Genomic DNA, 273,156 nt, shown 5'->3' with positions numbered 1-273,156 from the left:
CTTGAAATCCACATTGAACACAATATCCAGACAAATTTCATTTTAATTTTTATCCATTTCATCATCCGTTCCCATCAGGCGCGGATGGGGGGGGGGGGGCACAGAGAAGGGCGCAGGAGGCACGTGACCCCCATTTTGAGAAGAAAAATTAAAATTTATAATGTAAAAATGCCATTGAAACTGAGAAGCGCCCCCCTTTAAAATTGGAGACCATTTTTTTTTTTGCTTGTCAAATTTTTCGGGTACGAAACGAAAATTAATTTGCGGTTGGACAACTTTTTTTCTCTTTTTTTTTTGGGGGGGGCTTGTAAATTTTTTTCTCCCAAAAAAATCCCCCCCCCCCTCTGCCTCCCTTTTTGGGAAATCCTGGATCCGCCCCTGCTTCCCATGTTCCCATCTTGGTCGGAAAGCATCTACGCAATAGAGGAGCATATTATCAGAATTTCGGGCGTTAATTTTACCCGACAATAATTAGGCCAACCATTATCCAGTCAATCAGAATCGCACAAGGAATGATTTCCCTTTTTCCCGAAAACTTGTTAGAGATATCCCCCCTCTAATTGATCTTAGTTTGAATCAGGGGCCTCTGAATTGTCTTGTAATTAGAAAGGGTGTGCAAACATGAGATGGTTTTCAGACTCAGGGGTGGGGTGAACGGCTGAAACCCCCTAGCCCCCTATTCCGTGGCCCCTGTTTGCCGTGGTGCCGAGGGGGACGGGGGGGGTATGGCAGGGACAATATGATAAGCAATAGAGACTAGCTGCTTTAAATCTGGTGAATATACCCCACATTTTTATCTTTTCTTTCTCAAGTTACGAATGGAAATTTAGACTCAGCTAGCCCCTATCTCCTTTAACACATCATGCAGGGTCCTGAAGACTGATAAAAATACACAATTTGATTTACTAGTAATTGATTGAAAAGAAACAATGTAATATAAATTAACATTAATGATATGCTGTATAGGGTAATGACATCTGCATGGGAGCTACTATGGCTTGAAAAATTAAGGACGCCCCTCGAAAAAGACTACGGCACTGATATACAAGAAAAGGGAAAAAAAGAAAAAAAAAAGAAAGAACGAAAGAAAAGAAAAAGGAAGGGAAAAAAAGAAGAAAAAGAGAAGAAAAAAAGGAATGAAAAGAAAATTATGATAAGATATTGAAAATGAAAAAAAAAGCTGTGGCAAAAATAGTCAATCCTGACTGGTTGCCAACCAAGGAAAGAAGAAGAAGAAGAAACAATCTGATTAAAAAACACACACACACACAATGTAAAATAGTATATGCAGGGCCACACGTAGAAAATCAATCATCTGTAACAAGTTTACAAACTGAATGAGTTTAGCAGCTTCGAACCTCATTAGCAATTTGTAATGACAACGCGTTTCATAAAACGGGTTCCATAAATCAATAAATGGATATACAAGTGATAGACGAACAATAAAATTCACAACAATCATTTATTACTTTGAGGGTAACCAATAGCAAGGATAATGATTTATTCAATGCAAACCTGAAGTGGAAAATTTATGGAGGTCAATTAATCTTATAGATTATAAACCCCTTAATCAAATCACTTTATCGAAGTGTTCAAAACTTCAAGACATAACGACATAATTATGAAACTAATAACAAGATATATTGTCTGTCAAAGGGGGTAATCGGCATTGAAGGAAATACGAGGTTTTAAAAGCTTTGGTTATGAGTATCAAGATCAAAGTATAACAGAATCTATTTTACATGTATATTTAGAATAACTTTTGATCGATTATTAAGAAAGAGAAGAAAAGAAGAGATAGAAGGAAAGAGAAGAAAAGAAGAGAGAGAAAGAGAAGGGAGGAAGTCGTATAAGCCTATATACGTAAAAAAGTAATAAAAAATACTATATAAGTAAAACTATATGAGTGAAGAGTGAAAAAAAATCAGGGGTACGATATGACGCGCAGGACGATTTTCTAATAGACGCGAGAGAATAAATCGAGTGAGCAAAATAATGAAAATCTGATTCCTTAGATTTTAACATAATATCCAGAAAATAGGATACACGTTTCCCTCTCCTTAATTTCCTTTGTTCTTGTTCTTATTTCCCCCGTATATATAATAAAGAATAGTTAACAATGATTACATAGTCATACAAGACTATAGGCCAATTCATGAAAATGAATGACCATTGCCTTAATAGAGGCAACCCTATAAAAAAATGTAATTTCGAAACGCTATATCCCGTTGCGTGTAAATGCTTTTCAAAACTCCATGACATTATTGGTGAACGCACGTCGCTTAATTGAAAACCGAAACTTTTTGATTCTCGATAAACTGAATACAATCTCTATGATTTATATTGATAAATAGCTACTTGGGTCTTGTTGTTTTCTGCCCGGGTCTTCTGAATATGATTTTGTAAATCTAAGTGATTGAACTTCACCTTTGAAAGGGCAATTCCATCCCTAAAATCGAATCGTAAATGAGAAAACAGTCAAACATGCACAACGTTAATCAAATTGCAAGTATAAAAAAAACTTTTCCCTCCATTACGTCAAACCTTAAATCTTAAGCAACAAAGTTTAATTTTCAATATCTAATCTTCAATAAATTAAACATGATTGTTTAAACGGTTTAACAAAATACTGTAAGGTTCATATAGTAAACCGCGTTGTATGAAATCTTAAACAGCGTTATTACTGTGATGGGGGTACTGCGTGTATAATACCCCTTATGCAGCACCCCTGGAAATCTGTTTCTGTTAGATTATTACGATAAGATGTAACCGAAATGACCTTCATTTTTAGCCTCCAAGCCTAAACATTAACTATTATCACGCTTGGTTTAAAGGAAACCAAAACCCCAAAAGAGAAGCAATCTTATTAGAGAGAGTTAAATAAGAGGAACAATTAAAAAAAGTTTCATCATAATCGGTTATGAAATAAGCAGTTATGGACGATTAAAAAGTCTTACTATGTGGATCCTCAAATTGGCAAACGTGCTTCAAAATGGCTGATTTTGTGGACAATTGTCCATTTGTTTTGTACACATATTTTCAGATTTTCCCCTTTATTTTACATATTTCACATTATCTCCTCCTGACCTTGACATATATGGTGTGGATTATATTTTCCCATGACATATGTTGTGCTCAGAAGGAGGCAAGATGCACTTTGAAAGATAATGAGGAAAATCTGAAAATTTGTGTGCAAAACAAATGGAGAGTTGTCCACAAAATCAGCCATTTTGAAGCACGTTTGCCAATTTGAGGATGCCTATAGAAAGTACAACAAGAGTTTTCAAACTCCCATAACTTGCTTATTTCATAACCGATTTTGATGAAACTTTTTAAAATTGTTCCTCTCATTTTAAGATTACTTCTCTTTGGTTTTGGTTTCCTTTAAATGATTCAAGCACTAAACTGTGCAATATGCCTATAAAACCAAAGTTTAAAAAGCTAAAAAGCACCCGTTTGAAAAAAATCTCAGCAAACAGTCTTTCTTTCTCAAAATATAAATCTCTATTTCGAATATGCTGTAGTCTTAATGAATCCCTAATTGGCTTCCACTCAAATAACATTTGAAATTTTCACCGATTATTTCAACCCCTTCCTTAAGATCAGAGCCTATTTACTTATCAGTCTTCATTGAACGTAATGAACAACAATTACCCTGCACTTAAGACGTGTTATATATTTACGTACAATAATGAAAAGTTTCAAATTCACTTGATCGAAAAGTTCAGAAAATATGTAGAATCTTTCATTTTTTTTAATTACAGAATGAATCAAGGAATTCAATTCAGTTCAATTCAAATATTTTCTTCCATTTCAAAACACTTTTCGTAATACTAATCCATACAAAAGTCAAATTGTTAATATGACAAATATAAATATGTACATGCTTGGTATGAAGAAGAAGGCGTATATATATAATATCCTAAAAGCCGAGGCTTGTGGCGGGATGCTCCTATAGCATGTATAGATAAAAATACAATGCAAAAAAATCATGTACGTACACAAGTTCATTAAGAAAATGTGATCCAGGCTTTTACTTCGAAGTTACCTTGTACTTTCTAACGTATACAGGCCTATATGTTCCCGTGATAGGTGTATAAAATATATATCACTGCGATGTGCCATTATATGCTTCTTAAATATATGTCTACGTATTCAAATTCAAAATACAAAATATAGTCATCTTACATACTGAATAGTATCAATACCAGCACTAAATGACTCAAATTGCCGTAAATTTCTTAACCAGAATGACACATTTAGATCACAATCATGATGATTGTAGTCTTAGAATACAAACCCTTTAGTGCGCTTTCAAGTTTATTGTTTTTAAATTAATAAAGCAGTCGTCTTAAAGTTGTACCATGTTTGATATTGCATTTTCTGAAATGCATCTAAAACATCTGATACTGGAGACTACATAGGCCTTATAAATTCTTGATAGATTTTTTAGCAAATGACTGTCATTGTATTTTCATGATAATTACTGCCTTTAAAACCCCTGATATTAGTTGGTATCAATGCTGCTCATAACCATATACTCGGAATCAATGCTATACGTGTCGGGAGACATAGGTACATAATCCTCCTTATCCGACTCTGTATCGGTCGAATCGGATACGACCGCGGTATCAACCGGAACGCGGTTGGTGAGCGGTGGTAGAGGTGGCGGTCGTGGATGACGCATGGACGACCGCATCGACTCGCGAAGGCTCTTCCGTTCTTCCTCACTCGGCTTGATGGACACGATGATATCGGAGGGGTTGACGAGACTGGACCGAAATTCTTTGATTTCCTGATAGATCTTAGGATCGACTTCGTTCCCCTCTTCGATCTGTGAAAACGGGAACATTTCACGGTCGTTAAAAATAAGCATGATGTTTATGATTTTACATGGTTTGAACCAGATCATGGAATACGTATAATATTCACACATAATAAATAATAAATTCGTACATTGATTTGATTTTGCTGACCAAACTTTTGGCGCGTCTCATACTAATTTCATTATAGCAAATACACAATTTCTAAACGAATTTTGCTATCAGTGAAAGATTTGAGGGAAAATTATATTGGATTTTTTTGGTGCATCAATGCATATGGTTGAGGGATTACACTGAGTGATGCAATTAGTGAGGTAGAATGATGGTGTCGATTCAAGATTAATAATATGCAATATATATCATCGTGATCATGATTGTAACAAAAATGCATTTTTTTACAAATCTGATTTGTATTTCAGTTGATTAAAATTGCTGTTTTAAACTCTATAAATGTCATTAAATGTATATTGAGATGAGTATTTGCATGCTATTTTTTCTATTCTATCATAATATATAGTCAACAATATTATGATTAAATAAGAAATAAGAATAAATGCTAAAAATAATCGGGGTGCAACAAGTTTTCTTGCATGGTTGACGATGATGAATATGTAAAGAAGAAGAAAAAGAAGGAAAAAAAGGAGAAGAAAAAGAAGAAGAAAAAAGAAGGAAAAGAAGAAGGAAAAGAAGAAGGAAAAGAAGAAGAAGAAGAAAAAGATGAAGAAGAAGAAGAAGAAAAAGAAGAAGGAAAAGAAGAAGAAGAGAAAGAAGAAGAGGAAGAGAAGAATTAGAAGAAGAATTAGAAGATGTAGTAGAAGAAGGTGAGGGAGAAGTTGGAGTAAAAGAAGAATAAAAAAGAAAAGTGAAAGAATTTCCTTACATTGAGACTTCCATCCATCATCAGAAAACGTGATATAGAGTTTAATTTACCGTGTAGAGATTATATCGCAAGGCAGATGATAAAGATGAGGAACGTGAGAAAGAAGTAGTGGTATCACCTACTCGGTTAGGTGTCACGTGATTGCTGTCTTGGCCACCAGCTGCTCGAATTGTTCCTGATTAGTAGAAAAATGTGTACTTGAATGATCACTAAACGTATTAATTGATTATGGTTCTCGACATAAAATTTACAGCTAGTATTTTTCTCTTCCGGAAAAAAGAGAAAATCGCAAAATACTTATAATGCATTTATATTGAGGAAGCAAATTCACAAAAAGATTAGTACAATGGCAAAGTCGAAACATCAAGCTATTAAGACAAAACGTGATTAATAATTATTCTTATAACAAAGAAACAAAAGAAATAGTGAGTGATGGACATCATCAACTCAATTTGCATGTCACTGAGTTGTGCATAAAACTGTTTTGTGAAAACTGTTTGTGAAACTTTAAGATGTCATAACTTTTTTATTTTACATCCGATTTTGATGAAATTTTCAGCATTATGCTTATTTGATTTTTCTATATTGATTCAAATCAAGGAATTTCTGGGGTGAACTTGACCTTTAAAGTGCTGAGCCCATTTCATAAAACATACGACTGTCATTTTGGAGCTGCCATGGAAATCTTGGTTATAATTGGATGCTCAGTTCATTATGCATCTATTTTAGAAAGTATATTACCAAAACAGGAAATTTGGACAAAAATTTAAAAATGGAAAAAGGGGTTCCGTTCATCATACTTTTCACGACAGCCCTGAGAACGATAGAGACGGTGACTACGATGACAAAAGCACTGACAACGATCACGGCGATGATGACGAAAATGAGGTCACGAAGCCACACGTTCTCTGCAAAAATTACGAACGATAACGCTTTTAGAACAAAAACATGAAACCCCTTGCAAAAACAACACACAAAAGAAGAAATTGTGATCATGTATTCTTTAATCACATTTTCTTCTGTTTTTTTTTCTGTATGCCTATTTTCTGTGTAAGCATTGCGTATCAATAAAACGTTATACTTTGAAAAAACTCCTGGGAATTGAAAAAGACACAATGGGGATCAATTTTCACATATATTCCTTGGTTTGTGTCTCATATATGAAATGAGAGTAACAATTTTGACAGAATGTTAAACTTGAGTGAACACTGTCCACTTTTGTAAAGTTCGCAGAAATCGTTTTTGCGCAGAAATGCTGATTTTTTCACGCTGTGTCGAGGAAAAAAGGCGAAGACAAACTGACCGTTCAGTATATTTCTTGTATTTTTTAAAACATTTTCAGCCAAATGAAATAAAACAGATGCATTTGAAGATTCTGTAACAACTTTGCCACCAAAATTAACCATTACCCTTTGTGTTCCGACTGGATCTGAGGACATAATTTTCTGAATGTAAACAAACGGTTTATTTGAGACATTTCCAGCATTTTTATCATTTAAAGTGGGTTTTTCATTTCATATTTCATTTTAATACTTATTTCTCCACACTTTTCCCCAAGCATGATATTGATTAACAGAAAAAAAAATCAAGCCAATGCCATTTTATGTGAATCACTGCTCTGTGTAAATCAGTTATCATCAGGATGGCCTCAGTGTGTAGGGGGGGGGGGGCGTATTGGCGTTCAATTTGGGCAAGGAAACAAGTTAAAAGGGTAAAATATATCTTCAAATCATTCTTCTTATAAGTTCATGTGCTCTTCATGATAAACGTTTACTTTAACCATATAACTATTTCTAATTCGCAAATTATTTTTCACGAACTTTCCATACCAAAGTGGTGCTCACTCAAGCAGAAAGATTTTTCAACAGTTATCGTCATTTGAGACCATTGTATTAATGTGAAAATTCTTCAGGATATTACATATTATTATCTTATAGGATTATTTACAAGTGTAAACTTTTTTATGTGCACTGTATAGTAGCCAACTTGCCAATTAGTATGTAATAAGAAAGCATTGAAGACAAACACACATCTGTGGTGTTAACCGATGTACATAGAGGACCACACCAGTTATTTTACACCGGTGTTAAATTGGCGGTGTTAGTTTTACACCTATAGGTGTTATCACAACACCTTTTGTTGTTACATTTACACTCTTTGGTGTTATGTTTAATCTCTATGGTGTGATTTTATCACCCCAGGGTGTGGTCCTCTATTATAAAAAAAATCGTTTTATAGGATAATTTCTTGAACAAAATTACACTGACCCTGTGTACTTGATACTTTCTTTGTTCTTTCCCTCCTTTATTTTATACATTGTTGTAATTTGTGTTATTTTATCTTTGTTTAATTGTACTGTAAAGGGTCATTTTTAATAAGCCATCATTTGTACTTTTTATGACCCCCCAATATACTAATATGTATTTAACATTGTATTGATTTGTGTTCATTGTTGCTTTTAAAAGTGGAAATCAATTGAATTGAATTGAAAAATAATCATAATACTTATGAATAATCACACGCGATCCCATGATTGTCATATTGTCGCAAAATAAGTCCAATCAACTATAAACCATGACACACCACGATACCAGTATGCCTTATTATCACAATAACCATTAACAACCGAAAGTTTATGACGTGAATATAATCAGCTATTAAAGGATATATGTTATGAAAAACAAGACAACGACACTTCGATGATTCACGCCTTAAGTACTTTTCGACGAGTACCCGGTCATGCCGGTATAGAGCAGGGAAAAGTAGCGCTATTGTTCAAAACCTTTGTCTTCCAAATAGACCGTGTGAAAGGTTTTGTGGGAAAGGAGACAAATAAGTTAAACAGAATGGTGAAAGCCCCCCCCCCCCAAAAAAAAAAAAAAATCGGACGCGCAATAACAAATTTAACGATGATTTAATATTGAGATTCCTAGGTTCCCGAAGGTATACTGATTACCAAGTTTTTCAAGTTTTTTTAAAGGACAAGTGCAACCCAACAAAAAGTTGATTTGAAAAAAGAAGAAAAATCCAGCAAGCAAAACACCGAAAATTTCATCAAGATCGAATGTAAAATAAGAATGTTATAACATTTTAAAGTTTAGCTTAATTTCACCATGGACCTAGGTCCATGATTTCACAAAACAGTTGTATGCACATCCCGGTCGGTATGCAAATTGGCAGACTGATGACGCACCCACTCACTATTTCTTTGGTATTTTATTATATGAAATATATGTAATATTCTAATTTTCTCCTCCTTGTCAAGTGAAACAAATTTCATTTCTCCCTGAACATATGGAATTACCATTGTTTTAACAGTTTATGGTTAAGTTAAGTTGGTCTTGTCAAGTCTGTAAAAATTGAAAAATTGTATTATTAAACTATAAAAAAACAAAAGAAATAGTGAGTGATGGACATCATCGACTCTCTCAGTTGCATATCACTGAGTTGTACATTTAACTATTTTGTGAAAAATAAGCTAAACTTAAAAATGTCATAACTTTCTTATTTTACATCCGATTTCGATGAACTTTGCAGCGTTATGTTTGTTTGATTTTTCTCTATCGATTCAAATCAACACTTTTCTGGGGTGGACTTGAACTTTAAATTAATAAATTTCTCATTGTCTGGGCGATGTTGTTCAATATTTCACCCATCTACCTGTCTCATTTCCCCCTCTAAAAATAACTTTTATTTGGGTTGGATTCTCCTTCAGTGCCTTACCGACTTCCATATCTGTACTTTTTCTAAAGGAATATGACGTGTGGACGATTTTCTGTTTGATAGCGATAAATCCAATGCAATGAAAAGTAAAATTTAAAATAACGATGAGTAGTACGAGCGGAAACAAAATTGAAATTTCAGATCTAAAAACGGGACATTCTAAACACCTTTCTAATCACGAAAAGGATAGGTATATAACTATACAATTCATGCGAGCGCAAAGCGAGAGCGGAAACACAACTGAGATTTCAAACCAAAAAATAAAATGTGACACTCTATTTATGTCTTGTAAATCAGGAAAAGGATGGGTGATTGGTATCCTCTTTCATTAATAATGTGAGCGCGAATCTATATATTTCAACGCAGCATTGCGTAAAATCTACAAAATATTACAAAATACATCCTTTTATATATATACCCAACCAAAATGAATGTTCCTATTTTACCCAATATTGGGTAAACCTTAGAGTGAATCTGGTGTTAGCCTAACGCCCAAACCGGTGTTGTTTCAACATCTCTCTGGTGTGGACCGATATACACTGTTAGAAAAAATAGAAGAAGTTCCTGCAGCAGAGTCTCGAGAACACCTGTAATCTTACCGAATTGCGTAATCTTACAGGAAATTGGTATTTGATGTATGGAATCTTACAAATTTCCTTGAATAAAACACCCTTTTCCCCTTTTTAAACAGACCTGTTCTGTTAAATTGCAGAAAAATTCTTGTTTTATGAATTTACAGAATGATTATTACGCAATTCGGTAAGATTACAGGTGTTCTCGAGACTCTGCTGCAGGAACTTCTTTTATTTTTTCTAACAGTGTAGATACCAGTCAGGTGTTAAATTAACACCGGTGTTTTTGCAGTGCATTCAAACATACACTCAAATACCACAAAGACAACAAAGCAACCACCGCACATCAATAAAATCATGAGTAACGAAATAATAAACAAAATAATATAATAATAAAACGAGAAAAGGAAAGAAAATTAAGATAAGATAAAAAGACCCCCCCCCCAAAAAAGTAAAGCATTGAAGAAATCAAGCAACATCATAAGTGAAGAAAACTATAAATGAAAAAAAAAAATTAGATTAAGAAAAAAAAGAAAAACAAGAAAAACAAGGAAGGAAGAAAAAAAGTAAGTAAGTATAACAAAGTAAGAAGAAAGAAAGAAAGAAACAAACAAACAAACAAAGGAAAGAAAGAAAAAAAGAAAGGAAAAATTAAAGAAAGAGATAGAGGTGGAGAGAGAGAGAGAAACGATAAGTAAACAAAAGCAACAAGTAAGCATACCAAAAAAGTAAGAAAAAAAAATAATGCATTAATAAACAAGCAAACGGGCAAGTAAAATTAATTAATATGAAGAAAAATGTATAAAGCAAGAGCTCACCAGTTGACGACTTCGGCTCAGCATTGAATACGGAGTTCATATTTTCGGAGTCAATATTTTTGCCGCCGCGATCCGGAGTACTCGGGACGGTAGCTCGTGTCTCGGTCGTGCTCTCACCGCACAACCTATGAACGCAACGAAGCGATACGTCGTAGGTGGTCGAAGCTACGAGATCAGTGAATTCATGCACGTGGTCGGCGAAGTCGCTGTACGTGTCACCGAGATATCTTTCAATGCATTCGTCCCTCGTGGTGCTGTTATCTATATATTATATAATAACACATGCAGAAGAAACTTAAAAAAAATGCCCGAATGTTATTCATGAGTATGACTAAGAAAGAACATCCTAATATAAAGAAATACCCTAGATGATTACAGTGGATTGTTTACTTTTCTGTACAAAGTTTGCATGCCGTAAACTTAAATATACGCTTAATTGTACAAAATTATGGTATATTTTTTGATACATGACAATAGAATCTCTCCCTTTTTAGTAATATGCATTGGCCATTGAATCACCCGATTCTTAATATTAACTTTTTTGGGGGAGGGGATTTAGTGCCCTACCCCCCCCCCCATCTATACGCCAGGGATTCGACTTACCTTGTGCAATGTCACATGCACTGAGAGAACACGAGGCCGAATGTGGTATGCCACTTACTTCAAGAAAGAGAGAGCCGGAAAGATCCCCCTCCACTGATGACAAATTCATTTCAGTGTCAATCAAACCTGAAAAGAAACAACACAAATATCTTGTTGCAGTGCTGCCGTGGTATTTATTTGAAAAAAAACACCAAGTGTCGCAAAAAATATTCAATCATTAATTCATCTAGTGAGCATGTAAAACAAATGATAAGTAAAGCATTATGATATGATTAAATTACAAACATCAGAGGAAGAGTCAATAAAAGCCATGAACTTGTACCTGTAGGTCAGAAAAACGGTGTTTTTGCAGGAGTGCGGGGGGTGCCGATTCATTGGGACCCTGCATGTGTGCATACCTCCTACTACGCAATCTTACATATGTTCGGCATGTTCAGTAAGAGTACTCAGCAACAAATACCAATACCTAAAACTCCTCAAGCATGTCAAGAAGTTTGGGTGCAAAGACCCTTGCACCGCGTAAGGGTCTTTTCAAGGGGGGTCGCCACTCCTCCCATTTAAAACTCCGTATACCAATGTACATCATTACAATTCTTCAGGTTTCAAAATAGAGATAAACTGAACCGACTGTTCAGAATCTAAACATTCTTTTAGGCAGCATGATAAAGTATCAATCGTCGTCATCGCCACTCTGTAATAACTGTGGTGTTAAAACTGACACCAATTGGTGTTGATGGAGGACCACACCCTGAGGTGCTAAAATTACACTTTAGAGATTGAACATAACACCCCAGAGGGTAAATGTAACAACCAAAGGTGTTGTAATGACAGCTATAGGTGTTAAACTGACACTGTCAATTTAACACCGGTGTAAAATAACGGGTGTGGTCCTCAATACAATGCGCACCAACGACACCAGAGCTATCGTCACCAATGTCACCATCGATGTTCACCATCACCATAGTAATTATCATCGTCACCATTGCCATCATAATTTCTATAAGTATCATCATTACCGATTTCATCACCACCATCATCATCATAAGTAGCAGCGACATCATCATAATCATCCCACCACCATCATCATCATCACATTCACCATCATCATCATCATCATCATCACAATCACCGTCATCATCATCACAATCATCATCATTATCATCCCACCACCACCGCCACCATCATCATCACATTCACCGTCATCATCATCCCCATAATCGTCGTCGTCATCATCATCATACCATCATCATCATCTCATCATCATCATCGACAGCAGCAGCAGCATCATCAGCATTATCAGCATTCTGTTGTGGTAACTCCCGTAGGAACTCGGCAGGACAGCATTTTTTGTTGGTAAACGCCAAGCTGGTATATAACCAATTACCTTGGAAACATTTTATATCAGCCATAGTGGCTGACATAATAGACGACAGATATCACTCTTGGGCCTTTAAATCAAAGTGGAGACAATGGCAGAGTTGGGATTCGAACTCACAACCTTGCGATTATGAGTCCAATGCTCAAACCACTGGACCACACGACCCGTGAAGCATCATCATCATCATTATCATCACATTCACCGTCATCATCAATCCCATAATCGTCGTCGTCATCATCACCATCATCATCATCACCACCATCATGCCCATTATACTTTAGACACCATCTCTTCTACAAAGACCATCACCCACCATCAATACCACCACTTCTCATTTTCACCGTCATCCTCGCCATCGATCATAATCATAACAATATAATTGAAATAAAGTCATTACTCACAGATAGCTTTCTCTGCAACGACATCCTCCCTCAGTGCCACGTGACTAACTTTGCATCGCAATATCTTCCCATAATCCTCTCTTTTGGTTACGTAACTCAACTCGCTGATGACCCTCACGTATCCCGACGCCATATTCGTGGTCGTCACCTCGGCGTCGTCGGTCACGTTTTCCTCATCGAGAGACCACGTGATCTCGGAGGAGGGGAAGCTGCTGCCAGCGATACAATACGGTTTATAACGTGTCGATGACGTCAGAGTGTAAGCAAGTCCATGGATGTCAATTGGCTGATCGGGAGGTTCTGAAAAAAAATTGTCCAGCAAATAAATAGGAAAACCCCGAAACAAACAAGCAACCTCTCCCATCTAGTTCATCAATTACTTAATTGGTTTATTTTAGGGTATAAAATTCCTAATGACAGCGAGTTCAGTTCCCTAAATGTCTACTTTTTTTCTATTTTTTTTTATAATAAGATCCCATCCCAATACCTCGCAATTCTCCTGTCATTGCCATACCCCCTATCCCGCCGTGTTCAACGCAGTAAAAACCATTCAAGTTACATTGCTTAGAATATTCGTAAATACATGTAGTTTCAGAATTCAAAAGTTTCCTCCATCAATATGCCGACCATTTTGGAAGGGGCGAGAATATGAGATATAACTTAAATAAGCGTTGGAACGACGCGATCAACACTTTCAATTCCTTATTATAATCAAGGATTTTAAAAGGATTTAAAAGGATTTTCGCACACTTCATATGTTTTTCGTGCAAAAATCGCGATATGATGACGATTTGAAAATTATTATCATTATTTTTTTTTGGGAGGGATGTATAGGCTAGACTGAGGGCAACTGCCCTTTATCCCTTCTTTATACGTATGTCTTTTGAGGACTCTTACCTTCAACGTTAATGATAATACTTGTAATGCGAACTACTCTCCCATCCATCATCACGGCCTGACATACCAATGATTCGCCGTGATCCGTCCGACTAGGACGAGCGATGGCGAATGACGACGTCGTGTTCTGGAATCCAACGTCGTCCGAACTCGGTGACGGGCTCGACAAAGGCTCAACGAGAGCACCGGCGTAGTACCATTTGATTGTCACAGCCGGTCTGGATCTGACGGCCTGGCATTCGAACTCGACGTCGACACCGGGTTTGAGCGTCACGGCGTTCTGGTGGATGACGACGGGATTGTTTGCTGCTTGGCCTCGGAGGAGAAGCTCTCGTGGAGCTGTAAAAGGTTGAACAGAGAGAGAGGGATGTACGAAATAAAGGAAATATTGATTAAATAGAAAGGTGTCAGCCGGGGACAAATTCGACTTTTAACTTCTAGAACGAATAAAAAAAAATCGAAGAAACGTGATTATTTGTTTTTATGGGCGATGGAACAAATTTGAAAAGGGGATGAACATGCCTTATTTTTAAATATTTTTGTACGTAAATACTGACAAAGCTGATGCTCCTCCATTACCCTTTCTCCTGGGCGGTCCATATTAAGATAAGGTAACATTTTCACCCCCAAAATGGGTTTAATGTAGGGGGGTGGAGTGACCCTATATAACTGCGAATGAAAAAACTCCAGGAATATACCTTTACTATAACAATATTGATAATAATAATAGGGATTTATATAGGGCCATCTATCTAAAAATATATTCTATTCCGAGGCGCGATGTTATCATTATTACCCCGGCTTTAGCTCGAGCTGCCTTTCAGCGCTCATGCATTCAAGGAATCAATCCTGCCTGGTACTCATTCACCTCACCTGGGTTGAGTGCAGCACAATGTGGATAGATTTCTTGCTGAGTGAAATTACGCCATGGCTGGGATTCGAACCCACGACCCTCTATTTCAAAGTCAGAAGACTAATCCACTGGGCCACAACGCTCCGTATTAAAAATATATTCCTAAATCCCAAATAATTTTGTTGCTGCAATTGTTTTGACTTCTTCAAAACGCGCCAACGTGTTTTCCATCAAAGAGTTATGTATACAAAATGAATACCCTTGATCTAGCCCCACCCCTTGATATTAAAATACTAGTCACCTGCAGTCACTTCTAGAGAAGAGCTTGACGATTTCTCGAGAGAATCAACAACACTAACCGCACAGGTGTATGTTCCCTCGTCATCGATGACCACGTCGTTTATGGTTAAATTTCCACTCGACACGAAGTCCACGGAGAGGCTATACCTATCACTCACTTTCGTTGAATCCTGGTCCGGGTCAGAACGGTGCACATATATGATAGTGTTTATACCCCTTCTCCACAACACTTGGCCAAAGTTACTTCTGGACGATCGTGGTGTGTAGGAACACGGAATGGTGATCGACGCTCCGAATTCAGCCTTGACGACGTCGTCGGTGTGGACTTCGATTCCATGAGAGAGATCTGACGATTTGAATGGCAAACAAAAAGAACGACGACTCAGAACTGTATGTCTTTAGCAACACACATTGCCGTTTAATATGACACAAACACAGGGCACTGGGACCGATTTTTTACAGGGGTTGCTGATGTAAATCTGACAAGCAAAAAAATAAAAAATAAAAAGGGGGGTTCACTACAAAATTAAAAATAACAAAGTTGGGTCTAGAGAAATTTGACAAGCAAAAATAATTTCACTGCAAAATGTAGGTCAGTTTACTTATATTTCTACAGTACATTTTGCTACACCTACCAGAATTCAGGGGAGGGGGTGCCCTTTTTAAAACTGAAATGTAGCCTTTTTCAAATGAAATTCTTTTCTGAAGTAAAACATAAAATATCCTAGGTTACACGATCACAAAATTTTCGGCTCGCGCTCGCATCAATTACTGTTTAGTTAGGTACTCGTTCTGTTTCTGGTTACAATTATGCTTATAATGTCCAGATTTCAGGTTGGAACATCACAAATTTTCATCTTGCGCTTCGCGCTCCCATTTATCGATCGCGGATATATACATCCTATTCATGGCATGAGATACTAAATGCAGTCTAAGACCCAGGGGGGGGGGGCGGCAGTCAAATGAATTGCTGTAGACTTGCGTGATCAAATTATTTCCAGAAACTTCCTGCAGGATTTCTCTGTGGGCAAAATAACCTCCTAAACAAGTGTTTCGCGGGCTTTATTTACACATTTTGGCCCCTAAACAAGTTGTCGCCAGAATATGTCCCCGTGGGAAAAGCTATAGGGTTGGGGAACATGCCCTAAGCACGTTTGGCTAGTCTTAAAAAAGCTTTGGAAAAATACCCTTAATACGTTTGACCCCGCGATTCACCACTGACCAATCTTTCAAACCCACCCTTTAAAAAAAAAAACGGTATTTTTATTTCTTTAACGAGTGCACGCGTGGAACGCGTCCAAAACTGAAAAAAAAAACCCATTAAAACATGAAAACGGGGTTATTTTTTGGTCACGCGTGTGTACAGCGATATATTTGACTGCCGGCCCCTCCCCGGGGTAATAGGTTCATTTTCTGGTCAGTTATTCAAAATTGCAGCTCGAGCTTCGCGCTCGCGTTAATATTTTCAGTTGACACATCTTTTTCATGACTATAAAACTGCTCGTTACCTAATTTTTAATTTCTTAATAATAATAATGCTCAATTCTTGTATAGCGCATCACACATAGCATAGCATGTCCCTATGCGCTTAAAGAAGAAATAGTAAAAGGTATATAAGAATAAAGTAATCAAGATATTTAGATTGGACCATTAGTTCAAAGTTAGTTTTTTATGCATTGAAAAGATATGTCTTGAGGGATCTCCTGAATATACATAAATCACTTTGATATCTCATTGAATTCGGTAAAGCATTCCAGAGGACAGCAGAGGCATGAGTAAAAACACGCTCACCATATGACTTTGTAAAGACAGAGGGAACAACAAATAATGTTTTTGAGGTTGATCTAAGATTTCAGGATGGCTGGTAATATGAAACTAAATCGAGTAAATAGGACGGGGCAATTTTATAAAAACAGTTGTGTGCAGTTGTGGCCCATTCTTATGACATGAAATGTTCAAAAGTTTGAGCTTGCAATTCGCGCACGCAACATCGATTGCTTTTTACAGTAATTAGCGCCATATTGACCGACAAGCGAGTTTAACAACTTCAGATTTATTTTTCTCCCGAACCACTTGCTCGCTACGCACTCTCGCGGAAAGAATAAAGTGCACATATACATTTTATCAATCAGAAATCTCTTCAAAAAGGATTTATTAAACTTTATTACCACAAAACACACAACTACTTCACGCAGATGATAATCTCATGGTGAGAATATCCGTTTGCACTATAAGGCCCATTTTGACATTATAAGTGCTCTTTTTGGTCCACCCCACCAAAGCGAGAATAGGTTCCGCCGCCCCTGATTTCACAATTACAATAATTTTAATAGAATTCCCTCAGCAAGACAGACATACGGATATGTCACATGATATATTGCACATTTAGATTAAAACAATATTTGCCAGTATGATGATTATGTCAGAATTAGCTTTATAAAATGAGCCTTGGGTATTTGAAAATATCCACATTGATCTGGTGTTTCATAAATAAATATACACATGAAAGCGAAAATATTTTTGTAAATCATATAGTCTAATATATTATTTGATGTTCTTATGGGTTTAAATTTCATTCAAATCTTTATTAATATGTATTAATTAAATTCATCGCACATTTTGACATTTTTGATGTATAAGATATTAAGGTGTTCTTAATAAAAAACACAAAATGAAAAAAAATCTAATGAATATATCGGATGACTCAATCCTGAATGGCTTTTTTCAAACTTCAATTAAGATGTAGAATCAGTTCTTATCGTTTGGTAAACATGGTAAAGATTCTATAAAGTAAACAAAATTGTTATGTCATTTTTCCTATTGTTCTTTAGAGCAATTTGATTTTTAACATATCTGATATCCATATTAACAAACATAGAATATAAACCTCTAAAAAAGTTTGGAAATCTGTGTTTGGCCATTAATTTCTCCCTACCCCAAATTTTTAACAATGTATATTTCACATCATTCGAAAGATAATTTAAATTTCTTTAAAACGATACCATTCTTGTTATGATCATGCCATCACAAAAAGAGCAGGATTCAAAAGTGTTGGATGGGGTCTGAATTGAAAAGCTGCAAAACGAGCAGGAATAGTCATGAAGGGTCAATACAACATGGTTCTTTTGTCTGTGTCAGTAGAGCTGAAAATCCATTCAAACCTATAGCCCCTGCTACTGTAGTGATGGTTCTGTGAGATAACATGGTTTGTGTCGTTGTTTGAAATACCCACGGATGTTTGTTATGTTTTTGCTTTTGCAGAGGTGTGTTTGATTTCATGTTAATGTTGATTTTAAGATGCATGAAACAATTTAAGAAATTACGTGTACTGAAAAACTCACTCATCACCACGGAAAAAAGAACAGTGACTTTCAATATTGCGTCATTTTGCAACTTTTGATTTTTTACCTTGCCCCACATTTCAAGGCACTGCACCTCCATGTAAATAATCATATCATATAGGGTATCAATTTAACGAAAATCAAATGATCTATTCATTGATATTAATCAGACATTGCTATTTACTAAAAACCAATGAGGAATCATCGGTCAAAGTAAAAACAAAATTGCTGAGAAACGCACTCATCACCTCGAAAAAAAAAGAACAGTGAATTTCAATATTGTGCCATTTTGCAGCTTTTGAATTTTGACCTTGCTCCACATTTCAAGGCACTGCACCTCCATGTGAACCACAATCATATCATGTAGGGTATCATCTTAAAGAGAATGAAATGTTCTTCTTTTTACTGATATTAATTACACATTGATATTTACTAAATTTCCAAACGTTTTTGATGAGTTTATATATACATATTTAAGTTTTAAACGTATATATAAATCATATTCATTTGTGTTTATCGCATTTTGTAGTTATTCCGTGTCAGTAGCATATAGCCTTTATTGATTAATCAAGAGGCGTATCCAAGAGGTGGAAGCAAGGAGCACTAGGTGCACGAGCCCCAAGCTACTAGTTTTCTTATTGTCAAATAATCAGAACAATACGGAAAAAATAAATCAAGAAAATAATGTTACCCAGTATTAATGCGATCGGACATTTTTTGCAATGATCTGTGCTTTTCGGGTGAAAATATTTTATGAGATCCGAAAGGAAAAGGAAAACCTATCAATAAAATGATGACGAGTCAGCTGAATTCAAAAGTAAAGCGAGGAAGAAGAAGTACTAGAAGAAGAAGAGAGAAAAGAAGAGGAAGGAGGGTAAGAAGAAGAAGAATAATTGAGGAGAAGGAGGAGGATAAGGCAAGAATGTGACTGATTCAAATTAACAACAAATCAAAATATATCTTCATTCTAACAAATATTCACTAGTGAGGATAGAGTAGCAAAATATCGGATGAATAGCAAACATGGAAGAGAGGGATAACAAGTATTTGCTTACCGAATACCGCCACAAAATAAATAGTCAAACTAAAGAAATTGTGGACGTTGCGAAGCAAAAACATATTTCCCCTGTTCATGATCAAGAGCAACGATAACTCCAACTTTTGTTCAAATGTGATACTTCTTCCAGGAATTTTAAAAAGTGATTAAAATGTTGCAGAAGTACAATTCAAAAGAAACTCCTCTTTCGCAATTTGCCGTGTCGTAAATGTGCCGTTTAAATTATGAAGATAATATCGGAATAATGTCGTTCAGTTGGCTTGGTACTTTCGACTTTCCTTATCAATTATCATCAATAATTTCGAGAACAGAATTGTCATTTCAGGAAAATTGTTATCAAACAGTATCATCGCAGAATTCTTTCGAGTCGCAAATCATGTTAAACAACAAGAAATGAGGAAAAGTGACTGGGTTTGATGAGGCTTAATCGCGCCATGCTCGTCCCATTACTTCTGCCGACATTTTCCCCACCATCTTGCATGTCCTGAAGTTCCAAAGATCATTTTTTTCAGAGTGACCATAAAGTTATTGATGGATGCGAGTATATCATTGCCACACCATTTCCTCGAGTGCAGATTTGATATTAATGATAGCGAAACGTGAAAACCTCAAGAATATATATATGACATGATAATCAGATACGAAAGTAAGAGTGACGATTAATTGCTGTCTTTTGAATTGATTAATTAGTATCCTGTAGTTCTATGACCATGGTTGATAAGAGTGGAGGTAAACTCTCTCTCTCCTTATTGTCTCTCCCTCTCTCTTCCTCCCTTCTCTCTCACACTTACCCACCATATCTCCCCTCCAATCTTTCGGTGTCTCTCTCCCTTTCCCCTTTTTGCTCGACCTACTCTTTAATTACCAATTTTTTTCTCTCGTACTGTCCTCTCTCTCATTCCCCTTTCCCCCTCTTTCTCACTCATTTCTCGACCTACTTTTCTTTTATTCCCACACTCTTTTCCCTCCCGTTTTCACTTCCTCTCTTCGTTCTTTCCCTTTCCATTTTTGTCTTCCCTTAATTTAGTCATCGAAAGTGGTGTAATAGTACACAGCAAAAACTGTGGTGTTAACCGGTGTACATAGAGGACCACACCAGTTATTTTACACCTGTGTTAAATTGGTGGTGTTATAGTTTTACACCTATAGGTGTTACACCTTTGGTTGTTACATATACACTCTTTGGTGTTATGTTCAATCTCTGGGGTGTAATTTTAACACCTCAGGGTGTGGTCCTCTATTAACACCAATTGGTGTTAGTTTTAACACCACAGTTTTTACAGTGTAGAATTGTGTAAAGCGCTCACATTCAACCATTGTTGGGGGAAAAAAGCTACATGTGATTTTGTTTTCACATATAGGCCTATTAGGTAAATGCGAGAAATAGTTCTTGTATTTCTATTTCGTTAATTTCTCCCATCATGAAGTGTCATCGGCACATTTTTTTCTTAACACTATACATGTACAACTCAATTAAAACTCTCTATTCCGTAGATTGAAAATCAATCTAGGCCTAATAGATTGTGGAAAGGCCCAATCCAAAATTTGATTGACATATTCAAACAAATAAGTTATCTATTAGATTTAAGACTTCAATCCAACTTTGGATTGGTCTCTGATAGCAATCTATTTTGATCTAATTCAGAGAGAACACAAAAATTGTACTTGCAGGGCATTTATGATTATGTAGGCCTATGAACTTTAGTTACAATAGTAACCATTTTTTTTTCTTAGACTATTTAAGCCATGTTTCTTAGCCAATCAATATCAAGGTAAAAAATGTCTGAAGATAAAATGTTAATGAAACGCTCTCCGTACAGGGCGCCGTAACACAAATGTTTGTAATGAATTGCAAATATGAAAGAACCGCACTGATTGGTTCCTGGTGAGTATTTTAAACCAATTGCGCAGGTAACATTGATATTGATTGGTCAGTTCATTTAGCGATTGATCACTTTGTGTAACGGAGCTCGGGGGGGGGGGGTAATCACCCATCATGATCTTGAGCATGCTGCGCAGCTTCCACTCTGCGTGTTGAAAACTTAACTACGGTCTTGCCTAACATGCCAGCAAGCTTATTTTAAGAATCCAATCTAGATTAAATCATTCGTATATGTTTTCGTCGCCGTTTGAGAAATTTGACAAATGTATGGATTATATATCAGTATCCAGTCAATGTTGATCATTCTAATACTACAACTGCGGTACATCATTAATCAATTTAATGATTTAAGACCGATGAAAAATTCGCATGGAATTGTTGTCATCTTGACCTCAAATATACGTACACTAACCATTGAAACCCTGAAAAACACCCACTCAGTTTCACAAGATCGTTTAAAGAGCAACTAAGTATCTCTATAGTTCATTTACCCTGAGAAAATATAGAACTATTATTGTGATTACAATCATGTTTTTTCTTCATTAGTTTCGTTTGTTTTCGACATCACCATGTGAAGAGGGGTGGAGAAAAATGGCTAAGAGATAATCCATTTTCCTTTTTGTTTTTACTTTTTATTCAACCTTTAGTTGTATTTTGTTTGACAGAAATGAAATTACAGGTACTTAAACGAGTTTGTTTTGAGTGGCTCTCATGTAAAACATCTCACAAAGCTCATCAAAATATATCTATTAATTAGAATCGTTACAAAAAAAAAACGACTATAGGTTTAAGGATCAAAATGACACAAAAACATTTACTGATCAAGGTGATACTTTCTCATCCTTTTCCTTTTCTCTTTCTCACTCCCCTCCCCCCCCCCCTAGCTCTCTCCCTCTCACTACTCGTCTCTCCCTCTATACCCTCACATTCGGCGCGTTTTATCCTTTTTCTTCTCTTACTGTCCATCCTTTCTCGAAGAGAGGTGGGGCGAGCACGTTGTGCTAATAATAATAACAACAACAATAATAATAATGATACTACTACTACTACGGCTAATAATAATAATAATAATAATAATAATAATAATAATAATAATAATAATAATGATAATAATAATAATAATAATAATAAATAATAATAATAATAATAATAATAATGATAATAATAATAATAATAATAAATAACAATAATAATACATCATATTTTACCCAGGGTAGCCACTTCAGTTCTAAAAAAAACGTTTTTCTAGTAAACAACTCTCTTTTTAGCAACAGGCTATACTGATAGCAATAATAGCAGCAGCGATAGCTCAGACGGTACTGAGAGCAGGGGTTTCGTATTCCGGTGACTCGGGTTCGATTCCCACTTGGTGCGCTATATAGTGCCCTTTGGTAAGGCATTAATCCTCATTACCAGGTCCTTCGGGAGGACCTTAAGCCGTTGGTCCTCTGGTTGTTTTCATAGTTTCATAGCAATCATTTAACAAAAAAATCACCACCACAGGATGATATGATGGTGGTGGTGGCGGTGTTGATAATGATGATGATTATGATGATGATGATGATTGATGATGATGATGAAGATCATGATGATAAGGATGATGATGAGGAGGAGGAGGATAATGACGACGACGACGATGCTAATGATAAAAATAATAAAAACAGTATACTAAATAACGCTTATATTTGCAATCTACAAAAAATTAGTGTCAGAAAATATGGGCGTGGTTCCGTGTGAAAATGGTGGAGTCTTTACTCAAGTAAATTTTAAACAAATCACTTTGGCAGTGCATCTTTTCAGGTAATGTAATGTTGATGATGGAAACTGAATAGTTTTAATAATATAAAAATACAATTTTTATGTTTACATTATCATAAAAAAATATAAATCGGCCTATTATGTCCCGAATATTGTATCTTTTGGTTTATCTCTCGTATTCGGCGAGCTAGTTGCGTATTGAATAAGGCTAGACACGTTAACTACGTTGTTTGCTGCTAGCGTATAGCTAGCTAGCTGTATACTGTCCCACCGTGTACATGTACACGACGAACGCTCATAAATTAATCTAGAATTTCATCCAAAGATCCTCCGTTTTTTATGAAAATCACTCCATAGAACCAAGATGACGGTTTACAGTGTATATATTATCAACAGAGCAGGTGGTTTAATATACCAACTAGATCACGCAAACCCCAAAACAGAAGTGGAAAAGACGTTCAGCTACCCGCTTGAATTAACGCTGAAGATCATGGACGAACGAGTGGTGGTTGCGTTCGGCCAAAGAGACGGGATACACGGTAAGGTCAACCAGTGAACTAAGCTGGTGCAGATGTAGGCAGTTAAAGCTAACAATTAAGTCATGAGAAAGTATTCAAAATAATAGAAAGGTCGCTTGTTTTCTTGTTATCATATAGATCTTGATCTGGTAGTACCAGTGGTACAGAACTTAAAGGGGAATCCAACCCAAATAAAAACTTGTTTTTATAAGGAAAAGAAAAATCAGACAAGTTGATAGGTGAAAGTTTGAACAATATTGGACAAACAACAAGAAAGTTATGAATTTTTAAAAGTTGTAAATATTGGTAATCACTATACCCATGGAGACTTCAAATTGGCAGCATATGGGATGTCATAGTGATGTAAGGCAAGGACTACTCTTCCATGTACTCCAATACATATTATGGCTAAAATGTCATTTTTCCCAAAAGTTTTATTTCAAATTATATTTTTCTTTCATGAGGACATAAAACAATATACTACCTGGGTTATATTTAGATTACTGCCCCAGGGGAATGGGTACTTAGGAGAAAACCACAAATCCCTGATAATAAAGTACATGGCCTATGGGAAAGTTGTCCTTGCCCCTTGTCATAATTTACTTACACAGTTGCCAATTTGAAATCTACATAGTTTTAGTGATCTCAATTTTAAAGCAGCTATAACTTTCTCATTGCTTGTCCGATTTCTTTCAAACTTTCACCATTCTGTTTGATTTATTTTTCTCCTTCCCAACATGACATTTTATGGCCAAGGCTGGATTCCCCTTTAAGTCTTAAGATCTAAAAAAAACAATCACAAAGTCAAAGGCAAAGTCAAAGACTTGATTTGTCATGAATTCTGGGGGGGGGGGGGTGGGTACTCGACCAAAAATGTAGTAGGTATGTGCCGCGGGCGAGACAAAAAACGGGGGCCTTGGAGCGGGCTTAATGTGAAAAGGAGGGTCCTCGGGAACGGGCTTCGGAACTACAAATGTTTGTGAAACGGGGGGTCCTTGGGAACAGTAGGCATACATCAGACCAGTATTCAGTTCTTTACAACACTATTTACAACAAGTCAACAGACATTTATTAGGTTAGCAACAACATCATCATTACTGCTCCAACATCTTGGTAGAAGCTACAATGTATTTTCAGGTCACTTGCTCATCCTTCCTGTGGGGAATCTACAGGAAGGACTATGGAATGCCAATGCAGTACACAACACACTCTTTGAAAATTCGTTATAACACTTTTGTGACCAGATAAACTAATTTCCATACAATTGTAATCTACATGTATTTTTCAATAGTAACTTGTGAATAATTTTTGTATTCACAAGAGCGCATGCTAATCATTTTGTCAAAGAATGTGAAATGAGTATCATCATCTAATTATATGTTTGATTTTAACTACTTGCCAGTGGAAAATAGTTTTTCAGCCATTTACAGTTATTCCTTGCTCTGCTTTTAACAAATCTATTTCAGTAAATTTTACTCCACATGACTCTCCAGACTAGGTTTGATGATAATTATTAAGAATCTAGTCTAGAAAATAAAAATGACCACCCAAGTGTTCGTAATTGATCTAGATCTACTTGTAGACTTGACTGTACTATTATTGCTACAATAGAATAGACTCACGATTCTGGTAGAAAAAAAAATTATTGCAGAGAAAGCAGCAAAACAAACATGGCATTGAAGTGAGTGTCTTGTATTCTTTCCAAGCATCAATGATTCTGATGTATACTATTTGTGGAAGCGTCGTGGTGTAGCAGTTCTGGCTCTCGCCTTGTAATCAAGAGGGTCGTGTGTTCGAATCCCACCATGGCCTAGCGTCCTTTGGCAAGGCGTTAATCCACACTTTGCCACTCTCCACCCAGGTTTAAATGGGTACCCAGTAGGATGTGAAAGCCTATATGTAGTATGCCTAGCAATTGAGTCTTGGAACTCTTGTTGGATTGCTCCCCAGGGAGTGGAGAAGGTGCATTCATTGTATGCAGGCATGCAAGGATCCGATGACCGGGGTAATTTTATGTCTGTAAAGCGCTTAGAGACGTCGTTCCGATGTATTAAGCGCTATATAAATGCGGAATATTATTATTGCCTTCTGATATTGAATGTAGGCAAACCAATGAAACCATGCAGACCAAAGTACACATGTTTAATGAACTCAACTGCTAAATGACCCTATTCATCAAGATATCAATGTTTAATATTTATCTTCAGTTGGACACACTGTGCTTGGCGTGAATGGAGAGCAGGTCAAAGGTCGTCAGCTGGAGGATGGCCGTGAAGTTCTGGAAGTGATAGCCAATCAGGAGAATTATCCGATAGCGATCAGGTTTGGACGACCGAAGCTCTCGACCAATGAAAGGATCATGTTGGCTAGCATGTTCCACTCGTAAGTATCTCTGGACTGTTTAAAGGTCAAGTCCACCCCAGAAAAATGGTGATGTGAATAAACAGAGAAAAGTCATGCTAGCATAATGCTGAAAATTTTATCAAATCGGATGTACAATAATAAAGTTAGTAAAAGTTTCGCTTATTTTTCACAAAGCAGTGATGTGCGCATTTCAGTCGCATGCAAATGAGAAAGTTGATGACACTATTTCTTTTTTTATTGTTTGAATTGTACAATATTTCATTTTTTTAAAGATTAGGCAATTACATGTAGGACCAATTTGACTGAACCATATAGTGTCAAACAGTACTAATTCCACATGTTCCGAGAGGAATTAATTGTTGTTTCACTTGAAAATGAGGAGAAAATTAGAATAATTCATATTTCATGTAATGAAATATGAAAGAAATAGTGAGTGGATGACATCATCAGTCTCTTCATATGCATACCGACCAGGATATAACTGTTTTGTGAAATTAAGCAAAAATTTAAAATGCCATAACTTTCTTATTTTACATCTGATTTTGATGAAATTTTCAGTGTTTTGCTTGTTGGATTTCTCTCTTTTTATTCAAATCAACTTTATGTTTTGTTGATAATGATGATAGCTGAACTTATGTAGCAATTTAAAGGTGGACGTTCCAGGGATTCAAGAGCATGCTGTTGGATGGTGCTTACTCATCGCCATATTCATATTGAAGGTCATCAACAGAATTTGCATGCAGTGTCATCAGCCAGTCCCGTAGCAAATGCGCACATGCGCATTACACATACGCTGCGCTGCTTTTTGTTGCATCAGCGTTGACCCAAAGCCCAAACATCTAAGTAGCAGCAATCAGCCTGCCAATATCATCAAATAGCAGCTGATGGGTACATGAAGTGAGCCAGGGTGCTACATAAGCACTTGCCCGATTGCCCGGGGCAAGTAAAAGTTAGAGTCGGGCAAGTGTTTTGAAGTAAAGACCAAAGTTACTTGTCCGAATTGGGAAAGCAAAATTCTCACAGTGGAATGACCAAAATTAGGGTCGATATTTTTTATATGATATTGACCCTAATTTTTGTCATAGCAGGCAGGATAAATCACTTGGATAAAGACATGCAAAAACAAGGTACATCAGTTCATGTCAAAGGATAGAAAAGAAGTTCAATGGTTTATAAAACCACAATACTTTCTTTCGAAGAGGTAAAACTTTTTTTTCAAGGATTTTTTGGGGCAAGTGAGATAGATTTTTGGGCAAGTATATTCCAACTATTTGAAAATTTACTTGCCCAACCAGGAAAGTGCTTATAAAAAGTTATGTAGCACCCTGAGTGAGCATTGTCAGTGTTTGGGCATTGAGAATATGGCATCTGTGTACATGTAAGCGTCGCATTAAGTTGGTGTAAATGGGAGGTGAGCGCTGTCCGCAGCGTGGACATATATGTTCTGCGCCTTCTTGAATCCGTGGAACGTGCACCTTTCAGATTAAAGAAGGCATTTGCATCAAAAGATATAGCTCAAGCATGCTTTCTCGATTACCCTCAAACTTCATTACCAATTAGGAAGGTATAACACTGAAAAAGGTAAAGGATAGAAGAGTTCATTCATTTCTTGCTCCTCCATGAACTTGAAAGGTAGAATTGCTCTTAAGTCCTTATTATTGTAAACAAGAAAATTGCTTGTCTAGATCTCCTGTAATAAAAGTAGACTGTTATCTTTGAATTTGATGAAGTATTAACTAAACTCAATAAGTTTTGTATTAATTAGCAATTTGGTGTTAGAGATCCAGAAAGTGAAAGTACTTTATTGTATATTTTACTAATTAGAGTCATCATTAAGTTTAATGATCATTCCCTTAATTACACAAACAAATTCTTAGGGACACAATAACAGGGAAGCTTTGGTACCTTTCTTTGCTGCATTTATTTGTAATCAATCATTTCATTTTCATTCTCTTCCCATTGTCTCTATCTTTCTCTATCTATATTTTTCTTGCATGCCACTCTCTATCTCTTTGTGACAGATTTTCAGGAAACTTAAAAAACTATAGAAAAAAATGAGGAAATGAAATTGACCTCAATTTTTTTTTCCGGGGGGGGGGGGGGGGCACTTTTGCCTCCATTCCAAGCATTTGGCCTGTAACTCGGTGACAATTGTCAAAATTATGGGAAGCCAAAAGTTTCAAATTTGCGTTTGCATTTTATGTTTCCTATCTTTAACTGGGATCCGTCCCAATTCTTTAATGGTGAAAACAAGTATATTATTTACCTGTGTTCTTTGCAAACAATTTAGAATGATTTGCGAGTCAAGTGAGCTGTTACATTGAACATCTACTGTTGCAGATATGTCATACTTGGGTATCCATAGTTGAACAACAACTTTAAACCAGACTTAAGATTAAAGATAAATTCCAGTTTTGGTAACGATCTCAAAATGACTTTTTACAGAATCTACATGTAATATAATGACCACCCAAGTGTCTATATGTATGAATAAAAATATGTGCCAAAGGATTCTGGGAGAAATTATGTAATTGCTGGGAAATAAGCTGAATAAGCGCAGATTCGGTCACTTCCGTCGAGTCTTTATTCCAGCCATAATGATACACTGTCCCACGTGTGCCTATCTGTGTTGGTAATCTTCAGTGTTAATGTTTTTCAGCGTAGATTTCAAAATTTCACAAAGTTAAGTTTATATAACTGTACCAGATCTAGATCCTCGATGATATTCTGACAATTAAGCCTTGTTTTACAGACTTTCTCATGAAATCAGTGTTTACTGCAACTACTGGCATTTCTCTTTAATCCCAACTTCAGAATATGGTCTTATCAGGTAAAAGGAAACTACTAATATTACACTATCATGTACTATCTCATCTCTCTCTCTCTTTGTCTCTCTCCTCTCTCAGATTGTATGCCATCGGAAGTCAACTATCCCCAGAGCAGAGGTCATCAGGTATTCAGCTTCTAGAGACAGATGCTTTCAAACTTTATTGCTATCAGACACTATCAGGTAAATAGTTCTACTATTACACATTACTATTATTCTTCTCGTTGCTCTACAGGGTATTACATGTAGTTCTCCCTCTTGAATTGAATTATGGTAAAGATTCAATAATCATACCATGAATTATATTGGATATGTACCTATTATGACCCATTATCACCTGTATCAGACATTTGAGCTGGTTATTTACAAAACTATATTGCCCTGATTTTCTGAATATCGGGAAGCGATAGGTATATTGTTTGTATTTTCCTCGGTCTCAATGCATGTATTGAATTTGCATGCAGAGACAATGCAAAGTATACCTTTGTATTTTCCCTGGTCTCACATCCGGGCCTGTGAGGCTGCGTATGAGGAAATACCCTTCATAACGATCTGCACACCAACAATCTACATGTACGTCTTAATAAAGACGACAGTGGATTTGGGCACTTGCAAGTATGCCACATAGTAATGGTAAAGTGCACGGCCTACATGTAGACCCTGATATTAACATGACACAATAAAACTCTATTAAAAGAAATATATGGGAGAATAGATCATAAGAGCTGAAGTGACTACCATGGGTAAATGAGACATGAGTTTTTGTCTCACCTGCATAGCAGAGTGAAACTATAGGTGCCTTTTTTCCGATGGCAACGGCGGCGGCAGTGGCGTCAACATCAAATCTTAACCTGAGGTTAAGTTTTTGAAATGACATCATAACTTAGAAAGTATATGGACCTAGGTCATTAAACTTGGACATAAGGTTAATCAAGTATCACCAAACATCCTGCATGAGTTTCACGTCACATGACCAAGGTCAAAGGTCATTTGGGGTCAATGAACTTTGGCCGATTTGGGGGTATCTATTGAATTACAATCAAAACTTTAAAAGTTTTTAGATCTGATTCATGAAACTTGGACATAATTGTAATCAAGTATCACTGAACATCCTGTGCAAGTTTCAGGTCACATGATCAAGGTCAAAGGTCATTTAGGGTCAATAAACTTTGGCCGAATTGGGGGTATTTGTTGAATTACCATCATAACTTTGAAAGTATGTAGGTCTAGTTCATAAAACTTGGACATAAGAGTAATCAAGTATCACTGAACATCCTGTGCACATTTTAGGTCACATGACCAAGGTCAAAGGTCAATGAACTTTGGCCATAATGGGGTATCTGTTGAATTACCATCATAACTTTGCAAGTTTATTGATCTGACTTTTGAAACTTGGACATAAGAGTAATCAAGTATCACTGAATATCCTGTGCAAGTTTCAGGTCACATGATCAAGGTCAAAGGTCATGTGAGGTCAATGAATTTGGCCACATTGGGGGTATTTGTTGAATTACCATCCTATCTCTGTAAGTGTATTGGTCTAGTTCATAAAACGTGGAAATAAGAGTAACCAAGTATCACTGAACATCTTGTGCGAGTTACAGTAGTTTTCAAAGTCAGCACTGCTGTTATGTTGAATCACGTGATGCAGGTGAGACGGCCAGAGGCATTCCACTTGTTGATATTATTACTGCTTGTCAATGTTTCTGATTAATGCAAAACTTTATTAAATCTTTCTGTTTACAGGTATCAAGTTAATAGTACTCTCTGACCCACGTCAGGGTAGCATGGAAGGACTACTAAAGAAGATCTATGAACTCTACGCAGACTATGCTCTCAAGAATCCATTCTACTCCATAGACATGCCAGTCAGGTTGGTATATTTATAAACTATTGACTGCCCTTGAGGGCAATATCCATTATATTGCCCACAAAAGCATTATATTGGCCCAAGACTTGGGGAGGAGGGCAATATCATTCTTTTAAGGGCAGTATATTTGATGTTCCCCGAAAGAGAACCCAGTCAATATTATTACCTCTGGCTATATTTAAATGCCTGTTTGTGTGTTTGTCACTTCTAATTTCTGTAAACCTGGAAAAGTAATTATAATGTAAATTGTTACCGCGCACCAAGTAAGGCAGCGGATATGCACTTAACATGTATAGATCATGCCCTTCGTCGTTTGCCATGTATTATCTACATTACGTTGCTTCACAAACTGGTTCCAACCGGTTCTATATATATTGACTGCTGCCAGATTTACAAAGTCAATGGGACACCCAGAAGAGGGAAAGATGGTATGATAATGACCTCTGCGAAAGCAGAGAATGCATAATATTGAAAATGATTGCGATTGAAAAATACCTCATATAGGTAATAAGCCACATTATTGACCTTTTATCAAAGCTTTGGACAGCATGCTTCAAAATCAGAGGATAACTGAATGGGGGGGGGGGTGATGCTTAATCAGCCTCTAGCCTTTTTAGCTGTCAAAATGACCATTTTGTTTGTTTTAAACTTCAGAAATTTGTTTATTCCTTAAATTCCTGGCGCATTTGACTGTTGAAAAAAACACTGAATGGTTTTACAACAACATTTTTGTGATTCCATGATGGACTCTATTCATGTGACCATTTTATTTGTCAAATATGTATTTCATTATTTTTGGACTCTTTGGTTTTTGCCCTGTAGCCTGTATAAAAAAGTTGTTTTGAAAATGCTTGTTTTTCTTCATACTCTCCTTACTATGTCCATTCTTTTTCCTTTTCAGATGTGAGCTTTTTGATTTGAACCTTCAAGCCACCTTAGATGCTGCTGAGAGATCAACATTCTATGCTCCAGGCTCGTGATGAACCATTCTGAGGACTGAGAAGATCTGAATGAAGACATTTAATGACTTTAAAAACTCTTTGAGCATCAGAATTCATGTGGAATCTGAATCCAGTCTAGTGATTACACTGTAACAGGTGTTGTCAATTGCCCAAAGTGGAATCCAGTTGATGACCAATAGCCATCGTGTAATGATATAACAATTATATTCCGCATTTTTATAGCACTTAACACATCGGAACATCTCTAAGCGCTTCACAGATATATTATTACCCTGGTCATCGGATCCCTACATGCCTGCATGCAATAATGCACCTTCTCTACTCCCTGGGGAGCATTCCAACAAGAGTTCTAAGATTCGATTGCTAGGCATACTACATAGGCTTTCGCATCCTACCAGGTACCCATTTAACACCTGGGTGAAGAGTGGCAAAGTGTGGATTGACGCCTTGCCAAAGGATGCTAGGCCATGGTGGGATTCGAACACACTACCCTCTGATTACAAGGTGAGAGTCAGAACGGCTACACCACGGTGCCTCCGATATATATAGGCCTATATATATATTCAACCCTGATGTTGGATATCGCACAGAATGGAATCAAGTTGATGGTCAATACAGAGCTGCCAAGTAGTACTGATTTTCAGTATTTAGTACTGAAAAATGAGAAGAATACTGATGGTTTCATGTAAAATACTGATTTCTCTTGTTTCAGTTTATGTGTTGTCCTATGTTATTTCCTTGGAAATACTGATTTCCCTACCAAAATACTGATTTTCAGCTTTAGAAATACTGAAATGTTCTTGTTCAGGTTGGCAGCTCTGTCAATAGCAGTTGTATCATACTGTGTATATTCAACCCTGGTGTTGTATATCGCACAGAATGGAATCAAGTTGATGATCAATAGCCATTGTGTAATACTGTGTATATTCAATCTATAGTCTCATTATCTCACTTTCCTGAGGATTAGGGTTTACTTACATGTACCTGTAGTCAATACTGGACCCCCCCCAAACACTGAATGTTTAAGGGAAAAAGGAGATAAGAAAAATAAAAGCAAACTAAGGAAAAGTGATGAAATATGATCTTTCTAAATACTTTGTTAAAATCTGTCACAAAAAATTTCGCAACTCTAGAAATTTTGCCCTGTGTTGTGCCCCCTCAAAATATTGCGAACCCAAACCTAGCACACAATCCTGGGACTTGGGCTCTGGTCTACAACACCTTCCGAAAGGCAAGACAATGGTTAGTCTGATTGTGAACATTATATGGTTGCTGCCACTCTAGTGAAACCGTTCCCAGATCAATCGAAATCGTTATTTTGAATGGCATATCATTGGTTTCGTTTGTGTCTGTAGCACGAGGCATTTATTCTGTGGAGTGTCTATTGCCAACTCATTTTCCATGTCTAGATTATATTGAAAGACACCAAACACCTTCAGCAGCCGGAGCTGTAGCTGGGGTAGTAGTGCACCATGAAAGGTCAAGTCCACCTCAGAAAAATGTTGGTTTGAATCAATAGAGAAAAATCAGACAAGCACAGTGCTGAAAATTTCATCAAAATCGGATGTGAAATAAGAAAGTTATGACATTTCAAAGTTTCGTTTATTTTTAACAAAATAGTTATATGAACGAGCCAGTTACATCCAAATGAGAGAGTCGATGATGTCACTCACTCACTATTTCTTTCTTTTGAATTTTATTGTTTGAATTATACAATATTTCAATTTTTATGAATTTGATGATTAGGACCTCCTTGCCTGAAGCACAAAATGTTAAAATAATGGAATTCCACGTGTTCAGGGAGGAATGAAACTTCATTTCACATGACAATGACGAGAAAATCAAAATATTTCATATAATAAAATACAAAAGAAATAGTGAGTGAGTGATGTCATCACTTCCCTCATTTGCATACCGACCGAGATGTGCATATAACTATTTTGTAAAATTAAGCGAAACTTTAAAATGTCATAACTTTCTTATTTTACATCCGATTTTGATGAAATTTTCAGTGTTTTGCTCGTAGTTTTCTCCTTTTTTTCAAATCAAGTTTTTGTTGGGGTGGACTTGTCCTTTAAATAGGCAAATAGATAATGGGTGATTTCTAGTTCAGTGTTGACCTTTTGGTGTTGGTGTTGAGTCAATTTTTTTACACGATTATCATGCCAAACATAAAATGAAGATGGTCACGAAAAGTCACTCACTAGTTGTTGAGATGTCTATGATGTGATTTGGATCAGATTTACAAACTTTTGATAAGTTTTGGAGCAGGTGAAGCAATCAAAATTTCAACACCAAGGCCAACTCTTGACTTGAAATCACCCAATGGGTGCCTCACAAATGCTTTATGATGAAATGAAAATTGTCATAAAGAATAATGGAAAGAAAGAGATGATGAACTTGTTCAATTAATTGTGTTTTTCCCCATTAATAAATTCTGAAAGTGGAAGATTTAAATTAATATTTTTTAGGAGGTTGATAATAATCTTGCATCATGATAACTTGTGTCATATTTTTTTTGCTTTCATCATGAAGGCAGAAAGAGGAAGATTTTAAGCTTGCATTCCTGAGAAGGTTGAACTTATAATTTTCATGTAGCATCACCTGGATAAGGTCCTGTTGGGGAAATAAGAAAAGTGCAATATGATTGGTGTAAGTGGTGAGAGATTTTGGTGATACGCTGGATCTTCCCAAAATGCAGAGGATTATATATATCAAAATTATTTTCTGCTTTTGATAATCTCATAAATCTTGCATTCTGATCAATTACAGATCAAGCATGTGATCTTAAACACACAGGAGTAATGCCAAATAATTTGTTAACAAACTTGCTTTTATCCAATCAAATGTTGTATTGCCATTATGTCAGTAGCTTTTAACAGTATCCACAATACATGTTGGTGATAACATGCTTTGTGAAAGAGACCCCCAATCAATTACTTGTCCTTAAAGGAGAATGAAACTGGGGCAACAAGTTAGTAGCTACATGTACAAATTGGTCCTAAAATGATAATAATAATATAGGTCTATTTACCCAGGGAAGTCGCTTCAGTTCCGAAAACTGCTCTCCCAGCGGGCCCTGATATTATTATTACCCCGGCTTTAGCTGGGCTGCCTAGTCGCTCAAAGCATTCAAGGAATTTCCTCCTACCGGGTACCCATTCACCTCACCTGGGTTGAGTGCAGCACAATGTGGATAAATCTCTTGCTGGAGGAAATTACGCCATGGCTGGGATTTGAACCAACGACCCTCCGTTTCAAACTCCAAAGACTAATCCACTGGGCCACAACGCTCCACGTTTTGTCCAATTTGTATAATTTGTCCAATATTGTATATGGAGGCTGTTTCTGTCTGTGGTAACTCCTGTAGGAACTTGGCAGGACAGCATTTTGCTGGTAAACGCCAAGCTGGTATATAACCAATTACCTTGGAAACATTTTACCTCTAGGTTAATCAGTCATAGTGGCTGACGTAATAGATGACAGCTATCACTCTTGGGCCTTTTTATCAAAGTGGAGACAATGGCAGAGTTGGGATTCGAACTCACAACCTTGCGATTATGAGTCCAATGCTCTAACCACTGGACCACATGTTCATTTGTAACATTAAACATCTTTTTCACATTGCTAACGGGGAGATTGGTGGATGGGGATGTTCATAGCTTTAGTAAACTACATATTGATGTGCTTATAAACTCTCTTATTTTTCTTTATTCAAAACATGCCCTGTACTGTAGTACAGTGTTTTCTAGAGTGAATGTTTTCACATTGAAGATCAAGCTACATGTAAGCCTAAAATTATTTGATCGTTTATCCAAAACATTCCCCAGATTTGCATCTAGGATTTGGTCTGTGTGAATGTTTAATTTACATGTATTTATTGACCTTGTAATTCTGATTGATTAGTGGTCTGTTTAGTGTTTACAACCAAAGGAATGGATTTCATCAACCTTGGTTGAAATTGATTCAGCATTTCTCATATGGTTACACTTAGTAATTCCTAAGATTTTTTATTTCGAAGGTTCATAGTTCTGAAACATGTTAATTGCCTATACCTCGATGTTTATTAATCCAAAAACAAAAAGGGTTTGTTAATCTGAACATTTGTGGCGTTACTCCGAAGGTTCCTTTCTGGATTAACGAATCTTCGGAACAACGAAACTTATTTCGTTTTCGGACAAACGAACCTTCGGAATTAACGAACCTTATTTTGATTTCGGACCAACAAAGCTTCAAAATTAGGAACCTTTGGAAATATGAACCTTTGGTATAACGAACCTTCTGAATAACCAAGTGTCGGAATTACGAATGTATGTTTTCTCAGATACATGTAGTGAGATACTACATGGTCTCCCATTCAATTGGTCTAATTGCAATTTTGTCTACACTGCTCTTGGTTTAATTCCCACTTATGGGGTGTTGCAAGAAACTTGCGATCAATTGCAAGTCAATTTTTGGTCCCTAAATCAATCATATGTCTTGCAGTTAATTGCAAATTAGTGATTGATTACTAATTTGCTCCTTGAAACAAGAAGTTTAATCTGATTTGCTACAGCTAACGTTGATCTATCAGTTGTAAAACTGCAACAGAATATTTACAATTGATCGCAAATATTTTCTTGCAGCACCCCTTTAGTCCGATTCTCATTTAGTCTAATTGGTCCAATTTCTTCTTTATCTCCGTGTTATTTTGGTCCGTGTGAATTAAGAGTTGATTCATAAACCATTAATCTAACCATGTAGACTCGATGGTATTAGACGAAATGGGTGTAGCCTAACTGGACATAAGACAAAATGGTCCATAGACGAACTGGTTATAGCTTACCTAGGATTAGACCATGTGGGAGTAGACCAAATGGAACATAGACAAAGCAGGTATAGACCAATTGGCAATTTACCCATACATTACGTGGACATAGAACAATGGTGTGTTGAGACACAATATTGTGTTAATGGGACTCGTAGACTATTTTGTCAGGGATCACATTACACAGTGACTAGAGGCGATTTAACCCATTAAGAGCCGTGGACAACTGAAAAAGGAGCCTGGGCCCCTGTCTTACAAAGAGTTGCTTTGATCCAATCAATCATAACTATGGACGGCCAGTAGCATCAACATCTCTTCTAAATGCATGTTTTTGTTTCAAAATATTTTCTAATGCATGAATATACATCATGTTCATGCATTCATTGTTTTCTTGAAAATTCACTGTGCTTCTCTTTCTTTAGAAAGGACATTGTTCAAATTTCCTGTAGAATAAATTATGACACTGATAGATTTCCTAGAGAGTGACGATAGATTGGATCAATCGTAACTCTTTGTAAGACTGGGCCCTGGAAATCCCTATTCCTTGCAATGTTAAAGTTTATCTAATGTTACAGATTTAGGCATTAAGCCGTGAAAAGTAGCCCCCAGATTTTTTTTTGCCTGCTGAGTGTACACAAAGTACATGGACGAATGTAAAGTCATCATGACAGTTAGAGAGGTGCGCATGTGATGTAGGAAATGTAGTGGTACTTACATGTGTATAATTTTAATAATCGATTCGAAAAATATATAACAGAGAATTTAGCCGAAATAAGGAGTCATTTCATTTCTTTCCATTTTTATCGAGTTTCTATTTTTGTTTTATTAGAATTAATGTCTAGCTTAAGTTTGTATGGAGTCCAAATTATTAGTTTAATTTTAGAGTTGGAAAGGATTTGGAAAATGTAGATAGCAAAATGTTAGTAAGACAAGAAGCAAGAAATAGATGAGAAAAAACAGAGAAATTAGCTAAAGGCATGGTCACACCGCCCGAGCGTTGTTGGAGCGGTCGTGGAGCGGTAGGGAAAGAGGGCCGAATTTCGATCACAAAATTGGGGAAAAAATCGAAAAAAACCACAAAAACAATCGAAATCGAAAATGGTGAGCGGTGATGATTTTTTTTTCTCTCCGCTCCACGACCGCTTCAACAACGCTCGGGCGGTGTGACCATGCCTTTAGTGACAGATGAGAGAGAGGGGGACCGTCTGAGGGAGAGAGAGAGAGGGAGGCAGAGAGAGTGAAAAGGAGAAACAGAAGGAATGAAAAAGAAAGAGGAGTATTCATTATAATGAAAACAAAAGAGGGGGAGAGTAAGGCAAAAAGGGCGAAAGGAAGGTTGAGATATGGGAATCTTTTTTGCGGGGGAAGGGGGGGGGGGGGGGACATGATCAATTATTCCCGGGAATTTCTTTGTCGTCTGCAGCTGCGATTTACCCCAAAATGTAAATTGCAGTATTTTCACAATATATTTCAAGATGCGAAAGATGTTTACGTTTGGATGGATGATCATTTTTTTTTATCAATTTATGTTTTCTCCCTTTTTTGGGGGGGGGGGGGGGTGCAAGGTAAAACAAATTTTTAATCAATTATTAACTATTACCAATTTCCTGTCTTTTCTGCGAACTGCAATTCGACACCCTCTCCCCCCCCCCAAAAAAAAGAAAGATTAAATAAAATAAAATGTATATAGACCTAGCGGCATTTTTGTCATGCATTTCAAGAATAAGAACAATTGTTTAACATTATTTAAAGGCTTGTTTTCAATCATTTAAAACCAACAAAACAATCAATTATTTTCTGAAAGGATTCCTAATCAATAATGCTGTTTTGTGAAACAATGCTGACAGCCGATTAAAAGCTCTACTCTCGATCGTCTTTAATTCCGCTGGTCAAAGCTCTATTTTATTATCGATCGTCATTATTATTCGATATGCGCTTTCCAATTTTCTTTCTTTTTCAGTATTCAATATTTGGGAGAAATGGATGGATTTCATGAATTGAGTTACCTTGACAAATAGGGGCATTCTAATACATATCTTTTTTTTCAAGTTCTGTTCGTTATTTCAAGAAATATTTATATGCTTCAAAGGATAATGAGTATATTTTGTGAAAACAGTTCGTTCACGCAAACTCTTTTAGGCAAAGTGAAATCATTGATTTTTAACTGAGCTCGCAGTGAGAGGTCGGCTCTGATTTTATCTCATAATGGGTTTAGGCTCTAATCAAGGAAATAATAATATTAATTAATCGCTTTATACGTGTTATTTGACTATGGTCAAGTTGATATTGGGTATATTACATTTAGATTTGCTTTCTTAGGATGATAACGTCTTAATGAATAATTATACACGTCGTTCATCTTGTGCAGAATATTGTTTGAGTCGCAAAATGTATGAAATATTTTATTTAACATTGTATTGAGAAATGCAATTTGCCTGGAGCGAGAATAGCAACTCAGTCCGAGACCGTTCGTAGCCACGATGATCAGTGTCAATATCACAAGCTCTTTGGTGAAGTTGTTCCTCAGTTCTTCGAATTAGAAGGCTCGAATATATCGGAAGAATTCGTGTCATCGCAGAAGATAAAAAACAAACAGTAAGTCGCATTTTTCTACTTGAAGCTGAGACAAAAGCAAGCAAGGGGTGGTGAAACAGGTAAGGGGAGGGGGACAGGGCGGGCTACCTTTCCTTTTATTTTTCTATTTTAATGCAGTGAAAAAAAAAGGAAAAAGAACGGATAACTTAAAAGAGGAAGAGGTAGGCCCATATTAAGAAGTGAGGTATATGCGTCTGTAAATTATTGCAAAATAACTGCAAGATACAAATTTGTTTTTATTTTGGCGTCGGAAATTTTCTGAGAATATATTATGAAGTGACCAGGCATCGATCATCATGTAATCGCCTATTAAATCTAAACCTTTCATCGCGATCTTTCATACATTCGAAATAATATCAATATAAATGTTATAAACGTATATTTATTTAAACGTAGATTTTTGAGAATTGGAAGCATGCAGGTATACTTATTGGAATATAATATGTTATAAGAAATTGTGAATGGATAGCATCGAATCTTGTTATTAAATCTATTTATCCTTGTAAGCTTTTTTATGTAGAATATGCTAAATCTGAAAAGTCTTCTCCCTTTTGACTGAATAAGACAAGTAAGAAAAAGTCATCTTCTCAATCTAAACAAAAGTGAAGGAATTTTGATTCCATTAAATGGAGTACAATGACTCTCGATTCTTTGTCTACAAGAAAGATATATTCATTGTTATGTGCATAGATATCTGAAGAATCAATTATTGTTTCTTTTTTGGTTTAATCTTCTTCCATTGATCCTTTAATTTGAATCATGTCTCATTTAGGATACATACCATTCATGGTAGTATTAGACAGTTTAGTTACAAGATTTTGAACAAGATTTTACCCCAGAAAAATAATCTATGTAAGAGGCGTGTAGTAAATGGATATGTAAAATATGTGAGAAGTTGAGACCACATTACTGCATAGAAAACGTGTTCGATTATTTTGGAAAATTATAGTAAGATAAGTGTTTTTATGATATGATTTCTGGATTACTTTTCCATAGATTAAAAGACGTTAGTAATAGGGTCTGATTTGCGAATTTCCAGCCATGGTATATGTTTAAAAAAAAATTCTCAATCTATCTTATTATTTATCGAAATTATATTAAAAATCATATTCAAATGTGAAAAATATCATGCAAATTGTTTATAGGTTGATTTCAATCTTACTATAGGATTGCAGATGATACTACAATTTCTTGCCGATCATCTGTCAACTCTGTTAAAGAAATAATGAGAGTAGTAGAAAACTTTGGTAAAAATACCGGTCCCAAAATTAATTGGTCAAAATCTAAGTTCATGAGATTAGATATCAATGTCCAAAACACTGGGGAATTAGAATTTACAGATAATGCTATAAAATGTCTCGGGGGTTCATATTGGAAAATTTCATAGAAAAGTTGAAAACTTAAATTGGAAAGGTAAATAATTAAAGATGATAAAAAGTGCTTTAGATTTATGGAAAATGCAAAAACTAACTTTGTATGGGAAGGTGACTGTCATAAAGCATTTAGTCACTTCTCAATTAGTATATACAGCAACAGCAGTCCCAGTACCATTGAAAATAATTGAATTAGTAAATAGATTATTAATATACTTTTTTATGAAATTCCAAAGCTGAAAAGGTCAATTGAAATGTATGCTGTAATTCTGAAATAGAAGGAGGCCTTAGAATGGTCAATTTACTTTTTATAAATGTTTTTCTCTTCGTTTATCATGGATTCAAAATTATATCTTAGGTGAAAAAACACCATGGAAAGTTTTATTCAATTGTTGGATCAGTAAAATTTCTGATATTCCTATTTTTTTTAGATTTAACTGCCCAATAATAAGAATATGCAAAAGAAAACAATTACCTGTGTTTTACATCGACCTTTTTAGATCGTGGTCTGAAATGAATTATATACACATGTTTAATGTTTGCGATATAAACCAAGAAATTATCTGGTATAATAGCAATATAAAACATGGGAAAGAAACGTTATTTTTTCAAAACTGGATCAAAGAAGAGATTTATACAGTGGGACAAATTATAGAAGATGGGAATTGGAAAGATTTTTTCAGCAACTATTTTAACCGCAGACAATTGCTTACTTCTTTCGAATTGTCAAAACCCCACAACCCAATGTGATTGAGTTAGCAACAGGTGACTCAATAAATGTCGAGAAAATGTCAGCTAAATAAAAGTTTGTGGATAAATATAAAGAAGAACCCGTTTGTTTACATTTTTGGCAAGACCGTTTAGACTTATCAAACGAATTTTATTGGAGTGAAGTATTTAAATTCAAATTTCAGCAAATTAATGACATTAAAATAAAACAATTTAATTTTAAACTTTTTCACAGAATATTGCCCAGTAAAGACAATTTATGCAAATGGAAATTTCGAATGATAATTTATCATGTTTATGTCGTACTTGCAATTGCAAAGAAACTATATGTCATTTTTAATTGACATGCAAACAAGTCAGGATATTTTGGAAAATAGTTTCGTGTCTTATTCGGAATATTTTTGACCTTGATATTGACATTAATGAAAAAAAAAAAAAGATTATTACAGGATATGATATAGGCAACCGGAAAACAAAACTCGTAAATTTCATCCTCAATTGTGCCCAATATACTGTATATAAGAATTATGTCAAAGAATGTAATGATAAAAAGAACCATGTGTTACATGGAAACTATCTATTGAAAGATTTGAAAGCAGAAATTAGATTTTACATAAGTTTGAACAATAATCAGAAAAGATTTAATGAAACTGAGTTGAAGAAGATGCGTTTTTACTTTGAGTGAATACACTACCAGTCACGGTTTTTTGGTCCGCTGTTGGCTGGCCTGTTGGAGCCGGAGAGCAATGGATTCAGTCCACTGAATCTATTGTTCTCTGGTTCTCGACGGGTGACAGCGGGCCGAGGAATTGTGACTGGTAGTGTAAGTAACATATTTTATTTGTTGTATTTTTTTGTAAAATATTGTCGTGTGATATGATATGAATTTTGTTGATGTAAAATCCTGTATCTTTTGATATTTTTTATGGAAAATAAAGTACCTCAGTTTATGTAAACCAAAAGGCAAGTTTGAAAATTGAAAAAAAATGTGATATTAAAAAAATATTGCATTGTTAAAATTGAATGATTTTTTTCGTATATATGTTATAATTGTGAATTAACACCTCGATATGAGGATAAAAGAGAGAGAGAGAATTTTTTTAAAAACATTTCGAAGGACACTTAGAGTGGTGCAAAGATTCTAACTGGAGATGGGTGAGGGGCTGAGCATGGTCCTAGGCCGAGCGGGGGGGGGGGGTCCCATAAATTTTGAAAACCTACTTTTTTACTGCAAATTTGCACATGTATATACAATTACCATTCAAATCTCTTGCCAAATATTTTTAATAATCTCTTTAACACAAATTCCTCTTTCCATTCATACTTTACGCGTCATTCCGCAGATCTACACAAATATCTTCAAAAAAAAAATAAAATTACCCAAAATTCTCTACGTTGTAGAGGAATCAAGCTGTGGAATGATTTAAATAATGATATTAAACAAAGTAAATCTCTAAATAAGTTTTAAAAACTTTTGAAAGTTGAATTTTTCTGTCAGTATAAAAACTCCTGCCAATAGCACATTAGCTCACTATTATTAATGATTATTACTTCTAGTATGCTTGTTTTTTTTTTCATTTCCCCTGTATAAGCCCATTGTTTCTTTTTCCCCTCTCTCTCTCTTTTTAAAATTGTATTTCAATGTCATTTGTTGTTCACTCTTTATGTATGTCTTATATGTATTTGTATTTAATTGTATCATGGTGGTGCCCCACCCACAAGTTTTAAAAATAATAACTTCTAGGGGCTCCCAGTCCCATGTTTTTATATAATTTGTATATACTTGTATTATTATGATTGATTGAAATAAATTTTGAATTGAATTGAATTGATTTTTTTTTTAGTTGAACAATATTTACCAAAAGGGTGCAAGAAATCCTTCAATTTAACTTTAGAAAATGAAAAAAGCGCCTGACAAGCTTGGTACGTCGCTCCATTGTTATAAAGTATCTTCAAAAATTTTGTATGCGTCTTGCCCCGCACCCTCCTACATGTCCTATTTTTTTGTGGGCAATATTCAATTCAATCGCCTACCCCGCCCCCCTCCCCGCACACCCCCTCGACCATCCCCATGCAGTGGTGTCGCAATTGAGAAGTTGTCACCAGTCTGCTGCGGCGGAACTTGAAATATTTGTAGTTCAGCCCCCCCCCCCCCGCGCCCGAGACGTCTTAGATACTGGGAAGAAGGGAGTCGTGCCGTTATTTCATGAGCCTTGATCTGCCGAACGACCAGCGATCTTGATGATCATGAATTAAAAATGTGTTAAAAGCACATCAGCCGCTGTCTAGCAGGGTTACCAATGGCAACGAACGGTGTACACAACACCGACCTCCGTAAACTTATGATAATTTTTTTCAGTAAATTACGGGCGGCCTCACTTTTTTTTATTGGGGAGGGTTAGATGGCCTACCTACCTTCCTAAAAGGAAAGCCAATCTTTTCTTAACTGAATGATAGGGATACTGTATTCTCATGATATGGTATTAGGAGAGGCTCCTTTTTATGTTCTATCATCCTATTTCCCCCTTTTCTCTTATTTTTCTCCTTGCTTATAAACTTTAATATTTCAGGGGCAATTGCACAAGCCCCCTTCTACATAGGACTGCAAACACACACTAACATTTGATACTTTAACCAATAACAGGAGTGACGACTAGACGCCGGCGTCTCTGTGGAAGAGCCAGCCACAGTACATAGTGAATCTAGTCTCACTACTTCAGACTCTGTGTTATGCACTATGTGGATTGAGAAAACCAAGGGTCTGCGCCTGCAGACTATTCTGACAACGTCTCAGTCTCCAATCATTGTATGCGAATAAAAAAAATATTGTAAAGTTAGGTCATTTTGGAATAAAACTAAATATCATGAAGCCCGTAATAAGGTGAATAAAATAATGTAGGAAGCAAGCATGTAGAAATTATTTAGCTCATACATTCAATAGGTGATATAAGGCAAACTTGGACTGCACATGGTCAACTAAAGAAATATTTGGCAAGTCGAAAAATTCCCTTTCATCATATTTTAAGATAAATGATCAAGATATCTATGATTCTGACATCATTGCTAATTATTTCAATATATTTTTTTATATCAATACTGGTCCATCCCTGGTCCAATATGTGCAATAATATTTCACGAAGTGATGAAAATGTTATTTTATAAATTCTTGCATCGATTGAATGAAGCATCACTATTTATTACTCCTGATAATGAATCTGAAATTTTGAAAATTGTACAAGCACTTTAATGCACTATTATAATAGTTTTGGTATCGATAATTTTAATCCATTTGTTAAAAAAATATGCCATGATTTTAAAGCCTCTTGTACATATTTTTAATCTTTCTTTAAGAACTGAAAATATTCCATCGGATTTGAAAAAAAATTGCTAAAATTACACAAAGACATAAAAAGGATTGTATGAATATTATAGACTAATATCCGTACTTGCATGTTTTCTATAATTCTTGACAAAATTGTTTATTATTGTCTAGAAATTTTTTTAACGAGACATACAATATTGAATCCCTGATAGTATTGTTTAGAAAAAATGTATCTACTGAAATGGCTCTTGTCAATTTCCATAATTATCTAATATGTTCATTGAATAAGAAATTGGATACTGTGGGTTTATATTTAGATGTAAGCAAAGCCTTTGATTTAATTGACCATATAATCAGACCCAATAAAGAAAATCAAGTGTGGTGTACCTCAGGGCTCAATTTGGGGGCCGTTATTATTTCTATTGTATATAAATGATTGGATTAATTGTTCCTATAAATAAAGCTGAAATTTATTCTCTTTGCTGTTGATACCAATTTTCTATTTAGGAATGAAAATTTTGACCACTTAAAGAAAAATATGAACAATGATTTACAATGTGTCCCACAGTGGGTTAATAGACCAGTTCGTAGTTACTTCATGGTCAATTTTGGTCAAATGACCTTTCATTTCTTTCATTAGGATAGGCAGATTTCAAAGCAAGATATTACGTATGCTTGCCTTACATAGCAGGATGAAGAAATTGAATAGACCAGGTGACTAGAATAGCACACCGATTAACACTCTATGAAGGTATTTGTTGCATTCCTACTTTGAATGCATATCATAGTATGTTGCAAAATGTACTTGGCAAACTGTGAAATACCAGTCGTCCGAGGACGCATTGTTGTTTTTTGTGAATGTAAATGAATGCCACTATTCAAAGGAATATATGAATAATCAAGACATCAGAGTTGGTGCTTATCTCATTAGAGTAAACCACCATGTCACTTTAGTACAAATGACCTTCCTCTGATCGTGCGTAGAATCTTTTGATCATGCGCAGAAAGGAACTACGAACTGGCTTATTGCAATAAGCTATCACTTAACACATCGAAATCCAGTTTCACTTACTTTAGTTATAAGTAAAATTAATTACAGATGACTTATCAAATAATTTAATCATCATATTGAAATAATGTCGCCATAAAACGTTGCAATCTGCATATTTCCTACATGTTGTTATTGACCAACATTTAACATGGAATGAACATATACGAGTCGGAGTCATGTCAAATAGAATATCAAGGAATATTGGTGTCATCAGCAAACTGCGCCATTTCTTGCAACAGTATATTTTAATTTAACTTTACAACTCGATGAGTTTGCCTTATTTAATGTATTGTAACACTGTCTGGGCGAACACATATCCCAACAGGCTACTTGGATTGTTGAAATTACAAAAGATATTTGTTAGGATATGTTGCATATACCAATGCTCAATACCACTTTGAAAAAAAAAAGAATTTCCTAAAATGTATGTCAATTTAATAAATATTGTATCGCATTTATGGTTTTAAACATATTAAACAAAATGAAGTGCCGTGTAATATTGCCTCTATGATCAAATGTAAAATACTAAAGCACAGTCATGACACAAGAAATCCTAAAAATTATTATGTTGAAGAATGTAATAATACACTCCTTTTCCTTTAAAGGTATTGTTTAACTTTGTGACCAGCCGATTTAAAAAATTCTCAAACCAAGATGAAACATGCGTAGAAGTGCATGTATTAGAACTAATAAACCCCTGAAAACAACAATTATTGAGAATGAAAAGCTAAAACTACAAGGCAAACCAAGATTTTGTAAATAGGCGTCTTATAGACACCTAAATCATGTAAATAGTACACATAAGTGTATGGGATGAAATTAAGATGGTGTTTCCGGTCACTTTATATTTCAATTTTTGAAGCACTAAATATTCATTTTTGAACACAATTTTTTCTGGGCTTCATTTTTGTAACATATCACAGACACAGGTGACAAGTGTGACTTTCTAGCTCAGATTTTTTAAAAGTCAAACCAATGTTAACCAATCACTTTAAATTTCAAAGGACATCGCATTTGGAAGTCTCTACCCCGTAACATCAAACAGATTCCTTCAAATTCAAGCTGGAAACCCTTTTTTCAACCATTTAAAATTCTTAATATAAATCTATCCATCATATTTCCTTATTATTATGTGTTTATTTCATCAGTACGAGTCTTGAATTTTTTTTCACCTTGCTGTTCATAGGGACTGCCTCGACAGACTTGCTTTGTTCTTTTGCAGGTTCCTATTTCATGTTCATTTTTAGGCATTTACTGTAAATAGCCTTGTACAATCTTTGCTTTTTAAAAAATCTTACTTACATCTTACTGTACATCTTTGTTTCTTTTTATGTCTTTTCATCGTATTTTTAATGATCAGTGTATTTTAATGGACTTGAATAAATCAATAAATGAAAATTTTACAGAAAAGTAGGTCTAAAGTGAAATTAAAATTAAGTAATTGCATATCACTTTATAGCCCCTTTCGTGTTTGAGAAGTGGTATTAATAAAAAAAAATGACTTTTATTCTTATTTTTGTCATGATCTAAAGTTTTTTATTTATTTATTTAATTGAGCAGGGTTTTTAGCTGCCCGTAATGTTTCGTCCGTTGGGTTTCAAGCTTTTCACACCGTGACGTACTGGGGGGCGTTTCTTGTCGGACGTTTTATCCGACAAGTCCCATTTCATCCGACAGTTACCATAGGAACAGTGCCTCTCAGCCAATCAAAATCATGGACAGATGTCAGATCTGACAACTTGTCGGATGAAAATATTGATGAAACGCTCCCCAGATGAATAGTAATGACTTGACAGATAATTTTATCTGTCCCATCTGCTTTAGAAAGTGTGAATCTAGGAATGGCCTTTACAGCCATTCCAACACACGCTAATCATGCTTATTATACAAGCAGTCAGGGATCGCTAAGAGCATGAACCTACAGTATAGGTAGGTCCATCGTAAATTGTAAATTTTGGAACGCGACATCACCTCAAATATGTTTTACGACATACCAATTTTTACGGTAATGGATCTAAACTTTAAAAATACTGTTTTTATCTTTTACGACAATGAATCTATAAACTTTGGAATTAAAGGAACTTTATGCTCACCAAAACATCTTCATAGGTTTATTTTTAAGACGTGGGGGTATTAAAGTGAAAGGAAAAAAACAAAACAGGCAAAGTGTTTTTCGAATGAAAAGCGAGAATAAATCCGAATCTTACTCGGTACCGAGTTAACTAGACAGCAACCATTGTACACTGTAAAAACCGCGGTGTTAAAACTCACACCAATTGGTGTTAATAGAGGACCACACCCTGAGGTGTTAAAATTACACCCTAGAGATTAAACATAACACTAAAGAGTGTAAATGTAACAACAAAAGGTGTTGTAATAACACCTACAGGTGTAAAACTAACACCACCAATTTAACACCGGTGTAAATAACTGGTGTGGTCCTCTATGTACACCGGTTAACACCAAAGTTTTGCTGTGTACAATCCCATCCCTCTTATGGACTGAGTGAAAATAATCGTCTCATTCCAACATGAATAAACCTTTATTATTTCAGATGGCAAGTTTAAAGCTTTTTCTGGTTGTCCTCGCCATGGCTACATGTAAGTATATATCCATTAAAGTTTAAATGTTTAAAGGACCCATTGGAAATAATCTATCTCGGCTTTCTCTTGGGCTATACTCTAGCTGTCAAGGAGATTATTTTCAATTATTGTGATATCAATCTATCGATCATTCAATAAATGAAAAAAATCAATCAGTGATTCGATTTGAATGCACTGAACGCCGGTGATGGTAGCTCGAGCTAAAGCCGGGGTAATAGTAGCAGCGCTTTGTATCTTCAGGCAAAAAGCGCTTTATAAATTCAGGTATTATTATTATCAATCAATCTATAAATCAACTGACTTCCCAGCGGTATTAACATGAAATATAGCAGAGTTTTAATATTAGAAAATCCGCAACAATCGACTCATTTTAAATACACATTGGAAATACGCCATCTCGGCTTTCATTGGCTACCCCTCTATCCGATTGTTCTTAATTACATGAGATGTAATTATGAATGAATGAATCAATAAATAATGACCAATCAATAAATAAATCAACAAATTAATCATTAAATCTGTCAATTAATGATCCAAAATAAATAATCAATCATTCGAACAACCAATCAGTCAATTAATCAATCAATTAATCAATCAATCAATTAATTAATTAATCAATCAATCAATCAATCAATCAACCAATCAATCAATCAATCAAACAATCAAACAATTAGATAATCAATCAACTGACACCCCATCAAAATGAATGCACATAATTTCAAGATTAGAAAATCCGCATTCATTCGAAGTAGAGCTATTTTGTTAGAGCTTACATGGTTTTGTAAAATCATGATGCATTTCCAATTAACTGGCCTAAATCCGGGACGTCATATTATTCAATGGGGGGGGGGGGGTTGAAACAATAGATAATCCTCCTGAACTGTTCACATCTTGGATTTACGCGCCAGTGTTCCAATGATCCAAGGTATCTTCATCTCAAAGCAACCCTTAACATGTCATGCAACACCTTCAGAGAATATTGTCAATTTTCATTGGGGGGGGGGGGATCAAGATATTTTTTTTTAATTGCAATGAATTTGATTACAACAAAAGTGGAAGCGGTTAGTTTGTAATTAATTGCAAGAATTATGTTTGTGATTTTTTTTTTCAAAAATCTATAAAATCTATCGATTTACTCCTACTTCTACTACTATTAATACTACTACTACTACTACTACTTCTACTACTACTTATGCTGCTGCTACTACTACTACTTCTACTTCTACTACTATTACTACTACTACTACTACTACTACTACTATACTAAATACTTCTTCTTCTTCTACTTCTACTACTATTACTACAACTATACTACTACTACTACAACTATACTACTACTACTACTACTGTGGAAGAGCCGTGGTGTAGTGGTTCTGACTCTCGCCTTGTAAACAGAGGGTCGTGTGTTCGAATCCCACCGCGGTCTAGCGTCCTTTGGCAAGGCGTTAATCCACACTTTGCCACTCTCGACCCAGGTGCTAAATGGGTACCCGGTAGGATGCGAAAGATATTGTATGTTTGATTTTGCCAGCGCCATAATGTGGCTGCGATGAATGCAAGGAATGCTCCCCAGGGAGTGGAAATTGTGCACGTTTCGTGCTTGATTGAAATGAATCCAATGACCGGGGTAATAATATGCTGTAACGCGCTTTGGGCCACTCTGGGAAAAGCGCTTTATAAAAATGGCTATTATTATTATTACTACTACTTCTACTACTGCTGCTGCTACTTCTACTTCTGCTACTACTGCTACTACCACTACTACATTCTAACTATATTTTTTCTAAATATGCCTTATACATATTCATCCCACGAATATATTAATCCTGAATACAGCCGCAAGCGCATCTTGGTTCAACTCTAGCAAGTTTGGTGGGTGTAGAACTACACGAACTATGAAGACCTCAAATTGCCTGTCAGAACCAGGAAATACAGGTATGTTTTTAAAGAGTTATTTGTTCTAAGCATACAGTAAAATATAGTTTGGGGATATCAAGAAAATACAAAGGCCTCCTTAGGTCTCATATTCATAAACATAGCTGTTATGTCATACTTATTTCGTGAATCCAAAATATTACTATTTGATGTGACCAAAGTTTAGATTTATTGCTTTTTGAAATAAAAATTGCCACGTTAACACTCGTAGATTGGAAAGTTTATCTATTTATTACAGTACTTGTAATTGATTTTTGTGTTATAAAAAAACCCTGATATTTCGTCAGTTTCGGGGTTTCAAGATGTGTCCTCAATTCGAATGCGAACGAAAGTCGGGAGTTGATTCTCGCTTGCGATAGGGTGCGCACGCGTACACATGCATCCCACATTCACTTACACCTCCTCTCAGTGGCGTAACTACGGAGGGCATAGGGCACGTGCCCCCCCCCCCCATCGGCTGGCCAAAAAAAAAAGAAAGAAAACGGGGAAAAGGAGAAAAGAGGGAGAAAGGAAGAGAAACATGGTGGGGAAAGAAGAAATCATTGTTCATTAAAATGTTATTATATTATGTTATGTTTTATTACATAAGAAGCATTTTTTCATAACGTTATGAAACATTATTTGCTCAGGGCCTATGTCTTCATTGTTCCTGGTGCTCGCATATACTGTTTAACGGGATATACGATCCTTTTGTACTAAAACCTCCCGTTTTCAAATCAATATACACCAAATACATTTCCTCGCAATTCGAGTTATTATTGTTTTATGTAGTGACATTTGCTTCTTTTTCAGGACTACTTATTTGCCCTATTTTATGATCTTGATATAAAAAAATTCCTGTCCGTGCTAACGTTCGCATTAGTTGATTGGTGATATGTCTGCTCTTCATGAATTCCTAAAATTTGTCCTTAAAATGTCAATTTTTCTGATCTGAATATCAAAAATTCTCATCTTGCGCTCGCGTATGCATCATTTGGTTAGTAAAATACGTAAGGTCTTAGTGAATTCCTACACTCTAAAAAATGAAGTGCTAATTCAGCTCTTAAGAGAGCGTGTATAGTGACTGCACTTCGGAGTGCTGTTTTGTTTAGTTCAAATTTGAACGAGGAAAATCAGCACTCCGAAGTGCAGTCACTACACTCTAAAAAATGAAGTGCTAATTCAGCTCTTAAAGAGCGTGTATAGTGACTGCACTTCGGAGTGCTGATTTTCCTCGTTCAAATTTGAACTAGACAAAACAGCACTCCGAAGTGCAGTCACTATACACGCTCTTTAAGAGCTGAATTAACACTTCATTTTTTAGAGTGTATATACAAACAATCCTTAGAATGCACCTCTTCGGTGTGAATTTCAAAAATGTTCATATCTGATTAGTGAGATGTGTATGAAAATCATGATTACAATGACTACAAAAAAGTGCTTCATGTGTTTAGATGTAATTCTTACAAAATCAGCAATGGATGGCACTAGCATTAGATGACTATGCTGAGATATATACTCTAAATGGATTCCTAAAATACAGTCCTTAAAATGTCGCTGTTTGGGTGAACATATAAAAAATTCAGCTCGCGCTCTCATTGTTTTTTTAGCGAGACAGAATATGATTACAAATATCTGCTTATAATGTCCTTTTTTTGGTCTGAATATCAAAAATTTTCAGCTCGCGCTTCGCGCTTGCATTATCTAATCAGTGAGATACATATCTGTTTAATGGCACTGCATGTCCTTAAAATGTCTCTACACTCTAAAAAAATGAAGTGCTAATTCAGCTCTTAAAGAGCGTGTATAGTGACTGCACTTCGGAGTGCTGATTTTCCTCGTTCAAATTTGAACTAGACAAAAGCACTCCGAAGTGCAGTCACTATACACGCTCTTTAAGAGCTGAATTAGCACTTCATTTTTTAGAGTGTATTAGGTCAGTATACCTGACAACTGAGCGCGTTTTGCGCGCTCCTTAAGTGACTCGAAATTTTTGCTGGTGCCCCCCCCCCATGCCGTGACCCACGGTACGCCACTGCCTCCTCTCATACACACACTAATTTGCAGAGATTTGAAATAAATCGAATTTGGGAATTGGTTTTAATCATAATGATTCATTTTTTAATCTCAAAGGATTCAAATTAATATCCTTTAAGATTTGAAAATAATTTTGTAATGATTAAACCTGTATCCCAAATGGTCCCAACTGGCCCTCCTAAATTTATTTTTAACCCCTGCAAATTCGAGTGTAGGCCTACCAGTGCTGAAGCAGAAAGATGGAACTGAATAATTCACGGAAATAATAAATTGTGGGGGTGGGAGGAGGACAAGTGGGCTTACAATGAAGCAACAATATTCTATATAATGTAAGATTTTGATTGATTGATTTTATTCATATATATAAATAAAATCAATCAAATCAAAATCAATCCGAGCTATATTTATCTCCACAAAAGAAGGGGGGAAAAGGTTTAGGGTAAAAATTTGCAACCAAAAAATTTAATCACCAGTGTTTTTATTGTAGTTTCAACTCAAGTCTTATAGATTCCATTAAAATTAGCAATTGTGCTAGAATCAGACAAATAAATTTGCTTTTTAACTTTTCCTTCACAGTGCCTACGGACTACATTGATGACGTCACAACAATCAGAGGCGTGGATACGAGTGTGTGTTACAGTAATCCGTGCAAGAACAACAGTAATCACACAGTATGCACTGCGTCAGGGGACTCGTTTGAATGTGTCTGCCCAAGTGGGTTCAAAGGTCAAATGTGTGAGATTGGTAAGATTGAATTATTGAAAAAACTATATATTATTGTTTAAGTAATAGCCACCCCTTCATTCGGACTACCATTTTTTTCAAATTAGAAATACATGGGGCGTGATTAGCTGATCATATTTGTTAAATTTAATGTATTCAATATTGATCATATTTGTAGAACCTTGGTTATCCTATATACATACAAATAAGCAAATGTATATACAGTGTATATATATATATATATATAGATATATATATATATATATATATATATATATATATATATTATATATATATTTATATATATATATTTATATGCAAACAAACAGTTTGTCTGAACATGTTATCCTGTATAACGGTATTTTAATAAATAAAACAGATAAATAAAATGTGTAAAAACTTCACGAGTATTAACCAAAATGGATGAATTATGAAATATTCAATTCCGAATATATTCCTAATTCGATTTTTCAAAATCAGGTCTTTGTGGATGCAAGGAATCAAGATTTTTCAAACAAATTATTTACTTAGTATTTTTTAAACATAGAAAATATCTGGAAAGATATTCTAAATTAACATGACCAGAGGGCTGTTTTAAAATCTCTTCTCAAATCTCTTCTACCGGCATAGCTCGGTTACTTGGATAAAATTTGCTTAATGGGGAAAATTTTTAATATGTGTGAAAATGTTATTTATACATCATTTATTATATCATATTGTAAATATGTGTAGCGTATGTAAATGTATGGAAAGCTATATGAATGTTTGCACTTATTGGTGCATGAGTTAAGTTAAGCGTGCGAGGAGCGTGTGTTGGTTAGGGTGAGGGATTATGTGTGTGTGGGTGGGTGGGCGTGTGTGTGAAAGAGAAGTCTACTTTAAATTTGAAATAAACTTCCTTGATATAATCATGCTATCGGCGCTAAATATAAGTGATTGTGCTGAATGTGAAAATAGGCCTGGTTTTAGTAACACTTGCATGGTTGTGTTTATGTGTTTTATTTGTGTGTGCGTTGAGTGTTGGTGTGAGAGTGAGGGAAGAGCTGGAGTTCAGGATGTGTGTATTTCAATTCAGACCTAAAAGTGATCTAGATATCGATGGTTTCCTATTTAGATATCAACGAGTGTGAAAGCAATCCTTGCCAAAATGGAGCGACTTGTAAGGACCTTGTCAATAAATACAGATGCCATTGTTTTCCAGGCTATATGGGACATCAATGCGAACTGGGTAAGTGAAATAGAAGTTCTAATCCGGTTGATAGCTCTATAAACTACACACTCAGCAACTAATCAATCACTGTCTTTCTTCTGGTAAATTCAAATGACAATCATCTTTACCAATCTGCTAACTCTTCCTATAAATATCTAAGAATTCTTGTGTCTGCTCTTCCTGTCTGATGAAACTTCAATGAAGAGTTCTTCTCAGAGCTTCAATCAGCCAAGAAAGATAACCCAACAGTCCTTTTCAGGACTATGCATGTTGTAAACCGTAAACCTATCCAATATCTGTACACCATGAAAACATTGAACATAGCCCAACTGGGAAAGGTTTACAAAAATCGAGGAAAGTAACCTCTTTTTCAAACATTAAGTCCCATTTTTGGCCAATCTTCATCAAAGAACCTTACTATTTTCAAGGGCTGCAACACTATACACTTTAGGAGCGTGATGGGCGACCAAACAAGGCTTGGTTCTATGAAATCATCATCAGCTATTTTCCACATGATTGATCTTACTATTCTGCTGCACATTTCATTAGCATGATACAAATAGTGCTACACGACAAAATATAGACCTACTTCACCGCTACACATTGCTCCGACAGAGCAAAATAATACGTCCTTTTGTAGACATTTGACGATTATCCATTTTCCCACACCACTTGTCAATGGGTATGATATTGACGCCACGTTCTCTATTTATCGTTTTAACCTAGACACAGATTTAACATTTACACGATTTCAGTAATGAAATATGAGTCATATCAAATTAACGTATTCTGGGACTAATCATGATGACAATTCATTTTTGTCAAAATAAACTCTACCTTAATTTGCCCAGATTCGTCAATTGCCTTTCTTCTGAAGGGAAAACGTATTTTCGCGTGTAGCTTGAAGCCAAATAAGTCTCTTCTGAATAACACTTTCACCGAGCTCCCTATACATGGTTTGGAGAATCCCCATTCCTTGGCTTACGATCCAGAGGACAGAATGGTGTATTGGGCAGATAGGACCAGTGCGACCATCTCTAGGGCCACAATTAACGGAACTTTTCATGAGAATATCCTAGGAAATTTGACAGGTAAGCCTCGATTTGACATCCTTCAATTAGAGTTTTGAAATTATTGTTCAGGATTATTGTTTTATTCGGTTCGCTGTCGGCTCCTTCTTTTCATCATCATCATCATCGTCATCATCATCATCATCCAGGACCGCGAAGACAGGATAGGGGGAGGAGGGGGCACTGGTTAGGCTCCACCCCCAACCGTGTACAAAAATAACCATCTGATTGTGATTTTTTTTGCATGGTCAGCCCGGCCCCTTTCAAAACCGTTCCACGGCCCCCTGTCATCACCATCATCATCATCATCACCACCATCATCATCACCACCACCATCATCATCATCATCGTCATCATCATCACCACCATCATCATTCATCATCATCACCATCATCATCACCACCACCATCATTATCATCATCGTCATCATCATCACCACCATCATTCATCATCATCATCACCATCATCATCATCACCATCATCATCATCATCGTTATCATCATCGCCATCGTCATCGTCATTAACACCATCATAACTACGAGCAGTAACAGCATCATCATCACCACCTTACCACCAGCACCATCATCATAAGCAGCAGAAGCCAATGGCATCACATTTTACTCAATCAGTATGAATTATGTCATAACCCAATTTATTCCTTTACCATGTTACCATGCTTATCAAAAAGGAGTTATAATTTATATATTTGTTGTACACTGCAAAAACTCCGGTGTGGATTCATACGTCCACACCAGAGAATTGTTAAACAATGCTAGTTTGGTTTTGGTCTTACACTGGGTAGGTGTTTATACACCATCAATTTGTATTAAAACAGCATCGGTTTCATTCCAAACTGGTGTTGTTTCAATACTTCTCAGTCTGGATTGGAATAAAAATTATGTGGATTCCAGGGCTGGTGGTTTATCGACACCGGATTTTTTTGCAGCGTATATTTTCTACAGTTTGTTCATGGAACTGGTCCCCGGGGGCCACTTCCAATGACGAGTGGCCATACCACGCGCGACCACGGGGTCTCGAAGAGCACCCTAAACAAGTACTTTCCATATTCTGAAAATGCACCCCTTAACAAGTATTGGCGTGTGAAACCCTAGCTACCCTTAACAAGAATTTGGAAACAAAGCGATATTTCAATTGTTATGTCACGAACGTCAGTCATCGTTTTACCTTACCTACATCATTTGGTTTATTACGGCCCATCTCCTACACCTCGCACAAATCGTACTTTAAACTCGTACCAGTGTTGAATGTTTGGGCAAAATACATCCTTTTATGAAACATTCTATTTTCTATACCCTCGCAAATTTGACTCGAAACACGTAGCTTTCCTAGCGAAATAGATACCCTTTTTTCTTGTTTAGTGTTTTTGACACCCCTATTACGTTAGACATCCTTTTTGCATGTTTTGGTCGCGCATGGTATCCACTCGTCAATGTAAGTCCCCCCTTCCTCGGGACCTGTCTTAGCAATCGACATGGTTTCATGTTTCGTGATTGAGAGGTCTACCTTTTTTCCCCTCATGATAGCCTATCTAGTGAAGCTCACAAGATTTCAGGAAGAAGATTTACTGCCACTATGAGATCCCCGGCCAAAATCTCTCCATACTCTCTCGTTATTACTCATCAATGTCACGAATGGCCTCCAATTCGACTAATTTTCTACTTGGCCAAAATCACTCGTTTTTATCTCGTCAGGGTGAAAGGGGGTAGTTGTAAAAAGTTGGAAAAAGGATATATTTGAGATTTTTCATACATCGTTGAGCCAATGGCGAAGGTCAGAGAACTTCAATTCCTCTCAAATTTTGACAACGGTCGTAAACCATTGCTGAATCACTAGAAACCGTCTCGATTTAATGTCCCTTTTTACGAGCGGCCGAAGGGCGCTCACTCCCCAGATAGGTCATCAAATAGTCTGTATATTCATACATTGGATTGGATATGATAATGGCATCGACCAACATGGCCAGCATTTTCTATTCTGCAAGTAATATAGTTAATGAATTAACAATGAAATGAATCAATGTATCATATACTTTAATTCATTTTTCCACCAACACCATTGTTTATTGTTTTTTTATCTGACATTCCCACCAATTTGGTCTGGACAAACAACTGTACGTAGACTATGAAGTCTGGCCCCGATATAAATAGAAGGTCATTGGTCTGGGTGAAGTATAGAAATTAGCTAATCATGATTATTTCCCTATCTCATTTACATGATATCGACTAAACATGTAAAAAAATGAATAGAGTATGAAATTTCATGTTAAAACAAACTTTAAACGAAGGAAATTGATGCACGAGAAGTCGACTTTCTGCACATGGAACATAGCCTCATGTCAAGACTTTTGGTATCGGTTTATTATTTTGTTCTTTTGGTGGCAGCCCCATAATAAGGCTATTTCTGCTGCCTTCTGAGCGGCTGTCTCCTCATTTCACAAATCATTCCGATTTCTTGTGTATCTCTCGCATGAAGAAATATTAAGCTTACCAACTAAAACTTTTAAAGCAATTTCCGCCAACATCTAAATAATTCTGGCACTATGGTGGTTGTAGCAGGGTTTTTTTTTCAATAAACCTCGCCTGAATTGAATTAAATCAGTGGCGTAATGAGCCCCCCCCCCAAAAAAAAAAAATAATAATAATAAATGAGGGAGCTGTATAGCTTTTCGGGTATATTTATGAAAAAGATTTCAACATTTCAAAACAAATTTACGATATTGTGATAAATGTTGGCATAATACTCAAATAATAAATTTGACACTTCTCTATTTTTTCATTCTTAATCGTGATTTAAATTTCTTTTGGGGTGGGGGTAAAGCGCCCCAAGTAGGGGGGGGGCATCTGTGCGCCACTGAAATGATAAAGCTTTAAGTTGAGCTCCCCCACCAAACTTCGAGGAAAAGGGGCCCAACTGCATAAGGCTCTAAAATACCATAAACACGATTCCACCTATTATAATGATCATGGTACTGCATCCGTATTCATTGAAAATATTACGCAAGCTTTGTTTTCAAGAAAAAAAAATAATAAAAATGATTTTTAAATCATTAAATAATTGATTTACTTATTTATTCAATCATTTATCTATTTTCATGTACAATGAAAATGTTCAGGACAGGCCTAACGGAAGAGCTGTTTTGATTAAATGCAGAGACGCAGTCATGTGAAAATTACATTTATTTCTTGACGTTTGTTTAGAGAACCTCTATTCGTATGCTTATAGTATGCAAATATATTTCTTTCAGGAAGGATTTCCCTTAAATTAATACAATATTAGGTCTATAGGATATATATATGTATATATATAGGTATATTCTCAAGCATCAATGCGCTCCGCTGGTCATGCATTCTATATTTGTACAGGTCTAGAATTCACTGTTAGAAAAAATAGAAGAAGTTCCTGCAGCAGAGTCTCGAGAACACCTGTAATCTTACCGAATTGCGTAATCTTACAGGAAATTGGTATTTGATGTATGGAATCTTACAAATTTCCTTGAATAAAACACCCTTTTCCCCCTTTTTAAACAGACCTGTTCTGTTAAATTGCAGAAAAATACTTGTTTTATGAATTTACAGAATGATTATTACGCAATTCGGTAAGATTACAGGTGTTCTCGAGACTCTGCTGCAGGAACTTCTTTTATTTTTTCTAACAGTGTTGGTATACATTAAATTGTCATCGCAATGAGAGTCATGTACAGACTGGCGCAAAAGCATATTGAAATTCCTCAGTTTATTTTTTCATTGGGTAACTCCCCCGCCACACTTATGGCAGTTACACTATACGGGCGAAATTTTGAGTTATTGTATGTATATCCTTGGTTTCGCCATGGACACATCCGTTGAGAATACACGCATGTATGTGAAAGAGGATAGAGAAAGGGAGAGATGCGTGATTGATTCAATCCATATGTTGGCATTTCATTGTAAGTTTGTGCTCCAACTCTTGGAGCTTGGAGTGTGGTAATATCTGTTAATAGCTCTATGGTAATATTGATAGAGAAAGTCATTAAACTTCTGTTTATTCTAGTGTAGATCTAAACACTTCGTTTTGTCCAATATAAAACAGATAGACAAACAATCAAAGTATAGACACACTGGCGTGAATGTAAGCGGTGGTGTCATACCCTGTCATCTTTGTGGAGGCGGATGATATTTTTACAAAAAAAAGTCCTATCCCATACTGCAAGGCAATCAAGAGTGTATGATGAGATTACATTGATCAAATCAACCCGTTAATGACACATTACGTTTGGACAATATTTCCCATATAATTATCTTTGCAAAGTATCCAATATATATGGTGACTGCATCATTTTTGAATATAAGTTTAAAATCTGTCCTATAAATTTTTATTTTTATTTTAATCATCCTGCTATTTCCACGTATTTATATAAGCCTGTTGTGGCCTGTGGTGGATTATAATTATTTCATAAGGCATCCTAGATAATGACAACAACCAATTTGACCAGCAATAACTATTCTGAAATTAAATATGCAGTTTTTAAATTAGCAATTAAATGAAGCAAAGTGTAATAAATATAACACCAACGCCATTGTTTTTGTTTTGTTTAACTGACATTCCCTCCCGACTGGTCTGGACAAACAAGAGCGACTGAAATCTGGTCCAAATAGAAGGTCATTGGACTAGGTGAAGTACAGATGGCTAATCTATTTCCATTGCTCATTTACACGATTTCGAAAAAAAAATATGCAAAAATGAATAAAATATGAAATTTTATGTTTAGATAAACTTTGAACAAGAAAATTGACAAGTAAGCTTTTCTCCACATTGAGCATAGCCTCATGCCAATACATTTGATATAGATTCATTATTTTGTTCTTTTGGTGGCAGCACCAATAAGGCTTCTCTGTATTCTATGCCTTCTCCTCGTTTATAGTATTAAGCAAACATATTCGTTTTTATTCATTTTTATCTATATTTTTAATTGCACACATTTTATCTCTCTTCTTTATCATTTACTATTGTGAATATAAATCATTTTTAATTCTCAATTCATTTTTCAATGGGTACTCCAATCTGAACAATATTTACATCTAAATGAATAGAGTATAATTCACAGAGCAAAATGCTGAAAATTTAATCAAAATCGGATTAGGAATAACGAAGTGATTGAATTTCAAGTTTTATCAATATTTTGTGAAAATAGTTATCTGCACGTTTAATATTCATTAGGTGGGCTGATGATGTCACATCCCCATTGTCTTTTTTTAATGTTATTACATTAAATCAATACGTGTAAATGATGTGTTTCCCTTTTAATGAAATCAGTTGAAGCAATGAATATCTGATGCACTTAATATGTTGTCAATGCATTTTTTTTCAGTTCTTGCTTGAAAAAGAATGTATAAAGCTAATTTCATATAATTAAATACAAAAGAACAAGTGGAGATATGACTTCACCTTGCTCACTGAATATTCATAAAGACATGCCTAGAACTGTTTCACCAAAATAATTCAAATCTTTAAAATGCCGAAACTATTCCTTATCCCATTCGGATCCAATGTATTGTTTGCCTGATTTTTATTTATCTCTTTAAATTATATTATTTTCAGCCCGGCTGGAGTACCCCTTTAATTGAATTGAATAAGTGGCATAATGAGCCATTTTTTTGTAAGGGCTGGATATTATACTATAGTAAAGTATTTATTTTCCGTATATTAAAAAAATGCAAAACGGATGGATAGCCCATTTTCAGTTTAGTCTACATGACTATACTGTTCTTTCATGGGTCCATATATACAAAGAAAAAAGTAAACACATATGTAACATATACGGTAAATCAAACAGAATAACAAAAGTGACATGATATATGTTGTTATAAGAAAAGATCATAAAATTAAATAGTTTGGCAAGAATTTACACTAAATATTTTATAAAATTGAATGAATTAGGCTGATACCACGTTATTGAAAAGGCTTTCACAAGGAGCAAGGAATAATAAAATAGGTACAATGATTCAAAATGAATATGTAATTATTGGAAACTGTCATCATAACACACAATTCTGGTGCACGCATACAATTTTAAGAGGACAAACAATATAAGAGTGTAAAAATATTGAAAGGAATTCAGGATAAAACTACAGATTGCATTGAGACAACATCAATATAAATATATAAAAACATGTATATACACTAATTGGAATCATATGAGGGGTAAAAAATAAAAAGTGAAAAGGATCATGGCTTATTAGACAACATTTATGAAAAGTTGTCAGCGTGCAAGCAAAAATTCTGACATAAGTATTATGATAAATTTTGACATATTCAGAAAATGTATTTCACCTTTCTCTCTTTTCAATTTCTTTTTTCTTGGTCGTGATTTTTTTAGTCAGGAGCAAGCGCCCCAAGGCCAAGTTCTCCATATGCACGCCACTGAGTTGAATAAAGTTTATGTTGACTCCCCGCCCCCCCCCCCCCCCCCGCCTTCATGGAAAAGGGACCAACGCTCAAAAACATCAAAATGAAAATCCTCCTGATATCATACTGCTCGCGCATATTCATTCAATTGTATTTACTCTTATTTACAATGGCAATTTACAGGATTTATTAGGCAACAGGCCTAATAAACGAGCTGCTTTAATTTATGAGACGCCAATCATGTGAAAATTACATTATTATGTTGACGTATGTTTCGAAAACACATATATATTGTATGTGGTTATAATATTAAAATTTACTTTTCCTTCGGGACGAATACAATTTATAGGGAAAAGGTATACTCACAAACATCCACGTGTTCTGCTGGTCATTCTAGGTGGACAATTCGTCGCCATGATATATATCACAATATTAATGTACAGAAGCCTGCGCGAAAGCATATTCCCTCAGAGTTTCCCAGTGAGATAGTTCCCGCCACCACTGACAGTCACGTTACGCGCGAAAGTTATATCCGCGCATCCCGGGTATCCCTGGGTGGGTTTTCACCGTATAAAATACACACATACATGTGTTTAGAGGATGGAGAGCCAGAGAGAGAGAAAGCATGATGGATTGTTCAATGAAAATATTAATCCATATATTGTTCACATTATTGTAAGTTTGTGCCAGATGATCCAACCATCTTGGAGGATGGCAATATCCATATAGAGGAAAGTCATTCGTCTATAGATCTGGACGTCTTTATTTGTCCAATATATGGTCCACGGTATGACCATAGACCAATAAATCATAATACAAATGTTCATTTCATCTACTTCAGACCTTGTAGTTTGAGCTAGGGGTTAAACCCTTGACCCATGGAGCTATTAGCCCCATTCTCAACCACTGCCAGGAGGACTGGACATGACTTGTGTCATGCAGAACATGGATATATAACTTCCACATCCAAGTAGGCAATATATGCAAGCATTGCCCGCCAGTAATAGTATTTTCATTAGAGATAATCAATACGCACCTTGTGAAGAGAAATGTACTTAAAAGAAAAAATATTAATTGATTAATGTTCAAATAATAACGCGTGAATTCATAATTTAATGCACTCAAAATGTTTTATTTTGCCTATTATTTTGCATTCTAAAAACGAAAAGTTCCTCTGCGGTCTTTCCGCTTTTGCAGTCAATCATGATATAATATTTTTTTTTGTTTCTAATTCATTTTATCTCGATTTTTAAGTATACATATTTTTTTTTATTTATTGTGAATATCAATCATTTCAGATTCTCATTATTCATATGTTACTGTGTACATAATATTGTGCACAATTAAGTCTATGACCGCAATCATGTTTCTTATTATCATTAACGGCTCCGTATATGAACTGTATGATTTCATTAACTTTAATAATATAACTTTGATCATGAACCGAACCATCCTGACATTCACTGGCGTGGATGTTAGCGGTGTGTGTGGAAGCGAGTGACATATTCTTTTCTTCTTTTTTTAATACTTCAAAACAGTTAAGTGTATATATATGATCAATGTCATTAATGAAACACTTATACGATAGGACAACAACATTTCCGACATATCTCTACAATTGATTATTCATTTTATAGGGTAATTACATCATCTCTGCATAGTTTTAAAGATTGTTCAAACTCTGTCCTTTTCGCAATATTTTCCTTTTCATTTAATCATCATCGTGATATTTCCAAGTTTTTTTTTGAAGTTGTGGCCTGTAATGGCATAATCATTTCATAAGACATCCCTATACCCGATAACCATCGTCTAAATATCTCACCTCTAAAAAGTTAGGAAACTAGTTTTCATTTCAATTTTAGTTTTATTTTATTGTTCACATGGAAATTTGTTCTGCTCATTATATTAACATTTGTAATAATTACCTAATACTTAAATGATTCGACTTCAAAGAGCAATTTGTTTTTGTTTTTTATCCTTATTTGCCAACTGTGATGTAACAACTAATTTATATTTCGTTTTCCTATTCTTATTAGAGTTCAAGTCCACCTCAGAGCAATGTTGATTTGAATCAATAGAGAAAGATCAGACAAGCACAATGCTGAAAATGTTATCAAAATCGGATGTAAAATAAGAAAGTAATGACATTTCAAAGTTTCGCTTATTTTTAACAAAATAGTTATATGAACGAGCCAGTTACATCCAAATGAGAGAGTCGATGATGTCACTCACCCACTATTTATTTATTTTGTTTTATTGTTTGAATTATACAATATTTCACTTTTTACGAATTTGACGATTAGGACCTCCTTACCTGACGCACACAATGTTAAAATAATGGAACTCCACGTGTTCAGGTAGGAATAAAACTTCATTCACATGACAATGATGAGAAAATAAAAAATATTTCATATTTCATATAACAAAATACAAAAGAAATAGTGAGTGAGTGATGTCATCAGTTCTTTATTTGCTTACCGACCGAGATGTGCATATAGGCCTAACTGATTTGTAAAATGAAGCGAAACTTTAAAATGTCATAACTTTCTTATTACATCCGATTTTGATCAAATATTCAGTGTTATGTTTGTTGAATTTTTTCTCTTTTTATTCAAATCAAGTTTTTGTTGGGGTGGACTTGTCCTTTAAGTTTTCGTTCTTCTTGCACTTACTTTCTTCTGTAATAATATGCACATTACTTTCTAAGCAATCTTCAAGGCTCACTCACTACGCTCGCTTACATACCCCTTGAACGACGTTTTAGATACTATTCTGCCTTTAGCTGCTAAAGATCTAATTTCCATAGCAATAGCCATCTGGAAAAAAAAATCGAGAGAGGCCTTATCTGTTAACACGATATTAAATTCAGAAATGGTAGTATTATTGTTCACGGAGCCCCATATGCGTGTGATAAATACTGTAAACTACACATTACTTGAAATATGGTTTGGACAACATAATTCTGTCCTTTGATGTAGTAATAATTGAAAACTGTTTCACTCGCCTAGTTCCCACATTGATTTATATCATTTACGCCATCAAATAAATAAAGGCACAATCTATCTGGGTCGAGGGGGGGGAAGGAAACTTTCCATCTCCTGCGATCAAACGAAGTCGGGAAACTCTTTCATGAAATTTGTAGACGTGTTTCGTAAACAATAAAATCTTGCTAGAAGTCAGTGCTAACAATAATGGAACCCCGCCTTGACCCCCTGACCCATGGTCTGCACGCTTTATGGTAGGTCTAGTATTAATAGCTCTATGGTCTGAGGCATTTATACTTTCTGGCAGGAGACGATTTTTTTACATGCTATACATGCATGGAGGGAAGGAGAGGGGGTGCAAATGGAGCTTCAAAGCTTACCACTTAATATTATACATCTCTTTCGGAACATAGCCCCTTGATTGTTATACCAGTGAGAAGAAAACAAAATAAAAAGAAAGTTGCATAACATACGAGAGAGGCAAAATAATTTTTCTATTAAAAAATACTCCCTGCTAACATAAATAATTGTTTATAGCCTAAATGATTCGTAAAAAATATTTTTAGCCAACACGCCAAATTTAGACTCTAAAATATACTATTTTAGAGTATATATTTTGCTTTAGAATTCAAGGATGAGACCCCCCCCCCCCCCCACTTCGGATCGTCGGGTGTGCCAAAAATGTGGCAGCCAAAAGGCATATGCAGCGTGCAACGATCTTTGGTCGATATCATGGTGCGTGTGCTTATCTGATTTATTTTTACATGAGTCATGGCAGGCATAACTTTAACATAGGGGCAATGATTTTCTTTTCTTCAGCTGATTTTGTTTTCTGTTATGTTGTCAATTACAGCTGAGATTCCGAAAAAAATATACGGTAATCAAATGTAGACCGTGAGTGTAACCCCGGGGAGTGTAACCCATCAGTATGTCAGTGATCTTATAAATTTGCAAGGAATCCTGTCCTCCTAGCGCCGAACAGTATTGGATTAAACGAAATAATTAGAAGTACAGCAATCACACCACATTGGTTTGCATAGCTTAATACAGTTAGCATTTAAAAACAATCAACAGGAACCATGATCGTAATATTAAGGCTGTGTGAAACATTTTAAGCCAGAATACTATATTTCCTACGTTTTTCAGTTTCATTTTTCATCACAGCTATAAACGTTGTATCGATATTTTTTGTTGCTTCCCAAACTTTCTGTTGGCCAAGAATTATTCATTATCGTCACAGTTATTATCATTGTGTTGTTGAATAACTATCATTGTTTTCTCGTACAAGATATATTATTCCAGAGGTCTTTTTTAATTTACTTAATCTACTGATGGGTTACTTTTCTGTACATTGTTAATCCATAGATCTGTAATTAAACTTTTATAAAGGTGCACCCCCGCACGGACCTCAACATTTCTTAACTACAAAATATGAAGACTGGATTCCCCTTAAGCCCGCGGTGCAAAACGATTCGTAGCGATCCGAAAAGCAAATAAATTGTAATAACATTTGATGCAAATTTTATTAACATTACATCCAATAAAATCTTAGCGTTCAAAGTAGTGGTAATGAAATCGAAATTCTATCTTGTTCGAGCCTTTGTGTACGAGAACAAATTTATTTTGATAATGAAATTCATCCCTATAACCTCTAAATTATTGATTGTCCTACATAGTAAAAAAAATATATACAATGCTGTTTACTATACGAACCTTTGTGTAAAATGATTAAACAAGGGTTAGTGTTTTACTCTTAAGCAACAAAGTTTAATTTTCAATATCTTATCTTCAATAAATTAAACAGGATTGTTTAAATGGTTAAACAAATACTGCAAGGTTCATATAGTAAACAGCGTTGCATAAAGTCTTAAAACATACCCTTGTTTACTTTTGATAAATTTTCAATTTGATAATGTTCTAATAGCGTCCCTTTTCCTTTTGCACAAGTTTTCCTACTACATGTATAAAGATTCTGGAAACACACATTTTAAATTACTAAATATTATATCGAGCCTCGAGGAAAACGAGGCTGTTGCTAAAATCAAATGATAAGCTATGTACATTAGTTTCATGTCAAAGCTTTGTGAGTGCAGTGAGTGCCATTTCGGGAAAAAAATGTGCCCTTAACCCTCCCCCTTTTCAACTTCGCTCCACCACCCCTGGAATTCTGTGAGCTCTTATTAAGCCATACGGGCCAAATATGACTTTCCTTGTCTGATGACAGTTCACCGTTGATTTCCTTCAATTTAAAGGTACACATATGCAAAATGTTAGGAAAAATACTGTCCACACAAAAATTGATTTGAAATTTTTATCCAACTCTGGGTAGTTTTCAAACAAAGCACACATTATTGGTTTAAAACTACCCCAGAATTTGATAAAGTTTTAACCAATTGTTGTGTGGACTGTATGTTGCCAAACAGTTTTGAGAGTGGGTTTTACAACACTTCTCAAACGCATGGTTTGACCGATGTAGATTACTGAAATTAAATTGTTAAATGCTGTAATTTGAATTAAATCATCTTGATCCATATCCCGTTATTGTATACCAATGCAGATTTTCTCTTGAATATGATCGACTGTATTTTGTTTAAATAATAATAATAACACATTGATATAAAGTCATTTTATATATACTATTTAATTTGTATTCAACTTTGATCCTGCCTCATTTAAACTATGGTATAACAGCATGGGGGAATTGTGCTGACTGCCTCCTGAACAGAATTTTACTTTTGCAGAAAAAGGCTATTCGTATTATTTGTCATGCTGATTTTCGTTCACACACTGACGAACTTTTCTATAAATATAATATTTTAAAGATTGGTGACTTGTATACAATCTCGGAAAACTCATGTATAGTTTAGATAAAAATGAACTTCCAAATATTTTTTATTCCATGTTTACTAAAAATGTCGATATTCATCATTATCCTACTAGGTCTGCCGGGCTCTTTCATCCACCAAGAGCTAGAACAATCCTCTTGAATAAAACATTTATTTTTACAGGTATCAAACTATGGAACTCCTTATAGAATCATTACGTAACAAACCAACACATTTAAGTTTCGGTCGAGGGTTGAAGAAAATTTTATCCTTCAGTATAAACCCCAGAACTCAAACATTTCTGTGTAAGCAGCTACCACCTCTTTTGTTCTTCTCTTCTTCCCTTCTTATTTTCTTCCTTCTTATCTTTCTCCCTCTCCTCTCACATTTCTTTTTTCTCTCTCTCTTCCCTGTCATCTTTATGTCTAGTTCTATTGCTTTTATAATCTTTCTGTCCGTCTATGTTTTGTAGTGTGTTTTGTTATGTTTCTTTTCCTTTTTTTGCTGTCTTGTCCTGTTCTGTTTTGTTTTTGTTTGTGTGTGTGTGTGCCATTTTGTTTCTTTTCCTTTTTTTTTGCTGTCTTGTCCTGTTCTGTTTTGTTTTTTGTTTGTGTGTGTGCCGTTTTTGTTTTTGTCTTTGTTTTGTTTTTAGTATTCGTCCTCTCTTGTCCAAGTGATTGTCTGTTCAAACACTCCTGAACTTAGTTTTTTTTATTTATACAGCAGGGGCACGATATAACATTTTTTTCTGTTAATTGTAACTTATTTAGTAAACATAAAAAGCTTGACCCCACTGTAGTTTTTTAATTTACGAATTTCATTTATTCATTGTAGTACACAACTTTTTACATTTACGAATTGAATTTCATCCATCATATTATATTCTTTAACTTATTATATGCAGTACCATTTAACTATTTATTGCAGGGAACCCATACTAACAAGCTTTGCTTTCCAGTGGGTTCCCTTTTTTCATTTCTGTATATGATATTTTTGTGTTATGCTTTACATTGTAACTTTTGTTAAATTTGGAATGAAAAAGAATAAATGCAATCAATCAATCATTTTTCGGTGCTCTTCCCACCAATTATTACCACTGCAACTTGGCTGTTATAGAGCTGTGGGATAACTTTGTATTCTTGATATTAAACAGATCATACTGGTGGAATTTTTTTAAAAATATATCTTACCAACCACCAACAAATACAAATTTCACAAATACAAATTCAATTTAAAAGGCTTCGGTTCATAAATAACTCCATCTGTATGGTGATGTGTTGTTCTAATAGGGAATACACGACTATGTTTGTGTTCTCTTTAATCCGTTTCAATTATGCAAATTAACTTTTAATGGATGTCATGTAAATTGTATAATATCCAGTTATCTCTATAATTCATATAAACAATCTTCACTTGATTTTTCTGTAAAATGTGCAAAGAATTCTAAATCATGTCAAGCCTGGCAATTCCAGCCTGCTGCTTCTACGGCTACGCCTGACACATCCCGCCTTGAGTTCCGGGGGAATTACAGTCCGGGTCGGGCATCATTCCTGCTGGATATTTTGAAAGATTTTATGCCATACGTAATATTTATGTTTTCTCCTTGTTTTCGATAAGATCCGTATAATTGTCCCGTTAACAATATAATCAAATGTCATTTCAACAGAGTTTTCGTTAAATTTGCTCCTCTGAAATTACATGCAACATGTTTGGGCCTATAAAATGAGGTCATTTTGAAAGCTGTAAAGAAAATCAACCTTTCTCCAGCTTCTTAATCAAAGCACTCGCTATTCGATAAAAAGAAATTTTACAAGGCTGATTTTTTTTATGCTGACTAATTAGACATATCAATAATTTATTTCATTATTTGCATGATTTTATTTGCATTTGATGATTTTTAAACAAATATTTCTGTTTTGAAATTTTACGCCCTCTATGGTTGAACATTGATTCAGTATGAATATTATAGAATTATTGTAACAGTTTTCTTTCTTAAAATAGTTTAAAAGTAACATGATTTTATACCATAATACAATGATATTATAGTGCATTCCTTTCCCATCTTTTTAAGACTGGATTCAATGTATAAAAACTTCTGAAATATGGTCATTTTGTGATGTTTGAAGTCAAAAGGCCTACTTTTTTCCATTACATTATGCATGTACTGGTAAAAGGGCGAATGGGATGTTTTTCCTTGTCTGATTATACTTCACTGTTGCTTTCTTTAAATTTACAGGTTCACACATGTACTGTAGTATAAACTTCTCAAACACACCCATGCATCAAACCAAAGTTTGACAGACTTCCCAAATGAAATTGTAAAATGCTATCATTATTTTGAATAAAAGTTAATAATCTTGATCCATATCCCCGTTATGGCATCGACCAGATCTTCTTTTGAATAGGACTGTATTTTTTATAATAATAACTAAAAATACACTCTTAAACTGTTGGGTAACAAACTGTCCACACAACAATTATTAAAAAAATCAAATTCTGGGTAATTTTCAACCAGTACTGTAGTTTCACCCAAAGCACACATTATTGGTTTAAAACTACACAAAATTGAAATTTTTTTTAAACCAATTATCGTTGTGTGGACAGCATGTTGCCAAACATTCTAGGAGTGTGGGAAACATTCTAAATATCATATATTGCCAACCACCAACAATGTTTGACAACTGTTCGCTATTCAGGAACACCTTTCACAAATACAAATTTAATTTAAAAGGCTTTGGTTCATTTAAAATAACTCCATCTGTATGACTGAATCTCTGATATATCGAGATCTTACATCAATACATTTATATATTATATACATTATATAGACATCTGTTTTATTTCTTAGATAGCCCTTAGCCTACACTTTGAGAACCACCTAAATGGAAGGGTCACGGTGATGTGTTGTTCTGATAGGGAATTACACGACTATGTTTGTGTTCTCTTGAATCTGTTTCAATGAATATGCAAATTAACTTTTAATGGATGTCATGTAAATTGTATAATATCCAGTTATCTCTATAATTCATATAAACAATCTTCACTTGATTTTTCTGTAAAATGTGCAAAGAATTCTAAATCATGTCAAGCCTGGCAATTCCAGCCTGCTGCTTCTACGGCTACGCCTGACACATCCCGCCTTGAGTTCCGGGGGATTACAGTCCGGGTCGGGCATCATTCCTGCTGGATATTTGAAAGATTTTATGCCATACGTAATATTTATGTTTTCTCCTTGTTTTCGATAAGATCCGTATGATTGTCCCGTTTAACAATATAATCAAATGTCATTTCAACAGGGTTTTCGTTAAATTTGCTCCTCTGAAATTACATGCAACATATCCAGGCCTGTATGAAAATGAGGTTATTTGAAAGCTGTAAGAAAATTAACCTTTCTCCAGCTTCTATAACAAAGTATTCGCTATTCGATAAAAACAAATCGTGCAAGGTTGATTTGTTATTCTTATTGATTAGACAAATCAATAAATTATTTCATAATTTGTATGATTTTATTTGCATTTACTGATTTTTAAACAAATATGTCTGTTTTGAAATTTTACACATTCTATGGTTAAACATTGATTCAGTATGAATAAAATTGAAAGTAATATGCCTTTGTATTCCTTTTCCATCTTTTTAAGACCGAATACAATATATAAGAACTTCTGAAATATGGTCATTTTGTGATGTTTGAAGTCAAAGGCCTATACATTTTTCATTATAATTATGCATGTACTGGTAAAAGAGCGAATATGATGTTTTTCCTTGTCTAATTATACTTCACTAGTGCCTTCGTTCAATTTACAAGTTCACACATGTATATACACTTCTCAAACACGTAAAATGCATGCATTCAATCCAAAGTTTGACAGACTTCCCAAATGAAATTGTAAATTGCTATAATTTGAATAAAAGTTAATAATCTTGATCCATATCCCCATTATACAGCAGTATCAACCATATCTTCTTTTGAATAAGACTGTATTTTTTGTAATAATAACTAAAAATACGCTCGTAAAATGTTGGGTAACAAACTGTCCACACAATTGGCCAACAATAGTTTTCAACCGGTACTGTAGTTTTCACCCCAAAACTACACAATATTTAATACAGTTTTAACCAATTGTTGTGTTGCCAAACATTTTAGGAGTGTGGGAAACATTCTAGAATAACATGTCTTGCCAACCACCAACAATGTTTGCCGACTGTTTGCTATTCAGGCCCACCTTTCGCAAATTTGAATTCATTTAAAAGGCTTTCCGTTCAATTGAAATAACACCATCTGTATGACTGAATCTCTGAATTTATCGAGATCTGCACATCCATCTCCTGTCTGTTTTGAATATCACTGAAGTTTTTTAACCAAGTTATATAGAGGTTATTTCCAAGCCTCGCCTACACTCTAAATTACAGGGATTTAAAATAAGTCCACATGGACTGTAGTTAGGGACCAATCGAATTCCGGATTTAGTTTGAATCCTTAAGATTCATTTCTAAATCTCGAAAGATTTAAATTTAAATCATTTGAGATTTAAATTTAAGTCTTTGTGATTAAAACTAAGTCCAAAAATCGATTGGTCCCTAACTACAGTCCATCTGGACTTAATATTTTAAATCCCTGTAATTTAGAGTGTACATGGAAAAGTAAAAGTCCCGCATCTAGCTTGCAGCATGTATATGCCTTTCATAATCATGTTGAGCTCTTTTTTCTTCGTACTCGAGTTATATAAAGAATATCAAAACTAGAGCAGGTTAAAGTTTCAGAAAAAGTTCTAAAATTCAGAGCTTCAACGCCATTCGCGGGAAGGAGTATTTGCTCCCTTTGCACATTTTACAGACAGATCAAGTGAATATTATTTATATGAATCACTGAGATATAAACTGGATAGTATACAATTTGCATAACATCCATTAAAAGTTAATTTGCGTATTTGAAACGGATTAAAGAAAAAAATGAACACAGTCGTTCACCCAAAGCACACATTATTGGTTTAAAACTACACAAAATTGAAAAAAAAGTTTTAACCAGTTATTGTTGTGTGGACAGCATGTTGCCAAACATTTTAGGATTGTGGGAAACATTCTATATATCATATCTTGCCAACCACCAACAATGTTTGACAACTGTTTGCTATTCAGGCCCACCTTTCACAAATGTGAATTCATTTAAAAGGCTTTCGGTTCAATAATTAAAATAACTCCATCTGCATGATCTGTATATCACTGAATCTCTGAATTTATCGAGATCTTACATTTGAGAAACCCTATACGTTTGGAAGTGTGTCACGGTGATTGTTCTGATAGGGAATTACACGACTTTGATTGTTTCCTATTTTAATCCGTTTCAAATATGCAAATTAACTTTTAATGGATGTCATGCAAATTGCATAATATCCAGTTATCTCTGTAATTCATGTAGATAATCTTCACTTGATCTGTCTGTAAAATGTGCAATGGGAGCAAATACTCCTTCCCGCGAATGGCGTTGAAGCTCTGAATTTTAGAACTTTCTCTGAAACTCTAACCTGCTCTATAGTTTTGATATTTTTATAAATTTATAACTCGATTACGAAGAAAAAAAGAGCTCAACATAATAATGAACGGCATGATGCAAGCTAGATGCTGGACTTTTACTTTTCCATGCAGGCGAGGCATGGAAACCTCTGTAACTATAATTAAAACACTATTCAAAACAGACAGGAGATGGATGTGCAGCGATATAAAAAGTTTCATCACATATACATTTTCATGTAGCATGACACGAATTAAATGCCTCCGCCCCTGTGAGCAGATACTTTGCTCAAAAATTGCTTGCTGAAAAGCGGAAGAAATAGTATTTTGGAACTCGGGGAGTGACGGAAGTGTTAATCCGCTCCGAACAGAAGAGCCGAAATTTTGTGTATTTATGTGCAATGAAAAAAATACTTTTCATACCCTTACATCGTGTATACTTTACAATTTCTGGCAAGATAGGGGAAAACTGAGTAGAAAAAAGGTGTGGGAACTAATGGAAACCAAAATTTATATGGAGAGAGAGAAGAACGTCTGGAATATAGTCTTATTCTTTGGACAGAAAGAAAAAAACACAAAGCCATATAGAGGACTGTGTATTAAACGTTTGTTCTATCATGTGCAAAGGGACCGTGTTCATTATTAGCTGCCATGGCATTTGAAGCTTCATATCCCAGAGCAACAAATAGACAAGGTTCTTATTCCCCGGTCTTATTCGCGTTTCACTGTTCATTTGAAATCATGATCATGTTCACAACTTTTACTATACATGGTGATCGGTCCAAACACACCCATCTTTCGAGACGGTGGCACCTTAGTCTACATGCAGACCCACATCTGCACCTCAGCTGATTCAACGAGTCTGCACAGCAGACTAGGTCTACTGAGGCTGCAGAAGATGGATGAGGCTGCAGAAGATGGATGAAATGGCTCGCTTCGCTCGCCCTTTCAGGCTGGTTTGCTTCGCAAACCAGTAGCAGATCCCACCTCACGAGCCATTCAGAGTCTGCATAGCAGACTAGTGGCACCTTTGTTTTCCCTCTGAAGTACCCATAAAAAGGCTAAGGGTTAAGGTCGAGAATAGTTTACCTACATCATGGACCCTACCACGTAATAGGTCCATGATGTGACCATAGAGCAATACATTGGGAACAACTTAAAGGTCTAGTCCACCTAAAAAATAGTGTAATTTGAATCAAAGAAAAATCAGACAAGAATAATGCTGACAATTACATCAAAATCGGATGTAGAATGAGAAAGTGGGGACATTTTAAAGTTTCGTTTATTTTTCACAAAATATAGTTATAGGGCCTATGCACAATTTAGTCACATGCAAATGACAAAATCGATGATGTCCCTCACCCTCACTCACCACTTCTATTGTGTTTTATTGTTTGAAATCTACAATATTTCAATCTTTACAGATTTGACAATAGCTCTATGCTGTGACTAACAATTATTTACCATGTCATTACCGAGTCATAAAAGGTTTATTGTTTGAACATGTTTCTTAATAAGAATAAACAAATCAATCACTCATTTCATCATTTCGATAATTTTATTTCCATTTATTGAAAGACGTTCAAGTGCTAATTGATGCCTCTCCATAGCCATAAGACACAATATGAACAGGCGCGATTCTAGACGAAAGTGTTTTTTTTATTTTGGTGGGGGGGGGGGGGGGCGCTTAGTTGGGAAAATTTTGACGTTGGTTTACTCATTACACTGAAAATGACCTATTGCTGCTAGCCTTATACTGACCAAGAAGCTGTACACCCCCTCCTTAATATTAAAATATTGTAATATGCGAGGGAGCGTAGCGACCGACAGACGAAAAAAAAATCAAACTTTCAAAATGCTTGAGAACACCCTAATGGGTGTTAGGGCATTTAACGATAGGGGGGGGGGGCTGGGATTCATGGGACTGGTACGTTCAGGATTTTTTTTAAGAGCGATATTCTCATATTTTAGAGCCCTTAAATGCAAAAAAATGTATTATACAGAATAAAGCAAGATATTGGGTTTTAATGTCAATGACACCCTTTTATTACGAGGGAATGTGGTGACCAGGTAGAAAACCTTAAGTGAATTAATTGCATTTGGAGCACTTTATGAACATCCGAATACATCTGCAACATCGTTAAGTTACTTAATTACTTAATTGATACTCAGCGTGTACATGTATACAGGCTGCAAATGAATGCACCCCAATAATCACTGCCTTGTATACATAAGTCAACACGATCGAGTATTGTAGAAAATAGAATCAAATCATTCTACATGTTATGATGTTGCTTCTATCAGGAGACCGCGACGTTTGTAGAACGAGCTGACAAAGGTGTGAACATATAGGTATATTACAGGCAAAAATAAGTATGTCCCACTGTTTTTTCGCATGTTCTTATAATAACAAACCATGGTTTTTCATTTGCTTTCCTCGGATGAATAAAAGTTTTGGCATTGAAGATTATAGCTCTTTATTTTCAATTATAGTCTCAAGCCAATTGCCAACTCGTCTATCATAATTATGATTTACCATCAGCCTTTCCACTATCCACATGGTCTAATTGCCAATGTATCCACTCACCATATTAACCAGTTGGTTAAAAAGCCTGTAGTATTTTCAAAATCTTATCGCTTTCCATTTCTCAAATTTGCCCATCATCTTCGAGAGGACATCACCCTTGGATACAGGTTACCTCCACTCCTTAGCAATAAACATGCCAACAAGTGGTGACTCTCAAACACCGCACACTCACCTGTGACTCATAAATTCTCTGAATTGGTACCCCTCTCTCTCTCTCTCTCTCTTTGTTTACATTCTCCATCTCATTTGGGATGAAAAGTATTCCATGTACATGTACTTTCTTTTCTGGCACACTTCTCAAGGTTTCCTACTTTCGTAAACACGTGTTTTGAGAACGTCGTCAAATTACTTTAACCCCAGGCTTTATATTATGTGGACTTCCATCATCTCACTTGGAGCAAACTTCATCCACTTCATCTCACATACCAGTTATCGTACTACCCTTTTTCTCCGTCATTTCACTCAGAGAAAAATCCCAAATACCGCTTGTGCTAGTCAAGTTATTTTTTGGTAATCTGTGTGATCTTGTGTATATTTTATACACGTATAAATACAAATACTGGGATCGTGCAATAATAATTGGACACATTGAAGAATTGTCTGTCGGATTTCTCTACACGACGCATAAAGTCGGTAAGTGGAGATTGGCTTCCATTTCCGCTTCAAGCCAATTACTCCATATAGCACTTGGACTAAATAGTTATCGGCTTGGCCTTTAAAAGTCAAGGACACTTTCCCCTCAGTACACCGTTATTCAAAAGCAGAACTGAACCAAAGAAATATCAAGATTGCTTTCGTGATTCCGACCATGTTCCAACCACATACATTAAAAATTGTGCCACGCCCATCCACACCCTTTCGATCGGTCACTCTGCCAGCAGCCACTGCCCTGCAAATATGGTCAGTCCAGCATTCAGTGACTACTAAGTACTGAAGCTAATGAAATATGGAGATAATACCAACCACGTTCCGCCAAAAGAGGCAAAAACAGTGCAATGCCCTGCCAAAGGAAAACTTATCCGGCACGGTAAGTGGATCAGTTATCATATTTTATGTTTGGGTGTGCGTATGGGTGTATGTGCGCGGGTGGTATGCCTTTAAAAGAAAACTTGCAAATTAACTACAAATAACAAAGCAGGAACTAGGGACATGTACATAATGGTGTAAAAAGACATAAAATATTGGAGAAGTGGATGATTGTAACAGAGTAGTTCTCCCGGAGACGCTACACATAAATTGTTATATTCCTTTACTGGCATACCTTGGGTTGCGGCATTGAAGGGGGGGGGGGGGACCGGCAAAAATTCCAGGTATTTACTTTGACTGACCTATTAAGTGCCATTGAACGGATATGTATCTCACTCATCAAATAATGCGAGCGTGATGCGCAATCTCAAGTTTTGATATTCAGACCTAAAAAGGGACATTACAGCAATTTTTGTAATCACGATACGTACCTGTTTAGCTAAACAAATAATGCAAGCGCGAAGCGCGACCTGACATTTTCGTGTATGACCCCAAACAGAGACATTTGAGGAATACAGTTTAGGAATCCATTAAGAATATATAGGCCTACTGTATATCTAACCATAGCCATCTTATGCGAGTGCCAAGACCAAAAAAGGAAAGAGATAAGGGTGAAGTATGATATTTTATTTTCTGAATATTATGTCAAAATCTATCACAAAATTTGATCTTTTTTGTTTGCTCGCTTTGCTCCATCGCAACTTTTTTTAAAGATAATTTCTTTCCGATATGCCATATCCTGACCCCCTCAAAAATTTTGCCTCATTAAAGGGGAAGTTCACCCTGAAGAAAACTTTGTTGTAAAAATAGTAAAAAATATTGGTGAAGGTTTGAGGAAAATCCGTTAAAGAGTATAAGAAAGTTATTAGATTTCACAATTTTGGATTTGTGACGTCATAAACGAGCAGCTGCCCCATGTGTTATATAATATAAAATGTATGAATTTCAAATTTTGTATGGTTCATGATGACTTAATTTTGTTTTCTTTTCATGATCGGGTGTGAAATGATTTGTCTATTGATATACAAAAGTTACAGTGAAAACCATTTTCAATTTTCTGAGAAAATGGCATTTCATTGATTTTTTACCATTCGCTATGTAGGAATGCTGCTCGCATATGACGTCACAAATCAAATAATTGAAATTCTAATAACTTTTTAATTATTTGATGATTTTTTCTCAAACCTTCGGCAATATTTTTTATCATTTTTTCTGCTATTTTTACAATAAACTTTTTGTCAGGGTGAACTTCCCCTTTAAACCACTGCCCGTTCATACCATGATATGACTGGTAAATTTTTGCCCCCCCCCCCCCCTCCACCAGCAACGACGCCTGTTACGCCCCTGCACACAATGACCTAAATAGTTTGCAGGCACAGACCCTGATTGAAACTTTGATCAACAGGTGTGTCTCCACGCAAAGACTAGCAAATACAAAACTTTCTGTTTCACACAAGGCATATAGGCTGCAAGTCAGACCCTTTACTCGAGTAAGGGTTTGCACAGCAGACTATGTCGTAAAGGGCTTACACGTGATGAGATTTATCTTTACCTGTTTTTTTTTGTGTAGAATCTGATGTAAAGTGGGCATGTTGAAGGTCGCACGCGCCCGATGATGTCGCTAATCACGGACCCTACTAGTATTTCAGGGGAATCCAACCCAAATACAAACGGTTTTGACTTTAAGAAAAAGAAAAATCAGACAAGTTGAAAGGGGAAAGTTGAATAGCGGACAAAGTGCTTCTCTAACTCCTTGACACCATTCTGTTTTATTTATTTTGCCCTTTCTACCACGACATTTTATGATCAACGCTGGATTCCCCTGTCCATATTCAGGGGGGGGGGGGGATATAGTCCCTCCATACTTACAAATGTTGGTGTATATGTAATAAACACACTCACACAAATCACACACTCAAATGGACCCCGCCCCCACATACAAATTATTTGACCCTGGGATTTGACCTATATTCATCGTCAGTTCTACTCAAATCTCATCGCGTAATATTCGTAATATTAGTGCAACATAATGTTGAATTATTAATTTTTACCATGGATCCTATAGAACCATGATTTTACAAAAAGAAACCTCTGCAGATTATAAGTATGTTTAATTTTAGACATTCCCTAGACAGTCTCTTTTATTCAAACATCCTTTATCGATCGAATCTTGCCATATATACTCGGGTATAACCACCAAGAATTACCCTACTTCAAGGAATGGTCCGGGCTGAAAATATTTATATCTAACTAAATAAAGTGAAATTTTCAGTGCAATATGCTGAATATTTCATCAAAATCGGATAACAAATAACGAAGTTATTGAATTTTGAAGTTTATCAATATTTTGTGAAAACAGTTATATGCACATCGTCATTGGGTGGCCGATGATGTCACATCCCCACATTCCCTTTTCCTTGTGTTATTACATGAGATCATAAGTGTTTCATTTTTCCATGCATGTGTAAATGATGCATGTCTCTCATTTATGATAAAATAAGTTGCGGCAGTAAATAACTACATGTAATGAATTTAATCGGTTGTCCATCCAATTGTTTTAGTTCATGTTAGAAAATTTTTGAATAAACCTAATTTCATATAATAAAATTCAAAAGAAGAAGTGGGGATATGACATCATCAGCTTACCGAATGTTATAAAGACATGCCTAGAACTGTTTCACTGGAATAATGCAAATCTTTAAAATTCAATAACTTCGTTATTGTTATCCGATTTTGATGAAATTTTCAGCATTTTGCTTTGTGAATTTTACTTTATTTTTCAAGATATAAATATCTCCAGTCTGGATCATCCCTTTAACAATTTATTTTGAGAAAAAGTGTCGCCTGCCTGCAAAGAACTCTTACAACATTTACGTAGGACCCGTTTATACTCACTACGCCCCAATGCTTCCTGTCAATAGAACTAGCTTGTAGCTTGATCGTGCCCCCTTGATTAGATGCCTCCATTATTGTTGTTTCCTTCTTCTGTTGTATCATTTTCTCTCTTTTATTGAAGCCCCACCCCATTTATCCATGGCCATCTGCTAAAAAATTTCGTCCGTTTTATATTTGCGTTCATTTTGAGTGTTATAAGCCTCTCGCTCCTTTGCTGTTGATCTCATTTTAAACGCATTCATTCAATATGTCATATATGCCTAATTTCAGAATTGTTTATAGTTTATCTTATGAAAATGTCGATATGAGATTATTGTATTGAGTTTGCTTTGCTATAACACGATGATTTGCATCTGTACGCTCATTAACTTTGTTGACTTTGTTGACTTTGTTTAAAATTGAAAATAAAACGAATAGGTGAAAACTGGGAGTAATAATTCTTTAGGGTGTTGTCTGAGCTATAAATGTTTCCTTTATTTTTTTTTATTCGCTGCGAATAATGATTGTTCAGCCACAGATGCGATGAATGCATGCAGTATGTACTTTACAAAGCAAAAATATACTTGGGTATACTTTGTATTTTTTTTTTGCATCTATTTTTTCAATTTACAAGAACTGAAGAAAAATCAACTGTAACTTTTAACCCTTTCTACAGGGATCTGTGGAAAATAGCACAGAACAGTAATTGATTTAAAATGTGATAAAGTTATAATAACATTTACAAATTCATGAAATATTATTGAAGTCATGCTGTGATATGATACTATTCGAAGACAATTATGATGAAGAGTTTTCCTAGTAAATTTCAGATATGAGAACAGCCACTATCTAACAGCACAATTTTCTTTCATGTTCGACGGTGCCACAAAATTCTGGGCCTTTCAGATCCGTAGAAGTATAAAACAACACAAACGTGATACTGCCAAAGGATGCTGCAGAACACTGTCTATCAAAAGCTCTTTTCAATTTCAAACTTATTCTAATAATTTTTTTATATCGGTTTTTATGTACAGTTCACTGCATAAGCCTGCACTTTTTTTTTAATTTCATGAAAGCCTGGGACTGAGATTAAGCGCACTAGTGGCCACGATCGAGAGGGAACGGATACTCCCTGTAGGATCGTAAATCCCATCAGCGAAGTGATTTGCTTGGGCCATTCAGGGCCAAACGGCCATTAAAGTCTAGGTGTGGCCTTCGAGAGGATCATAAAAACTAACTTTTCTCTCGAAAATTTTGAGATGAAAATCCGTTAAAAATAGTTCAAAATGAGACACTTTTTCGGGAGAAGTGGCTCTCGTTTTATTGAGAGTAAAACGAGCGCAATTCCTGCTCGTGTTCATAGTGTGGGCTACGTATTTAATGAAATGCCGTATCGAGCGAGCAAACTTTGATGGGAGCGATCGGGAACTTTTGACAGAAGATACCCATTACCCCCTTGGGATAGCTGTAGATGGAGTGAATAGGTATGCTATAGTTACATCGACAAGAAATCTAATGGGGCTCTGCCTGACATGCCCCTGGGCTCATTTGGATACTTGCAGAGACGTCTCAGCAATGTCTCCGAGACATTCCGATGGCATGTTCCGTTTTTATTTTGTTTGTATTATTATTATTATTTTTACCTTTTCCAGTTTTCGCAATATTTCCGCGCGGTCTCCAACACATCCACATTAGTTGTAGGGACGTCGCGGAAAATAATCACATTTCAAACTGCTTGGAAATCTCCTGAATGTCCATGCGATGTCCCCGGGCGATGTCTCAAAGACCTCTCGGAGACGGCACTGAGACCTGGCCTTGGGCGCCGTAACGCAAAGGTTAGCGATTAATCGCTAAATGAAATGACCAATCAAGATCCTCGATTCTGATTGGCCGATTAACCATGGTAGTTACTATTGGATGATTAAGTTACTAGAAAGATTTAAGCAAAGGAGAGGCATCCTATAGGTTCGACCGGAAAATATCCATGTCCGTGACCATGTACATACAAGACATCTTAGAGACGTCTCCATCGGTGCGTTAGTTTAGCTGGTGGGTGTTCATAATGCTGTTCGTAGGTTAAGAACGACTTTAAGAACGAATGGTGATCCTTTCTTGTGGTAAATGGTACATTGAATTGGCGATGGTTTAGCGCGTAAGATGGGTTCACTAGTCGTTCTTAAAAAAAGTTGTTCTTAACTTACAAACAGCTTTGTGAAACGGTCCGCTGGCACGGTATCCACGTCACAACCGGGAAGTACTGACCCCAGGGGGGGGGGGCACTCGACCAAAAAAGTGGTGGGGGTGTGCCGCGGGCGAGACAAAAAACGGGGGCCTTGCATGGAGCGGGCTTATTGTAAAAAGGAGGGTCCTCGGAACGGGCTTCGGAACGACAAATGTTTGTGAAAACGGGGGTCCTTGGAACGGATCGCCAGCGTGTGAGTGCGTATGCATCCCTATGAAACGGTCATGCGTGCATGATGCAGCTAGCGCGGCCTCCGTCGGGTGATCTCTTCGGCCGTTTTTCACCAAAATTGCAGCTCATTGTAGCAGATCGATGCGATCGGAGCGGCGTAACGAAAAAAATGCGAAGCTTTGGAGCGGATTTCTCTCCTTATTTTCTCGATAAAAAGAATATGCTATGCCTTGGAGCGGCTTTCTTTGTTCTTTTTCTCAACAAGAGAAAAATGCTAGGCCTCGGAACTGAAATTTGAGTGCAAAAATGGGGGTCCCCTCCGCGGCACATACCCACTATGCATTATATACTGAGTGCCCACCCCCCCCCCCACCGCTTACTGACTGCGTCAGACCAAAATACGTTAAAAGACGGAAGTTGTTGCTACAATGTTTTATGTTCAACCATTTGATGGATAGAAAAACGTCAATTTAGCGCTTCACAGCGGTTGCGGGCCCACAAGCAATTGAGCAAAATGAATTTTCGGAGGATTTCCTCATCTAATTTCTATTTCTAAAAATGAAATATGGATCTTCATTTTCATAGTCATCCTCTGGTGAGATAAGGCCTAACATATTCATTTACATGAATAGATCAAAATTTAATGTTCGAATATTATTCTTTATGATATGGGGAGTGAGTGTTTTCGATGTATATATTTCCAATGATACGAAATATCAACATGTATATAATTTTATAAGCAATGCATTCACTTGTTGAGAAGCTATTCTTTTCGATAACCTATCCTGCAATATAATTAAATTATCAATGTTTATTGGAATTATCCATTTTTAAAGGAAATTGTTTTGGAAGGAACAGTTTGTTGTGAAGTCATCGGATCTGAACGGAGAGAATAAGATGATAATAGCGGAATCGAACGGTTCAGCAGCAAGTTGTATATTCTACTATCAGAGAGGAATCGGAGGTAATTACTTTATTATTAATATTATTATTGTTATATGATAATAACGATAATAGTGAATAATAACAATAATGATAATAATAATAATAATGAATGATAATAATGATAACAAAATAATAGTAATAAGGATAATAATAATAATAATAATAGTAATAATAATATTAATGATTTTGACTATATTAGATAGTAATAAACTATGATAATAACAACAACAATAATAATTAAAATAATTATGATAATAATGGTAATAACATCAGCAAAAACAACAATGCTTATTCCTTTCCTTCATCCTTTGTCTCCAGACTCTGTGATCCTGTTTACCGATTACAAGAATAACATGGTTCAATCTGTTAGGCCAGATGGAAGTGACCAAAAGGTATTGTTCCGATGGCCTGCAAGTCGCGTAAAGCACATCGCCGTCTACGACTCCACCATCTATTTCACGACCAATAATGGTGCAGGTGGCCTCGGGGAAGTCCCCCTGTCGAACTTGACAGCAGTGAGGGTCGTGGAGACTTTTCGCGTCAGAGGAAGCGATGGGTATAGGACTGACGCCACCGTGGATATCAAGGACATTCACATCTATAATATGACCATGGTGACCCAACCATCATCACAGTGGGCTAGCGTTTAAAGGACAAGTCCACCCCAACAAACAGTTGATTTGAATAAAAAGAGAAAGATCCAACAACCATAACACTGAAAATTTCATCAAAATCGGATGTAAAATAAGAAATTTATGACATTTGGGTAATGGGTAATGTATGTTGGTAATATATATGTATATACAAAGAGATATTCTTGGCAATTAGTATCCAATTGAGCAAATTTATTACCCGACTATTAGTTTATATTACCTAATTTGGACAGATCTTAACCAATAGTTGTGTAGACAGTATTGCCCAGCGATGGTTTAAAATTGGGCCTTTTCCCCAACCTTTTTAAGAGGGCACCAAAGCCCGAGGGGCGTTTCATGACAGGAATTGTCAGATCATTTTATCCAACAGTTACCATAGTAACATTGCATCTCACGATATTGACAAAAACTGTGGCACGCATACCTGTATACATTTCATTTAACTACTTTGTTAGATGTGATTGTAGTAGCTAGTATAGTCTAAAAACTTTGACACGTTAATCTGAATTAACACAAATTTCATTTTAAATGGAAATTGAACTTATAGAAACTCATTTTAATCATGTTGCATTGATATGTTTCGGACCTTTTAATAAATACACGTATTTGCACAAATTTCAATTCACAATGAGCAATGACAACATTCAGACGGACGTATCCCCGGTTCCGAATTTTCGATTTTGTGACACAATTTGTAACAAAAGTCACCCCCGGCCCCCCATCATGCACGTTATTGAAAAGCTCTAGTGTCCACTCATTCGCGATTTTAGATTCTGAGTAATCATTAACAAGATTTATTATGCATTAGGAATAATGTATGTACCATGTTTATTTTATCTGAAAACATGTGAATGTTTATTATTATGCTTTTTGCAAATAAAGAACCCTGTGGAAGGGGGAAAAAGAGAAAAAAATTGCATCTCAGCCAATCAGAATCAGTGACAGATGTCAGATCTACTTGTCGGATGAAAATGTTTCTGAAATGCTCCGCAGAGCTGGTCTTCATAGGACCTTTGACTAGCCTATTTGATATGCGCCGGGCTACAGTGGGCAAGTTACTGGTCGCGCGAAACAGACTGACGGGCGAGGGCGAAGCTCGGGCTGTGCCCTCGCTCGTCAGTAGTTTGCCCACCAGCCCGGGCCGACGCATATCGAATAGGCTAACCTTTGACCCGAGGAGGAGAAAGAGGAAGAAGAAAAAGGAGAAGGAAGAAAATGAGAAGAAAATTGCCTACAGTCTGTTTTGCTGGTATGACTTTGGCCGTGGGTGTCGATCACCGAGGGGGGGGGGGGGGGATGGGGGATATAATTATCTCCAAAATATTTCAGGTGGGGTGGCCTGTATTATCACCCCCTCCCATTACTTCAATGTCACCCACAATACTTCAGGGGCCGAGGAATGGTTTTAAAGTGGGGGGGTGCTGACCATGCAAAAATCACAATCAGATAGTCATTTCGAAGATTTTTACACGGTTTTAAGTGGGGGGGGCACCCAAAGAGGCCGGGTGAAACCATGGCTTGTCCTTTTGTCTGACCAAAATCACTTTAATTCCTTTATGCAGTCATTTTCCCCCCAAACCAGCACCCTTATTTAAAAAATATTTCCCAGGGCCTTTGGTATAAAATAATGAATATTAGTATTTTTATAAATATCATTATAAATACCACGTCAAAATCTATCAGAAAAATAGATTTTTGAATTTAAGAGATCATTTTCGCTCGCTCGCAGGTGTTTTAAAATAAATATTTTGCCCTTCACGCCTGTCAGACACTAAAGATTTTAGACTCATTACACCTATGACCCACCCTCCCCTCCCTAAACTGGAGAAAAAATCCCTTGCGAAGAACATTTTTTTTTGTCAGTCATATCCCCCAACCAAGAACACTGATCGACACCCATGGCTTTGACCGACATACTGACGATCTGATAACTACATGCAGTCCCATCAGATCATGATCCGTATCCGAAACCTCAGCCCCAAAGAAAAGAAAACACGCTGTCATATCCAGTCGTCACTTTTCTCTCTCTTTGTTTCATGTAGAACAAAATGATGATGCTTTTGAAATGCACTTAAGATATCATATATTTGACCGAAACTGAAAGAGTTGTGACGAATTACGACCATCATTCTTTATAATCAACCTCACCTCAAGTACCGGTACTAGTACCGGTACTTATCGATATACGACGAATTGAACGCAGTACTCCAGGACCCAGGCTGAAAATAATATCTTTTTCTTATTTTGTTTTAATCACAATCAATTATCATACATATATAAAAAAAAATCTTGTAAGAAATTAATTTACGCAAACGATTATTTAACACATTAAGTATACAGCCAATCCTTATTTTCACATTCTTGGAAAACAAAATTTAAAGGAATATAATAATATGATAAAATTAAAAATAAAGAATTGCATTCCTTCTTTGTTGTTTCCTCCCATTTTTCGATCGAGGAACCCGGGAATCGTAGAGAGGTTAGAAATTGATTGTAAAGATGATTTTTACGATTGCTTGTACATAATTAACAATGGAATCAACAATAAAGTAAAACAAGAACAAAAAGAAATCAACCCTCATGCGATCAAGCGCTAAGCTTTGCATTACAGGATTCTGTTCACAATGTGGATGGATTTTTTTACTTTGGGGAGGGGGATCAAAATCTACAATCATGAATAGAACTTAGAAAAAAACATTCGCCTCTTGATTAAGTCACTTTAAATTACTCGACTTGCAATGAGTACAAGCAATGCTGAAGGTACGGCGGCATAGTTTTGAAAGTGGGGGCTAAGCCATTTTTTTTTTGGGGGGGGGCTACATGAGCATGCAAAAAAAAACACACAATGACAATCAGATGGTCATTTTTACGTTTTGTGCAGTTTTGGAAAACAATGAGGATGAAGCCAGCCCCCCCCCCCCCGTTTCGCGGCCCCTGCAATGGGTAATCCTTCGACGTATTACGATCTACCTTTTGATAAGATACGTACGATCATTTAAATATTATTGGCCCGAATTAAGGTGGTTTTGAAAACCCACGGTCGAGTCCATGGTTTATGCAGATTTCCTGTATAAATTACGCTTATTTTACAGTGTATCGGGCGCGTGTATGAAAAATGCCCAATGTTGATGCACGCTTTTGCCACAGTGCGCCAAATTGACCCCGATACCATGGTTCTCTACGCTATTTTATTCATGAGTCCACTGTTTGAAGAGAGGACTCATGAATAAAAACATTGGACTCGTGAATAAAATTGCGTAGATAACCAAGGCAACAGCCGTCAATTTGGCGCACTGTGACAAAAGCGCGGATCAGCATTAGACATTTTTCATACACGCGCCGTATACGCGCTAAATTAAGCGTAATTTATACAGGAAATCTGCATAAACCATGAACTCAACCGTGGGTTTTCAAAAACACCTTTGTGAATTCGGGCCATAGTGTTTGATCATTTTCACCTGTCTCGTTGAATATGGCAAATCTGTGCTACCATTTCTTCATTATTTAGGCAAGTAATTCTCCTTTTAAAAGAAATTTATCATCATTATTTACAATGAATAAAAAATGCCTCGCAAATAAACCAAGAGGCACATAAAAACAAAAATACTTTTGGTTCTGCGACCCCTCCCCCTCTCAAACAAGTTGGTGGTGCAGTCTGCATTGTATACTAACTCTAATCTAGACCACTATTATGTCAACACAATCATGTTGACATATCACCCGTTTGAAGTTCATTTTTAAGTACTAAGATATATAAGTAAATATTGACAAATCTTATGAAAGTACACAATGTTATTTACAATCTACAGCGTAAAGTTATGTTATAGAAGTAATAGAACAGAGAAGTTTTGCAAAACATGATTATCAAATTCCGGGTAATATTACCTTAATGACATTTCTACAATACCCCTCTAACTCCTTTTCTTTTCAGTTTCATCCCATCTCTTTCTTTGCCTCTCTTTACCCCTTTTCTTGCTCCCAACATCTGTCTTTCAATCTCTCACATTCCTGTGTTTTATTTCACTATTTTACCCCCTTCTCTTCCTCTCACCATCTCTCTCTTTCTCGCTGGTCGAAACTACAACACACCGTAGTTCTTACCTAGTCTGCAATGCAAATCCTTCACTCGAGTAAAGGGTCTGAATTGTAGCCTACTCATGCCTTGTGTACAGAAGACCCACAGCAAGTTCTGTATGCGCTAGTCTTTGCGTGGAGACACACTTGATCAAAGTTTCAATCAGGGTCTGTGCCTGCAGACTAGTTCTTACCTACGACCACCTGGCTATCACAAACATTGGCTTGTTCTGTTATCCGTCTTTCGTCTCTATTTCGTTTCAATGTCTTTATATGTTCCTGAGGAGACATTAACTCAAGTTTCATCAAGTGTTGTCAAGAGTGTCAAGTCGGTTTCTGTCTAGTATGAAGAAACATGTTTTATGCAATACTAGCTTGTTGCACTATTACTTGGTGTGTAGGGTGGTGGCCGGTTCGGCTGGTCCTGGACTGTTCACCCCTGGTTGCCAATGCGTCGGAGTCGTTGAACTAGGGTCGGTTCTACCGCTTGTGTCCTGTGTCCAGATTGACCTTTCTGACCAGATGGGGTGTCCGTACTGATCGAGCGGGAATGCATACACTAACATGGTACCTTGTCCGGGTGCCTCCGGGATGGACTGGTATGATGTCGTCTGTCCTGAGCCATGATCAGGGTGGACGGCGCCCTCACAGTGACATGTCGGAGAGCCGTTTGTATTGTACTGGTTTCCAAGCAGACTCTCCCTGCTTCGGCGTTCATTGGCGAACCTGACAAGACGCGGGATCCTGCATATATCAATAAGCCAACCAATGCCTAATAAACCAAAGGTGAAGAAGTAGGCAAAGCCCCATCCCCAACGGTGAAGATAGAAGTGGTGCATTCCCAGGATCCCTAGAGGAAACCACATCAGATATGCATCATCCACGTGGAACTTCTTATGATTGTTCTTCAGTTCCTCCTTGTTCCTGTAAAACAAGTACGGCATCCTACACAAATCTACCAAGAAACCGACACCCATACAACCCAAAGTCAAGAAATAAATGACGCCGAACATCCAACGACGCATATAGAAGTGATGCAGTCCAAGGAATCCCAACGGGAACGCAAGGGAGTAGGCATCATCAAGGTGCATCCGTTCGCTTGGGTTCGACGACAGAGGACGTCCTGAGCGCAAAGTGCGGATATCCTGATTGGCTCTCCTGGTGAGGATCCAAATACGAAAGAGATCGAAGAGCCAACCAACGCCGAAGAGACCCATGGTCAGACTGTAGACGACACCATAACCAAAACGACCAAGATAGTAGTGATGTCCGCCTGCATGAAAGAGAATGAGAATGAGAATGTCTACCATTTCAAAATTGTCTTTCAATTATTGCATGATGCAGTCTTTGGCACAACCATTAGCGGATAAGATAATTATGCAGGTATAAATGACTGCTAGTCTGGTATATTGAAAACAGAAATCATATCTTAAAAAATTATAAATCAGTTATTACCTGATTATTTAATGATGGTTATCATAAATTCAACTTTAAATATTTCCTTTAAATCTTTCTTTAGCATATTGTAAGACAGATATTATTTTTTTTCTTCTAAAGTTTATTCAAGGAATGATGAAGTAATATTATTATTAATAAGTACTATCACTACTGATATTATCAATATTATTATCTTTATCATCATTATCAAGTGAAACTGTGACATGCTTGGACTCATGTTTAGACATTGTTAATATCCGATGTGGCCGGAGGAGATGACTTGGACATGAAGTAAATCAATTTTAGCCTCCATCAACATGGCTCTTTCGTTTTCATCTGGGCCCCGTCTTAAATTACAAAGAGTTGCGATTGGTCCAATCAACCACAGCTATGGAAAGCCAGAAATATTTACATAGATACATGTATGTAAATTTGTTCAAAATATTTTCTAGATATGATGTATATTCATACATCGCTCTCTTGGAGATTCAGTGTGATTCTCTTTGATTACTAAGGAGATTGTGCAAATTTCTTAAAGAAAAAAAATGGTATGGATGGATTTCCATACAGCTGAGATTGATGGGATCATGGAGCTATAAATAGCTCAATGATGGGATCAATCGTTTTTTAATTTATTTAAAAAAAAACAGATATATAAGTACAATTCAATGAACAGATGATACAAAAGGATAAACATATATGAGAGGTTTTCGAGGACCCCAGAAAGAGCAGAGCTTGTGAGTGGGGCCCTTCAATAAATGAGATGTACACAGTGAAGGAACATACTATAGTACACTGTTAATCTGGCTGTGTAAAATCTTACACAACCTGTGTAAATTCTTACACAACCGCTGCATCATATATGAACCCAGCAACGGTTGTGTAAAACTGTACACAACCCGGGTTGTGTACATTTTTAAGTAGCAGTTGTGTAAATTTTCTACACATGAATTGTGTAACCATAATTTTACACAGCCAGGTTGTGTAAATTTTCTACACATGAATTGTGTAACCATAATTTTACACAGCCAGGTTGTGTAGGTGCTTTTCACAGTAGTTGCGTAAAACTTACATATGAGTTGTTGAATTTTCATTTTACACAACCCGGGTTGTGTACATTTTTAAGTATCAGTTGTGTAAATTTTCTGCACATGAATTGTGTAACCATAATTGTACACATCCAGGTTGTGTAGGTGTTTTTCACAGTAGTTGCTTAAAACTTACACATGAGTTGTTGAAATTTCATTTTACACAACCAATTGTGTTAGACAGGCCACTCTTTGACACATACATGTATACATACAGACATAAAGAATTGTGTGTTATGATGTACAGTATTTATTTCCATTCATAAATCAATTCCATACGTTCTTCCAAATGCATCAAAAATACATTTTCATGCAATACATCAAACCGTAAATAAAATCAATTTAACCAATTTCAATGGTTTTAAAGTATACAAACATGTACTTTCACAATTTTTAAAGGAATATTTAGCAATTTCACACTGAATTTACATGTCAGTAGAATGAATATCGTACAAGTAAATAAAACTGCAACACTCCTTTCTCTAAATAAAATAATTGACACTTTCTGATCCTGTTTCCTGAGAGTATTTGCATATAAACTATTTTTGCCCTATTAATTCAACAAATCCAGTCAGCCTGTGCTACTGGTCAATTTATATACTACTGAATATACTTGCATGTTCTTAAAACGAATTTGACAGCGTGCTTAAGTTTTCTATATTTTGCTTCTAGACTATACAGGGCTCTATACTGTTACAATTGCTGAACGATCAATTTTTATTTTCTTAGGCAATTCATATACTGAATAAAATAACATCAGTCTATATAACTTTTCATGAAAGAGGGCTCATATCATGGTTTTATTTTTTTCCCCCATAATTTCTCTCATTTTATATAGAAAATAAAAACAAGAAAACCAATTCCTGATCACCAAGCCTAGCATTATAATAAGTAAATATCCACTATTAATCACTGATTTTTTTAATCCCAAAATGGCATGAAGACATTTAACATCATGGAGCAAAAATATGAGATGAAGAATGCCAATCTAAGTATTAACCCTAAAAAGACGGGGGGGGGGGCTGAATCAGCCCCCCCCTCAACATTTTTCGCGATAAATCCGCCGTGCAAAATTTTTTGTCCACGTCGTTTGCTGACTCTTTACTTTCAAGTCTCACGCAACTTTTGAGACCAGATTTGTGACCCCCGAGTACGCGGTTTTGAAATTACGCAGCATTTTGTAAGTGCATGCAGACCCAAATTTACTCAAAAACGTGAATTTGTGTACAAATCCAATGCAAATGGTGTTTTATATCCCAAATTCATAAATGTATCATTATTTTTCCTTTTACTGCTTAAAATCAATTAATTTTATCTTTTTTACGGTCAAAATAATGTCCCCGACAATTTCCATTGAAAAAACAATAAAAAACAAAAAGTCGAAAAACAAGGAAATACATAAGAAATTTAGAAAACAATAGAATACATAAGAAAATAAATGTGATGCTGAATTTTTTAAAAATAAATTTGATCAGATACCAACTAGAGTATGTGAAACAAGAACTAGCATTTCCGGGGCATTATTTTATTAATTAGAGCATACTTATAATTTTACGCATAAATTAGCATAATTAATGAGACATGAGGTTTTTTTGCAGAATTTGATGTTATAGTTTTGTATGTAATGCCATGGGTAATGCGTGTGCCAATTTTCGTCGCGATCGACGGCCGAGATCATAAGGGGGGGCTGAAACAGCCCCCCCCCCCCCCCCCCGTCTTCTTAGGTGTCGAAATAGCCCAGTCTATTTAGGGTTAACCCTCAATAGACTGGGCTATTTCAACGCCTAAGAAGACTGGGGGGGGGGGGGGGGGCTGATTCAGCCCCCCCTATGAATTCGGCCGTCGATCGCGACGAAAATTGGCACACGCATTACCCATGGCATTATCTAAAAAACTATATCAAATTCTGCAAAAAATCTCAATGCTCATTAATTTATGCATAAAATCTTAAGTTTGCTCTAATTAATAAAATAATGCCCCTAAAATGCTAATTTTTGTTTCACATACTCTAGATAGGCATCTGATCAATTTCATTTCAACATCATATTCATTTTCTTATGTATTCTATTGTTTTCTAAATTTCTTATGTATTTGTTTTTCGACTTTTTGCTTTTCATTGTTTTTTCAATGGAAATCGTCAGGGACTTTATTTTGACTATAAAAAAGATAAAATTAATTGATTTTAAGCAGTAAAAGGAAAAATAATGATACATATATGAATTTTGGCTAAAAACACCATTTGCATTGGATTTGTACACAAATTCATGATTTTGAGTAATTTGGGGTCTGCATGCACTTACAAAATGTTGTGTATTTTCGGAACCGCGTACCGGGGGGTCAAAATTCTGGTCTCAAAAGTTGCAAGAGACTTGAACGTAAAAAGTCATCGAGTGACGCGGTCAAAAAATTTCGCGCGGCGGATATTAGGGTTGAACTATATCCAGCATGCACTCAAATATTTGAGGACTTGGACATGTTGCTCTCAGAAAAGAAGGCATTATTGGTGATGGACTGTGAGGTTGTAATCTGTTTACATATTCCATAGATATGTAGATATGTTTAAACATATCGATACATTTTGATGACATTTGAAGTTGGACACAAAAGTGAAACAATTTTTCAGCTACTTAATCCGTTTTATAGTAATATCTATACAATGTTTGACTTCTCTGCATTGTTGAATTTTCAATAGATATTTGACTACATAGACAACTTGGCAACAATATTTCAGTGAAACATCTGCAGTAATATAAACCAGTTTCGACTGATCTCAAACTATGTTAAATACATATATGTTTAACCTATCAATTATGAATTAAGGCCCCGTTGATACGTTTTTCCTTGTTCATAACCCTTAAATTTTGCTGTATTCTCTTTTCATTGAAAACAGCCAATTTTAATGGGAGAAGTGATAAATCAAAAGCTTCATGACTGTTACAACTTGAAGAGGATCACAGGCAATTTGCATGAGAAAATTTCATATAAGCCAAAAATATGAGCTGGAAAGTAAAAAGGCAGTCCCCATCTCAAAGTCCTTGATTGATCCAGATGTGACATAACCAATAACTCTCACATTTAGCTATCATATTCCATTTAACTTTCATCCATAAACAATGTAAACATTTGCAAAAATATAAATAAACAATACCAGGTTGTTTGTATGTGTGTCAACACATATGTTGCAATTTAGTCCAGATATCCATCCAGATGAGTTTTTGTCATTTTCACATTGATACTCTGTCATGGTTTGAAAAAAGGAAGTGACAGCTTTCTCAAAACTTTTTTTAATATTTTTTTTTTACTTTACGAGACGTACTTGACATGTGAGCAACAAAAGTAATATTTCTTGACTTTTGAATTATGAAATACTGTTTAGTCAAAAGGAAGCAAGTGACAAATTATTATGGGAACAGATAATTCAATGTATCTGCAGAACCTGATTCCCCCCCCCCCCCCCCATAATTTGGAGTGCTCATTTTGTGAAGCAAAACAGAGTAATGACACCTGGCTTTTGAATTATGAGCATTTGGGGTCCCTGAACCCAAATGCTCATTTTGTGAAACAAAACTTGCTTTTCTGTGTTAAGTAGCTTATAAGCTTTCAAATGGTATATGATTTGTCCATTTCAGTTTTGGTTACGGTCTAAGTCTTTAATCATTAACAAGGAGAACCAAGAGAAATCGCCTATTTAATACAAAACTACTGTTACTTGCTTCCTTAGTACTGAATGCTGCCTATTCAGACTAAAATTCCTTCTTGATGTTGCCCAGCAAAGTTCAAAAGCTGAGCAGGACAACACCACTCAAAGCACCGGGAGGCAATTCATACACCAATTGCTGGAGCATTTGCCATGCAGGAAAACACTGGGTGTGGTAGTCAACATCCAGCACATAGGTTAACTTAAAGCAGACATCTATAGCTTGCGTGATGAAAGTACATGTACACTGGACGGTGTTACGCTCGACAATGACAAAACCTGGCTCGGTTTCCACCGGGTGCCTCCAAGGATCAACAAGAAAGGCTGTGGTCGATCCTTTGCATCAAGATCGGCCAAATAATATTCAATGGATGTTCCTTCCTGTATTGAACAGATGAGATTCAAGGGAAAGTTGACTAAGTGCAGGCAATTTACTCTGTCATGATCAAAATGTTCTTGTTTTCATAAAATAATATATTTTCAGCTTCTCAATAAATGACACATAATGAGATTAAATCAACATTTTACAAACACAGAAAAGAAAATATGTCATATTGGATTGCACCCCCAATAGGTGGTTTAGTTACATTTTGTGCTTGAATTCGAAGTAAACTATTTTTTCCTTGTTAACAGAACTATTGAAACTACCATGACATGTTTAGTATCATATTGCAACTGTGTTGGCAAGCTATTAGCCTGCAATGTTTCAATAATATAAGTCACATTGCCCCCCCCCACCACAAAAAAAAAAATAAATAAAATAAAGTAGTAAATATATAAATGAATAAATACATAAATTTTAAAAATAAATATCTTGGCCCCTAAACAAGTTGTAGCCAAAATATGATCTCGGGGGAAAAAGCTTGGGGGGAAAAATACCCTAAACACGTTTGGCTAGTCTTTAAAAAAAAAGCCTTGGGGAAAAACATACCCTGAATATGTTTGACCCTGCGATTGACCATTAACCAGTCTTTCAAAACCACCCTTTTTCTTGAAAATCTGTGTTTTTGATACCTTTAACAAGTCCACGCGCGGACCACGTCCAAAACTGAAAAAAAAAACACCCCTTTAAACGCGTTTTTTGGTCACGCATGTGTACAGCAATATGTTTGACTGCCCCCCCACCCCGGGATCGGGTGAAGGGTTTTCTTTTTTTTGTCAACAGGAATTTGGCTGATTAGGTAGTAAGTTTTGAACAAATTACCGGACAGGAAATTGACCCCCCCAAAAAAATTAAGGGTTAAATTTTAAGTTAAAAGACAGTATTTATCCATTTATTGTTGTTAAAAACGAATTCCTTGTCCAAAATAACATAGAAATTGACACAACATTGTTTTTTGGACGGCCACCCTTCAATTTTTTACTGCAATGCTAAGTTATAATGTGATAGGATGTCAAGATAAACAAAATGTGCCTTGCACACCATTTGATTTTTAGAGATTATAAATAATTCAAGGATTCTGGAAGGGTTGCTCTCCGGTCCACAGTAGTCAACAATTCTGCCATTAATCTCCTCTTCACCCTAAAAGGCCACGGTGCGGGGGGGGGGGCCTCCACTGCCTTTTCCGTGGTAATTCCGCTGCCCGAAATTTTTTGACCGTGCCGCTCACAGAGATTATACTTTCAAGTCTCGAGCATCTTTTGAGACCAAATTAAAAGTTCAACTAGTGCATTGTTTTACATCAAAGGGCTATTGTTTCGGGCTGCTTTTCTTATGTTTGCTATCCTTGCTTCCACAGCACCCCAAAACAAGAATACAAGATACTTACATATCCTGTGATTCCGTTGATGTCCTTCAAAATTTTGAATTGATCCACAAGGCTGTGCGCAAGGCTTTCCTTCACTTGTGATGGTGGGCTTTCAAAAAATAGGTGTAAAATAGATTGAATATACAAAACAAGATTTGATTTGATTAAAAATGCAAAAGATGAAATTTGCCAAAAATATTAATAACATGTACTGAAAATATGATCAGAAGTACAATAGAATAAAGAGGTAAAGTCATATTAAGAGGTAGAGATAATGAACTGTATCCCCATTTAAACAATATGTTTAAACTTGAAAAATTGGGCTGGTTTGGACTTTTTGAGACTACATGTAAGTGGGTGGGCCTTCCAATCTCGTCTGCCAAAATCACAATCATGCTGATATCCGGCACTTGCATTTCATACGTGAACTACAAGTGTGAATTGAAGTTTGTAAGAAATAATTATTAAACAAATTTAACCATGCAAATTTCTACACAAAAATCTCCATATAAACAAGTCCACCCAAATAAAAAGTTGATTGGAATAAATAGAGAAAAATTAAACAAGCATAATACTGAAAGTTTAATCAAAATCAGATGTAAAATAAGAAAATTTCAAAGTTTCACTTAATTTCACAGACAATTACCTACAGTATATGCACATCCTGGTAGATATACAAATTAGGCAACTGATGATGTAGGCCACTCACTATTTCTTTTGCATTTTGTTACATGCAATATGGAATATTTTAATTTTCTCCTCATTGTCATGATAAACAAAGTTTTATTCCTTCCTGAACAAGTGGAACTGCCAGTGTTTTAACGTTTTGTGGCTCAACCAAAAGGGGCCTTATTGTAAAATCTGTGAAAATTGAAATATTACATTATTCATACAATAACACAAAAAGAAAGTGACATCATCAACTCTCTCATTTGCATATCACTGAGTTGTGCTGTTTAGTGAAAAATAAGCAAAACGAACATGTCATTACTTCCTTATTTTACAACAGATTTTGATGAAATTTTCAGTTTTATTCTTGTTTGATTTTTCTATTGAATCTGGGGATTTTTTCTGGGATGGACTAGCCCTTTAATTTCACTTGGTGCATTTCAGGATAATTAAGCAAAAGTCTGGGGTGCCAGATGAACTGCTATTTCTAATCACTTGAGTGAGGTTATTTCATGTTGATGGCAAGGCATGAGTGAAGGTTCCCTTCTTTTTAATCTGAGCTTCAAACAGGTGAGAAATACAGAATTTTGAGCGTGCAGCAATCTATAGGGGACGTAATGACTGATCGAAGAGATATGCAGAGGAAATAGGCGCAAATTCAACCCCCAAATACACTTACTTCCATCAATGCTCTTCAATTAGATGGCTAACCAACACTCGGTTGAGTTGAATTCTCTCGCTGTTGTTTAGAACCCGTCCTCGAGTTAATGCCTCCAGCAAGCCCCTTCCGTTTCTACCTTTCAAAATGATGCTTTCAACATCCTGAATAGAAATCAATTTCATAAATCTATTATGATTATCATCATTTTGATTGATATAGCTCAGCCAAACAGCCCTCTATGACCCATATAACATCAATGGGGCAAGATCTATAAACAAGTATGGTCAGTTCCCCCATATCTGCGCGGTCTCCCAAGTCTGCGCACCCACCTATCTGCACGATTCTAGTAAAAGAAGATACACAACAAGCATGAACTTTACACATGCAATACATAGACAGGTATTCATAAAAAATTCCTGAATCGTGTGCAAAGTGAATGAGTGCGCAGACATGGGGTTATACCATTTTTTTTCAATCTGAAAATGACTGCCCGAGGTTTTTTCAAGGAAATTCTATATTTTCTTTCATTTTTCAATGAGAAATTGGGTACACTTACTCTTTATAATATAAGGAACATTACTAACCAAAATATTTTGTGAAATAAGAAAAAATTTATGTTAAATCTTAACTCAAATTGTTAGGTGCGCAGACTTGGGGCCCACCATCATGTTTTACCGTAGGCTTAACCATTAAAACAATTTAAAAATAGTCAAAGCAATCAATCAATTGAATCATGTACATGGAATGATTTAGCTACAAACGGTATACATGTAGATCTAACACCCCACATTCATATTTATAGTCTTACAAATACTTACAAATTCATAGGGGCATCTGACCCTCTTTCTTGGTTTTGGTGTCGTTTTATCTTGCAAAACTGGATCCTCATCCTCACTCAGCTCCATAGGCCTCTGAAATTACAAAGTACAAAAATCACTTTAAAAGACATTTTACAGCTAAAGTGAGATCCATGCCATTTTCACCAAATTATGACAAGTAACAAAATATATTGCCACATATTTAAGTTTTCTACTTTATTCATGCCATCTTTAACTGTAACTCTAACGTTAGAGTAAAACAAATTTATCAAGAGATGTTGCAATGCGGGAGCGAACGGCCGCGGCAACTTCTGGGTTGCACATCGCATGCGGTGCAATTCAGCAGCACGCATTGACTTTAATTTGAATGTCGAATGAAAGGCGGGGGATGTCGAATGATGGGCGTAAAACATGGCGATTCATTTCAAGATTTTATTACCTATTGAGATAGAATTATAAAATGACCATTGCAATTAAAAATAGACAAATATATTTAACAAATATTGCTGCAAACATCATTTTCTGAAAAGAAATTTTAGAACAAAAAATATTGCATAAAAGCCTAACTTGATCTAGAAAAAACATCCAACTTAGGCGGCACATGTCGAATTTTGGCGAATCTTTAATGCTTGAAATTGAAGCCTTGATTGTTTCTACACTTGACTAGTATCACAGTTTCAATCTAAGTTAGATTGGAACTGAGTGACAGTGATAGAATTAGAAACAATTAAGGCTTCAACTTCAAGCATAGAGTCTATCCCCAAAACAAGAGAAAATATGCCAAGCATTACCCACATTATTTCACCTCACAGGGGTTACTAATAGGCTTGGTCACATTTGCTCTACGGCGGCCGTACGGCGAGTCAAAAACAGCCGTTTTATTCATTTTTATTCAAACCATGCACCTACCGGTATATTTAGTTGGTACAAAAATGTTAAAACGACTGTTTTCAACTCGCCGTACGGCCGGGCCGCCGTAGAACAAATGTGACCATGGTATAACTCAGGACAAAGTTATTCATAACCTTGTACACCGGATAAGTGGTTCGTTCAACCATGCGGTAGGTAGAATACCGCACCGCTGAATTCGCATCGCCGACCAGCTGCGGACTGAGAAGGCCAGGTACCGGTACGGCGCCTGTATACGCGGTAGCCAATCAATCGCACACGCACCACTCGCACTCAGTCATGCACTGTCGATCCAACTCACTGCTCTCTAACGTTAGATCTGTAGCTAAAGCAAGCTTACTTAATTCCACATTCGACCACACTCGGATCCATCACAATCTATATTACACTTTCTTAATAAAAATACTTCCAAAAATCACACTTACCCTCAAAATTTTTGACGGCTGACGTGACTCGAACCCCCAATCGCAAAGCAATTCCTTGGCACTCTCCATTTTGGATATCAAAAGTTTGCGTAAAACTTTTATGACAGCTGATTGGCTGTCTCAAGTCACGTGGTAAATTTATGTACACAACTGTTGTGAAACGGGGTGCTTGGCGGGAATTGACGTGAAATCGTAACCTCTTATTGAAGAAAACTCTTTACACAACCAATATTTAACGTAACTCGGGTAAGATTACGCAGGGTTGTGAAAAAAAAATACACAACCGTTCGTACACAGCACCGATTTTACACAGCGGTCTAACAGTGTAATAAGAATAAAAGACAGATATAAAGCAAGAACAAATATGCAACACATACACACGGACACCCTCACACACACAACATGAGTAGGCTGGTCACCTACGTGATAACTCATGATAGTTTTATAGAACACTTTTTATACTACACCCAGATTATCAAGAGATATATACATCGTACTTTAAACTGATAAAAACTGTACAGTTCCTAATAATCAGCAGGTAACCGGTTCAACTCTTTAATACAAGATCACTAATATGTTCCATAACAGAAATGTTATAGGATGTTAAAAGCGAAAAGAAGTAATATTTCATGGTATATTAATTATTTTTACGAATATTAAAAGAACTTTTAATACAAAATTTGGACCTGCTCTCAGGAAATTGTAAAAACTTTATATAGATATCAATATTATGGTGATCGGTGATAAATGATCATGATCATCACCATCATCAGAGATCACCATCATCATCATCACCACCATCATCATATCGTAATTATCATCACTACCAATCCATCATTATCATTACTATCATCCCCAGTGCATCGTCATCATAGTCGTCGACCATCAATTTTGCTTGAATTGAATACCATTACCATCATAATCATCTTCCATCCCATTTGTCACCATATCACAATCATCATCATCGTCATCATTATCATCATCAGAGCGTCATCGATATACCGAGTAAAATGTAAGGGTTCATAAAATCATACATTTTTAAACCAATAATTAAATGATTGCGTATTGAGTTAAGAGTCATATTTGACATCATGCTGCATGTTATTTGTTATTTGTTGGCGATGAAATTGATGGTGGCGGGCTAATGTACTCACCAAAAATACCAACAGGGGGTAGCCAGAACATGTAGGCGGAGCACAGACTCCTCTCATACAATTCATCAAACGGTCCTCCATAGAGGATGTAGCCACGCTCCGCATCAGCTTTCCTCTTCTCATTGGTTTTCTTGACGAGCCATGGCAACCTGAACCAGTCAATGATCCACCCGATTCCAAACACCCCGAAAGTGAAGAAGTAGAGGAACCCGATGCCGATTCGTCCCAAGTAAAAGTGGTGCAGTCCAAGAAAGCCAAGGGGGAGGCACAGGATGTAAGCTTCGAGGAGGGACTTTTCCTCGACTTTAATCGGGGGTCGCTTTGACATCAAACTCTGGTCAGACTCCGACGTTGGGTCGGGACTTGAATTTTGTTGTGGAGCCTGCGCCTGATGCTGGGGCATTGAAGGCGGGAAAGATGTTGCTGCCTGTGGTGGAGTTTGCTGTGGGTGTGGTTGCATCTTCTGTTCAGGTTGAGGGGGAAGTGCTACTGTAGGTTGATGTTGTTCGTGTTCTTGCTGTAGTTGCGACTGATGCATGTTTTGGTAACCATCCCACTGGTCCTCTCGAGGAGCCGACGCTTGGGGGTATTGAATGGGTTGGGCCCCGGGGTCGTTCGGCGGGTAAGGGTAAGACGTACTCGGTGAGGGCAGTCCTGATCCGCCGACCTTAGCCGTCCCTTTCGCTATGTCCACCAGCCGTGGTTTATCCGGATCCATGATTGAACTGCATTGAATTAAAATACCACTTATTGAAGCAATTATCCAGGATATGCCTATGCTGAATTTCCTTTATGCTTGAGATGGGTTGTGCAATTAACTTCCGAGAACACCACCTGTTTTCAGTCTCTGAATCTGATTCTGTTTCGAAGGTTCTCATGAAACTTCTTGCTCACGATTACGTCCAACAAACGTACACCTAGTATGACCACTGTTATCCAACATTAATCCACCAGTATTACGTCAAAGCGTTGGATAGTATTGCTATTCAATGATCAAATGATATGATAACACGACTGAACTGATATTGCTAACACACGGTTATCAGAAACAGACAAGTTATTAGTCACTGTTCAAGACAACAAGACTGCTGCATAAAAGATCAATGGCTAAGGTGGACTAGTCTACAACACATTCAGTGCGTAATGCCAGAGTCTGAAAACAGTTCTGAAATTTAAAAATAAAGCGCCTACTGATTGCAAAGTATAGTTGTAGATCAAGTTTTCTGTATTTCTTCTCTTTCTAATCCAACTCAAGGTAGGCCTAGATAGACTTGCGCTCAGAACAAGTATGTAAAGTTATTTTTGATGTGGAAAGTGTTTGTATTACAAGACTAGCAGGCCTACGTTATGTGCTATTTATAGCGCGGAAGAGAGTCACATGATGAGTTAGTGTTTGTTTGCAGACCTCGTGCTGTGAACACAATAGGTCGGAGACCGCCGGTGTTTCTTCTTGTGCATTCACGTGATAATGTACGGCTCGTCTTTGGACAAAGGTCGAAAGCCCTAAATTTTGAACCCTCTTCACATGGCTAGTTAAATCGATTTAAATTAGGTATAGGCCTAGACCTTACCCTGCACAGCGACTAACGTTGAGACCAAATTCCCGGGGAATTCCAGACGGGATTCCAAATGAGAGAAATGAGAGAAGAATAGATGTTGTGAGTCCTGCATGAGCGATGATCCCCGTGGCGGAGCAGGATCCGGGGGCGTTAATTGCGAGGGGGGGGGTCACAGTATGTAAGGTCACTTGTTTTTCAATGCCAATCAAAAGTTCTCATGCTCCTTCGTGATTTTTTTATCATCACCCCCTCCCCCCAAAATGCTTGTATCGATATGGAATTGCATCCCATTTTTTTAATGGGGGGGGGCACTGATTTTGTTCGAGCGAGGGTAACCAGGAGACATTCCATATTTGCGCCATGAGGGGGGGGGGCAGTAAAAATATAATCGGCGCAGATTCATTTCAATTGTTTCAAGTTTCAAAATTTAATGGTCATATAGGCTAATGCCACACCGGATCGGATCATTCTCAACTTTACAAACACTTTTATCAGGACACTTACAGTGAAACACACAGTAAATATGAATACGAAATAAGGAGAGAGAATATCGTGGACACCTTATAGATTTAGGTCACATGACTTGACATATAATGGTTAAAAATTTTCCATGTTGAACCCTAAAACATATTCGATACATATAAAATCAATAATATTGGCCTCTTATTATAACATAGGTAAAATTATATGTATTTTAAGGTTCTGTGCGCTATTTTCAAAATATGTAAAGTATACTAGGCCAGGCGCGTAGCCAGGGGGGCGGTCGCCCCCCCCCCCCTCCAAAAAAAAAACCGTCCCCAAAAAGAAAAAAAGAGAAGGGAAAAAAGAGAGGAGAAAAGGAAAAGGGAAGGGAGGAAAGGGAAGAAAGGTAGTTTGTGTTTTTTTTCTTTGTAGTCTTTATTTTTTCTCAAAAGAGAAACTCCTTCACTCTTCTTGCTCTAAATTCATATATGAATTTTGCTTCCGCGCTGCGCGCGGTTAAATGACAATATTGAAGTTCTCCATTGTTCCCCACCTTTAGCTCTAACCCTGTTTTTCCACCTCAGCTATGTGCTTCTTGCCAGTTAAAGTTAAAATTGTATACATTAGGGCATGAATTTGAGTAAGTTTAGGCCGAAGTAAATATATGAAGTTATCTTTTTTTTCAATTGATCGCGCAACTTCTGGTCTGGTCGGCTCCGAGCGGGTAAAATCTTTATATCAGTTTCTGCCGTCACCTCCAAGTCAACTTCTCCCGCTTTTCAGCTCATTACTAAACAACCATAATTTGGGGGCAAACAGGTTCCTAATCTAAAAAGAGGAAGGTATGGAATTCGTGTCGTATTAAATAAAAAACAGTACAATATTTTTTATCAAATTGTATTAAACTTCATGTCATTTCCCTGCATACATTCATCTCGTGTCCTGTTTTGCGCCCTCAGTTTGAAATTTTGAATGACACTTAAGTTTCTTTATATTCAAAATGAAGCGCTTCAGGATAAATAAAAAAAATTAGGCATCCTTTTTTATATAGATAGATAATTTCAATAAATCACAGAAGTTTCAACTTTTTGCGCACTATTTTCCTTGTAATGAAGTTCAATAATCTTAGAATATCAATTGAATTAGAGCCGATTGGGTATTAGAAATATCTGTATTTGATGAAACGTCCGCCCTTTGAAATTTCAGAGTTTCATTAATTGCTCTGCGCGGGGAGGAATCTTCTCCTCTATTTTGCGAGTTAAAAATATGCACTGATGCTAAATTGTTTGTAATTAAATCTGATCTTTCCAAAGAAAGTTTCAATATATCTTTGAGAATACCCTTTTCTCGGGACCCATATTAGGCAAGAAATATTGATAAAACACTTTAGCTTCCGCGCTTCGCGCGGAGTTATTATCATTTTAATTTCCTCCATTGTATACCTCTTTTGTGCGTTCACCTAATACCACTATACCTAATGATTTGAATAAACATTTTGAAAAATCGACAATGATAGATAGGTCTGAGATGCCGAGCTTGATCTATTAATAGGCCTACCTTATCTGGCTTATATTGTTCATTTGATGAAAATAAAGCATGTAAGGGTCTATATATCGAATTCGTCTGGTTCTGGCGGATCCAATTAAGATTTCGAAATCGAGGTACTACCTACCGTAGGCCTATACAGTATAGGCGGAAAGCAAATCCGAAAATAAAGGAGGGGCAGTTGAATATTTTTTTTTCTTATCATTAAAAATAATTATGCAGCTTTAATGGATGAATGACTTTCCTTAAAGTAGGGGCTCGGCGTCTCTTGCGCCCCCTCCCCATGCTGGATACATCATCACTGATTCAGGGTTTCGAAATGGAGGCAACACAAAGAGCAAATCTGAAAATAGAGCAGGTGACTATATATTTTCCTAAGACTTTACTCCATTGATATTAAGCTTTAGATGATTCTAAAAATTATAGAGGGGTGCGCGTCTCAGCCCCCCCCCCCTCCCCCATCGGGACCGTCATTGATTGGAGAAAAATATAAAATAAAACCTATTGAGGCCATTCTGGCGCCCGTTTCATAAAACTTGTTGTAATAAAAAAATGCACTAACAGTAAAAGCTACGATAATTTCCTTCAATCTGATTGGCTGATAGCAAATTTGTTATTACGACAAGTCTTAATAAAACGGGACCCTGATATTCCTGCTTCAGTACCATTTTATCTGTCTACACCACTGTTGTACAGATGGGGGGGGGGCTATGTAGGGTCCATGGACGCCAAAATTTTCCTCTCCGACTATATAAAAGCGAAAAAGAAGAAAAGGAAAGGAAAAGTAAAATACAAATTCATTATTTTCTGAATAATGTTGAAATCAATTAAAATTAAAGATGCTGGAGCCCGTATTGATGTATTCCTTGTTTTCTACCATCTTGGCATAATTAATAGCTCTTCATCATTTTCAAATCATCCGCATTTCTATTGTGATTTTATTTTCATCTTTTGGTTATTTTCATTAGTGTAAAGACAGCAAGCAGATCTAAAAAAATCTAGAATGATGCATATTGCTCGGCAGATTGTTTCATGACCTTTGTTAACCGTTTATATTCTCTCTGATATATTATATTGGTAAATTGTTTGAAAAAATTGGTTTATATCTACTTACTCAGGTAGTTCAATTCTTAATTTTGCCTAAAGGCCTAGCAGTATCAGTATGGTCTAATCACCACATGGTCTAATGGTCACCTGGACTAACTGTTATTTCGTTACCAGCTTGTCTAATATCCACTTATACGTCTATATATTTATTTCATTACTTGGCACTTTGTCAAATAAAATTCTGGTTCATAAATGTTTCATATCTAATCGTACAATGACAGTCTAATTGATGATAGACACGAGTGTAATCTTAGAAGAAATGTGTGTATAGCCCGACTGGATATGGACGAAATGGTAAATGGAAGCGACACTAAGACCAAATTGTAAGGACCAGGGACAAACAGTAGACGAACTAGAATTAGACTACATTGGGATGAGACTAAATAAACATAGACAAAGATAAATGGCAAGGCATGTTTACTATAAAAAGAGTGATATTCATATTGGTCTATGTTATGAAAGGAGGAAACAAAATATCACAACACAAAATATATCATATATAGTGATCTTATTTCAGGAAGTCTTATCATTTCCTTCTTGTGTGTCGTTAAATGCTTTCAAATTTATTTTCAGATGTGAAAGACCGTGAATATATGAGTGCTAGCTAGGCACCACCACATACTGACATGGTAGTTAATCAAACATTTATGACGCTTTACATGACGTCATAACCAAACAATTGCGTTGGTATTATTTCCTTTGATATGAACTTTAACCCCCGCCCGTAGAATTTATGGAAATCACGCCACATTCTCCTTTGATCTTCGTCCCCACATTTTATTCTCCACGAAGCTCCTATATGTCATCTGCTCCTTTCTCTTCTTCTTTCTCATCTCCTTTCTCCATCTTTATTCGTTAATAATCATTCCCTCTCTCTCTCTTGTAATTTTTTTGTCACCATTTCATTTCTCTCGCACCAACCCTGTCCTCATTCATGGGCTTAAATCGCAGACCCCCCCCCCCCACCCTCTTTTTCTTTCTCTCTCTCTTTCCACATATTTATTTCTCTTTATCCCTAACTCTCTCCCCTCTTTCACTGTCCGCCTCTCCATACTTTTCACCCCCCCCCCCTCTCTCTTGGTATCTGCACGCTGTCAGCCTCTAGTCTGCAGGCACAGACCCTGATTGAAAATTTGAACAGCAAGTGTCTCCATGCAAAGACTAGCACATACAAAACTTGCGGTTTCAACACAGGAGCGAGAGCGCTTTCAGTGCACAAGGCATGAGTAGGCTGCACATTCAGACCCTTAACTCGAGTGAATGGTTTACACAGCCGGCCCTCTTTCTCTTCCACACTCCTTCCTCTCTACTCAACAATATCTTCCAAGATGTTTACGTTTCCACAATTTCATCAGAATTAAACAAAATAAAAGAGCATAATGCAGAACAAATCACATGATAAATCCTGTTCATACTTAACCTACTTTTTAATGTCGTTAGCAATAACAATACAAATATTCTACCTGCGATTTGGAGATGCAGCATTAGCAACAAACATAGATCAAGTCACATGCATCTCTGCTCACATTGATCAAATAATAAATATTCAATGGCCATATAAAAACTTGTTACCTTTGTGACATGAGATCTTTAAAGTCCTCTTTTTATAAGCAGATTATTTTATATCTTCTATTTTGCAACAATGACAGAGCTGCCAACCTGAACAAGAACATTTCAGTATTTTCAAGGCTGAAAATCAGCATTTTGGTGAGGAAATTATTATTTTTAAAGAAATACCATAGGACAACACAAACTTAAAAATCAGTATTCTTCTCTATTTTCAGTACTAAATATGGAAAATCAGTACTACTTGGCAGCTCTGCAATATTTTCCAATCATCGTGATTGTTGTCATTTTTTTCCAAATAAACTTAAAGGTACATGTAGAATTTAGTAGAAAATTGATCAATATGTCCTTTGCATCGCCAATTTAAGGATTATTTATCAGACAGAAAATACCAGTGCAAAATAAAATTGAGCAGTTTGTATTACATCTTATTTTCTTTGACCCTTTCTTCTCTAATATTTCATTATTCAGAAAAGAAGATTTCCATGTTCTTTGAAAAATTAAAAATGTACATTCATGTAGATATTGCACTCTTGATCAGACAAGTCTATTCATCATTTCTTTTTAAGTAACTACCTGTATAAGATATGCATAAATAAGCAACATACACATTTACAGACGTATACATACATGTATGATTGGTCCAATATATATGCATGAACAATGGGGCTTCTTGGTCGCTGCCCCCCCCCCCCCCCATGAAAAGGTAGGGAGGAAGAAGAGAAAAGAAGATTACCCCAAAACAGGCTTAGGTCATGTAGCTTGAAATTTCCTGCTATTCAACTAACAAAATGCCAAATTATGTTAACCTTCGATCTCCCCCCCCCCCCCATGAAATACGCTGGTGCTACCACTGTTTATGAACAAGCTAGTCGATTGAAGTGTCTGACTTCACATCAACAACATCAATGCGATATAAAAATCTTAACAAATGTGATTGATGTATAAAATCTGGAGTATAGCATGCAAATGTTTGTAGCCCCCCCCCCATAACAAATCTAAGCAATATAAAATTGGTATAAAAATTGTGACAAATTTTATATTATTGGTCTCTTTTTCATAGAATATTGATCAACATTGCCCCCCCCCCATCCCCAAAAAAGGATTACAAATTACGTTAGTAGCTTTTATTCAGAACAGTTGTCATAATTTTGTTATCATTACAAGCATCATGAAATTTACTACAGATATTTATTACAGGCATGGTCACACCGCCCGAGCGTTGTTGGAGCGGTAGGGAAAGAGTCGAATTTCGCTCACAAAATTGGGGAAAAAAAACAATCGAAATCGAAAATGGTGAACGGTAGCGAGCGGTGATGATTTTTTTCTCTCCGCTCTACGACCGCTCCAACAATGCTTGGGCGGTGTGACCATGCCTTACCATGCTGCAGTGCATCAATTTTCAACAGGTAAATGTTGATGTTTGGACGTTTGATTGATTTATTATTATGTCATATGATTCCATGCAATGAGTGGAACTGGAAATCAAGCACCAGTCTATCCATGCTGGCTGCTATCTAACTGGTAAATGTTCATGTCTTGGTACACCAGTGCTATGGCCTCCCTCTGAGCATAATGAATGAAATCTAACAGTCTATCCAAGCTGGCTGGTATTTGACTGGTAACTGTTCATATCTTGGTACACCAATGCTATGGCCTCCCTCTGAGTATAATTAATAAAATCTATCACCAAGTTATCCATACTGGTTGATGTTTGACTGGTAAATGTTCATGTCTTGGTACACCAATGCTATGGCCTCCCTCTGAGTATAATTAATAAAATCTATTACCAGTCAATCCATGCTGGTTGATGTTTGACTGGTAAATGTTCATGTCTTGTTACACTTGTGCTATGGCCTCCATCTGGGCTTAATGAATGAAATCTACCACCAGTCTATCCAAGATGGCTTGTGTTTGACTGGTAATTGTTCACATCTTGGTACACCTGTGTTATGGACTCCCTGTATGCATGTTGAATGAAAATCTATCACCAGTCTATGCACATACAGGCTGGTGTATGACTGGTAAATGTTCATATCTTGGTACATGGATGCTATGGCCTCCCTCTGGGTATAATGAATGATAACCTATCACCAGTCTCTCCCCACTCAGCTCTCTTGACTTGATAAACAGTAATCCAGGCTATCAATGCTGTGGTCCACACCAAACATCCGACCAAGGACCAGGTCACATCTGAAAAAAAAACATTGAAATACAAATACTTTAGATACAGGGTTTGCATTAAAAAATAATGATGATGATGGTGGTGATGATGATGATGGTGGTGATGAAGAAGGATGATGGTGATGATGATGATGGATAATGATGATGATGATAATAATATTCCCTTATAAAAATCGCCAATGGTATTTGAATGGTGCCGAATGGTAGTTGAATGGTGATCTGAATGGTAAATGGTACGCGAATGGTATTTAAGTGGTGTTTCAATGGTAAGTTCTTAATGGTAATTGGTAGTTTATTTAATGGTAAATGGTATACCATATACCCAATGGTGTTTCAGTGGTATGTGACTAATGATATGATTGGTATGATGAATGGTATACCATTTACCCAATGGTGTCTCAGTGGTATTCAATGGTGTCTCAGTGGTATGTGCTTGTAATGGTATGATTGGTATGATGAATAGTATACCATACATCCAATGGTGTCTCAGTGGTATACAATGGTGTCTCAGTGGTATTCAATGGTGTCTCAGTAGTATGTGCCTGTAATGGTATGATTGGTATGATCAATGGTATACCATACACGAATGGTGTATCAGTGGTATACAATGGTGTCTCAGTGGTATTCAATAGTGTCTCAGTAGTATATGCCTCTAATGGTATGACTGGTATAATGAATGGTATACCATACATCCAATGGTGTCTCAGTGGTATACAATGGTGTCTCAGTGGTATTCAATGGTGTCTCAGTAGTATGTGCCTGTAATGGTATGATTGGTATGATCAATGGTATACCATACACGAATGGTGTATCAGTGGTATACAATGGTGTCTCAGTGGTATTCCATAGTGTCTCAGTAGTATATGCCTCTAATGGTATGACTGGTATAATGAATGGTATACCATGCACCAATGGTGTCTCAGTGGTATACAATGGTGTCTCAGTGGTATTCAATGGTGTCTCAGTAGTATGTGTCTCTATATAATGGTATGACTGGTATGATGAATTGTATACCATATACCCAATGGTGTCTCAGTGGTGTCAAATGGTGTCCGAGTAGTAAGTGCCTCTAATGGTATGACTGCATGGTATACCATTATATACCCAATGGTGTCTCAGTGGTATACAATGGTGTCTCAGTGGTATTCAATGGTGTCTCAGTAGTATGTGCCTCTATAATGGTATGATTGGTATCAATATGGTGTCTTAGTAGTAAGTGCCTAGTGGTATATATAATCATGTTGGATAATTGTAAAGCCATAGTGGCTTAGTGGTGTTTGCCTAATGAATGCCATTTGTGTTAATGGTGAATGGTATGCCCAATTGCATTACCCATTAACATAATTCCGAAGGTTTAAAGAAAATGTATCAAAGATTAAAGGTATTTAGAGTTAATTAAATATTTGAGCTGTGACTTTTATGCGAGCAGCTTCCCCAAATCAAGTGTAATCGCTCATGATTGTAAACATGATCTCTTGCATTCTTTTAAATTGTCTTTGTCCTTATTTAAAGTAAAAGGTCTATATGTGTTTAAATATTATTGATCCAGTGGTTATGATACAATATCATAAATTTGTTATATTTTACAATTGTACATATTACCTTCTAAATTTAAATCTGATGCAATGGGTGCAAAAACAAAATCAATCGGTCAATGAAATCTTTTTTGATAAAAAGGGTTTAATTTTTAATTAATAAGTTTTATTCAATTTTTATAATAATTTTGCTTGTTTATGGCCGCTTTTTATAAAGAGAACTATATATTGAGTGTTCCAAGAAGATATTGGCAATCAATCCCAAAATTCGATCAGATGCAAATTTACAGGTGATGATACATTAAGTTTATCTATAGAACATATCAATTTGGATTTTTTTATGGATCAGTTGCAAGTTTGCAATGAAAAGTATGACTCTCATGATTTTGGAGTCTGAAATTGATTTGCGTTCGATTGCTTCGATTGCAAGTTTCTTGCAATGCCCCATATTTTGCTCAAAATGAATTCACTGTTGGTTGTCTTGGTCCCCTAACCTCTATTAAATTCCCATTCGCAAACCCTGATTTGGTCTGTCTGCAACGTCAAAACCCCCTCTGAACCCATTTGTACGCTATTATAGCTGCTTCCAATCATGAATTATTTCTCTCTTTTTTTACAAATGATATTTTAAAAATTCTAATTCTATTTTTTAGGCCCTAAATATTCTTTCCCACTTGTGGACGGCGTTCATAAAGAGGAGAGCTATTCTATAGGCCGGTCATTATACTTGATTGAAATGATTTATCCACATGGTCTTGCTCCCTCACCCCTATCAAAATTCCCTGCCGCCATACAGGGTATAGAACAATGTAACAGAAAAGAAATCTACTGAATGAAATCTCAATTTCAATCATTACAAAAGCAAATTAAAAGGGAAGAGGAGTGATTAAATAATATATATAAAGGGGAAAAAACAAGAAAAGAAAAAAGGCAAAGAAGAAAAGAAAAATTAACAGAAAAGAAAAAAAGACAGCGAAAATAAAAAAGAAAATATAAGAGAGAGAACAGGAAAAAAAAGTGAAGGGATCGAAAACTTTTTCATCATAGATTCCAAGATCCAAGGAAAACAGTGGCACTCACGCCATCATGGTTTCCAACCCAGAACCAATCGAGAGGAAAAAGAAGACACCCCTAATGTGGTTTTAATTCACCCCTTCACCCCCTCCCCCCCCCCCATATGCGTTGGCAAGCAGGGCCACTTGGCTGCTTGCTAGCTAGCTCTATCGCACGCACGCACGCGCGCGCGCACGTCTAACCGCCAATTGCAAGATTTGAAAAAGAAAACTCCATCTACCGGACCGCCGTTTTGCTGTTGATAAGTCCGTCGATAATTCATCAAAAACTAAAGGAACACGGGTCAGATTCGGACAGCGACTTCAAAGTCATTTGTAGAAGGCTAAAAGTAAGTTCTATACAATTTTCTTTGATTTATTTCTCAAATTGTCTCAAATGTTAGATGTCGGTGTACTGCCACGACCACTGCACTGCCACCGCCATTGCCCCGTTGGCGCTGGCCGCTGCTCTACTGGCCGGGACGTGGCTATGACGATAGGGAGTGCTTATGCTTTGTGTTGGCTGAGTTTAGCTCGGCGAGCATTGAATAGATTAGTAATTCGCTCATATTGCCTGATGTTTATTGTCAATGTTTTACAAAAACCATCTCTGAATACGTTGAATTCATGAATGAATGATTTGTTAATCTAATGTCAAGACTGTCAAAGCGTTAATTGTGAAACACTGCACAACGTTAATTCACTGAAATTGAAAACTTGCCGACAAATAATGTTTTGGAATTAGGCCTATAATTTGTTGTTGTTGATAGATGTTGGTAAATGAGATAAAATGGAGGTGAAACATGGAAGGGGTCCTAAAGTTTAAAAAATGATAAAGGCTACGCAGCCCCTATAAAGTTACACTGTACCACTCATGGCACATATGGTGAAATGAGCACTTTGTGTGTGGAACTGTGACTGGACAGAGTGACAAACGATTCCTATTCAATTTTTCTACAGAGGCTGCAATAATTATGCAGTGGCGCTAATGCAGTTTTGCACCGGCCGATTACCAGCATACCTCATCACCAAAATTTGTTCCCAAATGTCATGACAGGTCTCTCAGTCACATTTCGATGTTAATACCACCGCTTTTCAAAATATCTGGAACGGCTGTATTTAGTCTTCGATCTCGACGCGTTGATCTAATCCGTAGACATCACTTCGCGGATTGCTTGGATTCGCTGTAATGTTTATTGGGACTGAAGTTAGCGAACAAATGATGCTTACATGTGGCGAACAAACAGCCAACATGCCGCATGCGAATCTTTTGGTCGCATAACTTCGGTCCATATCAACATGACGGCAAATCCAAGCGATCCGCAATATTTTGAAAAGTGGTGGGCATATTGTGTATTGACCTCAAAATGTGTGTAGACAATTTCTGGTGGGGAGTTTTGCTCGCAGTTGGCTGGTGTGAAACTTGTGAAGCATTAATGCGGGAGGGTATTATTAGATCTTTTCATGGGGCTAGGCATATCAATTTTTAAAGTAAATTTTATCCTTTTTTTAAGTTTGTCCTGTGATCACATTTTATCTGTTTTTATTTATTTACTGATCAAAACTTGCCTAAAACAATGTCTGGAATTCATCCACTGGCATATGATTGTCCATGAACGGATCCATGATTTCTCAAAGGGGGTAGTGGGGCAGATTTTCCCCAAGGAAACTTTAAATAACAAGCAAACCAAAAAAGAGATCCTCTTGTATGAGACAATATTTTCAATATAAATATTTGCTGTAACTATCGAGGGGGGGGTGAACACTTGTGTAAGAAAGCCACATTTTTATCTTGCTCTCAAGGTGGGGGCACAGGGGTCCATTGCAGAAAGAGTTGCGTTTAAACGCAGGTAAAAAATCAATCGCAAGTCCCAAATGCGCGCTGTTGATTGGTTGAAAATCAAGTTGCGCATGATATTTAGAGTTGCGATTTATTGCAACTCTAAATATACAACGGACCCCAGGTCAAATGTGCCCACTTGGATCCGCTTCTGCGATTGTCAATACCAGGGAAATGGAATTTATGTCATCGATTACCCTCCTTTTGAAAATTGCTGCTCTGGAAATTTGATTTCAGATGACATAGCTATTACTAGTATAAAGCATGCATAGTTATAATACAGCCTTGTCTGAACTAAGCTGAACAATATCACATTTCCTTATTGTTTTCCTGAATTCTGGGCTGGTAATCAGAGATCCATGAAAAATATCTCTAAAATTAAAGTTCTAAGATCATTCTTTTTCTTTTACTATATTAGTATTCTATTTTTGCTTGTATCTGCATTCTGCACATACATGCAGATTTTACAACACTCAAATTGATTTTATTTCATTTTCAAAGTTTGGACGACGGATACACTGGATGATAAGGTTAATGGTCCAGCCTTATCTGGGAGTGACACGACGGGTGTTGAACACAGAAAACGTGCCGTGTACAAGAAAAGAATGGAGTTTATGAAAGGTATGTGTGTAAGAATTTTCTTCAGTAGGAAAAATTGCAAAGCTTCATGAGATAAAACAGATTGTATTCCTGCAGTGGCATAGCTGAAAAAAAAATCAGTATGTTGGCTGAGGGGGAGGGGTGGACACTTTGTCCTCAGGTATTCATTTGTTGTGGTATTTGTCATCATTGGGGCCTCCCATGAGATAATAGGTTATTTTCTTCCCATCTATGGTTAAACATAAATTTATTTATCATATTTTACAAAATGTTTTGTTGATATTTGTTAATTGGTACCATTCAATTGAATGGTAGTGTATACTGCAAATTTCTCGATATTTAAAAAAATATATGAACTTCTAAAGAAAGCTTACACACACGACAAGCATTGATGTTTTGAACCCTTAGCTAATATACTGTCCTTTGCATTGTTTTCATCCAATATTTCTTATTACAGCTTCAAGGAATTGATCCTGCCGGGTACCCATTCACTTCACCTGGGTCTAGTGCAGCACAGTGCGGATAAATTTTGGGCTGAAGGAAAACACACCATGGCTAGGACTCAAATTCATGACCCTCTGTTTGTAAGGTGAGAGTCAGAACCACTAGACCACGACGTACCCAAGCTGATGTTATATCCCCACTTGTTCTTTTGTATTTTATTACAAGAAGTCGTGCTTATTTACACTTTGTCCTCCGAGAACTACAAAAAATGGAGTGAAAATTTATTTCAAAGACATGTCCACCCTAACAAAAAGTTGATTTGATTAAAAAGAGAAAAATCAAACATAAAAATCGGATGAAAAATAAGAAAGGTATGACATTTTTAAGTTTCACTCAATTTCACTTAATAGTTATATGCATATCCTGGTCGGTATGCAAATGAGGGAACTGATGACATCACTCATTCACTTTTCTTTTGTTTTTTTAAATATGAAATATAATTTTCTCCCCATTGACCTATGAAATAAAGTTTTATTTCTCACTGAACATGTGGAGTTACCATTGCTTAACATTATTTGGTTCAGTCCAGTTGGTCCTTATTGTCAAATCTGTAAAATTTGAAATATTGTAGAATTCAAACAATGAAAAACAAAACAAAAAGTGAGGGACATCATCGATTCTCTCATATGCATGTGGGTAAATTGTGCATATAACTATTTTGTGAAATATAAGCGAAATTTCAAAATGTCATAACTTTCTTATTTTGCATCCGATTTTGATGAAATATTTTGCATGATGCTTGCCTGATTTTTCTCTGTTGATTCAAAACAACCTTTTCTGTGGTGGACTTGACCTTTAATGTGAAGATATGCATTGCTGGAAATAATGATATGATACTTGGGACATATCATACACACATGTATGAAAATATTAAATAATTATGATTTCATTTTATACAATAAGCCTAGCAAATATTCCTGACGATCATGTGTACATTAGGTTAATTTTTACCAAAATATTGTTAAAATTTCGAATTCAATAACTTTGTTATTATTAGATGTTAATGAAATTTTCAGCATGATGCTTTTCTGATTCATTCTCTCCCTACCAAAATCTCCCATTTTCTCATGCTTTCTTTCTATGGTCCCCTTCATTCTCCTTATAACTATTTTATGTGTAAAATGTAACCGGTCGTCCAACCCATTTGATTGAAGGGCTAGAGGTACTCGAGACTGAAAGTTATGTGATACAATTCAAAGTGTACATCAGACAAACAAAAAGCACTGAAAATTTCATCAAAATTTGTTGAGGATTAACGAAGTTATGACGAATTAAAGTTGTTATTTTTTGGTAAAACTGTTCTCTTCAAGTCCTCATGAATATACAAAATCACAATTTATATATTTTTTGTATTATATGAATTCAAATTTTGTCCAAGCTAGGTTGTAAAAACTTACAATTGACTACTGATTCTGTGTAAGACAATAATCATATTATTTCTCACACATAGTTGAGTTATTCATCTGATTCAGCACAGCAAAATTAGACAGAAAAGAAATAAGTGGGTATCTTGTATATATTATTTTCTATATATTTTGCAAAAAGAGGTCTCTATTTTTTTTGTTTTTTAGTGTTCCAAATTGAATAATTTTCTTTCCCTATTTTCATTATATTTTCTTTCTATGTGTGATATATTATTTATTTCTTAATTTATCTTTATTGTATTTATGATAAACTTTTGGCGTGTTTCTACAGTAAATCATTAAAAACAGTTTATCTTTTCCGGACTCGAATAACCTTATCGCTCTTAAACCAAGCTGTTTCTACAGACCAAATAATCTGATTAACTTGCATATCGCTTCGCAAATACGGCAGAAATCGGAAAATTCAAACTACACATGTATAACATCACATTGCATTTTGGTATGTCAAAAATTGCATCTCGTTAGGAAAATTTTCAAAATTCATGGTACATCTCACTCATTGTAGCAGGTATACATGTTTCGCGATCAGCTGGCGAGATTAAACAGGCCAGAATATATGTATACTGTGAGATCGCACTTCTGGGTTCAAGCACTTAAGCCAGACATGAATGCTATTTTGCCCCATGTTTACAGAAAAGTTAAACGGATTAACATGGCAATAACCACCTCTCAAAGATGGTTATGTGAAACCATATTTTGCGCGATGCAATTAATCAATTAACCGCATCGCGTCTATTTCTACAGGAAACTTATCCAGGATTCTGGATACTTAGGCGGGTAATACTTTTTAACAATTCTTTGTAGAAACACGCCATTGATATATCTTTTTAGGTGAAAAGAAAAAAAAGAACAATTTGGGGGACGGGGTACTATTTCCCCCCCTTTTGGGGATATTTCATTTCTTCTAGGTGTGGTACCCTTTATTCATTTGGCCATGTGAAGGCTATCGCACATTTTGAGTTTAATCTTCGAAATTTGGTGTTCATTAGTTTGTTGTCCAAATTCTGTCTTGCATGTAAATTCGTTTATAGGAAGATTAACATAATACCTATGTGGAGTGCAATCATTGATCTCTTGTAGTGTCGCGCAGTCACATGTATTCATAATATGGTGCTTTTATACCATTCCTGTCAATACTCTTTTGTACTTGAACTTATTAGTAAAAAAATGTTTATTAATATTGTTGAAAGCAATTCACACAACAGATTTAACATCAAGTATCAGATTTGTATGCAGAACAGTGGTTTTGCCAAGTACTCAATCCATGTAAAAAGCAATAAGAGAGAACAGGTTTATTCTTGGAAATGTTAGTCTTCATTTGTTGTGTTTTTCAATCAAACTCGATCTGTCTTGATACATGTTTATTTTTTCATAACAAGATTGACAGAGATATCAACGAGTAGCTAAGTCATATATATTAATAACTTATGTGCTTTAATTATAAAGTCTATACTTGTGAATACTCTGTGCCATTTATGCTGTACTTAAACTTCTTATAGTAAAAACATTTTAATGACGTTCTTGAAATAACTGCTTTCATTTTTTTTCTTGTGTATACTTATTCCATTATTAAGCCTACCATTAACCCCAGATATATGCTGTACACCATTGGTCTACCATTCACTGTACTTTATTGGCTGACTATACATTGCAAATCTTTGTTCTACTGTCTACCATTGGTCTACCATTGAATGTACACTTGTGGTCTATAGTGTATAGTGGTATATGGTGTTATTTGAATGATTGACTAATAGTATAGAGTGTATGGTATGACAGTATTGTATGGTAAATGGTAGGTCAATGGTGTACAGTGTATGGTAAGCCAATGTTGTATGGTGTATGGTAAGCCTACGGTGTACAGTGAATAGTAGTATGGTGTATGGTAGGCCAATGGTGTACTGTAAATGGTAGGTCAATGGTGTACGGTATATGGTAGAATGGTGTAAAGTGAATGGTCAATCAATGGTGAACGGTGTATGGTGTACGGCGAATGGTAGTTGAATGGTGAGCGATGAATGGTACACGAATGGTGTACGTTGAATGGTACGCAAATGGTGTACGGTGAATGGTACGCGAATGGTGTACAGTGTATGGTACGCGGATGGTGAATGGTACATGAATGGTGTATGGTCAATGGTAGGCGAATGGTGTATGGTGAAAGGCAATTGGTAGGCCAATGGTGTCCAGTGAATGGTGGCTGAATGGTAAATGGTAGGCCAGTGAATGGTGGCTGAATGGTGAATGGTGGTCAATGGTAAACCTGTCTATAGTGGCCATATGGTAGATCAATGGTGAATGGTGTTTGATCAATGGTATATGAATGGTAAATGGTGCTCATGAATATGGTAATAGTAACGTCCGAATTATTTAAATTAGTTTGAATGGTATACCATTGAGGCTTGAATGGTATACCATTGGTGTATGGTGGGTGCTGTGCGAATGGTATTCCAATGGTATATCAATGGTGTATGATAAATGGTAGTCAATGGTATACCATTCAATTTTTTTTATAAGGGTTCCACTATTAACATCTCTGCTCACATCAATAAAACCATAGGTTATGCCCTTTGGAACAAGTCTCATGCATAGCCAATGGCATTTGGCCCATTTCAAGCAACTTATACCAGAACAAAAAATACCTATTATTATGATCTGTGTACATGTACATGTAGTATGTACTGTGCTTTCCCAGAATGATCCAAAAACAATTAAATGTACAATAAGAAAAAGAATATGTTAAAGGTGAAGTTCACCCTGACAAAAAGTTTATTGCAAATATAGCAGAAAAAATATATAGGTGAAGGTCTGAGGAAAATCCATCAAAGAATAAAAAAAGTGATAGAATTTGAATTATTTGATGAATTTCATTATTCACAAGACATTTTATTGTATATTTTAATGATATATATATGCCTATTATCATGACCATGTTGGTATCTTAATGTAATTGTGAATAATTCAGCCACTGGCTACGAGATACAACTTGAAATAAACTATAATCATAATAATAATACAACAATTTTATTTTGAAATATAATGTATTTTTCATCTTATTAGAAAATCGACTGATTGCACTTCCAAAAGACAAAAACTAGTCAACTAGTCACCATGTTTCGGTTCAGTGGGCTTTCTTTGGCTCTCAAAAATTGTAACATGACTTACATGTGCGTATTTTCTTCTGTTGTTCAAAGGCCGAGCGGAAGAATGCTTCCCTGAAAAACCAAACTGTGTTCACCAACCAGAGAAATGGGAGGGCAAATATTCCACCTGCATACACACAAAAAATAAAAAATTTACATTTCAGAAAGGAAAGTTAAAAATTAACAATGGACAAAATTTAATGGCAAATTTGATTTTTACAAATTGTGGATTTCTAGCAGGATTTAAAATTGATTAATATTCAGATTTATGGGATTGTTGTTGCTAAAATAAGAGTACCTGTTCCATCACTCATTTCTGAAGGAATGAATATAATCAAGCATGCATAAAAAAAGGGGGCTCTAAAATTTGAAGTACCGGTATTCCATTTTGGGGGAAGTGGCGAGGTTTGTTTACTTATTTTTATTCCTTTTTTTTACTAAAATCAAACAAGTCTTTATAAATCTCATTCAATGTTACTTGTTCAGATCAACCAATTTTCAGTCTGAAGTATCCCTTTAACTGACAACTGATAAGAAAATTATGAAAAGGGCTAGGAAATTAGAATAATTAAATGTGATCTTACCAATGAAGTATTTTCTGCAGAGGGAGAGTTTTTCTTCATCTGATACCTTAGATAGATTCATGATGAAACTGATCAAAGTCGCTTAGGAGCTTGCAAAGTTTGAAAATATTTCTGGAAGAGACAAAAAATTTCAAAAATTGTATTGTAGAATTCATACATGTAATAAAAGTCAAGAGTGATTTAATGGTTCTCATTAAATGGGGGAAAAGAAGAATAAGCATCCAGTGACAGACATTTAAGCTGTCTATGCAAGCTACCTATTTGTTTGTACATTGCAGATATTTCTTCTTTTCTTCCACCATGTCAGAGAGAATGATTTTCAAAAATATGATTTCAATTAATTGATTAGACCTCACAACCAACTTCTTACACAGCTGACTCTTCATTTGAAAAAATCAACATTTTTAATTAGAAAGAGTTTTCCTTTTAAATTTCAATGTTTATGACACCGTAATTGATTGCAAATGCGATGGCCTGCTAAAATCAGCTAATTACAGCTGCCACAGTAAATAGTGGTGAGTCGTACCCCATCTTTTCTAAATCCTTTGTGTTTAAATTATTAAGAAAGTATTTATTAACGAAAGAATTAAAAGTTTTGAAAGTAAACAGATTAAAGTGACAGTTTTTTTTTGTTGTTGTTGCATGAATACCGGCTGGATTCATGATCGGGAAAGTGGAAATTCAGAGGGTAAAACTTTCATTTTCGCCCAGCTGATACACAAACATAATTTTGACATGATCAAGACAAGGCACATGCCCTGGCTCTGTGGAGAGTAAGCACAAGTTTGTGAATGACTTTTATAGGAGCCTCCTGGCTAGGCTAATGTCGGCCTCGGGCTGGGCGACCGGCATAATCTTCCAAACACTAGGCATATGATAGACTGTCCATCTAGATCTAGGCATACATGTAGATCTAGCGAGGATGAGACCAAAAGCTTCAGTCTCTGACTCTCTGTAATATGTTCCACTTAACTACGTTGGCTCCACTCAGTAAAATGTCAGAAATTGATGATTCTCCTGAAACGATGGTTATTCCTCTCTAACGTTATGGAACTTGGAAGTCTAACTGAAAATAATCTAAGTCAGAAAGAATGATTTTAATTCTTTTTTTCTTTAGTCTTTACTTTACTTTAGTTTAGATCTAGTAGTAGGGCCTAACTGACATGACTAGACAGGAATAACCGTCGTTTCTGGGGATTTATTCAACAATTTCTGACATTTTACTACAATCCCCATTTACCGACGGCAATGTGTCAGTACGAGCCTTCATGTGTAATCTGGTCCGACAATTCGGCGGACGGGTTTTGTCCAGATTTGTTACTTCTTTTAGATTCTAAATGACATTATATTATCTTGGACGAAGATCCTCTATTTTCGTACGACTCTAATCTTTCTATTGATATCATATACATTTTATAATATTTTGAAAATATACGTTACCGATGAGTTATTCCCCGGGTTATTCCTTATTTTTTTACTTTCTGCCGGAGAGGAAAATATGGCAGCCGTCAACGAGTTGTGCTTTTATCAAGGCTTTCCGATTAAATTTTCGATATCTTGGCCAATCAATGCGAGCGACAAGTTCCGAACGCACGCACATCAATATGTCCAAGCGCAGCGCAAAGCAGCGGCACAAATCGCGATAGGTAGCGACTGGTAAATACGTCTGTAATGATGACGTCATCCAAGATGGCAACTTACCTTGACCAACGAAAGGATCGAAGATGACGATGTTTCGATCATCATTTCAAAAGAATTAGCGGTAACTGAGGTCTAAGGTACGATATTTCTGAATTTTAAACATTTTTTCGTAAATATGGATGTGATTTCTTTTTCATAATATGACATTTTATGTACAAAAAAACGATCGGAAAATCGGGTTCCCGCTGTTCGATCTAACGTTACTGCTAAAATACGTTGTCTGTACGTACGGGCCTCCAAGCTTTTCAGTCTATGTATTGGTGAGTGAGCCAACGCAGTTCAGCGGAACAACCAAAATACAGAGACTGAAGCTTTTGGTCTAGACATGACTGAGTTTACTCTAAAGAGAAGTAAAGTTAGGCCTAGTTCTTAATTATTTCTTTTTTTATAATAAGTTTCATAGTCATACGAATACCAACATGACCAAGATCAGAGTTCCCTTAAAATTTAGTGAGATTAAATTATCCGCGACCTCCGCAAGCCATAGCCAAATGCAAATCCCCAAAAGGAACTGCGGTGGTAACGGGGCCGGTGAGATAGTCTGCCTACGCCAGCGGGTCAGGCGAGGTGAATACCGCGGTGCCGTTCGTCGCACAGATTTCTGTTGTGCTGATATTATAATCATCCAATTCCAAATTTACTTCCGGTATTAATGCAGGGAGATAATGGAAGTTTTGTGGAAATCAGACGGGATTTTGAAGGTATTCAAATAATAAACAATCCATTTATATATTTTCTATTCAAAATTTATACTTTCAATATATATACAGCGTGATAAAATCGTCGATTCCTACGTTACCTTTTTAGATTCTTGTTAAAATATTTTCAGTGAAGTGGTGACGACGCCGTAACAAATGTTTATGGAACGCCACTTGCAGCTTTAGAAATATCAACGAGCTCAACAAGAATCAATCCCCCCCCCAAAAAAAAAAAATCAAGCGCCTAAAAAACAAATGGAAAAGGAAAATAAAAGGAAAAAAAGCGTAACGGAAAAAGTCAAAATGAAATAATAAAAATAGCTAATAACCATGATAACAAACGACTTCATCCTAAAATAAATATTGGCTACTTTTATCAAAATAAACTCAGAGATAGAGAACAATCATAATTTTGAAACTTTCATCGAATTAAATAGGATGTAATATAAATTAGTTATGACATATTTTCGCAAAAGAGAATATATTTACGCACACTACGGGTGATGAGAGTCGATTGTGTCACCCCGTGTGTCACACTCTCGCCCAGTGCATGCGTAACAGGCGGGGGGGGCAGGGTGGCAAGCTGCCCCACCCCCGGCGGAGTGATCATCGGGAAAATTATTTTTAAAAACGGGAAAAATGAAAATATAGGGGAGAAAGAAAGAAAGAAAGAAAGAAAGAAAGGAAAAGAAAAAAAGAGGAAAGGGGAAAAGGAAAGCATATCAATTTGTTTGCGCTCCTTTTTTGCAGTGCGTAGCGTGTTAAATTATTTCCCTATGGAGAATCATAGAAAATACGCCGTTTTTGAGGGATTTGCTAAGATATCTCCCAAACGCGTCAACTAGGTGATCTATCAAAACAGAATAGAATAGAGCAGATTCTCACCTTGAACATGATATGATTTTCATTTAATTTTAGTCAAATTAAGTTCTGTCACTTTTGAGGTTTTTGGAACCTTTCTTGATGATCTTGGAAATCCATTTGTACATGAGCCAATGGGCAAGTGCGGGAAACGAAACGTTTGGTGCGACTTCACATTGTTGTAAAAAAAATATATACGTCACAATAGACCCTATCAAAAAAAGACATTTTGCAGAAAATGCTGTAGATTGCGAATACCTAAGAATGATTTTGATTTGATAAAAAAAACCTCTGTCACTTTTCACATTTGCAAAAGCTTTTGCAATAATTGGTCACTATAGTTTGGCGGGTTCAGCCGATGGCATTGTGTGTACACAGTACACACGCATAGCTAGGCAACGCAGCGCGTGAAGAATTTTGCACGTTTTCATTATTCGTACAGCGACGACTTGAGTGTATGTTGGATAGGACCGTACCATTTTTGACCGGGGGGTGTGTCAATGAATGCAAGTGATCAAGAAGAGTTACAAAACTGAAGGGAGTGAGAAAACAAGGAAAGTGAGAGGGAAATTTATGAAAAAAGTAATGCGAGGGAAAATGACAAGAAAAGGAGAGAAAGGAGAAGAAGTGAAAACACGCAGCTGAGTGCGCTCACGATATGTAAGTTGAACACCCCTGCACCGCAATGTAGCAGCCCGCCACTACACACGTAGACTGCCTGCACGATGCGAATACAGCGGCGCGTATTAGTGACTGTGCGTTAAACGTCCCATTTCTATGCCTTATAAAAGGAGCTTTTTTTGTACATAACAAATTGATATGGGAAAGGGAAAAGAAAAACATAAAAAGGGAAAACGGAATTAAGAAATGGGAAAAGGAAGGAAAGAAGAACATGTGAGAAAAAACAATTCTCCCCAATATACAAATACATTAGCATGATTATAGGGAAATAAATTAATTATGACAAAAAGGTAAACAAAAGTGGGAAATGAAGGTAGAATGGAATGAGCCAAAATCTAAATTGGAAAATAAAGAAAAGAGACAGGATAACACTACCGGGCTGCCAAGGATTGAATATAACGATCGGGAAGAAAGATGGATTGTATATAGCATAATGTCATATTAAAAGTCGATCACTAAACTTGCCAAATCTCCAAAGCTACCGGGGGCCCTATCCAAGAGTCAAGACCCGTGCAGTGGGGGTTATTCAATCTGTAACCTTTAAAGGGCTCTATAACGGGATCCTATATGGACCCTTCCTGCAATAAGCTTGGTGAGGTACTAACGTACGGGAAGGGGCCTGGGTATACGTGGTTCCACAGCCAAGGGAAATAATAAACAAATATATCAGGCTTTGATAAAGTATAGTGGAATTATTTATCCGAGGTTGGCCTGGCAATTACTATTTTTCCCGAGGGGCGAAGTCCGGAGGGAAATATAGTAGTTTTGCCAGTCCAACCGAGGACTGATAATTTCCACTGTGCTTTCGAATGAAACGCCTGATATATTCTACTTGGGGACCATTCTACTTTTAATAACCAAAATCTATGCGCTGAGCTTGCAAAGTCCGGTTACTTGCGTTGAATTACCTACTTTTCTCCGAGCCACCGCGCTCAGGGGAACGCAGATTAGTGCCTGCGCCGACGCATCACAGGACGAGTTTAGCTAAATATCACTGGAGAGATCAGCGCTAAATATCCAGTTTTGTGAAATAATGACGTCAGACCTCGATATATCCAAAAATATATCGAGGTCTGACGTCACGCAACATGCATAGTTGAAATATATTCGGTCACATGATGCTATTTGAACCAATCACTATACAGGATCCAAACCCTATGTAGGATATAAACCCGGAGGGGCCACTTACATTGACGAGTGGATACCATGCGCGACCAAAAAAAACACGTAAAAAGGATGTCTTTTTCACGATAGGGCACGTTACGTACGTAACGTGATAAGAGTGTCAAAAACACAAAAATAATGAAAAAAGGGTATCTATTTCGCTAGGAAAATTACGTGTTTAGGGTCGAATTTGCGGGGATGAAAAAACAAAATTCAAATGTTTTATAAAGGATGTCCTTTTTGCCCCAACACTTCGTGTTTAGAGTCCGATTTGCGCGAGGTGTAGACAGTGGCGTAGCTAGGATTTTTTCCCGGGGGGCACTGGGGGGTCCTTGCTTTTTCAGGGGGGGGGCACCGGCCATTTTCCGGTGTGTGTGTATGTGTCCACAAGGGCGGATCCGACTTTCGCCAATAGGGGACGGGGCCCGAAATTACTCTTCACCTATATCAGTCACTTATTAGTTTTATTCTTATAAAACAACATAAACATTAAAAAATCTCATAAGCCTTATAAAAAGTGCGAGCGCGAAGCGCGAGCGATTTTTTTTTTACACTTAAATGTATTTTTTCCTGAAAATTTAATTTCTGGGCAATGTTATGTGTGATCCTGAACAAGATTCGTATGCCCTATGGTTGCTGCGACAGCAAAGCGCGAACAGATTTTTTATCAACTGTTCTAGCATTATCGAAAAGGGACCTGTTAAGAACTGCTTACAGTTACCCACGAAGACGGTATATATTTCAATAATGCGAGCGCGAAGCGCGAGCAAATTTTTTTTGATATTCCGACCTAAAAATGGTCATTCTAAGCACCTTGTGTATTAATTAATGGGATAGGTATGTAACTAAACAATTGATGCGAGCGCGAAGCGCGAGAGGAAAAAAAAGAGATTTTAGACTTAAAAGCGGGACACTCTATTCATATTTTGTAAGTCATAAATAGGATATAGTCAATTGGGTATCATTAATCATGTTAATAATGCAATCGTGAAGCGCGAGCAGACAATTATTGATATTCTGATGTGAAACTTGATAATTTAAGTACATTTTAAATAAAGAACATGCAGCCTATCGCGCATGTTTTAGATTTAGACCTAAAATCTCGGCATTCCGAATACATTAATTTTGTTTAATGGAACATTATGGAATACACGTAGACAATATGAACTTGGCAAATCAAACAATGTGACCACGCAGCGTGAGCTTAAAATGCTGATATGTAGACCATAAAACGGACATTTTACAGAGCACTTAAATTTGTAAATGAAAAAAATAATGAAAGCTCGATGTCCGAGCTAAAATATGTTTTGCATATTGACTTCAAAACTTGCTCCATATCAGCCTATATTGAGCAAGATATGAATCCCATCGAACAGGCAATTATGGCGCGAAGTGCCAGCAAAAAAATTATATAGTAACATGAAATTTTTTTTTTAATTGCAAGTCTTCCCCTCACATTATTTCATTCACTCGTCTTCCTCCTCTTATTTTCCTCTTCTTTTTTCTTCTGTCTTTCTTCTTTTCCTTTTTTTCTTTCTTCTTTCTCCCTTTTTTCTTTTCTTTTTTTTGCTCTGCCATTTTTTTCTGGGGGGGCACCTGGGGGGGCACACCAAATCTCAGGGGGGGCACGTGCCCCCCCAGGCCCCCCCCCGTAGCTACGCCACTGGGTGTAGAAGAAGGGGTCGTACTAAACCAAATAAGGTAAAGCCGACGACCGAAGGACCCGTAACAATAAAACATTCCTGTACTTGTTTAGGGGTTCATTTCAGGGAATATTTGCCAAGAGTATATCGTTTTGTTTCCAATACTTGTTAAGGGTAGGGTTTCACACGCCAATACTTGTTAAGGGGTGCATTTTCAGAATAAAAAAGTGGAAATTACGTGTTTAGGGTGCTTTTCGAGACCCCATGGTATCCACTTGTGAATGGAAGTGCCCCCCCCCCCCCCCGGGGATATAAAAGAAAATAAAGGAGGCAGTGAAATGAGATGAATGAAAAAAAATATGTATGACATGATATTTGCTATAATGTAAAATCTTTCACATTTTAAAAGGCAATTTTAATTTCTAGCTCGCTTCGCTCGCTGGCGACTTTTTACATTTTTTCTCCACATTTGCTATGGTATGTGCCCCTAAAATATTTTGATGATAACGGTACACAACTGCAATGAATTTATGTGTTGTGTGAAAGATATATAAATATACTTATACAATTTGATCAAAATTAGTGGCCATCTGTAAGGTTTAAAATGGCTTTAATATCAAGAGTAAAACACAGTTGTGTATGGATAAGTTTGGAATATGGCCCCCAAAAGAACTAAAACCTCACAAAAAAGGAGGAAAGAAAGAAAAGCAAAGCAAAAGTGTATTATATTTTTATGGAGATCACGTCAAAATCTATCTTCATGTTAGATTCTCATGAAAATGTGCTTTTTATCTCGCTCGCTTCGCTCGCTCGGGACATATATTAAGCTACTTCTTGTCACAAACGTCATACTGGGGCCCCTCGAGCATATAAAACAAGAAGTTGAGTTGAATAACAAGAGATAAATCAAACAAGCTCAACACTGACAATCGGATGTAAAATAAGAAAGTTATGACATTTCTAAGATTTTGCTCAATTTCACAAAATAGTTATGCACATCCGGTATACAAATGAGGGAACTGATTACATCACTCACTCACTGTTTATTTTGTATTTTATTATATGAAATATGAAGTATTCTAATTTTCTCCTTATTGTCATGTGAAACAAAGTTTATTTCGCCCTGAACATGTGTAATTATCATTGTTAAGCATTTTATGGATCAGTCAATTTGGTCCCTATTGTCAAATCTGTAAAAATTGCAATGTTGTACAATTCAAACAATAGAAAACAGAAGAAATAGTGAGTAAGGGAAATCATCGATTCTCTCATTTGCATATGGGAATGAATTGTGCTTTATATTTCGTATAAATAAGCAACACTTTAAAATGTCATAAAGTTATTTTACCTCCGATTTTGATGCATTTTTAGCATTATGCTTGTCTGATTCTTTTCTTGATTCAAATCAACATTTTTCTGAGATGGACTTGACAAAACAATTTTTTGTGGGTTTTGGCTAACTCGATCGCCTGATCAATCAACAAATTGGGAAATCTGAAATTTGCGCTTATTTCTGTACAGTATATACGACGGACCTACAATATGCATTAAAAAAAATTATTTGCATAAACTATACAAAGATGCAAGCCTTGTTAGGGGCGTTGGACCTATAATGGTTGGATTTCTTTCCCTTAAAAAAAATTGGTTTTATGGGTAGCATGAATGACCAACTTAACTGGCCTGATAATGGCACACAGAGAGCCAAAGCGTAGCCTCATTAAAAAATTCAATATTAAATATAAAAATATTATTTTGAGATAGATTTTGATAATTTCATTTACTATAGTCTCGTTACTTTGGGCCCTTCGGGTCGTGACCATTTTGGGGGTCCTGCAGGCCATTCACGTCAGTCACGACCCGACGCAACACTCGCAACTCAAAAAATATTTCCTTTTTTTTTACAATTCTTAAAGATAAACAGATAGATTGAAACTGCAAAGGTTTCGATGCAACCTTTTATAGGGCTATAGCCATTTTCCACATGAGGAAGATCCCAGAACAGTAAAAGGGGAAAACAATGAGAGAGAAAAGAGAAAAAGAAGACGGGAAAGAGGAAGAAAAAAAATAAAGGGATCGAAAAGGAAATAAAAGTATGGTGAAAACTAGAGATAGCAAGGAAAAGGTGAGACAACGTTGTTGTTGTTATTTTGAATAGGCAAACTAGTCAGTTTTGACTATTGTTGCCTTGTACATTTGCTTTCCTTTTTTTTCAAAAACAGAATAATTTCTTCGTTCAATCTATATCGTTAGAAAATAAAGGAAATGAAAAAGAATAAGTAGTCAAAAAGTAATAAAAAAGAAATAAAAATCAGTGAGAAAAAGAAGAAAATATCAGCAGTTCAGCGCCAAAATAAATTTACCTTGCAGAGACAACATATAGGCCTATGAATTGGAATCATAGAGATGTATAGGGGAAGGCGGGGTAATTAAGTTGTGACAGTTTTTGCTTTTTGCATGTTAGAATTTATATTATTAATAATCTTGTCGAAATAAGTATATTGCCTTGAAATTTCATTCTTCTGAAATATTTTCCACCTATATATAAATTTCTATCCCCACACTGAAAGTCACCGTGACCTTTGACAAAAACGATGTCAAATGGCTCAACTTGCCCCATAATATGGGGTAAGTTTGAGCCACCTTCTGGGGTAAGTTGAGCCACAAAAACTATGTGCAAAATGAAGGGGGAGAACCAGCATGTCAACTTTTTGTTAAAAGTCTTTTCACTTGCTAATTCTCTATAAATACTAACATCCTGTAAAAGGAAAAGAGCAGTCATTTAAATTTGCTCCTTTCAGCCTGCATTTCAGTCGATTTTTATGGGTTTTTTTTTTAAAGATACATTACCATAGGAATTACCATGGCTCAACTTGCCCCATGCAGTTTGGCTCAACTTACCCCAGTCCGAACTAAGTGCAATAGGGCCACTCATTTATTATGCGTCCATCATATAAAAGACTATGACAAGAATGAAGATCCATACCTGGACTAATAATGTTGTTATCATGTCTTTATTATATTTAAAGACATGTGTGTTTATAAAGCACTTATCTATTTCACACTCTTTTTTTACTTTTTCGGCTGAAATTAATATTTTTCCCTCTAAAAAAACTTCTATTTGTGTCAAAGATGGAAACAATGTGGTGGGGTTAGGTGTTATGCTATGGGTCATCAATACATGACACTACCACAATGTCTGACTCATTCATTATTGGCCTGGGGCTGGAGGCTCAACTTGCCCCTATGCTCAACTTACCCCGCCTTCCCCTACTATCTCTATGATTGGAATACATCTCTTCCCTTACATTTGGCATGTCATAATTATCTAAAGTCGTGTGTTTTTTTTCATCTGATTATGTTTTTTTAATAGCAAAGTGTCAAGTTCATCATTGTGAAATAAAAAATTATTTCAATTATTTTGGATTTTTAAAATACTTTTTATGAATATTATTTTGATTAATATACTTTTTAAAAAGTATTTTATTACAATGATAGATCGAGGATGACATTACTCGCTTGCCAAAATGGCTGAATATCTTGCATCCATTTTTGGCACTGAAAAGGACAAGTAAGTATCAAGTTTAACCGATTTCTTGGGTTCTAATGGTTTAAGTGAGTGGTCGATATGTGAAGAGTGTTTTTTTCATTATTTGTAATGTGTTTTTTTCAAAAGATACAGTGTGACCTAAGCAATTTGGTGAATAATAATTTCACTCAAAGGCAAAGGCAAGCCGTCATTTTTTCGACGCGGCTCCGTGCACGGTGCTGCTGCGTGTGTGAGCCGGAGCGCCAGACCAGCTTCAGCCTTCATGCAGCATGCAGTGCAGTTGCACTATACCGCAGAACAACATTAACAGTACACCATGGGCCTGTTGCATGAAATGGTCTTTCGTAGAACCGTTCTACGTAAGAACGAGATATCGCTCAACTGTTTCACAAAGCCGATTTTGGGCGATACGAAGAATGGTCCTTGGAAAGACACCTCCAGACATGTCCTACGTAGGCATGATCTTCTTTGCACACCGCCCGCCACCGTCGGCAATGAGAGAAAATGCGGTTACGGCAAGCCACACTGACATATCACCTTTAAACATATTTTTTAGGGGGTTGATGCGTTTTATCTGGGATGGCGCCAAGTTATTTTGTTATATGGGGGCTAGTCAGTAGAGGCGCTGGTCAGAAAATTGGGATCGTCCCAGTTTACAGGGACTGTCTCAGTTTATAAGGATTTCTTCACACAAGAAATCTAGGAATGTTCATTCACCTGTCAAGTGCCGACACCAATCAAGTGTGCTAGTCAATGTAAACATATCAGGTTTCATAACAAGATTATTGGAAGACGGTAAGTCATGAAAAATAGACGGTGAACTGGGGGAATTGAGGTCACTGAATCTATTTTTAGCACTCTCAATTTCCGTAATTGCTGTCTTTGTCCCGTAGGGGGAAGTGAAAAAAAAAACGTCCCCATAAACAAGGACAGTCTCAATTTATCAAGACATGATTTGTCTTGGTTTATGAGGATATCCTTGTTTTCTGGGACAATCCCAATTTTTGGACCAGCGCCTCTACTGCTAGTTGTCATCACTTTTCAGGTCGACAAGACGACCAAAACGGAAGTCATTTTAACTTCTCTGAGGGTAATGTAAGCCCAAATATTTTCAAAATATGTTTTCTTTTATTCTCCCTATACGTCCTATCCCCACCCCTTTTCGATTAAAAAAATAAATAAACTTGAACTATGAAATGGGCTGCACTCCCTCTCTGACTCCTTATGCTTTCTCAATATAGATTAATAAACAACATGAAAACAAATTTCTTAAAAAGTAATTATGTAAGTAAAACTAAGATGTTAAACATGCTAAATCATTTGTTTTTATTCATTTTCATTATAATTATTATTTTTGATGAGCTTGATAAATCAATTCTTGAATGGATTTGGGATAACTTGAGATGTAACAAAACAAAGATTTGCAGAAATAGCTAATTGAATTTAAGATACAGATTATGCCCATAGCTTACGAATCCATCACAATCATATAAATGAAGATAAGTTCACAAAGAAAAGATTATGAAAAGTCCATACGAAGAGGCGCATTTCAAATCGCAGGGTAGGCCCCAAAAGAATCACGTTATATATATTTTGTATATTCTTAAACCTTATATTCTTATATAAATTTCCATTAATTCAGTGATCAACTTTAAATATGACCAACGTTTATGATCGTTGTAATTTTTAGCATTATTTCCGGTTAACGGTATTTTTTTCCATTGCGGATTACACAGCTTTTTCTAGGTTTTAATTATTATTGCATAGCACTGCTTTATTTACTTGGCCATGTTTGAAGCAATGTTCATATTTTCCTTGTCTTCGGATACTCATCATGCAACTGAGGTATGTTTATACTCTAAACACTCACATTTGTATTTCTTGCGTTATATCTAACAAATTAAATAAATTACATATTTCACACGCAGCCTCTCATATTTTCCTTTTTAGTCTCATACAATCAGACACTGTTGATTTTGTTTACACCATTCAAACCCTATTTTTACCTCAACAAATAACATATTAACGCATAATTTGCAAAATTGTCATCATATATAAGTATTCTATAAAATATAGAATACTGAACTACTAAAATGTCTAAATTACTAAGTTAAATCAATTTTTATATCGGGCAAGGGTCTCTTTCGTTGAAATATCAATGAAAGGTGTCTTTAAAAGGACACCGTGTTCTAAATAAGGGAAATAATGAAAATTTCGATTTTATTCAGTTATGTTGTGAATCTTTAATTTTTTTTCTCTTTTTACCTCATAAAGTAAGCTCCATACATCAATTCTACAATCAGTAATAAATAAAACATCATTTGATCTCTTTTTATTGAAATAAATGATTTTAAGAAAACTCGTCATTCCTAAATAAAAGGTTCAGGTGACGATGAAGACTAAATATTTTTCCGATACTATCGATATAAAACGATGTCGCGAACTTGGAAGACAAAATTGCCTTCGTGAAACGGAAAGCGCTGATTTGTCGCCAATCTTCCTATCTCGGAAGAATGGTCCTAGGACGTTCCTACGTATCGCTCATCTCGTCATGCAACAGGCCCCATTGTCTGTAGTAGAGCTGAAGGCATTGCAGTGATGTTTGTGTGTGTGACTGTGTTTATGATGGGGTGACCATAATTTGCGCATTGATTTAAAAAAAAAATTTCATCAAGTTGATTTTTTCAATCAAAAAATTTTCACAGCTCAGTCACAGTCACACAAAATTAATCAATATCATTAATAATACCAAACGGAAGGCAAGATCCTAAAGTTAAATTTGCTTGACGGAATTATAAAGTAGGTCAAGGGTTTCGCCGGTATTGCGATCTCAAAATTCCATGGCGATCGACTAGGCCTAGTGTGCTTTCAGCTGAATTGAAAAAGCGTCGCAAAAAAGTGTGACCTTAATTTGCGCACGATCGTTTGGCAAGGATTTAGAAAAGAAATCAAGCAGACAAAGATAAGATAATTATATCAGATGGAGGTTTAAATTCCATAAATTTGGTTGGTACCACATTTTACTGATTTATTTGGAGACCTCTGCTTGCAAACAGGTATTTCTTGATGCTTGTTAGGAAGATCAGATTTTCTCGGAGCAGACCCAAAATGAAACAAAATTTGCAGATGTTTTGCCAATATTTTCACAAATAGAGACCTTATCTTTAAGAAAATTATCATACCGAGTAATTTGAAGTCACTCTTTCTGTTGGTGATATCAGTTTTTCAAGATAGATATTGAGATATTCGACCATGCGCAAAATTAGGTAACACACAAATTAAGGTCACACTACCATACACTGTACGTAGGTGCTGCGCTAGGACGATCCTTGGTTTGCTCAGCCTCGCGATAGCCTTGGCCTATCAAATTCAAAACTAACATAACTAAAGGAAACACTGCACTGCATGGTTTCTGGCTGAGCAATCAGCAGATGCATATCAGCCCCAAAAATTCTTTAAAGTTCTGTTTACTAGATCTATGTGTACTAAAAGTTAAACCAACATAGGCTTAGGCTTTGTCAAATTTTCCGTCGTTACTTTTTTTTTTGACAACAATAGAATGACAAGATTTTAGAAGTGTCTTTATTCTCAGGTACATGCATGAGATGATGAAGTGAGAACTGTTGGGTAAGAGTTCCATATGGACCACCCACTAAAATTGAAAATAAAAACAAGGAGAAGGTTCAGAATAATATATCTAGCCCTAATATAGAACATATATGATGGGGGAGTGGAAATACCAAAATATGACTTTATTCCATCAAATTTCGAGCAGGATCTAGTGCGTGTAATTGTCCATAGACATCGGTTTATTTAGTGAGCAAAGGGTCAGTGGGTCAAGACTAGTCGAACTATCGGCTGATAATCGTAAAAATACTGTACCTCATCCGGTATCAGCGCTTCTCGCTAGCATAGCGGGAAAGGTCTTGACTGCAGACAAATCGAGGTGAGTTAGAGTCCCAATCAAGGTGCGCAGCAGTAAAAAAATGATAGAAAAATCTGAAGTGAACAAACCGGAAGTCTCAACAATCTTTTGTTATTTTTAGTGGGGGTGCATATGAAACTCTTTCCAACTGTTGTGTATTGTACTGGAGCAGTTGTGAATCAAGAATTGGGAGGGCAGTACATGGGTTTTATGTAAGTAACAGGAAACATGGGTATTCAAGGTTTTATTTGTCTGGGGATCATTTCACCCTTATTAAGTACCAAAACAAAAATAAATGTTGGATGGTCTTGTTATGATATGGAATATAACGATGTTTTTTCTATCTTGTCCATTGACCTCAGTAACCTGTGGAATTTCCCTGATCTATTGAACAATTTAGGTATAACTATAAGACTGAAGATGAATGCATGGGAAATTGGTTTGAATCTTTTGAAAGTGAACTCAAAGATTTTTCACATTTATTTTAACAATATAGTTCCAAAACTTGTAGGTTTAAGTTTATAAATGTCTGAAGGGTTAAAGCAATAGTATTCAGTCTCGATCTCAAAAAGATGCTGTATGATGTTTTAAGAAAAACCAAATGATTTCATTTTTGAACTGTTTTTAAAATGAGTCATTCATAAAAAAAAGATTTCATAATTTGATGTGCTTATTGGGTATATGAAATTTATTGGGAATCTTTCTTTCACAGAGCTACCTTTGCGGGTATATCTTCATGTACTGTGCTCATCTCCACTTTTTTTCTTCAAAATTGTTCTTCTCTAATTTAATACAATATGATATAAGACACTATTTTGTCTGTAGATACAGAAAACATGTGAAAAAAAGATCATTTTATTTAATTCCACCCCCCCCCCCCTCAGTAGGAATTTTGCAATGTAAAGTATGTCTTCTTTACTATTGTAGTAAAAAGTTATTTGAAATTTTCATTCCAAATCAACCTATTGCTCTGATCCTGGTGGTTTTTTTTTTTTTTTTACATTTTTTCATCAATTTTGCAATTTATTTTAGGTTAGATATTCTAGCACACCAACTTTTGTGTTGCTTTCAAGAAGCTTTTTTCTGTGTGGACAAGCATGTGTAGCCATTTGATTTATTTTTTTTATATTAGGACAACAAATTCTGCAGGATATTTCATTTACAGAATTACATTGTAGGTTTTGCATTGGCAACAGGCAACCGTGTGCAATGCTACTTTCTCCTTACTAAGTCAAAAACTTTTCCCCCAGTTTGCATTCCATAGACTTTAGAAGAGCCAGTGTTATTTCTCTCACAGAGTTGCATTTTCTTTTAGGTTATAGGTAAGGAGGTGGCAGTCAAAATGCATGGTAATTTTTCCTTATTTTCAGCTTATAGCACAGGGGATAACAAATATTACACAATCTGCATATTTATTTTTTTGCAGCAATCTATTTTCTTCCATTATAGGTTTATAATAGGGTATGGTGTATTACTCTTTGCTTTCATCATTTTCTTTCCATATAGCAATTTTATTAGCACAAGACATGGGACAAGTCCGGACATATCTAGAATTTCTTTCCTAGCTTTTACATGTAGAAAAATGAAAATCTGAAAATCATCTTCGTAACTCCATTGAAAATTGTTTTGTTACAGATTTAAATACCTACTGCTAATCAGGTTTTTACAGATCTATGATAAAGTTATTGTTTTTTTTCCTTTTTTTCCTAAAGCAAGCTAAGCAAGTAAAACACTACAGGAATTGAATCATTTTATAGAATTGAAGAGAATGGTGCAATTTCTCCCCTCTAGCATTTCTAGCGAAGACACGGACAGACTTTAATTTTACCCAAACAGAAACTATAACGGTCTTGTCTTGTTCTGATCTCTTGTGCTTTAGACTATTGAAACCCCCATCTCTGCGCTTGCAATGGGAATCGTTCAATTTGCACCACAAGGTAACAACATATAAAAATTCTTGATACCTGGGTATGCATTACATGTAAGAATGGCTCGAATCGAAAATAAGGTAGCCAGAAATTGTCTAATTGGATAATGAATTCCTATTTTGATGAAAAATATTAAGAAGCATGTTGTTTAATACATGAAGTTGATAGTAACACTCTCAAAATAAAGTTGTTAACAACAAAATGATAATTGGTACACAGGATGTTTTAAATGGAAGAATGGCTCGACTGAATGCAATGCACATTGCACCGTAGCTGTGAAACAAAAATCAGACAAAATTAACATATATTAAATTTCTGCTGGGATAGTTTGCACTACACAACATGGACAACAAATAAATTATTGATACTTCAGTGTGGAATTCTGTAATAATAGCTCAAATCAAAGATAGCTGTAGTTTATGTAAAATATTAGAAAATACCAATATTTGGTCAAAGTGGTGTAATGAATGAAACATGTATATGTAGGCAGTTATATGTTCTAGATGGAAACGAAATACAGATCTTGGCATTTTTACCTTAGCTTGTTTTGGGTTATTTTTGTAGTATTTAAACAATCTGCATTCAGCCATTTTAGCTTAATGTTGGCCCCTTCATACATGTATGGTCATGGTGTATTAAACATACTTGTAGGCATCAGATTATTGAAATGCATGCAATGTACCAGTAAGTGTATAGTGAAACAATCATGAGGGGCTCTAATTGAGTATTTCAACATCCTTTTCTAAATACACTGAAGAGATGTGTTAACCCAATACAGCTCTAATATAAAGTAATAGATTGTTGGATTTCATTTACTAGCATTCATGATTTTTCACTGTAATGATGTACATGAATGCTAGCTTTGTAAAACTCAAAGAGTCCAGCTTGTCCAATAAATAGACACTAAGGTACTGTACAGTCTGACCCTGTTAGTCCACGCTTTATTTATCTTTACAATATCGGTTTTAGCCAGCTAGATCTCTGCCAACTCAAATGACAAGAAAAAAAAGCCATAAAGGTTTATTATTTAAGTTTCTTTTAATCTTTTTTTTTTAAATCTCATACAAACTGTTTTGTACAAAGGATTTACTAGTAATTATTTAAAAAGGAAATGAATTCAATACATGCAGGCTCAATATGAAGGTTGCCAAACAAATGTTTATTGTTTTTCTATTTTATTTTATATGTTTTTATTTGTGCTTCCATAAGTTCTCTGTAATTAAATAGAGTCATAGAATGAACAACAGCCATTTTGGTTTCTGTTGATGCTAGATTTCCCACAGTTTTGTGAATAGGTTTTTGCACATTAAATATACCTTTTTCCTTCTGAATGGAAAGAAAATTCATTAAATGAACTATGAAATAGGATTATCAAAGACATATAGTGCTGCAAAGTTTTATTCAGGCTCTTTATTCAGTTCATATTAGAAAAACCTCAATTGTTTGGTGATTATGTATTTCTTTCACTGACCCCCATTCTAATCATCTTTCCCTACAGAGTCAACTGCTCCTTCTATTTCAAGATCGGAGCTTGTCGCCATGGAGATCGTTGTTCCCGCCTCCACAACAAACCCACGTTCAGCCAGACCATCGTGATCCAGAACATCTATCACAACCCGGCAAACACAGCACAGTCAGCTGATGGAGGCACTACGGGAATGGGTAAGTATTTAGCAATCGGTATAAAGGCTGTTGAGCTGCAGATATGACAGTCATTTGCCCGATATCAGGCCCTGACTGCTTATTTCATCTCGGTCTTTTTCAGGCTTTATATTGTGTAGGCAGAGGCAGATTATCATCTTGGCTGTTACGCTAAATGTGAGAAAATTTTTATGTTGAAGACTGCATAAATGTCTGATGGCAGTTTTTTCGTTGCAAAATATATACGGTTTGGTTAAAAAGAAAAAAGCAACTAATGCAAAACAGGAATGTGGAGGCAGTGACTGCGTTTTTCTAATCAGATGTATTGCTGGCATTTCATGCAACTGCATCAGACTCATAATTTGCCCTTTATATTCTGCCTCTACGGCTCGAATTTAGGAGTGTGCCTGGCTGAAAAAGTATTTCTTTCCCCATGAATCAATTTGACTTTAATAAAAAAAAAATTATTAGTCTCCCTTTCAGTCATTGACTACTAACATGAATATCCCATCAGACAATGAATTTCCTAAAGGCTAAGTGTTACACTGCATTGATCTTTATTTTTGTGTCGTAGTAGACCAATCCAACCTGAGTGACGTTGAGGTCCAGCAGCATTTTGATGATTTCTTTGAGGAAGTTTTCACGGAGATGGAGCAGAAGTACGGTGAGATTGAGGAGATGAACGTCTGTGACAACCTCGGCGATCATCTGGTTGGTAACGTTTATGTCAAGGTAAGTCAGATCTGTTGAGACGTTGTACCAGAACCTCAGCAACAACTCTGCAATAAAGCCATGCAGAAAAAAGTATAAAAAAATAAAAGCCAGGAACAAAATTTGTCAATTAAGTTCAGCAAAGATAATCAACAACTCTGCTATAAAGCCCAGCAACAAAAGTCAAAATAAAACTCCAGAAAGAAATATGAAAATAAAGTTCGGCGATAACGATCCGACTAGTCTTTGGGGTTTGAAGTCATTACCTGTGTATTCTGGAAATTATCATGTTCTCACAATAACTAATGGATTGTTTTATGACTCAACTTGAACTCTATTAGGCATGCAGTGATGTTGATCCGAGTATATTTTTGGGCCCTGAGGTCAAAGGTAATTCACAGAGGTCATTATAAACAATGAAATGTATCATTCTATGAATACAGTGACCGGGTAATAATACTTTTGAAGTGCTTTGAGCAGTCGTAGATTGATAAAGTGCTATATAAATGCCAATTATTATTATAAGTATTACTATGTTAACCAGTATTCATTGTGCAATAAGCCACAAGTAAAGCAAGATCCAAAGAAAATATTCAGTCATGAATTGTTTTATGATCACTCCCTCGGAAGAATATTTGTTGTGCAAAGAATTAACGAAATTCTTATTGTTATTCCTCAGTTCCGCTATGAAGAGGATGCAGAGAAAGCAGTGGAAGATTTGAACAATCGTTGGTTCAACCGTCAACCAATCAGAGCTGAGCTTTCACCTGTCACAGACTTTAGGGAAGCTTGCTGCCGTCAGTACGAGATGGGGTAAGTTTGAAGTTTTAAAGCCTCACCAGGGCAATCAATGGATTTTTAAACCTGTTGACTTTAGATTCTGCAATTCTCATAGATTTTGTACAATAACAAATTAGTTCCAGTATGCAACAGATTAATAGTAAGTAATTGTCAAAGAAATAAAAGACAGATGATGAGCTTTTAAGAGTCGATTTTCCTGCCTCTGCGAGTCTGCCCATGTAGGTCGTTGTGGAGGCATCATGCTTTTGTCTTGGGATAGTCAGCCAATCCGTTTTTTTCTTTCTTTCTTGTGATAACTAAAAAACCAATTGACTGATCTATTTCAAACTTTATAGTCATGCATGCATATTGATTAGTAATATCTGATTAGTCATGAGGTAAAAGGTGTCAGAAGGGATGAAATAGAGCAATGAATTATAGTATCCAATTTCAAAATAGAATTTCTCTGGCACATGTGTAGGTATTCATTTTCTCTATTACCACATTCATCTTATTTGTATCATGTTTGAATAAAGTGAGATGGTATTGTCAACAGGTCTTTTCATCAACCAACCAAGAGGTTGAAATGATTAACAGTATATAGCACACAATTTACATATAAATGCCAGTTGTGGTATTAATATTAAAAATGAGTTTGTACAGATTCCAATCAAATGACTATCCACGTGTTCGTATTTAGCCTATTTGTACAATAAAAATAATGTGCTAATGGATTCTGGATTAATTTATGTAATTACCTAGAAATTAGCAAAACCTGCATAAATTTCAAGCACGATGTTGGGTCTTTTTCCAAGTAATAATAATTCACCATCCCCTATCAGTGTGATTGCCATTCAGCTTAGTTTTTATGATTTCACTAAGTTCAATTTGTGTAACTAACTTCCAGATCTAGATCCATGATGACATTGTGACAGTTAATATTGGTTTTACTGACTTTCTTGTGAAATCAGTGTTTACTGCAACTACTTTCTTGTCTCTTTTAATTCATGTTTCTATCCACCCTTTCTTATATTTCCTCTTAGTGAATGTACCCGTGGAGGATTCTGCAACTTCATGCATCTCAAACCCATCTCCAGGGAGCTCCGTCGCGAACTCTACGGCCGCCGAAAGCGCAAGAAGCGCAGCCGAAGCAGATCCAGGTCACCCAAGCGCCGATCACGATCCCGGAGTCGAAGCCGAGGGAGAGACGATAGGTATAGAGAGAGGGAGAGATCCGGTCGTTTTTAATGTATTTTGTCATTTTATTTTTGGAGCCTTGTTGTGATTCAGAGTCAGCCAAAGTCGAGGGATGGGACAATAAGGCACAAGGGATCAGTATGGTCACCTCCTAAGATTATTTTTCCCCTATTTTACATGTTGAACTTGATATGTAAGATGAATCTTTATCGCCTGATTCACATTCAAGTATTGATTTGGCTTTCGTGCCCTATGCCAAGGTATCAATCATATTGACCCATATTTTCAATACTGGATTATCATTAGCCATGGTCCAAATCTGAATGAGGAAGTCACTTTTCAGGTTTAATTACCGGTAAGCCTCAATCCGGGCTAAGCAATTTATTTTCAGGCTCTCATTTGACATGGTTCTCAGGCTTTCGTGTCAATTCTAAGTGGCGTCTGCGATCTGAGGTTTAATTGGTTGCCTAGTGTGTCACAGTAGATGTTCATTTCATCAAATTATTGTAACTGTCTTGGAATAATAACTAAAGGAGTTTATTCCCCATGCAATCAAAGGGGAAGAGCCCAGCAGACTTGATAGAGATATTGTGTAAGCAATTTTTTTTCTACATCTTTTGGCTTTCCATAGTTTAATCACACACCTAGACCATGGTTCAATTTAAATCTAAGTTCAGAATATGGGCCACTGTGAGAGGTCATTTGTTTGATGATTCAATGATAGTGTTATACTGGCACCCTGCTTGTAGCCTGAAACATCAAGGAAAAATCGATTTTCATTCTTACCGTGTTTGTATATGTTACGGTCTAGTTACGACAGACATTGATTAACCCTGAAATGCTGCAATGTTCTTTCTTTGGAAAATAGACCTATGAGCTATAAAATGGATTATTCTAAACAAACGTATTGTACAAAAAAAAACAAATTTCCTCCTTTAAAGTGTTTGAATCAAAAAGTTATCTCAGACCTTCAATATTACTGTTGTAACTATAGAAGAATATTTGTACCAAGCACTATAGATTTAAAAGCACAAATTCAGTTCCGTCAATTCCATCACAATAGTTGGAAGAAGAGGAAAGGTTTCAAAGGATTTTCATATCCATGCCATCTAAAAGAATGGCCAACTCTTTGAGAGAAAGTATTTTAATTTGCTATGTTCAGAGAGTGGCATTATGTATTATTAAAAAAAATTGTAACATCGTTTAGTAGTCCTGCTCAGTGCCTTACATAGCGGCTTTGTTTGCATTCACCGTTGTAGTAAGTAATGGGAGGATAAGTCGCCAAAGGCACTGAGCAGAATTCTTGCTAAAAGATGGCTCTCATACATTTGTTATGTTGCCTTTGGAGTTCATTAGCTTATGATACAATTGTTCACATGTGCAAATTCAAGTTGGACAGTTGATATTATTAGAAGTATGTTTGGCTTCTGATTCTACTGCTTTTAAACTTGTTTTGACTTTTAAAAGTCCCTGTTATCTCAAGTCTGGAATAATTTTCTTGGTATCGCATTGCAAATTGTTCCACATTTTTAAAGATTGCTATTTTAGGACTGTTCAAAACGTAGTTGAAAACCTTTCTCTTTATGACCCCAAAGGTAATCAATTATGGCAAGCAATATTACTCACTGCAAGTACTATCAAATAAATGAGCTAATTGATCCAGAGACTTTAACTGGAGCCCCCTTTTTTGTGATCCAAGACTTACAAGCAAATTGTATGACCACAAGTATTTCCAAGAAAGAATTTGATTAGAAATTGTTTTTCTTTGTAACTCACTGTGTATATTGCATTCCACCTTCACTATCCTGTTGATTTCTCTGAAAGTGTAAATAGATTCCTCTCTGTTCTTTATTAAATCAATTTTTCTTTTCGGTTTAGCTTGCTCTATTATGTTTCACCCTCACTTCAGTAGATTCATTTCTTTCTAAATATCCCAAAATGGCAATATCAAAACTGTTTTAGATCACTAATAGCAGACTAGCAGTTGTTGTTTGTTAACACATGATAATTGACAATAACCCAAACAAATGCAATGGATTCACACAAATGATGCAGTTACACAAGTGAAATTAACTCCAGACTGACTGAATTTATCACATAATTACCAAAGGCATACCATTGGTCGGCATGGAGGGTAAAATGCCAATTTGTCTATTGCCAACTCGTCCACTCATCACATGGTCTACCTTCATTTGGTCAAATGCCATTCTGTCCTTAAACATTTTGTCTAACAACTATTTGGTCCAAGAATCACTTTGTCTAATCATCATTTCGTCTATGACCATTTTGTCTCATAACCAGTTAGTCTAATACCCATTTCATTTCACCCAGTTAACACTTCGTCCAATTAGACCAACTGGCTATTGCACAAAATGGTTAGTAGACGAAATGGTGAGTGGGCCAAATGGCAATTCGACCATGTTGATAGTAGACAAACTGATGGTAGACCAGTTGATATTAGATGAGTTGGTAATTGGACGAATTGGCATTAGACCAACTGAAAATAAACCGTATGTACATGTAGTTGGTTTTGTTTGTGTGACCGTAGCATAGTGTTTCATTGCTTTCTTAAGTTCATTCTTATCCTCTATTTCTTTGACTTTAAATGATGTGTTTTTAAATGTGTCTTAGTGGAAGGAGCCCTCCAATGTTTTTTGTATTAAAATTAATTATTCCTTCTATTGTAAGTAAGAGTGTCTGTGTGGGTTTGTTATAGACTAAGGGGACAGTCACACATCACTGGTTCAGATGGGGTTCATGCTAGTTAAGCAGATCAGGGGCCCGTCTTACAAAGAGTTACGATTGATCCAATCAATCATAACTCTATGGAAATCCATCAATGCCATAATTTTTTCTAACAGAAATTTGCAGTGTCCTTTGTAAACAAAGAGAAGCACAGTGAATTTTCAAGAAAACAATGTCTGCATGAATATACATCATAGATAGAAAATATTTTGAACAAACATGCATAATAGATGTTGACCTTGCTGGCCGTCCATAGTTGCGATTGATCGGATCAATCGTAACATTGTCAGATGAGACCCAGAACTTCTCGTTAAAGGCTCGTATTCTGAAGTCGTGTTTAACTTGACTCAAGTTGTGGTTTAAGTATGAATAGCCAATTGGTACGTAAATCACAAACAGTAGAGGTATCATATTTCAGTTCATTTGTCTCTCAAATCTTTCATAATTGTCTTCACCTTCAATGAATCAGGAAAGAGCATAGTTAACATAGGAATCATACAACTTTATATAAAAAATTGTGACACTTTTGGCTTCTCATAATTTTAGCACAGAGTTAGACCGTGGTCTTTTAGTTAAACCTGACTTCAGAATACGGGCCATAGACTCTGGTCAATTATCTTTAAGGAGGAAGAGACAAAAGGAGAGAGGGAATGAGAGAGAAACAAAGGGCGAGAGAGGGAAAGAAAAAAGAGCGGGGAGAGGGAGAGAGAGAAGAGAGTATAAGAATGGAAGGGAGAGAGAAAAAGAAAGCTAGAGGGAGAGACGGGATAATACAAATTGTGCAGGTTGTGTTTATAGGTGAGTGAGAAGGGGGGGGGGGGGGGTCTGTTGCACCCACAAATGTAATAACGCCCACAAATGTAATAACACTTTACCCACAAATGTAATAACGCCCACAAATGTAATAACACTTTACCCACAAATGTAATAATTTTTGATCGCCCACAAATGTAATAATGACTTTACCCACAAATGTAATAAATTTGAAGGGATTTCTGGCGAATCCGCTCTAAACTAAAATCCTATAGTAATGCGTTCATATAGCACAAAAGTGCAAAGTCTTTTTTTCAGACCGGGTTAATAAAACATCAAAGTACAAGTCCAAAGTCTTTCTTCCAGACCAGGTTGTTTCAAAAATTATAATATAAATCCAAAGTCTTTTTTCCAGACCCGGTTGTTTAAAAAATATAATAAAAGTCCAAAGTCTTTTTTTCCAGACCCGGTTGTTTAAAAAATTGTGATATAAGTCCAAAGTCTTTTTTTCCAGACCCGGTTGTTTCAAAAATTATAATATAAATCCAAAGTCTTTTTTCCAGACCCGGTTGTTTCAAAAATTATAATATAAATCCAAAGTCTTTTTTCCAGACCCGGTTGTTTCAAGAATTTTAATAAGTCCAAAGTCTTTTTCCTGACCCAGTTATTTCAAAATTTATAATATAAGTCCAAACTAAGATACGATAATGATATTCCTGTGGAAAAAATGGGAATCGAGCTTAGTCTTTTCTCCAGACCCAGTTAATTAAAACTGGTGGAATTAATGTCTTTGTTGTTGTTTCAACTTATACGGTGTATATTGTGAATAATTATATGCACTAAGAGTAAATTGAGAATCAAGCGTAGTCTTTTCTCCAGACCCGGTTACCTGTTATTTAAACATTATGAATAACAGTTTAAAAACAGTATAAAGACCCCATAATCTTATTAATGCTGGATATATAGCGTAGTCTTTCAGCCCGACCATTTTTTTCTTCAAAAAAACGCTAATAGTAAGAATTAAAAAAAAAATCAAAGTTTAAGACCAAACAAACCTTCAACCTAAAAACCTGTTTTAAAAGAGGTTTAGAGTGTTGTCTTTATTCCAGACCTAAAACAGTTACGAAAAAAATCTTCTAACATAAGACCTTATATTCTTATTCTCGTGGAATAACACGAGTTTTAAAACGTACTCTTTCCTCCAGACCCGGCTATTAAAAAAAAGTAACTGAAAAACTTCGAATCTAAGACCAAATTTACAAAGTTTCACCCAGTAAAAATATGTCTTTTTTAAAATAATACTACTACCCCTACAAAACATTGTAATAACGCGTGGGTAAAGCAGACATCCTTTATACAGACTTGGTTACTATTTGAAAAATAAAATAGTTTTTAAAAATATTTTAAAACAAATAACCAATAATCTAATTACTGTGGAACAACATGAAGACCGATTGTCGAAGATCGACTTTCCTCCAGACACAATTATTTCAAGAATAAAAAATCAATAAAACTCAACCCCCAACAACGAATCTAAGAACCAACAATCCTCCAAATTAAGACAATGCATGTAGAAAAGCACACGTTTAGAGCGTTGTCTTCATTCCAGACCCGCTGATTTAAAAATGATTTAAACAATCCTAAAAACAAAAGACTCATATTCTTATTCTTGTGGAATAAGATGAGTATTATGCTTAGTCTTTCGTCTGGACCCGGTTATTTATAAGATAAAGAAATATTGAAAAAAATGACAGCTGAGACCAATCTTCAAAATTAAACCCACTTAAAATGCTTGGGCTTAGAGTGTTGTCTTTACCCCTCACCGACGTATATTATAACTTTTGAAACGACCGGGTCTGAAAAAAAACTTTGGACTTGCATTATAATTTTTGAATTAACCGGGTCTGGAAAAAAGACTTTGGACGTATATTATAATTTTGAAACAACCGGGTCTGGTAAAAAGACTTTGGACGTATATTATAATTTTGAAAAACCGGGTCTGGAAAAAGACTTGGACTTGTACTGTAATATTTCATTAACCGGGTCTGGAAAAAAAGACTTTGAACTTCTGTGCTATATGAACGCATTACTATAGGATATTAGTTTAGAACGAATTCGCCAAAAATCACTTCAAATTTATTACATTTGTAGGTAAAGTCATTATTACATTTGTGGGTAAAGTGCATTATTACATTTGTGGGTAAAGTGTTATTACATTTGTGGGCGTTATTACATTTGTGGGTAAAGTGTTATTACATTTGTGGGCGATCAAAAATTATTACATTTGTGGGTAAAGTGTTATTACATTTGTGGGCGTTATTACATTTGTGGGCGATTATTACATTTGTGGGTGTAACAGGGTCGTTATAAAGAGAGGAGGGGGGTGCTATGAACTATATTATTAACAGATGGTTTGGTATCAAAGTTTATGTCTTTCATCACTCCCGATACAAAGAAATATGAATCACCTTTACGCATAACACACATTTAATAATGCAATTTCTTGAGCTAAAATGTTTTACTGGAGGGAAATCCCCCCCCCCCCCCCCGAGTTTAAATCAATTGTAGAATGTGCTAAAACTGTTTTTTTTTATATATCTTTAATGGTAATAATTGTTATTTTAAAAGCAATTCATAGCCCTTGTATCAGCTCGGAAATGTATAAGGGTCTGAGCAGGCATACGATCACAATATGTTTATTAAAACGTTTTTGCACATGGTTATAAAAAGGGAGTGGTGGCTATATAACCCCCCCCCCCACCGCCATCCCCGGTACTCTGCGGCATTTGTGAAGGGAGACAGATAATCGAGTCTCGGATGAAATTAAATTCGTGATGTCAACTAACAAAGACCGTCTGGTCATCATATAATTTACTTACGACACAGTCACACAAACAGAACCGATTCTAGCACGATCAAAACTGTTACGATATTACCAATAACATACCGATCGATCGGTTTGGATTCGGCTTCGCTGATTTGACTGTTGCATTAGTCAGAGGCGATCGAGGGGTCCAGGAAATGAGCGCCTTCATGATATCCGGTACCCCAGACCTATACCGAGGGGAAACCCTTAATTCCCTAGGTAGTGTAAGAATGCATTTCTTGGGAATTAGATGTCCGATGGCCGTCTGCCATCATACACCGATCTAGTTAGAGGGGGGGGGGGGGGTCGTTTTTTTTCTTTACTTGAAATATGTAATTCTCCCGTAATTAATAGTCTATGTGTGAATCATCACCAGTATTATAGCCATTATCAGCAAAAGCCTTATCATCACCGTCATCATTACCATCATCATCACCACCACCATCATCATCATCGCCACCTACATAATCATCTTCATCGTCATCATCATCGTTATCATCATCATTCTGCATCATCAGTAACATCATCATTCATCTTCATCATTATCATCAGCGTCACCATCAGCATCATCATCATTTATCATAATATTTTGGGCTCAAACTAAAATCATTACTCCAGTAAATAAATTAAACATAAAAAGTGTTATAAAAAATACATAATTTCTCCGACTTCTTCCTACCAATATCAATTGAGACAAACGCCCTCTATACTGCCGTGAAAAAAGGCCTGAGGATATTCTTTTTTAGAATAACGGAACACAAGTATTATTATATACACTTCAGAACGTAAAATGACGTTGTACATAGCTTATCTTCAAATGTCTGAATGTTGAGAATAAAACAACAGGATCAGACCTATTTTCTCTTTCGTCTGACAACAATTTCATAAGTTTCCAAAACTGAAGCAACTTTTAGTTTCTCAAATGAAATAAAAATAAAACATTTTCTTCTTTGATAATCTACGGCATAAGGCCAAATTATCGTGGTTGAACTCTTTATGAAAGCTTGATAAAATCTTCTCCAAACTTGACCATTATTCAGCTTATACCTTTCGAATGTGACGGGAACTAGTTTATAATAAGATTTTAGATCTGGTCGTGCAGTGACCACAGGCAGCGTGTCAAAGTGGGTTAATGACATTTTCCAAACAAATCAGGTTAGCAAAGTTAGAGTTATTTAGAAAACAAGGTGAAAAAGGAATGGCTCCTAAAATACTAAAATCTTTTAAAGAATGCAACGATCGTTCATAGCAACTCATAAGACATAATAACGTGGCCATGCATTCACACCTAATAATTTTGAAAAGCGATTCAGAAGTTATTTTCCATAACAATTTTCTTGTATTTATCTGATAATTGATTGATAAGAAAATTTGTCTTTAGGCCTATAATTATTCCATGTATTTTCTTTTGTGTTTTGAACGCAAAAATACCAGGGTTGTTACGTTTTCAAGCTTTGCTTTTGTGACGACCCGTGCAACCATCCTATTTATTGTGCAACAGAAAATACCACCTAATGATTTTCATTTATGTAAGATATGTTTGAGGATTTATATACAAAATTATTGTTCATTATCTTGATGTCAAGTTTCAGATATGTATTTTCTTGTCCAGAATTTTGTTATGAAAAATGTTGCAAAAATCAATAAATGAAATGAAATAAATTTGAACAAAACAAGCAAAACAGTCTTAAAGGGGAAGTTCACCTTAAGTTCACTTTAATTCATTTCTCACTTACCCAAGCTCGGTCAATGACCTTTGATATCTGTCCAAACCCGAGAGAGTCACGTGACGTATGACATCATATCATCATTTCCCTTTCTCTCTAAATGAACGTGAGACAGGATAAAGAGGAAAGGAGAAATCATCTCCAATATTAATCATCTGGTCTGAGTCCAAAATTGGCGAGCAAAGCCAATTTATAGTCCGGTTCTTTAGAGAAAAACTCAGGTGTTATGCTTTTGTCACTTGTCATTTTCGAGGTGAGTCGAAGCAGGTATTTGCAGTGATTAAAGGAGTACTCTAGGTTGAAAATAATATGTTTTGACAAGATAAAATAAAACCAGACAAAAAAAAAAAAACGCTGAAAATTTCAAATCGTACAAGGAATAAAAAAATTATGATATCAAAACTTTGCATAATTTCGGCAAAATATTTCTAGGCATGTCCTCATACATATAGGTTTTTTGCGTATGAATCTTTGAGAGGCAAAATTAAAATTTGTAATGTAAAAATGCCGTTAAAATAGAAGTGTGCCCCCTTTGAAAGTAAATACTTTTTTTTCTTGTCAATATTTTTTCGTGGATGAAGTACCATTAATGTTGGCTAAATCCCTTTGTCTTTTTTTTTTGCTTGTCAAATTTTCCTCGGGAAAATGTGCCCCTCCTTTGATAAAAAAATCCTGGATCCGCTCCTCATATATCCAGTGATTTTCTATCGAAAGAAGTTTGGCAATAAAATCACACATTTTAGATCTGATTTTCCTGATAAATTGACTATAATCGCAGACTACGATAGCTTGTTTACTCGCTGCCAAAAAAAAGAAATAAAAAAATGAACCCAGACAGCGATACAATCCAAAGATGAGAGAGATAAAAGAGCGAGAGATAAAGTCCATTTTAAAATCCTGAAAAGGAGTCAAAATTTTACAACGCTACTTTCAAAGGATTCTCATCCATTAAACTATGTCATCTCTATTGAATTTTTCAAAAAAATACGACACAAATATTTGAGGAGAGTCTGTGGGTATTTCAGCGCGCAACAATGCGAACGGAGGGAGGGTTTTTCATAACAAAACGATGCACAAAACGAGAAACTTTTGTGCCTCGACTTCTCGTAACAAAGAAAATCTGCAGTGGCGGATCCAGAGGGGGCGCCCCGGCGCGCGCCCCCCCTATTTTCGCCGGATTTTTTTTTTTTTTTTGATGTTTATATTTACTGGATTGGTACAATGTAGTCAATTTCAAGGGCTAGATCTAGTCAAAACTATATTTTAACTTACGCTCATGGCCTTTGTGTTCGCACAAATGCACCTCTTCATATTGTATTGCAATATGTAAATTCCGGAATTCCAGGGCGCGCAAGTCGATTGGTTGGAAAGTTGCACCACTTGTAATCGGGAGTTGCAGTGCAGTGACCAGTGTGAAGATGTTGGATTAGATATCAATTTTTCCCGAAATTTTGTGTTTTTTGTAACATGCGTTTGTCTGTCTTTATGGCAAATACATGTAAATTGTAAGTAACAGATCGCGAGAGAAAGTGTCAACGATGCGAATGATAATGTCTATCCCCGAGATTATTCTTCACTCAAAGATGAAGCCCTATATCGGGCGCCACGTGCGCAGCATTATCATTCTGCCTTGGTCATGTACGTTTTCACTGAAATGTATAGGTCAGACATATTTGTATTTAATGTAAACTAACTTTTACACTTTCTGGTAGATTCAGAGGCATATTATCCAGGGCGCCCCAACTAAGTTTCGCCGAAGCAATCATTCCAACGAATTATCAAGGAGCAAAATTGTATATTCTCAATCACCAGTCGACCCCACTCCGCGTTTGCTGTGTATAGGCAGCTATATGTCAGCGTAAGGAGCGAAGATTTTATTGTGACGGGGGGGGGGGGGGGGGGGGAGAATAAAAATACTTTCGTGCTGGGGAAAAACGTCCCGAGGACACATTGTGTATTGTTAAAAAATAGAAATTGTGACATTAACCCCCCCCCCCTTACCCCATTTTTAATGTTTGATAATCTATAGGTTTGCTGATTACAATATATCTTTTTAAAAAAATTGCCAGCAAAATCGAAAAAAAAATAGTTTTAAAAATCTAGGGGGGGGGGACGACCTTCCCCGAAATATTTGAGGGAGAACACGTCCCCCCCCCCCCCCCCCCCCCCGATCGCTGCCGATGATATGCGCGTAAACCCAAATCCATCTGACCAAGGAGGTTGGTGGAAGACAGATTTCCCCCTCCCTGATGTGTTCCTCCGCGCACCCGTCCGATTGACGTGACTTGAGGCAAGCTATACGCGTGCACGTGCTCATACTTTTTTGTACAACTCAATTCTGACGTCGGTATACTGGAAGGATGCCGTACTGAGAGTTTTACTGTAATCATACTCGAAGTCGAAGTCGCAATCTCTGTGTTATGCAAGTGGCCGTGGTGGAGCTGGACAATGGCAGAGAAGAGAAAGCCCCAACAAAGCAGCATTGCCATACGACTAAACAATTCTCGTTTGAAACACACAATGTAAATACACAAATGACAATAAACAGAATGGATTATTCGGAACTTATCGATTACAAGTCTCAGTTTCGTATCATTTAAATTTGACGTTTCAATCACACGATGCAAGCAAGTGAAGAGCCTTTGCCAAATGTATGTTTTGAATGACCGCTTATACGGTGTGTGACTGGAAACCAGCTCCTAAATGAGTCAGTATGTGTCTTTTATCATGAAGTTACAGTGATTTAAGTGTGCATTTTTCTTCTAAAAGTGCTCTCAAAATACGACTTTTGGACATGATTTTTTGAAAAAGTCCTTGCCGTGGAGGGGGGTATCCCCCCTCCCACACCCCCGCTCAGTCGCTTCGCTCCCTCGCCGCTGGCGCCCCCCCTATTTCCAAATCCTGGATCCGCCCCTGGTCTGGGATCCTAATAAAAAACGATGCTCCCATTGTCCATTTGCAGGTGTTCCTATAGATTGCAAATAAAAGATGAAATACTGAACGATTTTACCTTTGAAGGAGATGATTTAGTTTGATATGTATCATTAATTCTGTTTTTATTTGTAGGTTGTTGGTTTAGAGGGTCAATAACCTAGTGAACGACCCTTCACTTACATCGACCTAATAAGAAAGTTGAATACATGCAAACCATGGTACAGGCAAGTTATAGCTCCATGGTGCAAGCGTTGTTGATTTAGAGGCGGATTATTAACATACACGGTTTTTAAACATTATAATTTTTATGTATAAAGTGTTTCGTAACTATATTAACGAAAGCAGTGTTGCGATATGTAAGCGCAATATCACCAAAACGCACAACAAGTGCTGGTTTTTTGTTCATCCCTCCCAAAGCTGCGGTTCTATGACCAAGAAAATTCAGAAAAGGGGAGAAAATAAAGGAAAGTGAGAGGGGGAAATGATAAATGACACCGTTTTCTGAGTATTATGTAAAATCTATCACAAAATGAGAATTTAAACTTACAAAGCTGAACATTTTCGCTGGCATTTGACTTTTTATGAATCAAGTTTTTCAAATACCCCATGTTTTGATTCATCATACCAACTTCTCTCCATGATTTCCATGCGTCGTGCACCATTTCCATCACCGCCACCACAGCCACCACCATTACCACCATCATCATTTGCACATATAGCCACTACCACCACCACCACCAGTGCACCATCAACACTACAATCATCACTACTACCACCATCACCACCACCATCACCACAACCACCACCACTACCATTAACACCATCCCCATGACTTGTGCATATCACCACCATCATCAGGGGCGGATCCAGGATTTGGAAATAGGGGGGCGCCAGCGGCGAGGGAGCGAAGCGACTGAGCGGGGGTGTGGGAGGGGGGATACCCCCCTCCCACGGCAAGGACTTTTTCAAAAAATCATGTCCAAAAGTCGTATTTTGAGAGCACCTTTAGAAGAAAAATGCACACTTAAATCACTGTAACTTCATGAATAAAAGACACATACTGACTCATTTAGGAGCTGGTTTCCAGTCACACACCGTATAAGCGGTCATTCAAAACATACATTTGGCAAAGGCTCTTCACTTGCTTGCATCGTGTGATTGAAACGTCAAATTTAAATGATACGAAACTGAGACTTGTAATCGATAAGTTCCGAATAATCCATTCTGTTTATTGTCATTTGTGTATTTACATTGTGTGTTTCAAACGAGAATTGTTTAGTCGTATGGCAATGCTGCTTTGTTGGGGCTTTCTCTTCTCTGCCATTGTCCAGCTCCACCACGGCCACTTGCATAACACAGAGATTGCGACTTCGACTTCGAGTATGATGACAGTAAAACTCTCAGTACGGCATCCTTTCCAGTATACCGACGTCAGAATTGAGTTGTACAAAAAAGTATGAGCACGTGCACGCGTATAGCTTGCCTCAAGTCACGTCAATCGGACGGGTGCGCGGAGGAACACATCAGGGAGGGGGAAATCTGTCTTCCACCAACCTCCTTGGTCAGATGGATTTGGGTTTACGCGCATATCATCGGCAGCGGTCGGGGGGGGGGGGGGGGGGGGGGGGCGGGGGACGTGTTCTCCCTCAAATATTTCGGGGAAGGTCGTCCCCCCCCCTAGATTTTTAAAACTATTTTTTTTTCGATTTTGCTGGCAATTTTTTTAAAAAGATATATTGTAATCAGCAAACCTATAGATTATCAAACATTAAAAATGGGGTAAGGGGGGGGGGGTTAATGTCACAATTTCTATTTTTTAACAATACACAATGTGTCCTCGGGACGTTTTTCCCCAGCACGAAAGTATTTTTATTCTCCCCCCCCCCCCCCCCCGTCACATAAAATCTTCGCTCCTTACGCTGACATATAGCTGCCTATACACAGCAAACGCGGAGTGGGGTCGACTGGTGATTGAGAATATACAATTTTGCTCCTTGATAATTCGTTGGAATGATTGCTTCGGCGAAACTTAGTTGGGGCGCCCTGGATAATATGCCTCTGAATCTACCAGAAAGTGTAAAAGTTAGTTTACATTAAATACAAATATGTCTGACCTATACATTTCAGTGAAAACGTACATGACCAAGGCAGAATGATAATGCTGCGCACGTGGCGCCCGATATAGGGCTTCATCTTTGAGTGAAGAATAATCTCGGGGATAGACATTATCATTCGCATCGTTGACACTTTCTCTCGCGATCTGTTACTTACAATTTACATGTATTTGCCATAAAGACAGACAAACGCATGTTACAAAAAACACAAAATTTCGGGAAAAATTGATATCCAATCCAACATCTTCACACTGGTCACTGCACTGCAACTCCCGATTACAAGTGGTGCAACTTTCCAACCAATCGACTTGCGCGCCCTGGAATTCCGGAATTTACATATTGCAATACAATATGAAGAGGTGCATTTGTGCGAACACAAAGGCCATGAGCGTAAGTTAAAATATAGTTTTGACTAGATCTAGCCCTTGAAATTGACTACATTGTACCAATCCAGTAAATATAACCATCAAAAAAAAAAAAAAATTCCGGCGAAAATAGGGGGGGCGCGCGCCCGGGGCGCCCCCCTCTGGATTCGCCACTGATCATCACCACAAGCACCACCACTACCATCAACACCACCACCACTACCATCGCCACCACCATCACAAACATCACTACTACAACCACCATTCACCTCCGCCACGAACTGCACCATTAGCATCGCCATGTGCACATCACCACCACCAGCCCCACCATCATTATACCAGGCACCACAACCACCACCAGCAGCAGCATCATCACCACTACCACCACCACCATAATAAACGCCACCGCTAGTACCATCAGTATCACAATCCCACGGCTCCCAATATTAACTTTTGTATCGGAGGGTGATTGTAACTACATTTTTTTGTCACAAAACAAATCAATGTATAGATTTACTGCGTGAGAATATGCTTTATAATATGCTTTTGTTAAAGTCTGAATAACATGAAATATTTGTCTATACAATCGCTTGACGGGATGAAAATTGTGGGTGAATGGAAGATGCTTTGGGTCAACCCAGTTCGTTGGCACGTTTTAATCTGTACTTTTTATTAGTTTTCTCCGATTTCTTTGATTGATATGCGTGAATAACACGATGGCATTCTTCCAAAAATTCACACAAATTCATCTCAATCACTCAATTTTGATAAACTGATTGTTGGTGGAAATAAAACGTTCAAACCATAGAACAAAAAAAGACGACATGTCCTATATGAATACACTGCGGGATTTGGTAGTTGTCTGATTGATTATAGGCCAAAATGTAAAGATCAAAGTTAGAAAATATTCAAAATACATGTGTCCATATCTGCTTGTCCAAAGCAGATTGAATTATTTCCATTTCGACTTGTGAGCCCTTCTTCGTTTGGTATACAGGACATGCTGGCTGGGACCCCAATCCTGCCCCCCCCAAAAAAAAAAAACAATCAATCTATTGCAAGTCCTGAATATGCACGCCTCTGATTAGTTGAATATCAAGTTGCATTTGATATGAAAAGTTGCGTTTGATTTTTTTTAAAAATGTTTAAAAAAACTCCCCTCATTCTGGCCTATTATCATGTTTATTATTTACACAGTAGATAATCCATTAAAGGGATGCTCCGGGCTGAAAATATTTGTGTCTATTATAAAAAGAATAAAATTTAGAGAGCTGCTGCTGATAACAAATAGCCAAGTTATATATAGTTCAGCAATTGTGAAAACAGTTATATGCACGTCGTCATGAATATTCATTAGATGGGCTGATGATGTCACATCCCCACTTTCCTTTTACTGATGCCATTACATGAAATCATAATTGTTTCAGTGTTTCATACATATGTGAATGATATTTCTCCCTTGTGAATGATATTTCACCCTTTAATGAAATAATTTGCAGCAATGAATATCTAATGCACTTAATCAGTTGTTATTCCAATACATTTGGTTCTTGAAGGAAAAGAATTGAATAAACTTAATTTCATACAATAAAATACAAAAGAACAAGTGGGGATATGGTATCAGTTTGTTCATTGAATATTCATGAAGCAATGCCGAGAACTATTTCACCGGAATAATGCAAATCTTTAAAATTCCATAACTTTGTTATTTTCCTTACAAAATAAACTTGGATCATGAGAATATCCTCGAAGAGACAATTTCACAATGGTATGAGTTTAGACTTATGTCTCTTATATTTGTTGATTTCATTTTGTATTTGTAAAATTTACACCGTGATCACAAGGAAAACAAATTAAAGACTTTGTTCACACCTTTTTTCTATGGGGTGGGTCATATGAAATCCATGTTTGTTCAAGAATCCATGATTTCCCATTCAAAACTTTCTATAAGTATTTACACAATTTAAAGAATTGTATTAATGAATTATCTTTCGAAATGATTTCGAGTGTACTCTAAAAATGTAGGGGTTTTTTTTAAATAGTAATTACGACCTGGGCTGGGGCCCCATCACAAATAAAGGTTCAGAGACATACATGTTCGTTGTTTTTTTTTTTTTAAATGGCCGTAATAGGCCTATATTCCATTTTCAAGTACAGGTGTATACTAACCAAAATATGAAGAAAAATAATCAAGAAACTAACGAGGATATATTGAAATTGCCATCACTAGAATCGATAATTGAAATGAATTTATCTGAAAAATGTTGGCTTATTATATTTCATCACAAAATTTCTTTTTCAAGAAATACATTTCTAAAAAATGTATTTCAGATTTTAAAAATATATATATATATATGATTCATATAAGTACATCAAACTGATATTTGTTAAAATTTGAACAATGTTGACTAGTCACTTTAGAATTACTTAACTAACATTTCTGTTGGTAAACTTATTTTGATTTGATCTGATACGATTTGATGCGATTTCATTTCATGCTCATCTCGATATATGAATTAACACATTACAAATACATGTAATTACGTATATACAACTTAACACGATTCTAATGCAAACAGGTTGATACTGGAGGAGGCTGCTAAAAGATAATCACAGATTCCAATGTGTGGCCTCTTCAAAAGGAAAAGTGGAGGACAAAATAAGAAAAAAATAACAATGATACAAAACAATTTACCTTGATGTTGATTTCAATTGTTATTGCTTGGGTTATTTACCTAACAATTTTTTTCCATGTCCATCTCTACAATAGCACCCAAATTTTCTTCCTCCCTCTCGTTCTTTACCATTTTGCGCCATTCCATTCTCATCAGGACCACGTTCTCTCTTTCAAAACAAATTTCGGCCCTTTTATTTTTATATTTCGGATATGCATGGCTTGACTTTAAAGCGATCAAACTGGGTCAGAAAAATATCATTCTAAAGACATGCGGGCATGAATATGATTTCAAAGAAATATTAATAATGGCTTTGAGGCCAAGAGGCGTTACGAATTTGAAAGAGATCCCATGTTAGGAGATTCCTATCGAGGGTTCAATGACTCTATTAACGATGAAATAGTTAGTCTTGCTATAGATTCTTCTATTTGATATTTCGATTACGTATTATCTCCATTCTCTTTATTGATATTGTTATTGAAAAATAGTTGTGACGATTTTCTCATTTTCTTGTTTCACTTTCTTTTTGGCCTCATCATCCTCATTTAATCCCTCTTTTTTTCTTACGACGACACCAAAATCGAAAGTTCTAAACTTGTAGACGGCAATGACGGTCGCCCTCTTGTGATAAAATATGGATTTATGAAATGGAAGCCGATAGGAAAGGATTGAGGAAGGACTATCATAAAGGGGATCGAAAGAAGGAGAAAGAGAAGAAGAAGGAGAAGAAGAAGAAGAAGAAGAAGAAGAAGAAGAAGAAGAAGAAGAAGGAGAACAAGGAGAAAAAGAAGAAGTAAAATAAATAGCGTTTCGTAGTAGTTGAAAACCTGGGAATATGAAAAAGAAGGCGTTGGAAAATATATAGAGAATAGTAAGCAGACAAAGTTCAGGGCCGAAGGGGGGGGGGGTGAATTTGCCAATTCGAACTCCAATAACCCTGGCAGAATAGAAATACCCCTTTTATTTCGCCCTTTTCTCAGGGGGAGGGAAGGGACGGGGTGATTGTAAAGAACCGTCTGCAAACAGAATCGATCAATTTTCTGTGCCCACTGAGATAAAGGTTCACTTTTCCATATTACTGGTTGGATGATACACAAGATGTCACATGTAACCCAATTATCATGATTTCTATCCCAGGTATAATTGAAGCCAACGCCTGTCACCTGTTAGCTTCTTGCAGAGTGGCAAGTGATGACATTTTCCGTGTCGTCTGCTTCATCAATCAGTGTCATAGAAAGTACATAAATTTTGGCGCGAAATCAATGACACTCTCCCGCCAAATTCCTGCTAATTTTCAGGTTGTGTCTGCATGTGTGATTACAATAGTTTGTTGACCCTGACTTTGAAGATGGAATAAAACACAGTGACGTATCTATGAACACTCTACTCGAGCAATTCCTAAAATATTGCCCCTTCTGAAACAATGGGCTAGAGTTTACAACTGCGTCCCTTCTAGCATGTCTATAGTATCTGACGCCAGCTGGAGGGTTTGGACTTACCTAGTAGGTCCATGTCGAGATCAACCATCCACATAATTTTTCTTTTCCTTTTCGTCAATTTTTCTTTCCCGTCCCTTTTTTTCTTTTGCGCTTTTTGATAATGGCTTCTGTTCTGGAACATTTCCCCTCTTTCGTCCTACCATAGTCCTACAGAAGCACAACTAAAAAGAAAATGATAACGAAAACTAGGGGGGGGGGTGTTAATTAAAAAAAATGCCAAAATGCAGCCCTAGACTCGCATTTCCTTGTTTTGTCCTGCAAGTTGATTTAAACTTTTCATTTAAATCAAAATCAAACTTCGATTTTAGATAACACAAAGTAATTGCATCCCGTATCATGTACAATCACGTTGGTGTTATAAATGGAAATTACATAAAAAGAAATATTTTTGTAGGCATTTTATATTAAATTAAGTCATAATGCAAATATTTTCACACTGGGGACAACTCGATAATGTGATTTTACATTGTGTGCAACACTGTGAACACACTGTAACACACCTTCCAATAGGTATATATATCATTGGACATCGTGTTTTTTTTTCTTTTTTTCTTTTTTTCTTTTTTTCTTTTTTTCTTTCTTTCTTTCTTTATTTATTTCTTTCCTTCTTTCACTCTGCAAATCCTCTTTTTTTTTTCGTTTGCTCTTCCTCTTCATCTCATTTTATCACAATTTTTTTTTATTCAAACTACTCAGGGCTCCTGACACAAAGTCGACCTTTCATCTTCCGGTCCACTATGAGATCTTTATTACATTCTTTTCGAGGTCCCCCCCCCCCCTCCGTGCAGATTAGAAGGGTGATTAACTTATATCTCTTATAAATCACAATTTTCATCAACTCCTACAGATGAGGGAATTTCCCTTGCAAATGATTTTGATTTTTGCCGGTCATTAATATTTATTCCAGCATCTATTCGACTTAATATCATCGGTAGAGACTACATCCATTAATACCAATTCATGTTTTAACCCCTATCTGTATTTCAGTCTCTTTATTTTACCCCAATTAACCATCTTTATTTCCCCTGAATTTTCACCCCTTTATTAATTTAAGGCAAATTTCTATCTCGCACTCTTAACCTTCTTTCTGTTTTTGTCTTTATAATCTTGCTCATTTTCCCAATAACATTTACGGGGATATATACTTTGTCGAAAGTAGAAAAAAATATTAATGATGAAATGAAATATACCATTTATCTTCCTATAGAATGATCAATACTTGATTTTCTGTATAAAATTGTAAGTAGCAAAGTTTTTTAAGATTCATTCGTATGTCATGAATGCGCTATTTTAGTTTTATACATGAGCAAGTTAGTCGTTCCTATATCAAGCAAAGAGATTTGAAAAAGCGACTGGTATCTCAGTCTAGGCTGATCAATCATACAATAATGGATGACGCATGCGCGACCTTGACAAACGAAAATATTTATATTATTTCTATTCGAAAATGAAGGATTTCCTTGGGCTTTATCTCCGGACTCTATATCCCCCGATTGTCCGATGATGAATGTGGCTGGAGAATAGCTTGAATTGGTCAAGTGTATGGCCAAATTACGTTGACCAATGTCCAGCAATATGGCGATTAATTCCATTTGTATATACGCCAACCAGCACAGGCTATTATTCAGGCGCTGTTATTTGGCATTGGAACTGATCGTCTGCATCCAAAATGGTGAATTAATCAAAAATATTTTTCACTTTTATGTTGATGAACTGAAGACCTGAAGTTCATTGATGTCTTCTCAGAAGTTAAAAAACGGCAAATCCTTGTTTGCATGGAAAATGAAAAAAAAAAGGCGTTGACCTCCTGTTTTTTGAAATTCGATTTAGTTTTTTGTCAACGAAATTTGATAAGGAAGGCGTATTTTCATGTAGCCTCTGTAGCTCATATTGAAATAAAATCTGTTTATTTTCATAATAATCATGCTGCAACGCACACTAAATCATTGATTGTTCATGAAAATAAGATCACTCCGTTGACGTACAGGAAGTCTATATGCTTAACATTCACAATCATTGTATCATCATTCTCTGAAGATAATTTGGCAGAGTATTGTTACGTCACTACTCAAAATACACACGTGCTTTCTACTGTAGATGAAGAGTAAGCGACGACGTACGTCATCACATTTTGGTTAGGTCGGTGCATTTCGTTTCGACTTCCACATGACAGCACAGCGCAGCGGCCAGTAGTGTCCGGGAGAAACCGGCCGGTGGACGGTTGCAATGTACGGTGGAAGCCCGTGGTCTAGGTAGATGGTGGATATTATCCTACGGCTTATGATGTCGGGCAGCTTCGCGAGCATGAGAGGGTCATTATTATTATGCAAAATGATTTCACGGTTCGCTGCTCCCGCCTGCTCGTTTTGGCCATGCACTTGGCCGTGTGTGGTTAGTTTGGCATTTCAGACTTTTGGAAGCATCCCCTTTCATTCTGCCTCTGAAATATCATTACTGAATTATATTATGTCCTATTTTATTATTATTATTACAATTATGCCTATATACTCCATTCTTAAACTAAAATGAGTTTCAATTTTGAACTATATTTCGTTATTGTTTTCGACTCAATTCTTTATTTCATTTTCATTCGAACATATTAAAAGTAATATAAATCAGATACAAATTTAAGGATTGTCATGGAAATTAGGGGTCCACTAAAAGCAATGATTGAAAATGGTTTATTCTCCTACGCAGGAAATTGCATGGTTGATTTAGATCAAAATTTTAAAAGAATTCATCATGCCCTTTTCGTCAGGTACTGTTTAGAGAAATAATTGAAAGATATAAATGGCAAACAAAACTTTCTGACAAGTAATTGCAAAGAAGTCGGCTTGTATCATGACGCTGGATTTGCAATCCTCTTACTATGAAAAAAGACTTTATAAAAGAAGAGAAGACTTAAAAATTATTTGGAAAATTAAGAGAAAAATGCATAGGGCATAGATAAAAAATCTGACTAAGAGCGTATCACAAAGAAAGCAAAAAGAAGGTGATTTATCTTAAACGAGGGGCGGTAGGGCCTATACGAATCCGCCATGTCATGCTTATGTCAAAATTAATTTCATAAAAAGTTGTCAATACTGTCCCTTTTTGAGCTTCAATTCCCGTTGCTTTTGCTCAGTCGCACAAAATTGCTTGTTATATCCATAAAAATAACCCCCAACTGTATAAATATTTGGCGTTCACATATATACTCCCCATATGAAAAGACTGTAGACGTCGCGTCTGGGACAATAAGAAAGGCTGCGAAAGGGTGAAGCGAGCGAGCTAATTTGTTTTTACATTAATTCCAAGAATATAATTTGTGATAAATTTTGATATTAATATTCAGATGATATAACACTTTGCCTATCTTCTTCTTTCTTATCCCCCTTTTTCTTGGTTGTGATTTTGTGGGGAGAAGTTCATGTTCCCATAGATTTTAATGCTATCAACTATAGGCAAAATCAGGCTGGAATATTTCTTAGTATCCAATCTTTGTATTTTTCTCTTGAAAATCCCACAAAGATGGTCTGAATTATCCAAACTACGCAAACACACACTCATTATGACAATTGACGAAGCGAAGATAATTTGATGACGAACTCGCCTTCGATCAAAATGCAGATTTATACCCCCTTTTCAATCTGCAAACGAAACGAACAGATGCGGAATGGTATAAAGAATGATTCACAGAACGCAAAAATGTATCACAGGCAGAGAAACAAATAATAATAATTGAAATAATAGAGGAAATGCAGTCATTTTATTATTCATTTGTTTACTTATATACCTACTTATTTATTTGTTTATTCATTTGCTTATTTATTTATTGACGTATTTATTTAGTTATTTATTTCTTAATTCATTTGTTCATTTATTCATCCATTAATCCAATTTCTTAATTATCCTTTTATATATTTACTTGCTTATTCATTTATTTAATGTATTACACAATTTTGAATATTGATTAAAAAAAGTTTGCTTCATTCAGAGGCCATTCTCCTGGAAGTCCGCTATTAAATATTAAACGACTATGGGCTATACATTTTCACACGAGTGCTTTTTTTCTTTATTAATGATTTTAAGTGTATAACGGTCGATATTCATTATGATTTAAAGTCTAGTAGACAGCAAATAGTCCTACGGGACGTTGTCATTAAACAGGAAATAACATTGCAGATGGACCATTCACATTCAATGTCTTATTTATTCATTTCAATTAGAAGAATACACAGTATCATTATGACTTACATTAATTTGGGATAACCAAGGATATGTTTCAGAAAATCATGGATAGGCCCGGATTTTGCTTTTAACATGCAGTTTAAAAAATAATTCTGAAATATAAACACTGCAAATCTGTAAATATATCTTTGGAATATGGAAATCAATTAAGATCATGTAAACAGTATCCGAGGACAGTGTATGTTCATCCTTCAGTTTCTTTCCCTGTGTTTGTTTTTGCTGTATAGAGCTTTGGGCCAACAAGCAACAAACAAAAGGGGAAATTATCAAAAGAAAAGAGGATTTAACAAAAAATATATACAAGGAAGGGGGAAAGGTGAAAAAAGTGAATTAAACAGGGGCCGCTGAACTGTTTGGAAGGGGGGAGGCTGAACATGCACAGAGTCACAAACTGATTGTAATTTTCACGTTTTTGTTCATCGTGATTGAAAAAAGGGTATAAAAGTGGTGTGGTGTGAGGGGGGGGGGTGAAATCGTTCGTGCTGTCCCCGTTTCGTTCCTCACGTGTACCATGTTGTTATGCGGACGATTTTGAACATGACCGTGGACGCAAGTGATTTTGGCGCGCGTTTCAGAAAACAAAAATTTCACCTGCACGACACGATCCGATCGATATCGTGATCGATAGCAAGCGCTTCGGCAAAGAGATGCCGGTTCCTGGTAATGTGTGCTGAGATAGACAGGTGGAAGAAAAATGACTGATGGAGAATTGTCGGAAGGGATGGGGGGGGGGGGTGGGCCCTATAGTAGGCATGCATATGGGTGCTCGGTGAGGGGGGGGGGGGGGAACAGAAAGCTTAATCCAGCTATAGGCCTATTTGCATTAAATTTACCTCGGAGCAGCGCCGTCGATGGCAGGCCTATAGGCATGATAGGAGAGTTAGGATTGGGGGGAGGGGGGGGGGGGCTGTGGTAGAAATTGAGCCTATTTTCGAAATTCAAAATATGGAACTTTTTATCTATTTTTCATACTTTACACCGCAGTTTATTTTTTCCATATCTATCGATATATATTATTGAAATACAAGCCTAGCTATTATAACCTCAAAATGAAATTAAACTAAACGCAATTATGATAGGGAGAGTATACATGTGAGAATAATCGTACATTGATTGAGGCGCTGGATTCACACACGGGTGACATTTTGAAATAAATCTTCCGACAAAATGAAAAAAAATCCCTCTCCAAAATCCCATCTACATACCTACTTCCATTCCCGAAGAAAAATGATAATGCGTATCAAACTTCCCGTCTGTCATTTCGTTATTTTACCTTCTCTAAATGATTTTTATTTTCCTTTTGAAGGTCGCTTTCACTCCCACTCAATGTCAAGGGCTCATATCAAAGATAATTCAATTTTCTTTTCCATATTTTTTCTTTGCAGCATCCATAGAGACAAACCGGGGGAGGCGAATTCAACAGCTTTTATTAAATTACGCGTACATCTGGAAAACTCGAAAGGGGATAATAGCGAAGAAGAGAGAGGGGGAATTGCGAAAAACAATATTTGTAGATGACGTTTTACGGATGTGCGGAAGAGAGAGAGAGAGAGGGGGGGGGGGGGGTGGATGTGGATGTATAGTGATATAAGGTGTATGGGGTTGAGCATGTGCTCCTGATGCCATTTTCAAGGGGCGCAAACGATGGCAAAATCGAGGAAAAGGGGATACAATAGTGCATTGAAAAAGGAAAACTTGAAAATTCGTTTTGTATGCATGCAGAAGCAAAGAAGATATACCGATGCCAAAACAAGGGTGTCATGACATTACTCATACATTGTACATATTGTCGTACCTACAGTATATATTTCCCTATTCATTATAATAATAATAATAATAATAATAATAGGCATTTATTATAGCGCCATCTATCTAGAAATATTTTATTCCGAGGCGCGTTGTTATTACCCCGGCTTTAGCTCGAGCTGCCTTTCAGCGCTCATGCATTCAAGGAATTAATCCTGCCGGGTACCCATTCACCTCACCTGGGTCGAGTGCAGCACAATGTGGATAAATTTTATGCTTAAGGAAATTACGCCATGGCTGGGCTTCGAACCCACGACCCTCTGTTTCAAAGTCAGAAGACTTATCCACTGGGCCACAACGCTCCACGTTATGAATATACATGCAATTCATAGGTTCTAAAAACACACACATTATTTCATTTCGTTTCGTTTATGTTGAACATGATGGGTATGAGCTGATGACCGAGTATGACTGTAAGAAACACTGATTGCAACAATATTGTCACCAAATTTTCACGATCATGACAACTATATTGAATGACTGAGTCTTTCAATTTCTTTTCTGAAATCGAATCCACATTTCAATTAAACATCTATTTTATTCCGATTGACATTACACATGTTACATCCAATTTAATATGAAATAAAAAAAATCAATGATATCGTAATATAGCAGTGAATGTAAATGCAATATCATATACTCGGATAAACCAATGCCAATCATTCATAAACTAACAGACTATGGAGCATATTGATTATATAAATGATAATAATAATAATGATCATAATAACAATAATAATAATAATGATAATAATGATAATAATAATATTAATAAAATATAATCCCATGGACACTCGATGATCATACATGAATTGAAAGAAAAAAAAATAATGAGAATAAGTGATTTTTAATGACTTTTTCGTTGTGATGATCTACACTAACAATTGGCCTTATGAAACCGTGTATTAAAACATAGCATCCCATGTGAAAAGTTGCTTTGATGTTAAACCATAGAGATAATAGTGCGTTGAAAAAGGAAAAATTGAAAGTTCATTTTTGTACCGTATGCATGCAGAAGCAAAGAAGATATACCCATGCTTAGTTAAGTGAACACCAATCAATACAATGTATGGCTTTAATCCTTCTTCATATTCATAATAATCATTCAAAAAATCATGGCCACATGATAACTACATGCAGCCTTGAAATTAGCGGATGTAATTAGTTTTGGTTTCTCTTCCTTTGCCCATAATGCTTACCACATTGCGTGTGATATAGAAACACACGCTGAAAATGATTGAAATCACATTCAATGATCCCACCATGAAGACATGAAGAACTGAACTGTTTCAGAATTGCAGACTGATCTATACTTTCTTCTGAAATGTTCATGGAATCCATAGGCCGGCAGAGGGAGGGGGGCGGCTCGGAACGGAGGTACAGACCCCAAAATTTTACGACAAACAAAAGAGAGAGAGAAAAATCCCAAAGTGAAATGCAATTTCTGAATATTGTTTCAAAATCTAACACAATAAATGACGGCCTATAATACAGTGCAAGATCGTACACTCTAAAAAATAAAGTGCTAATTCAGCTCTTAAAGAGCGTGCATAGTGACTGCACTTCGGAGTGCTGATTTTTCTCGTTCAAATTTGAACTAGACAAATCATCACTCCGAAGTACAGTCACTATACACGCTCTTTAAGAGCTAAATTAGCACTTCATTTTTTAGAGTGTACGCAGATTTTTTTTCGGGGGGGGGAGATGCATACAACGTTAAAAAATAAAAACTCTTGAGGAGGGTGTTGCATATCCTAAAGCGAATTTAAGGATTTCGTGCAGTCTCTTAGTGAATTTCGTAACAATTTTCAGTACCAAGATGTAAGTTTTCAAAATTTCGGGGGGGGGGGGGGAACTTCCCCTACCCTCATGCTCCATATAGGGCCATGTGGTTTGGTTGTCAGTGAAGGAAAGGGGGTTAGGGGGTTGGTTTGAGGTAGCCGTTTAATAAAACTTGTTAGATTTTTAATTCAACAGTTAAAAGCTTCTGAAATCATTCAATTTGATTGGCTGAGAGCAATTTTGTTGTGCATTCGTTGATACATCAAGCCTTTATGAAACCGACCCTGGCGAGTGCACGACAGCCCAAATTATAACGGTTTATTTTCAATCGGTCTCATGCGAATTCGTCCATTTACCACTCGTCTACTATATCAATAATGTTCTACCATATATGAACTATCGATAATGGTCTAATTGCCATTTCGTCCACTCATCGTTTCGTCTACTTACCGGTTGGTCCGATAGCCATTTAGTCCATATACCATTTGGTATCATTGGACTAAGTTTTAAAGTGATTGGTTAACATTGGTTTGACTTTTAAAAAATCTGAGCTAGAATAGGCTACACTTGTCACCTGTGTCTGAGATATGTTCCAAAAATGAATCCCAGAAAAATTGCGTTCAAAAATGATTGTTTAGTGCTTCAAAAATTGAAAAGTGACCGGAAACACCATCTTAATTTCATCCCATACACTTATGCGTACTATTTAGGTGTCTATAAGACGCCTATTTACAAAATAGGGATTTGCCTTGTAGTTTTAGCTTTTCATTCTCAATAATGGTTGTTTTCAGGGTTTGTTAGTTCTAATACATGCACTTGTACACATGTTTCATCTTGGTTTGAGATTATTTTTTAAATCGGCTGCTCACAAAGTTAAACAATACCTTTAATTGGGCAAACGAATTAAAAGAAAATGGATATTAGACCAACTGGTGATTAAACATGTTATACGAAATGATGACTGGATAAAATGATAACTGGACCAAATTGTAGTTATACGAAATGTTGATGGACGGAATGGAAAAAGACTAATAGACCATACTAGAAGAAATGTTAACTTATTTATTTATTTATTGATATATTCATATTCCACAATCATGAAAGTACATTTCGTAATAAATCATGCTTACAATGAAAAAATGCATAACATATGCAGGATTGAAACGTAACAATGAAATGAAAAAGAGTGGAGGGGCCTACTAAAAAGCAGAGCTTGTAAAATGTAGACCCCCTATCAAAACTTTATACAAGGGTAATATGATACAAATAGAGTAAACATTTGAAAGGTTGGAGGAGTGGCAACATTCTTAAATGTTGCATTTACCACTTTAAATGGTTCTACCCAACACTAAAAATGTTGGAATCAGCTTTGGATGTAACATTTGGAAAAGGTTGTCACTCCTCCAACCTTTCAAATTTTGATTTAACATTCGAATTTTTAGAGTGTAATGAGTGGACGAGTTGGCAATAGACGAATTGGCAATATTTACCTTTATAACTACAACATGAACAGATTAACTACCATGCACCTTCATTGGATAATTTATATATTTTGGGGGTAATTTGAAAATTATAACAGAAGATCAACTACAGGAGCAAACATTAAATCCCAGTTTTATTTACCCTCGGGTTCACAACCCATATAAATCCTTACACTGCGTTCAAAGAAAAGAGACAAGTTGTATTTGTTGTTACGTAATAACACGATCTAACAGTACATAAGTGCACAGGTAACAAGAAACATCACTAAAAAAGCACGCAAACAATGAATTCTCGTAATTCTTTTGAAGGGGTTTCAAGCCATGTAAAGTAAAAATACTATTGACAAGTTATAAACGAAATCCGAAATTTCTTTCTACTGCAGATATCACTTGCAGAACAATATTTCAAAGTGAATTTCTCTAGATTACTCTTAAAAGATTGAAAGCAAATGGCACACAAGACTAATTAGTCAAATTATAAAAAGGATAGTAGATAAGAAGGGGTTGATGATAAGCAAATGCGAGTAAAAGTAAAGGCATGATAATTAAAGAATCACTATCGTGAAGATAAATTGCCTTTTATTCCAATACCAGTTCGGACACAATAAACATCAGGGAATGGACGAAGGATCGATCTTTGCTCATCTTGATTGTTTTTTCCTGAAGAAGATAATGAACTAATATCTTGAACTATATAGAACTTATACGTTCTATGGCCTTGCAGTAATTATATAATGGATTATAATTATGCTTATATCATTTCATTGCACCCGAATGTCTTTTTTTTCCTTTAGCAAGGCAACAATCAACTATACAACTGCAAAACCGCTCTAAAAAGTTACGATATGTAGTGCTACTTTTTCATAATCAGGGGGTATTACCAAGGTATAGCTAGAGATCCACGTTGACTCATGAATTAGGTTTGAGAGACTCTTGCCATTATTACGTAATAACATAGGCTAACATAGTTTCAAGGTCATAGCGCATGCCTGTTGATAAACATCTTTCGATAATGTCAGAATTTTGACAAGAAACTCCTCGGCTGTTATTCGCAACATCCATGCAGCCAAATGGATGACTTTGCCAAGGGCGATGAGGATTCGTCCATGAAATGTACTTCAGAGGTTTCGAACAAATTTTGTTTGCTCGAAATAACCCCTGGACAAGGGCACGTCCCCCCTCTTTTCAAGTGCTTCGTGCGTTGGTGAATGGAAGGGGCCTAGTCTCAATATATTTATCCGTTGTTATAGCAAAACATGTTATTGTGGGTATGTTTGCCAATTCCAGATCTCTGCATTCGTTGGTAGAAAACGTGGTAGTATTCATACTGCTATGTATGCGGTTTTGATGTCTCTTTATGACCCCAACCACGGGTTTTGAAGCTATGATGCTTTGTCGAGCCGTCTTTTTCATACCCCTTTTTTTTCCCTTCTCCTCGTTGGTATTGAACGCTTCTCTTTCATTAGTTCCATCTTTTTTTTGAGAGAGAGAAAAAATATGATGACAGGCAAATTGAAAGGCTGAGCTGGGTTTTTGAGAAGAGAAGAGCGCTTTACATGTTCATCGGAGCATAAGGGCAAGGGCTCATCCAGGCGTGAGTTTGAAAGGAAAAGAGACGAGAGGGTGCGGGGAAGCTCGGCAGCAGCTCGCCGTAAATATAGCAGCAACGCTATAGAAATGAATTAGCGCGGAAACGAATGTCGGGTGTGTTTTTTATGATATATCGTTGAGCCTTGAGAAGAAGAGCTATTATGTTGGAAGCTTTCGTGACTGCCAAAGCCATCCCTCGCAGAGTTGTTCTGGGGGAGGAATATTTGTATATTCATAATCAGCTTGATACCTGAACGTCGGATCAGTTTATCTATTTTATGACTAGTTGGAGAATCTCTTCTCTGCTCTGTGCCACCCGTTGACTCCAGCGTTCGCATCTATCCCGTACGTTTCGCTCGCTCTCTCAGCTAGCTCATCTCCTTTACACGACTTCGTATCATATTACACTCAGCGTGTATCGCGATTGGTAGATAGTTTTGGACGGTCGGGGAATAGAACGGAGATTGGCTAATCGTCACCTTTGAATATGTTGGAAAAGCTTGTTAACAGCAGCGCCCTGGCCCTGCTCTCGTCCTCCATCACATCAGCTGTCCTTCTTTCCTCGACTTTCATGCTCTTCGCGGCCTACTTGCTCAGGAATAACAGACCTACGGCAAAGGAGAGCCATGCCAAATCCACGGGGTATTTCAGCAAATGGTCGCTCTTCACCCTCGGGCTGGGGCGGTGGAGGGAGCGACTGCCGCCTGGTCCGCAGGCATGGCCGATACTGGGCGATATACCAACATTGGTGAAAATGGGGAAGGAATATGGGGCGGGGGCGCTGACGGAACTGGCCCGGAGGTACGGGGGCATTTATATGGTGAGGATGGGCTGGCCTGGCCCGAGGATGATAGTGATTAGCGATGGGGTGTTGCTACGTGAAGCCTTGATCAAACAAGCCAATATCTTCTCAGATAGGAAAGTTAATGGATTAGTATCAGTGTCATTCCCTGTTGAAGGTAAGTCGAAAATTTCTCAATTTCTAAATTTATCACTTTTTTGTTTCTGTTGCATGTTGGGGTAACTCCCTTAGTTTTTCTATTTGATTTATTGACTGAAAGTAGCTATCATTTTTGCCAACCACCCTTTCAAAATATGCGCATCTCATCCCATTCAATAGACAGGGACAATAGAGTATAGTTACTCTGTAACTCACATGGAAAATTTCAAAAGAGAGAATAATCATAGCCCCCATAAAGTAAGAACGAAGCGTTTAATTGAGTCTTCCTTTAAAAAAATGCATTTCTATAAATCCATGCCCATAAAATGATATGTCTATAGGCCTATATTAAATCAATATTTATCAAAATGTAGGCATTTTGTAAAAACATAGTTTATGACGTGCATGGAGAAAAATGTAAATATTTGGATTGATGAAATTTGTCACCCTTGCCCTTTGAATTTGGTTTAATTAGCAAGGTGACAAAGTTACATCATACGAGCTGATGTTGGCCACAACCGTATAACAGCCTCCCCAAACCATGTTCATCATTTTCTTGTCTAGGTTCGAACCTCTGAACTTCTTGTTAGACCAGACGATAAACCACTTTGCCACCTTAAAAACCGTCATTACCATTGATGGAAACATTTACAAAACATTTTTTGATACCCCCCAGTACATTTTCAACCTGAAGCTCCCCTTTGATTGTTTACTTGTTTCAATTGTTTATTTGCCTTTTTATCTGTTCAATAAGATATGCCGATCTAGTTGATACACCTTGATTAACCATTTTGTTAACCATTTAAATTCCCGTTAATTTATCTATAAAACCGAGATAATCATAAAAGCAAATGTTATAATTTGGCCTGTAACTAAGGTCGTCGAGTTTTTATACTCTTCATCATGCGTTCATATTTACATTCACGATTCAGGCGACCAGCTTGATACAATAGTTACTTTGATCAAGGTCAAAACAATTTGTGTTTAGTCAATACGCTCCTTATGGGGGCTTCCTGTATGACCAGGGGTCCGTTGCAGAAAGAGTTGCAATCAATCGCAACTTTAAAAATCATGCGCAACTTGATTTTCAACCAATCAACAGCGCGCATTTGGGACTTACGATTGATTTGTAGGCTTACGTTTAAACGCAACTCTTTCTGCAACGGGCCCCAGGTCACACAGGGGGTAAACCGACCCCAGATCGATCAACACCATTGCGTTATTTTGAATGGCATTACATCGGTCGGTTTGGAGTCAATTTCGTTGGTGTGACTGATGCAATTATGTAATACATTCAAGGACTAGACATTTCTGCAAAAATGATTACAAAAATGCAAACAAAGTCTGTTTTATCATTTTATTTTTAAAATAAAGAATCCCACCCCTATCCCTCTTTCTATTATGGTTTCTCTGTGAATATGACATTCAGCATTGTTCTTCAACAATTCGATGGTTTATTTTGGCGCTTATCCCAGTTCGATGTGTTTATATCCTTGACGTTATCATACAATGAACATTAATGTGTAATTTGAGAAATAACATTGGGGTTAAACAGGGAAGAGGAGGGATGACAGGGGTCAACATTTACCAAATATATTGGCATTAAAAACAGAACCTATTCATTTTGAAAAAAGTGCCCCTTTGGTGTGATAGGGCCTACACATATAAAGATTGAACGTTTATATATATATATATATATATTATATAAATAATGTACAATATATTGTACAATATACTGGATTATATGTACGACAAATATAAAATTATCCCGAGTGCAGGTTTATTTCACCGAGGCCGAAGGCCGAGGTGAAATAGGCTTGCACGAGGGATAATTTTATATTTGGAGTTCATATAGTCCAGTAATATTGTATGATAGAACGTTCACTATTTATTATAGTAAATAGATCCCTTAATCTAAGCCCCCCATCATGGATTTTGCCATCCAAAAATCGAAAGTTATATTGTACATATGTACAATATAACTTTTTGAAGGGAGGTCACGTGGTACAAATCCAGCCAATCACAGCTCGTATTTTACTACCACTATTTACTATATATATATATATATATATATTTATATAAACTCTAAAAAATGGAATGTTAAATCAACATTTGAAAGGTTGGAGTGACAACATTTTCTAAATGTTGCATTACCACTTTAAATGGTTCTACCCAACACTTAAAATGTTGGATTTAGCTTTATACAAAATTGGATGTAACATTTGGAAAAGGTTGTCACTCCTCCAATCTTTCAAATGTTGATTTAACATTCCATTTTTTAAAGTGTATATATAAAACCTCCCATATTGGGCCTCTTATAATTTAGTTGGTATCATATATCTTGCTTCATAGGGGACAATAAGAAATACATATACATCAACCAATAGATAGCTATGAATTCATGATTCCAAAATGCCCCCTTCAGCTCGCTCGCGTCGCTCCCTTGTAATTTTCCAGAAATCATACACCATGTCTCAAAACACAAGTTTCTTATACTTTTCTTGTCCATCCCGCGTATAAAAGTTGTTATAACAACTATAACAACTGTAGTTGTTCGCAAAACACATGGTATAGGCCTATAGGCTTTATATCAAACCTATATGCTGAAGTAAAATTTTCCCCAAACTCAAAACACGTACTGTACAAACTGTCGTGATATTCTTACGTTGGCCACTATTATGGTTATACATGTAGACAAAGGTAAAAACAATTTGTGTTTAGTTTCTATTACATACTAAGTTACAGCCATGTTGACTTAATCACTTGTAGTCTCAAATATATATTATGTTGATAAATATACAATCCCTTTCAATGATCGTGAACCGAAACAATTTTAACCGAGACCCACAATGCAAAGTATCTGTTGTGACTTTATGAGACGCGTTATTAAATGGGTTCTCCAAGTCTTAAACTGATATTTTCTAAATAGAAAGAGTATACAATTTAACGAATGGAAAGCTAAAAATTCGATCAAAATCTGATAAGGATGATGATGATACTAGTGAATTTCAAAGTATAGCAATATTTTATGAAAACAGTTGTATGCATATGCAATTGGTTGGCCGATGGCGCCATGCCCCCATTTCCATTATGTCATATTTTATCCCATGAAATCCAAATTATTTCATATTTTCATACATGTGTGTAAAATATGTTTGTGCAATTAAAGGTTCCAAATGAAACAAAATACACGAATGAAAATAACACAGTGTAAATGAATGACTTTTCATTTCTGTTATTTCAACTATTATGTAAACTTAGGTGTAAAATATGTTCATCCAATGCAAAGTATAACTGTGGTGTTAAAACTGACACCATGGTGTTAAAGAGGACCACACCCTGAGGTGCTAAAATAACACCCTAGAGATTGAACATAACACCAAAGAGTGTAAATGTAACAACCATAGGTGTTGTAATATCACCTATAGGTGTAAAACTAACTCCACAAATTTAACACCGGTGTAAAATAACTGGTGTGGTCCACTATGTACACCGGTTAACACCACAGTTTTGCTGTATAATAATGACAATCAAAATGGTAATCATTACCGTTTTGAAATCCAAATATTCTGTACGTTATCAAACGAATGAATAACAATAATTACGTAACACAATGAAAGGCTAACTTGTCGAGATAAAAATTGTTTGGAAGTAATCAATAATATAATCAACATAAAGTGTTATGATATTTTTATATACATTTTTATATTTCTTGTGATATTTTATTTTAACTATATGTAAAATATTTACAAAATATTTACCGCATGACGTCACTTATCGTGCCATATTGTGATTCTGTATCAGGGTAATATAACCTACTATTGCATGGTAGTCCCGTATGGTTTATGTATACACGGTTTGGCATGGGGGCATTATGACAATGAAATGCATGATTGACGTAACGTTTCAACTGATGATACACGCGGGTATGTACTGCATGATCAACCCTCAATATCAAGGCTATGCAAGATGGGGTCGCGGTAGGAATCCTATTGGAGAATGTCATCTCTCAGAAGAGAGAGAAAGGGAGAGATAGTGAACAAAAGGAAGAGAAGGGGAGAGAGAAGGAGAGATGGAGATAGGGGGAGAGAGAGGGAGGGGACGGTGGACTTGGGGATTCCAAAGCAGATCTTGTTTTTTACGATATGAAAAAGGATTTTCATTACGGGGGTAACCAGCTTGTCCCGCCGAAAGCTGTCCCCGACCGGGGAAAATCGCCCTTCCCAACTGCATTCGCATGATTGAAAAACAAAACTCGATAATATGTACTGTTTACCTTATTAACCTTGAACGCTGTACACAGATTACATGTATATTTAGGGCGGCGCCTATAAGAGGGGGCAGGGGCGACTGCCCCTATCATACGACGAGTAGTGAAAAGGGAGGAAAATAGGACAAAATAAAAAAAATATATATAGGGACACAATTAAAGAAGAGTATTTAAATGAGAGGTCCATTGATAAAGTAAAACTTATTTAACATGTTTAAAAACCAACGAGAAGCACTTAAAGAAAAAAATGTTTCAAGTTAGCAACTTTAATGGCACATTCATTTTGATTTTGGAATTTCTAAACATTGTAAATTCAATATTCCTCTATATTCTCAAAGCTCCTAGCTGTAAAGTGTCGGTTTTTTCTCTCTCTCTCTTTGTTATCTTGCACTTGTGTCATACACGTTTAAGAAGAAAGTGACTCGTGCTCCCTTCAAATGCAACCCTGATAGCTACTTTTGGATAATTTGTACACTGACACTTTGCACATCTGCAGGGCACAGTTAGCTACATTTTGCACTCTTTTAGTTGCAATTTTTTCTTTCTTTTTCTTCCTAAATCAACACAACACTTGATTACTTTCCCTTTAAGTGCTTTAGACTCAAAGATAATATTATTGTCTATGTATTGTCTATGTCTGGCGCTATGTTGTATCAATGATAATAATTTGAAGGTCAATTGCTTTAGAACTCTCATAACTCGATACTTAAAGTGACGACGACGTAGTTTTGATGTTCATGGTCATACTCCTCTTTTCGCAAAAGATGTAAGGTTCGTTCACACCTGAACTTTCCAACGTAAAACATTACTTTTTTAACGAATGGGTTTTTAAAAAATTTGTGGATAGTATTGGTGTAGGTTTATGTAATAAGTTGGTCATACAACTTTTTAGCAAGTTTGTTAACCCTCAAATGGAACTTACAATGTTTTTTTGTATAGAAAATTAATCTAACTTTAAGCTAACAACAACAACACCAAAAATAAACTCAGCAACAAATTTAAGACGATATCATAATTATTGAAATGAAATTCAAACTCAAGTTTGTAGTATTCACTTGGCAGACATGAATATTATATATTTAAATATTGTTTAAGTTGGGCAGAAAACTGACGAAGTCATATATCTTTTTTTTATTGTAGAATTGAAACGCTGATGCACATGAGGGTTATGGTTAACATTTAGCATGTTTTTATGTTGTTGTTTGGGAATATGCAGTAAAGGTATGAATTAAAATGTCCGGGGTGACAATGCCCCTTATACTATAGCTGTCATGGTTCGTAGTTTGTACAGTGGGTGTTGGTAGCTCTACATCATGGGTAAGAATGCCATGTCCGTGGCGTCGCGGGAATCTTACAGGGGGACAATATTTGTGAGGTCACGTGATTGGTGGTTGCGTCTGTCCACGAGACTTCCCATTCATTTTGTGTAGACCCAATAAAGCCTTCATCCATCTCCCCCTCCCCATCTCTCTTTCTTTCTCCCTCTCTTTCTACTCTCTCTCTCTTTCTCTTCTATTTCCTCTGTCTATCTCTTCACCTTCCTCTGTCTATCTCTCTCCCTCTCATCACTTTTCTGACTCTCTCTCTTGCTATCATCTCATGCTATCCCTTTCCCTCTCTGCTCTATCTTCCCCAGTCCCCTTTCCGTCCCATTATTTTCCAAATCTTCTCCCTCCCACCCTCTCCCTTTTCTCCCTCCTCCAATGTTTGCTAAGTCTTTCTATATGAAACAAAAATTTTCACAATATTATATTTTTTCTATGAATTTTAAAGGTAAAATAGTCATTTAAATACTAAATACCTTACTAATAAATTACATATGAGTGCAAGCAAGTGAATTATCTATGTATAAAACATCACAAAGTGTACTATAGAGTTTATGATAAAACTATACATAGCAATGTTTTCCGGCTTTAAGCCAGGAGCCCCGCATTTAGGGCCAACATAATTCATTTTTCATGTTGTTCGTATAGTTTTATCATTATCATAACCTCTATACACTTTACGATACAGAAGAAGATGAACTGAAGTAACCCAGGCTTGAATTGAATGATATTTTATTCTCCTTATGTCCTTAGTATGATCGATTTTCTTTTTGTTCGATCGACCATAATAGACTCTTAAAGGAAAAAAAGATGTATAGAAGTCTTTTCCTACACCGCTTATCGTTTTGTAAAGATGGCTTTTCAATCTTCTATGTTGAAAGGGCGGGAATTATTTTCATCCTCTATTGTTAAAACGCGCAGACAATAACTATTATTCTGCGCATCCCTTTCTGTTTGGAATGTCGGCTGATCTCTGTTACTTCTCTCCCTTCCTCTCCCCCTCTATCTCTCTCTCATTCTTTTTATCTTCCATTTCTTCCCTCTCCCACCTCTCTCTATTCATAGTCTCTTCTTTCGCGTCTCCCATCTCTTATTCTGGACCTCTAGCATGTCTAGGAAGAACAGAACCATTATATGAATGGCTCTGAATAGAGTGATCCATCCGTATATTTTTATGTTCATGTTTATTATATTCATATGTAATATCATATTATCTTGTCCAATGTGTTTTATTGTGATTTTTTTATACCGTAAATAAAACCAAACAAACCAATATCCCCTCTCTTTTACTATGTATATATCTCTCTCCCTCGATCTTTATATCCCGCTCTCTCCCCCTCACCCCCCCCCCTTTAATTAAAATGTTCGACAACCCAATATATCAGACTTATCTGCATGCTCTGGGAAAAGGACAGATTTATTCAAACATATTCTTTCCGGTAACATTTTGTTTAGCATGCAGCTCTTCATGACGCAATCTATTTTAGCTGTAATGGTTCCCAATCTCACGCGACCTTCACATTTCACAGAAGTGTTGTTTTTTCAAGACATATTCGATGAAAAAAAATGTACATTTTGCCAACTTCAAGCTCTACAAGTCACGTCTGAGTGAGGACTTGACAAAAAGATAACTGTGAATAATAATAACAAAAAAAAAACGTGTGAAGTTTGGCTGGGGTTATGGTTACATTTAAAGGTATTTTTTCCGTAAGAAAATTTTATAGGTTTCCATGCGTATCCCTTCCCTTATTTGGCTGCTGTGCTTCAAGCAGAATTTTGCTTAATATATAATTTATAGTTTGCCAAGTGCTATATACATTTCCCCCCATTTAAGTTGGCTCGCCACACTGTCTAACTCTATAATTACAAAATTTTCATTTTGTTATGTACCTTATGCCATAATGTTTCTGCATTGTAAATTTGTTTTGTACATGTATATCCATTCCAATAAATGCAGAAAATTCTCCCCCCCCCCAAAAAAAAATGCATTTGTGAGTAAAAAAAACAAGTAACTTACGGTTTCACGTCCTCTCGGAGAGATCCACACAATGAATCATGCATATATACAATACAGTGATGATGTTTGTCAATTCTCGGCACAAGTGGATATCCAGGGACCCCAGACAAGAAGTCATTCTAAATTGATTAGATCATCAGCTATTATTATGGCGGCCATTTTGACTGACTGATGTCGTCTGTCTCCGTATGTGACTCAGTCTATATAGGTAGTTTTCCTTCTGTCGTTCTCTCCGTACACAGCAAAAACTGTGGTGTTAACCGGAATACATAGAGGACCACACCAGTTATTTTACACCGGTGTTAAATTGGTGGTGTTAGTTTGACACCTATAGGTAATATTACAACACCTTTGGTTGTTACATTTACACTCTTTGGTGTTATGTTCAATCTTTAGGGTGTAATTTTAACACCTCAGGGTGTGGTCCTCTATTAACACCAATTGGTGTCAGTTTTAACACCACAGTTTTTACAGTGTATGTTTGTGTGTTTGTCTGTCCGTGTGTCAGAGCATGAAAAATGGTCCCGTGACATTTGCTCTGGCGACAATTGCTCCGCTGAAAATTCCACACACTCATGGAATGACCAACTGCAACCCTGGATATAATTCCCCATCAAAAACATATCCTAAGCCTAACATAAAACCCTATTGCGACCCTATATCTTAGACGAAATAAAGCCCGGAGCAGTTGTCGCCGGAGAAACTGTCGTGGATGCTAAAATGTTATAATGCAGTTAATGAAATGACAGATAACATTTTGATTAAAGGTCGATTCCTCACGGATGAAAGCATGAGCATACTTCTCTTTGTAGAAATAAAAAAAAATGCTAATTTACTTTTAAAAATTGATTTCATGATATGTGGTTTACCCGATGTATTAATGTCTTTCGTTCGTGTACTTATGTGGTTATTCGAATACGATTTACACATAACTTATACACGACAAATATTACATAGCGTTTCAATAAATCATGGACCTACAGAGTGGTAGGTCCATGAATAAATCAACTTTTACCAGATTACCTCCCCGACCCCCCCCCCCTTCCTCATCGCCCACCCTTTCTCCATTAACCCTTCATCCCTCACTGCTTATATTCTACGTGGAGCGTTGTGGCCCAGTGGATAAGTCTTCTGACTTTGAAACAGAGGGTCGTGGGTTCGAATCCCAGCCATGGCGTAATTTCCTTCAGCAAGAAATTTATCCACATTGTGCTGCACTCGACCCAGGTGAGGTGAATGGGTACCCGGCAGGATTAATTCCTTGAATGCATGAGCGCTGAGAGGCAGCTCGAGCTAAAGCCGGGGTAATAATAATAATAACAACGCGCCTCGGAATAGAATATTTCTAGATAGATGGCGCTATATAAATGCCTATTATTATTATTATTACGTCTTTTATTCCTTCTCTCCTCAGTCTTAGCTAGTCTTCTCCTTCCCAAGAAGTATTTCTTACACGGACCAATATCGTTTATTCCAGTTTCTTTTTGACCTCTTAACAGATTCTTTGGGTAATGAAGGACGTTTTTAAAACAAACAGAGAAATAAATAAAGAAATGCCACCAACCGTCTTTTCGTGCTTGTTTTTCATATTTGGATTTCTCTCTCTCCCTCTCTTTCTCTCTCCCTTTGAGACGCTGAGGCTACCATGTTTATCCCTTTACATCCCTCTTTAACGCAATCCTTAAATTACCCCTGGCCCATTCCTTAACATTCCTCCAAGTCTCGGCTTTTCTTATTGTCCATCGCAATAATCCCACTTTAAATACATGTAATACACTCCTCCCAGCTAGCCATCGACTGCTTTCCAAAGCCTTCTTTTCATACCAGACATATTTAGGCCTAATGTTGTCTGCTAAATGCCCGTTCAATAATACACAATGGGTCCTGTATTGTGTAAGTCGGGTTAATAGAGCCAGTCGATATATTTCTTTGTGTTTGATAATAGCATCAAAGAACAAAAATAGAAAAACATTGGTCAATGGTTAACAGTAGGGGGCGTTTTAAACAGAGATTGTGCCATGACTGGTCAGCGCATTCCCACATGAAAGAAGGTTGACAAAAAAGATCTCTCCGCACCAGTCGACATGATCTGAGCAACTGACATCCAGTAAACGTATTTTGTTTTGTAGTGATCTTTATTATTCATTCAAATAAAATGCATACATACATAATCAAGGAAATATAAAGCAAAATGATAATTGCAGCTGTGAATACACACACTGTAGTAAACATAGCAGGCAAATTGTATCAAAACAGAGACCTAATCGGAAATCATGCAAAAATAACATTTCATGATGACGTAACATTACCGATATGTAAAAATCGATGACAAAATATAGGCCCCTACTTGTACATGTCACATGTTAACAAATCACAGCTTTCTAATTCTGACGGATTTTTCACCAAACCTTCACCAATGTTTTCCTATTTTCCTGCTTTTACGAAAAACAACATCAGAACATCAGGGTGAACTTTTAAGTCTATTTTAATTTATATTATTTTAATAATATACGGTATATGTTATAATAATAAAGGATTTGTGTAGCGTACGTATCCACCTTGCTAGGTGCTCAAGGCGCTCCTATATTGCCCCGGGTAAGCTGTACTCTACCGCTCCGGTGCGCACAGCTTTTTGAGAAATTACTTCCTGCCGGTACCCATTTATTTCACATGGGTTGAGTGCAGCACAATGTGGGTAAATTTCTCGCTGAAGGAAAACACGCCATGGCTTGGAATCGAACCCACGTCTTTCAGATTAAAAGATTATTATTATTCATTATTATTATTATTATTTTTTTTTTTTTTTGGGGGGGGCTTCCCCTGCCTCCGCTTCATGCAAACATATTATACTAGACAAAATAGATCGAAAATCCTCATTTATAATTCAATCGATGCATGGTTTCTGTATTATCAAGGAGGTTTGATTTATGTTATATAAACAAGAGGTAAAATAAAAGTACGTTAACACAAGAGGTCTACAGAGCGTAAGAAAATCAAAACCACTGCAAGTACAAAACCAAAACCAACCCAGTCAATGCACTATTCTATTGTGTGGTTTTGTGCATTTTTAATGCAGCTATTCAATATATGAAAGTATATTCAGACAAAATACCCTGGATCCTGTAACACAAAGGTTAGGCGATTGATCGTACACTGTAAAAACTGTGGTGTTAAAACTGACACCAGTTGGTGTTAATAGAGGACCACACCCTGAGGCGTTAAAATAACACCCTAGAGATTGAATATAACACCAAAGAGTGTAAATGTAACAACCATAGGTGTTGTAATAACACCTATATGTGTAAAACTAACACCACCAATTTAACACCGAGTGTAAAATAACCGGTGTGGTCCTCTATGTACACCGGTTAACACCACAGTTTTTGCTGTGTAGCGATTGATCGTACGCTTGATTTTCATGATTAATTGTACACTGTAGTCAATGGAATCAATCGTAATAAAATGTTCTACGATCATTGCTTAGGTTTGTGTTACGGGCTCTGTTTTCATGCCGGGCTTTTTTTTGTTGTTGTTGCAAAGTTGGTGGCAGAAAACTAATATTCTGTACAAAAAGCAACATGGAATAATACAAGGCGAATATTCAATCAATTTTTACATTCACTGCCTGTACATATGGTAAGTTCAGTTAAACAATGAAAGACCATAAATCATTTGTAAGCGCAAATGAAATAAAATACATTGAAGTCTGTGGCGTTACGAACCACAAAACGAGGAGGCGGCTCAATATGGTGTCTACGGGGCAAAATTGCTAAGAAGTATCGAGCGAGAGTTTTCCTTTTATTTTTTTTTTCGAAAATCTAGTATTATGTTGATTTTGTAAATAATCATCATTTTCTTTTCTTTCATTTTCTCCTTTTCCTTTTTCTCTTGGGGTTAGTTCCACAGCCTCCCATTTACGCTTTATTAATTTATTTTTAATTCATTGTTTAGATTTTATTTCATTTTATTTACTCATTTTGAAAATATTCAATTAATTTAGTTATTCCTTTTTTAATCACTATTTGCTCATAATTTTATTTCATTTCATTTTTATTTTTATTTCATCTTGTTAATTGATTTATTTTTCATTTATTCATTTCTCTATTATTATCATTATTATTATCATTATTATTATCATTATTATTATATTTTATTGGGGAAGGGCAGTGCACCCCACCCCGATCTATACCACACGTTGCACACGTTGGTCCTATTATCCTCCCCTTTAATAAAAAGGACACTTTTCCCTCTTTCAACAGCATCAAACTGCATATTATTCTACCAATAGCAGCGTTTACTTGACAAGCCCCGAATCAGATCAACTTGGTATTCTTTACAAAATAGTACGGTTGTCCAGGCTCGTGTTTGTCAGCCATTGAAGCGTACATCGCTTGCCTGACGTGTGTTCCTCAATCCGGTTCGTTCATGTGAAAACTTATCTATGTGCAAACATATACACATACACACACTCCACACGCGCACCCGTACGCACACGCACACGCACACACGAAACCTTGTTCATTCACAATATCAGTAAGAGAAAAGTACAGTGTGTAAATTGAAAACAGTAGTAGTAATGCACATAGTTATTAATACAAACGTTAACGTTAAGCGTCCTTTATTACTTCATTACCAAAATGAAATAAAATTGCACGATGAATAAAAAGTAGAAAAATGAATTAGTAAAAGCTTAATATCGGCCTTTATTGAAAGAGAAAGACATTGATTTTACTCAATCTTTTCTAAAATCATTTTTTATGTCTGTTTTATTTGATTTTTTTTCTCAATTTTTAAAACCTTTTATTTACATGCAAGCAGCAAAAAAGCGGCCCAGTGGACCAGAATAACAAAGAATAAATTAATTGGATTAATTTGAAAAATGGGCTAAAGGGGGGGGGGGGAGTTATCCCTTAATGCCTTACGTTGGTTTCATCTTAAACCCTTCATTGATCATAGTATCCACACACCCACACACACATACGCATCCACACCCAGGCTTACAAATTTTAATCAATGAACATTGATGATTCATACAGCAATTTCATATTTTATATTTCATCCGAATTCACAAAATCCAGACTCTTATACTTCGCCTCAAATAATAATTAAAATGGAATAAAAAATGACGTTCAGATGGCAAATCAATATTCAAAAGAAATTAATATTAAAAGGCATTGGCAGATTGGGGACAATAGTTCTTCAAAAAGCTAATTTTTTAGATTAATTTTTTTAGATCGACATTTTTAATGACAATTCCGTATAGGTAAAGCACGATTGACTCTCATCAGCAGGAGCAGACTATAAAAAGATGTCTAGCCCGTGCATTTATAATGCAGAAACTCCCTTTCGCCGCCGAGTTTCAGGGAGGTATTACGTTTGAATGGCATGAGAAAGGCACTCACGGCAAACCAATTAATTCGCATTTAACCAATTATTTGGCTGAGCTCGTGGCATCGCTTAAAGGTAACAGTCAAATCATGTTCAGGGATGAGACGTCAAAGTGGATAGATTGTTTCCTTTTTCTCGTCTGGATGTAAAAAAACAACCAAAGAACAAAACAACAAAAACAACACACACACCCTCACACAAACACACAAAACGTAACAAAATCAGGCCGGCTGTTATAGGCGTATACCGTAACTGTTAGAATAATTAGTTTTCTCTTTCCATTAGTATCATCGATGTGACCTAATTTGAAAGGATTCTGCCATGATGTTAATTTATATTTAGGCTTATCTGAATTTGAATTGTTCATGTTGAAAATTAGCATGTAACCTTTATTAATTTCCTTACTCTTTCTTGACCTTAAATCATCTTAAAGTCAGCCCTTATATCGCACCCCTTGCCTCTGGAGAAATTAGACAAACATAATTCGTGTAGAAGGAAAAAGATTGTTTTCATTATTTGAAAATTATTCATATTTGCTCTATAACCTTGTAACATATGGGCCTACAGTGAACTTTCAAGTGCGTTGTTGATTCACTCTTTATGTATGTAATGTATTTTGTTTTTACTCTATTACATACATTGAATTTCTATGATTTATTGAGTTATTTGTTAAACTGTAGGGCGCCTTTGGAAAGCAGTTTTGCATAACTGAAGAGGCATACCCTGCAGTATGAAATGAAGAAAACAAATATAAATAAAATAGAATAAACTGATATTATAATGATACAATGCACCCTTTCACCCTTTTCTCCATGTATTTCAAATCAATTTGAAAAAAAAATGTGAGAGATATAAACTCAGAGATGGTACACCCCCCCCCCCTTTCTAGCTGCCATATCCTTATATTTGATTTATTAACATGTACATATGCGTACTCTCTTTGTATATTTATTCTTTCAATTTTCATTCTTTAATTCACACCCCTGTGTTCCCTTTGTCCTGAGATACTCCCTCATCGATCTTGCCCTCAAAGAATCTATTAAAACGTTCACCTATCACCTTTTTAGCAAAGCGCAGACGACACAATCCGTTTACCTTCCCCCGATAACGGGGTTTCCTACCCTGTCCCCGAGGGATTTTAGACGAGGCAGGTGCGCGCGCCCCGCAGCCGAGTCAAAAGATCCACTCTAATTATATTTCTATTCCGAATCATTTCTGCTAGATTTGTCCAAACATTTAGGCAGGGATGCGCCGTGAGGGGGCACAATGGAAGCTTTTAGCCGGGATCAATAGGGCAGGGGAGAAGATGACAGCGCGTTGTGATATTCATTTTACGGGGTATCAATGTGAACTGTCATTATTCGTTTGTGGTATTAAAAAAACGTGACTTTTGTTAATCATGCAAATTCTTGCCTTTGGGGTAATTCTACAGCATGACTTTTGTTATTGAATGTTTTATTATTTAAAATGCATGTTTGTTCACAATATTGTCGAGATGTGATGTAAAACCATTGATTCGTTGTTTTTGGAATTTCAGTGTGCTTTTCTCTGTTTACAAGGACATAATGCAAATTTCCTGGATAAAAATTATGACACTGATGGATTTTCATATAGTTGAGATTGATTTGATTAACCGCAGCTCTTTGTAAGACGGGGTCCTGATTAGGAATTGAGGCAATACTTGCACACTCGCCCTTAAAAAAAATCATAGTTTACAAATGCAAATTGGCAATTTTCAGTGAATTAATTCTTTCATCATTTATTTAAATTCTTGATGTCCGAACCTTTTAAAACTTGCCCCTTGTTTGAAGATTTTCCCAAATTCCATCCAATATGCATGATATATGCACCAGAACAGTCAATTCAAGAAAAGGGAAAAAATGCCCTAGATATCAGATCGAACGCTTCGCTCTCTCGCTCAAATGTACTCTTGAACATTAATTCTTTCTCTCAGAAATGTTGCATAAGACCCTGACAATTTGTGGAAAACTTATTAAAAATAAGTGATGTAACATAGGCCTATTGTCGGTGCATGAGGGATTAGTGCAATTAGCATGATTAAGTTGATGATAATAAGTTTGTTTATAAGGGTATTTTCGTCACCACCTATGTTCTCCCTTAACATCCTTCCAAATTGAGTCAGCTACCCGGTTACTGATAGGAGTGTACCCATCTACACCCGGGTATGGAGTGGCAAATATAAATAAAAGCATTTTCACTGGGAAGAACGGTGGCTATGACCAGGCCACCTTACCCGCAGTCCGGCTGGGTGACATGACCTTAGACAGCCACCTGGGCTCCGTAACACAAAGATTAGCGATCAATTGCTAAATCGACTGACCAATCAAGATCAATGTTACATGCGCATTTGGTTCACAATACTGACCAGAAACCAATCAGAAGTGTTCTTTCATATTTGCTATTCATCGCTAAGCTTTGTGTTACGAATGTATAATAACGGCACATGTAATGGTTACCCACATTGGTGCGCTTTCCCCATTAATTATAACTAGGGATGCAATTCAACATGTTTTAGAGAATATGTTCAAATTTAAAAAAGAATGAGATCCGCCGAAACTAGTTTTCCTGACTATTTCCTGACTCTCATTGGCTGTTCTCATGTGATGATATCATCCGTCACCCAATCAACGGTATAGGTAGTCAGGATTTATGATTCATTACTTGAAACATCTATAAGCCACACCCCCTTCGTTTACCAATTATGAAGTCAAAAGAACATGACACGCCCATATAGGTGTTATAATAAGTCATAGATAATGACTGAATATTTCCAATTATAATATTAGTACATAACACCTCTTTCTTGCATCATGGAACGTGCAAAGAATGTTCGAGGCCTTGTTCATAAAAAACACAACATGCCACGCCCCATTCGTGCGAAGACATAAACATACCACGCCCTTTTCCCAACTTTGCTTCAGCGTCCTCTGCTATAAAAATTACAGCTATAAAAGCTGAGGGAATGCCTAAAAAATGCTTTCACTGGAAGTTCAAGGTCAAATTGGAACACTCGTCGAAAGTAATGCTGTTATTCCGAGCCCCCGCTCTCAGAATCCTTGACATTTTCGGAAATTAATGTGCTTGATTGGCGCCGCATCAAAAGTGAGCTTCCACAAGGTTAATGCTAAAATAAATCGAATACTAGATTTAAAGATGATATGACGATATATCCATTTCAAGGTCATACGCTTGAAATGCATGTGATGCGACCGGGGATTAATCAAATAACAAGAAAATTGTATAGAGACCCAATCAAACTGTTAAGAAGAATCACCGAACATGACAATAAAAAAATATTAGCTTGATTAGATTAAAATATTTCGAAGTTGAATTAAATTATTAAATTCTCTCTTATCATGGATTTATTCGTGCTCATAATACAAGGGTTGGAAATGGAACGAACATAATGGCCCGTATTTCAAAGTCAGGTTTAAGTTAGACCATAGTCTAACTCTGTGCTAAAATTATGGGAAGCCAAATGTGTCAAAATTTTTATTAAGTTGTATGTTTCTTGTGTTTGCTGTGCTCTTTCCTGATTCATCGATGATGAAGACAATCATCTCTTTATACTTCCTAGACAATCATGACAATTAGGAATGATTTGAGAGCCAAATGAGCCGAAATATGATATCTCTACTGTTAGTGATTTATGTAACAATCGCCTATCCTTACTTAAACCACAACTTTAAACCTGAGTTTAAGTTAAACCCGACTTCAGAATACGGGCCGATGAATTTATATGATTTTGCCTCATATTATATTTCTGTATCATTTCTTTTATTTTTAATGTTTAAACCCATATGAATTGTATGCATGTTTTAGTCGGCCTTGGCAGCGACGCATGTTTTTCTTAAATGAACATTCTTTGTGATTTGACTTGAATTCGAAAATGATCTTGGGGCCATATTATCCACTTCAGACCCATTCAGAAATAATCTAATAAATTACTTCGGACTTTTGGTTCAATCATAACTCAAATAATGATTTTCTTGACTCATGTGCGTTTGGGAATTGTTTTCGTTACAACTTGCATGCAAACAAGGAATAATGAGATTTCATGTGGTTTGATGTACTTTTCAGCTCAGACCAGCGGTAATAATGGCGTGAATGATGTGTATTATGATCGCATGAATGATTGAATGAAAGCTAACAATTGGACTGACTTGTATATTAGATGCAAGTGATACGACAGGTGCTTTGTAGAGAGTCGGATAGTTGGACATTCAAACTAAAAAAAAGGATTGTTGAAAAAATGCAATGTGTTAATGAAAAAAAATATTGAAAATGTTAAAAATCAACCCAAGAATTGGTCAGCATTGTTGTTTTTGGTGGTGATTTTTCATCAAAATTGCCCTTGTTTAAAATGAAAGAAATCGAAATTTTACCAACAATTTGAATCTGTTGACCCATCACCCTTTTTTAAGTGCAGCAAGTTATCCAAAACGCGTATATCTAGAATTTGCCTATTTCTTACATTGTAAAGAAACAATCCCAGACATGCCATGAGAGGAATTGCGCATGGTTACTTTGGAAACCGAAATTTTGATTTGATGTTAATTTGTATCGAAACTTCCATTTCTGTGTTCAAAGTAAGACAGGATAAACGAATGTAACATAGCATAGATGCATTATGTAGAAAATTAATTTACATTTGAAACCCTATATAGGCCAATATAAGAATCAGAAAGCCATGTGATGTGAGTTAAAACGCAGGAGGCCGACGCGACGCCCTGAGTGTTTTGCTTGATCGTGGTGATCTTGAAGACGGCCTCGAGTGTCGAGTGGTGGATTTGCAATCGGATGCTGATTTGAGCGTGATACGTTATGATTCGAACCCCTGACCCATTTTCCCCCAGTGCCTGTGCGCCAGGATCACTCGATCTCGCCCCTTGTTTCCTGAGATCATCAAGCCATCCTCCGAATGTGGTGATATGAACTTAATTCGATTTGTCTCAGCTGTTCTTTTCCCCTTGGGGCAAGGTAGTTTCATAATGACTTTTAATATCCGACCGATAATTTCTTAAGACTTTTAATTCAATTTCACCCACATCATACCTCTAGCCCCCTTTGACCATGCATGCTTTCATCATTAGGGGTGGATCCAGGATCTCATAAATGGGGGGGGGGGTAGAAAGTAAATGTTAATTCCTTTTGTAATAATAAGAGAAAAAAAATTCGTTCCGAAAAGGACGTTCATCATTGTCCATTGCATCCCTCACACGAAATAAGGTACAATATGCACTGTAGTGCATGTACTACATGTACTATATCTCATAAGAGACCATTCATAAACAATCATAGCCAAAAGGGGCCCAACCCCACGTGCCCCTTCCTCGATCCCCATTTTGCTATCATAATAAATGTTCTTGATGAGGATGGGGGGGGGCATTTTTCATGAAACAAATAATCAGTAATCAGTATTTGCCTTCCTATAGTGTAACAGCGGGGGCGGATCTCCAAAGGCCTCCAAATCGGCCGTTACTTTTTTTCCCCCAGATCGATTAAAAAAAATTCTGTGTAATATTCATCATGGACGGATCGGTTGAATAAATACAAATAAAAACAAACAAATCGCCATTTTCGTCCGTAATCGATATTTGCAGATTTTTATTACTTTTTGCAGTTAATTTGAACAAACTACAAAGAAGCATGTAGGCAAAGGACTACCTTCCCACCCCACCCCTAAGAGAGAGAGAGAGAGAGAGATAAAATAAACGACCCCCTTCAAAAAACCCCCAACAACATAAGTTTATACTTGCCATGTAAGCCATATCATTTACCGTAAGTGTTTGGACTTAATCCCTTTTTCCTTTACGATTTTATTTTCCAAGGATACATGCACTGGGGGAAAAATAGCTGGTTATTGTAAAACAAATTTGATTTCATGAAAATCATTTTGACGATAGTTTACGAAACCGCTGTATCATGGGAGAGTCGGATGGGGAAAAAGAAAAAAAAATGGCTACATTATTATTCCCCAGGATTCAGTTTGCTTGTTATGTCGTATTATGTCCACATTATAATCAAACAACTACTATAATACCGCACCCGCTTCATTGTGACGTCACTATATAACATGAAAACTCCTCAGGGCTTCTGTAATCCTTACACGGGGTGAAGTTCGTCCATTACCAACGCACGTTCTTCTCTCTGCCATTTTCTGCTTTTCTGTTAAACCTTAACATATATAGATTGAGTTCATTGGTGTAGAAATCATCCAAATCAGGCATGATGGTTTCTCATTGAGCAGCGAGACAGGGGCTTAGACTCTCTTTAGTCGTTTCCCCCGAAATGAGTACGCAGTTTTCATGAAAATTTCCCCCAAATGGGTAATTTTATCTAAGTTATTTTGTAATAGATAAACTGAATCTCTTTCATCTTTGTATTATTGGAGGTAAAAATAAAATGTAGTATACTTTTCCTAATCTATAAATCAGAAATGTGATAAATGTTGACGCGGGGATTCGCTCGCTTTGCTTGTTCGTAAATTTCCAGGAATCGGGCGTCATTTCCAACATAACAAGCTCCATCAACATTTCGTTTGTTAATTACGTCAACACAAGGCACTTGAGGAAGAAATTATTCTATCAATGGAACAATCCTATTATGGTACATTTTGAAGATTTTTTTTTGTGCCCGGAACGTCATATTGTTTTGAACCATATGCCGACTTCCGGCCTTCCGCCATCCTTTCCATGTCATTTGCCATTCAATTGGTTTAATTTGTTCATTATGTTGAGATGGATGTACCAGTCATCTTTGGTCTGGACCTCGTTAAAATAATTGATCCATCAATCAACGAAGAGATCACTTAACCAAAGGTATTTACAGAAAACAGCGTAATTAGCTAAGCCAAAAACATTAGTATGAGCAGTTCACATCACTTTTCTTTCCCCGACATCATGGACATGCCCCTAAACCTTGGATATAAATTTTTAGGCGCAGATTTTAATTTTTTGGGTGACGGTGTAATGTGGCGAAAATATAAAGGGCTATAAGCTTTGAGTAGGGCACATTGGGAAATATGGCGTATCAGATGAGGGCAGGCCTGGGGGGCATTTGGATCATGTGCCACTTTAAAAAAGGGTTTAAAAAGTGATGGAGAAAAGAAAAAAGAGATTGCAAAATAGGACAAAATGAATAAGAAAATAGAAAGAAAAGGGGAAGAAAAAACGGGAAATCCCTAAAAAGGTATAGATGGTGCAGATGGATAATGTGAAGCCCTCTCCTGTCCTGATTTATTGCTATGTCAGGTAACGTCTACAGAAAGTAATTTAGAGATCATTTGAGGGTAACTTTGTAGTGTGAACGGGCTTCCGGTTTTAAAGATGCGTTTACTCATGCATGATGATGGGTTCGTCATGGGGGTAATTATGTTTGCAAAAGTGAAACACTGATGCAACATTTTTCTGTTTATCAATCTAATGCGCGAAGAGCGTTTCTGCCTCAGATGATTCATGATCACGATGAGGCTCAGGTTTCTTGCAAACTTTTTATCGTTTCAGCTAATTAGCTAGAGTTTGGGCGGACCTAGGATGTCAGATATACTGGGACATAATGTGTGATGATTTTCTCATCAGTCAATGGCAAGTAAAACAGGGATAGTTGTTGCATATCCCTGATGGCAAGTAAAACAATTGGAGAGAGTTTAATTAGAAAAATAACGTTTTATTTACCCAAGAGTAGCTACTTTAGTGAAAGTGCTCTACCAGCTGGACCTGCATAACATACTATGCTATTATTACCCTTTTCCAATCCAAATGCTGCCTATAATTATAGCAAGAAGGCAGAATTTCACATTTTTATAAGTATTCGATAAGACTTGTTGGTAAAATTTGCCACAGGCAGCATCATTAGAAGTTGTTTGAGAATACAGAATACCGTTTTGAGTCTGTTTTTATCTTGGATGTCACCTCTCCTTTATTTATATGTTAAGTTGTTTAGATCGCACTCCCCGTCAGTTACCATGGCAAAATCCTATCTTCTCGATCGTGGTCTCGTGGTTATGACACTCGTCTTTCAATGTGAGGGACGTGAGTTCGATTCCAAACCATGGCATGTTTTCCTTCAGCAAGAAATTCATCCACATTGTGCTGCACTCAAGCCAGGTGAGGTGAGTGGGTACCTGGTAAACTTATTGCTAGGGTAATAATGCTGCATCGTTATAAAGTGCTTAGAGACTTCTATAAGCAAGTATATAAGCAATGGCGTAGCTAGGATTTTTGATTTTTTTCCTGGGGGCACTGGGGGTCCTTGCTTTTTCCGGGGGGGGGGGGGGCACCGGCCATTTTTTCTGATGTGTGTGTATGTGTCACAAGGGCGGATCCGACTTTCGCCAATAGGGGACGGGGCCAGAAATTATCTTCACCTATATTTTCCCCGATCAGTCACTTCTTAGTTTTATTCTTATAAAACAACATAAACATGAAGTAATCTCATAAGCCTTATAAAAAAAAGTGCGAGCGCGAAGCGCGAGCGATTTTTTTTTTTTTACTTTCATGTACTTTGTCCCAAAAATTTAATATTCTGGGCAATGTTATGTGTGATCCTGAACAAGATTCGTATGTAACTAGATGGTTACTGCGTACGCCAAGCACGAGCAGAAATTTGTATTAACTGTTCTAGCATTATCTAAAAGGGACCTGTTAAGGACTGCTTACAGTTACCCACGAAGACGGTATATATTTCAATAATGCGAGCGCGAAGCGCGAGCAAATTTTTTGACATTCCGACTTAAAAAATGGTCATTCTAAGCACTTTTTGTATTAATAAATCGGATAGGTATGTAACTAAACAATTGATGCGAGCGCGAAGCGCGAGAGGAAGAAGATTGAGATTTTAGACCTAAAAGCAGGGTACTCTATTCATATTTTGTAAATCATTATAGTTAATTGGGTATCAATAATAATGCGATGTGAAACTTGATAATTTAAGTACATTTTGAATAAACAACATGCAGGCTATCGCGCATGTTTTAGATTTAGACCTAGAATCTGGGCATTCTGAATACATTTGTTTAATGGAACATTATGGAATACACGTAGACAATATGAACTTGGCAAATCAAACAATGTGACAACGCAGCGTGAGCTTAAAATGCTGATATGTAGACCATAAAAGGGACATTTTACAGAGCACTTAAATTTGTAAATGAAAAAATAATGAAAGGTCGATATCCGAGCTAAAATATGTTTTGTATATTGACTTCAAAACTTGCTCCATATCAGCCTATTGAGCAAGATATGAATCTCATCGAACAGGCAATTCTGGAGCGAAGCGCAACGAAAATTTTATATAGTAACATGAAAGATTTTTTTTGCAAGTCTTCCCCTCACATTATTTCATTCACTCGTCTTCCTCCTCTTATTTTTCTCTTCTTTTTTTCTTCTGTCTTTCTAATTCTTTTGCTTTTTTCTATTCTTCTTTCTCCCTTTTTTTTTGCTCTGCCAATTTTTTTCTGGGGGGCACCTGGGGGGCACACCAAATCTCAGGGGGGGGGCACGTGCCCCCAGGCCCCCCGTAGCTACGCCACTGTATATAAGCAAGTATAATTATTATTACCATTATTATATCAAATATAATTTCGATGAAACTTAATCTTGAAAGTTACACTAGCACTGGCATCTTCCCTAATACACACATGTGGTTGTTACAAAACGGATAATATTTCAGGCTCATCACCTGTTTATTGCGCCCTTGATTTTCAAGGAAAATGTATTTCAAGTCACGTGCCCAAATATTATTAAATTATTGTTCGCTGCTGAGTAACCTGATTAATACATGCATGCTTGTAGGTCTCTAGTTACATTTCGATAGGCCTCCTGCAGTGTTTTGTTAAATAATGCACCTTTCGCACCTGTGGCAAATTTTATTATCTATTAGTTTCTCTTTATTTTTTTCCATTCCCATTTTTCTGGGAGGGGGGGGGGCATACTGAAAAGATTGATAAACTGTATGGTCTTTGTAATTGTTTCTCTGACCTGATAGGTCAGATGGGGGGGGGGTGGCATCATGCCAGTCTCGTCAAGAATATATCATTGTGCATGTATAGTGGACACAGTTATATCATTTTCAACTAGGGTCTATATCCCCCCTCGCCAAGACCCATGTGCTCATATTATCACGTACATTGTATCATTATCATTCTAAGCATGTTGTCTGAGCATATACTCTCTCATGATTGCTTGATTCATGCTGTTTTGATGTGAATTTGTGTGATTTAATTTGCACAAAATTTAGGTCCATTTATTTTCCGAGGAGAATGTTTCTTTTTTTTTGCTAAGGATAGTGATTTTAGATTAAAGAAAATTGACTGTACGAAAATTTTCAATCCTTGGGGAGTATTTCATGAAAAAAATATGTGATTTTCAATTACTTATATGCGCTCATCCACTCAGAATCAAGGATTTATAGTAGCTTCTAACAGTACGGTTAGTAAATTAATGAAATGCGCCACTGTTTTGTCAAAAAAATGTCGGAACAAGGTAAAATAATCGTCACGTAAAACGGCAAAACATGATAAATGCCAATTTAAAGTCAATTATCTAAGTACTGCATCTTATGATATTGATGGTATGCAAAATAAAAGCTGGTATCTAAGTTTTTTAAATGATTTGTGGAGTCATGCATGTTTACAAGTGGCACACGAAGGATTCCATGAAGACAAGAAATACGTAAATGTTTGAGCCTTTGTGCAACCGACTGAGCGTAACCAGGGCAGGGGCGGAAATTTCTCCCAAAAGGTAGGGGAGACAAGGGGCTGGAAAATTTGACAAGCAAAAAAGAAAAAAAAACTCATTACCCCAAATGTAAGGTTATTTCGAAGAAAATAAATTTGACAAGCAAAAAAAAAGTTTATCATCCCAAAATGAATGTTTTATTTCGATTATGAATGTATTTCTTACCATCATAAAAGACCACAAATAGTATTGGGAACATTTGATATTGTGTCCCCCCTACTGTTTTGAGTAGGGGGGACACGTCCCCCTGGGATTTCCGCCCATGAGCGTAGCGAGCGAGCCACTCGTTTTTATTATATGTAATTCAAGCTTCAATTGAAGTATTTGGTGCCCCTTTGTTTATTTGAAAGACAATTTGCACCAAATGTAAATGTGTCGCCGTTGTGGATAAAATGGAAATAAAATCTTGATTATTATGGAAGAGAAATAGCCCCCAGATTTGAATTGAATAATTTGATCGCAGATGACGTAACCCTGACATTCTTTTATTTAAGATCCACCTGGCCTGCTTGATTATTTTTTTCTAATTTAACTGGGCCTAGTTAAGATAATTCGAGTTGAACAAAAAACATAAATCATGTCGATGACAGCAGAACATTAGAATCTTTTGTCACAAGATATTTAGCAGAGGATTTTCCATATTACACGACAGAAACTCATTATCATTTCGGGGCAGACGACACCCAGCTGGGAGCCGTCGGATGCGACGAGTTCCGCCAGGGTACGTACCGGTAGGATATGGGACAAAATGCACGCACAGCGGTGCATTAATTCCATGTCAGCTGCTTCAAACTTCGCAATAACCTTGACCATGACCATGCTTCGCAGCAAGAGGGCGCTTGTACTTTCTACTGGTATAATTGAAGCGGTGGGGTGTGATTGTGATGGTACCTACATTTAACTTTACAGAGAGGGTCGAAACATTTGAAAGCTCGAGGAAATGAAACAAATTTAATTTAATGTGAGGAAAACCAACAGCGAGTAATTAATCATGTTCATCTCTTTTAATACCGTTAATCTGCGATATAATCAAAATGATTCACAATATCCCATCTAATTATCGGTCCTACATTGCCTCTCTGCAGCAGTTTTGAATGTACGTGAAAGTTTCTGATGCACGGGAAGGAGCCAATATAGTTATTTATCATAGTAACAATAGTTTTAATTTACTTTATTTCATACTAAAGTACCCCTAGCTAGAACCCAGCCCCAAATGTTATGGAACGCCCACTGCGACTCCTGGGGTCGGCCATACCGCGACAATTAATGAGTGGAGAATGAAATGTAATTGGGTTACGTAGCAGGACGTTTATGGAACACTGTTCCGGGACCAGGCCTCTTCCTGTGATAAGAATGTCCCCTGGACTCTAAACATTTTCATCTGATGTCATCAAAATATGATTACCAGGGTTCATAAAATAAAAGTTGGTAATGACAGTTCCTTTTTTTATACACCGGAGAGTTTAAACAGCTGCTTTTATATTAGCAAGGCTATTGGTATAGGACCTACGACAGGAGTTTGGTTAAAAAAATTGTAATTTTGCATTGCCTGATACCCTTTTGAAAAAAAAAATGTTACGGTATCCGACGCTTAATAAACTGAACTTGAACTTCGTTGAGGATTGCACGTTGAAGAAAATTTACACCTTTTTTTTTTTACTTTATATGGGATCACTCTGAAAATGATTTCATTCATCGGTTTCTAAAACACAATAAAATCTACTCCTACCCGATGTGCGGCGTTATTATACACGGAGGAATAGAAATGGCGGGTAGAACGGGCGAACAATATATTCTTCCCCAAATTATGCTTAATCCATTTTGGCATTTGAACGCAATCTACGAAGAAGGGATGAAAAGGTCAGGGCTATAGTCTGGCAAACGTCGTAATCTAACCAGGATTGTCGTCTGATATCCAACTATACAGTCCCAAACACTAAGAATGATGTTGGGTTTAAAAAGCAGCCGGGAGATACTGGTTTGAAAAAAATGGGAAAAAATACTTTCGCTGTACACTGTTAAAAAACACTGATTTTACAGAAAAAAGAAGATTTTGCAAAAAGCAATAACAGAATCATTCTGTAAATTCATAAAACAGGATTTTTCTGCAATTTAACAAAACAGGTCTGTTTAAAAGGGGAAAAGGGTGTTTGATTGTGTAAGGTTCCATACGCCAAATACCAATTTCCTGTAAGATTACGCAATCTGGTAAGATTACAGGTGTTCTCGAGACTCTGCTGCAGAAACTTCTTTTATTTTAAGAATACATTTTCTAATAGTGTATACAATGAGAGTTGAAGTTTAAATTATACAAAAGAAGCAAGTTTTAATGATGAAAGGAAGTCTTCAGCATTTGTTGTCTTGTCATAAATGAGGCAACATGAAGGGCGATCCGGAGTGGTTCTTAAGCAAAATGCAAGCATGATATACCTTTATTAAAAATATTGTAGAAGCCAACTCCGAGAAAAAAATCCCGAACCACTGGCTTATTCACATTTTCACTCGAATATAATATTTACATGATTTATCAGCCAACTCCAAGAAAAAAACCCGAACCACTGGCCTTTTCACATTTTCACTCGAATATAACATTTACATGATTTATAAGAAAAACAAGGTTGAAAGTTACATGTTTTTTCCAACAAAATTAATTGAAAACTGATTTAATTTTCATGGAATTCAATAAAATTTATTGGAAAAACATGAATGTTTCAACATTGTTTCTCTTAATATTATTACAACATGTGGACTATCCGCCAAATGCCTATTAGTATCCATAATATATTGCTCCTTTCCTCTTTCTCTTCGTTCCTAATCCACTCTCCCACATAGATACGCTAATGGCCATCAGTCTTTTTTCTTCCCACAAATTGTTCGCTTAATCAACCTTCACAGGGCGATCCCCATTTTGATTATGTCGTACTTTCCTGACCTTTTTTCATCAGTGTTCTACTTCGTAACCAAACTACTATGGTAATGACCCGTATCCAGGCAACAACGGATCTATTCTTTTATTCATCCCATCCAACATGGGTCTTTGGGCAGAAGTGCCTATGTAGGGACGACATTCTTGCCCCTGAGTAAATTTTTATTTACTATGACGGCGAAAGTTGAGTACACTGCAAAAACTCCGCGGTGTTGATTTAACACCAGCCCGGAATCCACACCAGAGAAGTTTTAAAAAACACCGGTTTTGGTATTAGTCTAACACCAGATAGGTGTTTATAAAACACCAAATAGTTTAAAATAGTGTTAAATCAACCCCGGAGCTTTTGCAGTGCTGATGACTTAACATGCTTCATAAGCAGAAACATTCTAATGAAATGGTATGATCTGATATTTCCTAGTGATTTTATGATCATAATCATTACTGTCATTAGCTAGTTGATCACGATGAATTTTATATATAATGAGAAATTGTTTCTTTTTTTTAGAGTAGCAAGGAGATGCTAATGATGTGATATTATAATGACATATTTGGGTTTTTCCTGCTCGGCCACAATCAAATTTTCATGATTGAAGTTTGAAAGTTTTGATCGACCTATAATTATGGCACAAGTTTAGAGGGATGTTTATTGCTTTTTGTTGGTATTGCTATTTATGCTTTTATAAATACCTTTTTTGAAGACCAAAGAATGGAATGACGCATTGGTATATGAATTTCTATTAATCAATCTTAGCAACATGTCTGAAGACGGAAGATGTCTACAAATCAAACAGAATATAATTGAAAAACGAACCAATGAATAAATAAAAAGATAAGTACGCAGATCGATGTATTGATATATAAATTGAAGTAGGCCCTACATAAGTTAAAAAGTAAATATTATGAATTATTCAATGAATAAATCAATTCTTAGCCTGTTTTGAATATAATGTATGTATTCAGAAATAAATATTTTGCCAAGACATAGACCTATAGGCATGATAGGCATGAATGAATAAAAAAATGAAATTAAATGAATAGATTAATGAATAGATTATTCAATCTTAGATATATAAATAAAATGGCAGATATTAGGCTTAAACATATAAACCTTATTAGTAAATGGATGACTAAAGGAATTTAAAACCGTGGAAAAAGTAATGTTTTCTAATGAATATATACACATTTGAATAATAAAAGATCGAAAATTCATTGATAATTAAGATACAATTAAATGCTTTTGAAATATACTTTGCTATAGGGGTAAGTGTATATCACCAGACCTCAATATGTAACCGCTATACATATTGCATTTACCATGTCTACCAAATTGCTCAGCTCTCGTGCGTTGTATATGTCATTTCGGAAGGCATAATGTAGCCAGAAGCAAGCCCGATAATAATTGTAATGCAATGATGTTGTCCCCGTGTGTTTAGCTATGGGCGTATACATTCTCGAGGCTTTATGACCGAAAGGCATGCAGGTGAAAAGATGTGTGTTTAGCGTACATGATATGATATTTCAGCGGGAATATATTTCTTGGGAGGGTGCTATTGAGAGAGATGACTCCAGAATTTGGTATATTTTCATGAAATAACAGTGGATGGTTTACGAACTTCGGGTACCATTCATTGTTAGGAGAAATGTCCATAATAGGGTTTATTATCAATATGAAAAAAGTAACCAATTAGTGTAAATACAACTGTTCTATGTATTTTTAAGTGATGGAGAGCCTTTTCTTCAATAACGACCCTCGAAATGTTTAAACAGTGCCATTTCCTTGTATTTCCTGAAGACTAAACCGCGACTTAATATTAGTGAGACGATATACTAATTATCATGATAACGATTTTACATAGCGTCTGCTGTATGGCGCCAACTTTTGTTTAGAAACATTGTTGTTACGCCGAAGATCAATGTAAATTAGTAGCCAGGGACCATATCATTATTATTCACATTCAAATAATAATATCAAATAATAATGATATCAAATAATAATGACATCAAATATGATATCATGTTTGACATGTCTGCCTTACGACACACCACGTAAGCCTACCACCATGTGTCATCTACTGTAGATGAACCTGAATATTGAATAACTCAGTTTGCCTGGTTTTCGGATGAATCATATCCACAAAGATTTTTCTCTGAAATGTTTATGCAATTTAAACAAACACTATTAATTTGTGATTTCTGATGAACTTTCCCCACAAATTAAAATTAATTTCATTACATATATTTCTCAGTCCGAAAACTATATTCACAGCATTGGCTAATTACCACAAGTACGGTGTCAACTCATGATTAATGTGTTATTTCAAACATGGCTAAGAGAGTTCAATTCCCAGAATATTCTTCAGCTATGAATTTTGCGAATGAACGCCTTGTTTTGCTGGAACATATATTTCTTTCATTGTTACGATTGTCTATAAATATACAGGAAATTATATTTACAAGATAAAACAAAATCCAAACTGACACACGCGCAATCACACACACCCACACCCGCGCACATGACTGCTTATTACACGAGCACTCATTCTCGCTCCCACTGACACAAAACAAAATACACATACGGATGGGTGTATCCCCCAGAAGTGATATTTACTCATACTGTATCTATACATACGCATTATACACCCTCTGTGTGTCCCACACTCGCACAAACTTACCCTCCCACTCATGTTTAACCCACACACACTTCCAATTCCACACGATGAGGTCACACTGTACCCTTCCATGTTTCTTGCTCATGCACACGCATATGGTGTGCAACATCTGTCTCTCCCACACTCACATAACCTCACACACACCCACACACACTCCAATTCATGCACCCACATTAGCCTTAAGGCTTATGCAAGTCTCCAACACCATATTTGAGGTCAAAGTGTGTAATTATGTCTAAAATCACTTATGTTACTTACTCCATGTCCGTTCCGTGTACGCATTCATGATGTTGACAACCTTTATCTCTCTGAAATGCACACACAAAACATCACACCCACATCCAATCACACCCATATTTGCCTTTGCTTGTCATTTCGATTTTTCACTTCTTTCTCGTATCGGCATGTGTAATTCTTTTTCAAAATGTTATTTTCCCTTTCTACCCCCTTCTCTCTTTGCGTATTTGTCTACCCTACCCCTAGTTTTATCCCACCTTGCTCACTTTCCCTTATTTTCTTTTCCTCTGGTTCTTCCATTCTTTCTGTTCTTTTTTTTAATGTATTTTGCTCCTTTTCCCAACTTCACATTTATCTTTTTTCACCCCACACATTTGTCCCTTTTTCTCTCACCTTTCCACTTTTCCCTTAATTCCTTTAAAAAATAATACTTTTTAATTCTCTTTTTTTTTGGGGGGGGGCTCATTTTCACACCTCTCTCCTCTCTCCTAATTTCTTGCCCACTAATGCTTCCTTTTCTTCCCCGCTTTTACTGTCTAAATTTTTCTTAACACTTTCGCATCCCTCCTTTTCCCCTCTTTTAATTTTCGTCTTTTCTCCGTGTTCCCTCCTATCTATATGTCTTCATCCCCTCTCTCTCTTTGCCTTCCCTCCCCTCTCCCATTCTTTCTCTCGCCTCTATACTTGATGCAAAAAACAAACTCAAAATGGGTTGTGTAATGAGAATTGATATGCAATGCGACCCTGTCCAATATCAATTTGACATGACTCAAGATCGAGCAACGCTTCCCAACAAACCTTACGCATACGAAGCGGACGAGCAAAGGCAGCGCCAGGATATAGAAATAGAAGGGGGGAGGGCAAGAAGAACCAAATTTGACTTCTTTTTTTAATAGGATATCATAGATTTATACTGTAGTCCAGGTCCTCATTTGATGTTTTTTATCTACCATATTTTATTGTCTACTGTGCTTGCGTATGCATGTTTTTCGTCACTTGAAAGATGAATTTCTACGACAAAAACCTCTCACTTTCAATAGTCTCTCATATACTCCTCTTTTCCACATTCCCTTGCTTATTGATATGTTTGTATCATTGTTTTAGTCACATAGGACTACATAATCACAGGGAGAGGGAGTCGTCCCTCTGACCCGCTGCCGACAGTGACGCCACTCAGTGAAATTCATTTTTTTTTATGTAATTAGTTTTTCTTAACTCTTTACAATACCCTATTTGTATACATATTTTTGACATAATATGTCAATTTTTATCATTTAAAATAATCATTAAGTTATACGACACAGTCCTCCCTTTTAAACACCACCCCCTCTTACACCATTCTCCTTTTTTTCATTCTCTACTTTGTTTATTTTTATTCTATGATTACTTACAAATCATCGTGAGAGGAAAATAGCCCCTCTGCCCCGCCACCGATCGTGACGTCACTCACAATGAATAAGCCCCGAATAGGACAAGTAGCAAGATAAATCGTCCAGCCTACGAGATGGGCTGACTGGGCATGCTGGGGACGAGATGGGATGTATCAGATGGGGGATGAATGTAGTCTGGGACTTTAACGGGAGTGATCTGGAAAGGGGGATATCGCTTTGGTTTTTTTTTAACTTAACGTTATATGTGAAAGAATGTACCTTCAATCCGATGAAGGGAGGGGGGGGGGGGGAGAAAGAGAGGGGGTAATGTCAGGATTCGATAGGTGAGCATATTATCTCTGTTTCCAGGCCTGTGAGAGACTCAGAGGGATATATCGTGGGTTATAATGTGTGTCAGAGAGCTAAAGAGAACGGGAGAGGGAGAGAGACAGAAGAGAGAAAGAGAGCGAGGTGGATTCCGAAGAGAGTGGAAAGAAGATCGATTCAAATAAACGTTTATAGCTATCTTTTATTTGTAGATTTTCATCATTTAAATGGAAAACGGGGTGGAAAAGGGCAGTAACAATCGCGGTGAACATTAGTGTTTGACTTATATTCTGCTCATTTTCCTTGAAGGACGGCAGAATTGTATCAAGCAATTTTCTAGTAACTTCCGCAGAATCTTTGGTTTTAATTGGCTTTTGAGTAATGTTGCCATGAGATGATCAGTACGACCTTGCCATATGACCTAGACCTTTGGGACTTCTCAAAACCAACCGATCAGTCCGGTTAAAGAAAAATAATGCACTCGTCTGATGATTCTGGAGATATACGACAAGTACGTCGAGTTCTAGTCTTGTCATTATTGTATTAATATATTGTTTTCATCTTTTGCCCATTCCAGGTAGTATAGCATGGCAGAATGGCGAACCTTGGAAGGAACATCGTCGTTTCATGAACAAAACTCTACGAACCCTTGGTATGGGGAGCAGTCTGATGGGTGAACGGATCCACGAAGAATGTCTCCACATGTGTGATTACCTTGATAAACAAGGGGAAACCCCCATCAACCCTGAACAAATGATGGTCTGCATGACCTGCAACATCATGAGTGCCATCGTCCTGGGGAAGCGCTACGACTTCGACGACGCGCGATTCGTGAAGTTGCGCAAAGACTGCAAGGAAATCCTCACGAACCTTTCAAATACTTCTATCTACAACATATTGCCTTTCCTCTACCATACGCGCCTGTGTAAGCTGTACAGAGAAGCCGTGGAAAACGTGACAGCCTACGTCAAGAATGAAGTCAGAGAACACGACAGGTATGGTGAAGGCTTCCGGATTACATTGATCTTTTTCCTGTTTTACATCACATTATGGCTGGGCGGACTCATCTGAAGTCCCAACTGGACAATAGCTTTCTCACAATTTACATTTTTATAGGTCAAAGCTTTCCAATAAATGAGTAAAGTGACAACCCACCCTGCTATTCTGCATGGCCCGATGTTTGATTCTCCTTTTTTGATATAACCCCTTGACGCTCTGACTTCGTCAATTGCGTATATAACTGATACATTTTCACACGAGAAATTATCACCCCCGCACACACACACATATATAAAACACCAATCCCGAACCTTAGATAGTGGTCTTAGTAAGGGTTCAAGTAAATGACCAATACAAAAAACGAAATCAACAGATCCAATCTTAAATACACCATGTACATAGAGACGTATCTCTGCAAAGTCTTAATTAAAAAAATACTTCAGAAATTCTGCATGCACCCGTTCTTTTTCTTTGCCCCATGTTTCCCACATTTTCCTCCAGGTAAAACAAATCCAGAGGTTGTTTCATAAAGTTGTTCGTGTGCTTTTGAACAACTTTATGTATACACTGCGGCTGGAGATCTACTCGGAAAGTTGTATGGATCTTGGCCTGTTTCTGAATGGTTACAGAACAGGTATAAAGCAAATAATGCTCAGGAAAGAGGGTGGACTATGAAGACAACTGGGTGTAGAGATACTGGTCGGAGGCAGTAGTCTAGAACTTGCCTCCGTTTGTGAAGATGCAATGCTGTATGAAAGAGCATTTTAGTCCTGTCTTGGTGAAGAGAATTCCTCCAGAACAAGTGATTCACGATTGCGGATTTATATTTCCACCCAGTTTTATAATAATGATAATAATAATATTCCGCGTTTATATAGCGCTTAATGCATCGGAATGACGTCTCTAAGCGCTTTACAGACATGTAAATACCCCGATCATCGGATTCTTGCATGCCCGCATACAATGTATGTTCCTTCTCCACTTCCTGGGGAGCATTCCAACAAGAGTTCCAAGACTCAATTGCTATAGGCATACTACATATGGGCTTTCACATCCTACCAGGTACCCATTTAACACCTGGGTGGACAGTGGCAAAGTGAAAAAGATTTTTCGTAATATCTAACAAGCAACTGTAACATAATCATCAACAATCTTATTCTCTTTTACAGGTCATTTAACAATAACTCTTTACGTGACGTCGTTGATTACTACCTGAGAGAAATCAAGAGAGGAGAAAGGGAAAACGAAAGTGAATGCGAAGACGAAATCGCAGAGGATAAGAATGGGGAGAGAGTTCGCTACATTAATGATCAGTTCTGCTGGAGAGGGGTGTTAGATCTCCTGATAGCTGGTGTTGACACGTCATCCAACCATATGATGTGGACCATGCTACACCTGGCATATTCCCCGGAGATTCAAGAAAAGGTTGGTGTTGGGTACCTTTGACCCATTGGATACACTGCAGAAAAGAGTAATCTTAACCCTTTGGCCCTGTTGCATAAAAGTTACCATTTTGGTAACTTTGGCCTTCAGCGGTAACTACCATGGAATCCTTCATTCTAATTGGCTGTTGATCATCGTTACCATGGCAGTTACCAGTGTAGGGCAAAGATACAATAATTGTAACTTTTATGCAGCGGGGCTCTGGATTGCAGAGGGTGGAGATATGTTGTGGAGTATTTTAGGTCTCAGTCATTCGTCCCAAATACAACTTGTTGTAAACACTTTTGTTTCTAAACACTTATTCGCAACACCACGTTCTCGGCACGTCTTCTGTGCGTTTGTTGTTTGGTCATGTATAGATTGCGATACGTCCATCCTTTTTTCTACCGTAATATCACGCAATTATTCAAAGATATATTTTTGATGTTTTTCACAGGCTCGAGCGCAAATCGACGAGGTGGTTAGTCGCGATCGTCTACCGACCCTTGAGGATCGGCCACGACTACCGTATATCACGGCCATCGCTCAAGAGGTTCTCCGTACGAGCATCGGAACAACAACGGTGCCGCACCATACGACGCAAGACACGTATTTGAACGAGTACTTCATTCCAAAGGGGACTATGGTAAGTCTGCAAGCTCTAAATTTTGTAGGAGATTGGGATGCAGATGGGATGTGTGTCAATGACACGATGTCTCTCACTGAGTTTTCTGAAAAAGCCAGAATTTGAAAGATAGAAGATGCACGTTTGTCTGGAGACAAAATCTCCCTCAGATTTTTTTAACAGATTACCTTCTCTTCTGCTTGTCAAAATTACGAATTAGCAGCCCGTAAAAGTATGATTCTGGATCCGCACCACATGATGATTGTGCTTCTGATGCTCATGATGCTGCTGATGACGATACCACTGCTACTAGAGATACAATCGATGTCGATAATGACGCTAATTACGTTCACCAAACTTTTCATAGAAAATGGAGAAACGTGCTGATTCATTCTCATTCCGAAAATGATTAATATTCGTCTTTTGGAAGTAAAACCTTTTTATCCCCTTCTCGTTCAATATTTCAGGTTCTTGGCAATCTATGGAGTTTAAATCATGACCCGGAAGTGTTTGAAGAACCGCATCTCTTCCGCCCGTCAAGATTCCTAGCAGAAGATGGCAGCCTAAAAGGTCTTAATAACATCAAAACATTCGGTATAGGTAAGACAATCATAAACCATTTTTTCTCGGCCTCCTTTGTTTTTTCTCTGTTATTTTTCAGATCGAATAGTTTAAAATGTCCTAAGATCCCATTCACAATGATATGTGTATAAAATGATTTTAGATCAAACTTTTACGCGCAGATTTTGAATGATCTTTTCAGTCGACCTGGGTTTGGTTTGTGAATAATTGCAAGTGAATAAAAATGAAAAATAATTTCATATAAACATGAATCCTTGCGACTATTTATATGGAGAGCTGTAAGGATTTTTCTCGGAGGCATGCAGAATTCTTCGATCTCATAAAAGCATTGGCATGTGGGTTTTTGTGTATTGTATTAGGGACTAGTGGATTGTTCGGTAAGAATTATCATGTTAACTTGCTTTGCGTTCACACACGAAATATAACGTGAAACAACGCGAGACATTTAGCATGCCATAACTCAACTATTGTTGATATATCACCCGATCTTTTTAAACGTCGTTGATTTCCCCCAAATAATGTCTTTCCCCAAAATATATATTATTGAAAATAATGGTCTTGATCAATGCACTAAAATCATCCTTTGCATCAAATTGATGAATTTCACATGAATTACGTACAAGGTTAATGACATACTGGAGAAAATTGATAAAACTGTAAACTAAACAACTAAGAACCAAGATGTACTTACGTGTCGGTCGACTAGTGGACATGCTAATAGAAAAATCCCTGCTACCTTTTAACTCCAAGGACCAAATTATTTGCCATCTTTTGTTTCTTCAGGTCCCAGGAAGTGTCCTGGTGAACCCCTGGCGCAGCAGGAAAACTTCCTCATCATGTCCACCCTGCTTCACCAATATAAACTCGTTTTGGCAGAAGGTGACCCGATCCCTGACATTCGTGGCCGAATCCAGGGCATGATGCTTCGACCTGATATATACAGGTTAAGATTCATACGCCGATAGCCAACGAAACCTCCCGAAAGTCCCCGATTCCCGACTTACAAGGCCAAATACAGGGTATATGATCGTCCAACCTGATACGACTTGAGTTTGTACGCTGTTGTACGAGTCACCGAAGCCTTCCGAAACATTCCGAATCGCAACGTGTTTCCTATCGAATGAATCGGATGAAAGTGTCAGTCTAAGTAATGTAGTTGATGTTTTATTTAAATAGGTACAATTTGACACTTACAAACTCCAAGAGAAGGGAAAAGTTATCTTCAATGAATCTTTTTCCCGTTTGCAATTAATTTCAACTCTGCAACTGATTGCATGTCTGCTCCCTGGCAGTAAACTACAGACTTGTCATGGAAATCCACAATCAATTTATTGCAAATTAATTGCTTAATTTGTAAATGTCCTAAATATATATGTAAGTATTATTTTAATCAATCTGCAAATTTGATTTCAGATTTGTATGTCAATGTTAGGTAAATGTGAATTATGAAAAAAAATTGCTGAATAGAACGGGAATCATTATTGTTTAGTATCACCAAAAACCTTTTAACTTAGACGACCTCATTGGAGGTGACCATTGTAATCATGAAATCAATTTACTGTAATTCTTTACAAAACACTTTAATGCCTCTAACTCACAATAATTGAAATTTGAATAAAATGTGGAAAATTGAATTGTTTTACAATCGGCATTCATTGCGTAAATTTGAAGTATAATTATAATGATCATGGAAATATCTTACTGCTTTCCTTCTAGTCTCTGTGCATATAGGACTTCTTTATATCTGTTAATATGCTGCTGTAGATAAAAAGCAGCTGAAAATAATTAAAGGGGAATGAAACTTTTGGAACAAATAGGCCTGTGTAAAAACAGAAAAATCAAAGAATAAGAATAAAGAAAGTTTGAGAAAAATGGACAAATAATGAGAAAGATAATGAGCATTTGAATATTACAATCACTAATGGCATGGAGATCCTCCCATTGGGAATGCGACAAGGATGTGTGATGTCACTGATGAACAACTTTCCCTTTGGTGGACTATAAAATACCCTCAAAATGTGTCTTTTTGCTTTTTTTATGATGATACAAACTCTTTATCCATGATGTATTCTTTAACAAGTGGAATGCCTCTGGCCGTCTCACCTGCATCACGCGGTTCAATATAGCAGCAGTGCTGACTTTGAATACTACTCTAACTCGCACAAGATGTTCAGTGATACATGGTTACTCTTATGTCCACTTTTTATGAACTAGACCAATAAACTTACAGAGATATGATGGTTATTCAACAAAAAACCCAACATGGCCAAAGTTCATTGACCTTACATGACCTTTGACCTTGATCATGTGACCTGAAACTCGCACAGGATGTTCAGTGATACTTGATTACTCTTATGTACAAGTTTCATGAATCAGATCCATAAACTTTTAAAGTTATGATGGTAATTCAACAGATACACCCAATTCGGCCAAAGTTCATTGACCTTTGACCTTGGTCATGTGACCTGAAACGCGCATTGGATGTTCAGTGATACTTAATTACTCTAATGTCCAAGTTTAATGAACTAGACCAATAAACTTTCAAAGTTATGATGGTAATTCAACAGATACCCCCGATTCGGCCAAAGTTCATTGACCCTAAATGACCTTTGACCTTAATCATGAGACCTGAAACTTGCACAAAATGTTCAGCGATGCTTGATTACTATTATGTCCAAGTTTCATGAATCAGATCCATAAACTTTCAAAGTTATGATGGGAATTCAACAGATATCCCCAATTCGGCCAAAGTTCATTGACCCTAAATGACCTTTGACCTTGGTCATGTGACGTGAAACTCATGCAGGATGTTCAGTGATACTTTATTAACCTTATGTCCAAGTTTCATGAACTAGGTCCATATTCAAATGCTCATAACTTTCTCATTATTTGTCCGATTTTTCTCAAACTTTTGGTGATCTGTTTCTGTGACTTTTCTGTTTTCACACAAGCTATCTTGTTCTAATGGTTTCATTCTCCTTCAATGAAAATTAGACGAAAGTCTTTGGATTTTAACTGCTACCAAAACATGTAGTTAAAAGGTTTAGAAGACAGTGTATATGATGAAGAAATAACGAATAAGATAAAGTAGGTAATAAATGTAGAGGCATATTTATAAGTTGTTAAACAGATGTACAACTTAAACTGTGGACTAAACTCTTTAATTTAGCGGTTCGATGATTTACAGTAGCGCCATCAGTGGTACGGAGATACTCAATTACACCACACTCTGGTATCAATGATAGCAATGGTAGTTACGATGAGTACATTAGGCTGTATGATAGTTTAGTCCGTTTTTTTTTCTTTTACAAAGTTTTAGAATGAAAATAATTACAAATAGTAAAATGCTTTTATTACTGTAAAGAAAAAATATTTAAAATGAAAACGGAGTGAATTGCTTTTTTTGCCCCAAACTACCTCACATGCATCAAAGATCTGTGATATGAAGAATGATCACAATACATATTATTTTTCTCACAGGGTTTTTTGCGTAGCTATGTGTCAGAAGAATCTTTTCTATGCAACTGTTTCTTGTATTTGCCGACTTTGTCTGTATATATTGCTGCATATGAAATTGTAAAAGCGAGTCATTATTTTTCCATATGTTTTTGTGTCACTTATAGCCTTCATATTATGTTCCTATGCCATAAACCGTAGACTTTACATTGAGCAGTTGAATTACTATCTTTTCATCATCATCATCATCATTTTCTTCTTCTACTACGACTAATACTACTACTACTACTACTACTACTTCTTCTACTCTTCAGTATCCTCCTCCTCCTCCCCCTCCTCTTTCTTCTTCTTCTTCTTCTTCTTCTCCTCCTCCTTCTCTTCCTTCTTCTCCTTCTTCTTCTTCTTCCTTTTCTTCTTCTTTTTCTTCTTCTCTTCCTTCTTCTTCCTCTTCTGTGTCTTTCGGTTTTCCTCCTTTCTCATATATATTCTACAAACCCGCCATTGCTCATCGTAAATATCACGACTTTGTGTGCGACGATTGCCTTTATGATTTTAAAGTACTTCAATACTTGATTTTACGTTTGCTTTATGGTCAGTTTAGACCGTTACTGTAATTGGTCCTTTTTTAATCACGTGGTTTAATGGATGATTTAAATTGCTTCATTGTGTGTGCGTGCCATCGTGGGTGTATGTATATAAAAATGAATTTACTTGGTCTTTCATTATTGTGCATTTCAAATGTACAACTATTATCACTATCGTGAGGGTCAATGTGACTACGTAGAGGATGTAAATAGACTTATTAATTATGATTTAAATAGCGAATTATACAACTCTTTTTTATTAGCTAATGCTCGAGAGATTTTAAGACTAATCATGAAGATTGTAATGTAATTCTAAGAATTGTAACTACCAAAATGATATAGTATACCTGTGTTCCCTTCTATTTTATCAGGGCCCCGTTGCAGAAAGAGTTGCAATCAAACGCAACTCTAAAAATCACGCGCAACTTGATTTTCAACCAATCAACAGCGCGCATTTTTGACTTACGATTGATTTTTTGATTTGCGTTTAAACGCAATTCTTTCTGCAACGGGCCCCAGGTGCCAAAATTTATTGTTCATCTCTTTGATAATGCATTAAAATCATTCGTGTTTCTATTAATAAGTACAACTCATTTTTTAATTTTGTCAAAGGAATATACATTGTAATTGATTATTAAATGAGCACCTGTTTGAGCGTTTGAAACTTTTGGGAAGGGAATTGGTGAGTTTATTTTTCCATTGCTAATACCCTCGCCTTGCTTTTTTATTGATTGATACAAATGACAAATAACTTGCCAAATTCGTTTAGTTATTTTGGTAGTCTAATAAAATTAATATTCCTTTCTACCGAAAAGCCATGTTATCATAAATGGTTCCGTCATGTTGGTTGTCTATAACAAATGGTTATGTAATTATATGAGTGTACTTCGTCCACGATTACACGATATTTGCATTTTGCAACTCATGTGTGTTATCTTTTCTCAATATCCATTTATGAAGAAGAACTGTATATTGTATACGTACACTGTATACTTTATATATTTTTAACTAATCAGTACTCTTCTTATTAGTCTAAAACATTTTTTTTAATTCAGATGACATTTGTTTTTATAAATAAGGTAATTTAAAGTACGCACAATGATGTTATTCCCAATCATTGTGAATGCACAACATACTTGTTCCATAAATAAAACGAACAGGGTCCCTTCTAAAAGCAAACAGTAATACAGGGTAGCTTTTTAAATATTTTTATCGTATGACCTTTTCTAGCCAGTTCTGTTGTTTTTATCATGTAGATAATGTAACGTGACTGTTATATGCGTCTTGTATTCGTATGCTTATTTTCCTCTTAATTTGCTGTGTGATCGTGGTCAATTTGAAACATGACGGATTTACTGTTATATGTGTCTGTAAATATTTACGAGTAACGCTATGGGTCTTCAAAAATATAGATTTTATATTTTTATATATATTCTATGAGTTTCATACTTTTTCGCTCATAATCTTGGCATGTAAGTTGGATAGCCACTGTCTCAGTACATCCCATTCTTGAGCTGATTGTGTGTGATACTCCTTCTTAATGTTCATTTTATTTATGCTTTTGATTTTGCCTTTTGATATCTGCATTCTCTTAGAAAGTAAGGTAGTCCTATGGATTTAGGTCGTATAAACTTTTAAAACACGATGAAAGAATATTGAATGTTTCAATCACAAAGTCGTTGTAATGTTCATGAAAATAATGTTTGCGTCAAATAAATGCCACAGGATCCTATTACAGGTAAATGTCATTGATGTTCGCTTGGTCTAGAAGCAGTAATTTGGTCTACTTCTAGAATAGTCTGATACCACACGGGCCATGCCCATTCGGTTTACTTTTCGTTTAATCTTGGCCTAATGCCAACTTAGTCAAAATTCTCACTAAGTGTAATGCCTATGTAGTTGGTCGTATTTCGATTTTTTTTCTTGTCAAATTTTCCTCGGAAAATGTGCCCCCCCCCCTTGGCAACACGCCAAGGTGGTCAGACCTAGTGGATATTAGACGAAATGGGTATAGCCCAAATGGTTATTAGACAAAATGGTTAATGGGCTAAATAGCAATTAGACCGAAGTGTACACTCTAAAAAATGAAGTTTTGTCTAGTTCAAATTTGAACGAGGAAAATCAGCACTCCGAAGTGCAGTCACTATACACGCTCTTTAAGAGCTGAATTAGCACTTCATTTTTTAGTGTAAGTAGACGATCTGGTAACAGACGTAGTAGGATTGGACCATGTGGGATGAGTCCAAACGGAAAGGCATCGAAGTGGGTGAAAACCACTCAGTAATTTATTTTCAAGTCCCTGGTTCAACTGCTGTGAGGCAACATTTATTTTCTGTCATATTGATACCATATTGTATAGCGCCATGCGACCCGATTTTATATTGAACTTTAATTCAGTAAACTGGCTATTAGGTAATTTACACAAAACTCTTGAAAAGAAAAGCGTATTCTACTTGTTTTAGTTTACATATCATTATCATTTTCCACTTTATAAGAATTACGTCACAGATGAAGTCTAGTTGTATGTCACAAGAAATTCATAAACAATATTCCATCTCTCTCTCTCTCTACATAATATCAAAATTTTTGTTATATCAGTAGGATTTTCATTTCAACTCTCACTTGTGTGTGAGCGTATTATGACACAACTTTTATTTACTGAATTAATGAAAATGAATCATGATATTTGTGGAGAATGGAGTTTAAAGGTATGACGAATATTATTCAAATGACGAAACTTGCTTGTTTAAAGCTTTCTGAGAATGTTGAATGCATATTCTATCTCGTAACTTTCACAAAATGATATTTGCGTAGTAACGCAAAATAAAAAAAACATGATGTAATCGAAAATGCGATCTTTTATTTATTATTTCGGTGTACATTTATTCTTTTCCTATCTCTCTCTCTCTCTCTTTATTTATTTAATTATTATTTTATTTTTGGGGGGATGGGTACACCATCTTTGTTAGGGAAATACAGAGCGATAAATAAATTGTAAGTGTGCGTGCACATGCGCGTTCCGAAGTGAGTGCGAGAAAGGGGGAATTTGAGAAGAGATAGAGAATATTGTGAGAGTGAGGGGAGTTTGTTGTGGGTATGGATAGGTATGTGTGTGTGTGTTTGTGTATGTGTGTGTGTGAATACCAGAGAGAGATAGAGAAAGAGTGGCGGGGGGTGGAAAATGTGAAAAGATGGGGTATTAAAAGAGGAGAGGTAGAGACTGGTGCATGAAAGATAGAACTTTCATGAGAAAAAGAGTATGTGGGTGTAGATGTGGGTGAGAGAGAGCACGCGACAGAGAGAATGAGAATGTGAAAAAGAGTGAGTGTGTGAGAGTGAGGGAGAGATGTGTGTGGGTGTGTGAGGCAGAGTTTGTATGAGGAGAGTGTGGGTGAGAGAGTGGGGATTGAAACGTGTGTGTGTGAGAGTGGGGTGTATAAAGGGGGGAGAGGTTGATACTAGTATGTGTGAGAGATGAAGAGTTTGTAAGAGGAGAGTACGTGGGTGGATGTGGGAGAGAGAATGGTACAAAAGACTATGTGAGACAGGTGGGGGTATAAACGATAGAGACTGGTGTATGAAAGAGGGTAGGGGTGTATGAGGAGAGTAATAAGGTACGTGTGATTGAGAGAGATAGAATGGTGGAAAGGAGTGCATGAGAGAGAAGGGCGTTATAAAAGGGGAGAGATAGACTGATGTACGAAAGAGATGAAGAGTTTGCAGGAGGAGTGTGTGTGTGTGTGTGTGTGTGTGTGTGTGTGTGTGTTGGTGCGAGATAGTGGGCGAAAAGACTGAGTGTGTAAGAAAAGGGCGAGTGTAAAAGGAGAAAAGATTCAGACCTTCGTGTGTGAAAGGAGAAAAGTATATATGATTGTATGAGGAGGTGGGTGTAGGTGAGAGAGATACAATGGTGGAAAAGAGTTTGTGTGTGTGTGTGAGAGGTGGGGTATGAAGGAGGAGTTCATACGAGGGACAGAAAGGGTGTGTGTGATAGAAAGAGAGAGGTGAAAAACAGCGAGTGTGGGAGAAGGGGAATGTTAAAGGAGAGGTAGAGACTGGTGTATGAAAGAGAGTAAGAAGGGGTGGGAGAATGTGGGTGACAGAGGGATTGGTAGAAAATAGTATGAATGAGGAAGCATTAACGGGGGGAAATGGAGACAGGTGTGTGAAGGAGGACGAATCTGTATGTGGGGGGGGGGGGTCAGGGAGGTTGGAAATAGACAGAACTCGAACATGGGTATTTGAAAAAGGGAATGTCTGACTGAAAATATTGGAGTGAATTGGAAGTCTTAGTAATCAGGTAAAATGAACGGTTTGAGCTCTTTCCTCCCTCTTCTCACGCACGTAAACACTCACCCTCACCTTACATCCACACACCCCCACTCCACCTCTCTCACATATACACCATATCTCTCTCATGTCTCAAACACACATATGCTCTGGTCTCTCTCTCATGATATATCTCCCTCTATCACATCTCAAACACACTCTGTAAGCTATTTCTCACTCTCTCTCTTATTCACATACCCCCTCCCCCATCTCTCATACAAATTGAAATTCACTTACAAATTCAAAGGTTTTATATGGATCCTGGCATCGAAGGATCATTAGCAAAACAAAAAAAAACATAAGAAACACATGAATATAATATAAACAAAACATAGTAACAACGATTGGGCAAAATCATACAGACCGTCACTTTCTCTCCCCTCCCACACACACTCCCTTTCCCTTAACCCAAACTCTCTATCATACACTATCCCCCCTCCCCTGGCTGTATTTCCTGATCTGCATTTCTCTCTCTCCCTTTTCATTTCTATAACTTTACACACAACCTCTTACAAAATACAACAAAAAAGCCATGAAGTAAGTTAAACTTCTCAATTTTTATATCAAAAATATTTTTCTGTATAGAGTTTTCATGAAATGAAACTAAGTTACATAACAGGACATAACATTCACCACCTTCATCCTGAGAGGTGTTTGAAATAATAAATAAGGTAATCATTAGGGGAAGGCGGGGTAAGTTGTGACACTTTTTGCATTTTGCATGTTAGAATTGATATGACTAGTACTATTGTAGAAATAAGTACCTTCCCTTTAAATTTGATTCTTGGGAAATGTTTTTCACCTACATATAACTTTCTACCCCCACACTGAAAGTCATCGTGACCTTTGAAAAAACCGATGTCAAATGGCTCAACTTGCCCCATATATGGGGTAAGTTGTGCCACCATCTGGGGGTAAGTTGAGCCACAAAAACTATGTACAAAATGAATGGGGGAGAACCAGCATGTCAATTTTTTGTTTAAAGTCTTTTCACTTGCTAATTCTCTATAATACTAACATCCTTTAAAAGGAAAAGAGCAGTCATGTAAATTTGCTTCTTTCAGCCTGCATTTCAATCGATTTTTATGGTTTTTTTTTTTTTTAAGATACATTACCATAAGAATTACCATGGCTCAACTTGCCCCATGCTGTTTGGCTCAACTTTCCCCAGTCCGAACTTAGTGCGATAATTTTGTATCCACACATTTATTATGCATCTTTCATATAAAAGACTATGACAAGAATGAAGATCCATACCTGGACTAACAATGTTGTTATCATGTCTTTACTATATTTAAAGACGTGTGTGTGAATAAAGTACTTATCTATTTCACACTCTTTTTTTACTTTTTTGGCTGAAATTCATACTTTTCCCTCTAAAAAACTACTTTTTGTTTCAAAGTGGAAAACAATGTGGTGGGGTTAGGGGTTATGCTATGGGTCATCAATACATGACACCACCACAATGTCTGACTCATTCATTATTGGCCTGGGGCTGGTGGCTCAACTTGCCCCTATGCTCAACTTACCCCGCCTTCCCCTATACTTTTTTCATAAAATCATTCTCCAATTAACTTTCAAAAGAAAAAAAAAACAATCTGCAGTCACACCATGGTCTGCCCAAGAGGCCCAGGACATGGTGACATGACCTTTTCTCTGGCTACAATTACTCTGGCTTTGTTTCGTCTAAGATATAGGGTTAGGGTTGCGATAGGGTTTTATGTTAGGTTTAGGGTAGGTTATGGTATTAAAGGGGAATGAAACCTTTGGAACAAATAGGCTTGTGTAGAAACAGAAAAATCAAATAAGAATAAAGAAAGTTTGAGAAAAATGGACAAATAATGAGAAAGATATGAGCATTTGAATATTACAATCACTAATGCCATGGAGATCCTCCCATTGGGAATGCGACAAGGATGTGTGATGTCACTGATGAACAACTTTCCCTTTGTTGGACTATAAAATACCCTCAAAATGTCTCTTTTGTATTGATGTATTCTTTAGAAATATGTATTACATGCCCTCATGTAGAAAGAACACATGATCTATGGATAGATGTGATAAAAGAGGCAATTCAAGTGAAATATATACTAAAGTAATGGGGAGAGTTGTTTACAAGTGACATCACACATCTTTGTCGCATTGCCAATTTGCTATCTCCATAGAATTAGTGATCGCAATATTTAAATGCTCATAACTTTCTCATTATTTGTCCTATTTTTCTCAAACTTTTGTTGATCAGTTTCTTTGATTTTTCTGTTTTCACACAAGCTATCTTGTTCCAATGGTTTCATTCTCCTTTAAGCTCAGGGTTGAAGTTGGAAATTTCATTAATGTATGATTTCAGTCAAAGGTGGCTCTGCTGAAGTCAAATCTTTTGGGTCCTCACAAATTTGTACACAGCAAAAACTGTGATGTTAACCGGTGTACATGGAGGACCACATCAGTTATTTTAAACTAGTGTTTAACACCTGTAGGTGTTATACAGCACCTTTGCTTGTTACATTTACAGTCTTTGGTGTTATGTTCACTCTCTAGGGTGTAATTTTAACACCTCAGCGTGTGGTCTTCTATTAACACCAACTGGTGTCAGTTTTAACACCACAGTTTTTACAGTATACCTCTTAAAAGCAATTTGACTAAAATAATGTTGTAACACATGTTTATAACTAATAAAGAACCTGTAACATAAAAGATACAATTGATTGCACAATTGAGCCTAACTGTAAGTATATGACATATCATGTACAAAAAGATACAACTAATATTAAATATCAAGCATATCTTTTTAGTTCACATTCCCATGGGGTGTTTCACAAAGATTTAAGTATGACTTAGAATCACACTTAAATGCCTGCTATATGAAAGGCTTGACCACATTGGTCAGATTATGCCAAGAGGATGCGCACTACATAATATTGCGTGCTGCATACACATCAGCATTTAGGTGTGACTCTAATGGAGCATTGCAAGAAACTTGCGATCAATTGCAAGTCTACTTTTGGTCTCTAAATCAATCACATGTCTTGTAGTTAATTACAAATTAGTGATTGATTGCTAATCTGCTCCTTGAAACAAGAAGTTTAGTCTGATTTGCTACAGCTAACATTGATCTATCAGTTGTAAAATTGCAACAGAATATTTGCAATTGATCACAAATATTTTCTTGCGATACCCCCTAAGTCAGACTTAAGGCTTTGTGAAACACCCCCTGGTCTAGAAAATTGCACCGACTGAGGTTAGGTGAATAACAGACCTATTAGAAGGCCTGTCAACTAAAAAAAGTTCAACTGTACCTGCAGCAACACTCTCATGACTTTTATCCATCACATCATATAGTATTTGTTTAACTTTACCTGTTAGTGTTATAGAAAACTTTCACTGAATGCAAATCCTGATAATGGATTGACAGTTGTTATTGGGTTAATATGAATATTGTTATGGAACAGATTTCTTATCTGCAACTGCAATATACCCATGGCAATTCTTGTCTCTACCATTTTATAAGCAAACCGATTTAAAAATAAAGATTTTGATTGGAACTACACTTCACAGAGATTTTATCCTGGCAGGGCTACTTCTATTTTTGATATTTTGAACCAGCAAAATAAAAAATGTAACCGAGTTCACTTGTTTTAGAGGTTGCATCAACTCTTTTTAAGGTAGGGCCCTGAATTGATATAATTTCAGAAGACAATATTTTGCCTACAGAATGGTGCAAAAATAAGGAAAATCAAATAAAATAAGAACATTATGTCTAGTTTATGAAATTCTACATATTCATAGGAACGCATTTCCTGCCCATTCTCCACGAATATTTAAATGAGGGAGTTGACGTCATTCTCTCACACTTTTCTAAAATCTCATATTTCAGGTTTGCGAGGGTAAAGCTGGCAAATTGTTTAGAGTGGGGTATTGTCCCACAGAACTCATGAATAATTCATTAACCATGTATTGCATGCAGCTGTTAGCGCAACATGAACAATTCACTCAAACAGGAAAAGTAGCTGGAAACCTATCCCTATGTGGAGACCAGAAGATTCCCAGCATATAGCACCTTGCTCCAACATCTCTCTGGCATTGAAGAGCACCACAAACAAAGTCCCTGTCTTACAAAGAGTTATGATTGATCCAATCAGTCATAACTCTATATGGAAATCCATCAGTGTCATAATTTTTTCTGCAGGAAATTTGCAAAATGTCCTTTGTTAACAAAGAAGAACACATCAAATTGTCAAGAAATCAATGACTTTATGGATATACATTCATATCTAAAAACTTTTGAACAAAAATGCATTTTATATGTTGACTTTGCCGCTTTCCATAGTTACGATTGATAAGATCAATCATAAGTCTTTTTTAGACAGGCCCTGATCAGTCTCAACTATGGAAATCAATCATGGTCATAATTCTTCATAAAGGAAACATATACAATGGCATGTATTCTCAAGTCATGTTTAACTTAGACCATGGTTCTAAATCTGTGCTAAAATTATGGGAAGCCAAAAGTGTCAAAATTTTTACTAAGTTGTATGTTTTTTATGTTTACTGTGCTTTTCCTGATTCATAGATGGTGAAGACAATCATCTATTCATACTTCCTAGACAATTATGAATGATATGAGAGCCAAATGAGCTGAAATAAGATATCTCTACTATTAGTGATTTATGTAACAATTGGCTATCCATACTTAAACCACATCTTTAAAACTGAGTTTAAGTTAAACTCGACTTCGGAATACGGGCCAATGTCTCCTTGGAAACAATGAAGAGTATGTTATTGTTCAAGACAGTGATGCGTGTACGAGTATTTGAAAATCAATTTCAATAACGGATGTATGCACTGCGGATGCCGTCATCGCTGGCTTCCAAGAGTTGTGATCGATTAGATCGGTCATAACCTTATATGACAAGGGCCCTATCAGATCACATGATACCATTAAATTTCGTTGGCTCACACACATGATGTCTAAATACCACAAACTCTCGCCAGTTGATGTTGTCAAAACGAAGATTATGTCTGCACTGTGGGAAAGACAATCCAAAGAAGGCTTCCAGTCTACTCTTCTTCAAGCTGAAAGAAAAGCAACATATATTGATAGAAAAGTCATCTTCTTCTTCTACTACTACTACTACTACTACTTCTACTACTAGTACACTGCAAAAACTCCGGTGTTGATTTAACACCAGCCCTGAATCTATATATGTCCACAAAAGAGAAGTGTTAAACAACACCAGTTTCGTTTTGGTCTAACACCAGATAGTTATACAACAATTAGTATTAAAAGAGCATCTGTTTGATACAAAACTGGTGTTGTCTCAATACTTCTCTGGTGTAGACATACATAGATTCCGGCTGGTCTTAAATCAACACTGGAGTTTTTGCAGTGTACTACTATTACTACTTTTACTACCATTAATATTGCTGCACTTCTACTTTTACTATGACAAACACTACAATTCTAATACTATTACTACAACCACACTCAATAATAACTATGACTACTACTACTACTACTATTACTACTACTACTACTATTACTACTACTACTACTACTACTACTACTACTACTACTACTACTACTTCTACTACTACTACTACTACTACTACTACTACTTCTACTACTACTACTACTACTACTACTACTACTACTACTACTACTACTACTACTACTACTTCTGCTACTACTACTTCTGCTACTACTACTACTACTACTACAGTTACTTCTACTACTACTACTACTACTACTACTACTACTACTACTACTACTACTACCACTTCCATGCTACTACTATTACTACTACTACTACTACTACTACTACTACTACTACTACTACTACTACTACTACTACTACTACAGTTACTACTACTACTACTACTACAGTTACTTCTACTACTACTACTACCACTTCCATGCTACTACTATTACTACTCATACTACTACTACTACTACTACTACTACTACTACTACTACTACTACTACAGTTACTTCTACTACTACTACTTCTACTATTACTACTACTACCACTTCCATGCTACTACTATTACTACTCATACTACTACTACTCATACTACCATTTCCATGACCAACTTCCCTTACTACTATCACAATTACCTGCTCTCATCTGTCCCTAGTCTCGTCATACTCTTAGGATCTGCAGAAAACACGGCCAGTAGATGGAGGTCGGGACAGGTGCGCAGTAAATCTAGAAACCTACCACACTGCGGCCAATAGATGTTCCCACCCTTCGACTTCTGGATCCTGCACAGAATCAAAAGTCCATTTGTAAAGTGATCAGAATAGTATCAATAATAATCAAAATAATCATAATAGGCATTTGTATAGCACCATCCATCTTGAAATATTCTATTCCAAGGCGCTGTGGTGTGCGCCTGTAATCCAAGCTGTTGGGAAGTTAGAAATTGATGCAGAGTTTCAGGCATTGGTTACGTCTTTTGGATGGTGACGTTAAAGGTTGGTCCCAGACGTAAATAATCATATTTTAACTCGAGCTGCCTTTCAGCATTCAGTGCATTGAAAAGAATTAATAATGCCAGGTACCCATTCACCTCACCTGGGTTGAGTGCAGCTCAATGTAGATACATTTCTTGCTGAAGGAAATTACACCATGGCTGGGATTCAAACATACAACCCTCTGTTTCAAAGTCAGAAGACTGATCCACTGGGCCACAACACTCCTTAATCAATACACATTTCTTGTACAGCCCATATCACAAGGTCCTTCTCAGAAAAAAAATCCTAATTTGTTGTCCCTACTATCTTTTGACCTTTTGAAGTGAAATGGTATGATGTGGAGAGAGTCACAAAATTGTTGAATAACCATGTCCACTGTCTAGTTTGGTCCAAAAAACCAATGTTCATTTGTAGCAAAGATTAGGGTAGATCTTTCAGTTTTATATAACATGATATGAAAGCTCATAGATTGTTGAGATTGAGGGTCTGTCAGGCATAAAGGTCCTCTCTACCGTGCAATTTGCAAATTTATATGAATTTCATTTGTAAACTAAAATTTACAATAAAAAAAAGGAGAAAGATTGATGAAAGTTAGATTTTGTGGGGGTAAATTGCCAAATTGTCTACTGCCAACTCCTCCACTCACCACATAGTCTACTTTCGTTTAGTCTAATTCCAATCTGTCCATCAATATTACGTCTAACAACCATTTGGTCCAATCATCACTCTGTTTAATCATCATTTGATCTATGACCACTTCTTTCATCACCACTTGGTCTAATATCCATTTAATTTTCATTCATTTTGCACAATTTAACACTTAGTCCAATTAGACCAAATGGTATATGGACAAATGGCTATTGGACCATTAGATTATTAGACTGAATTGACCAAATGATAGTAGACGAGTTGGCAATTGGACGAACTGGATATAGACCTTTGTGGGCACATCTTGGTTTACAGCAAAATTTGATTAAAAAAAAGGAAATTTGGCAGGTTTTATTATGGTTGCTGCCTTGGCAAACATAGTTTGTGTTTGCGGGTGTGGGGGGTGTGCCTTACCTTCTTTTCTGTGAGTGCAAGAGAAGCCTTCTCAATCTCTTGCAGTTCTGTAAAGCAAGCTGAAACTGTGTTGACAACTCCAGGTTTTGGTGTTCCACCCTGATGAGAATATATTCATTAAATGCATTAGATAAACATTACAGAGTTCTTGTAAAAAAAAAAAAAAAAAAATCCTGAGCATTGATGTATGAGGTGCTACGTATTGGTCACATAAATACGAAAAAAAACCAAGAATAGCAGAAAGTGTCAAGATATCCGGGACTAAAAATCATTTATTTGTTTCTCTGCTATGGACCTAGTTTTTGTTGTTGTTTGGTTTATGATTCTCTCAATGAAAAAAAAAGAATATTTCAGCCAAACAAAATTATATAATTATCTCCCTTCACAGTTTTTATTTTTCTCACAAAGAAAATGCCTTGTATTTTAAGAGAAAGAGTTTTTACAAAGGCCTTAACCCTTTGAACCCGATCGGCCTGCCAGAAAACACGCAAATACCCGATAGGCCGGAATACCGGCCTACAGTCATGTGATTTCAAAAGCATGGATTCTAAATGTCAGGTGATCTTCTAAAATGACGTCATCTTTCTAGTACGTGTAGGAATATTTAGTCGATAATTTCAGTCAATGTCGGCAATGATTTCGGAAGGATTTAGCTTAAAAAATGGCCAAAATATGCCACTTTTTTGTGATTGCTCGTGTCGTAGGTGCGGTAATACGCGGCGAGTCACGTGCTTACTATGGGGAAGCAATTGGTATATCTCACTTTGGTGAAAACAGTGATTTTGAGCCCAAAACAGACACTAAATTTGATATTTCTGATTGTAGACTAGGTCTACGAGAAGCCAAACAACTTCAGCCGGCTCAGGCCGGGTACTAGGGGGGGAAGGTGCCGTTGGGTCTCGAATCATGGGGGATTGTATGAATATGGTCGAGAAGTCATTTATGTGCAAATAATTCAGGGTGTATGTCACGACCGCCCCAAATAATTCAGGGTTCAAAGGGTTAAATGCATAGTTTAACAATAGAAAGGTAATATCTAAAAAAATACTTTACTTTTGTTTACATGTATGTTGTATTTAAAATCGTTCATATTTAATGGATGAAGAAACATGAAGGAAAAAAAAATATTTGAAAAATCGTGCAGGCACTTTCAAGATATCTTTTACTGAAAAATCATCATTAACTAAATCTCCTGGTATGGGGAGATTAATATAGCACCTGTTAGTTTTTGAGATGAGATTAAGATGGTGTTTCTGGTCACTTTATAGCTTTTTTTTTGAAGCATCAAATGATTATTGTCAGGCATGCTTTTTTCTTTTTGGGGGGTTCATTTTCACATCATATATAGCTCTACAAAGCCGTGCAAAATTTTCAACCGAGCCGCTCTTTTTAATTTGAATCTCGCACCACTTTTGAGATCAAATTTGCGATGTCCGGGTACGTGATTACGAAGTTACGCAACATTATATTAGTGCATGTCAGACCCCAAACTGAACAAAAAACATGAATTCATAAGAAAGTTTTGAAAAAACATTAAAATACATGAGAAAAAAAGTTCGATTACAAATACTTTTTGAAGTACATCTGATCAGGATCTAACAAGAGTCTGTGAATATATGATATAATATTTGTATAATAGTTATATGATAGTTGATAAGCGCACATTGGGACCAATTTGCGATGCCCGGGTACACGATTACGAAGTTACGAAACACTATGTAAGTGCATGTCAGACCCAAAACTGCTCAAAAAACGTGAATTCATAAGAAATTCATTTTTAAAAAAAGAGTCTCTGAATATATGATATAATACTTGTATGATAGTCGATTAGAGCAAATATTTCATTTCATGCATAAATTAGCATATTTAAATCATTAAATCAAAAATCTGATTATTTCAAAAGAATTAGCCATACAGACTTGTAGATTTTATCACACACTAACACTGCAAGTTTTCGAGGTGCTTGCGTGATCGAAGGCCGAGATCTCAAAGGGGGGGGGCAAAATCCATCCCCCCCTCCGGCTGTGAGATGGTGGACCCAATAACCCGGCTCTTTTAGGGTTAATTTGATCTGACATACGAGAAAGCATGAGTGCGATGGTGCGAGATTTCGCATGAGGTGAAAGAAATATGCTCTATTCAACTCGGCTAACGCCTCGTTGAATAGAGCATATTTCTTTCACCGAATGCAAAATCTCGCACCATTGCATGAATAAGAATATTCGCTTTTTGTGTTGTACAACATCTCGGAATTCAGCGAAAATATGAAAAAACAAGAGTTTTCCCTGCAGTAATCTATGAAAAGGGCCAGAGCAAAAAAATTTGACAGCGAAAAGAAAAATCCTACAAGCGCACATGACCTTGGGCAGCATTGCACATTTAGCCAGCAGGCTTACACGCATAATGCTCCTTCATTTTACTGAGCGCAATGAATGAAATCGTATTGTGACATCACCTCCTAAAGCCGTGCAACGGTACATTTTGGATGGTACGTCTTGTGTGCAACGGTACGAATGTGTGACATTCAGCCTCCCATTTGCTCGCGTACAACAAACTAAGTAGGCATTGTACAATACCTTAAATCTTGCAGTGATGACGCATACTGCAGGGCTTCGCAGAAAGCTGGCATCCACGTACACTGCCCACTAAGTCCAATGTCTGCCAGGGACAGGAAGTAGAGCTGACGACATTCCTTGAATATCCTCACGAAGCCTCCGCCATGACGGATCCCTAGAGCGCCACCAATTGTTAGTCTTTGGAGAAACTTGAGGTTCCCTATAGCAGCGAGTGAGGTATCGGTAGGTACCGTCTCCGTAGACTCCTTGCTGCAAACTGGTGCACTGTTTAATACAAATATTATTCATAACAAAATTATGATAATCATAAAATTGCACGTATGTCGTTGGACTGATGGATGTTGAAACGCCAATTGTTTTTTTAGTCTCTATTGCATTTAGACTCATCCCACATGGTCTAATACTAATTATCTACAACCACATACCTGCCAACATTTGGAAATGCCAACAGTGGCATACCGGGGGGGGATGACAGTGTTAAACCCCCCCCCACTTAATTTTTTGGGATACCCAAACCCCCCTCCCCCATAAAACAATGTTGACATTTTTTTTTTTTTCTTGTCAAATTTGTGTTTGGGGAAAACAACCTAAAATTTGGCTTGAACCCCCCTTTTCAAATATCAAGCCTTGAGTGCTATGTTTCCAATATTTGGACAAGTCAAGGCACTTTTCAAAATTAGTAAAATTGATTTTGAAAGATATTTTTCAACCTTCAATTGGGAGAAGCAGAGGCCCCTGGATTTCAGCAACTTCAACTGCCAGCAAACACATTTTCATACTTAAAATTACTGTATTGAAGGTTGAAAAATATCTTTCAAAATCAATTTTACTAATTTTGAAAAGTGCCTTGACTTGTCCAAATATTGGAAACATAGCACTCAAGGCTTGAGGGCAAGCAATTCTTAAAAAACAAGTCCACCCTAACAAAAAGGTGATTTGAATAAAAAGAGAAAAATCCAAAAAACATAACACTGAAAATTTCATCAAAATCTGATGTTAAATAAGAAAGTTATGACATTTTAAAATCTTGCTTAAATTCACAAAATAGTTATATGGACATCCTGGTGGGAATCCACATGAGGAGACCAATGATGTCATCCACTCACTATTTCTTTTGTGTTTTATTATATGAAATATTCAAATTTTCTCCTCATTGTCAAGTGAAACAATGATTAATTCCTCCCTGAACATGTGGAATAAATATTGTTAAATACTATATGATTCAGTCAAGTTGGCCCTTATTGTAAAATACATAAAAAATGAAATATTGTATAATTCAAACAATAAAAAACAAAAGAAATAATGAGGGACATCATCAACTTTCTCATTTGAGTTGCTAATATCACTGTTTTGTGAAAAATAAGCGAAACTTTAAAGTGTCATAACTTTCTTATTTTATATAAGATTTTGATGAAAATTTCAGCGTTTTGCTAGTTTGATTTTTCTCTATTTATTCAAATAACCATTTTTCTTGGGTGGACTTGACCTTTACAGAAACTAGCCTATAAGACAAATAGGAAGAAAATGTATTATGGTATTCAGTTTTAAAATTGTGTTTTGCAATTCAAGGGTACCTTACCGTGTAACGTTTGATATGAAGACGATGTTTGTTTGTGGATAGATCAGTTCTAGTTCCGTTAGAAAAGGGCAGGCTTTTACCAGACCAGATATGTCCTTCAACAATTCAGCTGGTCTCTCATTCTATTAAAAAATTAAAATAAAAAACACCCATAATTGCCAGTTGGAACATTTATTTTGATAACAAATTTGTGTGTTATAACCCTAAATAGACTGGGCCATTTTGACGCCTAAGGATATGATCTCTGCCATCGATTGCGCGATGGTGACGAAAATTGGCACGCGCATTACCCATGGGATAATCTACAAAATTATAAATCAAAATTCTGCAAAAACTCTCATTGCTAATTAATTATGCAATTTATGCATAAAATCAAAGTTTGCTCTAATTAAAGAATCATTCCCCTTAAATGCTAATCTTTGGTTCACAGACTCTTTATAGGAATCTGATAAGATGTCCTAAAAAAATTTCAACGTCACATTTATTTTCATATGTATTTTTTTGTTTTCTAGATTTCTTATGTATATCCTTGTTTTTTGACATTTTGTTTTTATTGTTTTTAATGGAAATTGTTAGGTACTTTATTTTTACCATAAATAAGATGAAATTAATTGATTTTAATCAGTAAAAGGAAAATAATGTTACACTTAGAAATTTTGGCTAAAAACACTATTTGCATTGGATTTGTACACAAAATCAAGTTTTTGAGCAATTTTGGGTCTGCATGCGATTACAAAATTTTGCGTGATTTTGGAACCGCATACCTGGGGGTCGCAATTTTGGTCTCAAAAGCTGTGCGAGAAAAATGTCAGTGAACAACATGGTCAAAATATTTTGTGCAGCAAATTAATCACCAAAAAAGTCGAGGGGGGCTGAATCAGCCCTCCAGTCTCCTTAGGGTTAAAATGTACACATTGTCAGAAGGATATCTTTAGTCTGATACCCCTTTCATAAACCCAATTATGCGGATAATAGCCGCATAATTTGGTCGTAAAACCGGAGGAGGACCAGAGTTATCCGCATTATTTCGATGCTGCTATTATCTGCATAATAGCAGCATCGGGACCAGATTTTTACTTTATGAACGCATTTCCAAAGTAATGCGCATAATTGCCATGGTGTGGTCACAAGGTCACCCTTTTCCAACGCAACCCCATCGGAGGGGGTGTGTGCAGTTGCCATGATAATTATCCGCCTTTTTCAGGTCGGCGCTCGTAAAAAAAACTGTGGATTATTTTCGGAGTTTGTGAACGCAATCTTTATTGAATTATCCACATTACTCTTAGGCGGATAATTGGAGGATGGGTTTATGAAAGAGGTAAGAGTGCCAAAGAATGGAAGTGTTGAACAAAACATTTAAAAAAAAATAAAAATGAGCCATTCCTTTCTTTTGTGCCATTTCCCCAAAGGCTTCAACACCAAAAGTCCTGGACTTTACTTGTATTTCAGACAGAAGATCCTTTGATTGTGAACAACGATTTGAATAAACTGTTTATGAACCCAAATCTAATTTGACATTTAATAAATCCAGCTGTTATGATTATTATTATTAGACAAAGGACAAAAGAATAGGTAGACAGGGTGGAAGTTAGAACCATCTGGGCATTATGCTTGGGTGGGCAGGTGGGCAGGCAGGTAGGTAGATAGATTGTATTTATTGTGATAAAAATTCAATTACATGAATTTGTACAGATAAAAATTTCAGTGTGCAAACAAAAACACAGTAAAACAAGTGGAATGCCTCTGGCTGTCTCACCTGCATCACACGGTTCAATATAGCAGCAGTGCTGACTTTGAATACTACTCTAACTCGCACAAGATGTTCAGTGATACATGGTTACTCTTATGTCCACTTTTTATGAACTAGACCAACAAACTTACAGAGATATGATGGTTATTTAACAAAAAACCCAACATTGCCAAAGTTCATTGACCTTACATGACCTTTGACCTTGATCATGTCACCTGAAACTCGAACAGGATGTTCAGTGATACTTGATTACTCTTATGTACAAATTTCATGAATCAGATCCATAAACTTTCAAAGTTATGATGGTAATTCAACAGATACACCCAATTCGGCCAAAGTTCATTGACCTTTGACCTTGGTCATGTGACCTGAAATGCGCACAGGATGTTCAGTGATACTTGATTACTCTAATGTACAAGTTTCATGAACTAGGTCCATATACTTTCTAAGTTATGATGACATTTCAAAAACTTAACCTCAGGTTAAGATTTTGATGTTGATTCCTCCAACATGGTCTAAGTTCATTGACCCTAAATGACCTTTGACCTTGGTCATGTGACATGAAACTCTAATAGGATGTTCAGTAATACTTGATTAACCTTATGGCCAAGTTTTATTAACTAGGTCCATATACTTTCTAAGTTATGACGTCATTTCAAAAACTTAAGCTCAGGTTAAGATTTGATGTTGACGCCGCCGCCGCCGCCGTCGGAAAAGCGGCGCCTATAGTCTCACTTTGCTTCGCAGGTGAGACAAAAACCAATGTATATCAACGTATAATATAGGAAGGGATACAGAGTGTATAAACTAAATGGGCGATTTCAAGTGAGGAAAACGTGGATGGATATTATTGCTATTGATACTTTTGCATACTTTTTGTGACCACCAATCAGCCGTCTCCGAATCTCTGCCGTGAGCAATGCAGAGCTTGGCTGTTTGTGTCTCACACAGTCAATGGGCAACATTTTAATGCTATCGGTTAACCCTCATTTCGGGGAGGCTTCATAAAAAAGTGTCGCCCCAGAAAATATGATTTTTCAGAATTGGTGGATCCACCCTCCACACGAATGTATTTTTGTGGGGCTGGTTTAACCATGAAGGTCCGAGATTTAGACCATCTGCTGCTACACCAAGTGCATGCGATCCCCAAATAAATCATATTTCCCAAATTGATGTGAATTAATCACGACATACTCACGCTCGTTGCTGCTGCATTCTTCTCGGCAATGTCTTCCTCGGTGTCAAAACTACACAAACAAATCAGTAAAAACAACAAGGCAATGTTCAAACAAAGACTAGAATATCACGAAGAACAAGAAAATGCAAACTACATCTTGGGTGATAATGAGGAACAAGAAATGATGATATGGGACTGCAAGCTATGTTGTTGTCTAAAAAGATTGGGATCTTAAGAACCCCCAATCCCAAGATTTTAGTAGTCAGTGATCTACCTTCAACTTCCTCCAGCTATTAACTTGCACATTGTCAAATACAAATTTTGTTCATTAACAGTCACTACTCATATAGACTAGCATTAGACTAGGCAAATACTAGACGAAATGTGTGTAGCCGAACTGGAAATTAGACAAAAATGGTATTTCGGCTACGCAGCATTTAGACCAAATGATTATAGTCAATGGAGTGGATACATATATATAACATAGATAAACTGGATGTACATGTAGTTGATCTTGGGGTAACATGACAATTGCTCTGGCGGAAATTGCTCCACATGAATCGATGACCAACTTCACCCCTAGATTTAACAATATATCCTGCTCGAAACCTAACCCAAACATGAAACTATATTGCAACCACAACCCTAACCCTCAGACGAAATTAAGCCCGAAGCAATTGCTGCAGGAGCAAAGGTTGTGTCACTGATCTGGAATTAGTCTATGTGGAAAAATAAAGACACAGTGGGGGCATTGTGGTCTAGTGGTTAAGACCCTGGTCTTTCAATCTGAGGGACATGGGTTTAATTGCCTGCCATGGAGTGCTTTCCTTCCACAAGAAATTTACCACATTGTGCTCCACTCAACCCAGGTGAGGTGAATGGGTACCCGGTAAGAAGAAATTCCTTGAAAGCTAGAGCACCTCATCAAGGTAGCCGTGCTAAAGCCGGGTGATAACAACACACTCGTGTTAAACATGGCCCACTGGGAGAACAGTATTCGGAACTGAAGTGGCTACCCTGGGTAACATATCATGTTATCATTATTATTATTACGAAGTGGCAATTCATACATTTGAGTAGGCAACAATTACTTACATTGAATGATTGGCCTGATTGTGTACCTGGAAGGCACAAGGAGATATCGATAGATGCTGTAACTCTGCAAATATATAAATATAGAGAGAAATCATAAAAAGAACAATCACTGAAAGTGATTAATACACATGCTGTTACCATAGCAACAGTTTCCAATACACAGAAAAAATGTGCCTTATCTAGTATTACCCAAAGACCAATGTGTGAGCTAAATATCATGAGAATTGGTTATAAACAGATTAAGTAGTTCAACCCAGATTTCTGTCCAATTTTTTGACATATAATACGTTGTTACCATGGCAACACAATTTTCAACATATGGAAATACATGTCCAGCACATCTTTACCTAAAGACCAATGTGTGAGTCAAATTTTATATGAATTGGTTAAAAACTGATGAAGAAGTACAAACCGCAAGATTTCTAACTAATTTGGGCATGCAATATATTGTTACCATGGCAACTCAATTTCCCTACCGACCGAACACTGATTCCTATATACCCCCTTCAAGCTTCATTTGGTGGGGGTATCCACGCAAAATATTTTGACCGGGCCGCTTGCTGGCTTTTTACTTTCAAGTCTTGCACAACTTTTGAGACCAATTTTGCGTCACCCGGGTACGTGGTTCTAAAATTATTTAGAGAGTTTAAACTTTAATAGAGGAAAAAGTATGATTTCATATGGCTGGAGACGGGGGCCTCCCTCTGCCGTTGACCGCCACAAATTGGCACACGGGTTTTCTGGGACATAATCTACAAAATTGTATTGCGAATTGCTATTTAGTGATTATCCTATTTTATGCGTAATTATTGTGCGAAATCATACTTTTTCCTTTAACTCCCTAAATAAAACTCATAATTTTTGGTTTCGAAACTCTTTGGCCCGAATTCACAACGGTGGTTTTGAATGACGGTTGAGTCCATGGTTTATGCAGATTTCCTGTATAAATTACGCTCATTTTACAGCGTATCGGGCGTGTGTATAAAAATGTCCAATGCTGATGCACGCTTTTGCCACAGTGCGCCAAATTGACGCCTGTTACCATGGTTATCTATGCTATTTTATTCACGAGTCCACTGTTTGAAGAGTGGATTCATGAATAAGAACAGTGGACTCCTGAATAAAATTGCGTAGATAACCAAGGCAACAGCCGTCAATTTGGCGCACTGTGACAAAAGCGCGCATCAGCATTGGACATTTTTCATACACACGATAAATTAAGCGTAATTTATACAGAAAATCTGCATAAACCATGGACTCAACTGTGGGTTTTCAAAACCACCTTTGTGAATTCGGGCCTTTGTGGTGTTCTTAACGAATATACATCATCAAAATCTTAATATCAAATCATTTTCTTGTGTATTATATTGTTTTTTTGCAATTTCTTATGTATTTCTTTTTTTTCTGACCTTTGTTTTTCATTGTTTTTTCAACTAAATTTGCTGGGGAATCTTCTGGGATCATAAAAAGCATAAAATAAATACAATTAGACCAGCAAAACTAAAAATAATCATACATTTAAGATTATTGGTTGAAAAATTTATTTACATTGACACAAAATCACGTTTTTGAGCAATTATTAGTCTGACATGCACTTACATAATGTTGCATAATTTTAGAACCATGTACCTGGGTGATGCACAATTGGTCTCAAAAGTTGCGCAAGACTTGAAAATAAAGTCAGTGAGCGGCGTGGTAAAAAATTTTCTTGCGGCAAAAGTATTGCACGAATCGTTGAGGGGGGGGGGTCTAAAGCCCCCGGCCTAGATAGGGTTAATAAAAGCATCAATAAGCTTACTTTTACAACTTTCATTTGAACAAAAATTTATCTGAGGGATGGGAAAACTAAATAAATAAGCCCACGGTTTCGTCATGTGCCAAACTAGCCCAGACTTTTTTGGGAGATAATAAATGTACAAGTATCAATCAATAAGCTTACTTTTGAATCTCTGTGGAATGGCTCAGAAAGACCCCCTCAAAAAACTCCGAAAGACTGATGGATATTTCTTGTCTTACTGGTCTTAGACTAGTCCTATAGAGATCTTCCAATGGTCTTTCAGAGATCTTTTATGCAACAAGTGATCTTTCAGAGTTCTATGCATAGACTTTGCCTGGTCTTTCATTGATCTTTCAATGATCTTTCAATGATCTCTCATGAGTCATGCAGTGATCTCCGCAAAAATCTTGAGAGATTGCCAAAAGATCATTGAAAGACTATTATGACCTTTGAAAGTTCATTGAAAGACCGCTGAAAGACCATCGAAAGACCGTTTTCATGTACGACCGTTGAAAGACTGCTTTGAACCGTTTCAAAAAGGTTTGGAGCCTATCAAGACCACGAAAACCACTGAAAGATTGATCAGTACTCGTGTAAGACCTCAAAGACCATTGTAGGTTCATTGAGATACCTCTGAAAGATCAACCAAAATTCATGGTCTTTCAAAGGTCTTTCAGCAGTCTTGTTCTCTGTGGAATGGGGGTTTAAGCTTACTTTTGAATCGTCCAAGTATCATAGCAACCCGGTTCATCAGTAGCCTTGGGATGAATGTGAGTATCAGGTAAACACAGTCCAATGAGGTGAGGGCAAGAATCAGCTAAGATTGGAAGTAGATCTAATTTAAACTCCAACTGTTATAAGAACAATGATTTGTACAACTAAAGGTAAAAGAAACTTTATTTGTGCACAGCAAATAATCAGTTCCATGTGAAAGTCTAAATGGCTATTGGATGAATTGGTTATTAGATACAGTGGTGAGTGGATGATATGGCAATTAAACCAAGTGGATAGTGGACGAACTGAGGATAAATCAAATGGTAAATGGACGAATTAGCATTAGACAAATTGAAAATAAACCATCCAAAACCATGTAAATTTCATACATGTAATAACAAACAATGTGCAACATTTAATGATAGCAGGGTCTCCTGTGAGAACAGTTCAGACCTGAAGTGTCTATCCTGGGTAAATATACCATTTTTTTCTTAACATTATCATTAATAATATCATTAGTAACATTCATATTTCAATAATGACTGTTTTTTAATGCCACACCACCTCATAGTTTGATGAGGAGCAAGAGGGAGTGAAGGAATAGGAAGGAAGGAAGAGGGGAGGAGGAAAAGGAGCAAGATGAGGAAGGGAAGGAGGAGGAGGGAAGCAAGTAGGAGAGGGAGGAGGGGCACGCAGGATAAAGGATGAGGAGCAAGGAGGAGGAAGGAGGAAAGGAAGGAGGAGGAAAGGAAGGAGGAGCAATGAGGAGGAGCAATGAGGAGGAGCAAGGAGGAGGAGCAATGAGGAGGAGCAATGAGGAGCAATGAGGAGGAGCAATGAGGAGGAGCAAGGAGGAGGAGCAAGGAGGAGGAGCAATGAGGAGGAGCAATGAGGAGGAGCAAGGAGGAGGAGCAAGGAGGAGGAGCAATGAGGAGGAGCAATGAGGAGCAATGAGGAGGAGCAATGAGGAGGAGCAATGAGGAGGAGCAAGGAGGAGGAGCAAGGAGGAGGAGCAATGAGGAGGAGCAATGAGGAGGAGCAAGGAGGAGGAGCAAGGAGGAGGAGCAAGGAGGAGCGAGGAGGAAGGAGGAAAGGAAGGAGGAGGAAAGGAAGGAGGAGCAATGAGGAGAAGCAAGGAGGAAGGAGGAAAGGAAGGATGAGGAGCAAGGAGGAGGAAGGGAGGAGGAGCAAGTACAAGGACAAAGGATGAGGAGCAAGGAGGAAGAAAAGAAGGAGCAAGGAGGAAAGCAAGGAGGAGCAAGGAGGAGGAAAGGAAGGAGGAGCAAGGAGGAAGGGGAGGAAAGGATGGAGCAAGGAGGAATGAGGAGGAAGAGCAAGAGGGAGTGGAGGAATAAGAAGGATGAGGGGAGGAGGAAGAAAAGGAGCAAGAGGAAGAGGAGAAAGAGGCAAAAGCGAGAGCAAGACAGAAAATTATACCCAGCAACTGACCATTACCTTTCCATCAGCTTTCGGTGACAAAAAGAGATACTGAAGGTTTGGAAACTGTTTAAAATCTTCCACTTTCTTATAACGGAGGTAGTCTGTTTGTAGGTAGCGTAGGGAGGGCAAAGGTCCCTTCAGCTCAAATGGGAGGTCTGCATGACTGAGGCTCGATGACCAAGAAGTGTTCATTTTATTGATTTCAGCGATATCCTCATCCTCAGTTAGATATGTTGGGAGGAAGAGCTTTGTGAATTTCGTTCCACGTAGCTGCAACGAGAGCAAGACCATGGAAAAAAAAGGCATTTCATGGCAGGGATTATTATTACAATTTTTTTACTCACAGCTGTAACAAGCACAATATGGCAGTGTATTGTCCCCCAATGAATGTCACGCATTGTCACAGCATAGTTGATACATGAGGGCGTTGGGTAATATAACGCTCATGACAGCCCACATCACCCCCTAAAATCCCCCCAAAATGCATGCTTTGGGGCGACCATTCTTTCTAGAGTCGCCCCAAGATCTGTTCGCGACAATATTCAAGACTATTCAGAAAATCAAAATTTCACCTCTGGCAGATGAATAATTTTGTTTTTATTGCACAATAATTTTCTTTAACCCTAAAAAGTTAGCCCTTCAAATGAAAGAAATACATGTAGGCCTCACAATTCTGCAATTGCCCCAATGTGGAAACAAAAAATAGCCCCTAAAAAAAAAATTATTTCCAACCCCGATTAATGCTAACACAAAAAAATTACAGCTTTTCAAGAATGGAGATGAGATTAAGAAACAGGGATGCCATTTTTACATTCGGCCTCACTCTGAAACATACATGTAGTGAGTTGGATTAGACTAAGAACAATAACTGTGTTATAAGTATTTCTAGGAATCTGTCAATTTTTATTGTCTTGGACACATTAAAACCTCAATTTTATACCATATCTTGAAAGGTGAACCGATTATCATATATCTACTACAATTTTAACATTTCGATCACAAGTGTCATATTGTCCTTTAAGAAAGTACATGTACATGTAATCGGAGTATTTCTTATCTTATACAGATATTTCTAAGAATTCTTAAAAAGACCCATATCCTACTGCACAACCACAAGCTCTGGGATTAAAATTCCACTGATGCATTCACGATCATTGTCAAGGCGTTAATCTACATTCTCTACTCTCTGACCAATAGTAGAAAAATGGGTACATGGTAAGAAGAATTTTCCTGCATTTTTGAGTGTGGGGTCTGGGTAGTATCTAAATAGTATGCAATGCTTTGAAAAATTTTATAAAGTAATGATAATAATAATGACAGCATTAATGAGGCGCCAATTATCTAGTTGGCTATTCATAGGCACGCTATAAACTGACCCGGCTGTAGCTCCAGCTGTTAAAGGCACTTGGTACATTTAAGGATTAACTCCTGTCGGGTAACCATTCACCTCACCTGGATTGAGTGCAGCCCAATGAGGGTAAATTTCTTGCTGAAGGAAAACTTGCCATGGCTGTGATTCAAACCCACGTCCCTCTGATTGAAAGATGAGTCATAACCACTAGACCACATCGGCAGCAAACAAGTACTATTCTAATGTTGAATACTATCATTTTCATTATTATAATTATTATTGTATGTATCATGGGGTGACCTAAAGCTATGCAAATTGTTTACAAATGCCACTTGTAATATTTGAACAAATTATCTTTCACTAATTTGTGGTTAGCATTTTAAAGATCCTTAACCAAGATGAAAATATCACAAAAATCAATAATTAATCCTGCCGTGTTTTCAGAACACCTCTTGATTTCGCTGCCTGATGTTAGAGGGAGGTCAAAAAGCTATGCACACGATTTATCACGCAAAGAAATAGTATTTCCTGTGCCTCAATTTCTAAAATATGTTCATATTATTCTAGAAAAGATGAAAGAAAAGTGAATATGACTCCAAAATCCAAAATGATTGCTGGTTTTCTCTGCAGCTAGTGATTTATTGCAGCCTCAGTAGAAAATTTGAATAGGAATCGTTTGTCACACTGCAGTCACAGTTCCACACAGTGCGTATTTTGCCATTGAAATTGCATGCCCAATGAGTGTTGCGTAGCTGTAGGACTCCCTACTATACACATAATCATAGTATTTCTCACCAATGACTCTGTAATAATGCTGCCCATGTGGTTTGCTACATTCGGGTGCATGACGGAGTGTACATTCGTTTGAGTAAACCTCCTCAGATTACAAAAGTGCTCCGCTATGAAGATAGAAATATGAATATTGAGAAATTGGAAGATATCACAAGAAGAAAATACAAATATTTCTGAATAAACATGAAGCCTTAACCCAGTACTGTAGTGTGAGTTTTTTTCCACTGAAATGGCAATATAACACTAGATGAGAATTTACTCAGATTAAGTAGAAGATGAAGAGAAAAGTAAGGCGAGGATAGAGAAAGAAAATCAAGATTAAAAAAAAAAAACTAATCATTAAGACATTTTGGAGTGTTTAATTGAGAAATTGCAAAACTTAAATGATAATTCACTAAGATGGAGTAAAATAAGATGAAGAAGGATGATGAAGAGAAAGATAATAGAGGAAGAAAAGATAAATATACGAAGCCCTAAAAAACTACTGTACTGTGTTTTAGTTAGAAATTGCAAAATAACACCAGATGACATTAGGAAGAAGATAAAGAAGATGGCAGAGAAGGAGGAGGAGAAAAAGAAGAGGTAGAAGAAGAAAAAGAAGATGAGAAATAGTAAGAGGAGAGAGAAAACAAGCAGAAATCAAGACGAATTAAAAAATATTTTAAAAATATATCAGTTTACAGTGACAAATAGGCTAATACCTCAAATGACGTAAACAAATATCTTGATATAAGAAAATACAAAATAGAAAATCAGCTTCATGGACCCCCACCTTCCCCCCCCCCATTTGAAGAAACTTACCTGGCAGGTTTTCAAGGGAACAATAGCAGGCGCTGAGTTTGAATGGCATTTCATGAACATGCAGGTCAATCTTTAGGGCTTCCAGCCTAGGGCAGTGGACTACAAGGGATAGGTCTTCACTGCACATCAAGAAGGCTATGGTAAGACGCCTGATTCTCGAGAGTGTTTGGAGGCTTTTCTTGGTGAAGGAATCCTTCTTGGATGATCCCTCTTCGGAAGATGTAACGAAATGGAAGCCTCGATCAGTTAAGGCTAGAGTGTGGAGGTTGGTTGCCTTGCAAAGGATCTTGTTCAGACACTGAAATAGATGATAAAGAATTTACCGTCACTGCCACGATGTAGTCTGCTGGGCAAACCCTTCACTCGAAATAAGGGTCTGAATGTGCAGCCTACTCATGCCTTGTGTACTGAAGGCTCAACAGCAAGTTTTGTATGTGCTAGTCTGTGCGTGGAGGCACACTTGTTGATCAAAGTTCCAATGAGGGTCTGTGCCTGCAGACTAGCCACGATGAGACCTTTCTGTCTTTGCAAGAAAGTCATGTTCACTTATTAATCAAGTGTTAGTACCAAAATTCAAGTGCAAGTGATTACAAACAGGTCTGTCATTTATTTGTCTTCAGTTGCAACTCAACTTTCTTATAACACACAATAACACTTGATTTTGACTAGCTTATTGTCACTGCCATGTTGAGATCATGGCTTCGTCTTACAAAGAGTCGCGATTGATCAAATCAACCGCATCTATGGAAAGCCAGTAACATCAATATCTAAAATAAATGTTTGTTCAAAATATTGTCTAGAGATGAGGTAAGATTACTGATGAAGAGAACCAACCACCCCCTATACAATCTTAACTTGCTGTATTAACCATAAGACGGGGGGAGGGGGTACTGAATCTGCCCCCCCTCCAATTCAAACAGTGTTTTTGATAGTGAGGCCGTCGTCAACATCAAGCAGGTCGCTCATGACGATGGTCTCCTGCGTTCTGAAATTTAGTTAAATAATATTTTTCATATACTTTTTTATATTCAGAAAGAGATTGTAAATGATACGTGTGTCTAAAATGTATATATATGTAAAATCTATGTAACAATTGATTGTATTATGTTGAACATGTGAAACGCAGAAATAAATTTCAAGCAAACAAAACAAAAACAAACAAACAGTGTTTTTAGCCAAAATTCATGAATGTATCATTACTATTACTTTTACTGATTAAAATCATCTAATTTCATGGTCAAAATAAAGTCCCAGACAATTTCCATTGAAAAAACAAAACAAAAAATTAAAATACTTGGAATACATAAATGTAATAAATTCAGAAAACAATGAAATACATAATAAAATAAAGACATGTTGAATTTTTTTAAAGTAAATTTGATCAGATTTCTATTGGAAGAGTCTGTGAACCAAAAATTAGCATTTCAGGGGCATTTTTTTTACTTAATAAGAGCAAACGTATATCTTATGCATATATTAGAATAATTAATTAGCAATGAGATTTTTTTTACAGAATGTAATCTTATAGTTTTGTAGATTATGATATGATGGGTATTGGGTAATGCGCAATCAACGGCCGAGATCATAAAAATATAAGGGGGGCTGAATCAGACCCCCTCGTCTTTTTAGGCGTTGAAATAGAGTAGTCTATTTAAGGTTAAAATGTTGGTTTTTTTGTTGACTGATTTGTTGCAGGTTTGTGAACAAAAATTATAAGCTAATTAAAATAGCAATATATGTATGTTTTAGATGTTCTTTGTGCAGATGTTGGTTTAAAATCATTTCATAAAAAAATACAGCATACAAATTTTAGACATTCACTGACAGTCATCAATAAGGATTAACAGGGCCCATTTCTTTCAACTTATAAAAAATTGTGCATTTGAAATCATAACAAGTCTTTTACAGAGTTACCCAGACTCTTAATATTAAGTCATTATGCAGTCTTAAATGTTGTACTTCAAAGCCATGCACCTCAATGTAAGCCATAGCACATACTGCTAGAATTCATTTGAAGAAAATGAAAGGGTATTTTTACTATTTAAAAAAAGTGTACACATTTTTGCAGTTTATTGCTGGGATGAAATAAACTTTCATGTAACCACTAGCCGACATTTGTTTGATTCTTGATGTATTACATCATGTTATATTTTATTGTATTTATGGTTGAAATAAATTGAAATTGGTCAGTGGCAGACCCAGGATTTTCCTATTCCCAAAGGAGGGGGGGACATTATCCCAAGGAAATTTGACAAGACCCCCCCCCTAAAAAAAGTCCTCACATGGGCATGAACAACATATTCCCATTAAAAATATACCCTCCGTCTTTCAAAGGGGAAGGGGGCACACTCGTGTTAGAACAGCATCTTAACATTAAAAATTTTGATGACTCTCGAAAGGGGGGGGGTCACAGGCCAGATGTGCTTCTTCCCCCTCCCTGGATCCGCCACTGATTGAAACTCACACTGTCTCACAAAAATACACCAAATGGTACATACCGGTACACTAATGCAGCAGCCAGTTATATCCAACGATGTGATATTGACCATGAAATTGGCGAGTCTTTCAAAGGACTTTGCTGGTATCCAGGGGTTCTGGCTCAAGTCCAGAGCTCCAGTCATCACTCGCGTGAGGGGCCTTAGGTAGTCCTGCAACCCCTCAAACGTAATGTGAAGGCACTTAGATAGATTGATGCGACTGCAAGACAGAACATTAGGCATAAAACAATTGTTATGATTCATGGTGGGTGTTTCATAAAGCTGTTCGTAAGTTAAGAGCGACTTTAAGAACGACTGGTGATCCCTTCTTGTGGTAAATGGTATATTCATTGGCGATGGTTTAGCGCATAAGAAATGATCACCAGTCGTTCTTAAAGTCGCTCTTAACTTACGAACAGCTTTATGAAACGGCCCCCGGGTTTATTTCAAACTGTGTGCTGCCGGTAGCTGCCGGTGACTGAATTGCTCACTATTTACATTTTTAAAAAGATACGAAGATAATCATCAAAATTTTAAACATTTTAATAACAATAAAAATGTTAATAACATAAAAATCCATGAAATATCGCATGAGCAATTAATCCTGTAGAGGATCTCAGAAAACAAACCCCAAGGAGACAAAATACCATATTGATAATCGAAAAGTTGATTGTGAACAAATTCAGCCTGGTTAATAAATGCTTGACACCCCTTTAAATCTCACGTAATGCACAGATCATATTTCATAAAATTAGGAAAAAAGGATGACCTCGTAAAATGCAACCAATTGGGAGCGATAACCTTGTCCTTTAACTATTTTTGGGGTGTTTTTTTACTTTTTTTTGCTTGTCAACCATCGAGGTTTTTTTTGACAAACGACCCTCTATTTTTGACTGACAATGACTAACTTATACACTTTTCAAGTTTTTGGGGAGACAAAAAACCTCAGGGATCTATTTGGGACTGTTTTCTGTAGTGTAGTGTTGATCTTTTTCTTTTCTTGGACATCCCCTTCTAAAAAAAGAAAAATTTAGGGTCATGGATCCGCACGGGTAAGCATGGTAACTAAGACTAGACCAATAGCTGAAACACATTGGCCCGAATCCACAAAGGTGGATTCTGCAAAATCCACGGATTTTAGAATCCGTGGATTTTGCAGAATGTGGATTCTGGAAAATCCACGGATTCTGCAGTTTGTGATTCACCAACAGTGGACTAAAAAATCCACGGATTCTACCAGACCCACTGTTGAGTCCATGGATTCAACCGTGGACTCAACTAAATCCACGGATTCAACTATGGATTTTCAATCAAATTTAGGGACTTTCACTTTTTGAGACTGCACTGCGCATGCTCAGTCTCATGAAAACAAACATCTGCAGCATGCATATACACAATATACCAAAAGTATTATTCTAAAAAAATGTTTGCTGGTACCCCCCCCAAGAATTGTTTGCTGGCATTGATTGTTGTGTATTTTACACACCCACACACAAACTAGAAGCACATCATCAGCTAGCTGCACCTGATCAATCATGGCCCTGAACTGGCAAAAAGTAGAAATCCATTATTTAATCGAGTTAATCTCAGATAGACAGGATAAGATATGTAACTGAGAAACTAATCACAATCTTTTTACAGCAACCAATTCCACATCCCTAAAGCACCACTGGATCCATCTTTAAATCATGAATAATGTTTTCAGACATTCCAATCCTTTATACTTAAACATCATCACCTAATCTAAAATATCACAGCATTATATTTGATTTTGACACACACAAAAAATATCATCACCATGATCACTCTTATCATTGGGAATAAAATCTGGAATAATTCGAAGCACAATCAATTCAATTTGATAACAGACAACAATTTAATATGTTATAGATAGATTATGACTGTTAAAATTAATTTTCTGCAAGTCAAGTGATATGCTGTAATAAATATTTTTCAAAAATTTATAGACATCATACTGTAATGGAATACCATTAACCCTATACAGGCCCCCCCCCAATGATTTACGCAATATTTTCGCAGCGCGAATTTTTTTTAACGCGCTCACTGAATTTTTACTTTCAAGTCTTGCGCAACTTATGAGACCAGTTTTGCGTCACCCGGGTATGCGGTTCCAAAATTACGTAACATTATGTCAGACCAAAAATTGCTCAAAAGCGTGATTTCGTGTACAAAATCAATGCAAATTATGTTTTCAACCAAAAATCATAAATGTATGATTATTTTTAGTTTTGCTGGTTTAAATGTATTTATTCTATGCTGCTTATGATCAGAAGAGTCCCCCAACAAATTTCATTGAAAAAACAATGATATCAAATATGCATTACGTAAAATTGGAAGTTGGGAGAAATTTATTGCCAAACACAGATTTACAAAAAAAAATTGAGGGGTTTATATTGTATCAACAGGGGTCCGTTGCAGAAAGAGTTGCGTTTAAACGCAAGTAAAAAAATCAATCGCAAGTCCAAAATGCGCGCTGTTGATGGGTTGAAAATCAAGTTGCGCATGATCTTTAGAGTTGCTATTGATTGCAACTCTTTCTGCAACGGGCCCTTGTACTGCAGATTATATTAAATATTCATAGATAAAGAAATAACAGAAGTTCTTGATTTGTTGATGTGGTTGGAAGAATTCATTTGAATATTGATATCATAAAAACTGTATAGAGACATATCTATTCATAAATTAGGAATTGTGTTGCAATGGATGACATTGTACTAGAAAGACCAAGAAAAACAAATATAGTATGCAGTACCTGACTCATTATCAATATTCATGAAAACTACATGTAGGGCAATACATGTCCAGCTCAGACGTCAGATAGGGGTAATACTATATTATATTTATGTTATTAATGTACTTATATTCTTCACTCTGTATGATGATTAAGTATTTATTGAATATTGATATATGACTTCGGCATTATCAATTGAAAAATACAAGAGCATGACAGTAAGAAAGTGAGTATTCATTTTTAAAGTAAACCTAGTTAGAAGGATCTGGTCTTTGAATGATTTTCACACTTCTCTAACTTAAAGAAATATGATGGAATTATAAAATTTTGTATATATATGTTGATGTATCAAACACAATTATCTGGTTAAAGAGAAATGCCAGTAGTTGCAGTAAACACTGATGTCATGAGAAAGTCTGTAAAACCAGGCTTAATTGTCAGAATATCATCGAGGATCTAGATCTGGTACAGTTACACAAACTGAACTTTATGAAATCTTGAAATCTACTCTGAAAAACGTTCACACTGAAGATCACCAACACAGATAGGCACACGTGGGACAGTGTATTATTATTGCTGGAATAAAGACCCGACGGAAGTGACTAAATCCGTGCTTATTTTGCTGATTTCTCAGCAATTTCACAATTTCTCCCAGAATCCTTTGACACATATTTTTTATTCATACAAACAGACACTTGGGTGGTCATTATATTAGATTCAGTAAAAAGTCATTTTGAGATCGTTACCAAAACTGGAATTTATCTTTAAGGAAGTACAGGGCTTGTTCCCCACCAGGACGCAAGCGTCCGTATCGTGGGTGAAGAACAATAGAAAACAAGATGGCAGCGTAAACATCGGGGAAGTCTCTTCCTTCTTTTCATATTTTTGTCATTTTTTTAATGAATTCTTGTCTAAAATAGAAATGTCGGATATGAAGTTGTATCCCATGTACATGATTTAGGGCTAGATCTTTTAGAGAGAAAGTGGAAATCTCGGGGGCGAAAGTTTCAGGTTTTGGCTGCCTACACGCACATGTATAGAATAGAAGCCCTGGTTTCGTACGTGAGTAACCTTACGTTAGTAAATGATTTTTACTCTCTAGAAGCCTCCTGGCTAATCATGCACACATGCCCGTTCCAGCATACTCACTTATACGTACGCTAGCGATCCGTTCCAAGAACCCCCATTTTCACAAACATTTGTAGTTCCGAAGCCCGTTCCGAGGACCCTCCTTTTTACAATCAGCCGCTCCAAGGCCCCGTTTTTTGTCTCGCCCGCAGCACACCCTACCACTTTTTCGGTCCAGTGCCCCCCCCCCCCCCCCCCCCCCCCCCCCCCCCCCCCCCCCCCCCCCCCCCCCCCCCCGGGACTATGTCTATGACACAATTAGACCAAAAGCTTTGGTTTCTGTTATATGTTAGTTGTTCATTCAGCTAATCTCCGTTGGCTCCACTCACCAAATACAGAGACCAAAGTTCTAGCACGATCTGTACAGGGGACTCAATGGCCATATGTTTATGTACTTAGACTTAGTTAAGATCGGATAAAACGGGGAAGTGAATTTGCGCGACAGCCGAGGTAAGGGCAAGACTTCCATATGTCCCACCACTAAAACTGAAAAAAATATGGAGGTTTATCAAGAATTATCTAACATATATCTAAGAGATTTAAGAAGGAAAAGTCGGATACAGATTTTTCATACAGATCGAGCATACTGATCTTATGATTTTCATTACAGATCGAGCATACTGATCTTAAACAAATAGGAGTAATGCCGAAAATTTGTTAAACAAATTATAATCTCCTCCTATAAAAGCCTCTTAATTTACTATCTATTGTCCACGGCAGACGGCATTTGAATAGTAATGAGTCAGAAAGAAGAGGATCGAGGGTATTTGAATTCCAGTTCATCGTGGCTTAACCGTGAACCAGAATAGTCTGGTGGTTGAGTCACTGCCCGGAAAGCACTAAATGGCAGGTTCGAATCCGCTGGTTCCAATTTTTTCTGACTTATGATTCATGATTTTCATACAGATCGAGCATACTGATCTTATGATTTTCATTACAGATCGAGCATACTGATCTTAAACAAATAGGAGTAATGCCGAAAATTTGTTAAACAAATTATAATCTCCTCCTATAAAAGCCTCTTAATTTACTAATACCAAAATATGGCTTTATTCCGTCAAAAATTTGAGTGTGTGTAATTCCCAATGGCATCGGTTTATTTAGTCAGAAAAATAAATACCCAATACTCTTGGAGAGTAGACTAGTCGTAATATCGGTCGCGAGAGATCCCGGGTTCGACTCCAGGACCACTCCTAGTACCAATGAGGTCCAAACATTAACATGTATGGACCTCATAGGCGACATTACCCAAAAATATGGGTTAGACAATGCTGTTCTGATTTCCAACCCAAGACTTTGGTAAATGTACGCCTTAATACAAATTGGAGTTACGTGATATGACTTTCATTTGTTGGGGAGACATTAAAAGTATTAAGTAGTTCAAATTAAAATATATTATCATTAAACTTACATTTCAGGCCCTTTTTGTTGATTTTCGGTGAGCGTTCCACACAGCTGCGACGAGTGATCAACTCCGAAGTGATACGCGAACTGGTCAGCTGATCGGTCAGGTGATCGGTAGATTATCTTTTTGTCAGACGTTCATAATTTATGTAAAGCGTATCAATCTTCAGTATCTTGATTCCAAAGTATCAGTATTGCAGATAAATGTCATTATTGATTGGAATCAGTGGCGGATGGGGGGGGGGGGGGGGTGGGGGTGGGGGTGAGCATTTCTGCCCGATCCCCCTATTGAGATTTGTAGTAAATATTTTGGAATTAAATACGTTGTTCATACTAGTTATGCGACCCCTCCCTTATGATGATCACAGCATTATTTGTAATGGGGATATTTCGTTCATAATTATTCTTGTCTCTTCTTTCTCCTTTTTAGCCTTTTTTTGCTTGTTAAAACCTTTTTTCCTTTTTTTTTTTTGGGGGGGGGCTCGCCAAATTTTACGTGGGTCAAAATTACCTTCATTTTTTTAGTGACAATCTTTTTTTCATTTGTCCAGTTCTACGCGAGACAAAATTACCTTCGATCATTATTATAGTTAAAAACTTTTTTTTATTTTTATTTATTTATTTATTTTTTTTTGGGGGGGGAGGTTGCCAAATATCACGCGAACGTTTGTCAGCTTTTACTGTTTTATTCGACTTATAATCAAATATTAAATGGGGCTTACCACAGTTTTTTTAAAGTCAATTCATAAGAATATTCCTCTCGGGATTTGAGCTTTCTTTCATGAAATATCAATTTTTTTCATGATTACCAAAAATACTTAAAATTTTTTATCGGTGTATGCCTATAAAGCTTTAGCTCGTGCGTTGCGCCTGCCATATTTTAATGCTGATCAACTTTATGCTTTTAATGAATTCCTAAAAACAATAAATTCTCAGATCATCAATTTTGTCGCAATCGAATAATTCGATTGCGTCTCTCTATCAGTTTTGAATATTCATAAAAAATATCAGCTCGTGCTTTTTGCTCATAATATTTTGATTAGTAAATTCTTCTCTTATATAATCGAGTCGGATAGATAGATAACTAGAGAGAGAGAGTTGGGGGGGGGTCCCTCAGCTACTTGTCCTCGCTTATTTGTTATTATTTGTTATTATGCTCATGTTGTGAGAGCTTTGTGTTTTCACATTTTTTTCTTTTTCAACCTTTTTATTGTCTCGGAGCTTCCCTCTATTTCTTTACACTATATTATAATGTAGTCCTGTTTCAATCATTGGCGGCGGAAGCCCCAAATTTTAGGAGGGGACAACCTAAAAAATTTTGACAAGCAAAAAAAAAGGCTCTCAACCCAAACATTTTAGGGGGGACGTAGGAAAATAAATTGACAAGCAAAAAAAAAAGGTCAACAACAAATTTAGGGGGGAACGTCCCCGCTTCCGCCGCCTATGGTTTCAATTCTTTTTTTGTTCTCATTTCAATGAAAACATCATTATTAAACTGACGTACATGTAGAAGACTTTATTACGAAATTTTGACATTGTTTTGTTTCATTTGTTTGGCTTTCTTTTTTTCTTCTCCTCATCTTCTTTTTCTTCTTACTTTTTCCCTTTCCTTATTTTCTCTTCAGTATTTCATTCAGGTATCCGCCAATTTATACAACACCAAGCATATAGAGGCGGATAATCAGTGAGGGAGCATGACGGTGTGCCGCTCTAAAAAAAAGGAGGAATATTGGAAGAAAAAAAAAAGAAGAAGGGATGGGGAAAAAATAAAGAAAAAAAAAAGATGATGATGGCAATGACGATGATGAAAATTATCTTGGTGATGATGATGGTTGTGGTGACGGTTGTGGTGATGATGATGGTGATGCTAATGATAGTGGTGATGATGATGATGACGAGATGTAATTTTATTTTGTCTTTGAAAAAATTAAGTAGTGCAAAGTTGAATTCATTTAAAGTTTATTATGAAAATAGCAGAAAAAAAATTGGTATGCGTTCGAGGAAAATCCATCCCCCACCAATCTTTTTCAAAGGTAAGATTTTTTTTTTGCCCGGGGGGGGGGGCCACTTCCATTCACGAGTGGATACCATGCGCGACCATGGGGTCTCGAAAAGCACCCTAAACACGTAATTTCCATATTCTGAAAATGCACCCCTTAACAAGTATTGGCGTGTGAAACCCTACCCTTAACAAGTATTGGAAACAAAACGATACTCTTGGCAAATATTCCCTGAAATGAACCCCTAAACAAGTACAGGAATGTTTTATTGTTACGGGTCCTTCGGTCGTCGGCTTTACCTTATTTGGTTTAGTACGACCCCACCTTCTACACCTCGCGCAAATCGGACTCTAAACACGAAGTGTTGGAGCAAAAAGGACATCCTTTATAAAACATTTTGATTTTGTTTTATCATCCCCGCAAATTGTACCCTAAACACGACGGTTTTCCTAGCGAATTAATAGATACCCTTTTTTCGTTATTTTTGTGTTTTTGACACCCTTATCACGTTACGTAGGTAACGTGCCCTATCGTGAAAAGGACATCCTTTTTCCTTTTTTTTTTGGTCGCGCATGGTATCCACTCGTCAATGTAAGTGCCCCCCCCCCGGCCCCCCGGGTTTTTTTGTGACGGCGTAGGCCTTTGCAAGCAGCTATTATTATGGTAAAAAAGTAAATGAAATGTCAAGAAATACATGATAATGATTTTTATGGTACATTTTAGTAGGCCTATATCAATTCATACTTGTTATCAAAAAGAAAAAAGTGGGTCGTTACGGACCATTAAAAATGGGAAATTTGGGCATTTTATATTTAGGATAGAGCAACTGCTCGTTATAGACGTCACAATAAATCAAGCATTCTAAATTCTATCAACTCCATTTTTTGTCAAGTAACACCTTCATCGATATTTTGAAATGATTTTTCTCATATTTTCATCATCTTTTTATCAGGGTGAAATTCCCCTTTAATTTACAAAACAGATTCGCAAACAATATCAAGAGTAGTGGGAGGCAAGGGTGGAAATCTAAGGTAGGGGACCAGGGGCTGGAAAACAGGCAAAAAAACAAAAACAAACTAACAAAAAAAAACAAAAAGGAAGGTTTATCACCCCCAAAAGAAGGTCGTCTCGTCCAAAATACATGTTTTACTTCGATTTAAATGATGTAGGCCTATTTCTTTCCATCATATATAAAAGAACAAAAATAGTAGGGGGACATTTGATAATGTGCCCCTACTATTTTTGGGTTAGGGGGAAGTGTCCCCCTGGGATTTGCGCCCATGTGGGTGGGGGGTGCTGCACCTCCTTTCGGAATCATTATGGAACAGTGTGAATAGTCGCTGTGATTTCGATCTCATACCTATAAAAAAAATAGAACAAAAGAACGCCTTGACCACAGGCCAAAATGCCTAACAATTTTTCCGCGGCATTAACAACTCTCGTAAGGGGCGCTCCATTTATAAATAGAGTTGCATGTGTAGCTGTCTATGGCAACAGAATCCATCACAGAATTGAAGCCAGAAGCGTGGGAATTTGGCAGAAAATTCAAGAAAAGAACCGGTGAGTACCGATTTAAGAGTAATTATATATTCATTAACATTTATTGAATCATAAGAATAAAGATTTTTTACGGAAAGAAAGCTTAGTTCTAAGCTAGGGCTGCCCAAATGCGCGTGAGTGGAGTCTCAGTTTCTTAACACGGGTAAGTATTGCGGTGTCGCCTAGAGTGTCCAAGACATGCCCCTAAATTTTTAACTGGGCGTTGTGGCGTGCGCCTGTAATCCAAGCTGCGGGGAAGTTACAAATTGATGCAGAGGTTCGAGCCCTGGTCACGTCTTTCGGATGGTGACGTTAAAGGTCGGTCCCAGACGTAAATAATCATATCTGATTGATACACGTCTGAGAAAACTCAAATACACACACACACACACATGATAATTGTTATGAAACCCATGGCTTTCAACAATTCCTGCTAGCTCAGTAAGTAAGGAGACAGACTGGAGATGCTTCTTCTGCAGCAAGAGGTTCGAATCCAAGTTCCCACCGGAAGACGAAAAAAAGAAGAAAAAACAGAAAAACAGAAGGGGGTTTTACTATTTTTGAAATTAGTGGAGGGGACATATGGAAGTCTTTCCGAGGTATCACTGTTTTTGTTCCTTTTAACTTGATTTTTCTCCGGTTTTTGGCAATTAATGCCAAGAGGGAATATTAATTTGCATTTTGGTTGTGTTAATTTTCAAAATTTTTAGTCATGATTAAAAAGTTTAGACTAAAGTCTTTAGTAAAGACAAAAATTGAAGAGCCCCGACGGGGGGATTTAGTTTTGTATTGCAAGTCCCCTAATGGTGGCTGCACGATAGCGAGCCGTCTGTGTACGAGGAGAAATTAAAAAAAAAAAGAAAATGTTAAAAAACTCCTCGAAAGAGACGGCTAGCGGCTGCCAGCTGTCTATGACACAAGAGGCTAGCCATGCACGCACGACCACGGAGCTCGGAGTCCCGGTCTTCTTCAATCCAACGGAATCGCTACTGAGCTTACCGGGAACCCGTCGGGGTGCGAGACAGCTGACGAAGGCGTTTGCTGATAGCGGTGACTTCGGCGACTTCAGTTGCGTGAAGATAAGACAAAATTTCAATCAGCACCACATCCGGGATCATGTCAAGATACGACATATCATTCACACCCGCACCCTCTCTACTGGAATTCCTCCTTCTTTTTACAGACGACATTTTTGTGAATAGAAAAATAGATCACAGTGAGATCGAATACGGTCGAGCTCTAAGTACATTCGTATTTACTTCCGGTATATTTGCACATTGGCGACGTATCCCTCACTAGTCTGTATGCACAGACCTTTAATTCAGGATAGTATTTAATGCACAGACTGAAAAAGTTAAAATAGAATAATTCATGTAATATGTCTTATTTTTATGAAGGTTTTATCAATTCTTTGACACATAAAGAAAGTTTAAGGTCTGTTGTAAGTTTTCCATGTGTCTGGACACGGCATAAATTATTAAAGTGTCACACTTGAGTCTGTGTTAGCAGACTACATGTATGAGCCCTTGGACGATTTTTCACAATATCGTAGTCTGTAAATGTAGACTTTTTGACGAACTATCATAAAGGCCTGTGCCACAAAATTTGATATTAGTCCTTAAAGTTACATCTACTTGGTATGACGATATTCGACTAAACTCAGACGATAATTCAAGCTCGTTCGTTTTCTCAATGACAAAAGTCCCTTTACACGCATTGCTTGTAGTAGGCCTCAAGTTCAATAATAAATCGGGGCGTTTCATCTTATTCAATTTTACTTTGTAATAATAGAAGGCTTGATTAACCCGAGAAACCGCCCCGCCCCCACCCCCTCCCCCCTGCTGGGATGTCATTGGCAAACAATGCTCATCCATGCATGGATTCTCAAGAACCTTAATATAGGCGGCGGAAGCGGGGGGGGGGGGACGTGTCCCCCGGCCCCCTTAATTTGAGGTGGGGGAAGACCCCCTAAATCTTTTAGTTGATAACCTTTTTTGTTTGTTTGTTTTTTGCTTGTCAATATTTTTCCTGCGTCAAAACCTAAAATCTTAGTTTTTTTCAAATTTTTGCTTGACAACTTTTTTGTGGTCTCCCCCTAAAATTTTTGGCTTCCGCCGCCAATGATAAGAACTCTAATCTCGTTATCAGATCGAGGAGGCCCTACGTACGTTTTCACGCCCTGGCAAATATTTATCTCAGGATAAGCTTTAGTACTTTTATCCTTTTTTATCTCACAAAGCGATGGGTTTCTTTTACATCATATTACGTAATATAGTTAATGGGGGCGATGTGACAATGCCCGGCACCCTCAGTAACGATAGGTCCATGTGCCCCATCTAGAGGAACAACAAGTCAAAGCCAAAAATGTTTTGGGAAAAAATAAGCTCCGGCTCGAATGAATAACAAGCATGTCAAAAGGGGTAGGACCTACCGAGTGCTACAAAGGGGCTAAATCATGCTATATCTAGCTCGATAACCAAGCATTGGCGGCGGAAGTCAAAAATTTTAGGAGGGGACAACCCAAAAAAAAAATTTGACAAGCAAAAAAAAAAGGTTCTCAACCCAAAAATTTTAGGGGGGACGCGTAGGAAAATGAATTGACAAGCAAAAAAAAAAAAAAAAAAAAAAAAAAAAAGGTCATCAACTACAAATTTAGGGGGGGGGACCGTCCCCCCTCCTCAAATTTAGGGAGGACACGTCCCCCCGCTTCCGCCGCCTATGTAACCAAGTGTTTAATAGCTCCATGCTATAACTTCCCATTATAAATTAATTGTCTTTAACATTTTTTTCAATATTGAAAATCACCTCCGATTTCTATTGACAGGAAAGAACATCGAGAACGACTATCATGACTATACAAGGCATTTTTTCCGACAAACATAGTTTTCGCCATTATCTTCCTTTAATTATGCTGACCCCCGGGGGGGGGGCCACTTACATTGACGAGTGGATACCATGCGCGACCCAAAAAACACGTAAAAAGGATGTCCTTTTCACGATAGGGCACGTTACGTACGTAACGTGATAAGGGTGTCAAAAACACAAAAATAATGAAAAAAGGGTATCTATTTCGCTAGGAAAATTACGTGTTTAAGGTCGAATATGCGGGGATGATAAAACAAAATTAAAATGTTTTATAAAGGATGTCCTTTTTGCCCCAACACTTCGTGTTTAGAGTCCGATTTGTGCGAGGTGTAGAAGGTGGGGTCGTACTAAACCAAATAAGGTAAAGCCGACGATCGAAGGTCCCCTAACAATAAAACATTCCTGTACTTGTTTAGGGGTTCATTTCAGGGAATATTTGCCAAGAGTATCGTTTTGTTTCCAATACTTGTTAAGGGTAGGGTTTCACACGCCAATACTTGTTAAGGGGTGCATTTTCAGAATATGGAAATTACGTGTTTAGGGTGCTTTTCGAGACCCCATGGTCGCGCATGGTATCCACTCGTGAATGGAAGTGGCCCCCCCCCCCCGGGTGCTGACCTTACATGATTTAGTAAGTAGTAAGTATTGCCTCCCTCCAAGTTGATCAGCCAATGATAATATATTTTCAGTTGTAGCCCTGAATACTGACTGACACCACTCTAATCTAAGTATAGGGTCCACCAGGGGCGGGTCCACAATTTTCCAAGGGGGGGGGGCTTTTTCGTCCCAGAAAAAATCTGACAAACAAAAAAAAGATTTAAAAAAATGGTCTTCACTTTAATAATAATAATAATAATAATAATAATAAAGGTATATTTACCCAGGGTAGCCACTTCAGTTCCGAAAACTTTCAAGGGGGGCACTTCTGTTTCAACGGCATTTTACATTTCAAAGTTTACTTTTGCTTCTCAAGGGGGAGGGGGCACAGGCTGGCTGTGGCCGCTGCGTCCCCCCCCCCTGGATTCGCCAGTGGGATCTAACGTAATAAAAATAAGAAAAGGAAGAGAAATCTTTTACAGTATAGGTGTAACAAAACTTTCGTGCGCTTGTGATTTTTTTTGACCAAAGATTAACCCGCTTCAAACACCTATAGCTCTTCAACTATAGGGCCTTCTCTAACTGAAAGTACTGAAATAAAAGCCGGTTTTTTTTTTATATGAGATAAATGTGATTGGTGCATAATGAGAGCAACAACAATTAGAAGACAACCCCCTTCTCCGGGGAGGGGCCGGGGGACGGATGTGTCCGATCCGAGCGTGACTGAACCTATGATTTTACAATTCAAGAATATGGGAAGAAAATGAGGAAGAAAGCTCGGACATGCCTCCTGTCAAACTACCCTGGAACCTCCCTATATAGGCCTATATTGATCGATTGTAATATACTTATATGAAAGACAAAATCTAGACAGGTATCTGAGTTAATTCCACTCCAACAGCCCCGCACCCACACTCCTCAATTCCTATATAGCCGTCCTTGTTTGTGTAGAGCTGTTGTGTGCTTGTGTGTGACAGGGTTTTAAGTTCGAATAGTTATGTTACTTTAATAGATGTGTTCTTCATTACTCTTGATCATCCTCTCTTCTCTGTTAGTCATCAAAATTCCATCCTTTCTTCAATTCACCTTCTTTACATTCCTTTTAACATACCAGATTCACTCTTCCATCCATTTCTTTTGTTCATGCTCATGTTCACTCATACTTCACTCTTGCTATTAGTTCTTATTCTCTGATTGGTTCTCTCCCTCTGACTTAAGTTCATTAATAATATTCATTAGCAGCTATTCATTCATGTATATTCATGTATTTCTTTTATTTGCGATCTTTGATATTTGAATATTCATTTTTGTCCTTTGTTATATATAAATCATGTATGTTAATATGTTATGCCTAATAAACCCCTGAGGTTTAAAGTAACTCAGCCCAGGGCAGTTCATCACAGGCAATCACTGAGTGAGGTTGTATCTGTAAGTCTTTAGAACCACGCCCTTTACCGCTCTGGCCACACTACATTAGGCCTACAACCCGGCCTACAATAGGGGTGGTTACATGGGTATACGTTCAACCCCCTTAAATTTGTTGATATCCACCCCTCCTACTTTTTCCTAAAAAAACATTTTTAAAGACCCTTCCCCCCTTTTTTTTCTTGTACAAAACGACAATAAAACTTTGTGGTGAAGACTCTTTTTTGCCATTCTCAATTTTGTTTGGGATAGGAATGACCTAAAGTTCGTGATAAGCTGCAGAGCCCTTTGAAGATTACAGCAGATGATGATGCATGATGAAGTTTGTGGTGAACGCCCTGGGGGGGGGGGGGTTACTACTGCCTGCAAGTATCCTTTATTACAAATCATGTTGATTGATTGATTGATTGATTGATTTTATTCGTCAAGAATATCACAGGAGATTACAATGAAATTGAAGAATACCTTGACAGGATAGCCCATGAAAGCCAAAAGGCTTATTTCCAATGGGGTCCTATAGTTAGTATAAAACATTAACATATTGTAACAAAACTGGAATATGGTAAAAAAAATAAAATAAAATACATACATACATACATATCCATCAGTCAAATAATAAGCAAACATGTGAAACAAACAACAATCCTCCTAATACGTGAAACAAGATTATATTTTAACTTGCCCTAATGTATACATGTTGGGTTGATTGACCAGACACTGGTGAGACAACCTGCTCCCTCAAAATTCTAACTGCTTCAAAGAGCGTACAGATGGGGGCTCTTGCCCCACCCCCCCCCCCCGAAATAAAAGTTTTACGTTCGACCAGTAAAGGGATGTAAGGGTGATATATGAAGTTATTTTCAGAATATTATGTCAAAATATATCACAAACTTGAACTTTTTACATAACAATGTCGAATTTTTTGGCTCGCTCGCAACTTCTTACGCAGTACGCCATATTGAGCCCCTTCAGTTTTATTTTTTGGCTCATTACGCCACTGATTGCTTCTGTCCCTTTCCCGCCAAATTCATGCCCTGACTTGAATGAAAAGAAAGCCTCCGATAGGGGGTACATTATTTAAACCGCCAACTGTATTGGTCAATACAGAAACGTATACTTCCATGCATGAAGCCCCCCATGAAGGAATTTTTTAACAAAAGCCATTAATCATGTTAATTGTTAACTATAAGCCAGTTCTATTAGTCTGTCTGCAAGACCAATAATTAAGGTTACTATATAGAAAATTTCACATTACATGTACATCACGTCTTGTGGCGGACTTTTTTTAGCCTCTGTTGGAGGATTTATTCACATCAAAATCAGGGGTTACACAGTAAATCACATTCAAATCAAAGGTTACACAATCAATCATAAATCATGAATCATTATAAGTATTATTACAATATTTACAAAATCATATCTACGTTACAAGGTTGTTCTTACATAAATCGTAGCAAGCCCTTGGGCAGTTCATCTTTTTCTTTTGTCTTTTACTAGCAATATTGTACATTTCTATCCGTTTTTTTTTTAATTTCTTTATAAATACATGTTTCAAAACAATTTTTTTCAATTCCTGAAACCTATCCAAAATAACTTTATATATTGACCAAATTGCAATAGTTACAAAGATATTTGTTTTACTATCACTTTCAACTTTAAGTAATTGTTTGATGTTTACTTCCACTTTTACATTGTAAACTTCTCGCAAAATAATTTGATATATTTAAAAAAAGTGGCTGATTTGTGGAGCAGCAAAATTATATAAATTTATTTCTGCGCAAATTTGTTTTTGCAGGCCATATTGTGCTTTGCCGTGAAAACGTGGGTGCAAGCAACTTTTTTGTGTAATGGGGTCTGTATCATTAGACTATACCAACCCTTGCTGTATGCATATGCATGAGCCAAGTGCAGCTTTAGCTGCGCGCGCAATTTTGATTACGCAATCTGCATAGGCATAGAGTACCTGCGTGCATGCCAAATAGCTTCAAAGGACAAAGCTTGCTAGATATAAATTGTACATTTTCTAGTTAGCGCTTGCAATTAGAGGTGTGTTGGTGTTTTATAGCTCCATGGCAAGTTAGGTAAGTAAGTTCCCTTTTATAGCATTAATTTGTTTGACTCATCGAATCACGAAAGCCAACGCACCGAATTATATTCTATTCAACTAACGTTTAACATTTACTTCCACTTGGTGGTCATGGCAGTAATAATAATATGTTTTCTACCCCAAGCGAAATAAGTCGTAGACAGGAATAACCGTCGTTTCTGGGGATTTATTCAACAATTTCTGACATTTTACTACAATCCCCATTTATGTATTGGTGAGTGAGCCAACGCAGTTCAGCGGAACAACCAAAATACAGAGACTGAAGCTTTTGTCTAAATAAGTCGGTGCTTTACAACGTACCGGTACTCGCCCTGTTGACCCAGATTCTTTTCAGCTCAGTTCTTGGTGGTCTCAGTTGGGTGCGAAAGTGCACTAGGGATGAGAAGGGAAGGGCGTTTGCAATTACTTTGGCACCGGCACCCGGGGTTTCCGTTTGGCAAGTATTGGCTTGCTTGGGTTTGAGTTTGAGCAATTTTCTCCTATTTTCTATTTATTTTAATCTAGAGAGACTGGTATGTCATTATCTAGCTTCAGCTTGTTTGCACATAAGTGCTAGATTGTTGCCAAATTTCAAACAAAGTGATGACTCTTAATTTAAACTGTTAGATTTATTGGTCTACATGAACATCAGTACCGTACACGAACCGGGCAAGTTTCCCTCGAGGCCAAGTCGGTAATTTTGGGCAAGAGTTCCATATGCACTCTTTTGAAAATAAAATCATGGAGAGTGTTCAGAATAATATATCTAGCCATAATATAGAACATGATGGGGGAGTGGAAATACATGCCAAATTATGCCTAGGCTTTATTCTATCAAATTTTGAGCAAGATTTAGTGCGTGTAATTGCCAATAGACAAACATTGGACTTGGTTTATTTAGATCTAGTCATTAAAGGGTTCATTCAAGTACAATCAAACCATCAGCTGTTAATCGTTAAACACTTTTTCCAGTTCCAGTATAGCGCTTCTCATACATTGTAGCATAGCGGCAAGAGGTCTTGACTGCAGATAAAACGAGGCAAGTTCGAGTGTCAACCTAAGTGAGCAACAGTGAAAAAAAATCTGAAGTGAATGAACCGGAAGTCTCAACAATCTTTTGTTAATTTTGGTGGGGGTGCATATGGAACTCTTTCCTAATTTTTGTAAATCATATGCAAATTGCATATGATTCAATTTTCTCATGGTTTTGGACTTACATTTCCCTTTATTGTAGATAAAAATATGATATTGAATTTCAAACCTTAAGTCACCTTATAACGGAATTGGCAAATTGCTGGTAAGAGAATGCTTCATTTTATTCATATTTGGCAATTAGGATAAACATGACTGAACCATTTAGTATCAAACATTGCTAATTCCACAGGGAGGAATTAATCGTTTCACTTGATAATGAGAAAATCAGAATGTTTCATATTTCATGTTATAAAATTCAAAAGAAATAGTGAGTAGATGATCATTAGTCTCATTTGCCTACTGACAAGGGATGTGCATATCACTGTTTGTGAAATTAAGCAAAACTTTATAAAATGTCGGAACTTCTTATTTCACATCTGATTTTGATGACATTGCAGTGTTATGCTTGTCTGATTTTTCTCTTTTTATTCAAATCAACTTTTTGTTGGGGTGGACTTGTCTTTTCAATGTTTGACTTTAAATAGGGCAATTCCATAAACTATGTACGTCAGATCCCGTATATGTGTGACCTTCATGAAATTATTCGTCTTTGATTTCTGGTTCTTTTGACGGTCTGTAATACTCTCAAATGATCATGACTTGGTCAGTTATAAAATGAAATAAAGAATTGAGAAACATTTTGGTTGGGTGGACAAAAAGATTGATTTTTTTAGAATATGGAATTGCCCCTTATTGACTCAGCGGTCAGCACTATTTACCTGGGGAGAAAACTATATTTCCGATGTGTTATTTTCAACTTTGTGTGTGTGCTTTTATTGTTCACCACAGGTGCTCACCATTGGGGTCTACTCCAGCCTCCTTTGTGAATCTTCTTTCACCGATTATTCATCAAGGTGAAGCTGGCCATATGAGGCAATCAGAAGCAGACTGAATCAGTAGCCACCTCTATCTCAAAAAGTTGGCAAGACAAGTGTACAGAAATTCCTTACATTCAACATGGCTATAGCTCTGGAAGTACAAGGTATCATTGGCAAATCAGATAATCAAATACCACGTAGTAGTGCAGGTATTCTAAGAGAGCAGTGGACAGTTCATTGAGGGATTAGTTGTCAAGTAAGGTGAAAGAAAAGCAGATTGAAGGAAAGGATTATCCAGATTAGGTCTCTGGATCTAACAATGACATTACCAGGGGAGGTTTCATGAAAGGACTTGTTGGACTGATTATCTGACTGTTTTTATCCAACTGTTACCATAGTAACAGCGCCTCCCAGTCAATCAGAGTCAAGGAAATATGTGAGATCTGACAGCTCGTCAGACTAAATTATTGATGAAACAATCCCCTAATCATCAAGGAGTGAAGAAGTTTTATAGTTCTTTGTCTTCCTTGTAATCCTGTGAGGTCTGATGAAGCGAGTCTTCCATCCAGTGTACAAGATAACAATAGGTCTGATGACATGGGGTTGGAGTGTATAATTCCACCGAAAACTTATGGAAAAAGACTTTGCTAGGTGTCCAAGATGAGGAACAATGGTCCAATGTTGAGCCAGACAATATGATTGATGTTGAAGACGTTTTATAGGCAATCGTCAACGTTTGGAAAATGCTTATGACAATTCACAATCAAATATTGAGAATGGAAAAAAGAAAATATCGAAGACTCCAAGAGTGACCTGAAGACCATGTCTGAGTGATGCTTTTAAAACCATGGAGACCGATACTGCAATTTTTGCACAAGATCAGGAGCTCGACCCAAAGGCAGAAATGGGAAGGAGATTGTTTGATTTGTGGACGTGGTCAATGAAGACAACAGTGTGTAGGAGTCGGCACTCTGAATTGGACAAGGCTCTGGAAATACACGTAGAGGTATTGATAAGCATAATATAACTTTCTGCACCCCAATTTAGCTAATTAATAGAAAAAAATTGTACCATCGTGTTGCTGAAAATGCTAACACACCATGTCGAGAAAAATATTTACTTTTCTGATAAACTAGTGTTTTGTTGAAAGAAATGGCCGTGTCATTAAATCACCAGATAATAGCCAATTAGGAAACCTCTTTATGCTTTCATGAAATACTTCCCTCCTTGACTTGTGAGGCTGAAAGCATATTTTTTGTCTCGAAGGGCATGGTTGCTGATGTAGAACGATGAGGTTTTATATCAGTAACTACTGTAACTGCACCATCGACATGTATGACAAAAGGTTTGAAGCCTCGAAAGCGAGCAAACGTTGTAAAGTTAGTGTATAGGATTCCTTTGAAAGACTTTATTTTCATAATGCCTCAGTGATTTTGTCAATTTATTGCTGACCAATAACCAATTTTCTACCAGAGTATTCATGCAAAAGTTTACAAACATTCAGTGATCAAGTTTGTGGGATCCTTTGTGATAGCTTATCATGTATACCACTACTGGAATGATGTATATTTTGTTTTCCATATTTGAACAGATTCTTTGGCTAAATGATTTGCGAGGATTGAGCTTGCTGGATAGAGATAGAGAGAAACTGCCACGTTATTCTTGGGATTTCATCGAATCTTGAAAGAAGGGTGCCCTCATGTAAGACGGTGCCTGGAAACATTCAAGAAACGTATGACTGAGCAGCTGGAGAAATATCCTGCACTACAAGGTTTTCAGCGAGTGGCCAAGCATGGGACGTCCCAGGCGCAAGATAAGGCCGCCCTCAACGATGACGGACAGACCAAGCTTCCAAATGTCACACTGCAAGAGTAGCCCAGGTTTCTGAATTATGTCATAAAGAGCGGGAGGGGGGGGGCGCATTCATCAAAAATCACATTTTAATGTGTGTATGGTTTTAATTTTCATTTTGTGATTGTAAAAGGTACAGGATATCTCCCTTAAATGCAACTGTTTAGACCAATATTAATGGGTGATGTTATAAACGGGGGAGGGGGGGGGGGGGGCAAAGTGGGAAATTCTAGTAAATACTGGTAAATACTGCCTCAATAATTTGGAAATGCAGGGAAATACTATGAAAGTTTCTTGAATATTTTCCTGGTATCGCCCAGGCATTTCTAGCATTCTCCTGTACCACCCTTTACATCCTCTATTACTTCCCAATATTCCCCCTCCCCCCAGTATTTCCCACCTGGTTGGGACTGCATTTTCATGGGAAATTGCCAACCCTGATTCGAAGTCCTGGAACCAGTAACACAAAGGTCAGCAATTAATCGTACGCTTTATTCTTATGATGAATTATACATTGTAGCCAATGCTAAACTTTGTGTTGAGGGCCACAGGTCTAAAGTCCATACTAAACCATCATATTGAAAAAGGAAGATTAGTGTGATTAGAGTCACACTTAAATATTTATAAAAAAAAGAAAGATAAATATTCCAAAGAATTCACTGAAATCCAATTCATGTTTTTGTTCTCAGTTACATGTTAGGATAATTTTTTTGAAAATCATAATGTGCATGATTATTAATAATCTGTATGTGATGAATGTATTGGCACCCAGAAACCCATTTGGTGTAATCAAGCTTTTTTTAAGGTTCTCCGACAACACAACCTACATGTATAGACTCAAGGGACCTACTGCAGAAAGAGTTGATGCATTTATATACAGCCCTATTTTTTGTACACAATTCCCAACTGTGATTCTGTTTAATTGGTGAGAAATCAAGTTATCATTGATATTTATTTTTTGTAAAAGCTTGCTCTTTTATAGAGAGGAAGACGAAAACAAAGGCCATGACCAGAAACAAAATGATTAGATGAGATCATGAGATTGCCAAAAAGGATATTTGTCTTTGGTTGCTTTTTAAACTGCTGCTGAAGGCTTAAAAGCCCAGTAGTCAACTGGTAGACAAGCGATTGGAACCTTGCAAATGAATCATCTTCAACTCAAGCATGCACTCGCGATGGCGACCAGCCAATGTACTTTAAGTTTTGTTAATTGTCACATATAGTAACAAAACTTGCCACTGGTAGGCAGGTTTTGAGTATTATCGTACTTGATCACCATTGGCGAGTACAAACTCTGATATGGCCCACAGAGGGCAACTCCTATTTCAATATTCATGATTTGATGCCACATACAGAACAAAGCATTATGTCAGCCACATGGTCAAGCACAAGTGTACCATACTTTCAGCTATAATGGGGAGCCCCCTCCCCCAGTGACGTAATGACAATGGCTCAAAATGTCTTCAAATGTCAACAACATACACGCTCGTCTTCATTCTAACACACCATAACACTTGAATCTCTCTGACTGGTGTTTAATTCCATAAACGGGGCGTTTGAGAAACTTCATAATTTTGATCACTTGAAACCTTAAAAACAAATTAAACGATCTCAGTTCACAATCAACTGCATAAAATGTAATGTCAGAAAAAAAGAATATATAAAATGCAGTACCCATTATTAGACCAATTACACAAAGGAAAAAAAAATCATGTCTCATAATGCATATACTTATATAAAACAAAATGAAATTAAAAGTGCATGTGTATATAATGAAACGAGACTGAATAAAAAAAAACAAGGACAGAAAAACCGAACTGGCAAAGTTAAAATACTGATATGCATTACATGGTTATTTTAAAAAGCATGTTCATTTTTTGCATATTACTAGAAATGACTAAGAGCACTTTCTGGATAGTTTCCCTTTTTTATCCGCTCGAAGTTTCATACCTGTAAAATGATGAAGTTTGTTTTCTAGCATGATTGTGCTTCATTGAAGTTGGGCATACAGTCATGGCCTATGGCCATGGTTAGACACTGGGTAAATTCAAATTGTCCATACATTGTTTGTATGTGCGATTATTCACAAGAAAAATTGTTTTGGAGTGAATGTGGTACTGGTGCTTCAGCCTCAATTATACCACACAGAATATTGACAAACTGTTCTGCTTAACTTTGATGAATTATTTAGGATTTCACAGACTCCATCCAGTGGTAGACACTTAGCCGCCTGGAAGATTAGAAGTTCGGTTTCATTTAAGGTCGTCCCATATCCTCTCTCCTGGACTGCAGTACTTTTTACACTTTCCCTTGACACCTTTGACACCTTGAAGGTTTGCCGTTCTGTTCCATTGTAGGTCATGTTTAATGTTTATCCTCTTTTCTTTACTCCCAGCATGCCAGTTGCCATACCAATGACACTTTCGTTTGACCCCTGAAGGTTGGCAGTCCTCGTCCATTGAAGGTCAGGTTTTTTCTTTTTCTCTGTTTTTTTTGGTACATGTACGGGTGCTTCAGCCTCTAGATTACACACAGAACATTGACAAACTGTTCTGCATACCTTTTGATGAATTATTGAGGATTTCACAGACTCCATCCAGTGGGAGACACTTTCTTTTAATAGCCATCTGGAAGATTAGAAGTTTTTTTCCATTTATAGTGGAACTGCAATAGTTTGACACTTTCCCTTGACACCTTTGACACTCCCTTAACAAATTTTACACTTTCCTTTGACACCTTGCAGGTTTGCTGTCCTGTTCCATTTAAGGTCATGTTGTATCCTCTTTTTATCCCAGTATGCCAGTTGCTTTACCAATGACACTTTCGCTTGACACCTTTGACACCTTGAAGGATGGCAGTCCTCTTCCATTTTAAGGTCATGTTTTTTTCTTTTTCTCTGGGAAGTAAATATTTGTTGCTGAATTAGCATTCTTCACCGAATTTACCACAAAATTCTAGTTTCATGGATCAAAGCTTTTGTGAAAACTTTTGATGTGAAATATGAACGTTTTGATAGATATAATGCAGATCTGTAAAAAGAAAGAAATATAGGTACATGTATTTCAGTCATTGATATCCTCAGTCTTGGGTGACATTGAATTCCTTTAAATAATATGTATTCTCTATTTCAGCAGTGCACTGGTCTGGACAAGTTTGGCACCAGTGATAGCCATCGTCCAACTTGCACCAGTTGACTGCCCAGTTCAAGTCGGGCTTAATTCAGAGTTACCTCTACACTACCTCCTTTGTTACTGTCCTCAAACCAATTTTGGTACCAACTCGGTGAAAAACTCACAAGAGAGTTCCACAGCCACTCTTGAAGAATTTGATGCCTGTACTAGAAGAAGTGGACTTCGTTGTTGAGCTGGCTTAGGGGCTGACTGCAGGGCTGGGAGAGGGGCTAATTGTCTTTGCAGTAGAAGTGCAGAAAGGCATAGGGAGCCGAATAATGTAGTGAGCCCATACGTGTAAGTAATGGAAGCAAGTAAAAGTTGATGGCTTCAGGGCTGGATGAGGGGCTCTCTGCAGGGCAGGCTGTGGGGCCAGTTGAGTGACTGGCTGTGGGGCCAGTTGAGGGACTAGCTGCGAGACTTCTGAGAGGTGGGCTTTGATCCTTCAAATAAAAAAGACTAAAAGAAACGGAGAGAAAAATTAGAAGTACATGATGCTATATACAAACAACAAAGATATTTATCGTCTGAAATATGGTTGAAATCAAGTTGGTCCTGGTACACAAAGGGAAGATCTTTGACGTTGACGAGTGCTACTTCTAGCAAAAAGTGAAATACCACCATATACCACGTGATGTGACGGTGTGGATCACGATAGTATGACCTACATGTACGCTGGTCAAGTACATGTAAGTCCACTTCTCTCATCGATGAGTTGTAGCCGCAGAATTGCTGTTGGCTTGCTGACTCCCTCCTGCTGATCTCCTGTCACGCATCTGCCTCTGTTGACATCCAGATGGATGGACGGTTGAGAGAGCGCTGACCAGCTTTGTAACGTGCCATGTAACACCCAGAATGCCACCTCTTGGTGTGAGGCAATTTTCACACAATTGTCTCATGCAAAGGACAGTCGCAGGGTTGATTATGACATTGTAAAGTAATGACCGGCCTCTGTTTCTGATTGTCATTGTCTGCAATCGTATCCCTGGAGATGACGAGCCTGTACTAGGCAATAATGCATCTTGAAATTTATGGTACACACAAGAATCGACAGGGCCTAAGGGAACACTGGTGCTCTCGTGTATTTAAACTTTCACTTCTCACAGCAAACGCCCTGGTAGGGGCAATTATTTTTTTCCCATAAGGCAGCCAGTGTGTCATTGTTCAGCTTATAACCTGCTATAATGAAAGATTTGGCTAAGCAGTGTTATTCGGTAACGGGGGAATGGTCATGCGAACCATTTTCTAGCACAGTCAACCCCTTCCACAATACAGTCAAAGCAACATGAACCCCATGAACGCCCAGGCAGATTTTGTTATGTAGTAGTTTACATAATTCTATTAGATTTTTCTGGGAGACTATGGCGTGTAAATGTGCCTACCTGGCCTTGCCCCTTAAATTGTACATGTTGGTGAAAGCCACGCCCAGTCATATCTTTATATTTTTTTTTTACATGGTAGTTTACTTATTTAAATAGATTCTGGCTGGGAGATGGTGGCCTGTGAATAATGTGCCTACCGGGCCTAGCCCCTTAAATTGTAGGTGAACGGCCACGCCCAGTCATATCTTTTTTTTTTTACATGGTAGTTTACATATTTTAAGTAGATTTTGGCTGGGAGATGGTGGCCTGTGAATTATGTACCTACTGGGCCTTGCCCCTTAAATTGTAGGTGAACGGCCACGCCCAGTCATCTTTTTATTTTTTACACGGTAGTTTACATATTTTAAGTAGATTTTGGCTGGGAGATGGTGGCCTGTGAATTATGTACCTACCGGGCCTTGCCCCTTAAATTGTAGGTGAACGGCCACGCCCAGTCATCTTTTTATTTTTTACACGGTAGTTTACATATTTTAAGTAGATTTTGGCTGGGAGATGGTGGCCTGTGAATTATGTACCTACCGGGCCTTGCCCCTTAAATTGTAGGTGAACGGCCACGCCCAGGCAGATTTTGTTATGCAGTAGTTTTCATAATTCTATTAGATTTCTCTACTTTTTTTGTATTTTAGTTTAGATAGTTTATGTAGATTCTTACTAGGAGATGGTGGCCTGTGCCTATTCGGCCTTGCCCCTAATAAATTGTAGGTGAACGGATGCCCAGTCATATCTTTATATTTTATTTGTATGGTAGTTTACATAGTTTATGTACGTAGATTCTTACTAGGAGATGGTGGCCTGTGAAAAATGTGCCTATTCGGCCTTGCCCCTAATAAATTGTTGGTGAACGGATGCCCAGTCATATCTTTTTTTTAAACGGTAGTTTACATATTTTAAATAGATTCTGACTGGGAGATGGTGGCCTGTGAATTATGTGCCTACCGGGCCTTGCCCCTTAAATTGTAGGTGAACGGCCACGCCCAGTCATATCTTTTTATTTTTTACATGGTAGTTTACATATTTCAAGTAGATTCTGGCTGGGAGATGGTGGCCTGTGAATTATGTACCTACCGGCCTTTGCCCCGACCTTACTGTTTTTCCCCTAAGTCCATGTCACTTGCATTTTCTATCCTCTCCTTAATACAGCACTGCTTTGTGAAAATTTAGCGGCAAAATTGATCGGTATACATACCTTTTGCCGGGGGCCATGAGACCGCCGAGAGCCCTTTCTGAATGAGCCCAAGTTCATAAAAGGCTGTCTTTACTGGACATTTGTATTTGCTTTGACAGGTGTTCATACCTTGAAAGTGGAAGTGGAATGTACATTTGAACATCTTTCCATGAGGAGGGTTGAATGAAAACATGCATATTCGCGTTGGGAATGAGTGGCGCCATCTCAATTTCAGTTTGTGGAATAACAATTAGAAGATAGATTACAACATTCCTGATACCTTGCGTCTTTTTATGGTGTGAGGCAATTTTCACACAATTGTCTCGTGCAAAGAAATGCCGCAGGTTGACGATGACATTGTATAGTTGTAATGTTTCGCTTCTCTTCTACCCATGGAGATGACAAGCCTGTACTAGGCAATAATGCATCTTGAAATGTACGGTACACACAAGAATCAACAGGCGCACTCGTGTATTTATTCTTTCGCTTCTCACAGCAAACGCCCTGGTATGGTCAATTATTTTTTTCCCATAAGACAGCCAGTGTGTCATTGTTTACTTTATAACAGGCTACAGTGACAGCTTTGGCTGTAAAGCAGTATTACATGTACATGTATTCAGTAACGGGGGGATGGACGTGAAGGATTCTGGTAACTATTCAGGACACACCTCCATTGCAGATATGTCAAAATCACAGACAGTTACCTATGAGAATGCGATTGGAGCATTTAGTTTTTCTGAAACTACGACAAGCCTCACGTAATCCTTCTCCGATAAGTCTCGGAGAGGGGGTCTCTTGCAGTTCTTCCAAAGATGATGTAAGTAAGCAAGTACATGGGTAATTATAGTATTTTGAGGAGTGTGGACCAAAAAATTGTATCATAGTTCTCTGGTCCCAAAACTTTTGGATTTGCATTCACCTGCAGTGTGCCACATGGCTGTCGAAAATGGCGGGTGATCGTCTGTGTCAGACTATATCGTCATACTCCCAATCCCTATCTTCAACTTCCTGAGATTTGGAGTTGGTGACAACCTCCGGTATGGTGTTTTGGGTGTATCACAAGAATACATGTAGTTTTTACCTGGAATCTCTCCTTCATAATTTTGTTTTGTTTTATGTTTCGCTCCCATTTTACTTTTTTTTGTTCCAATCATGTTTCTATCAGTGGGTAACAGTCTTTTACGACCTCGTTGTTGTCGTTTCTCAAAATATTCCTTGTCTGAAGAATAACTATAAATTTCTCTTAATGGTCCTTTGGTCAGAAGGTGCTGGAATATTATGATAAGCAAGGTTCGTTGTATTGATGTTTTACATCATGTCTCTATGAAAGGTCTGTGAGAAATATCAAGATACCTTTTGGCTGGGCTGGTTAATAGACTTTCGAACCACATTCTGAACACCTTCAACCGCCTTTTCCACTAAAGAATTCAGTTGTGAAGATGTAAGTTCATAGAGGTCGAGTAACAACATTATAAACAGTAGTACCTTTTGATTGTGATAGGTTGTCAGCCATGATCCTTCAAATAAAGACTTTAAAAGATACTTTGAAAAAAATATATATGATACTACAAACACCAAAGATTCAATCATCTATAAATATGGTGGAAATCAAGTTTGTCCCGGTGTACCTAGTGAAGAACTGGTTGGAAATTAGTGCTGCAAGTCAGGCGGCATGTTCGGGTTCGGTTCGGTTCGGCAGGGTTCGGCAATTTTTTTCCGAACTTTGGTTCGGTTCGGGGTTCGGCAATAAATGCCAAATTAAATTTAACATATAAAAAATAAAGATCGCCGACCTACAAACAAGTAATCTCTTGCATGATCCGTCATGTATTAATAATAAATTTTGTTTCTAAAAAGAATAGTTAAGATAATTGTTGAACTTTCTTTTGTTTTAATTAACAAAAAATAAGTCATTTCTACTTTCATTTTTAAAATGAAAATAAAAAAAATCAAAAGAAAAAAATATTGATAACGAGAGAATCAGGACAGAAACAGAATTACAAAGATCAGAATATTTTTTTCACGATTATTTCATGTAGCTATGATCATGATCGATTACGATGTCATTGCCAACGCAGCTTCTCAAATTGGAAAGTGTTGATCGGGAATGTCGAAATAGTAAACAAACAACCTCCACTCAACTGTTATTATACCGGTAAAATTCACATTCCAAAGAATATGAGTGTTTTAGAAAGTCCCTATTTTCTGAAAAGTGGTAAAATCTGGTCAATGAATTACTTTAAAAAGATAAAATATCAGTCCATTCTTGGTCCAGAAAGATCGACGCTACGTGACTTCAAACATATTTCTAACACGAAAATGAGTACATGGGACTGTACTGCGTATTTTAGTGTTGTGAAATCACTCGGCGTTGATCGTCAGAACTAAGACGGAACTGATAATTTATCATTTCATTCTCAGTAATTGGCCAGATTAAACCACTTTTAAGAAAATATTGACAATGGAAAAACGTTTCAAGTTTGGAATACGAATTTTACCTGTATAATAGCGACCGAGAGCAGGTTGTTTGGACTTCCTGTTTCAACTTTCCTAGACCTTACCAACCATTTCTGGAACATCGATCAGGGAACATGCGTTGATTTGGTTTGAATTTTTATCTTTTTGTTTTTTTCACCCTCATTCCTTCATCTCTTATTTATTTATCTTTTATATTAATATGGAAATTTCAGAAGGTGGAATATATATACTTTACCATTACTTTGTCAGTCACAAGGAATTAATTTATGTCTTTTCAATTAAATGTACATCCGATTACAGCAATACGTAATTCAACTACACATTTTAACTGAGTTAAGCTTAAAATGTCCCCACATTTTATAAGGAAAAAATATATTAATGTTTAGGCCTGGGACGATTGTCATTATTACCATTCGATTATTTCCTGGAAAAATAATTGAATGATTCTATTGTTCGTCGGGAATCACGTCTTTTAAGTCACAATAGTTGTACGTGACCCCCCCCCATGAAGAAATCTCCATCAAAGTCACATGTTTAGCATAAATGAGGCCCTTTTCCCCCTTCTCCATGATTTTTTTATATCAAAAGAAACTTCATGAAATGAGATTAAATCTTTCAGTTTATTGTTCCAATGAAAATCTTTCCTAAATTAATACTGGTACCCTGGTATTATGCATTCATCCCTCCAAGTGCCACACCCCTGCATATAAATGAATCAGCCCCGCCGAGTCCAAAGACGTAAACAACTCATTCATGAAGTATATTCTTTGAGACTGAGCCCAGGTGGAGCATTTCACTTGAAATTTTTATCCCTTGCCCACACCATGTCCCCGCCTCCACTTGTGGCACTGCCCACGATGCTACACATGTATTAAAAAAAAATATTTCATTTGAAATACCTTTCAAAATAACGATTTTTTTATCATTTGAACCTACATGTATAACTGCCCTTATAAAAAAAATTGAATGGTATACCATTGACTACCATTTATCATACACCATTGATATACCATTGGAATACCATTCGCACAGCACCCACCATACACCAATGGTATACCATTCAAGCCTCAATGGTATACCATTCAAACTAATTTAAATAATTCGGACGTTACTATTACCATATTCATGAGCACCATTTACCATTCATATACCATTGATCAAACACCATTCACCATTGATCTACCATATGGCCACTATAGACAGGTTTACCATTGACCACCATTCACCATTCAGCCACCATTCACTGGCCTACCATTTACCATTCAGCCACCATTCACTGGACACCATTGGCCTACCAATTACCTTACACCATTCGCCTACCATTCAACATACACCATTCGTGTACCATTCACCATATACCATTCGTGTACCATTCACCATCCGCGTACCATTCATCGTATACCATTCACTTTACACCATTCGCGTACCATTCACCGTACACCATTCGCCGTACACCATTCGTGTACCATTCACCGCTCACCATACACCATTCAACTACCATTCGTCGTACACCATTCGCGTACCATTCACCGTACACCATTCGTGTACCATTCACTGCTCACCATACACCATTCAACTACCATTCGTCGTACACCACACACCGTTCACCATTGATTGACCATTCACTTTACACCATTCTACCATACACCGTATACCATTGACCTACCATTTACAGTGCACCATTGGCCTACCATACACCATTGAACTACTATTCACCGTACACCATAGGCTTACCATACACCATTGGCTTACCATACACTGTACACCATTGACCTACCATTTACCATACAACACTGTCATACACACTATACTATTAGTCAACCATTCAAATAACATCATTGGTCATACACTATAGACCACAAGTGTAAATTCAATGGTAGACCAATGGTTTACACTGAATGGTAGACAGTAGAACAATGATGTGCAATGTATAGTAGGCCAATAAAGTACAGTGAATGGTAGACCAATGGTGAACAGCATATCTCTGGGGTTAATGGTAGGCTTAATAATGGAATAAGTATACACAAGAAAAAAAATGAAAACAGTTACTTATTTCAAGAACGTCAATAAAATGTTTTTACTATAAGAAGTTTAAGTACAGCATAAATGGCACAGAGTATTCACAAGTATAGACTTTATAATAAAGCACATAAGTTATTAATATATATGACTTAGCTACTCGTTGATATCTATACTCTGTCAATCTTGTTATCTAAAAATAAACATGCATCAAGACAGAGTTTGATTGAAAAACACAACAAATGAAGACTAACATTTCCAAGAATAAACCTGTTCTCTCATATTGCTTTTTACATGGATTGAGTACTTGGCAAAACCACTGTTCTGCATACAAACCTGATACATGTAATACAATAAACTTGATGTTAAATCTGTTATGTGTAATTGCTTTCAACGACATTAATACACATTTTTTACTAATAAGTTCAAGTACAAAAGAGTATTGACAGGTATGGCATAAAAGCACCATATTATGAATACATGTGACTGTGCGACTCCACAAGAGATCAATGATTGCACTCCACATAAATATTATGTTAATCTTCCTATAAACAAATTTACATGTAAGACAGAGTTTGGACAACAAACTAATGAACACCAAATTTCGAAGATTAAACTCAAAATGTGTGATAGCCTTCACATGGCCAAATGAATAAAGTGTACCACACCTAGAAGAAATGAAATATCCCCAAAAGGGGGGAAAATAGTACCCCCAAATTGGTCTCTTTTTTCTTTTCACCTAAAAAGATATATCAATGGCATGTTTCTACATAGAATTGTTAAAAGGTATTACCCGCCTAAGTATCCAGAATCCCGGATAACTGTAGAAACAGACGCGATGCCGTTTATTGATAAATTGCATCGCACAAAATACGGTTTCTCATAACCATCTCTCTGAGAGGTGGTTATTGCCATGTTAATCCGTTTAAATTTTTTGTAAAAACATGGGGCAAAATAGCATACGTGTCTGGCTTAAGTGCGTGAACCAAGAAGTGCGATCTCACAGTATACATATATTCTGGCCGGTTTTTATCTCGCCAGCTGATCGCGAAACATGTGTACCTGTTACAATGAGTGAGATCTACCATGAATTTTGAAAATTTTCCTAACGAGATGCAATTTTTGACATACCAAAATGCAATGTGAGGTTATAGGTTGAATTTTCCGATTTTCCAATTTCCGCCGTATTTGCGACGCGAAATGCTAGTTAATCAGATTATTCAGTCTGTAGAAAGAGGTTGGTTTAAGAACGATAAGGTTATTAGAGTCCGGAAAAGATAAACTGTTTTTAATGATTTAATGTACAAACACGCCAAAAGTTTATCATAAATACAATAATGATACATTAAGAAATAAATAATATATCACACATAGAAAAAAATATATAATGAAAATAGGGAAAGAAAATTATTCAATTTGGAACACTAAAAAACAGAAGAAAAACAGAGACCTTTTTTGCAAAAAATATAGAAAATAATATATACAAGATACCCACTTATTTCTTTCTATTTTTGTTGTGTTAAATCAGATGAATAACTCAACTATGTGTGAGAAATAATATGATTATTGTCTTACACAGTAAATCAGTAGTCAATCGTAATTTTTTACAACCGAGCTTGGACAAAATTTAAATTCATATAATACAAAAAATATATAAATTGTGATCTTGTATATTCATGAGGACTTGCAGAGAACAGTTTTACCAAAAAATAACAACTTTAATTCGTCAAAACTTTGTTAATCCTCAACAAATTTTTATGAAATTTTCAGTGTTTTTTGTTGTCTGATGTACACTTTGAATTATATCACATAGCTTTCAGTCTCGAGTACCTCTAGCCCTTCAATCAAATTGGTTGGACGACCGGTTACATTTTACATATAACATAGTTATAAGGAGAATGAAGGGGACCATAGAAAGAAAGCATGAGAAAAGGGGAGATTTTGGTAGGGAGAGAATGAATCAGAAAAGGATCATGCTGAAAATTTCATTAAAATCTGATAATAACAAAGTTATTGAATTTGAACAACATTTTGGTAAAAAATTAACCCAATGTACACATGATCGTCAGGAATATTTGTTAGGCTTATTCTATAAAATGAAATAATTATTTCATATTTTCATACATGTGTGTATGATATGTCCCAAGTATCATATCATTATTTCCAGCAATGCATATCTTCACATTAAAGGTAAAGTCCACCACAGAAAAGGTTGTTTTGAATCAAAAGAGAAAATCAGGCAAGCATCATGCAAAATATTTCATCTAAATCGGATGCAAAATAAGAAAGTCATGACATTTTGAAATTTCGCCTATTTTTCACAAAATAGTTATATACACAATTTACCCACATGCATATGAGAGAATCGATGATGTCCCTCACTTTTTGTTTTGGTTTTCATTGTTTGAATTGTACAATATTTCAATTTTTACAGATTTGACAATAAAAAAATCAAAATAAAACTTTATTTCATAGGACAATGAGGAGAAAATTATAATATTTCATATTTAAAAAACAAAGAAAAGTGAATGAGTGATGTCATCAGTTCCCTCATTTGCATACCGACCTGGATGTGCATGTAACTATTAAGTGAAATTGAGCGAAACTTTAAAATGTCATGCCTTTCTTATTTTTCATCCGATTTTTATGTTTGATTTTTCTCTTTTTAATCAAATCAACTTTTTTGTTAGGGTGGACATGTCTTTGAAATAAATTTTCACTCCATTTTTTATAGTTCTCGGAGGACAAAATGTAAATTAGCGCGACTTCTTGTAATAAAATACAAGTGGGGATATGACATCTGCTGGTTAGTGGTTCTGACTCTCACCTTCCAAACAGAGGGTCGTGAATTTGAGTCCTAGCCATGGTGTGTTTTCCTTCAGCCCGAAATTCATCCACACTGTGCATCACTAGACCCAGATGAAGTGAATGGGTACCCGGCAGGATTAATTCCTTGAAGCTGTAATAAGAAATATTGGATGATAACAATGCAAAGGACAGTATATTAGCTAAGGGTTCAAAATATGAATGCTTGTCGTGTGTGTAAGCTTTCTTTAGAAGTTCATATATTTTTTTATATATCGAGAAATTTGCTGTATACTCTACCATTCAATTGAATGATACCAATTAACAAATATCAACAAAACATTTGGTAAAATATGATAAATAAATTTATGTTTAACCATAGATGGGTAGACAATAACCTATCTAATGGGAGGTTGCCCCAATGATGAAAAATACCACAACAAATGAATACCTGGGGACAAATTGTCCACCCTTCCCCCTCAGCCAACATACTGATATTTTTTTCTGGGGGGGGGGGTGTCAGAAAAGACTTGTGCTCCTCTAAATAGGGATGACATTTGTCCTTTCTCAGGATTTTTTACCATTCCTGACAAGGTTTTTTTTTTCCAGCTATGCCACTGCAGGAATACAATCTGTTTTATCTCATGAAGCTTTGCAATTTTTTCTACTGAAGAAAATTCTTACACACCTACCTTTCATAAACTCCAATTGTTTCTTGTACATGGCACGTTTTCTGTGTTCAACACCCGTCGTGTCATTCCCAGATAAGGCTGGACCATATACCTTATCATCCAGTGTATCCGTCGTCCAAACTTTGAAAATGAAATAAAATCAATTTGAGTGTTGTAAAATCTGCATGTATGTGCAGATACAAGCAAAAATAGAATACTAATATAGTAATAGAAAAAGAATGATCTTAGAACTTTAATGTTAAAGATATTTTTCATGGATCTCTGATTACCAGCCCAGAATTCAGGATAAAAATAAGGAAATGTGATAGTATTCAGCGTAGTTCAGACAAGGCTGTATTATAACTGTGCATGCTTTATACTAGTAAAAGCTAGGTCATCTGAAATCAAATGTCTATAGCAGCAATTTTCAAGAGGGTAATCGATGACATAAATTCCATTTTCTGGTATTGACAACCGCAGAAGCAGATTTGACCTGTGCCCCCACCTTGAGAGCAATAGTCGATGTGTTTGATAAAAATGTGGCTTTCTTACACAAGTGTTCCCCCCCCCCCCCTTTGAAAGTTACAGCAAATATTTATATTAAAAATATTGTCTCATACAAGAGGATCTCTTTTTTGGTTTGCTTGTTATTTAAAGTTTCCTTGGAAAAATGTGCCCCACTACCCCCTTTGAGAAATCATGGATCTGTTCATGGACAATCATATGCCAGTGGATGGACTCCAGACGTTTTTAGGCAAGTTTTGATCAGTAAATAAATAAAAACAGATAAAATGTGATCACAGGACAAACTTAACTTTAAAAAAGGATAAAATTTACTTTAAAAAATTGATATGCCTAGCCCCATGAAAGGATCTAAGAATACCCTCCCGCACTAATGCAGTTTCACACCAGCCAACTCACAGTGAACAATTGTGTACAACGGATAGCGGAGCGTGAACGTAGTGGTCGTGTACATTTTTGCTTATTACATGACGTCATCCAGCCACTGCCGAGAACCAATTTATGAATGAAAATATAGTAAGCATGCGCAGTGCAAGCCTTTTGTTTCCCCACACAGAATTCCACCAAAACAAGTGTGCAATTCCCTATCACCTCGTACCAAAATCAACCTAGAACTTCAATTTCGCATATTTTATATGAATTATGAAAGGTATTCTCGGAGGATCTATTTTCTCACCGATACCGCACAGGTAAGCGAATTTCGAATACTTCTTGCTTTTCCATCAAAATTTTACGAATTAGCGTCTATATGTCATTGTGTTCCTTGGAATTTGTAGAGTCTATCGCAACGTGCAAAAAGTCAATTGGCTTCCGTGTTAGAGCGTCGCGTGAATATGCATGAAATTGCAGAGTTTCGATAATTTTTGATCGATACCGGAGCGATCCGATCACGAACCAAGACCATTTACCGCGTACACAACATGACCGGATATCGTTATCGCTATTTCCGCACGCAGTCCAAAGGAATTATTTTTGGGACCATGTGGTCATGACGTGATCTGCGCGATTGACCGATCAGCGGTCTTCGAATCGCTGTGCGGAGACGATCTATCCGTTGTACACAGTCTATGGACAATTGTTTGTTGTGCATGCAACTTCGAGCAAAACTCCCCACCAGAGTTGTCTACACACATTTTTAGATCAATATTCAATATGCCCACCACTTTTCAAAATATTGCGGATCGCTTGGATTCGCCATCATGTTGATATGGACCGAAGTCATGCGATCAAAAGATTCGCATGCGGCATGCTGGCAGTTTGTTCGCCACATGTTAGCATGATTTGGTTGCTAACTTCAGTCCATATATATATTAAGGCGAATCCCAGCGATCCGCGAAGTGATGTCTACGGATTAGATCAACGACGTCGAGATCAAGACTAAATACAGCCGTTCCCAATATTTTGAAAAGCGGTGGGTATATTAACATAGAAATGTGACTGAGAGACCTGTCATGACATTTGGGAACAAGTTTTGGTGATGAGGTATGCTGGTAATCGGCCGGTGCAAAACTGCATTAGCGCCAGTTTTCTCTGCATAATTATTGCAGCCTCTGTAGAAAAATTGAATAGGAATCGTTTGTCACTCCGTCCAGTCACAGTTCCACACACAAAGTGCACATTTTACCATTGAAATAGTATGTGCAATTACACAGCGACAAATTGTGTACAACGGATAGCGGAGCG

The 273,156-nt window shown here is 36.7% G+C and overlaps 10 protein-coding genes and 2 long non-coding RNA genes across 14 annotated transcripts; 6 read left to right on the top strand and 6 right to left on the bottom strand.

Moving 5' to 3' along the window:
* Positions 1–3,359: 3,359 nt before the first annotated feature.
* On the bottom strand, positions 3,360–16,322 carry LOC121419645. The gene is made up of 9 exons (XM_041614103.1): positions 16,319–16,322; positions 15,308–15,594; positions 14,096–14,522; positions 13,199–13,498; positions 11,420–11,545; positions 10,817–11,077; positions 6,504–6,611; positions 5,754–5,878; positions 3,360–4,834 (listed from the first exon to the last, which is right to left on the bottom strand). Exons 1-9 carry the CDS (start codon positions 16,320–16,322, stop codon positions 4,508–4,510), a joined length of 1,965 nt encoding a protein of 654 aa, XP_041470037.1. The 3' UTR covers positions 3,360–4,507.
* A 7,210-nt stretch (positions 16,323–23,532) lies between these two features.
* Positions 23,533–32,238, top strand: LOC121420335 (trafficking protein particle complex subunit 4-like). Its single transcript, XM_041614923.1, has 5 exons — positions 23,533–23,825; positions 26,012–26,186; positions 29,075–29,178; positions 30,742–30,868; positions 31,767–32,238. Exons 1-5 carry the CDS (start codon positions 23,651–23,653, stop codon positions 31,843–31,845), a joined length of 660 nt encoding a protein of 219 aa, XP_041470857.1. The 5' UTR covers positions 23,533–23,650; the 3' UTR covers positions 31,846–32,238.
* Positions 32,239–48,264: 16,026 nt separating this feature from the next.
* Positions 48,265–55,320, top strand: LOC121419644 (fibropellin-1-like). Its single transcript, XM_041614102.1, has 5 exons — positions 48,265–48,304; positions 50,144–50,242; positions 52,835–53,002; positions 54,096–54,209; positions 55,043–55,320. The coding sequence occupies exons 1-5, from the start codon at positions 48,295–48,297 to the stop codon at positions 55,318–55,320; spliced, it is 669 nt and encodes a 222-aa protein (XP_041470036.1). The 5' UTR covers positions 48,265–48,294.
* Positions 55,321–80,841: 25,521 nt separating this feature from the next.
* LOC121420815 (low-density lipoprotein receptor-related protein 4-like) lies at positions 80,842–83,548 on the top strand. The gene is made up of 3 exons (XM_041615448.1): positions 80,842–80,954; positions 82,720–82,847; positions 83,147–83,548. The coding sequence occupies exons 1-3, from the start codon at positions 80,851–80,853 to the stop codon at positions 83,476–83,478; spliced, it is 564 nt and encodes a 187-aa protein (XP_041471382.1). The 5' UTR covers positions 80,842–80,850; the 3' UTR covers positions 83,479–83,548.
* A 3,682-nt stretch (positions 83,549–87,230) lies between these two features.
* LOC121420333 lies at positions 87,231–101,269 on the bottom strand. The gene is made up of 2 exons (XM_041614920.1): positions 100,162–101,269; positions 87,231–88,828 (listed from the first exon to the last, which is right to left on the bottom strand). Exons 1-2 carry the CDS (start codon positions 100,877–100,879, stop codon positions 87,942–87,944), a joined length of 1,605 nt encoding a protein of 534 aa, XP_041470854.1. The 5' UTR covers positions 100,880–101,269; the 3' UTR covers positions 87,231–87,941.
* On the bottom strand, positions 92,439–99,237 carry LOC121420334. 2 transcript variants are annotated; one of them, XR_005970743.1, is made up of 5 exons: positions 99,008–99,237; positions 97,674–97,766; positions 96,874–97,016; positions 95,547–95,634; positions 92,439–94,158 (listed from the first exon to the last, which is right to left on the bottom strand). XR_005970743.1 is itself a non-coding variant. In XM_041614922.1 (4 exons), the coding sequence occupies exons 1-4, from the start codon at positions 99,074–99,076 to the stop codon at positions 93,994–93,996; spliced, it is 411 nt and encodes a 136-aa protein (XP_041470856.1). In that variant the 5' UTR covers positions 99,077–99,237; the 3' UTR covers positions 92,439–93,993. The 2 variants fall into 2 exon arrangements, 1 of the variants encoding a protein (XP_041470856.1); XM_041614922.1 differs by lacking the exon at positions 96,874–97,016 and having other exon boundaries at positions 95,551–95,634.
* Positions 101,270–108,418: 7,149 nt separating the features above from the next.
* LOC121420332 (gamma-secretase subunit PEN-2-like) lies at positions 108,419–121,851 on the bottom strand. The gene is made up of 4 exons (XM_041614919.1): positions 121,764–121,851; positions 119,264–119,374; positions 118,702–118,806; positions 108,419–108,593 (listed from the first exon to the last, which is right to left on the bottom strand). The coding sequence occupies exons 2-4, from the start codon at positions 119,322–119,324 to the stop codon at positions 108,454–108,456; spliced, it is 306 nt and encodes a 101-aa protein (XP_041470853.1). The 5' UTR covers positions 119,325–119,374; positions 121,764–121,851; the 3' UTR covers positions 108,419–108,453.
* A 7,638-nt stretch (positions 121,852–129,489) lies between these two features.
* LOC121420330 (splicing factor U2AF 35 kDa subunit-like) lies at positions 129,490–142,427 on the top strand. 2 transcript variants are annotated; one of them, XM_041614917.1, is made up of 5 exons: positions 129,490–129,579; positions 136,910–137,073; positions 137,627–137,784; positions 138,443–138,576; positions 139,587–142,427. In XM_041614917.1, the coding sequence occupies exons 1-5, from the start codon at positions 129,536–129,538 to the stop codon at positions 139,789–139,791; spliced, it is 705 nt and encodes a 234-aa protein (XP_041470851.1). In that variant the 5' UTR covers positions 129,490–129,535; the 3' UTR covers positions 139,792–142,427. The 2 variants fall into 2 exon arrangements, with proteins under 2 accessions (XP_041470851.1, XP_041470852.1); XM_041614918.1 differs by having other exon boundaries at positions 129,536–129,579; positions 137,630–137,784.
* On the bottom strand, positions 137,695–148,125 carry LOC121420331. Its single transcript, XR_005970742.1, has 2 exons — positions 147,841–148,125; positions 137,695–137,831 (listed from the first exon to the last, which is right to left on the bottom strand). It is a non-coding gene; the product is annotated as an uncharacterized LOC121420331 (long non-coding RNA).
* Positions 148,126–168,794: 20,669 nt separating this feature from the next.
* Positions 168,795–205,939, top strand: LOC121419643 (cytochrome P450 2C15-like). The gene is made up of 6 exons (XM_041614101.1): positions 168,795–169,108; positions 201,040–201,534; positions 202,708–202,963; positions 203,418–203,606; positions 204,053–204,185; positions 204,951–205,939. Exons 1-6 carry the CDS (start codon positions 168,795–168,797, stop codon positions 205,130–205,132), a joined length of 1,569 nt encoding a protein of 522 aa, XP_041470035.1. The 3' UTR covers positions 205,133–205,939.
* An 11,275-nt stretch (positions 205,940–217,214) lies between these two features.
* Positions 217,215–247,682, bottom strand: LOC121420329 (F-box/LRR-repeat protein 18-like). The gene is given in 14 exon segments (XM_041614916.1): positions 217,215–217,609; positions 218,652–218,798; positions 220,074–220,172; positions 222,650–222,913; positions 224,229–224,350; positions 227,177–227,225; positions 228,251–228,314; positions 230,742–230,769; positions 230,771–230,878; positions 232,197–232,451; positions 234,328–234,431; positions 235,126–235,423; positions 237,624–237,822; positions 247,425–247,682. Coding segments are annotated over 14 exon segments (2,076 nt in total). The 5' UTR covers positions 247,616–247,682; the 3' UTR covers positions 217,215–217,461.
* A 5,637-nt stretch (positions 247,683–253,319) lies between these two features.
* On the top strand, positions 253,320–258,161 carry LOC121420328. The gene is made up of 3 exons (XR_005970741.1): positions 253,320–253,393; positions 255,382–256,416; positions 257,002–258,161. It is a non-coding gene; the product is annotated as an uncharacterized LOC121420328 (long non-coding RNA).
* The last annotated feature ends 14,995 nt before the right edge of the window (positions 258,162–273,156 follow it).

Source organism: Lytechinus variegatus, chromosome 8, assembly GCF_018143015.1.
Source record: "Lytechinus variegatus isolate NC3 chromosome 8, Lvar_3.0, whole genome shotgun sequence".
Classification (NCBI taxonomy): Eukaryota; Metazoa; Echinodermata; class Echinoidea; order Temnopleuroida; family Toxopneustidae; genus Lytechinus; species Lytechinus variegatus.
The sequence above is the reverse complement of the archived record's forward strand: the minus strand, read 5'-3'. Positions and strand labels throughout refer to the sequence as shown.

Coding starts and splice junctions, on each gene's coding strand:
- LOC121419645 (XM_041614103.1), bottom strand. Junction 11,546..13,198: donor CGTTGCAGAGAAAGCTATCT/GTGAGTAATGAC, acceptor GTTTCTTTTCAG/GTTTGATTGACACTGAAATG. Junction 11,078..11,419: donor TGCATGTGACATTGCACAAG/GTAAGTCGAATC, acceptor TATAATATATAG/ATAACAGCACCACGAGGGAC.
- LOC121420335 (XM_041614923.1), top strand. CDS start 23,651: ATGACGGTTTACAGTGTATATATTATCAACAGAGCAGGTGGTTTAATA. Junction 26,187..29,074: donor TTGGCTAGCATGTTCCACTC/GTAAGTATCTCT, acceptor CTCCTCTCTCAG/ATTGTATGCCATCGGAAGTC. Junction 29,179..30,741: donor TTGCTATCAGACACTATCAG/GTAAATAGTTCT, acceptor TTCTGTTTACAG/GTATCAAGTTAATAGTACTC.
- LOC121419644 (XM_041614102.1), top strand. Junction 50,243..52,834: donor GTCAGAACCAGGAAATACAG/GTATGTTTTTAA, acceptor TTTCCTTCACAG/TGCCTACGGACTACATTGAT. Junction 54,210..55,042: donor GGGACATCAATGCGAACTGG/GTAAGTGAAATA, acceptor TAATTTGCCCAG/ATTCGTCAATTGCCTTTCTT.
- LOC121420815 (XM_041615448.1), top strand. CDS start 80,851: ATGAAATGCCGTATCGAGCGAGCAAACTTTGATGGGAGCGATCGGGAA. Junction 80,955..82,719: donor GCTGTAGATGGAGTGAATAG/GTATGCTATAGT, acceptor CCATTTTTAAAG/GAAATTGTTTTGGAAGGAAC. Junction 82,848..83,146: donor CTATCAGAGAGGAATCGGAG/GTAATTACTTTA, acceptor CTTTGTCTCCAG/ACTCTGTGATCCTGTTTACC.
- LOC121420334 (XM_041614922.1), bottom strand. CDS start 99,076: ATGGAGAGTGCCAAGGAATTGCTTTGCGATTGGGGGTTCGAGTCACGT. Junction 97,767..99,007: donor AGCCGTCAAAAATTTTGAGG/GTAAGTGTGATT, acceptor TTGTAATTTCAG/AGGCCTATGGAGCTGAGTGA. Junction 95,635..97,673: donor TCAGATGCCCCTATGAATTT/GTAAGTATTTGT, acceptor ATTTTTTGAAAG/CCCACCATCACAAGTGAAGG.
- LOC121420333 (XM_041614920.1), bottom strand. CDS start 100,879: ATGGATCCGGATAAACCACGGCTGGTGGACATAGCGAAAGGGACGGCT. Junction 88,829..100,161: donor ACCCCCTGTTGGTATTTTTG/GTGAGTACATTA, acceptor TCTTTCATGCAG/GCGGACATCACTACTATCTT.
- LOC121420332 (XM_041614919.1), bottom strand. CDS start 119,324: ATGAATCTATCTAAGGTATCAGATGAAGAAAAACTCTCCCTCTGCAGA. Junction 118,807..119,263: donor CTGCAGAAAATACTTCATTG/GTAAGATCACAT, acceptor GTGTGTATGCAG/GTGGAATATTTGCCCTCCCA. Junction 108,594..118,701: donor ACAGAAGAAAATACGCACAT/GTAAGTCATGTT, acceptor TTTTTTTTTCAG/ATGTGACCTGGTCCTTGGTC.
- LOC121420330 (XM_041614917.1), top strand. CDS start 129,536: ATGGCTGAATATCTTGCATCCATTTTTGGCACTGAAAAGGACAA. Junction 137,074..137,626: donor TGGAGGCACTACGGGAATGG/GTAAGTATTTAG, acceptor TTTGTGTCGTAG/TAGACCAATCCAACCTGAGT. Junction 138,577..139,586: donor TGCCGTCAGTACGAGATGGG/GTAAGTTTGAAG, acceptor ATTTCCTCTTAG/TGAATGTACCCGTGGAGGAT.
- LOC121419643 (XM_041614101.1), top strand. CDS start 168,795: ATGTTGGAAAAGCTTGTTAACAGCAGCGCCCTGGCCCTGCTCTCGTCC. Junction 201,535..202,707: donor GAAGTCAGAGAACACGACAG/GTATGGTGAAGG, acceptor TCTCTTTTACAG/GTCATTTAACAATAACTCTT. Junction 203,607..204,052: donor TCATTCCAAAGGGGACTATG/GTAAGTCTGCAA, acceptor TCAATATTTCAG/GTTCTTGGCAATCTATGGAG.